Source organism: Symphalangus syndactylus, chromosome 13, assembly GCF_028878055.3.
Source record: "Symphalangus syndactylus isolate Jambi chromosome 13, NHGRI_mSymSyn1-v2.1_pri, whole genome shotgun sequence".
NCBI classification, from domain to species: Eukaryota; Metazoa; Chordata; class Mammalia; order Primates; family Hylobatidae; genus Symphalangus; species Symphalangus syndactylus.
In genome coordinates this window covers 38,133,315-38,350,219 of record NC_072435.2, presented here as the reverse complement: position 1 = coordinate 38,350,219, position 216,905 = coordinate 38,133,315, and the positions used below count along the sequence as shown (strand labels likewise).

The following is a 216,905-nucleotide window of genomic DNA, read 5'->3' as shown; positions in this document are numbered from 1 at the left end:
GATCACCTAAGGTTAGGAGTTCGAGACCAGCCTGACCAAAATGGAGAAACCTCGTCTCTACTAAAAGTACAAAATTAGCCAGGCGTGGTGGCGCATGCCTATAATCCCAGCTACTCGGGAGGCTGAGGCAGGAGAATCGCTTGAACCCGGGAGGCGGAAGTTGCCGTGAGCCGAGATTGTGCCATTGCACTCTAGCCTGGTCAACAAGAGCAACACGGTGAAACCCTGTCTCTACTAAAATACAAAAAATTAGCTGGGCGTGGCAGTGTGCACCTGTAGTCCCATCTACTCCGGAGGCTGAGGAAGGAGAATCGCTTGAACCCGGGAGGCGGAGGTTGCAGTGAGCCGAGATCGTGCCACTGCACTCCCGCCTGGGCGACAGAGCGAGACTCCGTCTCCAAAAAAAAAAAAACCTAATGAAATATGAACTCTCTTCTGCTTCAGCAGCTCCCTGACCTTCACAGTTGATGGTTGTCACCAGGTGCTCTGTGTCAGGAGATGTACATGTGCAGTTTAGCCATTGAAAATTCTCTTTTAAATCGGGCTCGGTGGCTGCGCCAGGCGGACTCCAGTCCACCGGTCCTGAAGTCGCCCCGGACCGGCCTGGGTCCCGTCACAGCAGGTTCCTGTCCAGCACCTTGCTCCACAGTCTCGGGACATCCCCCCAGCACTTACCATTTCCTGGCGTCTGAGGTGTCTATGGTTCTCCTTACGACTTTCGTGTTCATTGCAAGTCACAGCTGGAAAGAAGCTGCAGCAAAGCCACCTCTGGTGCTTTTCAGAGCAGCATAGACCTGACACTCACCATGTGGGCGGGTGAAAGGAACGTCTCATAGTTTTGTGGAGCTTTGCGTCCTCCTCCCCGAGCCGCGCCTGATTGGACAATTTGCACAGCCTCACACCCCCGCCCCTCCTGATTGGACAGTGCCACTGGCCCCGCCTTCTGGAAGGCGGAGTGAGAGAATTTAACGGCTGGCTGAGTGGAGCTTGAATGAAAGGTTCTAGGCCCGACATGCGGCTCGCACCTATATAATCCCAGGACTTGGGGAGGGCTGGAAAGGAGAACTGCTTGAGGCCAGGAGTTCAAGACCAGCTTGAGCAACGTAGTGAGACCTCATCTCTAAAAAAAAAAGAAAAAAAAATTAGCCCAGCCTGGTGGCCCTGCAACTATAGTCCCAGCTATTTAGGGGGCTGAGTAAAGAGGATTGCTTGAACCTTGGAGGTAGAGGCTGCAGTTAGCTATGATCACCGCACTGCACTCCAGCCTGGGTGACAGAGTAATACCCTGTCTCAAAACAAAAAAAAAAAGAAAAAGAAAAAGATAGATTCTAGCCACAGCCGGATTTCCTCCTTGTGCTGCAGCCTGGCCCCCACCCTGGGGATACTGGCATTTCAGAACATGCTTCAGGCTTTCCAGAGCTGACACTGGTGTCTTCCTGTACTCAGTGGGCCCTTCTTTCAGGGGAGGTGGGGGTGGTGGGAGGGAGTTTGGGGTGGGGAGGTCGTCTGCCTTGAGGTCTGGTCAGGCCAACACTGGAAGAGGAGAGAGGCCTGATGTCGTCAGAGATTATAAATTTGGGATGACGGATAGCCAAGGATTTTTCATATTTTATCTCCCAATCTACTCATTTTCACTCAAGAAAACAACACACCAATAACAGAATAAAACCAAGTGCATGGAAAAGCTGGAATTATATAGCAGCTATATATATGTGTGTGTATATATATAATATATGTATATAATATACGTATATATAATATATATACGTATATAATATACGTATATATATTATATATACGTATATACAATATATACGTGTGTTATATATACATATATACAATATATACGTATGTTATATATACGTATATACAATATATACGTATGTTATATATACGTATATACAATATAATACGTATACAATATAATACGTATATAATATATACGTATATAATATATACATATATTATATATACATATATAATACATATTCATATATTATACATACATATATTATATATGCATTTATTATATATACATATATTATATATACACATATTATATATACATATATTATATATACACATGTATTATATATACATATATTATATACACATATATTATATATACATATATTATACACACATATATTATATATACATATATTATACACACATATATAATATATATACATATATTATACACACATATATAATATATATACATATATTATATATACATATATAATCTATGTACAATATTATATATACATATATACTATATACATATATAATATATACATATATACTATATACATATATAATATATACATATAATATAAGATATACATATACATATATAATATATACATATATTATATACATATATTATATACATATATACATATATAATATATACATATATTATATACACATATATAATATATACATATATTATATACACATATATAATATATACATATATTATATACACATATATAATATATACATATATTATATACACATATATAATATATACATATATTATATATACATATATAATATATACATATATTATATATATAATATACACATTTAATATATATACATATATTATATGCACATCTAATATATATACATATATTATATACACATATAATATACATACATATATACACATATAATATACATACATATATTATATACACATATAATATACATACATATATTATATACACATATAATATACACATATATTATATACACATATAATATACACATATATTATATACACATATAATATACATACATATATTATATACACATATAATATATATACATATATTATATACACATATAATATATATACATATATTATATACACATATAATATATATACATATACTATATACACATAATATATACATATATTATATATACACATATAATATATATACATATATTATATACACATATATAGCTGCCATATAATATACGTATATATAATATACGTGTATCTATAATATACGTATATATAATATACGTGTATCTATAATATACGTATATATAATATACGTGTATCTATAATATGCGTATATATAATATACGTGTATCTATAATATGCGTATATATATAATATACGTGTATCTAATATGCGTATATATATAATATACGTGTATCTATAATATGCGTATATATATAATATATGTGTATCTATAATATGCGTATATATAATATACGTGTATCTATTATATGCGTATATATAATATACGTGTATCTATTATATACGTGTATCTATTATATACGTGTATATTATATTTACATATATAATAGATACACGTATATTATACATGTACATTATATATTATATATACATATAATATATATGCATATATATTATATATACATATATAATATATGTATATACATATAATATATGTATATAATATAATATACATATATAATATATGCATATACATATATTATATATGTATATTATATAATATGTATATTATATACATATTATATAATATACATATAATATACATGTAATATATAATATAATATACATATAATATAATATATGTATATACATATATAATATATGTATATACATGTACATATATACATATATAATATATAATGTACATATATAATATACGTATATAATGTATGTATATATTATATATATGTACATATATTTTATATATATATATATATTTTTTGAGACGGAGTCTCGCTCTGTCACCCGGTTGGAGTTCAGTGGCAGGATCTCAGTTCACTGCAACCTCCATCTCCCGGGTTCAAGCGATTCTCCTGCCTCGGCCTCCTGAATAGCTGGGATTATGGGCATGCACCACCACGCCAGGTTAATTTTTGTATTTTTAGTAGACACGGGGTTTCACCATATTGGTGAGGCTGGTCTCGAACTCCTGACCTCATGATCCACCCGCCTCGGCATCCCAAAGTGCTGGGATTACAGGCGTGAGCCACCGTGCCCAGCCGGCAGCAATATTTCATAAAGGAATCAAAAGAAACGTAAAGCAAACATTTGAAGTAGTTCAGATAAGCAGCCAGCTTCATGCACAGTTCACAAGGAAAACCCTCTGTCAGAAGGTAAATGATATTTCCAAGCTTGGAAGCCAAACTGTGACTGATGAAATGGAGCCCCCCAGGGCGGATCAGTCCCAGATGATGAAGCAGAGAAAATTAAGGATTTATTTGGGAGTTTGAAATGCCCTTCTGTCCCCTCCTCAGTTTAGAAATTATTCTCTCCTTTAAGACCTTCATTTTCACCAACAAGAAGCTCTCAACTTCAGTCAGCTTAAGCTAAATTTACCATTAAATTCATAAACCCCGCAGGGCGCGGTGGCTCACGCCTGTAATCCCAGCACTTTGGGAAGCCGAGGCGGACGGATCACGAGGTCAGGAGATCGAGACCATCCTGGCTAACACGGTGAAACTCCGTCTCTACTAAAAATACAAAAAAATTAGCTGGGTGTGGTGGCAGGCGCCTGTAGTCCCAACTACTTGGGAGGCTGAGCCAGGAGAATGGCATGAACCCGGGCGGGAGGCGGAGCTTGCAGTGAGCTGAGATTGCGCCACTGCCCTCCCGCCTGGAAGACAGAGCGAGACTCCGTCTCAAAAAATATAAAATAAAATAAAATAAAATAATAAATAAAATAAAATAAATAAAAATTCATAAACCCTTTCTCCAGGAGACATCCCAAATGGGTCTTGCTCTAATTCTGACCTTCACGGATTTCCTTTTTTCTTTTTCTTTTCCTTCTTTTTTTTTTTTTTTGAGACAGTCTCGCCCAGTCGCCCAGGCTGGAGTGCAGTGGCGCAATCTCCGCTCACCGCAAGCTCTGCCTCCCAGGTTCACGCCATTCTCCTATCTCAGCCTCCTGAGTAGCTGGGACTACAGGCGCCCGCCACCACGCCCGGCTAATTTTTTTTGTATTTTTTTAGTGGTGATGGGGTTTCACAGTGTTAGCCAGGATGGTCTCTATCTCCTGACCTCGTGATCCACCCGTCTCGGTCTCCCAAAGTGCTGGGATTACAGGCGTGAGCCACCGCGCCCGGCCGATTTTCTTTGTATTTACAAATTACAGTCTCATTCTAGTGACTCTATGCATAATTAGAGAATTTTTGTCTGAGGATAGTGAGTTATTTTAATTATCAGGACCAGAGAGATATTAAAATGAGGTGGCAATTGGCCGGATGCAGTGACTCACACCTGTAATCCCAGAACTTTGGGAGGCCAAGTCTAACAGATCACCTGAGGTCGGGAGTTCAAGACCAGCCTGGCCAACATGGAGAAACCCTGTCTCTTCTAAAAATACAAAATTAGCCAGATGTAGTGGTGCATGGCTATAATCCCAGCTACTCGGAAGGCTGCGGCAGGAGAATCGCTTGAACCAGGAGTAGGAGGTTGCGGTGAGCCGAGATTGTGCCATTGAACTCCAGCCTGGGCAACAAGAGTGAAACTCCGTCAAAAAAAAAAAAAAAAATTAGCCAGACATGGTGGCACACACCTGCAGTCCCAGCTACTTGGGAAGCTGAGGCAAGAGGATCACCTGAGCCCAGCAAGTCGAGGCAGCAGTGAGCGGTGATCACACCACTGCACTCCAGCCTGGGCAATAGAATGAGACCCTGTCTCAAAAAAAAAAAAAAAAATGTCTTCCAGGACTGTGATATCTTGGGTAAGTACCTCATCTACTTTAGTTACTTCTTTGAGGGAAAACACAGAATGTTATAACCTGACAATCATCTGCTGTAAATACTGGAGTTCTTAGCACAACCCTGAGAAACTCACACCCATAGAGGGTGTGTGGATATTAATGACGGCTGGCTCACCACCAGAGAGAGCTTCACTGACTTTTTCTGGAAAATGTCTCAAAGCAGTTAACTGCAAGAATTTTCTGTTTCTGTTTATTCCTTTTTTTTTTTTTTTTTTTTTTTGGAGACAGGGTCTTCTCTGTCTCATGTCTCAGAGGCTAGAGCTCAGTGGCGCCAGCTGGGCTCACTGCAGCCTCGACCTTCTGGGCTCAAGCCATCCTATCGCCTCAGCCTCCAGAATAGCTAGGACTACAGATGTAGGCCACTATCCCCGGCTAACTTAAATTTTGTGTAGAGACAATCTCCCTATATTGCCTAGGGTGGTCTGGAACTCCTGGCCTTAAGTGATCCTCCCTCCTTGCTGGCTCAAAGCGCTGGGATTACAGGCATGAGCCACTGCACCTGGCTCCCCTTGGAAGACTTTTATATAGGGAAATACAACTGAAGTAAAGATCTTTTTTTTTTTTTTGAGATGGAGTCTCGCTGTGTCACCCAGGCTGGAGTGCAGTGGCGCGATCTCGGCTCACTGCAAGCTCTGCCTCCCGGGTTCACGCCATTCTTCTGCCTCAGCCTCCCGAGTAGCTGGGACTATAGGCGCCCGCCACCACGCCTGACTAATTTTTTGTATTTTTAATAGAGACGGGGTTTCTCCGTGTTAGCCAGGATGGTCTTGATTTCCTGACCTCGTGATCCGCCCTCCTCGGCCTCCCGAAGTGCTGGGATTATAGGCGTGAGCCACCGTGCCCGGCCGTAAAGATTTTTAAATAATAAAAACAGGGGTCTCGGGTAGAGGGATGGGGGAGGGATAGCATTAGGAGATATACCTAATGTAAATGACGAGTTAATGGGTACAGCACACCAACATGGCGCATGTATACATATGTAACAAACCTGCACGTTGTGCGCAAGTACCCTAGAACTTAAAGTATAATAAATAAAAATTAAAAACAAAAAACAAAAAACAGGGGTCTTCTTGTGTTGACCAGGTTGGTCTTTAACTCTTTGCTTTAAGCTATCCTCCAGTCTTGGCCTCCCAAAGTGCTAGGATTACAGGCGTGAAACACCGCACCCTGCCTGTGTTCGGGTCACAATCTCTTCTAGATTGGATAAAGGGAAAGAAATAAAGGGGGAGAGGGCATGGTTTCATCAATGGAGATTCTCTGCAGATGCAAACTCACCCCCTCCAAAGACAGCTTTGCCAGGCCACTTTTTTTGCGGCCAAGCCACAGCCATTTCAAAATCTGTCAAATAAATATATTTTGGCGTAAAATATTTTAATTTCCTTCACCTCCACTGGACTCTGAGTCTGGAATTTCCTGTGCAGGACAAAGGAGCAGGGACAGCCCATTGAGTGAGGAAGACAACGGTGCCCCCTCTAGCAATTCGGAGCAAATTTGGCTGAAACGCAAATACCCAAAGAGCAAGACGCAGGGAGGGAGCTCGCTTAGATAATCTGTGGTTGGAACAGGTCATTTCGGTTCTGCCGGGCCCTGTTACCCAGGGCTTCCGCTGTCACTCAGGACCGATGGGACGGGGACTGAAGCCTCATCCAATCAGGGGCGCTGGGGCGGGGTCCTGCCAACTGTCCATCCGGGGAAGGGGAGGCCGCATTCCCGCTTTCCAGGCGTCTTGCACCAAAGGGAGGTCGGGATCTCGGTTTTCCGGCCCCCAGAGAGACCAGGTGCATCCGCCATAGCTTCTGTCGCTCCATCGCCCTCACTGTGACTGGACTGTTAGAGGGATCCGTGGAGAGGAGGCCAGGACACCTGGACGCCGGGAAATGGTGAGTGTGCGGGGCCGGGGGTCCCGAGACGGGGGAGGGGCTGGGAGGAACCGGCCCGAACCGGCTCTAGCAGGACCTGGGCCTCCCTGCAGCGACTTCGGGTCTGCAGAGCGGAGTCCCCCTGGCGCAGCTCGGCCCTCGGTCCCTTCGGCCGCAGGGTGGGGTTGGGCCGGCAGCCGGGACCCCAGGCCTCCTGTCCCGTCCCTGCGCTGCGACTGCGAGCCTTCTCTGGGGAGCTCCGCGCCCGTAGCCCCGCGTCTCCCCAGATTGTGCGGAGACCACGGGAGGGTCATGGAGGCAATCCTGCCTCGGGTGTGGGGTTCGTCTGGGAGGAGCGGTGGGCTGCGGGGTCCCCAGTCCCGCCTTTTTTCCTGAAAAACTACATTGAAGGCCAGGCGCAGTGGGTCACGCCTGGGAGGTTGAGGCGGGGGGATTGCTTCAGTCCAGAAATTCGAGACCTGCCTGGGCAACATACCGAGACCCTATTTCTATTAAAAATAAATTAAAAAAAAATGAGCCGGGCTTGGTGCCGCCCACCTGTAGTCCCAGCTACTGGGGGGCTGAGGTGGGAGGATCGCTTGAGGGAGGAGATTGGTACTGCAGTGAGCCGAGATCGCGCCACTGCACTCCGTCCTGGGCGACTGAGCGAGATCCTGTCTCAAACAAAACAAAACAACAACAACAGCAACAAACTAAACTGAGTCCTCTTAAAAATTTAAGAGTTTTGCTTCTCAGAATAGGAGTTTGAAAAAAATGAATGAGAAATGTTTCCCGAATGAGAAACACCCAGTCATGGCTTGCGGTTTGATAACGGAAAGAGCAAAACTGCAAAATAACTTGAACTGTGTTCTACGCCGAATATGAGAGAACGTGACCAAGGGAAACAACCGCATGTAGCCTCGAGTAAGTGGTCCCCAGGAGGTTCGATGGCAGTTTGGTCTTATTCATTTCAGCTAGGCAGGAATTGCAGGGAAAAACATGAATCAAGGCATGGAAGGCCGAAAGGGCAGGACACGTAGAAGCGGGGCTTAGAAGGCACAGGTGGTTGAGGGATTCTGTAGTCGGCAGTTGGCTGAGAGTGTGAAGTTGTGTCTAAAATTTGAAAGGGGTAGGAAGGAATGTTTAAGGGAGTCTGTTACCTGCTATGTGATTCCATCCCTACAAAAAAACAGAAATGTTTCACTAGATTTTATTAATTCTAAGGCATGACTTAACCCTTGCCTTGCAGGGCCTTAGGTCTTGTTTGCAATTTAGTATTTATTGGCACAAAGGGTCTCTTTGCAGGTTTTTTTTTTTTTTTTTTGAGAGGGAGCCTCACTCTCGCCCAGGCTGGAGTGCAGTGGTGCAATCTCGGCTCAGGGCAACCTCCGCCTCCTAGGTTCAAGCAATTCTCCTGCCTCAGCCTCCCAAGTAGCTGGGATTACAGGTGCACACCACCATACCCAGCTAATTTCTGTATTTTTAGTAGAGATGGGGTTTCACCATGTTGGCCAAGCTGGTCTCAAACTCCTGACCTCAAATAATCTGCCTGCCTCCGCCTCCCAAAGTGGTAGGATTACAGGACTGAGCCATGTGCCCGGCCTCTTTGCAGGTCTTATGTCTATTTTAATATGAATGTGGGTCAGTTGCTGCGTCTAAACTCCAGAAGGGAGTATGGAGTGTCTGATCTCCCTTACTGACATAACTGGGAACTTTCAGGTTTTTGGGGGGCCTCCCCTTGGTAAAGAGCCACTCAGTTGACTTGATTGGGGTGGGATGGGGAGCTTAGGTTTTTATTTTTAGTTTACAGGTTGAAGGATAGGCTTTTATATGGTGCATTAGAATAAAAATCAAAAAATACTTTATTGGTTACAGTGATGTAGTCGCCTTATTTGGATTTTTCTACCTTAAATAATTGAAATGATCAGATTCCTATTATAAGGAGATTATTCAAGTGAAAATCTGAGAATTGCCGTTCAAGAAAATACAGACTCTAGGGAAATGGGCTTAGAACTCCGGAGCTAAAAGTTAAACTCTTGACCTAGTGCAGTGTCCCACACCTGTAATCCCAGCTTTGTGAGGCTGAGGCAGGATGATCGCTTGAGACCAGGAGTTGGAGACCAGCCTTGATAATACAACAAGACCCATCTCTAGAAAAGAAAAATAGAAAAATTAGGCAGGCGTGGTTGCACCCACCTGTAGTTCCCGCTACAAGGGAGGCTGAGACAGGAGGATCACTGGACCCCAGGAGTTTGATGCTGCAGTGAGCCATTATCGAATTTGACATTCCAGCTTAAGACATTGTGATGGCCATGAAGTCTTCGTGTGAGAAAGGTAAGAGGAAAGTTAATCTATAATGAAGATCAAGAGAAAAGAGGCCCTTCCTGGCTCTGTTCAGGCATTTTCAATATTTTACAAAAGAATATAGTTAAGAAAGAAGGCCAGTCTATACTCAGGGACAGAAAGGTTCCAGCTGGCTATGCTACTACTGCCAGTCAGATGATTCAACCCCAGAATCACATTGCTTTAAACCTCAAGATAGGTTTTACATTTTCACCAGCATTTGGTGATGTCAGTGTTTGGATTTTAGCCACTCCACCCAACAACAATTCAGTGGTGCCTAATTGTTTTCATTTGCTCTTCTTTAATGGCATGCTATTTTTGGACTGGTTGGTTGTTTTCTTATTGAGTTTTGGGAGTCCTATCTTTTGGATACCAGTCCTTCATCAGATAGGTGTCTTGCAAATATTTTGCTCCAGTCTGCAGCCTGTATTTTCATTATGGTAAGTGTGTTTTCCAAACAGAAAGCTTTTTTATTGTTATTTTTATTTATTGCTATTTTTTGAGACAGGATCTCACTTTGTCGCCCAGGCTGGAGTGCAGTGGTACAATCTTGGCTCATTGCAGCCTCAACCTCCCAGGCTCCAGAAATCCTCCTGCCTCAGCCCCAAAAGTAGCTGGGACTACAGGGGTGCACCATCCTGCATGGGTAATTTCTTTTTTTCTTTTTTTCGTCGAGAGAGTATTTTGCCATGTTGCCCAGGCTGGTGTTCAACTCCTGAGCTCAAGTGATCTGCCTGCCTCAGCCTCCCAAAGTGGTGGATTACAGGTGTGAGCCGCTGCACCTGACACAAAACAGAAAGTTTTAATTTGAATGAAGCCCAATATATTAGTTTTCTCATTCACAGATCATGCTTTTGTGTTGTATGTGAAAACTTATTGCCAAATCCAAGGTTTTTTTTTTTTTTTTTTTTTTTTTTTTGAGACAGAGTCTCACTCTGTTGCCCAGGCTGGAGTACAGTGGCATGATCTCGGCTCACTGCAGCCTCTGCCACCTGGGTTCAAGCAATTCTCCTGCCTCAGCCTCCCAAGTAGCTGGGATTATGGGCACCCGCCACTGTGCCCAGCTAATTTTTGTATTTTTAGTAGAGATGGGGTTTCACCGTCTTGGCCAGACTGGTCTTGAACTCCTGACCTTGTGATCCACCTGTCTTGGCCTCCCAAAGTGCTGAGATTTTAGGCATGAGCCACTGTGCCTGGCCTAATCCAAGGTTGTTTTGATTTTCACACGTATTATGTCTAGAAGTTGCGGATTTTGCATTTTCCATTTGAGTAAATGATGCATTTTGGGTCAGTTTTATGGTAGTCGTACATTCTGTATCTCATTCATTTCATTGCATATAGTAGTCCAGGTGTTTCAGTACTGTTTGTTGAAAAGACTGTAGTATATCTATTGAGTTGCCTTGGCTCGTTTATGAAAGATTTGTTTATTTTGTTGAGTTTATTTATAAGTTCTCCATTGTGTTCTGTGATGTATTTATGCAGTCTTTCGAAATACCACACTGTCCTGATGACTGTAGGTTTATATGAAGTCTTTTTGTCAGGCGTTGTTTATTAAGTATTGTGTTGACCATTTTGAGTCTTGATATGTTTTGGATATTTGACCCCTCCAAACCTCATGTTGAAATCTGATCCCAGTGCTGGAGGTGAGGCCTAGTGGGAGGTATTTGGGCCATGAAGGTGGAACCCTCATGAATGGCTTGGTGCCCATCCCACAATGATGAGGGAGTTCTCGCTCTGTTAGTTTACAGGAGAGCTGACTGTTTAAAAAATGATGACTGGGCACGGTGGCTCACGCCTGTAATCCCAGCACTTTGGGAGGCCAAGACAGGCGGATCACCTGAGGTCAGCAGTTTGAGACCAGCCTGGCCAACATGGCGAAACTCTGTCTCTTCTAAAAATACAAAACTTAGCTGGGCACAGTGGTGGGTACCTGTAATCCCAGCTACTCAGGAGGCTGAGGCAAGAGAATCACTTGAACCCGGGAGGCAGAGGTTGCAGTGAGCTGAGATCGTGCCACCGCACTCCAGCCTGGGCGACAGAGCGAGACTCCATCTCAAAAAAAAAAAAAAAAAACCATGGCATCTCCTCCACCCTTTGTTTCCTCTTTTACATGTGATACCCTAACCCCTCTTGCCTTCCATGAGTAAAAGCTTCCTGAGGCCCTCACCTAAAGGCAGGCAAACATTAGTGCCATGCTTCTTGGACAGCCCGTAGAACCATGAGCCAAATAAATTTTTCTGTATGTATTATGCAGCCACACATATTTCTTTATAGAAATATAAAACTAAGGCCTGGCGCGGTGGCTAACGCCTGTAATCCCAGCACTTTGGGAGGCCAAGGCGGGCGGATCACGAGGTCAGGAGATCGAGACCATCCTGGCTAACACAGTGAAACCCCATCTCTACTAAAAATACAAAAAATTAGCCGGGCGTGGTGGCGGGCGCCTGTAGTCCCAGCTACTCAGGAGGCTGAGGCAGGAGAATGGCGTGAACCCAGGAGGTGGAGCTTGCAGTGAGCCGAGATCGCGCCACTGCACTCCAGCCTGGGCAACAGAGCGAGACTCTGTCTCAAAAAAAAAAAAAAAAAATTACCCAGGTATGGTGTCATGCTCCAGTGAGCCCAGGTACTCAGAAGGCTGTGGTGGGAGGATTGCTTGACCCCAGAGGTTGAGTCTGCAGTGAACTGTGATTGCACTACTGCACTCCAGCCTGGATGACAGAGTGAGACTCTGTCTCAGAAAAAAAAAAAAAAAAGAAAGAAATACAAGAGTATAGGGTATTGCCACTCAGAAGGCAGCTGATCTTAGCAGCTGAGCAGATTCAAGTCTGGTTACTGCATGGTTTATAGAATGCATGAGAATACTGCTTGCTATAGGCTTTAAAAAAAATAGAAGAAGAAGAAATAAATTGCAAAGAGTATTCACCAAATGGAAGAAAAACTTGAAAATTACACACCTGGTCCTCACATATATCCATATCAGTTGGAACCTCAGTCTCCTTTATGACACAAGGTAAGGGCTGAATTGGCAGACAGGACTCCCAGGCATTGTGTCCCATCACTGCAGGAGGCGAGCTCCACCGTGGAACACTGTCTGGGTAATGGTGTATCCACAGTCCCCCATCTCACCCAGTTTATGGAGTGACAACAAGGAGTGGTCATGAGGAGAGAAGTCTGACCCAGAGTTCTGGATATGTGAGTGGGAGATACTCTCAGGACACCCTCCTTTCTTCCCACAGGGAAAGAGCATATTATCCCCTATGCATTCCAGACTTGTGAAGCAGAGTTTCAAGTCTAAGTCCCTGTCCCTTGTAAAAAGAGATTGTACTGAAATCATGTTAAAAATGACAAATAAGGCTTTATTCAGGACAGTTGTGATGTGGGTCATGAGAACTGTAATATGGGAGAGAGATTGACCTCAACCTTGCATGCAGCAACAACAGTATTGAACCTATAGCTCAAGGGTAAAATGAGGGAGACGATGGAGCTTGGTGAGGTATCAAGGGTTACAGAAGAGAAAGCTGATGAGTTATCATGAGTAAGAGTAACAGAACTTCATTGGTATCAAGTTTGGAGGGGCCAGGGTGGGGATTCTCTGAACTCCCTTAGAAGGATCTTTGCTATAACTGGGCTTTATAGGACAAGGTCAAAGCCTTGTCAAAGAGGGAGTCCTTGAGACCCCCACAGCTACCTTTTCACTGGGACGACAACAAATCCTTAAATTTCTGATTCCCTTCCCACATTCCAAAGCACCCACGTCCCCTCTCTAATGGACATCTTCATCACCGTGTCCACCGTGATATAGTTGAAAGAGCTGTAGTATTTTGTTTTTCATTTTTCCACAGAGCCATAAATGACTGCATTGGAAACGTTTCTATTTTGTTTATGAATACTTTTCATGAGAGGAAAGCACTCAATAACCACCTGAAACTTTGTTGTGTAAAATATTTAGGCCGGGCCGGGCGCAGTGGCTCACACCTGTAATCCCAGCACTTTGGGAGGTCACAGCGAGCAAATCACCTGATGTCAGCAGTTCAAGACTAGCCTGACCAACATGGAGAAACTCTGTCTCTACTAAAAATACAAAATTAGCCGGGAGTGTTGGTACATGCCTGTAATCCCAGCTACTCGGGAGGCTTAGGCAGGAGAATTGCTTGAAGCTGGGAGGTGGAGATTGCAGTGAGCCGAGAGCGCACCATTGCACTCCAGCCTGGGCAACAAGAGCTAAATTCCGTCTGGAAAAAAAAAAAAAAAACTTCTGCCGAATGATTCCTGATGTTGAACCCTTTTTCATGTGCTTATTTGTCACTTGTATGTATCTTTGAGAAATGTCCCTGAAATACTTTGCCCACCTTTTAATCAATTAGGTTTTTCCTTGGTACAGTATTTTATTAATTTTAATAATTATAAAGTAAAAAACTTAAATTTTACCAGCTTATGCAATTTTAACTGTACAGTTGATTTAGTTAGACAACTCTACATAACTTATCTAAGTGAATCATACTGTATTTTTCTTTTTGTGACTACCTTGGCTGTTAGCATAGTATCCTAAATTTTCAAGCTTGTTGTAACAAGGGACGGGTTGTTATTTTAAAAGATTAAATAATATTCCATTGCATATATATATATATATATATATATATACCTATCACATTTTTGTTATGCATTCAGCAATCAATGAATGGACAGGTGAATTGATGCAGCTCTTGGCTATTGATTTTTTTTTTTTTTTTTTTTGAGACTGAGTCTTGCTCTGTCGCTAGGCTGGAGTGCAGTGGCGTGATCTCAGCTCACTGCAACCTCTGACTCCCTTGTTCAAGTGATTCTCCTGCCTCAGCCTCCCGAGTAGCTGGGATTACAGGCATACGCCACCGCCACCACACCAGCTAATTTTTGTATTTTTAGAAGAGACGGGGTTTCACTAAGTTGGCCAGGATGGTCTCGATCTCCTGACCTCGTGATCTACCCACCTTGGCCTCCCAAAGTTGGCTATTGTTAACAGTGGTTTTCAAATGTGTCTTCAAGATCTGGATTTCAAATTTTTTTTAATTGAAAATAAGTAGACACAAAAGTAGATTGCTGAAAGATATGTTAATTTTGGCCAGGCGCAGTGGCTCACGCCTGTAATCCCAACACTTTGGGAGGCCGAGACAGGTGGATCACAAGGTCAGGAGTTCAAAACCAGCCTGGCCAAGACAGTGAAACCCCGTCTCTACTAAAAAAAATACAAAAATTAACCAGGCGCGGTGGCGGACGCCTGTAATCCCAGCTACTTGGGAGGCTGAGGCAGAAAATTGCATGAACCTGGGAGGCTGAGGTTGTAGTGAGCCAAGATCGTGCCACTGCACTCCAGCCTGGGTGACAGAGTGAGACTTCATCTCAAAAAAAAATATATATATATGGTAGTTATATTATTTTTTTCAGGCACCATCATACTATTCCATAGGGGCTGAGCCATTTACCATCCTTTGGACAGAGCACGTGGGGTTCATTTTCTTTTTTTTTTTTTTTTTAGTCAGAGTCTGGCTCTGTCGCCCAGGCTGGAGTGCAGTGGTGCGATCTCGGCTCACTGCAAGCTCCGCCTCCCGGGTTCACGCCATTCTCCTGCCTCAGCCTCCCGAGTAGCTGGGACTACAGGTGCCCGCCACCACGCCCTGCTAATTTTTTTTTTGTATTTTTAGAGACAGGGTTTCACTATGTTGGCCAGGATGGTCTCAAACTCCTGACCTCGTGATCCGCCCACCTCGGCCTCCCAAAGTGCTAGGATTACAGGCTTGAGCCACCGCGCCCGGCCTGGTTCATTTTCTTTCTTGATGGTGTTCTGTCACACCATTTCACACAAAAGTTTTTACATTTGATAAATATTTGCCTTTTTGTTGAGACTGGACACCCTGGAGTTTTTGCCTCTCCAATCTTGTGGCCATTCAACCTTCAGCAATTCATCAATTATAATTCAGGCTTTTCTACCCAAGCACAGTTTCTAAGAAAGGTTTCTGCTCTTGATTTTTTTGTTCTAGTTAGTTATGACTCTAATCAGTCAGATTGGTAGGGCCTCAGCCAGGCGTGGTGGCTCGTGCCTGTAATCCCAGCATTTTGGGAGGCCAAGGCTGGTGGATCACTTGTGGTCAGGAGTTCGAGACGAGTCTGGCCAACATGGTGAAACCCCGTCTCTGCTAAAAATACAAAAATTAGCTGTGCATGGTGGCAGGCACCTATAATCCCAGCTAGTTGGGAGGCTGAAGCATGAGAATCATTTGAACCTGGGAGGCGGAGGTTGCAGTGAGCCAAGATCATGCCACTGCACTCCAGCCTGGGTGACAGAATGAGATTCTGTCTCAAAAAATAATAATAATTAAAAAAAGAATTTCTTTATGGAAGAGTGAGTGTTGACAGAGTAAAAAGTCCAATGACCAGATCATGGAATAAATGTTTGGAGTCCATAGCACCATGGAAACTTTGTAGGAATAGAGTATAGGAACCCAGTGCTGTCAGTCTCACCCATGTTTCTTTACATATGTGGAATGTTTCAGGATTCAGTGGCCTTTGAGGATGTAGATGTGAACTTCACCCAGGATGAGTGGGCTTTGCTGGATCCTTCCCAGAAAAATCTCTACAGAGATGTGATGCAGGAAACCTTCAGGAACCTGGCTTCTGTAGGTAAGGGTAACAATATTACTTTCCTCAGTGAATTAGAGAACAAGTGTTTCCAGCTTGTCAGTCGTGTTGAGAGATTTGGAGTGTGGACAGGGAATAGTGAGGACAGGGAACAGGAATATGAATAAATGAGGCAAGGCTGCAGTGTACCATGAACTTAGAATCTAGTACTTTTTTCATAATTTTGCTAATTCAGGACTATTTTTCTCGTTCTGTATTTTAGGAAAAAAATGGAAAGATCAGAAAATTGAAGATGAGTACAAAAATCCCAGGAGAAACCTAAGGTAATTCATGCTTAGAGAATTACAAGAGAAAGCAATGTCTCTCTAGACAATCATAGAATGGAAGAAAATGTTAAAAAGCAGGAAACAAGAAATAAGCCAAGTTCCACCATATTTATTCTTATAAAATTTTCTCTAGGGCTGGGTGTGGTGGCTCACACCTGTAATCCCAGCACTTTGGGAGGCAGAGGCGGGCAGATCATGAGGTCAGGAGATCGAAACCATCCTGGCTAACATGGTGAAACCCTGTCTCTACTAAAAATCCAAAAAAATTAGCCGGGCATGATGGCGGGCGCCTGTAGTCCCAGCTACTTGGGAGGCTGAGGCAGGAGAATGGCATGAACCCGGGAGGCAGAGCTTGCAGTGAGCCGAGATCATGCCACTGCACTCCATCCTGGGCGACTGAGTGAGACTCCGTCTCAAAAAAAAAAAAAATTCTCTAAAAACATATATTTAAGTGTGACATAGGCTGAACATTGTGGCTCAAGCCTATAATCCAGCCCTTTGGGAGGTTCAGGTCAGAGACTGCTTGAGCTGAAGAGTTTGAGGCAACACAGGGCCATGATAGCACCATTACACTCTAGCCTGGGTTAAAGGGCAAGACCCTGACTCAGAAGCAATGAAATTGACAAAGACGGTTAGTACTTGTAAAATAGTTTACCTCAAAATAGTGTTGGCCGGGCGCCCAGGTGCATGCCTGTAATCCTAACACTTTAAGAGGCTGAGGTGGGCAGATTGCTTGAGTCTAGGAATTTGAGACCAGCCAGGGAAATGTGACAAAACCCCATCTCTAGCAAATATACAAAAATTAGCCAGGCATGATGGTGTATGCTTGTAGCTCCAGGTAATCGGTAGGCTGAAGTGGCAGGATGGCTTCAGATCGGGAGATGGAGGTTGCAGTGAGCTGAGATCTCACCACCACACTCCAGCCTGGATGACAGAGTGAGACCCTATCTCAAAAAATTTTTAAAAAGTACTAAGAAGCCCTATATCAATATTATCTTTCTCGATAACAGGTATAGCCGGACCATCTTGTAGAGAATGTGGTCTGTTCATGTTCAGACAGGGCAGAAAGCCTACACATTGCTGTACAGTGTTAGAAATGCAAGTGCAATGACTTGTTAATGAATATCAAATCAGTGATAAAGGAACCCATTATGATATACTTCTCATTGTTCACAGAGGTCTTATGGGAGAGAGACTCTTAGAAGGTAAAAAAGATCACCATCATGGAGAAATTTTGACCCAGGTTCCAGATGACATACTGAAGAAGAAAACTCCTCGAGTAAAATCACGTGGAGAAGTTGGCGTGGGTCATGCATCCCTTAATAGGCACCACAGAGCTGACACTGGACACAAGCCATATGAGTATCAGGAATATGGACAGAAGCCATATAAATGTACATACTGTAAGAAAGCCTTCAGTGATCTCCCCTACTTTCGAACACATGAATGGGCTCACACTGGAGGGAAACCTTATGATTGTGAGGAATGTGGAAAAAGCTTTATTTCCCGCTCAAGCATTCGAAGACACAGGATAATGCACAGTGGAGATGGACCCTATAAATGTAACTTTTGTGGGAAAGCCTTGATGTGTCTCAGTTTGTATCTTATCCACAAACGAACTCACACTGGAGAGAAACCATATGAATGTAAACAGTGTGGTAAAGCCTTTAGTCATTCTGGTAGCCTTCGAATACATGAAAGAACTCACACTGGGGAGAAGCCTTATGAATGCAGTGAATGTGGGAAAGCATTCCATAGTTCCACATGTCTCCATGCACATAAAATAACTCACACTGGGGAGAAGCCGTATGAATGTAAACAGTGTGGGAAAGCCTTTGTTTCTTTCAATTCCGTTCGATATCATGAAAGGACTCACACTGGAGAGAAGCCCTATGAATGTAAGCAATGTGGGAAAGCCTTCAGATCTGCCTCACACCTCCGAACACATGGAAGGACTCACACTGGAGAGAAACCCTATGAATGTAAACAATGTGGGAAAGCCTTTGGATGTGCCTCGAGCCTTAAAATCCATGATAGGACTCACACTGGAGAAAAACCCTGTAGTTCCAACACTTTGAAAGGCCGAGGCGAGAAGATCGCTTAATTCACATAAGATTCCTAGAAGCCACTGAATCCAATCATGGTAAAAATGTGTTTCCCTCAAATCGTGGGAACCATTGCAAAATTATTCTGAAGCTTCTGCAGTCACTGTCATCTGACAGCATTCAGAAATAAATGCCAGTAGCCCAAGCGCAAAAATTTTTTGGGGTAGTTTAGCTGAGGCCTCACTCAGAGACCTAGGACACAGAGTTGGAAATAACTTTTAAGAGAGACACGCCTCCAGTAAGACCTTAAGACAGTTCTGTCATAAAAAAAATACAAGATTTGGCCAGGCGCAGTGGCTCATGCCTATAATCCCAGCACTTTGGGAGGCCGAGGCAGGCGGACCACGAGGTCAGTAGTTCGAGACCAGCCTGGCCAATATGGTGAAACCCCATCTCTACTAAAAAATACAAAAATTAGCCAGGTGTGGTGGTGCCTGTAGTCCCAGCTACTCAGGAGGCTGAGGCAGGAGAATCACTTGAATACAGGAGGTGGAGGTTACAGTGAGCTAAGATTGCGCCACTGCACTCCAGCCTGGGTGACAGAGTGAGACTCCATCTCAAAATAATAATAATAATAACAATAATAATAAGGTTAGCCCAGCAAAGTGGTAGGTGTATATACACAGAAAGGTCAGAAAAATCTGTTCCCTCCTATGGAAAGCCCAATACCTAAGTGGCAAGCCCTCATTTTAAGAAACTCACTGAAGGGATAATGGAAGTGCCATCGTCAGACTCACTGCTTCAGAAAGACCTTTATCAAAACAAAAGTCTAAAGTTCCTATTCAAAAATATCCTATAATAAATGGCTGGCTATCGGATACACTACATATTTTATGCCATTCCTTCTCATGAGTTTTCTCTTTTTTTTTTGAGACAGAGTCTGGCTCTGTCACCCAAGCTGGAGTGCAGTTGCACATTCTCAGCCCACCGCAACCTCTGCCTCCTGGGTTCAAGTGATTCTTCTGCCTCAGCCTCCCGAGTAGCTGGCTTTACAGGCGTGAGCCACCATGCCCAGCCTCTAATCTCTTTTTTCTTTGGAGACAGAGTCTCACTCTGTTGCCCAGGCTGGAGTATGTTGGTGTGAGCTTGGCTCAGTGCAATTTCCACCTCCTGGCTTCCCGGGTAGCTGGGATTACGGGCACCCACTACCACGCCAGGCTAATTTTTTATATTTTTAGTAGAGACAGGATTTCACCATGTTGGTCAGACTGGTCTTAAACTCCTGACCTCAAGTGATCCGCACCAGTGTCTCCCAAAGTGCTGGGATTACAGGTGTGGGCCACTGCACCCAGTCTTCTAATCTTTTTCCAGCCTTCTAATCTTTTTATTTTTGATACAGAGTCTTGCTCCAGGTTGGAGTGCAGTGGTGTGCTGTCGGCTCACTGCAGCCTCCAACTCCCGGGTTCAAGCGATTCTCCTGTCTCAGCCTCCTGAGTAGCTGGGACTACAGGCGTGTGCCCCCACACCTGGCTAATTTTTGTATTTTTAGTAGAGATAGGGTTTCACCATGTTGACCAGGCTGGTCTCGAACTTCTGACCTCAGGTGATCCACCTGCCTTGGCCTCCCAAAGTGCTGGGATTACAGGCGTTAGCCACTGCGCCCGGCCATTTTTGTATTTTTAGTAGAGATGGGTTTCTCCATGTTGGCCAAGCTGGTCTTGAACTCCTGACCTCAAGTGATCCACCTGCCTCGGCCTCCCAAAATGCTGGGATTACAGGTGTGAGCTACTGCGCCAGGCCTAATATCTTTTATTTATTTATTTATTTATTTTGAGACGGAGTCTTGTTCTGTGGCCAGGCTGGAGTGCAGTGGCACAATCTCGGCTCTGCAACCTCTGCCTCCCAGGTTCTAGAGATTCTCCTGCCTTAGCTTCCTGAATAGCTGAGACTACAGGCATGCGCCACCATGCCCAGCTAATTTTTGTATTTTTAGTAGAGATGGGGTTTCACCATGTTGGCCAGGATGGTCTCGATCTCTTGACCTCATGGTCTGCCACCTCAGGCTTCCAAAGTGCTGGGATTATAGGCATGAGCCACCACGCCTGGCCCTAATCTCTTTTCAAAGTACTTTTTTCTGTAATGAATGTCTTAAATCAAAACCTTTTTTCTAACCACAAACATTTTTTCTTTTTTATTTTATAATTTAATTTTTTTTAGAGACTTGGTCTTGCTGTGTGGACCTGACTGGAGTGCAGTGATATTCACAAGTGTGATCTTAGTGCACGAGAGCTTCATATTCCTGGGCTCACAATCCTTCTACCTCAGCCTGCCAAGTAGCTGTCACTACAGGTGCCAGCTGCTGTGCCTGGCTTCCACTTTTTTTTTTCTTTAATCAGTTCCTTTTAAAGACCAAAGAAAACCTGTCCTCTTGTGTGGCCTGAGTTGATCTATGAACATTATGCACTATGACCCAGAAAATCCCACGAAGTCGTGCATGTTAGAAGGATGAAACCCTCATGTTCACTGTAAACTGTGAAGGTGCTCAGGCCATCACAGGTATGCCTATATGAAAAGCCACCAAGTATCTGAAATATTTTCTTTTACAGAAATTATGTGTACCATTTCAGTCTTAGAAAGTGGAGTTGGTAGCTGTACCCAAGACAAACACTGGGGCTGGACTCACCATCAGTGGCCCAGAAAAGGTACTGAAATTTGCTTACAAGTGCAGAGTTATGCCGAACTTAAGGGTATAGATGTAGATTCCCTGGTTATTGAGCACATCCAGGGAACAAGGCACCCATAATGTACCACCTGACTTACAGAACTCATGGGCAGATGAACCCACACACAAACTCCCCTGCCATATCCAGATGATGCTTAGTGAAAAGAAACACATTGTTCCAAAAGCAGAAAAGGAGGCTGCACGGAACAAAAAGATACCCCAGAAGAAACATAAACTTAAGAGACAAATTAATTCAGCCAAAAGAAAATGCAAATAAAAGTTCAAAACAAAACAAAAAAAACCTCTAAAATTCATAAAACACAAAATGACATACTCTATTAAATATGCCTCTATGATATCTCTCAGATAAAAGTTGGCCATAATAGAGAAAATGAAGATAGGTGTTGGTGACTGGCAGATTCTGGGTCTATGATGAATCAGAGATGGATGGTTTTCACTTTGTTTTACATTTTTTTAATGCCTGATGTTGACTTGGTAGAAAGATAATAAAGAGATTCTTCTGTCTATGTGTTTCTTTTAGATTACTCATGTGGACTGAAGAAAAAAATTAAATTTGTTAAAGAAAGTGAGTTTGATTTAGGATTGTGACTGAGGACAATAGCCTGGAAGCAGTTCTGACGGATGGCTGCTATGCAGTATTTTGGTTCACAGTTTATAAGAGACATGTGGGCCCTGTGCTCTATCTTGTTTTTTCTTCAGAGCATATTTCTGGAGAGCTGGAGAGAGCCAGAGTCAGGAATGTTATAAAGTCAGGCTGGAAACCAGAAATGAGTAACATGACTATACATTTGTGTGTTTTTTTGTTTTGTTTTGAGACAGAGTCTCGGTCTATTGCCCAGGCTGGAGTGCAGTGGTGCAATCTCGGCTCACTGGAACCTCAGCCTCTTTGATACAAACGATTCTTCTGCCTCAGCCTCCCGAGTAGCTGGGATTACAGGTGTGCACTACCACACCCGGCCAATTTTTTGTGTTTTTAGTAGAGACGGGATTTCACCATGTTGGTCACGCTGGTCTCCAACTCCTGATCTCAGGTGATCCACCCACCTCGGCCTCCCAAAGTACTGGGATTACAGGCTTGAGCCACGGCGCCCGGCCACTACTGCCTCACTTTCATGCAGTTAATCTTAGACGCTTCCTCCTCGACTTTATACATACACACTGGAGGAGAGCTTTGCTCGTGTGTTATTCTCGCAGTGGGATTGAGGATGTTTGTCTCATGGAAACTGATGAATGAGGGGAGAAGCAGGTGAATAACCTGCAGGGGGCAGCAGAGACCGACAACAGGGACTGGACGCTGAGGCTAGTATGGATCGTTGCCAAGGAGGGAAGTGGAGCTCTCCTGGGTGCTTCCTGGGCAGCCGCCCTCCCCTGCAGGTGGCTTGCAGCTGCTCAGAGCAGATCCAGAAAGAGTGTGGGTTCTGACATGCTGCAGCGCCCTGGAAAGCAGGAGACCCACGTGCAGGTACACTTCAGGAATTCTGTCCTTTTTGCGGCTGTACATCTGGAATCTGGGGCCGTTTTCAGGAGCAGTGTTTTGGGTTTGACATGCATAGAGTCCCTGGGGTCAGATTGTAATTTGCATATCTGAAGAATATCTGTAAAGATCAAGTTCAGGGAAATAACTGTTTGGGACCTCTCCTGGAGAAGGGGCTTATGAAGTTGACAGTTTATTTAGGTCAGAAGCTTAAAATCACCAAGTGAGAGTTTTCTGCCGATGAAGATGAAGGTCTGGAAGGAGGGAGCGTTTCCACACTGTGAGGTGGGGTGAGATGTGTGAAAGCCTTGGCCATGTCTCATCCCTAATTCCGGGCCCCTGAAGGACAACTGCCTCCCCTTCTTGGTGCAGTCGTGCCTGGCCTGGTCTGGGCTCCCCTTCCTGCTCTGAGGTCAGCAGATCGCTCCATTGGACACTGAGTCTGGAATTCCCTGCACACACTTAGAATCCTGTGCAGGACGAAGAAGCACGGAGAGCCCATTGAATGAGGAAGAAGATAGTGCCCTGTCTAAAAATCAGGAGCAAATTTGGCCGAAAAGAAAATATCCAATGATCAGGGCTCAGGGAGAGAGTTGTCCTTTAGAGAGAAGCTGTGACTAGAACCGATCAGTCCTGCTCGGCCCGGCCCGTTACCCAGGGCTTCTGCCGTCACTCAGTTCTGAGGGGGCGGGGCCTTGTACCTTGTCCAATCAGAAGCGCCGAGGCGGTGCCCGGCCAACTGTCCATCCGGAAGGAGGAGGCCCATTTCAGCTTCTACTTTTGTTGCTATGCAGGTTGTTGTCGGGGTGCCAGATTTCCTACTCCGAGAGGCCCCGGGTCCCTCTGCCACAACTTCTGTCGCTCTGCCGCCTGCACCGTGACTAGCACTATTCACGAGAGCCCTAGAGAGGACACCGGGACACCCGGAAGCCGGGAAATGGTGAGTGTATGCGGCCGGAGTCCCCAGACGGGGGAGGGGCTGGGTGGACCCAGCCGGAAGCGGCTGTGGCGGGATCTGGGCCTCCTCGCGGCGCCTCCTGGATCTGGGACCCGAATCCCTCTGTCTCAGCACGTCCCTCCGTCCCCTCGGCCGCAAGGTGTGGCTGGGCCGCAGGGGGCGGCGTCCTGTCCTGTCCTGTTCCTGCCGGGCGACTGTGGGCCCGGGCTCCGGAGCCCTCTCTGGGCAGCTCGGCGCCCGCAGCCCCGCGTCTCCTCAGATTCTGCGGGGACCACGGGAGGGTCATGGGGGAATCCCGCGGTGTTTTCTTTCTGTTAAAAATTAAAGAGTTTGGGCCGGGCGCGGTGGCCCACGCTTGTAATCCCAGCACTTCAGGAGGCCGACGCGGGCGGATCACGAGGTCAGGAGATCGAGACCATCCTGGCTAACACGGTGAAACTCAGTCTCTACTAAAAATACCAAAAAAAGTAGCCGGGCGTGGTGGCACGCGCCTGTAGTCCCAGCTACTCAGGAGGCTGAAGCAGGAGAATCGAACCCAGGAGACGAAGGTTGCAGTGAGCCAAGATCACGCCACTGCACTCCAACCTAGGGGACAGAGCGAGACTCCATCTCAAAAAAAAAAAAGAAAGAGTTTGAGCAAACAGCGATTCATGAGTGAGAAACACCCAGTCATGATTTGTGGTTTGTTACCAGAAAGTTTTAAGAACAATTGCGTTTTGTTAACGGTGGAGGGGGTCCAGGTTCTTGGAGTCTTGAACAAAGAATTGGACAAAACGCACAAAGCAAGGAAGGAATGAAGGGATTTAACACTCCACAGTGTGCGAGCGGGGCTGAGCATAGGGGCTCAAAGACCCCGTTACAGAATATTTGGGAGTTTAAATACCCCCTGGAGGATTCCATTGGTTACTTGGGGTATACCCTATGTAAAAGGAGAGGATGAAGTAAAGTTATAAAATCATTTACTTGGCTTATGCCCTATGGAGTAGGTATTTCCTTTCGTAGCTGAAGTTTGAATAGGCCTTATCTTCCCTGCGTCCAGACCCTATTTTCCTGCCTCAATTTGAGTTTGATTTTGGTGTCCTTAGGTAGTTCCTTATAGCACTAAACACACTTCAGTCTAATTGCTGCTGCCTTAAATTTTTTCACACTGTCTATAGGGACTGGCTTCCTCCTGCATTTTCCTAATCTATGGGATGCAGGGTCTCAAATCCTCCACCCTGCTACCCCACCCTAACTCTTCAGCGATTTGCAGTAACATCTTAAATTTTCAATTACTTTTCCGCATCTCCAAACATTAACTCCCCTTCTCCAACTCACAGTATTATCAACTTTCTTTTTTTTTGGAGACGGAGTTTCGCTCTTGTTGCCCAGGCTGGAATGCAGTGGCATGATCTTGGCTCATTGCAACCTCCGCCTCCCGGATTCAAGCCATTCTCCTGCCTCAGCTTCCTGTATCAACTTTATTGTAGAGTATATTTCTTCATCCTTTCTTTCACACAGATGCAGTATTTTAGTGGTTTATCATCTTTTCACAAGGTCATGGATGACTCTTTTTAAAATATTTGTGTTCTGTTTCTGAACATTTCACCTAGAATACAGAATAACCACTTGATACTCCAGTGAAAAACCTCAGTTCCTCTCCTCTTGTCTTCATAAGGCACAGACAGCACCTCAGAATGTCTTTGGGTTGTTTCCTTTTTTTTTTTTTTTTTGAGAGAGAGTCTCGCTCTGTCACCCAGGCTGAATTGAAGTGGCGTGGTCTTGGCTCACTGCAACCTCCGCCTCCCAGGTTCAGGTGATTCTCCTGCCCTCAGCCTCCCGAGCAGCTGGGTTTACAGGTATGCGCCACCACACCCGGTGTATTTTTAGTAGAGATGGGGTTTCACCATGTTGGTCAGGCTGGTCTCGAACTCCTGAGCTCAAATGATCTGCCCGCCTTAGCCTCCCAAAGTGCTGGAATTACTGGCGTGAGCCACTGTGCCTGGCCTGTTTCATTTTTGAAAACTTTACAGGGTGATGTGTCTTCAGGAGTCCCAATCTATCTTTCCCTGGTCCTGGGTTTCAGAACCACCTGGGGCTGAGCCAAAATGCCGACAGCTCCCATCTCTCCTGGCCTACTGAATATCAGCCCCTGTATCCCAGAGGATAGCCTGAGGCAGGGTGTGGGGCCTCCCAAAGGAGCAACTGAATTTCCCAAATGGGAGGAAACTCCTGGTACACTCTTCATCTAGATAGCCAACCCCTTGGGATGCTCAGTTTTTCTCCCCCAGTCCAAGCTTCCATTATTTGGAGACACATAGCTGGTCAGCCAGTTGGATGTTGCTATTAAGGGAAAGGTGTAGGTTAAGTGAGCCACAGCGGAGTCATCTCAACAAATCCATGACATAACAGTGCATTACTCACAGTTCCAGAGAAATGAGGGCAGCACACCTTGCAGGGCAACACAGAGTGGGGGGAGCATCCAGGATGCACATTCAACCAGCAGGTGGGGAGAAAGACAGACAGGGACCTTTGGGCCAGAATTTTTCTTGGGGTCCAGGGCAATGCCCAAGGAGATTTCTCTTAGGGAGTTGTTTCTGGTAGATTTAGAGCAAGCAGGTGCTAGTTCTGTGAAGTCAGGCTGTGATTAAGAGGTGGTCTGTGCCATCCATGTGGGTATAAGGGTCAGTGGGGCAAGTCAAGTTGGTCTATCTAGCTTTTCCACAGTGAGGTGGTCACCAGGAGGCAGCCGTGTAAGTCACATATGTGGGTTGAGCAGATGCAGGAACTGGGAGGAGGTGGATAACTGGAAACTGTTGAGGTCAAGTGCAGCTTTCTTCTTTTTTTTTTTTTTTTCTGAGACAGAGTCTCTCTTTGTCGCCCAGGCTGGAGTGAAGTGGTGCTCTCTCAGCTCACTGCAACCGCCACTTCCCGAGTTCAAGCGATTCTCCTGCCTCAGCCTCCCGAGTAGCTGGGATTACAGGCATGCACACACCCGACTAATTTTTGTGTTTTTTAGTAGAGAGGGAGTTTCACCATGTTGGCCAGACTGGTCTTGAACTCCTCACCTGAAGTGATAGGCCTGCCTTGGCCTCCCAAAGTGCTGGGATTACAGGCGTGAGCCACTACACCTGGCTTGAGTGCGGGTTTCTTCTGTTGTAAGAAAGTGAAACCCATAATGAAAATGCATGGTAAGGTAACATAAGAACTCACGGTAACAGGCAACTCTAGAATTAATTCATATGGAGATGATTGATTGTTTTCCTGTAGATAACCATCTATCCCTGTTCCTTCTGGTAAGTGAGGACCACTTGTATAATTGGCTGGTGATACCTGCTTTGTCGTGGTTTCACTGTTTTCAGAATCTGCTGTTTTCCATTCGTTTCTATCTTTCCATCTGTTAATACCATTTTCTCTTGATTAGTATAGATTTTATTTATTTTATTATTACTTTTTTTTCGAGACGGAGTTTCACTCTTGTTGCCCAGGCTGGAGTGCAATGGCGCAATCTCAGCTTACCGCAATCTCCGCCTCCCGGGTTCAAGTGATTCTCCTGCCTCAACCTCCCAAGTAGCTGGGATTATAGGCATGCACCAACATGCCCAGCTAATTGTGTTTTTTTTTTTAATAGAGACAGGGTTTCTCCATGTTGGTCAGGCTGGTTTCGAACTCCCGACCTCAGGTGATCCACCCACCTCGGCCTCCCAAAGTGCTGGGATTACAGGCGTGAACCACTGCGCCTGGCCTATTTATTTTGTTATTATTTTTTTGAGATGGAGTCTTGCTTTGTTGCCCAGGCCAGAGTGCAGTGACACAATCTCGACCCACTGCAAACTCTACCTCCTGGGTTCAAGCCCTTCTACCTCAGCCTCCCGAGTAGCTGGGACTACAGGCGCCCACCACCACGCCTGGCTGATTTTTATATTTTTAGCAGGGAGGGGTTTCTCCATGTTGGCCAGGCTGGTCTCAAACTTCTGACCTCAAGTGATCTGCCTGTCTCAGCCTCCCAAAGTGCTGGGATTACAGGCGTGAGCCACCGCGCCTGGCCAAAGACCCTTTCTCTTAACAAAAAAAGGCTTGGTTTGTGGGAGGACATGAGTATAGACAGAAAGTAAGAGGTGTGATGACCAAGTCATGGGATAAATGTTTGGAGTCCGCAGTATCATGGGAACTTCTTAGGAATAAAGTATGGGCCTCCAGGGCTGTTAGTCTTACCTGTCCTCCTTTACATATGTGAGATGTTTCAGGATTCAGTGGCCTTTGAGGATGTGGCTGTGAGCTTCACCCAGGAGGAGTGGGCTTTGCTAGATCCTTCCCAGAAGAATCTCTACAGGGATGTGATGCAGGAAACCTTCAAGAACCTGACCTCTGTAGGTAAGAATGACAATATTACTTCCCAGTGAATTAGAGAACAAAAGTTTTTAGCTCATCAATGCTGTTCATTGATTTGGAACATGTACAGAAAACACTTTGATGAATAAATCAGGCATGGTTACCATGTACCATGAATACAGAATCTAATGATTTTTAAATAAATTCATACTAATTCTGGATCTGTGTTTTCTCTGGGTCTGTGTTTTAGGAAAAACATGGAAAGTTCAGAGCATTGAAGAGTACAAAAATCCCAGGAGAAATCTAAGGTAATTTTTTCTCACAAGACAAGGCAATGCCTCCAGAAAATCTTAAAATGTGAGAAAATAGGCCGGGCGCAGGGTGGCTCACGCCTGTAATCCCAGCACTTTGGGAGGTCAAGGTGGGTGGATCGCAAGGTCAGGAGTTCGAGACCAGCCTGGCCAATATGGTGAAACCCTGTCTCTACTAAAAATACAAAAAAATTAGCTGGGCGTGGTGGCACATGCCTGTAATCCCAGCTACTCAGGAGGCTGAGGCAGGAGAATTGCTTGAATCCAGGAGGCAGAGGTTGCAGTGAGCTGAGATCGCACCACTGCACTCCAGCCTGGGTGACAGAGCGAGACTCCGTCTCAAAAAAAAAAAAAAAGTGAGAAAATATTAAAAAGAAGCAAAAGAAATAAGCCCAGTGTCAAATTTATGTATTCATAGAAAGTTTTCCTAAAAACATATGTTTAAATGTAACATAGGCTAGGCTGGGCACTGTTGCTCATGCCCCAAATCCCAGTCCTTTGGGGCTTTCAGACCAAAGGATTGCTGGAGGCCAGGAGTTTGAGGCTGCAGTGAGCCATGATGGTACCACTACACTCCAATTTGGACAACAGGGTGAGTTGAGACCCCAACTCAAAAAAAAAAAGATGCACATGTTTAGTATTTCTAAAATAGTTTACTTGAAAATAGGATTACGAAGCCCCATAGAAATACTAATTTTTAAAAAATATATATACCCAGACCATCTTGTAGAGCATATAGCCCATTAATATTCAAACGATTCAGACAGAGCAGAAAGCTGACACTTTGCCGGGCAGTGTTAAAAATGCAAGTGCAATAGTTGTTAATGATATAAATAGTGTTTTTTTCTTCTTGAGACAAGAGTCTCGCTTTGTCACCCAGGCTGGAGTGCAGTGGTGTGGTTTTAGCTCACTGCAACTGCCACTACTTGGGTTCGAGGTATTCTTGTGCCTTAGTATTCCAAGTAGTTGGGATTACAAGTGCACGCTGTCACACCCAGCCAATTTTTGTATTTTTAGTACAGACAGGGTTTCGCCATGTTGGCCAGGCTGATCTCAAACTCCTGGCCTCAAGCTATCTGCCTGCCTCAGCCTCCCATAGTGCTGGGATTACAGGCGTGACTCACCGCACCCAGCCAATATAGATCACTTTTTTTTTTTTTTTTTTGAGACAGAGTTTCGCCCTTATCACCCAGGCTAGAGCGCAATGGCGTGATCTCAGCTCACTGCAACCTCTGCCTCTGGGGTTCAAGCGATTCTCCCACCTCAGGCACCCGAGTAGCTGGGATTACAGGCACCCGCCACCATGCCCAGCTAATTTTTGCATTTTTAGTAGAGACGGGGTTTCACCATGTTGGCCAGGATGGTCTTGAACTCCTGACCTCAGGTGATTCGCCCGCCTCGGTCTCCCAGAGTGCTGGGATTACAGGCATGAGCCACTGTGCCTGGCCCTATAAGTCACTTTTAATCAAACCGTTAATAATGTGCTTCTCATTTTTCACTGAAGTCTTATGAGAGAGAAACTCTGTGAAAGTAAAGAAAGTCATCACTGTGGAGAAAGCTTCAACCAGATTGCAGATGACATGCTGAACAAGAAAACTCTTCCTGGAGTAACACCATGTGAAAGCAGTGTGTGTGGAGAAGTTGGCATGGGTCATTCATCTCTTAATAGGCATATCAGAGCTGACGCTGGACACAAGTCATCTGAGTATCAGGAATATGGAGAGAATCCATATAGAAATAAGGAATGTAAGAAAGCCTTTAGTTACCTTGACTCCTTTCAATCACATGATAAAGCTTGCAGTAAAGAGAAACCCTATGATGGTAAAGAATGTGCAGAAACCTTCATTTCCCATTCATGCATTCAAAGACAGAGGGTAATGCACAGTGGAGATGGACCTTATAAATGTAAGTTTTGTGGGAAAGCCTTCTGTTTTCTCAATTTATGTCTTATCCATGAACGAATTCACACTGGTGTGAAACCATATGAGTGTAAACAATGTGGTAAGGCCTTTACTCGTTCCACTACCCTTCCAGTACATGAAAGAACTCACACAGGAGTGAAAGCCAATGAATGTAAGGAATGTGGGAATGCATTCAGTTTTCCTAGTGAAATTCGTAGATATAAAAGGTCTCACACTGGAGAAAAACCCTATGAGTGTAAGCAATGTGGGAAAGTCTTCATTTCTTTCAGTTCCATTCAGTATCATAAGATGACTCACACTGGAGAGAAACCCTATGAATGTAAGCAGTGTGGGAAAGCCTTTAGATGTGGCTCACACCTTCAAAAGCATGGAAGGACTCACACTGGAGAGAAACCCTATGAATGTAGGCAATGTGGTAAAGCCTTCAGATGTACCTCAGACCTTCAAAGGCATGAAAAGACACACACTGGCGATAAACCCTATGGATGTAAGCAGTGTGGTAAAGGCTTCAGATGTGCTTCACAACTTCAAATTCATGAAAGGACGCACAGTGGAGAGAAACCCCATGAATGTAAGGAATGTGGAAAAGTATTCAAGTATTTTTCTTCCTTGCGTATACATGAAAGGACGCACACTGGAGAGAAGCCCCATGAATGTAGGCAATGTGGAAAAGCATTCAGGTATTTCTCTTCCTTGCATATACATGAAAGGACACACACTGGAGATAAGCCATATGAGTGTAAGGTATGTGGCAAAGCCTTCACTTGTTCCAGTTCCATTCGATATCATGAAAGGACTCACACTGGAGAGAAACCCTATGAATGTAAGCACTGTGGTAAGGCATTTATTTCCAATTACATTCGATATCATGAAAGGACTCACACTGGAGAGAAACCCTATCAATGCAAGCAATGTGGCAAAGCCTTTATTCGTGCCAGTTCATGTCGAGAACATGAAAGAACTCATACCATTAATATATGAGAAATCCTATTAGTGGAAGAAATGGGAGAAGCTTTCTGTTGTCCCACTTCCTTTGACACATGAGAAAAGAGAGTGGTGAAAGAACCTCTGGATAACTGCCTTTTGAATTGAGAAGAGAGACCTGTGATAGGACAATAAAATCTAGAAGGACTTGGATGGTTCTGTAATACAATTCACCTATAGCCAATCTTGCATAAGATTTCAAAGGCACAGAAAAGGAAGACATCAGTCACATATTAGAGGCAACACACAGGGAGAGAGGTGTGTGGCTACCCGCTTCCAGCCCATTTTCCTGATTCTTTGGCTTGTTAATCGAGAGTATCCCCCAAATCACTTGTCTCTGTTCCTCAGAGTTGTAGGTCTCCAGAGATGTCCCCAGGTGCTCCACATTAAAGATACATGCCCACTTTGCTATTTCTTCAGAAATGTTAAAATGTTTACCAAAGAACTAATAAATGTTGTTATGGCTGGAAATACTCTCTGATGCCCAACTCTTCTATAGATTGAGTTGGTTTAAGAGATCTACTTTGTATTGCAAGCATTGTTGTTTCTACAGATAGTGACCCTGTTCTTGATTAAACCAGCTAAATGGGAGCTTGTTCCTCTGCTGCACTGTGCAGTGATTGGTCTCACCAAGGGCTTTTATGTGAGAAGAGCCACCTTGCTCTTATCAGGAAATTTCAAGCATTTGCTGTTATTCACAACTGAATGTAATGTCTCACTTCGTTTTTAACTTTGTGTGAGTATACCTGACTAAAAACACTAATGTGGTTTCTTGGCAACAAAGACTTTTGTTCATGTATTTTAGAAATAAGCTTATTAACTGTAACAACTGCACACTAACAATTATTATTTTTTAATTAAGAAGCTATATTACAACATCCCATTAGCATCATGTATTAGATCAAGTTGATAATGTTACCATGTTATCCCGTGGACACTGTGAGTCAGTGTTGCCATGTGGATGTCAGGCATATTTTTCCTCATGTAGATTTTACTTTTCATGCTTATATTCTTGGTTTTTATCTGGATCATGAATTTTCATTTATTCTAAATAGCAAAGGTCATCTTATGTTCTTATGAGTGACTTCTGACCAAAGACCACTAGTGGCATAACTGCTGTCAAAGAGGGTGTAATATACTGTAGTAATGAGTATGACCAAAAGCCATAGATGACTGTGAGATGTGTGAGAATTACACGGTAGTCACATTCGTGAGAAGAGAAAAATTGGGGGTATGTTTTTTATTTAAAGTACTTTCTTCTGTCACATTTCAAGACATGGTTAAAGAATGAGTTTTTTTTTTTATTTTTTATTTTTTGAGATGGAGTCTTGCTCTGTCGCCCAGGCTGGAGTGCAGTGGCTCGATCTCGGCTCATTGCAAGCTCTGCCTCCCGGGTTCACGCCATTCTCCTGCCTCAGCCTCCCGAGTAGCTGGGACTACATGTGCCTGCCACCGCACCTGGCTAATTTTTTGTATTTTTTAGTAGAGACGGGGTTTCACCGTGGTCTCGATCTCCTGACCTCGTGATCCGCCCACCTCAGCCTCCCAAAGTGCTTGGATTACACGCATGAGCCACCGTGCCCTGCCAAGAATGAGTTATTTTTGTATTGCTCCATCATGGTCACTGAAGAGCATCATCTCACATTGCAGGTGTATGACATGTGCCTGTTCAGGGGCAAAAGACTCCGCCTTCTGGTGAGAGGAGGCCAGCCATCAGACTTCTGGAACGGTTTTTACCATACTATTCTCTAAACCCTGATACATTCCCTATAATTTATGGACATTGTTAACCATAACATACCTCAGTTAAAATATATAAATTCACTTCTTATCAAGGTATATACTATGATTTTATTCATTTATTTTTTGTAGAGATGGAGTCTCCCTGTTTCCCAGGCTGGTCATTGACTCCTGGATCATGTGATTCTCCCGCCTCCATCTCCCCAAGTGCTGGGATTACAGACATGAGCCACCACAATCGGCTACTACTTTTTTAAAAAATCACCTTGCGTTCTATGGGGCCAATATGTTTTTGAAAACTGAATTTCCTGCCCAGTAAGGAACAAAGTCAGCATCACTATTCCAATCAAGTCTCCTTCTCTGGTAACATGCTGTTGATGCAAAGTTGTCAGGAACCCCCTTATGCTAATATTATGAAGCTAATGACATCATGGAAAAGTCATGCATGGAACAATCCAATCATTTCCTTTAAGGTGTCATGGGTGCTTCTCTTCACAAAAGCTTATTTCAGTCTCCCTAGAGTAAAAATCCCAGGTCCCAGCAGACATAGAAGCAATCACTGACTGACCAAACCTTAACTATGTGTGATGACACAGAGAAAATACCTTGATTTGTGAGACATGAATTTTTGTTTTTTTTTTTTGGAGACAGAGTCTCACTCTGTCACCCAAGCTGGAGGACAGTGGCGCAATCTTGGCTCACCGCAACCTCTGTCTCCTGAGGTCAACTGATTCTCCTGCCTCAGCCTCCCAAGTAGCTGGAATTACAGGCACCCGCCACCGTGCCTGGCTATTTTTTTGTATTTTCAGTAGAGACGGGGTTTCACCATGTTGGCCAGGCTGGTCTCAAACTCCTGACCTCATGTGATCCACCTGCCTCGGCCTCCCAAAGTGCCGGGACTACAGGCATGAGCCACCATGCCTGGCCAAAAATTCTTATTTTGACTATTCATGTCTTATTTTTGCACTTTTTCACAAACCAAGCTCAAAAAGCAAAGGAAAAATCCTTTAAGATCAATGTACTCAGGTTGAAAATGTGGTTTTTGCTCAGGAAAAACTTGTAATTTATATAATTACAATCTTCAGTTTATTTGCAGCATCACCAAATTTTCTTAAAATTACATATTTCAAGTGTGAACTCAGAATATATATTTTTCTCATTATTTACATTTTGCTTCCTACCTATAGGCCTTTTTTTCTTGAGACAGTGTCGCTCTGTTGCCTAGGCTGAATTGCAGTGGCACGATCTCAGCTCACTGCAACCTCTGCTTCCCAGGTTCAAGCAAGTCTCGTCACAACCTCCCAAGTAGCTGGCACTACAGGCGAGCACCACCATGCCCAGTTAATTTTTGTGTTTTTTGTAGAATTGGGGTTTCACCATGTTGGCCAGACTGGTCTCAAACTCCTGGCCTCAAGTGGTCCATCTGCCTTGGCCTCCCAAAGTGCTGGGATTAAAAGCATGAGCCAACATGCCTGGCTCCTCCAGGCCTTTTAAATCTTTTACTCATGATATTGGTCAGCCCACGGTCAAAATAATGCATAAAAGGTATATACAAAAATTCAACGCCACAATGAAAGTTAAATTCATTTGTTGAGAACCACTCAAGCAACTCAGGTGTACACAGATAGACCTGTGGCAACTGGTGAACAATTAAATGACACAGAAGTGACTGGGTGCAGTGGCTCATGCCTGTAATCCCAGCACTTTGGGAGGGCGAGGTGGGCGGATGATGAAGTCAGGAGATTGAGACCATCCTGGCCAACATGGTGAAACCCCATCTCTACTAAAATACAAAAAATTACCCGGGCGTGGTGGCACATGCCTGTAGTCCCAGCTACTCAGGAGGCTGAGGCAGAAGAATCCCCTGAACCCGGGAGGCAGAGATTGCAGTGAGCTGAGATCGTGCCACTGCACTCCAGCCTGGCAAAAGAGCAAGACTCTGTCTCAAAATAAATAAATGGCACAGAAGTTGCAATAATGACGTCTGCTGTGCAGTACTCTCTTGGCAGAGATAAACAAGAACTCCAATAAGGCCCTCATATGAGATGCAGAACTGCCTCAAACATGATGTGACCATAGAACTTTGCCAAGGACAGTCTTTTTTTTTACATCTCTGCACCTGGCTTACCCAAAGATTGGACTGTGCGCATTTCTCAAGCCATTGTTTACTGAACATTCTTTGTAATGTATGGGGCAATGACGATTGCCTAGGTGTAATTTCCTAATCATTGGAGTAGGTCTGGTTTCTGAGGGCCCAGCAGAGGAACTCAGTTCACAAAAATGGCTTCCTATAGTTTCTGCTTGATACTTCCTATTCTGCCATCTTCCCAGAATCCTCTCCCCTGACTTCATATACTAATACGTCATTTCAGATCTCATTACAAATGTCACCACCTCAAGACACTGTCTTCTTTTTTCCCCTCTTACCCCAACTTGAAACTCAAGGTCACACTCTCACCCATTACTCTTATTTCATTTAGTGTGTAGAATTTTTTCAACACACTTGTCAGAATCTGGAACATAAGGTTCACAGGGTTGATTGCTCTCTGTTTAACAAGGTAAAAAAGTCATGTAGGCAGGGCACGGTGGCTCATGCCTGTTATCCCAGCACTTTGGGAGGCCAAGGTGGACAGATCACGAGGTCAGGAGTTCGAGACCATCCTGGCTAACACGGTGAAACCCCGTCTCTACTAAAAATACAAAAAAAATTAGCCTGGCATAGTGGCAGGCGTCTGTAGTCCCAGCTACTCGGGAGGCTGAGGCAGGAGAATGGCATGAACCCGGGAGGCAGAGCTTGCATTGAGCCGAGATTGCGCCACGGCACTCCAGCCTGGGTGACAGAGCAAGATGCCATCTCAAAAAAAAAAGTCATGTAAATGAATCCAAATTTAAGTGTCACCTTTCTTTTCTTTTCTTTTCTTTTTTTTTTTTGAAACTTTCTTTTCACTAATTGTTACACACTTTTTTTTTTTTTTGAGACAGAGTCTCACTCTGTGGCCGGGCTGGAGTGCAGTGGTGCGATCTCCGCTCACTACAACCTTCACCTGCCGGGTTCAAGTGATTCTCCTGCCTCAACCTCCCGAGTAGCTGGGATTACAGGCACACACCACTACACCTGGTTAATTTTTGTATTTGTATTTGTATTACAGATGTGAGCCACCATGCCTGGCCTACATTATATATATATATATATATATATATATATATATATATATATATATTTTTTTTTTTTTTTTTTTTTTTTGGAGACGGAGTCTTGCTCTGTCACCCAGGCTGGAGTGCAGTGGCGCGATCTTGGCTGACTGTAACCTCCACCTCCCAGGTTCAAGAGATTCTACTGCCTCAGCCTCCCGAGTAGTTGGGACTACAGGCACCTGCCACCACGCCTGGCTAATTCTTTGTATTTTTAGTAGAGACGGGGTTTCACCATGTTAGCCAGGATGGTCTCGATCTCCTGACCTCGTGATCTGCCCATCTCGGCCTCCCAAAGTGCTGGGATTACAGGCATGAGCCACCGCGCCCGGCCTACATCCTGTATTAAAATGTATTTCAGGGGCCAGGCACGGCGGCTCATGCCTGTAATCCCAGCACTTTGGGAGGCCAAGGGGGGCAGATCACTTGAGGTCAGGAGTTCTAGACCAGCCTGACCAACATGGTGAAACCCTGTCTCTCCTAAAAGTACAAAAATTAGCTGGCTGGGGTGGCGGCCGCCTGTAATCCCAGCTACTCGGGAGACTGAGGCAGGAGAATCGCTTGAACCTGGGAGGCAGAGGTTGCAGTGAGCTGAGACTGCGACAGTGCACTCCAGCCTGGGCAATAGAGCAAGACCTTGAGTAGAGTAGAGTAGAGTAGAGTAGAGTAGAGTAGAGTAGAGTAGAGTAGAGTAGAGAGCAGAACAGGGCAGAGCAGAGCACAGTCCTTTGAGCCATTTTCCAGAAAGGCAACGTCAGTGATGCTCCCTCTTGTGGTGAGGGTGGCATCAACATCCACACACTGTGGTAACTGGATTTCTCTAAATTGCACAGGGATCTAAGAGTGGAAAAACTCAAAATGTTTTTCCTGTGCATTTACAAGATGCAATATCCCGGTGACCAAATATATGAAGGATTTTCTTACACAGCAAAGAAGCCATCCATTCTCCACTGAACACCACCTGAGTGTCCTCTAATTCACATGTCCCCAACTCTCGGGCTACAGATGGGTACCTGTCCATGGCCTGTTGGGAGCTAGGCCACACAGCAGGAGGTAAGCAGAAGTGAGTGAATGTTACTGCCTAAGCTCTGCCTCCTGTCAGAGCAGCAGTGGTATTAGATTTTCTTGGGGCAACAACCCTATTGTGAACTGCACATGTGAGAGATCTAGGTTGTGTGCTCCTTATAAGAACCTCCCTGATGATCTGAGGTGAAACAGTTTCATCCAAAAACCATCTCCCCACCCTCCTCTGAGAAAAACTTTTCTTCCACGAAACTGGTCCCTGGTGCTAAAAAGGTTGGGGACTGCTGCTCTAATGCATTTCCCACATTACCTACAGTCATAAAAAGTACAAAACTGTCTCAGAAGTTACCTGACCAGGCTGGGTGCAGTGGCTCACACCTGTAATCCCAGCACTTTGGGAGGCTGAGGTAGGCGATCACCAGAGGTCAGGAGTTTAAGAACAGCCTGGCCAACATGGCAAAACACTGTCTCTACTAAAAATATAAAAATTAGCCAGGCACACACCCGTAGTCTCAGCTACTGAGGAAGCCGAGGCAGGAGAATCGCTTGAACCCGGGAGGCAGGGGTAAGCAGTGAGCCAGGATTGCACCACTGCACTCCAGCCTGGGTAACAGAACGACACTCTGTCTCAAAAAAAAAAAAAAAAAAAGAAGAAAAAAATTATCTAACCATATATTCTGGTTTCCCAAGAATAGTCCTTGATCATGACTTTTGTCCCAGCATAAGTTTTTGTTTTTGTGGTTTTTTTAGAGGGGGTTTCACTCTTGTCGCCCAGGCTGGAGTGCAATGGCGTGATCTCGGCTCACTGCAACCTCCACCTCCCAGGTTCAATTGATTCTCCTGTCTCAGCTTCCCAAGTAGCTGGAATTACAGGTGCCTGTCACTACACCTGACTAATTGTTCTGTATTTTTAGTAGAGACGGGGTTTCATTCACCATGTTAGCCAGGCTGGTCTCCAACTCCTGACCTCAGGTGATCCGCTCGACTGCGCCTCCAAAGTGCTGGGACTTCTGGTGTTAGCCACCGTGCCCAGTCTGGTTTTGTGTGTGTGTGTGTGTATGTTTTTTTTTTTTTTTTTTTTTTGAGACAGAGTGTTACTCTGTCACCCAGGCTGGAGTGCAGTGGTACAATCTCAGCTTACTGCAACCTCTGCCCCCAAGGTTCAAGCGATTCTCATGTCTCAACCTCCCGAGTAGCTGGGACTACAGGCATGTGCCACCATGCCTGGCTAATTTTTGGTATTTTTAGGAGAGATGGGGTTTCACCATATTGGCCAGGCTGGTATCAAACTCCTGACCTTAAGTGATCTGCCCACCTTGGCCTCCCAAAGTGCTAGGATCACAGGCATAAGCCACTGCCCCTGGCCCCTACATGCTAATATATAGCTATCTGTGACCTCTCTCCATTGAACATGCTCACCATCTGGCCATCTGTACAGTCAGATCTGCATGCATGGGCCCAAAGCCCCTTTTATGAACTTCTTTCTTGTAGCCCTTGCTGTGTATTGAATTTAGTCACCCACCAAATTCATACTTTGAATCTCTATACCCCAACATGATGTCATTTGAAGATGAGCACTTCAGGAAATAATTTGGGTTACATAAGGTCACAAGGTTGGACTCTCATGGTGGCATTAGTGACTTCCAATGAATGCTGGGCACAGAGGCTCACACCTGTAATCCCAACGCTTTGGAAAGCCAAGGCGGGTGGGAAGAGAGCGGGAGAAAACCCTCACTCTTTCTTCCATATGAGGGTATAGCAAGAAGGTATCTATATCCCAGTCAGGAACTTGGTCTTTACCAGGAATCATATTGCATGGCAGCTAGATTTTAGATATCTCATGCTGGAGAAATGTTTAAAAAAATAAAAAATAATGTCTGCTGTTTGAGAAACTCAGCCCATGGCACTTCATTAGCACAACCTGAGCTAAGTCACCCCAGTGGCCTCATTTTCCTGTTAACCATGTACCATTGTAGGACTGCAGCATATGAATCTACCTGAAATGGCCTCGTATCTTCCACTTTTGCTTAACACACTGCATCTTTACATGTTATTGAGACTTCTGTTTTGGACATAGATCAGGAAGGAAGAGTATAACACTCAAAAGTGTAGTTAAGTGAGACAAATTATTTAAAATAGAGAACCAATAGCATTACAGGGAGCCTGTGATATACCTACAAGAGGAGCAGTCCACCAACAGCAGGGAGCAAAGCACATCACTAAGCCTGAAGCAGAGACAAGATGGAGCTGTTATCAGACCCCAGGAGCACCCTGGGCTTTAGCAGAGGGTGATTCAGCAGGAGCAGAGGAAAGGATGACTGCCAACTTCTCAGGACAGCAGGGTTGCAGCCAATGGACTAGAGGTCCTGATTTTCTCTCTTATTACCTGCTTTCCTGCCAGCACCTCCCATGAGCTGGGCCCACCGAAAGCCAGAGGCTATGGGAACCTGACTGCTGTGGTACTTGGAAGTCAGCTTCCGGGGCCACAGAGCAGGGTAGGTAAAGAATGTGAACCTCCACCAGGCGCGGTGGCCCACGCCTGTAATCCCAGCACTTTGGGAGGCCGAAGTGGGCGGATCACAAGGTCAGGAGATCGAGACCATCCTGGCTAACATGGTATAACCTCATCTCTACTAAAAATACAAAAAGTTAGCTAGGCGTGGTGGTGGGCACCTGTAGTCCCAGCTACTCGGGAGGCTGAGGCAGGAGAATGGCGTGAACCTGGGAGGCGGAGCTTGCAGTGAGCCGAGATTGCACCACTGCACTCCAGCCTGGGTGACAGAGCAAGACTGACTCAAAAAAAAAAAAAAAAAAGAATGTGGACCTCCAGGACCCAAATGAATAATGAGGGCAAATCATTCAAAGTGGGGTTTGGTCTGAGAAATTAGCTAATTTTGTAACACATAAGATAATATCTTGGCCGGGCGAGGTGGCTCACGCTTGTAATCCCAGCACTTTGGGAGGCCGAGGCGGGCGGATCACGAGGTCAGGAGATCGAGACCACGGTGAAACCCCGTCTCTACTAAAAATACAAAAAAAATTAGCCGGGCGTGGTGGCGGGCGCCTGTAGTCCCAGCTACTCGGAGAGGCTGAGGCAGGAGAATGGCGTGAACCCGGGAGGCTGAGCTTGCAGTGAGCCGAGATTGCGCCGCTGCATTCCAGCCTGGGCGACAGAGCGAGACTCCGTCTCAAGAAAAAAAAAAAAAAAAGATAATATCTGACGGGGTTAGTGATTATGCCTCTCTGAATTATGGCCAGATGTACTCTTGCACCCAAACTTAGATGTGATTTTTCACATAGTGAATCCTCATCATCTGTACATGAGCTGAACATACTCACTGCATAGGAGCAGTGAGACGGAACTGCTCCCAGGTTATGGATATTGGTCTATAGTCCTCAGTCAGAATTCTAAATCAAACTCACTTTTATTGTTTAACAAACTTTAAACTTTTTTTCATTAGTTCGAATCAGTAATGTAAAAGAAACAATTAGAATTTTTTTTTTTGATAAGGAGTCACGCTGTTGTTGCTTAGGCTGGAGTGCAATGGCGTGATCTCAGCTCACCACAACCTCCGCCTCCTGAGTTCAAGTGATTCTCCTGCCTCAGCCTCCCGAGTAGCTGGGATTACAGGCACCTGCCACCACGCCCACCTAATTTTTTGTATTTTTAGTAGAGACGGGGTTTCACAATGTTGGCCAGGCTGGTCTCAAACTCCTGACCTCAGGTGATCCACCTGCCTTGGCCTCCCAAAGTGCTGGGATTACAGGTGTGAGCCACCGCGCCCGGCCGACGGAATCTCTTTATTACTATCTCACTACCAAGTCAACACCAGGCAATAAGAAATGTAAAACAAAGTGAAAAGTGTCATGTAACACATGGACCCAGAACCTGCCAGTCAGCAATATCTAACTGCATTTTGTCTGTCACAGCCAACTTTATCAAAGAGGTATCATACAAAGATTTTTTTTTTTTTTTTTACAGAGTCTTGCTCTGTTGCCCTAGCTGGAGTGCAGTGGCACAATCTTGGCTCACTGCATCCTCTGCCTCCTGGGTTCAAGCAATTCTCATGCCTCAGCCTCCTGAGTAGCTGGGATTACATGTGCCTGCCACTATGCGTGGCTAATTTTCGTATTTTTAGTAGAGACCGGACGGGGTTTCATCATGTTGGCCAGGCTGGCCTTGAACTCCTGACCTCAAGTGTTCTACCTGGCCGGGCGCGGTGGCTCAAGCCTGTAATCCTAGCACTTTGGGAGGCCGAGATGGGCGGATCACGAGGTCAGGAGTTCGAGACCATCCTGGCCAACATAGTGAAACCCTGTCTCTACTAAAAATACAAAAAAATTAGCCGGGCGTGGTGGCGGGCGCCTGTAGTCCCAGCTACTCGGAGAGGCTGAGGCAGGAGAATGGCGTGAACCCGGGAGGCGGAGCTTGCAGTGAGCCGAGATGGTGCCACTGCGCTCCAGCCTGGGGGACAGAGCCAGACTCTGATTCAAAAAAAAAAAAAAGTGTTCTACCTGCCTCTGCCTCCCAAGGTGCTAGGATTACAGGCATGTAATCAGCCACCACACCCAGCCCATAGAGAGATATTTGATACAGTATTTGATTTTGATTTTTGTAAGGTTTCGGGTTTTTTTTTTTTTTTTTTTTTTTTTGAGTCAGAGTCTTGCACTGTCGCCTAGGCTGGAGTGCAGTGGCGCGATCTCAGTTCACACAAGCTCCGCCTCCTGGGTTCAAGCGATTCTCCTGCCTCAGCCTCCCAAGTAGCTGGAATTACAGGCGGGTGCCGCCATGCCTGGCTAATTTTTTGTATTTTTAGTAGAGAAGGGGTTTCACTATGTTGGCTAGGCTGGTCTCGAACTCCTGACTTCGTGATCCGCCGGTCTCAACCTCCCAAAGTGCTGGGATTACAGGCCTGAGCCACCGCACCCGCCCTGGGGTTGGTTTTTTAACTTGTGTTTGCATTTCCTTTTGGCTGAATTTATTTCTGGGCCTTCTGGGATTTCTTTTTTTTTTTTTTTCTGTGCAGCCTCCTCTTTTAGTGTAGGTACAATGTGTTTCTTTTCATTAAGGATCATCTAGATGTGGCAGAGGAAGTTCATGTATGGGTCCTTTGCCCATGGGATCTGTTAAGTCAGGTGGCACATCATGGGCGCTTTGTTCCCTGGGATATGTTCAATGATCAGAAAATCTACATCCACACTCTTTAAGTTCAGCATGACCCTGCATTTTTTTTTTTTTTGAGACAAGAGTCAAGAGTCTTGCTCTGTCGCCCAGGCTGGAGTGCAATGGCACAATCTCGGCTCACTGCAAGCTCCACCTCCCGGGTTCACGCCATTCTCCTGCCTCAGCCTCCTGAGTAGCTGGGACTACAGGCGCCCGCCACCACTCCCTGCTAATTTTTTGTGTATTTTTAGTAGAGATGGGGTTTCACCATGTTAGCCAGGATGGTCTCGATCTCCTGACCTCGTGATCCACCTGCCTCGGCCTCCCAAAATGCTGGGATTACAGGCGTGAGCCACCGTGCCCGGCTTTTTTTTTTTTTTTTTTTGAGTCTCTGTGAACCTCTGCCTCCCGGGTTCACACAATTCTCCTGCCTCAGCCTCCTGAGTAGCTGGGACTACAGACGCACACCACCATACCCGGCTAATTTTTTGTGTATTTTTAGTAGAGACAGGGTTTCACTATGTTGGCCAGACTGGTCTTGAACGCCTGACCTCATGATCCGCCCGCCTCGGCCTCCCAAAATGCTGGGATTACAGGCATGAGCCACCGTGCCCGGTCTAATTTTGTATTTTTAATAGAGATGGAGTTTCACCATGTTGGTCAGCCTGGTCTCGAATTCCTGACCTCAGGTGATCTGCCTGCCTTGGCCTCCCAAAGTGCTGGGATTACAGGCATGAGCCACCGCGCCCGGCCCCAGATATCAGGCTTTTGACAGGAGGGAACAGCTTGTTCTGAACTTTATAAACAAATATACATACCTGCCACCTTGCCCAGCTAACCTATATATTTATGAAGACAAAACTGTCATAAGCTCTTAGTGGAGGTGTTGTATCTAACCAGAGTATTTCCAACTCTATGTCTTAGGTCTCTCAGTGAGGGCTCTGCTAAGCTGAATCCAAAGCTTTCTGCTCTTGTATTTATTTCTGAATGCTGTCAGGTGACAGTGAATTACAAAGTTAATTCTTTGTAATTAGATTTAGTGGCTTCAGGGTTGGACCCTTGCAGTAAGGCATCTTATGTGAGTTTTTTCATTGTGACCATCTTACAGGAATCATTTAGGATTCTCCTTGAAGCTTATTGGTAGAAATATTTTAGTTTTTTGTAGGGGAACAGGGTCTCAGTCTGTTGTACAAGCTGGAGTACAGTCTGCTCTCTACAGCCTGGACTTCCCAGGCTCAGGTGATCCTCCCACCTTAGCTTCCTGAGTAACTGGGACTACAGGTACATACCACCATGCCTTGCCATGGGTTCCTCAGCTACCACCACTACTACCACCATGATTTAGAAGTCTTTTAAACTTATAATAGAGATGGAGTCTTGCCAAGTTGCCCAGGTTGATCTCAAACTCCCAGGCTTAAGTGATCCTCCTGCCTCCGCTTCCTAAAGTGCTAGGATTATAGGGTTTCTCTCCATTGTGGGTCCTTCCATGCTTTAGAAGGTTTGAAGCACATCTAAAGGCATTCCCACATTGCTTACATTCATAGGGTTTCTCTCCATTGTGAATCCTTTCATGATAGCAGCTGGAACTGGAAGAAATGAAGGCTTTATCACATTGCTTACACACATAGGGTTTTTCTCCAGTGAGTCTTCTCATGATATAGAATGGAATTGGAAGAAATAAAGGCCCTCCCACATTGCTTACACTCATAGGGTTTTTCTCCAGTGTGAGTCCTGTCATGACAGTGAAAGGACCTGGAAGAACTGAAAACTTTCCCACATTGCTTGCATTCATATGGCTTCTCTTTCCTGTGTACCCCTTCATGTATTTGAAATGAAGATAAATTACTAAGCGCTTTTCCACATTGCTCACTCTCTCCAGTGTGAGTCTTTTCATGCTTTGGAAGGTCTGAGGCACATCCAGAGGTTTTCCCACATTGCTTATATTCATAGTGTTTTTCTCCAGTGTGAGTCCTTGCATGCATTTGAAGGTGTGAAGTAGATTGGAAGGCTTTTCCACTTTTTTTTTTTTTTTTGAGATGGAGTCCCATTCTGTTGCCCAGGCTGGAGTACAGTGGCGCGATCTCAGCTTGCTGCAACCTCCGCCTCCTGGGTCCAAGCGATTCTCCTGCCTCAGCCTGCCGAGCAGCTAGAACTACAGGTGCCAGCCACCACGCCTGGCTAATATATATATATATTATTATATATATACATATAGATTTTTAGTAGAGATAGGGTTTCACCATATTGGCCAGGCTGGTCTCAAACTCCTGACCTTGTGATCCTCTCGTCTCGGCCTCCCAAAGTGTTGGGATTACAGGCATGGGCCACTGCGCCCGGCCCTTTCCCACATTTCTTACATTCATAAGGTTTCTCTCCAGTGTGAGTCCTTTCATGATATTGAACGGAACTATGAAAAAGGAAGGCTTTATCACATTGCTTACACTCACAGGCTTTCTCTCCACTGTGAATTCTTTCATGACATTCAAAGGAAGTGAAATAAATGAAGGCTTTCCTACATTTGTTACATTCACAAGGCTTCTCACCAGTGTGACCCCTTTCATGTCTAGTAAAGGATCTCGTACTATAGAATGCTTTCCCACATTTGTTACATTCATACAACTTCTCCCCTGTGTGAGTTCTTTTGTGTACTTGAAGGGAAATGGGATGGGGGAAGGCTTTTCCACATTGTTTACATTCATATGGCCTCTCCCCAGTGTGAGTTCTTTTATGTGCTTTAAAGGAGCTGGCACTATTGAATGCTTTCCCACATTCCTTACATTCACAGGGCTTCTCCCCAGTGTGAGATCTGTCATGTATTCAAAGGGTACTGGAATAACCACATTGTCTGCATTCATATGGTTTCTCTCCAGTGTGATTCGTTCATGAATAAGACGTAAACTGAAGACACATCAAGGCTTTCCCCAAAGCTTACATTTACAAGGTCTACCTCCACTGTGCGTTACCCTGTGTCTTTGAATGCTTAAACCAGAAATAAAGGTTTTCCCACATTATTTACAATAATAGGGTTTCCTCCCAATGTGAGACCTTTCATGTGTTCAGAAGTAGGGAAGACAGCTGAAGGCTTTCTTACAGTGTTTACAATTATGTGGATTCTGTCCAAATTCCCAATACTCTGGCTTGTGTCCAGTGTCAGCTCTCATATTCCCATTAAGGGATGAATGACCTATGCCAACTTCTCCACACACACTGCTTTGAGGTTATTTTACTCTGGGAAGAGTTTTCTTCTTCAACATGTCATCTGGAATCTAGGTGAAAACTTCTCCATGTTACCTTCTTTACTTTCAAAGAGTCTGTCTCTCAAAAAACTTCTATGAACAATGAGAAACACATTTTAGTGGGTTTATCAGTGATTTTATGTTTATTAACAAGTACTCCACTTGCAATTTTAACACTGTCCAGCAAAGCGTATGCTTTCTGCCCAGTCAAGATCACATGCTCTACAAGATGGCCCAGCCATACCTATTATCAAAAAAAGATAATATTCTAAGGCAGGTGGATCACCTTAGGCCAGAAGTTTAAGAAGAGCCTGGCCAGCATGGCGAAACCCTGTCTCTACTAAAAATACAACCGTTAGCCAGGTGTGGTGGTGCCCACCTGTAATCCCAGCTACTCGGGAGGCTGAGGCATGAGAGTTGCTTGAACCCAGGAGGTGGAGGTTGCAGTGAGCCAAGATGGCACAACTGCACTCCAGCCTGGGCGACAGAGCTCCCTCTCTGCATCCTGGTCATTAGATACTTGTATTTTAGCCAAACTTGCTCCTGATTTTTAGATAGAGCACTATCTTCTTCCTCACTCAATAGGCTGTCCCTTCTCCTTCATCCTGCAGGGAGTTACAAGTGTGTGCAGGGAGTTCCAGAGTCAGTGGTGAAGTAAATTAAAATACTGCATACTAGGCCGGGCATGATGGCTCACGCCTGTAATCCCAGCACTTTGGGAGGCCGAGGCGGGCAGATCACGAGGTCAGGAGATCGAAACCATCCTGGCTAACATGGTGAAAACCCGTCTCTACTAAAAATACAAAAATTAGCTGGGCATGGTGGTGGGCGCCTGTAGTCCCAGCTACTTGGGAGGCTGAGGCAGGAGAATGGCGTGAACCCGGGAGGTGGAGCTTGCAGTGAGCCGAGATCACGCCACTGCACTCCAGCCTGGGCGACAGAGCGAGACTCCATCTCAAAAAAAAAAAAAAAAAAATACTGCATACCAAAAAAATATTTCTTTGAAAATTCTGAATGGCTGTTGCTTGGCAGCAAACAGAAGTAGCCTTGCAAAGCTGTCTTTTGTGGGGATGAAATCTGTTAACTGTAGAGAATCTCCATTAATAAAGCTATTCCTTCTCTCTCCTTCTTTTCCTATCCCTGATCTCTGATACACTGAGAGAATGACACCTTTGAAACCCAAACAGAGGCTGGGCACAGTGGCTCACACCTGTAATCCTGGCACTTTGGGAAGCCCAGTGTCAGGCCTCTGAGCCAAAGCTCAGCCATTATAACCCCTGTGACCTGCACATATACATCCAGGTGGCCTCAGGAGCCAAGAAGTCTGGAGCAGCCAAAAAACCACAAAGAAGTAAAACAGCCAGTTCCTGCTTTAACTCATTAACCAACATTACAACATTTTACCATTGTGACTTGTCCCTGCTCTACCTTAGCTGATCAATCAACTTTGTGACATTTTTCTTCTGGACAATGAGTCTTATGATCTCCCCACCACATACCTTGTGACCCCCCTCCTCCGCTAACAATAGATAACCACCTTTTACTGTAATTTTCCATTACCTACCCAACTCCTATAAAGCATCCCCTTCCCCATCTCCCTTTGCTGACTGTCTTTTTGGACTCAGCCCACCTGCACCCAAGTGAATTAAAAGCTTTATTGTTCACACAAAGCCTGTTTGGTGGTCTCTTCACACGGACGCGCTTGACACACAGGAGGGAGAAAAATTTAAAGCAAGGAATTTGAGACTGGCCTAGTCAACACAGTAAGACTTCCATTTCTGTTACTTAAAAATCTAAATAAGAAGGCCAGGCGTGGTGGCTCACACCTGTAATCTCAGCACTTTGGGAGGCTGAGGCGGGCAGATAGGGAGGTCGGGAGATTGAGACCATCCTGGCTAACACAGTGAAACCCCATCTCTACTAAAAATACAAAAAAAAAAAAAAAAAAAAAAAAAAAAAAAAAATTAGCTGGGCATGATGGTGGGCACCTGTAGTCCCAGCTACTCAGGAGGCTAAGGCAGGAAAATAGCGTGAACCCTGGAGGTGGAGCTTGCAGTGAGCCGAGATGGCACCACTGCACTCCAGCCTGGGCGACAGAGCGAGACTCCGTCTTAAAAAAAAAAAAAAAAATCTAAATAAGAAAAAAGTAGGCCAGGCACAGTGGCTCACACTTGTAATTCCAGCACTTTGGGAGGCCAAGGCAGGCAGATCACCTCAGGTCAGGAGTTCGAGACCAGCATGACCAACATGGAAGAAACCCCATCTCTACTAAAAATACAAAAATTAGCCAGGCATAGTGGCACATGCCTGTAATCCCAGCTACTCGGGAGGCTGAGGCAGGAGAATTGTTTCAACCCGGGAGGTGGAGGTTGCAGTGAGCCGAGATCGTACCACTGCACTCTAGCCTGGGCGACAGAGCGAGACCCCACCTCAAAAAAAAAAAAAAAAAAAAAAAAGGGAAGCCACAGGAACTCCCATTCACTGTTGATGTGAATGGAATATTCTACAGTCACTCTGTAAGACAGTCTGGTGAGCTCTGAAGATAAGCATGGTCTTACCACATGATTCATCAGTAACCCTCCTTCATATTGACCCCAATGAATTGAAAGCTCATGTCCCCAGAAAAGTCCTCACAAAGACGTTTTCAGCAGCCTTATCCATATTTGCCAAAAGCTAAAGTCAGACAAGATGAGCAAAATTTTTTTTCCCCAAGACATGGGGTATCTCACTGTATCTACCAGGCTGATCTCCAACTTCTGGCCTCAAGCAATCCTCCTACCTCAGCCTCCCATGTAGCAATTCAGGCATAAGGCACCAAGCCCAGCTCAAGATGAGCTTTTCAATAAATTATTCAGTGATAAAAAGAAATTAGTGGCCAGATACAGTGACTCACACCTGAAATCCTCGCATTTTGGGAGGCCAAGGCGGGTGGATCACTTGAGGTCAGGAGTTTGAAACCAGCCTGGCCAACATAGTGAAACCTCATCTTTACTAAAAATACAAAAAATTAGCCGGGCGTGGTGGTGGACGCCTTTAATCCCAGCTACTTGAGAGGCTGAGACAGGAGAATCACTTGAACCCAGGAGGCGGAGGTTGCAGTGAGCTGAGATTGCACCATCGCACTCCAGCCTGGGCAAAAAGAGTGAGACTCCGTCTCAAAGAAAAAAAAAAAAAAGAAATTAGTGGCCGGGTGCGGTGGCTCACACCTGTAATCCCAGCACTTTGGGAAGCTGAGGTGGGTGGATCACCTGAGATCAGGAGTTCAAGACCAGCCTGACCAACATGGCAAAACCCTGTCTCTACTAAAAATACAAAATTAGCCAGGTGTGGTGGCGTGCGCCTGTAATCCCAGATACTCAGGCTGAGGCAAGAGAATCGCCTGAACCTGGGTGGCAGAGGTTGCAGGGAGCAGAGATCGCGCCATTGCAGTACAGCCTGGGCAACAAGAGTGAAACTCCGTCTCAAAAAAAAAAAAAAAAAAGGCCGGGCACGGTGGCTTACGCCTGTAATCCCAGCACTTTGGGAGGCCGAGGCGGGCGGATCATGAGTTCAGGAGATCGAGACCATGGTGAAACCCCGTCTCTACTAAAAATACAAAAAATTAGCTGGGCGCAGTGGCGGGCGCCTGTAGTCCCAGCTACTCGGGAGGCTGAGGCAGGAGAATGGCGTGAACCCAGAAGGCGGAGCTTGCAGTGAGCCAAGATCCCACCACTGCACTCCAGCCTGGGCGACAGAACAAGACTCTTGTCTAAAAAAAAAAAAAAAAAAAAAAAAAAAAAAGAAAGAAATTAGTGGCCAGGTGCGGTAGCTCACCCCTGTAATCCTAACACTTTGGGAGGCCAAGGCGGGCGGATCATGACCATCCTGGCTAACACGATGAAACCCCCGTCTCTACTAAAAATACAAAAAAAAAAAAAAAAAAATAGCCGGGAGTGGTGGTGGGTGCCTGTAGTCCCAGCTACTCGGGAGGCTGAGGCAGGAGAATGGCACGAACCCGGGAGGTGGAGCTTGCAGTGAGCCGAGATCGTGCCACTGCACTCCAGCCTGGGTGACAGAGTGAGACTCCATCTCAAAAAAAAAAAGAAAAAAAAAAAGAAATTAGTGGCCAGGCACGGTGCATCATGCCTGTAATCTAACTATCTTGGAGAGACAAGACAAGAGGATTGCTTGAGACTAGGAATTCCAGAAAACCCTGAACAAAATAGTGATAACCCCCATCCATAAAATACTTTTTAAAAAATAAAAAAATAAGGCCGGGTGCAGTGGCTCACGCCTGTAATCCCAGCACTTTGGGAGGCTGAGGTGGGCGGATCATGAGGTCAGGAGATCAAGACCATCCTGGCTAACACGGTGAATGAAACCCCATCTCTACTAAAAATACAAAAAATAAAAAAAAATACACACACACACACACACAGACACATATACACACACATACAGGTTGTGAAACTATGAAGAAACATAAGGAAATTATAATTTATAATACTGGCTCCATCAGTATTTTGGTTCATTGTGAACTGTTTTATGTATTGGTGCATATGCAATATTTTCAGTTTCTACAATGCAAACTCTAAAGAAATAAATCTCAGTGCATGTTGAATTACCAGCAACAACTCGTTGAATGTAATTTTTTTTTTTTTTTTTTTTTTTTTTGAGGCAGACTCTCGCTGTCGCCCAGGCTGGAGTGCAGTGGCGCAATCTCGGCTCACTGCAGGCTCCGCCCCCCAGGGTTCACGCCATTCTCCTGCCTCAGCCTCCCGAGTAGCTGGGACTACAGGCGCCCGCCATCTCGCCCGGCTAATTTTTTTTTTTGTATTTTTAGTAGAGACGGGGTTTCACTGTGTTAGCCAGGATGGTCTCGATCTCCTGACCTCGTGATCCACCCGCCTCGGCCTCCCAAAGTGCTGGGATTACAGGCGTGAGCCACCGCGCCCGGCCAATTTTTTTTTTTTTTTTTGAGGCGTAGTCCTCCTCTGTCTCCCAGGCTGGAGTGCAGTGGCGTGATCTCGGCTCACTGCAACTTCCGCCTCCTGGGTTCAAGTGATTCTCCTGCCTCAGCCTCCCGAGTAGCTGAGATTACAGGCGCACGCAGCCACGCCTGGCTAATTTTTTGTATCTTAGTAGAGACGTGGTTTCACTGTGTTGCCCAGGCTGGTCCCGAACTCCTGAGCTCAGGCAATCCGCCTGCCTTGGCCTCCCAAAGTGCTAGGATTACAGGCGTGAGCCACCGCACCTGGCTAATTTTTATGTTAATATTTTTAGTAAAGACAACGTTTTGCCATGTTGCCCAGAGTGGTCTCGAACTCCTGCCCCCAAGTGAATTGCCTGCCTTGGCCTACCAAAGTGCTGGAATTATAGGCATGAGCCACTGCAACCACAATTAACTTTCTTGAAGTCCCTAAAATTCTCAGGAAGGATATAAAATAATTATTATGCAAAAAGTATACACTGAAAGACATCAAAGTAAAGGGTAATAAATGGAAAGATGTCATATATCCTTAAACAAAGACAGAATATCACCATAAGGTAACTTGTTTGAAATACATCAGTGGGCTGGGTGTAGTTGCTCACCCCTGTAATCCCAGCACTTTGAGAGGTCGAGGTGGGCAGATCACCTGAGATCAGGAGTTAAAAGACCAGCCTGGCTAACATGGCAAAATCCTGTCTCTACTAAAAAATACCAAAATTAGCTGGGCGTGGTGGTGGATGCCAGCTACTCGGGAGGCTGAGGCAAGAGAATCACTTGAACCCAGGAGGCAGAGGTTGCAATGAGTCGAGACTGCACCACTGCACTCCAGCCTGAGCAACAGAGCAAGACTCCGTCTCACACACACAAAATAAATAAATAGAGTTTTTTCACTGGTGTGTAACATGATTATTCTCTACTTTCCTCTTCCGTGAAATCTTCAGAAACAACACAAATATTTTTAAATTGTCATCCATGGACCCTGTCAAAAAATGGTAACCATTAAATACTGCATTGATGTGAGAGAAAAGATGAAGAAATATACTCTACAATAAAGAACAAATCGTTGATAATACTGTGAATTGGAGAAAAAGAGTTAACGTTTGGAGATTTGGGAAAGAAATTAAAAATTTCCTAACATTACTGCAAGAGTTAGGCTGGGGTCACAGGGTTGAGGATTTGAGACCCTGCATCCCATAGATGCGGAAAATGCAGGGAGAAACCAGTCTCCATGGGCAGTGTGAAGAAATTAAAAGCAGCAATTGGACCAAAGTGTTTGTAGTGCACTAAAGTTCTACCTAAGGAAGCGAAACACAACTAAAATGCAATTCTTCTAAATTTTTCTGATAACAAACCACAAACCACGACTGGGTAATTCTCATTCATAAATCACCATATGCTCAAACTGTTCAATTTGTAACAGTGCCTCAGTTTAATTTTTTGTTTACCTATATATTATAAAGGACATTACAAAGGATATAGCTGAACAGCCAGATGAGGATGATAGAGCAAGAGGTGGAGTGGGGGGGATACAAAGCCTCCCTGCTCTCTCTGGGTGTCCCACCATCCCAGCCTCGCCATATGTTCAGCAACCCAGAAGCTCCCCATTTTTTTTTTTTTTTTTTTTTTTTGAGACGGAGTCTGGCTGTCACCCAGGCTGGAGTGCAGTGGCGTGATCTCGGCTCACTGCAAGCTCCGCCTCCCGGGTTCACGCCATTCTCCTGCTTCAGCCTCCCGAGTAGCTGGGAGTATAGGCGCTCGCCACCACACCCGGCTAATTTTTTGTATTTTTAGTAGAGTCGGGGTTTCACCATGTTAGCCAGGATGGTCTTGATCTCCTGACCTCGTGATCCGCCCGCCTCGGCTTCCCAAAGTGCTGGGATTACAGGCGTGAGCCACCGCGCCCAGCCGAGTTTAACAGGAAAAAAACGTACTGGGGGCCCCAGGGACCGCAGCTCCTCCCACACGAACCCTACACCCAAGGCAGGGCTCTCCTTATGTCATGTGTGGCCCCCGCACAATCTGGGAAGACACGAGGTTGCGGGCGTGGAGCTGCCCAGAGGGCTCCGGGACCGCAGTCACCTGGCAGGGACGGGACAGGATGCCCAGGGTCCCGGCTGCTGGCCCAACCCCACCTTGCGGCCGAGGAGACTGAGGGCCGAGATGTGCCAGAACTCGGGTCCCAAACCCTGAAGTCGCCTACAGGGGGCCTGGGGTCCCGTCACAGCCGGTTCTGGCCGTTTCCAACCAGCCCCTCCCGGGTTTCGGGTAGCTGGCCCCAAGCACTCACCATTTCCAGGCGTCCTGGCTTACCTCTCTAGGGCTCCCGTGACTAGTGCAGGTCACAGTGCAGGCGACAGAGCGACAGCAGTTGTGGCGTAGGGACCTGGTCCCTTTCACAGCGGGAAAGACTGGATCTCAACCTCAGTGGGCACGGTCACCAAGGTGAGAGTGGGAATGCGTCTCCACCTTCACAGGATGGACAATTGGCAGGGCCCCGCCCCAGCACTCCTGATTGGACAGAGGTCCAGGCCCCCATCCCCTCATCCCGGAGTGACAGTAGAAGCCCTGGGTACCTGGACCTGCGGAGCGGGAGTGAGGGTTTCTAGCCACCGTCTAAGAGCCAGCTCCCTCCCTACAACTTGGTCATTGGATATTTCCATTTTAGTGAAATTTGCTCCAGATTTTTAGACAGGGCACTATCTTTTTCCTCACTCAAAGGGCTGTTCCTGCTCCTTTCTTCTCCATTGGGGTTACAAGTGTGTACTAGGAATTACAGACTCAGTGTCCAGCAGAGCAATCTCGTCACCTCAGAGTCGAACCTCAGAGGGGAACCAAGACCAGGCCAGGCATGATTGGACCAGGAGGGAGAGGCAAGTGTCCTTCAGGGGGCGGCAACTGAGGATGAGACATGGCCAAGGCTTTCTCTTATACCCCCCATCCCCTCCTCACAGTGTGGAAACGCTCCCTCCTTCCAGACCTTCACATCCAGCAGCAGGAAACTCTTACCAGGTGACAGTCTAAGCTTCTGAGCTAAATAGTCAACTTCATAAACAGTTTCTGCAGGTGAGGTCCCAAACAATTCTGTCTCTGAACCTGACCTTCACAGATTTTCTTCATATATACAGATTACCATCTGACCCCAGGGACTCTATGCATGTCAGAACCAAAACACTGTTCCCGAATATGACCCCAGGCTCCAGAGGTCCAACCACAGAAGGGACAGCATCCTGCCAAGGGCATCTGCACATAGTCTCCTGCTTTCCAGGGCTCTGCGGCTTATCAGAATCCACACTCCTTCTGGAGCTGTTCTGAGCAGCTGGAGGCCACATGCAGAATAGGTTGGGCCACCCAGGAAGCACCCATGGGAGCTCCATTTCCCTCCCTCTGCAGCCTCCATACTGGCCTCAGCCTCTGTTACCCCCTGCAAATTCGCAGTGGTACCCGAAGAGAGGGACCGTGGATGGGTGGGGGGAGAGGCCACTCGAATCGTTGGCAGGCCAGGCCTTTCTTTTTTTTATTTTTGAGACGGAGTTTTGCTGTCGTTGCCCAGGCTGGAGTGCAACGGCGCAATCTCAGCTCACTGCAACCTCTGCCTCCCAGGTTCAAGCAATTCTCCTGCCTCAGCCTCCCAAGTAGCTGGGATTACAGGCATGCACCACCACTCCTGGCTAATTTTGTATTTTTAGTAGAGATGGGGTTTCTCCATGTTGAGGCTGGTCTCGAACTCGACCTCAGGTGAACTGCCTGCCTTGGCCTCTCAAAGTGCTGGGATTACAGGCGTGAGCCACCACGCCTGGCCTCAGGCTAGGCCTTTCAACAACTACCTGGGAGGCCAAGTGCCATAGCTCAAGCCTGTAATCCCAGCACTGAAGGATGCCAAGGTGGGAGGATTGTTAGCAACCCAGAGTTTGAGACCAGAATGAACAACAAGGCAAAACCCCGTCTCCACAAAAAATACAAACATTATCTGGGTGTGGTGTCACATGCCTGTGGTCCCAGCCACTTGGGAGACTGAGATAGGAAGATCATCTGAGCCCAGGGAGGTCGAGGCTGCAGTGAGCCATGATCCCCCCACTGCACACCAGCCTGCGTGACAGAGTAAGACTGTCTACAAAAGCTATTAAAAGACAAATTTTTAAATAATTTTAAAAGTTAGCTAGCCGAGGTGGCCTGTGCCTGTACTTCCAACTACTGAAGAGGCTGAGGCAGAGCCAGGCACAATGCCTCACACCTATAATCCCAGCACTTTGGGAGGCTGTGACAGGAAGACTGCTTGAGCACAGGAGTTCAAGACCAGCCTGGGCCACATGGCAAAACCTCATCTCTACCAATAATACAAAAATTAGCCAAGTGTGGTAGCAAGCACCTGTGGTCCCAGCTACTTCAGAAGGCTGAGGCTGGAGGAGCCCAAGAGTTCAAGGCTACAGTGAGCTATGATTGCACCACTGCACTCCAATGTGGGTGACAGAGGGAGACTTTCTTTAAAAATGAATACCCATGAGGAGAGTGAAAGCTACAAACAATTCACCAGTGGCAACAGTTCTCCTTCCTATATGTGTATAATACTTGAGTTTACTTATTGGAGTAGTTCTCAAAGAGTTACATTCCACCTTTTGGAGTTAATACAATTTTTGTATATACCTTTTTTGTATTACTTTGACCAGGGTCTGACATATGCCTTGAGTAAAAGGTTTAAGAAGCCTATAGAGGCCGGCACAGTGGTTCACACCTGTAATCCCAGCACTTTGGGAAGCCAAGGTGGGCAGATCACGAGGTCAGGAGATCGAGACCCTCCTGGCCAACATGGCGAAACCTTGTCTCTACTAAAAATACAAAAATTAGCTGGGTGTGGTAGTGCATGCCTGTAATCCCAGCTACTCAGGAGGCTGAGGCAGGAGAATTGCTTGAACCAAGCAGTCGGAGGTTACAGTGAGCTGAGATTGTGCCACCGCACTCCAGCCTGGCGACAGAGACTCCGTCTCAAAAGGGGGGGGAGGGGGAGAAAAAAGAGGCCTATAGAAAGGGAGACATGTAAATAAAGAGAAAGAATGTAACTTAGGTTCCCATTCCCAATTACTACACCTCTTACATAAGATTTGGTGCTTTGCAAATAAAGTGAGTGCTGATTTATGGGAACAGACATAAATAGCAAGTGTTCTTAATCACATATAATCAACCATAAATAAGAATAAACTGGCCGGGTGCGGTGGCTCACACCTGTAATCCCAGCACTTTGGGAGGCCGAGGCGGGTGGATCACAAGGTCAGGAGATCAAGACCATCCTGGCTAACATGGTGAAACCCCGTCTCTACTAAAAATACAAAAAAATTAGCTGGGTGTGGTGGCAGGTGCCTGTAGTCCCAGCTACTCTGGAGGCTGAGGCAGGAGAATGGCGTGAACCTGGGAGGCAGAGCTTGCAGTGAGCTGAGATTGCGCCACTGCACTACAGCCTGGGTGACACAGCCAGACTCCGCATCAAAAAAAAAAAAAAAGAATAAACTGAGGCATTACAAAAAACACTCAAAATTCCCGGATTAAGAGCAAGGTGCTTTTTCTCACATGAAAGTCCTGGGTGACACCACTCACTACACAATGCAGGAGAGAAACAAGCTCCCATCTAGTTGGTTTTCAGGGCAGCATAGTAAATGTCAGGCTGAATCATGAACAGGGTCACTGCCACTAGAACAATAAAGTATAGACCTTAACTCACTCTATAGATTAGGGAGTTCAGCATCAGAGTATTTCCAACCATGACAATTTGAATTAGTTCTCTGGTAATCATTTACTAATATCTGAAATAAAAAAGCCAACTGGAAATTTACCTTTAATGTGAATCGCCTGGCAACATCTCTGGAGAATTACAACTCTGAGAAAAAGAAAATCAAGTGATTTGGAGACTACTATTCATTTGCAAGCAAGAGAATCAGAAAAAATGGGCTGAAGCAGGTGGCCACACACTGCTCTCCCTGTGTGGTGCCTCTAGTATGTGACTGATACCTTCCTTGTCTGTGCCTATGAAATCTCATTAAGATTGGCTATAGGTGGCAGGGCACAGTGGCTCACGCCTGTAATCCCAGCACTTTGGGAGGCCGAGGTGGGTGGACCACTTGAGGTCAGGAGTTTGAGACCAGCCTGGCCAACATGGTGAAACTCCGTCTCTAAAATTAGCCGAGCGTGATGGTGGTTGCCTGTAATCCCAGCTACTTGGGAGGCTGAGGCAGAATTGCTTAAACCCAGGAGGCAGAGGTTGCAGTGAGCTAAGATTGTGCCACTGCACTCCAGTCTGGGCGACAGAGCAACACTCCGTCTAAAAGATAAAAAAATTTTAAAAAAAGATTGGCTATAGATGAACTGTATCAGATCTAAATACATCTAGATTTAATTGTCCATTCACAAGTAGCTCTTCTCAACTCAGAAATCAATTATCTCAGAGGTCCTTTCCCTACTCTTTTTCTGTGTTTCAAAGGAATTGGGATAACTGAATGCATATTAACAGAATGTGTCTCTTCATGTCTCTGACAGGAACTGGAACAAATGAAAGCTTTGCCACATTGCTTGCATTCACATGGTTTCTCTCCAGTGTGTGTCCTTCCATGATTTTGAAGGCTCTTGGCAGATGTGAAGGCTTTCCCACAATTCTTACGTTCATATGGCTTCTCTCCAGTGTGCATCCTTCCATGTATAAGCAAGGAAGAGAAATTATTAAATGCTTTTATACACTCCTAACATTTAGCGTTTCTCTGTAGTGTGTCTTTTTATGCATTCAAAGCTCCATGGAAGATATGAAAAATCCTTTCCCACATTGTTTATTCATAGGGCTTTTCGCCAGTGTGTGTCCTTTCATGTCCACGAAGGGAACGAGAAAAACTGAATACCTTCCCACATTCCTTGCATTCATAAGGCTTCTCCCTAGTGTAGTTTCTTTTTATGATTTAGAAAGGAACCGGAACTATAGAATGATTTCCCACATTCCTTACATTCATAAGGCTTTTTTCCAATATGAGTTAGTTCATGTATTCGAAGGCCACTCCAATAACCATAGACTTTACCACACTGTTTACATTCATAGGGTTTCTCCCCAGGGTGAGTCCTTCCATGTATTCAGAGGCTTGAGGCACATCTGAAAGCTTTCCTACATTGCTTACACTCATAGGGTTTCTCTCCAGTGTGAGTCATTTCATGATATCGAATGGAACTGGGCAAATTAAAGCCTTTGCCACATTGCTTACACTCATAGCGTTTCGCTCCAGTGTGACTCAACTGACGATATCAAAAAGAAGTGGGAGAAATATAGGCTTTCCCACATTGCTTACACTCATGGGGCTTCTTTCCAGTGTGACTCCTTTGATGATGTTGAAAGGCATTGAAATAAATGAAGGCTTTCCCACATTGCTTGCATTTATAGCATCTCTCTAGTGTGAGATTTTTCATGTGTTTGAAATGAACTGGGAGAACGAAAGACTTTCCCACATATCTTACATTTATGGGATCTCTCTCCAGTATTCATGTGTCTGGAAAAGCTTCTAAGATGAGAAAATCCTTTCCCACATTGTTTATGTTCATAGCATTTTTCACCTATATGTGTCCTTTCATGTCTCTGAAGGGAACTGGAAAAACCAAATGCCTTCCCACATTCCTTACATTCATAAGGCTTCCCTTTTCTGTGACTCCCTTCATGTTTTTGAAAGGATGTAGGATTATCAAATGCTTTCCCACATTCCTTGCATTCATATGTCTTCACTCTAGTGTGGACCCTTTTATGATTTAGAAAGAAATTGGAACTATAGAATGATTTCCCATGGTCCTTAAATTCATAAGGCTTTTTTCCAATATGAGTTAGTTCATGTATTCGAAGGCCACTCCAGTAACGATAGACTTTATCATACTGTTTACATTCATAGGGTTTCTCCCCAGTGTGAGTCCTTCCATGTGTTCGTAGGTGTGAGGCAGATCTGAAAGCTCTCCCACATTGCTTACATTCATAGGGTTTCTCACCAGTGTGAGTCATTTCATGATATCGAATGGAACTGGGCAAATTGAAGCCTTTGCCACATTGCTTACACTTATAGTGTTTTGCTCCAGTGTGACTCAATTCATGATATTGAAAAGCAGTGGAAGAAATATAGGTTTTCCCACGTTGCTTACACTCATAGGGGTTCTCTCCAGTGTGGCTCCTTTGATGACGTTGAAAGGCATTGAAATAAATGAAGGGTTTTCCACATTGCTTGCATTTATAGCGTTTTTCTCTTGTGTGAGATATTTCACGTGTTTGAAATGAACTAGGAGAATGAAAGACTTTTCCATGTAACTTATGTTTATGAAGTATCTCTCCAGCGTGTATCTTCGTGTGTCTAAGACAGCTTCTACGAAAAAATCCTTTCCCACGTTGTTTACATTCATAGAGTTTTTCAGTGTGTGTCCTTTTATGTCTCCGAAGGGAACTGGAAAAATTGAATACCTTCCCACATTCCTTACATTCATAAGGCTTCCCTTTTCTGTGACTCCCTTCATGTTTTTGAAAGGATATGGGATTACCAAATGCTTTCCCACATTCCTTGCATTTATAAGGCTTCTCCCTAGTGTGGATCCTTTTATGATTTAGAAAGGAACCAGAACTATAGTACGATTTCCCACATTCCTTACATTCATAAGGGTTTTTTCCAATATGAGTTCGTTCAGGTACCCGAAGGCCGCTCCAATAACGATAGACTTTACCACACTGTTTACATTCATACAGTTTCTCCCCAGTGTGAGTCCTTCCATGTATTTGGAGGCTTGAGGCACATCTGAAAGCTTTCCCACATTGCTTACATTCATAGGGTTTCTCTCCAGTGTGAGTCATTTCATGATATTGAATGGAATTGGGCAAATTGAAGCCTTTGCCATGCTGCTTACACTCATAGCGTTTCACTCCAGTGTGAGTCAACTGATGATATCGAAAAGAAGTGTAAGAAATATAGGCTTTCCCACATTGTTTACATGCATAGGGTTTCTCTTTAGTGTGAGTCCTCTGATGGTATCGAAAGGCACAGAAACTAATAAAGGCCTTCCCACATTTCTTACACCCATAAAACTTCCTGCCAGCGTGAGGCATTTTATGTCTATGATAGAAACCAGAAAAACGGTATGTCTTCCCAGAATGCTTACAGGCATACTTCCTTCCTCTGTGCATTCCTTCATGTATTTGAAAGGAAGATAAGTTATTAAATGCTTTTTCACATTTCTTACATTTGTAAGGTTTCTCTACGCTGTGAGTCCTAGCATGCATTTGAAGTTCTGAGGCGCATCCAAAGGGTTTTCCAGATTGTTTACATTCATAGGGGTTCCCTCCAGAGTGAGCTCTTTTATGTCTATGAAAAGAAATGGAAAAACTAGGCCGGGCGCGGTGGCTCACGCTTGTAATCCCAGCACTTTGGGAGGCCAAGGCGGGCGGATCACGAGGTCAGGAGATCGAGACCACGGTGAAACCCCGTCTCTACTAAAAATACAAAAAAATTAGCCAGGCGTGGTGGCGGGCGCCTGTAGTCCCAACTACTCGGAGAGGCTGAGGCAGGAGAATGGCGTGAACCCAGGAGGCGGAGCTTGCAGTGAGCCGAGATCGCGCCACTGCACTCCAGCCTGGGTGACAGAGCGAGACTCCGTCTCAAAAAAAAAAAAAGAAAAGAAATGGAAAAACTAAAGGCCTTCCCAGAATCCTTACATTCATAGGGTTTTTCTCCAGTCTGTGCAACTACATGTCTGCGAAAGTAGGGGAGACAGCTGAAGGCTTTCTTACAGTATGTACATTTATATGGCTTCTGTCCATATTCCTGATACTCATATGGCTTGTGTCCAGTGTCAGCTCTGGTGTGCTTATTAAGGGATAAATGACCCATTCTGACCTCACACACATTCCTTTCACATGATTCTACTCCAGTTTTCTTCTTCAGCATGTCAACCAGAACCTGGGTCAAAATTTCTCCTTGCTGATGACCTTCATTTTCTTTTTTTTTTTTTTTTTTTTTTTTTTTTTTTTTTTTTTTTTTGAGACGGGGTCTTGCTCTGTGCCCCAGGCTGGTGTGCAGTGGCGCGATCTCGGCTCACTGCAAGCTCCGCCTCCCAGGTTCACGCCATTCTCCTGCCTCAGCCTCCCGAGTAGCTGGGACTACAGGTGCCCGCCAACACACCCGGCTAATTTTTTGTATTTTTAGTAGAGACGGGGTTTCACCGTGTTAGCCAGGATGGTCTCGATCTCCTGACCTCGTGATCCGCCCGCCTCGGCCTCCCAAAGTGCTGGGATTACAGGCTTGAGCCACTGCGCCCGGCCGACGATGACCTTCATTTTCAAAGAGTCTCTCTTCCATAAGACCTCTGTGAAAAATGAAAAGCACATTTAATGGGTTTATCAGTGATTTTATATTCATTCACAAGTCTTACACTTGCATTTTTAACATTATCCAGCAAAGTGTAGGCTTTCTACTCTGTCTGAATTGTTTGAACATGAATGGACCACATGGTCTACAAGATGGCCCAGCCATATCTATTATCAAAAAATATTGATATGGGGCTTAATACTATTTCCATGTAAACTACTGTACACATACAAAAACTCTTTGTCTTTTAATTTTGTTTCTGAGTAAGAATCTTGCCCTGTTGCCCAGGCTACAGTCTAATGATGATGTCATCATGGCTCAGTGCAGCCTCAGATTCCTGGGCTCATGTAATCCTCTGGCCTGAACCTCCCAAAGGGCTGATTATAGGCATAAGCCATGGTGTCCAGCCTATGTCACAAATAAATGCATGTTTTTAGAGAAAATATTCTATGAATAAATACAATGGAACTCAGTTTTTTTGTTTGTTTCCTTCTTTTTAACATTTCCTCCCATTCTAAAATTTTCTAGAGACACCGCTTTGTCTTGTGAGTGCAGATTACCTTAGGTTGCTCCTGGGATTTTTGTACTCATTTTCAATGTTCTGGTCTTTCCATATGTTCCCTAAAATACAGGCACAGATACACAGGCCTGAATTAGTATAAAATTTGAAATAATTATTTGATTCTATGTTCATGATACACTACAACCATGCCTCATTTATTCATCAAAGTATTGCCTGTCCATATTCCAAATTACTCAACAGCACTGATGAATGAGAAACACCTCTCTAATTCACTGAGGGAGTAATGTTGCCACCCTTACCTATAGAGGCCAGGTTCCTCAAGGTTTCTTGCATCACTTCTCGGTAGAGATTCTTTTCGGAAGGATCCAGCAAAGCCCACTTTTCTGGGGTGAAGTTCACAGCCACATCCTCAAAGGCCACGGAGTCCTAAAACATCCCATATGTGTAGAGAAGGATGGGTGAGACTGATAGCACCGGGCATCTATACCCTATTCCTAAGTTCTCATGATGCTGTGGACTCCAAAGATTTCATGACTTGGTCATGAGACCTCTTACTCTCTGCCTATACTCACACTTTCTTCCATAAAGCAATTCTGATGCGACAGTTTAACCATGGGGTAAAGCAACAGCAGAATAGGAAAATGTATGAGTTTCTGGTGAATCCACATAGAAAGATGTGCTGTCGGCCGGGCGCGGTGGCTCAAGCCTGTAATCCCAGCACTTTGGGAGGCCGAGGCGGGCGGATCACGAGGTCAGGAGATCAAGACCATCCTGGCTAACACAGTGAAACCCCGTCTCTACTAAAAAAATACAAAAAATTAGCCAGGCATGTTGGCAGGCACCTGTAGTCCCAGCTACTCGGTAGGCTGAGGCAGGAGAATGGCGTGAACCCGGGAGGCGGAGCTTGCAGTGAGCCGAGATCACGCCACTGCACTCCAGCCTGGGTGACAGAGCGAGACTCCGTCTCAAAAAAAAAAAAAAAAGATGTGCTGTCTCGGCTGCCCCAATGTCTGTTTGTAGTGTGGATCTGTAGTAGCTGCTGTAACAAAGTCCTGTGAATTCGCATGCAGAAAAAAGTTAACATGAGGAGTCTTGAGGCTGGGTATCCTTGAAAATGGCTGTTCCCAAGTTTAAACTTTGATGATATCTAGAAAGTAGATTTCATTCTAAATACCAGCGACAGAAACAAACAAAAAACTGGATTTTGCGAGGGGCCCATCAATCTAACTAATAAGACAGTTATAAATAACTAAAAAAAAAACAAAAACAAAAACAAAAAACCCAAACTCATGAGAAGAAACGATTCTGGGAATCTCTGCTTGGGTAGTAAAGCCTAAATTGTAACTGAATTGCTCAAAGCTGAATGTCAACAAGATTGAGAGGTAAAAACCCCAGGGTGCCAAATCGTGACAAAAAGGCAAATATTTATGAAACATAAAAACGTTTGTGTGAACAGGCGTGGTGGTTCATGCCTGTAATCCCAGCACTATCACTGGCTGAGGTGAGAAAATCACTTGAAGCCAGGAGTTTGAGACCAGCCTGGGCAACATGGTGAAACCCCTCTACTAAAAATAAGAAAATTAGCTGGGTGTGGTGGAACGTACCTGTAACACCAGCTACTTGGGAGGCTGAGGCACGAGAATCACTTGAACCCAGGAGGTGGAGGTTGCAGTGAGCTGAGATCGTGCCACTGTACTCTAGCATGGAGACAGAGCGAGACTCTGTCTGAAAACAAAAACAAAACAAACTTTTGTTTATGAGAGGACACCACTCACAGAGGGAAAAGGCAACCCATGTGCTCTGTCCCAAGGATTATAAATGGCTCAGCCCTTCTGGAAAATAGTATGATCGTGCCTTTAAAAATAACAAAATTATGGCCAGGAACAGTGGCTCATGTCTGTAATCCCAGCACTTTGGGAGGCCAAGGAGGGCAGATCACCTGAGGTCTGGGGTTTGGGACCAGCCTGGCAAAAATGGCAAAACCCTGTCTCTACTAAAAGTACAAAAATTAGCTGGGCGTGGTGGCACACATCTGTAATCCCAGCTACTTGGGAGGCTGAGGCAGGAGAATTGCTAGAATCTGGGAGGCGGAGGTTGCAGTGAGCCAAGATTGCGCCACTGCACTCCATCCAGCCTGGGCGACAGAGTGAGACTCAGTCTCAGAAAAACAAACAAACAAACAAAATTACCATATCTTCCAATGGCTGACTTGTAGGTCTGTTTATACTGAATTTAAAAAAAAAAAAATAGAAAACCAGATCATGGAGACATATTTGAAAACCACTGTTAACAATAGCCAAGAGCTGGATCCATCCACATGTCCACTGATGGTTGTATGCATAACAAAAATGTGGTAGGCATCTACATACAATGAAATATTATTTAATCTTAGAAAATAACACCCTGTCCCATGCTTCATACATGAAAATTCACGATGCTATAGAAATTACACAATGGTAGTCACAAAAAAAAACAGATTATAATTCATCTTAGATAAGTTACACAGAGTTGTCTAAGTAAACTGTACCCTTAAAATTGCTTAAGCTAATAAAATGTAATTTTATTTTATAGTAATTAAAAATAATAAATTCACTTTGGCAGGCCGAGGCAGGTGGATCACGAGGTCAGGAGATGGAGACCAGCCTGGTTAACACAGTGAAACCCTGTCTCTACTAAAAATACAAAAAATTAGCTGGGCGTGGTGGCACACACCCGTAGTTCCAGCTACTCGGGAGGCTGAGGCAGGATAATTGCTTGAACCTGGGAGGTGGAGGTTGCAGTGAGCTGCGATCGGGCCACTGCACTCTAGCCTGGCAACAGAGTGAGACTCCGTTTCAAAAAAATAATAAATAAATTACTGTCCCAAATATAAAACTACTTGGTCAAAACATGGACAATGGGCCAGGTGCAGTGGCTCACAGCTCTTTGGGAGGCTGAGGCGGGCAGATCACTTGAGGTCAGTAGTTTGAGACCAGCCTGGCAACATGGTGAAACCTTGTCTACACTAAAAATACAAAAATTAGCTGGGGGTGGTGGTAGACACCCATAATCCCAGCCTCTTGGGAGGCAGAGGTTGCAGTGAGCCAAGATCATGCCATTGTGCTCCAGCCGAGGCAAGAGAGCAAGACTCTGTCTCAAAAAAAAAGAGATAAGCAATGTATTCCAATAACATTTCTCCAAGATAAATCCAAATAACCACAACGCACATAAAAAGGTGCTTAACATCAGGAATTATTAGGTGTACTTTTTTTTTTTTTTTTTTTTTTGAGTCAGTCTTGCTCTGTCACCCAGGCTGGAGTGCAATGGCACAATCTTGGCTCACTGCAACCTCCGCCTCCTGGGTTCAAGCAATTCTCCTGCCTCAGCCTCCCGAGTAGCTGGGATTATAGGTGCCCACCACCATGCCCGGCTAATTTTTGTGGGGTTTTTTGTTTTGTTTTATTGAAATGGAGTTTCGCTCTTGTTGCCCAGGCTGGAGTGCAATGGCACGATCTCAGCTCACTGCAAGCGCCGCCTCCCAAGTTCACACCCATTCTCCTGCCTCAGCCTCACAAGTGGCTGGGACTACAGGCACCTGCCACCATGCCCAGCTAATTTTTTTTGTATTTTTAGTAGTAATGGGGTTTCACCATGTTAGTCAGGATGGTCTCGATCTCCTGACCTCATGATCCACCTGCCTCGGCCTCCCAAAGTGCTGGAATTACAGGCGTGAGCCAATGGACCCGGCCAACATAGTAAAATTTTAAATAGAGTCATATATGGCTCTGTGGGAAAATAAAAAACAATTAAAATACTGCAGCTCTTTCAAATATGTCAGGGTGGATCCATAATTGAAGATGTCCTTTAGAGAGGGAAAGTGGGTATTCTGGAATATAGTGAGGGAACCAAATATTTAGGGATTGTCATTCCTAAAAAGAGCCAGCTGCGGGAGTCTTACAGACTTATTCCTTCCTTGACCAAACGTGAGTCAGGCTGCTTAGGCCCTCTTCTTGACCCGTTTTGTCCTTCTGCAGAGCCCAGTTACATCAAAAATCCTTCTAAGGGAGTTCAGGGAGAATCCCCCCAAAACTTGATATTCAATCAAGTTCCATTTCCTCAACCCATGATAATTCATCAAATTTCTCTTCCTTGTTTTGAGACAGAGTCTCACTCTGTCACCCGGGGAGGGGTGTAGTGGCATCAGCTCAGCTCACTGCAACTTCCACTTTCCAGGCTCAAATGATCCTACCTCAGCCTCATGAGTAGCTGGGACCAAAGGCGTGCACCACTACCCCCAGGTAATTTTTCGTATTTTTGGTAGACATGGGGTTTACCGTGTTCTTGAGGCCAGTCTTGAACTCCTGAGCTCCAGCCTCAGCCTCCCAAAGTGCTGGGATTACAGGTACAAGCCACTGCACTCGGCCCCTTTTCTTTTTTTAAAGTGTACAGCACACAGTATTCCCAGTATTACTCTCATACAAGTAATAACCAGACCCAATCCTGGTAGGAACTGAGATCAAAAAAGATCAGGTGCATTCAGGCTGGCATGGTCATATGCTTTTCAAAGTCTTGCTAGTGTGATGTCCTTTGAAACACAAAAAGTTTAAAATTTCAATGCAGTCTCAATTACGTACTTTTTCTTTGTTCCTAGTGCTTGTATTGTCACAACATAGAATCTCTCCTAAATCCATGATCATGAATATTTTTGAATGGCACACTGTAGCACCAAGAGGGTAAGATTATCCTTTGTTCCCGTGGGAGGATGAGAAAGGGGTATTTGAATAATTCTGCAGGCTGACATAGAAATGAAACCCACTATACACTGGAGACTAAAACTATATAAATTTGTATACTATAATGTCATATTACATTAAGTTGTTTACTATAATGCCATTCATATATAACAGCTATATACCACATTACAAGTTATAATATTTACCAGTTATCTATAATTATATACTATATATACTTTATGTGTGCACGTATAGAAATGTGTATATATATGCATATTATAATGCTAGACTATAATACTATACATGAATATCTCTTTAAATGTTAACACACAAAGCCGCAGCAATATAATTGCAAAGAGAATCCACCCATATATGACAACATCTGTACCCCATGACAAAGTGGGATTTAATTCACAGAAGCAACATTGCTTACATTTCAAAAATCAACTTATGCAATACACAATAGTTACAGAATCAACATCAAAAACCACAATCTAAACACAAGCAAAAAAAAAGTGACAAACCTCAACACTCCTTCAAAATAGAAATAATCAAGAATACAAGGGAACTTCTACAACCTACTATAAAATATGTATAAAGGCTGGGCACAGTGTCTCACGCCTGTAATCCCAGCACTTTGGGAGGCCGAGGCAAGTGGATCACCTGAGGTCAAGAGTTCGAGACCAGCCTGACCAACATGGTGAAACTCCATCTCTAGTAAAAATACATAATTAGCTGGGCGTGGTGCCGCAAGCCTGTAATCCCAGCTACTTGGGAGGCTGAGGCAGGAGAACTGCTTGAACCCAGGAGGCAGAGGTTGCAGTGAGCAAAGATGGCGCCACTGCAGTCCAGCATGGGCAACAAGAGTGAAACTTCATCTCAAATAAATAAATTAATTAAATATGTATAAAAATGCATAGTTAGCATCATATTAGGATGATCCACTGACAGTTAACAACTCAATATAACTAAGCAAACCTATAAACTAATTATTTTCTCCATAAACATTTGTTCCCGAAACAGAGACTTGCAAGACTGGTCACATGAGGGTTTAGCTGTCTCTTACTTTTAATGAGTACAATTGACCTATCTGTGAAGAGGCAGAAATACTTAAATATGATGAGAAGACTCTACAGAACTTAATTAGTCCATATATCCAATAATTAACCTAACTTAACAGGTATTAACATTGTATCCAATGAACTAAAAATTTTAGTTGATGTGACCTCAGAGCAAAATATAACCTCAAAATGATTTTGACTAAGACATACTAGTCAAAGTAAACTAATCCTTCTTAACAATAAGTTTATAATTAACCTTCTCCTACTTATTCCCACCATTCTCACTATAGCAATCTTAACATTTGTTGAATGAATAGTTTAGGTTACATACAACTCTGTAAGGGACCTAACATCATAGGCTCATATGGATTATTCCAACCTTCTGCCAAAGCAATAAAGCTGCTCATTAAAGAACCACTACAGGCTGGGCATGGTGGCTCACGCCTGTAATCCCGGCACTTTGGGAGGCTGAGACGGGCAGATCATCTGAAGTAAGGAGTTTGAGACCACCCTGAACAACATGGAGAAACCCTGTCTCTACTAAAAATACAAAATTAGCCAGGCATGGTGGCACATGCCTGTAATCCCAGCTACTGGGAAGACTGAGCAGGAGAATCGCTTTGTAAAAAGTAAAGTAGAGGTTCCTCTTCAAAGACTTTCCTCCCCATCTAATTAAATTATAACTTCTCTTAAAAACAAAATTTATTCAAAAACCTATACTAACATTCTTAAATATATACTAGCCATAATAAAAAAAATCAATATACTTTATGTTGGGAGCAGGCCCCCCAAAATCTGGCCATAAACTGGCCCCAAAACTGGCCATAAACAAAATCTCTGCAGCACTGTAACATGTTCATAATGGCCCTAACGCCCATGCTGGAAGGTTGTGGGTTTACTGGAATGAAGGCAAGGAACATCTGGCCCGCCTAGGGCGGAAAACCACTTAAAGGCATTCTTAAGCCACAAACAATAGCATGAGCAATCTGTGCCTTAAGGACACGTTCCTGCTGCAGTTAACTAGCCCAACCTATTCCTTTAATTGGGCCCATCCCTTTGTTTCCCATAAGGGATACTTTTAATTTAATATCTATAGAAACAATGCTAATGACTGGTTTGCTGTTAATAAATACGTGGGTAAATCTCTGATTGGGGATCTCAGCTCTGAAGGCTGTGAGACCCCGATTTCCCACTTCACACCTCTATATTTTGGTGTGTGTGGTGACTTTAATTCCTCTAGCACCGCTGGGTTAGGGACTCCCCGACCGAGCTGGTCTTGGCAAATTTATATTCTTAACTCTCACAATTTAGCCTAAATAGTTGCCCTGGCATGCTTATATACTGGCAAGCAAACATAAGTCATAGCCTGTTCCTCTTCCTTAAACGTGTTTTTCCTTTCTCAACATTCCACAAATTACTTCTTCCTTCCTTTATTCTCCTCTGCCTTTGCCTCTTTTAAAAAGTTTTAAGTTACGGCCAGGCACAGTGGCTCATGCCTGTCATCCCAGCACTTTGGGAGGCCGAGGCGGGCAAATCACGAGGTCAGGAGATTGAGACCATCCTGGCTAACATGGTGAAACCCTGTCTCTACTAAAAATACAAAAATTAGCTAGGCGTGGTGGCAGGCGCCTGTAGTCCCAGCTACTCGGGAGGCTGTGGCAGGAGAATGGCATGAACCTGGGAGGTGGAGCTTGCAGTGAGCTGAGATTGTGCCACTGCACTCCAGCCTGGGTGACAGAGCGAGACTCCACCTCAAAAAAAAAAAAAAAGTTCTAAGTTACTAGCCAATTAGAATACAAAATATGAGGTCCCATTTCACCAATGTAAACCGAACACAGCAGTAAAGTGGACAAGTCAGGTTATAAATAACCCTACCTCCTTTGTTCAGTACACTCTTGTAACAAAACTGCTAACAAACGTACCCTTTCTGCAGAAAGTATTAAAATGGCCTTGCTAAAAAAATTAATGTTCAAATGCTATTTCTTTACAGCACCGGGAAACAAGCATCTCAAACAGCTTGAACCTGGGAGGCAGAGGTTGTGGTGAGCCCAGATTGCGCCATTGCACTCCAGCCTGGGCAACAAGAGTGAAACTCCATCTCAAAAAAAAAAAAAAAAAAGAAAAAGAAGAAGAACCACTACAACCACTAACGCCATCCATCCATCCTCCTTTATACCATCACATCTACCTCGCCCTGACCCTAGCATATGAATCCCTCTCCCTAACCCTCATTTCTTAATATAAATACAGGAGTGTTATTTATTCTAGCCACATCAAGTTTAGCCATCTACTACATTTTATGATCAGGATGAACATCCAATTCAAAATATGCACTAATTGGCACACTCCAAGCAGCAGCCCAGACAATCCCATAAGAAGTTGCCTTATGCTGGGCACGGTGGCTCATGCCTGTAATCTCAGCACTTTGGGGGGCCTGGGGGGGGGCGGGGATGACCTGAGGTCAGGAGTTAGAGACCAGTCTAACCAATATGGTGAAACCCCGTCTCTACTAAAAATATAAAAAATTAGCTGGGCGTGGTGGCACATGCCTGTAATCCCAACTACTCAGGAGGTTGAGGCACGAGAATCGCTTGAACCTGGGAGGCGGAGGTTGCAGTGAGCCGAGATTGCGCCATTGCACTCCAGTCCAGGAGACACTGCGAGACTCTGTGTCAAAAAAAAAAAAAAAAAAAAGTTGCCTTAGCCATTACTCTCCTATCAGTTTTCTTTTCTTTTCTTTTTTAGACAGAGTCTCACTCTGTTGCCCAGGCTGGAGTACAGTGGCGCTATCTCTGCTCACTGCGAGCTCCACCTCCCAAGTTCATGCCATTCTCCTGCCTCAGCCTCCCGAGTAGCTGGGACTACAGGCGCCCACCACCATGCCTGGCTAATTTTTTGTATTTTTAGTAGAGATGGGGTTTCACCATGTTAGCCAGGATGGTCTCAATCTCCTGACCTCATGATCTGCCCGCCTCAGCCTCCCAAAGTGCTGAGATTACAGGTGTGAGCCACCGCGCCCAGTCTAGTTTTCTTGATAAGTGGGTCATTTGCTGTATCAACTCTTATCACACAAGAATTTGGATAATTTTATCATCACAACCCCTGGCCATAGTAGGATTCATTTCAATGCTAGTAGAAACTAATGAGCCCCATTCCACTTAAAAGAAGGCAAATCAGAACTAGTCTTGGCCTTCAACGTCTACTATCCCTATTTTTCATTTCAGAATACAGTAATATTAACATAATAAATGCCCTAACTACTATTATTTTACTAGGAGCATTACATGATATATTCACATGAAATATACACAATTTTGTTACTAAAACACTTCTATTAACAATTTTAGGCCAGGCGCAGTGGCTCATGCGTGTAATCCCAGCACTTTGGGAGGCCAAAGCGAGTGGATCACTTGATGCCAGGAGTTTGAGACCAACCTGGGCGACATGGTGAAGCCCCGTCTCTACTAAAAATACAAAACTTAGCTGGGCGTCATGGCATGTGCCTGTAATTCCAGCTGCTGGAGAGGCCGAGGCATGAGAATTGCTTGAACCTGGGAGGTGGAGGTTGCACTGAGTCGAGATCATACCACTGCACTCCAGCCTGGGCAACACAGAAAGACTATCTCAAAAAAAAAAAAAAACAAAAAAAAAAACAAAAAAAAACCGGGCCAGGCACAGTGGCTCACGCCTGTAATCCCAGCACTTTGGGAGGCCAAAGCGGGCAGATCACGAGGTCAGGAGATTGAGACTATCCTGGCTAACACGACAAAACCCCATCTCTACTAAAAATACAAAAAATTAGCCGGGTGTGGTGGCGGGCACCTGCAGTCCCAGCTACATGGGAGGCTGAGGCAGGAGAATGGCATGAACCCGGGAGGCAGAACATGCAGTGAGCCAAGATCACACCACTGCACTCCAGCCTGGGTGACAGAGCGAGACTCCGACTCAAAAAAAAAAAAAAAAAAAAAGAAAAAAGCAATTTTATTCTTATGAATTCAGGTTTCAGGTATCATACCCATGATTTTGGTATGATCAACTTATGCGTCTTCTTTTTTTTCTTACTTTTAAACTGGTTTTACATACAAATAATGAACAGATGTTTTCCCCTAAATTCTACTTTCCAAAAACAAAAGCTTTTTTTAAAAAAAACCACATAATAGATTTTAAAAGGCAATGAGATCCCTCTGCTTCTAGATCATTGCTAGTCTAGAAAAATAAAGTTGTTCTACCAGGAATCACAAGTTCTGAGTATTCTCCAAAGTGAAAATTCTAGACAGCAGTGCCATTCCAGGCAAAGATTATTCAGTTCTCATCCCCAATATCCACAACTACCTATCAGAACAATTAAACAGGTCAAAACAGTCCAGCATAATGAGGCTTCATCAAACAATGCCATTATGCTCTTCTAAGATGCAAATAAACCAAAACAGGAAATACTAAAATCAAAATAATATTCGACACTGTCATACAAATTGTTAGTTCCTTGTTGTATTCCCCTTCTATAACCTTTTTTTTTTTTTTTTTGAGACGGAGTCTCGCTCTGTCACCCAGGCTGGAGTGCAGTGGCGCGATCTCGGCTCACTGCAAGCTCCGCCTCCCGGGTTCACGCAATTCTCCTGCCTCAGCCTCTCCAAGTAGCTGGGACTACAGGCGTCCGCCACCACCCCCGGCTAATTTTTTGTATTTTTGGTAGAGACGGGGTTTCACCGTGGTCTTGATCTCCTGACCTCGTGATCCACCCGCCTCAGCCTTCCAAAGTGCTGGGATTACAAGTGTGAGCCACCGCGCCCGGCCTCCCCTTCTATAACTATAAGTGAATATTTTACTCCAAGTAATATTTTATACATCACTAGCTATGAATTTTTGCCATCAGTTATTATACAAATGCTGCCATGTGCCATTATCCAAATGGCATAACCATTTAAATCCACAATTCACTTCTATAGTTATAAGCAGAATTTTCATGATTTTTATATAACTACATCTATCAGTGAAAATTTAACACTGAGATGCAATCTAATATCCGTAATATCTGATGTCTTGTAGATAGTAATGTAGGAAAAACATTTTAATCACTTTTCATTTAAGTGACCTTATGTAAAAAATAAACTAAGAATTTAGCAGTTCTAATTCTCCAAGGGGCTTTTTCAAATGTACATAAAGAAATGGTTACAGAGATTTTTAAGAAGCATCTTCCATGTCCACATCCTGTTGTAAATGCTGTACCATTTTCTCTTCCAACTGCTTCTATTTGCCTGCAAAAGGGGCTAGGATAAGATGGATGTTTTGCTTGACTTCTTTCATATCCTGAACTTTCTGTAGCTCTTTATTTTTCTTCAATCCGTTCATTACAAATTTAGCTTGCCATTTCTGTTTGATCTCTTCAACTCTCTTCATTGCATCAATAGCTTTATTCCATACCTCTTGCTGGTATTTGATAGTTCATTTCTATGTTTTTCAAATTCAAATGAATTGTCCACTGTAAGCTCTTTACTAGATGCTTTCTGGAATGCTTTCATCCACCTAACCTTGTGAGGATTGCACTTCTTTTTAAAGTTTTTATGACATTTAGATTTACAAAATCTGAACACCCTGCAATTGTTGCAGAAGAAGATCATGCCATGCCCAGGGTAGATGGGCCCCAAACAGAAATAACACTTCTCGATACGCATGTTGAACCCGCATGGGTCCCCACTGACCAAATGCCCAACTTAAGCATCTTCCGTGAAAAAACTGTTTACCCCAGACATGAGTCCTGTGCGTATATCTCAATGCCCATCCTAATATCTAGTATCCCACCACAAACATAAAAAATATGTATGATAGAATGGTTACTTTAATAGAATAAATTATAGAGGTTTAAACCCTCTTATTACTAGAACTGTAGGAACTGAACCCACTCCTGAGAATTCCAGATTCTCCGTGGTACCTAGGACACCATATCCTACAGTAGGGTAAGCTAAATAAGCTACCCAGCCCATACCTTGAAAATGTCGGTTTATATCCTTCCTATTCGAATTCATCCCCTACATCTCCTCACTATTCTCTTTATACTATTTTCACAGAGACCCTGATTACAATAATGGACTTACATTGGCTCCTAATCTGAATGAGGTTAGAAATATGCTAGCCATTATCCCCATTCTAACTGAAAAAGTGCCTGCTCCACAGAAGCCACCGCCAAAGTATTTCCTTACATAAGCAACTGCATCTCTAATCCTAGTAGATCCTAGTAGCTATCATCAACAATATGATATAGTCCAGACAATGAACAATCACAAAAGCCCTAAACCAAACAGCATCCCGTATAATTATCATAGCACTGGTGATAAAATTAGGACTATCCCCCTTTCACTTCTGAAGTAATGCAAGGGATCTCACTAATATCAAGTGTAATTCTCCTTACATGACAAAAACTAGCACCAATCTCCATTTTATTTCAAGTCTACCCATCGACAGACTTAAACATGCTATTGGAGATTGCAACACTATGGGAGATTGGTTAAGTGGGCCTTAACCAAACACAACTCTGAAATATCTTGGCCTATTCAGCAATTGCTCACAACAAATTGAATAATCACAATCTTAACATCTAATCCTTCTTTCACAAGCCTAAACTTATCAATTTATGTAAATCTAGCAATTACAATATTTATACTATCTAACCTAATATACACAAAACATTATTATCTACATATGTAATAAATACCACTCCTAACTTCCATGATTCTCCTCACTCCCTAACGGGTTTACCCCCACTTACAAGATTTGTGTGCCCAAATAGGTATAGGGTAAATCCTAAAGTGCTGAGATCACAGGAATGAGTCACCATGCCTGGCCAAATGTAATTTTTATTTTTTATTTTATTTTTTTGAGATGGAGTTTCACTCTTGTCACCCAGGCTGGAGTGCAATGGAGCGATCTCAGCTCACTGCAACCTCCGCCTCCCGGGTTCAAGCGATTCTCCTGCCTCAGCCTCCTGAGTAGGTGGGATTAGAGCCTGCCACCATGCCCAGCTAATTTTTTTGTATTTTTATAGAGACGGGGTTTCACTCTGTTGGCCAGGCTGGTCTCGAACTTCTGACTTCTTTATCCGCCAACCACACTGGTCAACATAGTGAGACCCCATATCTTTAAAATTTTGTAAAATAAAGAAATAATAAATCTGTTATCAAGCCACATAGACACAAAGATACTTTAAATGCGTATTTTTACATGAAACAAACAGGCCAAAATGGCTACTTACAACATGATTCCAAGTACATGACATTCGGGACAAGGCAAAACTCTAGAGGCAATAAAATCATCGGCTGTGCCAGGGATTAAGGGGTTAGTGGAAGAGAGGGAGGGGAGTGTGATGACTACACGAAGCGCAAGGGATTTTTAGGGCAGTGAAACTCTTCTGTGTAAGACTGGTAGGTATAGACTGGGCGCAGTGGTTCGCGCCTATAATCCCAGCACTTTGGGAGGTCAAGGCGGGTGGCTCACCTGAGGTCAGGAGTTCGAGACCAGCCTGACCAACATGGTGAAACCCCATCTCTACTAAATACAAAATTATCCGGGCATGGTGGCAGGCACCTGCAATCCCAGCTACTTGGGAGGCTAAGGGAGGAGAATTACTTGAACCCGGGAGACAGAGATTGCAGTGAGCCAAGATCACACCATTGCACTCCAGCCTGGGCAACAGAGTGAGACTCCATCTCAAAAAATAAATAAATAAATAAATAAGACTGGTGGGCCAGGTGTGGTGGTTCACGCCTGTAATCCCAGCACTCTGGGAGGCCAAGGCAGGTGGATCATCTGAGGTCAGGAGTTCAAGACAAGCCTGGCCAACATGGTGAAACCCCATCTCTACTAAAAATACAAAAATCAGCCGGCCATGGTAGCACGCACCTGTAACCACAGCTACTCAGGAGGCTGAGACAGCAGAATTAGTTGAACCCAGGAGGCAGAGGCGGCAGTGGGCCAAGATCAAGCCACTGCACTCCAGCCTGGGCAACAAGAGCGAAATCCTGTCTCAAAACAAAACCAAAAACAAAACTGGTGGGTATATGACACTTGTACTTGTCAAAACCCCACTGCCATCCTGCTCACTGATGTGCTCAGTGACAGTTTCTCATCAACACTGTATTGTGTCATTCCCCACCGCACTGTGTACCCCACATACATTTTGATTTGCTTCACCCTGTTGGGGTGGGTTTTCATTGTCCTGTGGAATCACATTTCTTATTCACTAGTCTGACAGAATCCAGAGGACAGGAATCATTTCTCTTTTCCTTCAATAGCACCATCCAACTGGCTGACCAGCCACATGTTTCAAAGTAATGGAAATTAAGTTGGAGGAGAAAAGCTGAGCATGGCAAGGAGTTGGCTAACTAGATGAAGAGTGTACCAGTCATCTCCTTTCATCCCGGAAAATTCAGTGGCTCCCTTTGGAGGCCCCACCACCATACCACATGCTAACTTGTGAGAAGAGTGACCCCTGGGGTGATACTTCCTAAACCCTCCTAGAGACATGGCAAGTGTAGGCGTGTTGGGGTAGCCCCAGGCAGTTCTAAAACCCAATACCAGGGAAAGATAGGAGGCGGCTCCTGAAGACACATCACCCCACAAAGTTTCCAAAGGGGAACTGAGGCAAGAGAACACGGTGTCTGGAGGCAGGGAACTTAAGGCCAATTTGTGCCGACTTCCTAAAGCTGAATCAAGGAAAAACACCGAAGTCTGGGGTCAGGGAATCTAAGGCCAATTCGTGCTGACTTCCCAAAGCTGGATCAAAAGGAAAACACCTAGGTCTCAGGGCAGGGAACCTAAGGCCAATTAACACCAACTTCCAACAGCTAAACCAAAAGGAAAAACCCCATCTCACCCAGGGGATCAAAGACTACTCTCTCTACAACCCTTCCCCTTCCACCTTCTCAGATGGAAAGGAAAAGTGTATCTGCATAGGGCACCAATTAACCTCAGCCTTCAATTAGCCACGGACCAAATCTTTCATCCAGGACCAAATCCTACATCAAGAGAAGGGGTAGCCGAAAGGGACCTCAAAAGTAGTACTTAAAACCTAGAAAACTTGGTACCTGGGCCCTTGAGCCACTTGCTGGGCCCATTCCCATCTTGGAGTGCTTTCTCCCTTTAATAAATCTCTGCTTTCCTTTCCTTGCTTCCTTCCTGTGTTTCGTTAGTTACTTTGCTAGTGCGTTTTGTTCAATTATTTGTTCAAAATGCCAAGGACCTGGACAGCTCACACTCACAACCTTCTTTCAGGTAACAAAACCTCAAGTGCAAGATATTCTGAGCAGGTGTTTGTGCCCTAAGGAAAGATAATAGGAGGAAAGGAACAAGGGTTTTTTTCCACTGGAGTGTCACGAGGTTATTTTCTACTTTCCTCTTATGTGAAATGTTCAGAAATAGAACAGAAATATTTTTAAAAGTCACCCATGCACTCCAGCCTGGGCAACAAGAGCAAAATCCTGTCTCAAAACAAAAACAAAAACAAACAAAACCAAAAACAAAACTGGTGGGTATATGACACTTGTAGTTGTCAAAACCCCACTGCCATCCTGCTCACTGATGTGCTCAATGATGGTTTCTTGTCAACATTGTATCGTGTCATTCCCCACTGCACTGTGTATCCCACATACATTTTGATCTGCTTCACCCTGTTGGGGTGGGTTTTCATTGTCCTATGGAATCATATTTCTCTGTTAAAAAAAATTAATAAACCATTAAAATACTTCATCTATTTGAAGGAAAGGATGAATATATTGTACAATAAAGAACAAATAGGCCGGACATGCTGGCTTACGCCTGTAATCCCAGCACTTTGGGAGGCCAAGGCGGGTGGATCACTTGGGGTCAGGAGTTTGAGACCAGCCTGGCCAACCTGATGAAACCCTGTCTCTACTAAAAATACAAAAATTAACCGGGCATAGTGGTGAACGCCCGTAATCCCAGCTACTCTGGGAGGCTGAAGCAAGAGAATCGCTTGAACCCGGAAGGCGGAGGTTGCGGCGACCGAGATCACACCATTGCACTCCAGCCTGGGTGACAGAGTGAGACTCCATCTTTAAAAAAAAAAAAAAAAAGTACAAATAGTTGATAATACTGTGAATTGGAGAAGGGGAGTTAATGTTTGGAAATGTGGGAAGGGAACTGAAAATGTAAGATGCTACCACAAGCCTTTAAAGAGTTAGGCTGGGGTCATAGCAGGGAGGATGTGAGACCCTACATCCCACAGATTTGGAAAATAGAGGGAGAAACCAGTCCATGTGGACAGCGTGAACAAATTTAAACAAGTAAACAGACTGAAGTGTGTGTAGTGCACTAAGGTCCTACCTAAGGGCACTGAAATCCAACTCAACTGCAATATTTACAAATGTTTCTGGTAACAAACCACAAACCATGACTGCGTGATTCTCATTCATGAATTCCCATTTGCACAAACTCTTGAATTTTTATCAGTGCCTCTTTTTTTTTTTTTTTTTTTAATACGGAGTTTTACTCCTGTTGCCCAGGCTGGAGTGCAATGGCGGGATCTCGGCTCACCGCAACCTCCGCCTCCCGGGTTCAAGCGATTCTCCTGCCTCAGTCTCCCGAGTAGCTGGGATTACAGGCATGCGCCACCACGCCCGGCTAATTTTGTATTTTTAGTAGAGACGGGGTTTCTCCATGTTAGCCAGGTTGGTCTCGAACTCCTGACCTCAGGTGATCCACCTGCCTTGGCCTCCCCAAAGTGCTGGGATTACAGGCGTGAGCCACCGCGCCCGGCCATTTTAACTTTTAAGAGGAGAAAAGACGACTGGGGACCCCACAGACCACTGCTTTTCTGACGCAAGAACCCTACACTCGAGACGGGATTCCCCCCATGATCCTCCTCATGGCCCAGCACAATCTGAGGAGACCCGCGGCTGAGGACGCGGAGCTGCCCAAAGAGGGCTCCGGGGCCGGGGCCAGGGCCGCAGTCGCTGCGAAGGGACGGGACAGGATGCCCCGGGTCCCGGCTGCCGGCCCAGCCCCACAGACCCCGGAGGCGCCGCGGGGAGGCCCGGGTCCTGCCACAGCCGGTTCCAGCCGGTTCTAAAAAGCCCTTCGCCCCCGTCTCAGGACGCCTGGCCCCACACACTCACCATGTCTGAGCTTCCAACTGTCTTCCCCAAGGCTCCCGTGACTAGAGAGGAACACAGCGCAAGTGACAGAGCGACAGGAGCTCTGGCGGAGAAACCTGGAGCCTCTCAGAGCCGAGCGTTCCAAGAGCCGGAAAGAGGGTTCCAACGGTCGTTAGCACAGCAACAAGAGACCGTGGGCGTGCAGCCGTCTCCTTCCCCAAAAAAAGTTGGCAGGGCCCCGCCCCGGCGCTCCTGATTGGACCATGAGCCCCGCCTCGCCTTCTGAGCCCTGAGTGACAGCAGAAGCCCGGGATAATGGGGCCCTGCAGAGCCAGACTGGTTCTATTCACTTCCTCTTTAAGGCCCACCTCCCTCCCTGTGCCCTGATCCTTGGATATCTGCGTTTCCGCCAAACTTTCCTGAACTTCGTATATATATGATTGATTGGCTGATTGATTAACTAATTTAGACGGAGTTTCGCTCTTGTCGCCCAGGCTGAAGGTGCAATGGCGCGATCTCAGCCTACTGCAACCTCTGTCTCCCAGGTTCAAGCGATTTTCCTGCCTCAGCCTCCTGAGTAGCTGGGATTATAGGCACCTGCCACCAGGCCCAGCTAATTTTTGTTATTTTTAGTAGAGACAGGGTTTCGCCATGTTAGTCAGGCTGGTCTTGAACTCCTGACCTCAGGTGATCCGCCGGCCTCGGCCTCCCAAATTGCTGGGATTACGTGATCCACCGCGCCTGGCCTCTTTCCTGAACTTTAGAAAGGGCACTGACCTTTCCTTCACTCAATGGGCTTTCTCTGCTCCTTCCTCCTGCATCAGGTCACAAGTGTATGCAGGGAATTTCAGACTCAGTGTCTGATGGGGCGATCTGTTTGCCTCAGAGCAGGAGGGGAACCGAGACCAGGCCAGGCACGACTAGACCACGAAAGAGAGACAGATGTCCTCCAGGGGGACAGGAATAGGGGATGAGGCATGGACAAAACTTCCTCACACATCTACCATCTCTCCTCACAGTATGAGAACACTCCCTCCTTCCAGAACTTCATTTTCAACAGCAGGAGACTATCCCTTGGGGTCAGTTTAAGCTTCTGACCTAAATAAACTGTCAACTTCATAAACCCTTTCACCAGGTGATGTTCCAAACAATTCTCGCACACTGACTTTCACAGATTTTCTTCATCTATACAAATTACAGCCTGACCCCAGTGACCCTATGCATGCCAAAACCAAAAACACTGCCCTCCAAATGGCCCCAGGCTCCTGAGGTCCAACCTCAGAAGTGACAGAACACCTCCCCCTCTGCATGCCCCCTGTCCCCCACCCCAAATGCATCTGCACTTGGGTCTCCTGTGTTCCAGGGTTCTGCAGCTTCTCAGAATCCACTCCTGGAGCTGCTCAGAAACACCCAAGGGAACTCATTTTCCCTCCCTTTGCAGGCTCCAGGCTGGTCTTGGGCTCTGCTGCCCCCTGCAGGTTATTCACCTACTTCTCTCCTCCATCGATCACTTCCATGAGACCATCTACAATCCCACTGTGTGAATAAGACACTAGCAGAATCCCTGCTTTCCTCCTGTATGTACATATAAAGTGGGAGAGAAAAAACTAAGATAATTTAACTGCATTAAAAGACTTCCAAATCGTGGTGGCGGCGGTGGCTGAGGCACTAGCAGTCAGGGACACTAGATATACCAGTGGTGGAGTGGGGCTGGGCTGGGAATGGGTTGGGGAAGGGGCTGCAGGGACAGATAGCTGCCTGGGCCCAGCAGCAGTGCAGCTGTACAGCCTAAGGCACCTGGCAAGCAGAGCTGGGGGCTTCCGGGAAATGACTGTGGGAAGCAAAAGGAGGCAGGCTTGATGGAGCCTGGAGCTGTGGGAGCTGATGCAGACTTATGATAGCTGCTACTATCATAAGTAAGCCCGATTGAGATGTGAGAACTTGGATTCCTTGGCAATTTATGAAGAGGAAGACTGATGACAAAGAAGTCATTGATGAAGAGGAGGATGAGGATCACTGACATGCTTGTCCCACTATGCAAACAAAAGGGGAAGCGCAACAACTTCTGCAACATGGGGTGAAAGGATGCAGGGGACTCTCATTGTCAGGTAATATACTGCTGCAGAACTCTTAGAGGTTGCAAAACCTTTCAATAAATACCTGGAAGGCCAGTTGCCATGGCGCACATCTGTAATCCCAGAAGTTTGGGAGGCCAAGGGGAGTGGATCACTTGAAGCTGGGAGTTGGAGACAGCCTGACCAGAGCAAGGGGAGAGGATCACTTGAAGCTGGAGTTGGAGACCAGCCTGACCAGCACAAGACCAGCCTGGGCAAAAGAGCGAGACCCTGTCTCTATAAAAAACAAACAAACAAACAAACAAAAAGAAGGTCAGGTGTGGTGGCTCATGCCTGTAATCACAGCACTTTGGGAGGCCGAGGCAGGCAGATCACTTGAGGTCGGGAGTTCCAGACCAGTCTGACAAACATGGAGAAACCCCGTCTCTACTAAAAATACAAAATTAGCCGGGCATGATGGCACATGCCTGTAATGCCAGCTACTCGGGAGGCTGAGGGAGGAGAATCACTTGAATCTGGGAGGCGGAGATTGCTGTGAGCTGAGGTCGTGCCATTGCACTCCAGCCTGGGCAACAAGAGTGAAACTCCATCTCAAAAAAAAAAAAAGAAAAAAGAGAGAGAAATTAGCCTGGCAAGATGGCCTGCGCCTGTAGTCCCAAGCTACTCAAGAGGCTGCAGTGCGAGGATCACTTGAACCCAGTAGTCCGAGGCTGCAGAGAGCTAGGATCAGGCCACTGTACTCCAGCCTGGGCCACAAAATGAAACCAAGCCGGGCGTGGCTCACACCTGTAATCCCAGCACTTTGGAAGGCCGAGGTGGATGGATCATGAGGTCAGGAGATTGAGACCATCCTGGCTAACACGGTGAAACCCCGTCTCTACTAAAACTACAAAAAATTAGCCAGGTGTGGTGGTAGGCACCTGTAGTCCCAGCTACTCGGGAGGCTGAGGCAGTAGAATCTCTTGAATCTGGGAGGTGGAGGTTACAGTGAGCCGAGACTGCACCACTGCACTCCAGCCTGGGCGACAGAGCAAGATTCCATCTCAAAAAAAAAAAAAAAAAAAAAAAAAAAAAAAAAGGCCGGGCACGGTGGCTCACACCTGTAATCCCAGCACTTTGGGAGGCCAAGGCAGATCACCTGAAGTCAGGAGTTCAAGATCAGCCTGGCCAAGATGGTGAAACCCCGTCTCTACTAAAAATACAAAAAGTTAGCTGGATGTGGTGGTGGGCACCTGTAATCCCAGCTACTTGGGAGGCTGAGGCAGGAGCTTGAACCCGGGAGGCGGAGGTTACAGTGAGCTGAGATTGCACCATTGCACTCCAGGCTGGACAACAGTGAAACTCTGTCTCAAAAAAAAAAAAAAAAAAAAAAAGAAATGAAACCATCCTACCTGGGGATTGCCCGACCACTTGGATCATCCAATTGTGGGACACAGAGTGTGATGGTATTCCCTTATGGACTAGATCATTCTAGCCATAAGAGATGCTTGGCCTACTGAAGATTTACCAGAAGAGATGACTTCCTGGCAGTCAACGGAAGAAGCGCTGATGAAGCAATCCTTTTAAATTTTGTCAAATTAATCAATGATGGAGGGAGAGAGAAAATTGAAAAAACAAAGCTTGCTGCACATTCAGCATTAACGACTAGGTCAGCTTGCTCTCTGACCCCCCCCCTCCAAATTTTTTTTAAAATTTTTTTGAAATAGAGATGGGGTCTCACTATGTTACCCAGAATAGTCTCAAACTCCTGGAATCAAGCAATTCGCTCGCCTCAGCCTCCCAAAGTGCTGGGATTACAGGCGTGAGCCACTGTGCCTGGCCCCCTTCATAGTTGTTTGATGCCTAGTGTCCTAGAATCCTGTAAACCCTAGATGATAATTCCCCTTAACTGTGCTATAAATAAAAACTTGAACATTAAAAAATGTTAATTTTTCCCTTTGAGATATTATTTCAGGTCCTGCATAACTGAAACTACTGACTTCAGCTGCTCTGAAGGACCCCTGTAGTAGCTGACTCACCAAAGAAGGTAGTTTTCACATCCTGATGATTTCATCCCCTGTACTTCAATCAACAACCTCAATTTTTCAGCCTCTTGCATGCCACAATCCCCTTAAAAATCCCAGCCTAGGCCGGGCGCGGTGGCTCACGCTCGTAATCCCAGCACTTTGGGAGGCCAAGGCGGGCGGATCACGAGGTCAGGAGATCGAGACCACGGTGAAACCCCGTCTCTACTAAAAATACAAAAAAAAAAAATTAGCCGGGCGTGGTGGCGGGCGCCTGTAGTCCCAGCTACTCGGAGAGGCTGAGGCAGGAGAATGGCGTGAACCCAGGAGGCGGAGCTTGCAGTGAGCCGAGATTGTGCCACTGCACTCCAGCCTGGGCGACAGAGCGAGACTCCGTCTCAAAAAAAAAAAAAAAAAAAAAAAAAATTAGCCAGGCGTGGTGGCGGGCTCCTGTAGTCCCAGCTACTCGGAGAGGCTGAGGCAGGAGAATGGCGTGAACCCGGGAGGCGGAGCTTGCAGTGAGCCAAGATCGCGCCACTGCACTCCAGCCTGGGCGACAGAGCAAGACTCCGTCTCAAAAAAAAAAAAAAAAAAAAAAAATCCCAGCCTAGGATGGGTCCAAGTGCAGTGGTGTTTACAACTAATTGATCACAACCAGTTACAGATGTCTTTGTTTCTTCTCCACGCCCACTGCTTCAATTGACTAGCCCCAAAAACAAAAAATCCAGCCCAGAACTTTTTGAGGAGTTGGATTTGAGGGTCCCTCCCATCTGCTTGCTGGGTCACCCCATGATTATTAAACTCTTTCTGTGCTGCAAATCTTGCTGTCGCAGTGTATTGGTCTGTTACTGCAAAGTGTGTATATGAACCTGGTGATTCTGTAGCCCTGGGGATTCTTGGAGGTTGAGGAAGGCCATCTAGGATTGGCTTTCCATGGGAACAGTAAAGCAGTTTGTACTGCCCAGATAAAAAATTGCTACAGGGTGCACCGGAGGAATGGCATGGCCCTTTGCTATCTTTCTCGAGTCCTATAGTGGGACAATGTGTATATGATGTGGGAGAAGCACTGCAGATTTGGAGAAATTTAGAAACCCAGGAACAGGGTAAACTCGGTAATCCAACAAGGGCTAACAAAGGGAAAAAAGAAAAATCAACAGAAAGAAAAGGGGAGATAGGGAAAGGGACCAATAGGAGTCACCCAGGAGCAAATGTGGCATAATTTGTTGGGGGCAGAAACACCCTGAAGAGAAACGGACAAACAACCTAAGACTTTATTAGTACCCTTATGGTAGAAACTACAGCCTAAACTGCAGTTTCATCCCTTCCCTTCTGCCCCTATGGAAGAAGAGGAAGATGACTCAATCTTTAATTTGATTGTACCACTGTACCAGGGGTGGATTCCACCATGGCTCAGAGATTAGGATTGGGGCAAGGTCAACCCCATGTTCAAGCAATAGGGGGAAACCAGAGGTCCCATATCAAGTTCATTTCCCGTTGCCCCCCAAATAAAGAAAAGACTATTACCTTAGTAATAGTCTGTAATCCTATTACAGGGTGAAATATGCTTTCATCTCTGGAAATCCAGAAACAAATCCTGGTCAGTGGCCTGCCATTGATGATTATAGAGGACAAACAACCCAGATAAAAAGGACTTTAATACATCTAGGTATTGGGGAAGTTCCCCAACCCATATATGGCATTTATTATCCCTATTTTAGAAAACATTTTTGGCATGGATATTCTGTTAGGAAAGACTTTGCAAACTTGAGTGGGAGAATTCAGCTTGAACGTGCTGTAGTAAAGGCTGTTCTCAGGAGAGAGGCAAAATGGGAACCTGAACAGCTTTCTGCTCCTAGGCGGGTTGTCAAGTTTAAACAGTACAAATTATTAGACCGGGCTCGGTGGCTCACGCCTGTAATCCCAGCACTTTGGGATGCTGAGGTGGGTGGATTGCCTGAAGTCAGGAGTTCAAGACCAGCTTGGCCAACATGACGAAACCCTATCTCTACTAAAAATACAAAAATTAGCTGGGCATGGTGGTGCACGTCTGTAGTCCCAGGTACTCGGGAGGCTGATAGCTTGAACCCAGGAGGCGGAGAGCTTGAACCCAGGAGGCGGAGATTGCAGTGAGCCGAGATCGCACCACTGCACTCCAGTCTGGGCGACAGAGCAAGATTCCGTCTCAAAAATAAATAAATAAATAAATAGTACAAATTATTTTGGGCAGGGGGGCTGTGGAGGACATGATGAAATAAGTGCAACTAGGCTGGGTGCGGTGGCTCACACCTGTAATCCCAGCACTTTGGGAGGCCAAGGCGGGTGAATCACGAGTTCAGGAGATTGAGACTATCCTGGCTAACATGGTGAAACCCCGTCTCTACTAAAAATACAAAAAAAAAAAAAAAAATTAGCCAAGCGTGGTGGCAGGCGCCTGTAGTCCCAGCTACTAGGGAGGGTGAGGCAGGAGAATGGCGTGAACTCGGGAGGCGGAGCTTGCAGTGAGCTGAGATCACACCACTGCACTCCAGCCGGGGCGACAGAGTGAGACTCCATCTCAAAAAAAAAAAAGAAGTAAGCACAACTATTGAGGAACTGGTAAGTGGACACATTATCCACCCAGCTCAAGCTCATTTTAACAGTCTCTCTGGCCTGAACACAAACCAAACAGTACCTGGTGGATGATTGTAGATTACCAGGAATTGACCAAGGTAACTCCATCCATACTTCCTGTAGTTCCTACTACTCAGGTAGCTGATCACATAGTGTCCGTGCTGGGGATGCATCACAGTGTGTTAGATTTAGCTAATTTTTTTTTCAGCATTCCTCTCTCTAAATAATCACAAGACCAATTTGCTTTTACCCTGCCAGGCCGCTACTCGAATAAAAGGGTTCATGTTCAGCTCTCCACTTACTGGTCACCCAAAATAAAGAGAAGACTGTCGGCCGGGCGTGGTGGCTCACGCTTGTAATCCCAGCACTTTGGGAGGCCGAGGCAGGTAGATCACGAGGTCAGGAGATCGAGACCACAGTGAAACCCCGTCTCTACTAAAAAAACACAAAAAATTAGCCGGGCGTAGTGGCGGGCGCCTGTAGTCCCAGCTACTCGGAGAGGCTGAGGCAGGAGAATGGCGTGAACCCGGGAGGTGGAGCTTGCAGTGAGCTGAGATCGTGCCACTGCACTCCTGCCTGGGTGACAGAGCGAGACTCCGTCTCAAAAAAAAAAAAAAAAAAAAAAAAGAGAAGACCATCACATTAGTAGATGCTATGGTGGAATGTGTTTTAATCCATGGAAATCCAGAAAGATTCCCTGGTGAATGGGCTGCCATTCAAGGGTTGCTCCAGGGTTATCTCCAAAGTCCTAGGATTTGTCACAAAATGTTGGCTAGAGGCTTGTCTTTGTTTCCATTCCTGTCATCTTTCATGGTTTAATTTTATATATATATATATTTATTATTTTATCTATCTAATTTATTTTGACAGGGTGGGTCTTGCTGTGTCACTCAGGCTAGAGTGCAGTGATGCAGTCATACCTCACTACAGCCTTCAACACCTGGGCTGAAGAGATTCTCATGCATTAGCCTCTTGAGTCGCTGGGACTACAGGCATGAGCCATCCGACCTGGCTCTGGTTTCATTATATTGATGACATCATGTTAACCTCTGAAGACTGTAATGTGTTACAGGAAAGTCTTATACCATTGCGTGCTCATCTACAGGAATGGGGATGGGCAATCAACCCTCAGGAAATCCAGGGACCACAGCCCACAGTGAAATTTTTAGGAGTGATATAGTCAGATAAGACACATTGATATCAAGCATAGTAATTGACAAAGTCCAACACTTTCCTAAAAATATCATTCAATTTACAAAACCTCATTTAGCTCATGTGTAGATACTCATATGTATTTATTCTTTAAGCATAGATACCCATAACAAAGAGTGATGGCTATGCAAAATTATACTGGGATAAAGGAATAATAAACTGTCCTTAGGAAACCAAGTAATGTAGTCACATGATGTTTGATGCATTTACATATATAAGGGCTTTTATAACAAGCTTGTGCTTGCCTAACAATAGAATATCACACAGAAGCCATAATTCCATCTTATTTACCAGTTACTTGTTCACAAATGGTCATAGTTCTCTTTCCATATAAACCTGAGTTGCGTGTTAAAGTGGTTGTCAAAAATTAAATGTAACCTTTTTTTTTTTTTAACTTTAGAGGGAGTCTCACTCTGTCTCCCAGGCTGGAGTGCACTGGCATGATCTTGGCTCATTGCAACCTCCACCTCCCAGGTTCAAGAGATTCTCCTTCAGCTTCCTGAGTAGCTGGGATAACAGGCACCCACCATCACGCTCGGCTAATTTTGTATTTTTAGTAGAGACGGGGTTTCACCATATTGGCCAGGCTGGTCTCGAGCTCCTGACTTTGTGATCCGCCTGCCTTGGCCTTTTACATCATTTGCCTATTGTGTATGTCCTACCATAGTCAAAGTAATACAAGAAAGGTATATACAAAGGCCAGGTGCGGTGGCTTATGCCAGTAATCCCAACACTTTGTGAAGCCCAGATAGGTGGATCACTTGAGGTCAGGAGTTCGAGACCAGTCTGACCAACATGGTGAAACCTCATTTCTACAAAAAATACAAAAATGAGCCAGGCATGGTGGCAGGTTCCTGTAATCCCAGCTACTTGGGAGGCTGAGGCAGGAGAATCGCTTGAACCCAGGAGGTGGAGGTTGCAGTGAGCAGAGACCGCACCAGTGTAGACTCCATCTTAAAAAAAAAAAAAAAGTTACCTGGGCATGGTGGTGTATGCTTGTAGTCCCACATACGTTGGAGGCTGAGGCGAGAGAATCACTTGAGCCCAAGAGTTAAGGATGCAGTGAGATGGCCGGGCGCGGTGGCTCACGCCTGTAATCCCAGCACTTTGGGAGGCTGAGGCGGGTGGATCACGAGGTCAGGAAATCGAGACCATCCTGGTTAACATGGTGAAACCCCGTCTCTACTAAAAATACAAAAAAATAGCCCGGCGTGGTGGCGGGCGCCTGTAGTCCCAGCTACTCGGGAGGCTGAGGCAGGAGAATGGCGTGAACCAGGGAGGCAGAGTTTGCAGTGAGCCGAGATTGTGCCACTGCACTCCAGCCTGGGTGACAGAGTGAGACTCCATCTCAAAAAAAAAAAAAAAATTTCAGGATATAAGTATAAAAAGTAAAATTTTCATGAGAAAAAGCACGTCTGGCATTCTATTCACATGGTAATATTGAATCACAATGTCCAACCAATAACTTTGCAACATTATGAACTTGGTCTAATACATATTTTAATATAGCTAGTGAATTAATTAAGAAAGAATTATGTTTGTCAGTATACAGTTGTGGACAAGTTGAACTATTTCTGTGATACATGTACAGAAATCTTGGTTGCCAAAAAAATTATTGTTTTTAATCAAATATAATCAAACATAATTGAAAATAAATGGAGACATTACATTCAGAAGTGAAACACAGGAAACACTCAAAACTTCCTGGGAGGAGGAAGGTGCTTATTCTCACCTTCCTGAAAGTCCTGGGTGAGACCAGTCACTGCAGCAGAGGAAGAAGCTCCTATCTAGTTGGACTGGACAAAAGCATAGTAGCTGTGAGGCTACAACAAGATAAAGGTCAGTAACAAGCAGGAACAAAGGTGCTTGCCAAACAAATCACATCTCATACCAACTCAATCTACAAAGTAGAGGAGTTGAACATCAGAGAACATTCTCACCCATGACAGTCTACAATTAGCTCTCTGGTAAAGACATTATACCTAAAGAAACAGCAGGCCAGGCACAGTGGATCACGCCTATAATCCCAGCATTTTGAAAGGCCAAGACAGACGGATCACTTGAGGTCAGGAGTTTAAGACCAGCTTGCTCAACATGGTGAAACCCCATCTCTACTAAAAATACAAAAATTTAGCCACGCGTGGTGGTGTGTACCTGTAATCCCGACTACTCAGTTGGCTGAGACACCAGAATCACTTGAAACCAGGAGGCCTAGGCAATGAGCCAAGATAATGCCACTCTATTCCAGCCTGGGTGACAGAGCGAGACCCTGTCTCAAAAAAAAGAAAAAGAAAAACCATATTTCAGATGGAGCTTTTTCATTGTTCTATTCTTTCAGTCTTTTAAGAAATATCTTAGTCTTTATTTCTCTTCAATTTGCCCTTAACCACAGATGGATCTTTAATATGGAGCTTCTGAAGACACCTTTACCCAAAGGCCCACACCTCTGAGCAAAGAAAAGTCAAGTGATTTTGAGGACATTCTTGATTGGCAAGCCAAAGATTCAGAAAAAAATGGGCTGGGAGCCAGGAGTCAGCCTGTATGGATGTGGCACCTGTTTGGTGCCTCTAAAATGTGACTGATGACTTCCTCTTGTCTGCCTTTGAAATGGCATGTAAGATAGAACACTGGTGAATTGTATCATGACATTCCCCAACTCCATCTCTAGATTTTATTGTCCTGTCACAGGCCTCTTTTTTTTTTTTTTTTGAGACGGAGTCTTGCTCTGTCACCCAGGCTGGTGTGCAGTGGCGAGATCTCGGCTCACTGCAAGCTCTGCCTCCTGGGTTCACGCCATTCTCCTGCCTCAGCCTCCCGAGTAACTGGGACTACAGGTGCCCACCACCATGCCCAGCTAATTTTTTTGTATTTTTTAGTAGAGACGGGGTTTCACCATGTTAGCCAGGATGGTCTCCGTCTCCTGACCTCGTGATCCGCCCGCCTCAGCCTCCCAAAGTGCTGGGATTACAGGCTTGAGCCACCGTGCCTGGCCAGGCCTCTCTTCTTAACTCAACAGTCAGTTATCTCAGAGGGTTCTCTCTAGTGTCTCTTCCTGTGTTTGAAAGGAAGTGGGACAATCGAATGCTTCCTCAAATTTTTTTTCTTTTTGAGATGGAGTTTCACTCTTGTTGCCCAGGCTGGAGTGCAATGCTGTGATCTTGGCTCACTGCAACCTCCGCCTCCCAGGTTCAAGCAATTCTCCTGCCTCAGCCTCCCGAGTAGCTGGGATTACAGGCATGTGCCACCACACCCATCTAATTTTTTGTATTTTTAGTAGAGACGGGGTTTTGCCATATTAGCCAGGCTGGTCTTGAACTCCTGACCTCAGGTGATCTGCCCACCTTGGCCTCCCAAAGTGCTGGGATTACAGGTGTGAGCTACCGTGCCAGCCCCCCACTTTTTTTTTCAGACAGAGTCTCACTCTGCTAGGGTGCAGTGGCGCAATCTCAGCTCACTGCAACATCCAGCTCCTGGGTTCAAGTGATTCTCCTGCCTCAGCCTCCTGAGTAGCTGGGACTACAGGCACGTGCCATCACACCTGGCTAATTTTTGTATTTTTGGTAGAGACGGGGTTTCACTATGTTGGCCAGGCAGGTATTGAACTCCTGACCTCAAGTGATCCACCTGCCTTGGCCTCTCAAAGTGCTGGAATTACAGGTAAGCTACTGTGCACAGCAATCAATTTCTTATATTAATAGGACTTCTCTCATATATTAATAGTATGAATTGCTTCATTTCAGGAATGAAGGCTTTTCACATTCCCTTCATTTACAGGGTTTCTCTTCGAGTTCTTTCATGGCTACAAAAGGATCTGATACAATGGAATGCTTTTCTATATTGCTTGCATTCAGAGGGTCTCTCTTTATTGTGCATCCTTTCATGTCTTCGAAAATGAATGGGGAGAAGGGTGGGCGCAATGGCTCACGCCTGTATGCACAGCACTTTGGGAGGCTGAGGCAGGTGGATTACCTGAGGTCAGGAGTTCGAGATGGACCTGGCCAACATAGTGAAACCCCGTCTCTACTAAAAATACAAAAATTAGCTGGGCATGGTGGCGGGCACCTGTAATCCCAGCTACTTGGGAAGTTGGGGCAGGAGAATCACTTGAACCCAGGAGGTGGAGGTTGCAGTGAACAGAGATCGAACCACTGCTCTGCAGCCTGAGCGATAGAGCAAGACTCCATCTCAAAAAAAAAAAAAAAAAGAAAGAAATGAACGGGGAGAGAGGCCCATCTGTAGTGTGCAATACCATGTGGGTTCCAATGCCACTCAGATCAGAAAATGCCTTCCCACGTGGCTTACATTCATAGGGTTTTCCTCTAGTGTAAGTCCTTTTGTGAATTATACCCTCTGACGACAGGTATGCCACTGTGGGTTTTTGGCACAAAGTCACTCTAAAGAACATGAGATAACTTTTGGTATTATGAATGAACAAAAAATTAGGACCAAGATAAATGTTCTAAGTATATAAGCATGAAAATTAAATTTACATGAGGAAAAAGATGCCTGGGATTTTGTCCACTTGGTAATATTGACTCACAATGTCCAAAAATAATATGGTAACATAAACTTGATCTAATGCATGATGGCACTGAGATATTTTATTACGGCTTCTCAATTAATTAAATAGAGAATAACAGCTGGGTGCAGTGGCTCATGCCTGTAATCCCAGCACTTTGGGAGGTTAAGGCAGGTGGATCACTTCAAGTCAGGAGTTCAAGACCAGTGTGGCTAATAGGGTGAGACCTCATCTCTACCAAAAATATAAAAATTAGCCAAGCGTGGTGGTGCACACCTGTAATCCCAGGCATCTTTTTCCTCAGGAGGCTGAGGCAGGAGAATTGCTTGAACCCGGAGGTGAAGCTTGCAGTGAGGTGAGATCATGCCACTGCACTCCAGCCTGGGCAACAGAGCAAGACTCATCTCAAACAACAACAACAAAAAACAGAGAATAACGGCCGGGCGAGGTGGCTCATACCTGTAATCCCAGCACTTTGGGGGGGCCGAGGCGGGTGGATCATGAGGTCAGGAGATTGAGACCATCCTGGCTAACATGGTGAAACCCTGTCTCTACTAAAAAATACAAAAAATTAGCTGGGTATGGTGGCAGGTGCCTGTAGTCCCAGCTACTCGGGAGGCTGAGGCAGAAGAATGGCGTGAACCCAGGAGGTGGAGCTTGCAGTGAGCTGAGATCGCGCCACTGCCCTCCAGCCTGGGTGATAGAGCAAGACTCCATCTCAAAAAGAAAAAAAAATACAGAATAACTTGTTAGTATGCAGTTGCTATAAATATTTAATTGTTTACATTCATCGTCTGTATTTGAAGGTTCTTAGCAGATCTGAAGGCTTTCCCATATTGCTTATATTCATAGGGTTGCTCTCCAGTGTGAGTCCTTTCATGTACTCGAAGTTGTGAGATGAATCTATAGGCCTTCCCACATTGCTTACATTCATAGGGTTTCTTGCCAGTGTGAATCTTTCTATGCATCTGAAGTTGAGTGGCAGATCTGAAGGCTTTACCACACTGCTTACATTCGTAGGGTTTCTCTCCAGTGCGAGTCCTTTCATGATATCGAAGGCTACTGGAAGAAATGAAGGCTTTCCCACACTGCTTACATTCATAGGGTTTCTCTCCAGTGTGGGTCTTTTTATGATACTGAAATGCAGTAGAAGACATGAAGGCTTTACCACACTGCTTACATTCATACTGTTTCTTTCCAGTGTGAGTCCTTTCATGGTACCGAATGGAACTGAAAGAAATAAAGGCTTTTCCACATTGCTTACACTCATAGGGTTTCTCTCCAGTGTGAGTCCTTTCATGTTTACGAATGGCAGTGGAAGAAATGAAGGCTTTACCACACTGCTTACACTCATAGGGTTTCTCTCCAGTGTGAATCCTTTTATGACACTGAAAGGAACCAGAAGAAGTGAAGGCTTTGCCACATTGCTTGCATTCATAGGGTTTCACTCCAGTGTGAGCCCTTTTATGTCTATGAAAGGAACCAGGCAAACTGAATGCTTTCCCACAATCCTTACATTCATATGGCTTCTCTCCAGTGTGCATCCTTTTGTGTATATGCAAAGAAGAAAAATAATTGAATGCTTTTCCACATTCCTTACATTCATAGGGTTTCTCTCCAGTGTGTGTTCTTGCATGTACTCGAAGGATCTTGGCAGATGTGAATGCTTTGTCACACTCTTTACATTCATAGGCATTCTGTTCTCTGTGCATCGTTGCATGTATTTGAAAGGAAGAGAAATTTTTGAATGCTTTTCCGCATTCCTTATAGGGTTTCTCTGCAGTGTGGGTCTTTTCATGAATTTGAAGGTTTCTGACAGATCCAAAGGTTTTTTCACATTGTTTAGATTCATACAGTTGCTTTCCAGTGTGAGTCCTTTCATGCATTTGAAGGTGTGAGGCAGATCTGAAGGCTTTCCCACATTGCTTACACTCATAGGGTTTCTCTCCAGTGTGAGTCCTTTCATGGTATCGAAAGGAAGTGGAAGAAATGAAGGCTTTACCACACTGCTTACATTCATAGGGTTTATCTCCAGTGTGAGTCCTTTCATGATAGTGAAAGGAACTGGAACGATTAAAGGCTTTACCACAGTGCTTGCATTCATAAGGTTTCTCTCCGGTGTGAGTTCTTTCATGTCTTTGAAACGAACTGGGAGAATCAAAGGCTTTTCCACATGTCTTACATTTATAAGGTCTCATTCTAGTGTGCATTTTCATGTGTCTTTGAAAGTTAAGATAAGATAATGCTTTCCCACATTGTTTACATTCATAGGGCTTTTTCCCAGAGTGGGTCGCTTCATGTCTACAAAGATAACTGGGACACTTGAATGCTTTCCCACATTTGGTACATTCATAAGGCTTCTCCTCACTGTGAGTTCTTTCATGTATTTGAAAGGAATGGAACCATCTGAAGGCTTTTCCACATTGTTTGCATTCATATGGCTTCTCTCCAGCGTGAGTTCTTTTATGTTCATAAAAGGAATTGGGACTACCGAATGCTTTCCCACATTCCTTACATTCATAAGGCTTCTCTCCAGTGTGAGTTCTTTCATGTATTTGAAGGGAAGTTGAATAACTAAAGGCTTTACCACACTGTTTACATTCATATGGTTTCTCTCCAGTGTGAACTCGTTCATGTATAAGATATACGCTGAGACAAGGGCAGGCTTTCTCACAAAACTTACATTTATAAGGTCCATCTCCATTGTGCATTATCATGTGTCTTTGAATGCTTGAATGGGATATGAAGGTTTTTCCACATTCTTTACAATCATAGAGTTTTTCTCCAGTGTGAGCCTTTTCTTGCATTTGAAAGGAGGGGTGACATCTGAAGGCTTTCTTACGTTGTTGACACTTATATTCCTGATACTCAGATGGCTTGTGTGCAGTGTCAGCTCTAATGTGCCCATTAAGGGAAGAATGACCCACGAAGACTTCTCCACACACACTACTTTCACATGATTTTATTCCAGGAGAAGTTTTTTTGTTCAGTGTGTCATCTGGAATCTGGCTAAAAGTTTCTCCACAATGATTTTCTTCTGTATTTTCATCGACACTCTCTCCCAGAAGACTTCTGTGAAAAATGAGAAGCACATTATTGAAGGTTTGTTTATAAGTGATTTGATGTTTATTAACAAGGATTGCACTTGCATTTTCAACATTATCCAGGAAAGTATAGGCTTTCTACCCTGTTTAAATTGTTGGAAGGTGAACTGGACCATATGGCTACAAGATGGCCTATCTATACATATTATTTTTAAAAATCATATGTTTAAAAAAGAAAAACACCATATGAGAATTCTTCATAATATTTCCATGTAGACTATTTTACAAATACTAAACTTCTATATCATTTTCTTGAGTCAGGGTCACCATATAGCCCAGGCTGGAATGCAGTGGCATCATCATGGTTCACAGCATCCTTGAACTCCTGGACTCAGGTGATCTTCCTGCCTCAGCCTTCGATGTGGCTAGGACTACAGGTATATGCCACAATGTATAGCTAGTTCTTTGTTTGAGATGAAGTCTCGCTATTCTGCTCAGGCTCTTCTCAAACTCCAGGCCTCTAGCAATCCTCCCACTTCCAACTCCCAAACAGTTGAAATTACAGGTGTGAGCCACTGTACCCAGCCTACGTCACATTTAAATGTAGGTTTTTAGAGTGAATATTTTAAGAATAAATAAATTTAATGCTAGGTATATTTTCTTTATTTGCTTCTTCTTAACATATTCTCGCATTCTGAGATTTTCTAGAGAGACATTGCTTTGTCTTGTAAGTTTAAATCACCTTAGATTATTCCTGGGATTTTTGTACTGATCTTCAATGTTCTAATCTTTCCATTTTTCTCCTAAAATACAGAATCAGAAAAATAATCCTGAATTAAAATAAAATTATGAAAAAATGATTAGATTCTATGTTCATGGGACATTAGAGCCATACCTCATTTATTCATCAAAGTATTGCCTGTCCATATTCCAAATCAAGCAAGAGGATTAATGAGCTAGAAACACTTGTCTCGCCGGGCGCGGTGGCTCACGCTTGTAATCCCAGCACTTTGGGAGGCCGAGGCGGGCGGATCACGAGGTCAGGAGATCGAGACCACGGTGAAACCCCGTCTCTACTAAAAATACAAAAAATTAGCCGGGCGTGGTGGCGGGCGCCTGTAGTCCCAGCTACTCGGAGAGGCTGAGGCAGGAGAATGGCGTGAACCCGGGAGGCGGAGCTTGCAGTGAGCCGAGATTGCGCCACTGCACTCCAGCCTGGGTGACAGAGCGAGACTCCGTCTCAAAAAAAAAAAAAAAAAAAAAAGAAACACTTGTCTTGTCTCATTCACTGGGGGATGTAATACTGTCATTCTTACCTACAGACGCCAGATTCCTCAAGGTTTCCTGCATCACTTCTCTGTAGAGATTCTTCTGGGAAGGATCCAGCAAAGACTACCCCTCCTGGGTAAAGTTCACAGCCACATCCTCGAAAGCCACCGAGTCCTGAAACATCCCACATGTATAGACGAGGATAGGTGAGACTGACAGCACTGGGGGTCTATACCTTCTTCCTAAGAAGTTCCCATGATGCTATGGACTCCAAACATTTATTCTATTTCTTGGTCATCTGACCCATTACTCTCTGTCTACACTTACTTTCTTCTATAAAGCAATTCTGATGCTGGAACAGAACTAAGCAATAAACGAACAGCAGAATAGAAAAATGTGTCTTTTCATGGAATCCAGGGAGAAAGGTACACTGCCTGGGCTGCTCTTAATGTCTGTTTGTAGCACCTGTCATAACACAGTCCTCTAAATTCACATGCAGAAAAATGTTAACATTAGCAGTCCTGAGGCTATATATCCTTGAAAATGCCTGTTCACAAAGTTTAACCACTGAAGATACCTGGAAGGGGGATTTTATTCTGATTGAAGCAGCAGACAACAAAAGCAAAAAAACTGGATTTTGCAAAGGGTTCAACCAACCCAACTGATAAGAGAGGCAGAACTATCTAAATAAAAAACTCATGAATAGAAATTCTGTGGGCCGGGCGTGGTGGCTTATGCCTGTAATCCCAGCACTTTGGGAGGCCGAGGCGGGCGGATCACGAGGTCAAGAGATAGAGACCATCCTGGCTAACATGGTGAAACCCCGTCTCTACTAATAATACAAAAAATTAGCCAGGCGAGGTGGCGGGCGCCTGTAGTCCCAGCTACGCAGGAGGCTGAGGCAGGAGAATAGCATGAACCCTGGGGGGCGGAGCCTGCAGTGAGCCGAGATCACGCCACTGCACTCTAGCCTGGGCAACAGCGAGACTCCGTCTCAAAAAAAAAAAAAAAAAAGAAATTTTGTGAAAAACAGTACTGTGGGCCAGGAGTAGTGGCTCATGCCTGTAATCCCAGCACTTTGGAAGCCTGAGGCAGGAGGATCACTTGAGGTCAGGAGTTTGAGACCAACCTCAACATGGAGAAACCCCATCTCTACTAAAAATACAAAATTAGCCGGGCGTGGTGGTGCATGCCTGTAATCCCAGGTACTCGGGAGGCTGAGGCAGGAGAATTGCTTTAACCTGGCAGGCAGAGGTTGCGGTGAGCTGAGATCGCGCAAGTGCACTCCAGCCTAGGTAACAAAAGCGAAACTGCGTCTCAAAAAAAAAAAAAAAACAGTACTGTGGTAGGAATACTTAAATTGTAATTGATGAAATGCTGAAGGCTGAATGGAGACAAGGTTCAGGGATAAAAACTCCAGTGCACCCACTCTTAATAAAAAGGTAAATATTTATCAAAATTTAAAAGTTCTGTCTATGAGGGGACACCATAAACAGATGGAAAAGGCACCCCATGACACTGGAGCAAATATTGGCAAGTCATATATCTGGAAAAGTCTCAATATTCAGAAAATATAATGAATTCTTAAATTCAACTAAAAAGAAAAGAAAAATCAAGGCCAGGCGCGGTGGCTCATGCCTGTAATCCTAGCACTTTGGGAGGCTGAGGTGGGTGGATCACCTGAGGTCAGGAGTTCAAGACCAGCCTGGCCAACATGGTGAAACCCCACCTCTACTAAAAATACAAAAAATTAGCCAGGCATGGTGGCGGGCGCCTGTAATCCTAGCTACTCGGGAGGCTGGGGCTGGAGAATTGCTTGAAGCCGGGAGGCGGAGGATGCAGTGAGCATAGATCGCGCCATTGCCCTCCAGCCTGGGTGACAACAGCGAGACTTTATCTCAAAAAAAAAAAAAGAAAAAAGAAAAATCAAACACCTCAAATATAAAGTTTGGAAAAAACGTTGAGAAATTGGAACCCATGTGCTCTGACCAAAGGATTGCAAAATGGCTCAATCTCTATGGAAAACAGTATGGTGCTGCCTGAAAAACTAGTAAAAAAAAATTTTCTTCCAGCAACCCATTTCTGGGTCTATTTATATTCAATTCATATAAATTGAAAGTTGGATCTTTGAAGAGATATTTGAAAACCACTGTTCACAATAGCCAAGAGATGGATCAATCCAAATGTCCACTGATGGCTAAATGGATAAAGAAAATGTGGTATGCATATACTTACAATGGGATAGTATTTAGTCTTACAAAATAACATTCTGTCCCATGCTACAACAAGCATGAAAATTCAGGATTCGGCTGGACGCAGTGGCTCACGCCTGTAATCCCAGCACTTTGGGAGGCCAAGGCAGGGTGGATCATGAGGTCAGGAGTTCAAGACCAGCCTGGCCAAGATGGTGAAACCCCGTCTCTACTAAAAATACAAAAATTAGCCGGGCATGGTGGCGGGTGCCTGGAATCCCAGCTACTTGGGAGGCTGAGGCAGAGAACAGGTTGAACCCAGGAGGCAGAGGTTGCAGTGAGCCGAGATAACGCCACTGCATTCCAGCCTGGGCGAGAGAGTGAGACTCCATCTCAAACAAACAAACAAACAAACAAACAAAAAAAATTCAGGATTCTATACTGATTGCAAAAGGCCAGTCAGAAAAATACAGTATTATTGATCTTAGACGAGTCATATAGATTTGCCAAACTAACTCAACAGTACATGTAAAATTCCTAAAGCCAATAAATGTTAATATTTTTTACAATAATAAATTATTGTACCAAGTAAAAAAAAAACCTAATTGATTGAAAGATAGGGAAAGTATCTGAATGACATTCCTGCAAGATATATGAAAAGGGCCAAGAAGCTCATGAAAAGGTCAGTGGACTAGGAGTCATCAGGCACAAGGATTTATATAATGTAGTTTTTAGTGGTTATTGAGTGCTTTCCTCTCATGAATAGTATTCATAAAGTCATACATTTTTAACCCATTTCCCATTTAGAAAAAAAAAGTGCAGCTTGCTGCCAGCATTCATTTAATTTTACATAAGCATACTCTTTAAAGCTGAAGCAAATCTGATTGATTTTCAGTGTGAAAATAAAATTTCTAAACAAAACTTGTTTCTAATCCTAATGTAACAAAAACATATATGATGTTACATTAGGATTAGAGACAAGAGTATTCTCGGGGCACATGGAAAATGGGTTGAATACACCCACTACTTATTGCTTTGTGGAAAAAAATGGTAAACAATTAAAATACTGCGACAGTTTCACATGTATCATGGGGGACACATGATTGATAATGATGTCCAGTGGAGAGGGGAAATGAGGGAGTGTTTTGGAATGTGGGGAGGAAACCAGAAATGTAAGGATTTATCATCAGCCCTAGCAAGAACTAGGCTGGGAGGATCTCAAGGACTCCTTCCTTGACCATACTTCAGTGAGGCTCCTCAGAGCCCGCTTCCTGACTAGCTTTTGTGTTTGTCCTGCAGAGCCCAGTTGTAGCTAAATCCTAATAAGGGAATTCAGAGAGAATCCCCCCAACTTGATACCTAATCAAGCTGTTTCCCTCACCTATGATAATGTATTAATATTCTCTTCCCCAACTCTTGACACCTCACCAAGTTCCATCCTCTGCGGTACCTTGCTCTTTAGATATAATTGTCTTGTTGATGCATTCAGGTTGAGTTCAATTTCTTTCCCATATTAAATTGTCCTATAATATATAGGCAAAAAATAAGGCTTTATTCAACACATATTGCAATTGTGCTGAATAAAACCTTCCTTGAAATTTTTACCAAGTTTTCAGTGTAATCTCTCTTTACAAGGAATAAAGACTTAGACTGGAGACCCTAATTCATATGTCTGCAACGCATTAGTGATAAGAAGTTCTCTTCCGGTGGGGAGGAAGATGGATTTCTTGAGAGTACCTCCTACTCAAACATCCGAAACACCAGGTCAGATTTCTCTCCTGATGACCACTTCTTGTTGTCACCCTATAAACTGGATGAGATTGGAGACTCTGGGTGCACCATTGCCAGAGAGGACTACAGGGTAGTCCTCTGCAGTAATGGGCCAGGATGCCTCAGAGTGCTGGCTACCAATTCATCCCCCATCCTATGTGAAGAAGAAGATGGACCAGATATTCAATATAGAAGTTTTTCTTCCATTTGGTGAATTATCTTATGAAATCCTTTCTTTTTTTGTTTTTAAGCATACAACAGCCAGTATTCCTAGGCATTTTCTATACATTTACTAACCAGGCCCAACCCTGCTTAGCTACAGAGAACAGATGTGTTCAGTGTGGCATGACCACACATGCTTCAATTTCTCTTTTTTTTTTTGAGACAGAGTCTCACTGTTGTCCAGGCTACAGTGCAGTTGGCGCAAACTCGGCTCACCACAACCTCCGCCTCCTGGGTTCAAGCAATTCTCCTACCTCAGCCTCCTGAGTAGCTGGGATTACAGGCATGCGCCACCATGACTGGCTAATTTTTGTATTTTTAGTAGAGACAGGGTTTCACCATGTTGGTCAGGCTAGTATCAAATTCCTGACCTCAGGTGATCTACCCACCTCGGCCTCCCAAAGTGCTAGGATTATAGGCATGAGCCACCGCACCTGGCCTAAAATACAAATTATTAATGAATGAAATTGTATCCTGACCTCCTGACCTCCCACTCTCACCTTCTTCCTAACCTTGTTTTCTCCTCTCCGTAAAAAAAAATTCCTTTTTGGGCTAACTTTGAGATGCTTACAGATCTTATACTTTGTCCGTTTTCCTTATTTCAATTCTCCTTTGGAATAAAGTCATTCCTGGCTGGGCACGATGGCTCACCCCTGTTAATTCCAGCACTTTGGGAGGCCAAGGTGGGTGGATCACCTGAGGTCAAGAGTTTGAGACCAGCCTGACCAACATGGTGAAACCCTGTCTCTACTAAAAATACAAAAATTAGCCGGGCGTGGTGCTGGGCGCCTGTAATCCCAGCTACTCAGGAGGCTGAGACAGGAGAATCCCTTGAACCCAGGAGGCAGAGGTTGCAGTGAGCCGAGATCATGCCACTGCATTCCAACCTGGGTGACAAAGCAAGACTTGGTCTCAAAAAAAAAGAATAAAAGAATAAAAAGAAAAGTCATTCCTTACCTAAATCCACATCTGTTTCATTAAAAATGTTTAGAAACAACCTTAGGACAACTAGCCTCAGAAGGGCATCGCTGACCCGCTGCATCTGCCTGTGGATCCTCAGTTTTCCAGGGCTCTGAGATTCTCTCAGCATAAAGGGCTCCTTCCATGGTCAGTGTGAGCAGCTGGGACACTGCAGGGGAGGCTCGCCAGCAAGAAACAAGTGAGCCTTCAATGACCTCTCTTTGCAGGCTTCTGATTGACCTTAGCTTGCAGTCACTGGGCTCAGGCCTGATTCAATGAGAAAATACCCAGTGTTTCAAGAATCTAGCAAAATCCCTCAAACTCAAGTTCAGGTTTACACATGGAAAGGAAATTATAAGGCATTTGCGTTTCGTACCACAAAATGGAAAGCAAAAGTATCTAATCCTTTCAGACAATACACACATTTGTGGAAGTCAATAATTCCAACCTGAAGCCATTAGAACTTTAAATTATTTTATTTTTTATTTTTCTGAGATGGAGTTTCGCTCTTGTTGCCCAGGCTGGAGTGCAGTGGCGCGTTCTTGGCTCACTACAACCTCCGCCTTCTGGTTTCAAGCAATTCTCCTGCCTCAGCCTCCTGAGTAGCTGGGATTACAGGCGCCCACCACCACGCCTGGCTAATTTTTGTATTTTTTTTTTAATAGAGACGGGGTTTCACCATGTTGGTCAGGCTGGTCTCGAACTCCTGACCTGATCCGCCAGTCTCGGCCTCCCAAGGTGCTGGGTTTACAGGCGTGAGCCACTGCGCCCAGCCTTTAACCATGTTTTTTGAATCCTTATTTTTATTTTTTGAGACAGTTTCTTGCTCTGTCGCCCAGGCTGAAGTGCAGTGGCATGATCATGCCTCACTGCAGCCTCCACCTCTCAGCTCAAGCAATCCTCCCACTTCAGCCTCCCTAGTGGCTGGGTACTACAGACATACCATCATGCCTGGCTATTTTTTTTTTTTTTTTTTTTGAGACGGAGTCTCGCTCTGTCGCCTAGGCTGGAGTGTAGTGGCGCGATCTCGGCTCACTGCAAGCTCCGCCTCCCGGGTTCACGCCATTCTCCTGCCTCAGCCTCTCCGAGTAGCTGGGACTACAGGCGCCCGCCACCACGCCCGGCTAATTTTTTTTGTATTTTTAGTAGAGACGGGGTTTCACCGTGGTCTCGATCTCCTGACCTCGTGATCCGCCTGCCTCGGCCTCCCAAAGTGCTGAGATTACAAGCGTGAGCCACCGCGCCCGGCCATGCCTGGCTATTTTTTAAGCAGTTTGTTAAGATGGGGTTCCACCATGTTACCCAGACTGGTCTCAAACTCCTGAGCTCAAACGATCCCGTAATCCCTTGCCCACCCACCTTGGCCTCCCAAAGTGCTAGGATGTAGGTGTGAAGCACTATGCCTGGCTATTTTTAAAATTAATTTTTAATTTTCTTTCTTTTTTTTTTTTTTTTTGAGACGGAGTCTCACTCTGTGGCCTAGGCTGGAGTGCAGTGGCGCCATCTTGGCTCACTGCAAGCTCCACCTCCCGGGTTCACGTCTCCTGCCTCAGCCTCCCTGATAGCTGGGACTACAGGTGCCCACCACCACGCCCGGCTAATTTTTTGTATTTTTTGTAGAGACGGAGTTCCACTGTGTGTGCCAGGATGGTCTCGATCTCCTTACCTCGTGATCCACCTGCCTCGGCCTCCCAAAGTGCTGGGATTACAGGCATGAGCCACCATGCCCGGCCTTTTTTTGTTGTTGTTGAGACAGAGTTTTGCTCTTGTTGCCCAAGCTGGAGTGCAATGGCATGGTCTCAACTCACTGCAACCTCCACCTCCCAGGTGCAAGCGATTCCCCTGCCTCAGCCTCCTGAGTAACTGGGATTATAAATGCACCACCACCACGTCTGGCTAATTTTTGTATTTTTAGTAGAGACGGGGTTTCACCATGTTAGCCAGGCTGGTCTCGAACTTCTGACCTCAGGTGATCGCCCGACCTGGCCTCCCAAAGCACTGGGATTACAGGCGTGAGCCATTGCGCCTAGCCTAATTTTCTTATTTTTGAGACAGGGTCTCACTCTGTCACCCTGACTGGAGTGCAGTGGTGTGATCACAGTTCGGTGCAGCCTTGACTGACTGGCCTCCAGGGAAATCTCATTATTATTATTATTTTACTTGAGAGGGAGTCTCACTATGTAGCCCAGGCTGGAATGCAGTGGCACGATCTCGGCTCACTGCAACCTCCACCTCCCGGGTTCAAGCGATTCTCCTGCCTCAGCCTCTGCAGTAGCTGGGACTACAGGAGCGCACCACCACATCCAGCTAATTTTCGTATGGAAATCTCATTATTTTTAAGTTGACAATATTATTTTATTACTATTTCCATGATAATGAAATCACTTTTGCAAAAACTATAACACTGAAAAAGTTATGGCAGTCGAAGAGATCTAGCCAACTGCTCCTCTTGCCTTTATCTTTCAAGCTGCCTTAATTATTCCTAGGCTTAGGCTGAGCTAACTTTAGAAGACATTTGGCCAGGCGTGGTGGCTCACACCTGTAATCTCAGCACTTTGGGAGGCCGAGATGGGCGAATCACGAGGTCAGGAGATCGAGACCACCCTGGCTAACACGGTGAAACCCCGTCTCTACTAAAAATACAAAAAATTAGCCGGGCGTGGTGGTGGGCGCCTGTAGTTCCAGCTACTCGGGAGGCTGAGGCAGGAGAATGGCGTGAACTCAGGAGGCGGAGCTTGCAGTGAGCTGAGATCGCACCACTGCGATCTGTCTGCCTGGGCGACAGAGGGAGACTCCGTTAAAAAAAAAAAAAAAAAAAAAGAAAAGAAAAAAAAGAAGACATTTATGTTATAGTTTAAATGATAATAGCTCTTCCTTAAACACTGCCTTCCAAAGTTAATGAAAAACCATGAGTCAGGGCGGGGGGAATACAGTGGGGAGCGATGAGGAGCCTGAATTTTGCTATGGTATAGACTGGTCCCAAGATACTTCTGCAGATAAGTGTCTTCGGGTTTTTTGCTTGTCTGACACCCATGGCTCCACTCAGGCCCACCAACCCTGCTCCTCTAGAAGCAGCTCAGCACTCAGGAGGATCATTTCCCACCACCTCTTCCCCAAATCTGCCTTTGAAAAACCCCTGGCCGAGTTCGGTGGCTCACGCCTGTAAACCCAGCACTTTGGGAGGCCGAGGTGAGCAGATTGCTTGAGCCCAGGAGTACAAGACCAGCCTGGGCAACATGGCAAAACCCCATCTCAACTAAAAATACAAAAATTAGCCGCCTTCGCCTGTAGTCCCAGCTATACGGGAGGGTGAGGCAGCACGATCACCTGAGCTACTGCTCAGGTGAGTCCAGGCTGCAGTGAGCCATGATCGTGCCATGCACTCCAACCTGGGCGACAGAGTGAGACCTTGTTTAAAAAACAATTTTTAGCCAGGCACGGTGTCTCACGCCTGTAATCCCAGCCCTTTGGGAGGCCGATGTGGGCAGATCACCTGAGGTCAGGAGTTCAGGACCACCTTGGCTAACACGGTGAAACCCCGTCTCTACTGAAAATACAAAAATCAGCAGGGCGTGGTGGTGCGCGCCTGTAACCCCAGCTACTAGGGAAGCTGAGGCAGGAGAATTGCTTAAATCCGGGAGGCAGAGGTTGCAGTGAGCCCAGATCGCGCCATTGCACTCCAGCCTGGGCAAAAAAGAGCGAGACTCTGTCTTAAAAAAAAAAAAATTATAGACCGGGTGCGGTGGCTCACGCCTGTAATCCCAGCACTTTGGGAGGCCGAGGCGGGCGGATCACGTGGTCAGGAGATCGAGACCATCCTGGCTAACACGGTGAAACCCCGTCTTTAATAAAAATACAAAAAATTAGCCAGGCGTGGTGGCGGGCGTCTGTAGTCCCAGCTACTCGGGAGGCTGAGGCAGGAGAATGGCATGAACCCGGGAGGCAGAGCTTGCAGTGAGCTGAGATTGCGCCACTGCACTCCAGCCTGGGCGACCAAAAAAAAAAAAAAAATTGTAAGAAAAAAATACTAAAGAAAAATCCCTAACTATAAGCCTTCGGGGAGACTGATTTGAGTGCTAACTCCGTCTCCGTCTTCAGCGTTGCGTGGTCCATCTCCCGTCAAACACTTTCTTTACTTCAATGCCCTGGTCTTTCTTTTTGCAGCACAGGCAGGAAGAACCCCTCAGGCGGTTACAACAACAGAGAATCTAGTACACACTGATCATGATGTGAACAAAAACATGACAGCAGTTGCCAAGCTCTACGCCACAGATAACAGGGAAAACATTTATCCACTGTCACAAGTTCTCCACGCTAGGCCAGGCGCAGTAGCTCACGCCTCTATTCCCAGCACGGGGCCTGTTTAAGTTTTAACAGGAGAAAGGCGGCACTGGGGGCCTCACAGCGCAGCTTCTCCCGCACGAGCCCCACACCCGAGGCGGGATTGCCCCCATGACCCTCCCGTGGCCCCCACGCAATATGGAGAGACTCCGGGCTGCGGGCGCGGAGCTGTCCAGAGAGGGCTCCCGGGCTGGGGCCGCAGTCGCCGCGCAGCGACGAGACAGGGCGGCCAGGGGTCCCGGCTGCCGACCCAGCCGCACCGGGCGGCCGAGTGGACCGAAGGCCCAGCTGCGCCATGGGGCTCGGGCCCCAGACCTCGGAGTCGCCGCGGGGAGGTCCGGGTCCCGGCACAGCCCGTTCCAGCCAGTTCCAACCAGCCTCCGCCTACCCGCCCCACGTCTCGGGACTCCCAGCGGGGGCTCACATTCACCATTTCCTGGCTTTCAGGTGACTACCACGTCCAAAGCAGTCACAACGCAGACGACAGGGCGACAGAAGTATGGCGGTGGCAACCGGTCCCTTTCAGAGCAGGAAAAACGGGGTGCTAACCTCATCCTGCGGGAGGAGCCAAAGACTGAAGCGAACGGCAATGCGACCCGTGGAAAAATAGTTGGCAGGGCCCCACCCCAGCGACTCTGATTGGGTGGAGCGCCAGGCCCCGCCCCCTGCATCCTGAGTGACAGCAGAAGTCCTGGGTAACAGGGCGAAGCCGAGCAGGACTGACCGCTTCAAGCCACAGTCCAAGGTCAAGTTCCCTCTCTGCGCCCTGCTCTTTGAAAATTTGCATTTCGGCCAAACTTGCTCTTCTTAATTACTAGAAGTGGCTCTGTCAATGGTCTGTCCCTGCTTCTTCGTCCTGTACAGTGTCATAAGTGTGTGCAGGGAGTTCCAGACTCCAAGTTTAATAGAGGTGAAAGCAATTAAAATATTTTATTCCAAAATATATTTATTTGGCAATTTCGAATGGCTGCAGCTTTGCCCTTGCACAACTGTCTTCTGCGGGGGGAAATTTGCGTCTATGGAGTATTTCCATTAGTGAAGCCATGGCCCCTCTCCCCTTTTCCCTTTCCCTGATCCGGGAGAAATTGAGAGTCTGACACATTTAAAAGTCTGGAAAGCCGGGCGCGGTGGCTCACACCTGTAATCCCAGCACTTTGGGAGGCCAAGGCGGGTGTATCACCTGTGGTTGGGAGTTCGAGACCACCCTGGCCAACATGGTGAAACCACATCTCTACTAAAATACAAAATATTAGCCGGTCATGGTGGCGGACGCCTGTAATCCTAGCTATTTGGGAGCCTGAGGCAGGAGAATCACTTGAACCTGGGAGGCGGAGGTTGCAGTGAGCCGAGATCATGCCACTGGACTCCAGCCTGGGCAACAAGAATGAAACTCCGTCACAAAACAAAAATAAAAACAAAAAAGTCTGGAAAGAGGCCAGGCAAGGTGGCTCGGGCCTGTAATACCAGCACTTTAGGAGGCCAGGGCAGGAGAATCACTTTGGCTCAAAAGTTGAGGGCTGCAGTGAGCTGTGATTGCACCAGTACACTCCAGCCTGGGCAACAGAGTGAGACCAAAAAACAAAAAAAGCAAGAAATTCTGTTTTTGTTCTTTGTTTTTCGAGATGGTGTCTTGCTCTGTTGCCCAGGCTGGAGTGCAGTGACGTGATCTCAGCTCACTGCAAGCTCCGCCTCCCGGGTTCACACCATTCTCCTGTCTCAGCCTCCCGAGTAGCTGGGACCACAGGCGCCCGCCACCATGCCTGGCTAATTTTTTGTACTTTTAGTAGAGATTGGGTTTCACCATGTTAGCCAGGATGGTCTTGATTTCCTGACCTCGTGATCCACCCGCCTCGGCCTCCCAAAGTGCTGGGATTACAGGCGTGAGCAACCTTGCCTGGCCAGAAATTCTTAAAAGAAGAATTTTGCATCTATTCTCTCTGTGGGAGCCTTCATCTATGCTGTGGGTGAGTAGCTACTATCTGGGCCAGTGGCGCAAGGGTAAAAGAATTTACCAAGACTGGCCGGGTGAGGTGGCTCACGCCTGTAATCCCAGCACTTTGGGAGACCGAGGCGGGCGGATCACGAGGTCAGGAAATCAAGACCATCCTGGCTAACACGGTGAAACCCCATGTCTACTAAAAATACAAAAATTAGCCAAGCTTGTTGGCGGGCGCCTGTAATCCCAACTACCCAGGAGGCTGAGGCAGGAGAATCGCTGGAACCTGGGAGGCAAAGCCTGCAGTGAGCCGAGATTGTGCCACTGCACTCCAGCCTGGGCAACAGAGCAAGACTCCATCTCAAAAAAAAAAAAGAGAGGCAGATTTATTAAGGAAAATATGAAAGTACCTTGCAAGAAGGCAACAGGCAGAACCAGCAGAAGGGAGCCGGCTGCAAAGAAACAAAGGTTTGCTAGAGATTTTATAGAATGCAACTTGGGAACTTGCATTGTTCTGTCAGCTGAAATGTTTGATAAATCGAGGTTTTTGATGGTAAGCAAGTGATTTGTGAGTTATGTACATTATTTGTTTAGGAGGGCTATTTGTTCTGGGCCATAAAGAAAGTGAGACCTATGGCCAGGCACGGTGGCTCCCGCCTGTAATCCCAGCACTTTGGGAGGCCAAGGCGGGCAGATCACCAAAAGTCAGGAGTTCAAGACCAGCTGGCCAACATGGTGAAACCCAGTCTCTACTAAAAAATACAGAAATTAGCCGGGCCTGGTGGCAGGTGCCTGTAATCCCAGCTACTCTGGAGGCTGAGGCAGGAGAATTACTTGAACCTGGGAGGCGGAGGTTGCAGTGAGCGAGATGCTGAGATTGAGTGACTGCACTCCAGCCTGGGTGACAAAGTGAGATTCCATCTCAAAAAAAAAAAATGTTTTTCTGGACTTTGAAAAACAAAAGAATTAGCAATATTTTAAACAAAAAGCTATAAAAAGATTATTTTAGTCTTCCCTTAGTTGTCCATGTAATAAACATCTGTTCTGCTCAATATTTATGAACACATTAGTACTCTACAGGAGTCTTACAGTTTTAAAATTCTTTTTTTTTTTTTTTTCTGAAACGGAGTTGCTCTGTCGCCCAGGCTGGAGTGCAGTGGCGCAATCTCGGCTCACTGCAAGCTCCGCCTCCCGGGTTCACGCCATTCTCCTGCCTCAGCCTCTCTGAGTAGCTGGGACTACAGGCAACCACCACCACGCCCGGCTAATTTTTTGTATTTTTAGTAGAGACGGGGTTTCACCGTGGTCTCGATCTCCTGACCTTGTGATTCCCCCGCCTCGGCCTCCCAAAGTGCTGGGATTACAAGCATGAGCCACCGCACCCGGCCTCAGTTTTAAAATTATTTTTATTTTTTTGTTTCTCGTCCACTCAGGATTTTTTTTTTTTATTTCTTATTTTTATTTTTATTTATTTTATTTTTTTATTTTTTTAAGTTTTTAAACTTTTTATTTGCATATTAAAAAAATTGTGCATTCCAATAATTAAAATCATTTGAACAAAAAAAAATGGCACTCTGATTAAACTGCATTACAGCCTGCAGGACACCTTGGGCCAGCTTGGTTTTACTCTAGATTTCACTGTCGTCCCACCCCACTTCTTCCACCCCACTTCTTCCTTCACCAACATGCAAGTTCTTTCCTTCCCTGCCAGCCAGACAGATGGGAGAGGCAGGCGCGGCCTTCGTTGTCAGTAGTTCTTTGATGTGAAAGGGGCAGCACAGTCATTTAAACTTGATCCAACCTCTTTGCATCTTGCAAAGTTAAACAGCTAAAAGAAGTAAAATAAGAAGGCAATGCTTGTGGAATGTACAGTGCATATTGGCCGCGCTCGCCTCATTACGATTCGCCTGCTTGCTTCTCCTGTTCAATCGTTTCTTTGGAAGGCAGTGGATTTTTCTCTTGCGTCTCTGTCTTCTTCAGTTTCGACTTATCGAATTTCTCGATCTCAGCCATATCGGGTTTGTCAGACATGGTTGCGGAGAAAAAGCGGAGCGAGACGCGCGAGTACGAGCGAAGACTGGTCTGTGCAGTGGCCACCACCGAGTTGTCTATTTTTATTTTTTTGAGGCAGAGTCTCGCTCTGTCGCCCAGGCTGGAGTCCAGTGGCGCGATCTTGGCTCACTGCAAGCTCCGCCTCCTGGGTTCACGCCATTCTCCTACCTCAGCCTCCTGAGTAGCTGGGACCACAGGCGCCCGCCACCACGCCCGACTGATTTTTTTGTATTTTTAGTAGAGACGGGGTTTCACCGTGTTAGCAGTGAAGATGGTCTAGATCTCCTCTGCCTCCTGGGTTCAAGCAATTCTCCTGCCACAGCCTCCTGAGTAGCTGGGATTACAGGTATGTACCACCACACCCAGCTAATTTTTTGTATTTTTAGTAGAGATGGGGTTTCACCATGTTGGCCAGGCTGGTCTTGAACCCCTGAGCTCATGATCCACCCACCTCCTCCTCCCAAAGTGCTGGGATTACAGCACTTTGAGCCACTGCACCTGGCCAAGAACATCCATTATTAAGGTCTGGTCATTTCTGTGACATACAATAATTTAACATAAAAATTATAAATATTACTGATACTTTATTAATGTTAAACCCAATTCATTTTTTTTTTAATTGGAGACGGAGTATCCCTCTATTGCCCAGGCTGGATTGTGGTGGTGCAATCTCAGCTCAGCTGCAACCTCCACCTCACTGCCTCAGCCTCCCGAGTAGCTAGGACTACAGGCACATGCAGCCACGCCTGGCTAATTTTTTTGTATTTTTAGTAGAGACGGGGTTTCACCGTGTTGCCCAGGCTGGTTTTGAATTCCTGACCTCAGGTGATCTGGCGGCCTCGGCCTCCCCAAAGTGCTAGGATTACAGGCATGAGCCACCGCTCCTGGCCTGAGACTTTACTTCTCTAATAAACTTGCTTTCACTTTACTCTAAGGACTCACCCTGAGTTCTTTCATGAGAACCAAGAACTTTCTCTCGGAGTCTGAATTAGGACCCCTTTCTGGTAATGTAGCAGGACAAACTGCAGACAAAACCCCTCAGACACCGAGTTAAAGAAGGAAGCGGTTTATTGGGCCGGAAGCATCGGCAAGACTCCTGTCTCAAGAGCCGAGCTCCCCGAGTGAGCAATTCCTGTCCCTTTTAAGGGCTCACAACTCTAAGGGGGTCCGCTTGAGAGGGTCGTGATCGATTCAGCAAGCAGGGGGTACGTGACTGGGGGCTACATGCCCTCCCAAAGTGTTGGGATTAGAGACAAGAGTCAGGGTGCCTGGACACATTTTCTTCATATATACAAATTACACTATGACCCTAGTGACCCTACGCATATCAAAACCAAAGCACTGTCCAGAAAATGGCCCCAGGCTCCAGACAGGCAAACCCAGAAAGGATAGAACCCCCAGGGGATCTGCACTAAAGTTTCCAGCTTTCCAGGCCTCTGCACCTTCTCAGAATCCACACCTGTTCTGCAGCTGCCTCTGCTCAGCTGGATGCCACCTGCAGGGGAGGGAGAGCTGCCTGGGAAGCCCTCAGGGGAGCTCCATTTTCTTCCCTTTGCAGGCTCCAGGCTGGACTCAGCGTGGTCACTGGCCTCAGGCTCTGCTGCCCCCTGCAGGTTATTCACCTGCATTTCACCTCCATGATCAGACAAAAAGATCTTCAATCTGATCTTTTAAAAACAAGAAACCGGCTGAGCGTGGTGGCTGACGCCTGTAATCCCAGCACTTTGGGAGGCCGAGACGGGCGGATCACGAGGTCAGGAGACCGAGACCATCCTGGCTAACATGGTGAAAGTCCGTCTCTACTAAAAATACAAAAAAAAAATTAGCCGGGCACAGTGGCGGGCACCTGTAGTCCCAGCTACTCAGGAGGCTGAGGCAGGAGAATGGCATGAACCCGGGAGGTGGAGCTTGCAGTTAGCCAAGATCGCGCCACTGCACTCCAGCCTGGGCAACAGAGCAAGACTCCGTCTCAAAAAACAAACAAACAAAGAAACAAAAACAAGAAACCAACAGAGTCCCTGCTTTCCTCCTGTGTGTGTATGTAAAGCAAAGAAGGAAAATTCTAAGAAAATGTAAATGCATTAAAAGACTTCTAGGCTGGGCATGGTGGCTTGCATCCATAATTCTATCGATTTGGGAGGCTGAGGCCAGAGGATCACTTGAACCCAGGAGTTCAAGAAATGCCTGGACAGAATAGTGAGCCCACATCTGTATTAATTAAAAAAAATTTCCAGATCATGGTGGTGGAGGCAATGGCCACTGAGGAACCCATGGTCTGGACACAATGGCACTGGCTGGACGCAATGTGGGGGCAGAAAGAAAGCAAAGACGGGGAGTAGGGTGGGTGAGACCCTGAGGGGAGGGATAGCACACATTTTTCAGAGAAAAAGAGGATGCCAGCACTGTTTTGCCTGACTCTTTGGGCAGCCTGTAATAAAGCTGTGGGCGAGGCCGGGTGTAGTGGCTCACGCCTGTAATGCCAGCACTTTGGGAGGCCAAGGCAGGCAGATCACCTAAGGTCGGGAGTTCAAGACCAGCCTGACCAACATGGAGAAACCCCGTTTCTACTAAAAATACAAAAATTAGCCAGGCATGATGGCGTGTGCCTGTAATCCCAGATACTTGGGAGGCTGCGGCAGGAGAATTGCTTGAACTCAGAAGGCAGAGGTTGCGGTGAGCCGAGATTGGGCCATTGCACTCCAGCCTGGGCAACAAGAGCAAAACTCCGTCTCAGAAAAAAAAAGCTGTGGAGGAATCATGTCTGGGAGACTCACCCATGATGTTTGTGTCACATGAAGGGAGAAGACTCCAAGGGGGAGTTTCTACTCTTACTTCAACCATTGTATTTAATTCTTTTTCTAGAGAGGACACGCTCATGCCATGATTTGTATTTCTTTAGCAATACCATTAAAAACCTAGGCCGGGCGCGGTGGCTCACGCCTGGAATCCCAGCACTTTGGGCTGCCCAGGTGGGCAGATCACTTGAGGCCAGGAGTTGAAGGCCAGCATGGTGAAACCCTGTCTCTACTAAAAATACAAAAATTAGCCAGGTGTGGTGGCGCATGCCTGTAATCTCAGTTACTCAAGAGGCTGAGTGAGGCACAAGAATTGCTTGAACCAGAGAGGTGGAGGTTGCAGTGAGCCAAGATCGCGCCACTGCACTCCAGCCTGGGCGACAGAGCAAGACTCCATCTCAAAAAAAAAAAGCAAGCAACCCTTCTTTCCCAGTCCGTCTGCATCTCGTTATTGGGCACAGAGAATAAGCAGCCCAATCCTCGGTTTGGTCTGGGAACAAGGGTGCAAGGAGTGCAAGTAGGGTTCAGGCCAAGACCAAAATGAGAGGAGGAAACGTGACCTGCAGAGGGTTTGGGGTTGTGAAAATGAGTCATTCAAAATCTGAGCAAGAAAGAACTGAGCCCATTTCTTTGAAGTGTGTGTTTTCCAGAATGGCCATTCCCTGCTTTTCACTTTTATAAACTCACAACTGAATTCTGATCCTTTGCACAATGTGAGGCTGACAGGGTACACACCCACACACCCACCTCCCACTGACTAAGCTTCCCTAGCCCCCTTCGTTCTCCTCCTGGGCTGCGCACCCCTCCCAACGCCCTCCCCTCCCCTCCCGTCCCTTCCTCTCCCCTCTCCTTCCCTCCCTTCCCCTTCCCTTCCTTTTTTCCTTCCTTTCTTTTCTTTCTGATGGAGTCTCGTTCTGTCGCCCAGGATGAAGTACAGTGGTGCCATTTTGGCTCACTGCAACCTCCGCCTCCCAGGTTCAAGCAATTCGCCTGGCTAATTTTTTGGTTTGTTTTTTTTTTGTATATATATATATATTTGGACGGAATTTCACTCTTGCTGCCTAGGCTGGAGTGCAGTGGCACGATCTCGGCTCACCACAACCTCTGCCTCCTGGGTTCAAGCAATTCTCCTTCCTCAGCCCCCCAAGTAGCTGGGACTACAGGCGCATACCACCATGCCTGGCTAATTTTTTGCATTTTTAGTAGAGACAAGGTTTCACTATGTTGGCCAGGCTGCTGGTCTCGAACTCCCGACCTCGTGATCTGCCTGCCTTGGCCTCCCAAAGTGCTGGGATTACAGGCGTCAGCCACCGCGCCCGGCCATAATTTTTTTGTATTTTTAATAGAGACGGGGTTTCACCATGTTGCCCTGGCTGGTCTCTGGCTCCTGACCTCAAGTGATCTGCCCACCTTGGCCTCCCAAAGTGCTGGGATTACAGGCGTGAGCCACCGCACCCAGCCTGTTTTTCCTTATGTCATACATAACACACAGGAGGAGGCCGGGCGCGGTGGCTCACGCCTGTAATCCCAGCACTTTGGGAGGCCGAGGCGGGCGGATCAAGATGTCAGGAGATCGAGACCATCCTGGCTAACACGGTGAAACCCTGTCTCTACTAAAAATACAAAAAAATTAGCCGGGCGTGGTGGCGGGCGCCTGTAGTCCCAGCTACTCGGGAGACTGAGGCAGGAGAATGGCTTGAACCCGGAAGGAGGAGCTTGCAGTGAGCCGAGATCATGCCACTGCACTCCAGCCTGGGCGACAGAGCGAGACTCGTCTCAAACAAACAAACAAACAAACAAAACAAAACGAAAAAACACCGCAGGAGGAAAGCAGAAACTCTGCTGGTGTCTTATTCACATACTGGGATTGAGGGTGTTTGTCTCTGGGGACTGATCAATGGGGTGAAAAGCGGCTGAATAACCTGCAGGGGGCAGCAGAGCCCGAGGCCAATGACTCTCCGCCGAGGCCAGTCTGGAGTTTGCAAAACCAGGGAAAGGGAGCTCCCCTGGGGGCTTCCCCGGGAGCCCGCCCTCCCTCGAAGGTGGCCTCCAGCTCCAGAAGGAGTGTGGATTCTGGGAAGTTGCAGAGCCCTGGAAAGCAGGAGACCCACGTGCAGATGCGCTCGGGGGTTCTGTCCTATCTGGGGTTGTACCTCTGAAGCCTGGAGCTATTTTCTGGGCAGTGTTTTGGTTTTGGCACGCACAGGGTCACTGGGGACAGATTGTAATTGATACATATGAAGCAAATCGGTGAAGGTCAGCCTCAGAGAACAAGTCGTTTGGGTTGTGTTATGAACAAAGGGTTTATAAAGTTGACTTTATTTAAGTCAGAATGTCAGGGGTGTTTGAAGCAGAGTGAATCCATCTTGAATAGGGGCTGGGTAAAATAAGGGTGAGACCTACTGGGCTGCATTCCCAGGTGATTAGGCATTCTTAGTCACAGGATGAGCTAGGAGGTCGGCAGGACTGGTATCACAAGATACAGGTCATAAAGACCCCACTGATAAAACAGAATGCGGTAAAGAAACCAGCCAAAGCCCACCAAAACCAAGATGGTGACGAAAGTGACCTCTGCCACCCTGGGCAACACAGTGATACCCCATCTCTACAAAAAATACAAAAATTAGCTGGTTGTGGTGGCCTGTGCCTGTAGTCTCAGCTACTCAGGGGGCTGAGCTGGGAGGATTGCTTGAGCCTGGGAGGCAGGGGCTGCAGGAAGGCAGAGAGGCTGCAGCGAGTTATGATTGTGCTGCTGCATTCCAGCCCGGGCGAGGGAGTGAGACTCTGTCTCAAAAAAAAAAAAAAAAGAGGCCGGGCGCGGTGGCTCACGCTTGTAATCCCAGCACTTTGGGAGGCCGAGGCGGGCGGATCACGAGGTCAGGAGATCGAGACCACGGTGAAACCCCGTCTCTACTAAAAATACAAAAAATTAGCCGGGCGTGGTGGCGGGCGCCTGTAGTCCCAGCTACTTGGAGAGGCTGAGTCAGGAGAATGGCGTGAACCCAGGAGGTGGAGCTTGCAGTGAGCAGAGATCACGCCACTGCACTCCAGCCTGGGTGACAGAGCGAGACTCCGTCTCAAAAAAAAAAAAAAAAAAAAAAAAAAAGAAAAGAAAGTGACCTCATGTGGTCCTCACTGCTTATTATACGCTAATTATAATGCATTAACATGCTAACAGGCACTCCCACAAGCGCCATGACAGTTTACAAATATCATGGCAATATCCAGACGTTACCCTATGTGGTATAACAAGAGGTAGGAAACCTCAGTTCTGGGAATTGCCTGCCCCTTTCCCAGAACACTCATGAATAATCCACCCCTTGTTTAGCACATAATCAGGAAATAACTGTAAGTCTACTTTGTCAAGCAGACCATGCTGCTGCTCTGCCTATGGAGTAGCCATTCTTTTGTTTCTTTACTTCTCTAATAAACTTGCTTTTACTTTATGGACTCACCCTGAATTTGTTCTTACATGAGGTCCAAGAACTCTCTTTCGGGGTCTGGATTGGTACCCCTTTCTGGTAATAAGATTAAACTGACTCCAGGTGAGAGTTTCCCACTAATGAAAATGAAGGTGTGGAGAGGAGGGAGATTTTCCACACTGTGAGGAGGAGATGGGTTTTTGTGAGGAAACCTTGGCCATACCTCATCCCGATTCCGGCCCCACTGCAGGATATCTGTCTCTCCCTCCTGGAGCAGTTATGCTTGGCCTGGTTCCCCTCCTGCCCTGAGACAAGGGGATGGCTTTGTGGGGGTGATAGACTCTTGGTGTCCTAAAGGTTTGCTGAAAACTAATTGATCTGAGGCAGATTAATTAATAGAAAAGAAGGCATGCAAATGTATTTAACATGTATACATGGGAACCTTCAGAATGAAGACCCACCCAGCTATAAAACAGAGAAGATTATATATCGACCTGAGGTCAGTAAATTAGGTTTAGTTGCAAGACAGCTTAGTAGAGTGAGAAAGGAAGAGGCTTGGCTAGAGGTGGACTGTTATGTAGAAGATGTTTCCCCCAGAGAATAGACTTTTTTCCTTTTTTTTTTTTTTTTTTTTTTTTTTTTTTTTTTTTTTTTTTTTTTTTTGAGACGGAGTCTCGCTCTGTCGCCCAGGCTGGAGTGCAGTGGCGCAATCTCGGCTCACTGCAAGCTCCGCCTCCCGGGTTCACGCCATTCTCCTGCCTCAGCCTCTCCGAGTAGCTGGGACTACAGGCGCCCGCCACCACGCCCGGCTAATTTTTTGTACTTTTAGTAGAGACGGGGTTTCACCGTGGTCTCGATCTCCTGACCTCATGATCCGCCCGCCTCGGCCTCCCAAAGTGCTGGGATTACAAGCGTGAGCCACCGCGCCCGGCCGACTTTTTTCCTTTTTATGAGACAAGGTCTCACTCTGTCACCTAGGCTCGAGTATAATGGTGCAATCTCTGCTCAGTGCAACCTCCGTCTTCTGGGTTCAAGCAATTCTCCTGCCTCAGCCCCCCAGGTAGCTGGGATCACAGATGTGTGCCACCAAACGCAGCTCATTTTTGTATTTTTAGTAGAGATGGGATTTCGTCATGTTGGTCAGGCTGGTCTCGAACTCCTGACCTCAAGTGATCCACTCACCTCGGCCTCCCAAAGTGCTGGGATTACAGGCATGAGCCACCATGCCTGGCCCTAATCTATTTACTTATCTTTTTAGTAGAGACCTGGTTTCACTGTGCCCCAGCCACCTTTTTTTTTTTTTTTGAGACGGAGTCTTGCTCTGTTGCCCAGGCTGGAGTGCAGTGGTGCGATCTCGGCTCACTGCAAGCTCCACCTCCCGGGTTCACCCCATTCTCCTGCCTCAGCCTCCCTAGTAGCTGGGACTACAGGCACCCGCCACCACACCCGGCTAATTTTTTGTATTTCTTTTTTCTTTTTTTTTGAGACGGAGTCTTGCTCTGTCGCCCAGGCTGGAGTGCAGTGGCGCGATCTCGGCTCACTGCAAGCTCCGCCTCCCGGGTTCACGCCATTCTCCTGCCTCAGCCTCCCAAGTAGCTGGGACTACAGGTGCCCGCCACCACGCCCAGCTGATTTTTTGTATTTTTAGTAGAAACAGGGTTTCACCGTGTTAGCCAGGATGGTCTCGATCTCCTGACCTCGTGATCCGCCAGCCTCAGTCTCCCAAAGTGCTGGGATTACAGGCGTGAGCCACTGCGCCCGGCCCGTGCCTGGCCACTTTAAAAAATTTTAAATAATAAAGGCAGGGATCGGCCGGGCGAGGTGGCTCAGGCCTGTAATACCAGCACTTTAGGAGGCCGAGGCGGGCGTATCACCTGAGGTCGTGAGTTCGAGACCAGCCTGACCAACATGGAGGAACCCCGTCTCTACTAAAAATACAAAATTAGCCGGGCGTGGTGGCGCATGTCTGTAATCCCAGCTACTTGGGAGGCTGGGGCAGGAGAATGGCATGAACCCGGGAGGCGGAGGTTGCAGTGAGCCAAGATCTTGCCACTGCGCTCCAGCCTGGACGACAGAGTGAGACTCTGTCTAAAAAAAAAAAACACACCGGGATCTCGCTGTGTTGTTGATGCTGGCCTCAAACTCCTTGTTTCAAGGGATCCTTCCGCCTCAGTTTGCCAATGTGGTGGGATTATAGGCACGAGCCACCATGTGCTACCTCTTACATTTGGATCTCTCACATTTGGAGATTCTCTACAAATGTAAATTTCCCTTTCAAAAGACAGTTTTGCAAAGCCACCTTTTGTTTGCTGGCCAAGCAGCAGCCATTTCAAAATTGTCAAAGAAATATATTTTGGCAGGGCAATATCTTGGGGCAAAATATTTTAATGTCTTTCACCTTTTGTGGACACTGAATCTGGAATTCCCTGCACACTTGTGTCCCGTGCAGGATGAAGGAGCAGGGACAGCCCACGGAGTGAGGAAGACAAAAGTGCCCCTTCTAGCAGTTCGGAGCAAGTTTGGCCGAAGGTAAATATTCAAAGTAAAGGTGGGAGTGAGGGAGGGAGCTGACCTTGGAAAGTATGGCCAGAACCAGTCACTTTGGCTCTGCAGCGCCGGATTACCCAGGGCTTCTGCTGTCACTCAGGGAAGGGGGGCAGAGTCTAGACCCCTATCCAATCAGGGGCGCTAGGGCAGGGCCCTGCCACTGTCCTCCAGGGAAGGGGAGGTTACATTCCCGCTCTCTTCACTCCTAGGGCTGCTCGTGCTAGTTAAGTTCTGGGTCTTTCCTGCTCCGAGAGGGACCAGTTACTTCCGCCGTAGCTGCTGTTGCTCTGTCGACTGCACTGTGACCTGCACTGTTCGCGGGACCTTTAGAGAGGACGCCGGAATACCTGGAAGCCAGGAAATGGTGAGCATGCGGTGCTGGGGAGTCCCAAGGCGAAAGGAGGGGCTGGGTGGAACCGAGAGGAACCCGCTGTGGCGGGGCCCGGGCCCCCCTGCGGCGACTCGGGTCCAGACACAGTCCCCCTGGCGCAGCTCGGCCCTCGGTCCCCACGGCCGCTGGGTGGGGCTGGGCCGGCAGCCGGGACCCCGGGCGTCCTGTCCGGTCCCTGCGCGGCGACTGCGGCCCCGGCCCCGGCTCCCTCTCTGAGCAGCTCCGCGCACTTAACCCCGCGTCTCCCCAGATTGTGCGGGGACCACGGAAGGGTCATGGGGGGATCCCGCCTCGGGTGTGGGGTTCGTGTGGGAGGAGCTGTGGGCTGTGGGGTCCCCAGTTCCTTTTTTTCTCCAGTTAAAAATTAAACTGAGGCACTGTTAAAAAATGAGAGTTTATTTTAGCAAACAGCGATTAATGAATGAGAAACTCCCAGTCCTGGCTTGTGGTTTGGTAACGGAAAAACCCAAACCGTGTAGAATAAGTTTATTCTGAGCCGAATAGGAGAGACCTCGGCTGAGGGAAACACAACCCCACGAAGCCTGGAGTAAGCAATCCCGAGGCAGCTCCTGACAGTTTGGTTTTATTCATTTCAGGGAGACAGGAATTACAGGAAAATGATTAATCAGTCCCGGGAAGGTGTAAGTTCCTTTGGCCGAAAGGCAGGACACATGGAAGCGGGGTTAGAAGGCACAGGTGGGGGAGGAATTCTGTAGGTGGCAGTTGGTTGAGAGTGTGTAAAGCTTTGTCTAAAATTTGGAGGCTGTAGGAAGGAGGGCTGTTATCTGTCACGTTATTCCATGCTAGTCCTCGCTCCCTTCCCCAAAATACCTGTTTTTATCTTACCAGATTTTTATATTTTTGAGACGGAGTCTCGCTCTGTCTCCCCAAGCTGAAGTGCAGTGGCGCCATCTCGGCTCACTGCAACCTCCGCCTCCCGGGTTCAAGCGATTCTCTTGCCTCAGCCTACCGAGTAGCTGGGATTACAGGCGCCAGCCACCACGCCCGGCTAATTTTTGTATTTTTAGTAGAGACGGGTTTCACCATATTGGCGAGGCTGGTCTCGAACTCCTCCTTTGTGATCCGCCCACCTCGGCCTCCCAAGGTACTGGGATTACAGGCGTGAGCCACTGCGCCCGGCCAATTTTTGTATTTTTAGTAGAGACGGGATTTCATGATATTGGCCAGGCTGGTCTCGAACTCCTGACCGCGTGATCCACCCTCCTCGGCCTCCCAAAATGCTGGGATTACAGTGGAATACCCCATTGCACTCCAGCCATGATGAAAGAATGAGACTCTGTCTCAAAAAAAAAAAGTGAAGCTCCTTCTTATATAGGCAAAAAACAAAGAAATTTAATTATTGCAACAATTAGTACAACTAAATTAATTGTACAAATTAATTGTACAATTAACTTAATACAACTAATTAGTACAACTAAATTAATTATACAATTTAGTTAGTTACAGGGTTTTTTTTTTTTTTTTTTTTGAGGCGGAGTTTTGCTTTTGTTGCCGAGGCTGCAGTGCAATGGCGCAATCTCCGCTCACTGCAACCTCTGCCTCCCGGGTTCAAGCGATTCTCCTGTATCAGATTACAGGCGTGAGCCACCGCGCCCGGCCCAGGACTTTAAAATTTTCTTTGCAAGAGGTTTTAATTTCTTTTCTTTCTTTTTCTTTTTCTTTTTTTTTTTTTTGAGACGGAGTCTCGCTGTGTTGCCCAGGCTGGAGTGCAGTGGCGTGATCTCTGCTCACTGCAAGCTCCGCCTCCCGGGTTCACGCCATTCTCCTGCCTCAGCCTCCCAAGTAGCTGGGATTACAGGCGCCCGCCACCGCGCCCGGCTAATTTTTTTGTATTTTTTAGTAGAGGCGGGGTTTCACCATGTTAACCAGGATGGTCTCAATCTCCTGACCTCGTGATCCGCCCACCGTGGCCTCCCAAAGTGCTGGGATTACAGGCGTGAGCCACCGCGCCCGGCCGGTTTTCGTTTCTTTTCTTATTTAAAAAAGTGAATTTAACATTTCCAGCTTCAGAAGATGTGATGGCCATGAAGTCTTTGTGTGAGAAAAGAGGGAAGTTAGTCTATAACGAAATCAGTCCTTAAGAGAGAAGGGGTCTTTCATGACTTGCTTCAGTCATTTAAAATATTTTACAAAACAATATAGGTAAGAAAGAAAGCTAATCTGTAATCAGGGAATGGAAGGTTCCCTGGCTGGCTCTGTTACCACTGCCTGTCAGGTGTCTCAACCCCAGAATCTCATTCCTTTAAACCTCAAGATAATTTAGAGTTCCAGCAGCTTAAATTTTTGAATCACCTATTTTCACAGTCTGTACAGGTGAAACTTTTGGTTATGTAGTCAGAGATTAATTGACCTTGTGCCTGGTTAAGCCTAAATTTCATTTCCCTATAAATTAGTCATTAGTGATGTTGTTTCACATAAATTTCAGATTAGAAATTTATGTGAATTGGATTTGAATTTGACTTCAGTATGCTTGTGGAGGGTCTTAGTGTTCTATAGCCAGTTCAGTTTAATTGCTTCTTATTTATTTATTTATTTATTTATTTATTTATTTATTTATTTTTGAGACAGAGTCTCTTTCTGTCGCCCAGGCTGGAGTGCAGTGGCATAATCTTGGCTCACTGCAAACTCCGCCTCCCGGGTTCAAGCGATTCTCCTGCTTCAGCCTCCCGAGTAGCTGGGACTACAGGCGCATGCCACCACACCTGGCTAATTTTTGTATTTTTAGTAGAGACAGGATTTCACCATGTTGGCCAGGCTGGTCTCAAACTCCTGATCTCAGGGGATCTGCCTGCTTTGGCCTCCCGCAGTGCTGGGATTACGGGCATGAGCCACCACACCTGGCCAAAACTGGATGTTTTAAAATTGGATGCCATGTCAGTAAGAATATACTCGAGAACACCACCCAGGAAAATGAATTGTCCTTGGGCAGTTCCGGTGTGTTTCTTTGATGTCACCTAACTATGGCACACAAAGATGGTCAAAATTTTGATTCTTTTGGTTTTTTTTTTTTTTTTTTTGAGACGGAGTTTTGCTCTTGTTGCCCAAGCTGGAGTGCAATGGCGTGATTTCAGCTCACTGCAACCTCCACCTCCCAGGTTCAAGCGATTCTCCTGCCTCAGCCTCCCGAGTAGCTGTGATTACAGGCATGCACCACCATGCCTGGCTAAGTTTTGTATTTTTAGTAGAGACGGGGTTTCACTAGATTGGCCAAGTTGGTCTTGAACTCCTGACCTCATGCTCTACCCCCCTTGGCTTCCCAAAGTGTTGGGATTACAGGTGTGAGCCACTGTGCCCGGCCTGTTATTCCTTTTTTTTTTCTTTCATTCTTTTTTTTTTTGAGAGGGAGTCTCGCTCTGTTGCTCAGGCTGGAGTGCAGTGACACCATCTCTGTTCACTACAACTTCTATCTCCCAGGTCCAAGCGATTCTCTTCCTCAGCCTCCCAAGTAGCCGGGATTACAGACACCTGCCACCACACCTGGCTAATTTTTGTATTTTTAGTAGAGATGGGGTTTCACCACTTTGGCTGGGCTGGTCTTGAACTCCTGACCTCAGGTGATCCACCTCCCAAAGTGCTGGAATTACAGACATGAGCCACGGCACCCAGCCTTCTTTTTGTTATTCTTTGTAGCTGTATTATCTTTTTTTTTCTTTCTTTCTTTCTTTTTTTTTTTTTGAGACGGAGCTCCCTCTCGCCCGGGCTGGAGTGCAGTGGCGTGATCTCGGCTCACTGTAACGTCTGCCACCTGGGTTCAAGTGATTCTCCTGCCTCAGCTTCCCAAGGAGCTGGGACTACAGGTGCCTGCCACCACGCCCAGCTAATTTTTATATTTTTAGTAGAGATGAGGTTTCACTATATTGGCCAGGCTGATCTCAAACTCCTGACTTTGTGATCTGCCCACCTCAGTTTCCCAAAGTGCTGAGGCACCACGCCCAGCCTTTCTTTCTTTTTTTTTTTTGAGACAGAGTCTTGCTCTGTTGCCCAGGCTGGAGTGCAATGCACGATCTTGGCTCATTGTAATCTCCACCTCCCAGGTTCAAGTGATTCTCCTGCCTCGGCCTCCCGAGTAGCTGGGATTACAAGCCACCATGCCCAGCTGATTTTTGTATTTTTAGTACAGACGTGGTTTCACCAGGTTGGCCAGGCTGGTCTCAAACTCCTGACCTCAGGTGATCCATCCGTGTCTGCCTCCTAAAGTACTGGGATTACAGGCGTGAGCCACTGTGCCAGGCCTGCCATATTTTCTTTCTTTTTTTTTTTTTTTTTTTTGATACGGAGTCTCACTTAGTCACCCAGGTTGGAGTGCAGTGGCTTCATCTCGGCTCACTGCAAGCTCCACCTCCTGGGTTCATGCCATTCTCCTGCCTCAGCCTCCAGAATAGCTGGGACTACAGGCACCCGCCCCCAAGACTGGCTAGTTTTATGTATTTTTAGTAGAGACGGGGTTTCACCGTGTTAGCCAGGATTGTCTCCATCTCCTGACCTAGTGATCTGCCTGCCTCGGCCTCCCAAAGTGCTGGGATTACAGGCGTGAGCCACCATGCCCGGCCCAGGCCTGCCATATTTTCTTTTATCACAAAGTAGAATTTTGGCTGTTTGGAGTTTCCAGTAACTTAGTATTGCAATTAATGTACCTTTCATGTTATACCAGAAGAATTTGTTTCTGACTTTTTGCCTCATTCTGTTGCAAACATGCCACTGTGTTGAGTCATGGGTCACCCAGTTTACTTATGCATTTCACTGCTTAATGGGATTTGGGTTTACAGTTTAGTTTTTGACCTTGGTGACAATGTCATGGTTGGTTTTTTTTGCCCTATGAAAATGCAACATAAATTTCTCACATATTGGGGGAAAAGTCACTGAGTTGTAGATTATGGATAAATTCCAATTTAAAGGATAATGCCAGTAGAGTGTATGTATGGATCAACCACCTAGCCTTTCATGTGTGTGTCTTTATTTTTGTGGTTTACCAACACTTGGGATTATCTATTAGTAGAGACGGGGTTTCACCATATTGATCAGGCTGGTCTTGAACTGCTGACCTGAGATGATCTGCCCGCCTTGGCCTCCCAAAGTGCTAGAATTATAGGCATGAGCCACTGTGCCCAGCCCAGTTTAGGTTTTTCTGTCCACATACAGTTTCCCAGAAAGGTTTCTTTTCATGAGTTTTTGTTTTAGTTAGTTATGACTCTTATCAATTAGAATTTTTTTCTTTTCTTTTTTTTTTTTAAACCGACGGAGTCTGGCTCTGTCACCCAGACTGGAGTGCGGTGGCACGTTTTTGGGTCACTGCAACCTCTGCCTCCCGTGTCCAAGTGATTCTCCTGCTTCAGCCTCCCAAGTAGCTGGAATTACAGGAGCCCATCACTATGCCTGGCTAATTTTACGATTTTTAGTAGAGACAGGGTTTTGCCATGTTGGCCAGGTTGGTCTCAAACTCCTGACCTCAGGTGATCTGCCTGCCTTCACCTCCCAAAGTGCTGAGATTTATAGGTGTGAGCCACCGCACCTGTCCAGACTCTCATATCAGATTAATAAAGCCCCTTGCAAAACCCAGTTTTTTTGTTTTTGGCTTCTGCTACTGGAATCAGAACAAAACCCACTTTCTAGTCATCACAAAGGTTAAACTTTGTGAACAGGCATTTTCAAGAATATGCAGCCTTAGGGCTGCTAACGTTAAATTTATTTTGCTCAGAAATTCAAAGGAGTTATGACAGGTGCTGCAGATCCACACGTCAGACATTAAGGGCAGTCCAGGCAGCATGCTTTTCTCCCTGGACCCACCAGAAACACACATTTTTCCTATTCTGCTGTTGCTTTACCCCATCCAGAGTTCAATTCTAGCATCAAAATTGTTTTATGGAAGAAAGTGAGTGTAGACAGAGAGTAACGGGTCTGATGACCAAGTCATGGAATAAATGTTTGGAGTCCACACACCACAGCATCCTGAGAACTTCCTGGGAACAGGTTATAGGAACCCAGTGCTGTCAGCCTCACTCATCCTCCTGTCCACATGTGGGATATTTCAGGATTCAGTGGCCTTTGAGGATGTGGCTGTGAACTTCACCCAGGAGGAGTGGGCTTTGCTGGATCCTTCCCAGAAAAATCTCTACAGGGAAGTGATGCAGGAAACCGTGAGGAACCTGGCCTCCGTAGGTAAGAATGACAGTATTACTTCCCTCAGTGAATTAAAGAACAGGTGTTTCTAGCTCATCGGTGCTGTTGAGTGATTTGGAATATGGTCAGGGAATACTTTGAATAAATGAGGCACAGGTGCAATGAGCCATGGACATAGAATCAAGTAACTTTTTTTTATAATTTTATACTAATTCAGTACTATTTTTCTGGGTCTGCATTTTAGGAAAAAAATGGAACAACCAGTACATTGAAGATGAGCACCAAAATCCTAGGAAAAACCTAAGGTAACTGGCACTTACAAGAGAAAATAATGTCTCTGTAGACAATCTTAGAATGGAAGAAAATGTTAAAAAGAAGCAAGCATAAGAAATAAACCTAGCTCCAATGCATTTATTCTTAGGAAAGCTTCCCTAGAAACATACAAAGTGTGACATGGCTTATGTGTATAATCCAGCCTTTTAGGAGGTCAGGATGGAAGATCACTTGAACCTGGGAGTTTGAGGTTGCACTGAGTCATGATAGCATCACTGGAGGGCAGCCTGGGCCACAGGGTGAGACCCTGACTCAAAAACAAACAGACAAAAAGACAAAGACGGTATTTATAAAATAGTTTACTTTAAAATAGCATGTAAAAGCTGGACATTGTGGCTCACACCTGTAATCCCAGCACTTTGGAAGGCTGAGGTGGGAGGATCATGAGGTCAAGAGATCGAGACCATCCTGGCCAACATAGTGAAAGCCTGTCTCTACTAAAAATACAAGAAATTAGCTGGGCGTGGTGGTACGTGCCTGTAGTCTCTTGGCAGGCTGAGGCAGGAGGATCGCTTGAACCTGGGAGGTGGAGGTTGCAGTGAGCCGAGATGGTGCCACTGTACTCTAGCCTGGTGACAGAGTGAGACTCGGTCTCATAAATAAATAAATAAAGCATTTAAAATCCCTGTATCAATATTATCTTTTTTGATAAGAGATATGGCTGGGCCACCTTTTTTTTTGTTTTTTTTGAGACAGAGTCTTGCTCTGTCGCCCAGACTGGAGTGCAGTGGTGTGATCTTGGCTCACTGCAAGCTCTGCCTCCCGGGTTCACGCCATTCTCCTGCCTCAACCTCCCGAGTAGCTGGGACTACAGGCGCCCGCCACCACGCCTGGCTAATTTTTTGTATTTTTTAGTAGAGACAGGGTTTCATTGTGTTAGCCAGGAAGGTCTCTATCTCCTGACCTCGTGATCCACCTGCCTCGGCCTCCCAAAGTGCTGGGATTACAGGCATGAGCTACCGCGCCCAGCCTGGCTGGGCCATCTTGTACAGCATGTGTTCCATTCATGTTCAGACAGGACAGAAAACCTACACTTTGCTAGGCACTGTTAAAAATGGAAGTGTAATATCTGCAAATCAATTCAAATTAGTGATAAACCCATTATAATGTGCTTCCATTGTTCACAGAAGACTTATAGGAGAGAGACTCTCTGAAAGTAAAGAAAGTTATCAGCATGGAGAAGTTTTGACGCAGGTTCCAGATGACACACTGAAGAAGAAAACTCCTGGAGTAAAATCATATGAAAGCAGTGTGTGTGGAGACATCGGCATGGGTCTTTCATCCCTTAATAGGCACCTCAGAGCCTTTAGTTATTCCAGTAGGCTTGCAATACATGGAAGAACTCACACTGGGGAAAAGCCTTATGAATGTAAGGAATGTGGGAAAGCATTCAGGTTTCCCAGTTCTGTTCGTAGACATGAAAGAATCCACTCTGCAAAAAAACCCTATGAATGTAAGCAGTGTGGGAAAGCATTATCTTATCTTGTAAGCTTTCAAACACACATGAGAATGCACACTGGAGAGAGACCTCATAAATGTAACGTATGTGGGAAAGCCTTTTTTTCTCCCAGTTCGTTAAAAAGACATGAGAAAAGTCACACTGGAGAGAAACGCTATAAATGCAAGCAATGTGGTAAAGCCTTCAATTGTCCCAGTTCCTTCCAATATCATGAAAGGACTCACAGTGGAGAGAAACCCTATGAGTGTACACAATGTAGGAAAGCCTTCAGATCTGTCAAGTACCTGCGAGTACATGAAAGAAAACACACTGGAGAGAAACCCTATGAGTGTAAGCTTTGTGGTAAGGGCTTTATTTCTTCCACTTCCTTTCGCTATCATGAAAAGACTCACACTGGAGAGAAACCTTATGAATGTAAGAAATGTGAGAAAGCCTTCAGTTTTGTCAAGGATCTTCGAATACATGAAAGGACACACACTGGAGAGAAACCCTTTGAATGTAAACAATGTGGGAAAACCTTCACTTCTTCCAATTCCTTTCACTATCATGAAAGGACTCACACTGGAGAGAAACCCTATGAGTGTAAGCACTGTGGGAAAGCCTTCAGATCTGTCTCAATCCTTCAAAAGCACGTACGAACTCACACAGGAGAGAAACCCTATGGATGTAAGCGATGTGGTAAAGTCTTTAGAGTTGCCTCACAACTTAAAATGCATGAAAGGACTCACACAGGAGAGAAACCCTATGAGTGTAAGCAATGTGGAAAAGCCTTTATTTCTTCTAATTCCATTCGCTATCATAAAAGGACTCACACTGGAGAGAAACCTTATAAATGTAAACAATGTGGAAAAGCTTTCATTTCTTCCAACTCTTTTCTCTATCATGAAAGGATTCACACTGGAGAGAAACCCTATGAGTGTAAGCAATGTGGTAAAGCCTTTAGATCTGCCTCAATCCTTCAAAAGCATGTAAGGACTCATACTGGCTAGAAACTCTGGATGTAAGCAATATGGTAAGGTCCTTAGATGGGACTCAGAACTTCAAATGCATGGAAGGACTCACTGCAGAGACACCTGTAATCTCAGCATTTTGGGAAGCCAAGGCAGGAGGATTGCCTAAGCTGAAGAGGTCGAGACCAGCTTGGGCAACATGGTGAGACGTTATCTCTATTACATAATAAAATAAAATAGGCCAGGCACAGTGGCTCATGCCTGTAATCCCAGCACTTTGGGAGGTGGAGGCGGGCAGATCACTTGAGGTCAGGAGTTCAAGACCAGCCTGACCAACATGGAGAAACCCCATCTCTACTAAAAATACAAAATTAGCCAGGTGTGGTGGCAGATGCCTGTAATCCCAGCGGCTTGGGAGGCTGAGGCAGGAGAATCGCTTGAACCCGGGAGGCAGAGGTTGCAGTGAGCCGAGATTGTGCCATTGCACTCCAGCTTGGGCAACAACAGTGAAACTCCGTCTCAAAAAATAAATAAATAAATAAATAAATAAGATGAAATATACATATTTATATTCTGTATATAAATATGCATATATATTTTAACATATAACTATTTAAAATGCATAAGTAAAATATATAGGATATTTACATACATACATACATGTATATATGTATTTGTGTGTGTGTGTGTGTGTGTGTTTTGGGAGACAGGGTGTCCCTCTGTCACCCAGGTTGAACTGCAGTGGTACAATCATAGTTCCTGTAGCCTTGAACTCTTGGGCTCAAATGATCCTCTTGCCTTAGCCTTCTGAGTAGCTATGACTACAGACAGGTACCACCATTCTTAGCTCATTTTTCATTCCTTTCATAGAGACAGGTTCTCCTTCCCTTGCTCAGGCTGGTTGTGAACACCTAGCCGTGAGCAATCCTCCCACCTTAGTTTCCAAAAGTGCTAGGATTACAGCTGTAAGCCACTCTACCTGGCTGATAAACATATCCTGAAAAGTTAAGGCTGGGCACGGTGGCTCACGCTTGTAATCCCAGCACTTTGGGAGGCCGAGGTGGGTGGATCACGAGGTCAGGAGATCGAGACCACGGTGAAACCCCGTCTCTACTAAAAAAAAAATACAAAAAATTAGCCGGGCATGGTGGCGGGCGCCTGTAGTCCCAGCTACTTGGAGAGGCTGAGGCAGGAGAATGGCGTGCACCCAGGAGGCGGAGCTTGCAGTGAGCCGAGATTGCGCCACTGCACTCCAGCGTGGGCGACACAGCGAGACTCCATCTCAAAAAAAAAAAAAGAAAAGTTAACTTTATGCTGTCCGTGAAGGTATATATCCTGAGGATAAAACAGTTTTGATTTTAAAGAAGGAAACTACCTTCCTATATGAAAGTGAGAAAGATGTGGGAGAAAGCCTGTCTATTTCCAGCCTTGCGACCAGAGCCCCAGGGGTTGAAGACAGAACTGTGATCTAGTTGCCTTGCCCTGGAAAGCCAGGCATTTACACTGGGGTTTGAAGTGATGTGGAAAAAGCCTTTTATTGCAGAGTCCCAATCAAGGAGGACCACACAGGTATAAAGTCTTTTGTATTTTTAGTAGAGACGGGGTTTCACCATGTTAGCCAGGATGGTCTTGATCTCCTGGACCTTGTGATCTGCCCACCTCGGCCTCCCAAAGTGCTGGGATTATAGGCGTGAGCCACTGGGCCCAGCCAAAGTCTTAAATCCTGACCTCCCCGACTGGATTGCAGGCAGGTATTTTTAGAAGCAGGGATAAGTTTTAGGAATGTAGATGCTACAGGCAAAATAACAAATGAATACATGGAGATTACTCATTGGTTTATGCTTGAAAGGGTGGGATATTTCAAAGCTGGGGCTTACAGGTCATAGGTAGATTTAAAGATTTTCTGATCTGCAATTGGTTAGGGAAGAAAAGCTTTGTTTAAAATTTGGGGGTCAGCAGAAAAATGTTACCTGGATAGAGGAAGTGACTTTTCACAAGTCCTTCAGGAAGAAACCTAAAACAAAGGAGGGTAATTAGAGTGCAGTCTTCACTTCTGCTTTATCTAGAGTCTAAGTACCAGGGAATTCCTTCAGTGGGGGTCCAAGACTTTGACAACTTAGGGACAAATTCGAAGGTGCTATCCTTAGTTTTTCTGCCTAGTTTGTTTTGTTTGGGACAGTCTCCAACTGTCACTTAGGCTGAAGTGCAGTGGCTTCATCACTGCTCACTGCAGCCTATGTCTTCCCAGGCCCATGGGATCCTCCCATCTCGGCCTCCCAAATAGCTGGGAATACAAGTGTGAGCCACCACACCCAACTAATTTCTTTTTCTTTTTCTTTTTCTTTTTTTTTTTGAGACGGAGTCTCGCTCTGTCGCCCAGGCTGGGGTGCAGTGGCGCGATCTCGACTCACTGCAAGCTCCACTTCCCGGGTTCACCCCATTCTCCTGCCTCAGCCTCCCAAGTAGCTGGGACTATAGGCGCCCACCACCACGCCCGGCTAATTTTTTTTTTTTTTTTTCTCGAGACAGAGTCTTGCTCTGTCGCCCAGGCTGGAGTGCAGTGGCGCAATCTCGGCTCACCACAAGCTCCGCCTCCCGGGTTCACGCCATTCTCCTGCCTCAGCCTCTCCGAGTAGCTGGGACTACAGGCGCCTGCCACCACGCCCGGCTAATTTTTTTGTATTTTTAGTAGAGACGGGGTTTCACCGTGGTCTCGATCTCCCAACCTCGTGATCCGCCCGCCTCGGCCTCCCAAAGTGCTGGGATTACAAGCGTGAGCCACCGCGCCCGGCCAATTTATTGTATTTTTTAGTAGAGAAGGGGTTTCACTGTTAGCCAGGATGGTCTCGATCTCCTGACCTTGTGATCCGCCTGCCTCAGCCTCCCAAAGTGCTGGGATTACAGGCGTGAGCCACCGCGCCTGGCCCACACCCATCTAATTTCTTTTCTTTTCTTATTTATTTATTTTTTTTTTGAGACGGAGCCTCACTCTGTCGCCCAGGCTGGAGTGCAGTGGTGCGATCTCGGCTGGGATTGCAGGCATGTGCCACAATGCCCGGTTAATTTTGTATTTTTCGTAGAGATGGGGTTTCACCATATTGGCCAGGCTGGTCTCAAACTCCTCACCTTGTGATCTGCCCACCTCGGCCTCCCAAATTGCTGGGATTACAGGCATGAGCCACCTCGCCCGGCCACACCCATCTAATCTCTTAATTTTTTGTAGAGACTTGGTCTCCTTATGTTGTCCACGGTACTCTAGAGCTCCTGGGTTCAAACAGTCCTTCTGTCTTGGCCTCCCAATGTGCTGAAATTACAGGCATGAGCCACCATGACTGGCTATCTAGTTTTCATGGGAAAACAAATATTTCTGAAATTTTAACTCTTTTGGCTATTGTGTTAGGCTGTTATTTTCTTGTTTAATAAATTGCATATTTATTCCTGGGACTAGTTTGGTATGTGGAATTTCTTTCTTTTTTTTTTTTTGAGACAGAGTCTCGCTCTTGTCGCCCAGGTTGGAGTGCAGTGGCGTGATCTCAGCTCACTGCAACGTCCACCTCCTGGGTTCAAGCAATTCTGCCTCAGCTTTCTGAGTAGCTGGGACTACAGGCGTGTGCTACCATGCTTGGCTAAATTCTATACTTTTATTTTTATTTTTTTGAGATGGAGTCTTGCTCTGTCGCCAGGCTGGAGTGCAGTGGAGTGATCTCAGCTCACTGCAACCTCTGCCTCCCTGGTTCAAGGGATTCTCTTGCCTCAGCTTCCTAAGTAGTTGGGACTACAGGTGTGCGCCACCGCGCCTAGCTAATTTTTGTATTTTTAGTAGAGACGGGGTTTTACCATGTTGGCCAGGGTGGTCTTGATCTGTTGACCTTGTGATCTGCCTGCCTTGGCCTCCCAAAGTGCTGGGATTACAGGCATGAGCCTGTTTTTTTTTTTTGAGAGGAGTCTCGCTCTGTCGCCCAGGCTGGAGTGCAGTGGCGCCATCTCCGCTCAAGGCAAGCTCCGCCTCCCGGGTTCACGCCATTCTCCTGACTCAGCCTCCCTAGTAGCTGGGACTATGTGGGGAAAAGAAAGAGAGATCAGATTGTTACTCTGTCTGTGTAGAAAGAAGTAGACATAGGAGACTCCATTTTGTTCTGTACTAAGAGAAATTCTTCTGCCTTGAGATGCTGTTAATCTATAACCTTACCCCCCACCCAGTGCTCTCTGAAACATGTGCTGTGTTAACTCAGGGTTAAATGGATTAAGGGCTGTGCAAGATGTGCTTTGTTAAACAGATGCTTGAAGGCAGCATGCTCGTTAAGAGTCATCACCGCTCCCTAATCTCAAGTACCCAGGGACACAAACACTGCGGAAGGCCGCAGGGACCTCTGCCTAGGAAAGCCAGGTGTTGTCCAAGGTTTCTCCCCATGTGATAGTCTGAAATATGGCCTCGTGGGAAGGGAAAGACCTGACCATCCCCCGGCCCGACACCCGTAAATGGTCTGTGCTGAGGAGGATTAGTATAAGAGGAAGGAATGCCTCTTTGCAGTTGAGACAAGAGGAAGGCATCTGTCTCCTGCCCGTCCCTGGGCAATGGAAGGTATAAAACCCGATTGTATGTTCCATCTACTGAGATAGGGGAAAACCGCCTTAGAGCTGGAGGTGGGATATGCGGGCAGCAATACTGCTCTGTAAGGCATTGAATGTTTATGTGTATGCATATCTAAAGCACAGCACTTAATTCTTTACTTTGTTTACGATGCAGAGACCTTCGTTCATGTGTTTATCTGCTGACCTTCTCTCCACTATTATCCTATGACCCTGCCACATTCCCCTCTCCGAGAAACACCCAAGAATGATCAATAAATACTAAGGGAACTCAGAGGCCGGCGGGATCCTCCATATGCTGAACGCTGGTCCCCTGGGCACTCGTATTTCTTTCTCTATACTTTGTCTCTGTGTCTTTTTCTTTTCTAAGTCTCTCATTCCACCTAACGAGAAACACCCACAGGTGTGGAGGGGCAACCCACCCCTTCATCTGGTGCCCAATGTGGGGGCTTTTCTCTGGGGTGAAGGTACGCTCGAGTGTGGTCATTGAGGACAAGTCGACGAGAGATCCCGAGTACGTCTACGGTCAGCCTTACGGTAAGCTTGTGTGCTCGGAAGAAGCTAGGGTGACAATGGGGCAAACTAAAAGTAAAACTAAAAGTAAATATGCCTCTTATCTCAGCTTTATTAAAATTCTTTTAAAAAGAGGGTGAGTTAGAGTATCTACAAAAAATCTAATCAAGCTATTTCAAACAATAGAACAATTTTGCCCATGGTTTCCAGAACAAGGAACTTTAGATCTAAAAGATTGGAAAAGAATTGGCAAGGAACTAAAACAAGCGGGTAGGAAGGGTAATATCATTCCACTTACAGTGTGGAATGATTGGGCCATTATTAAAGCAGCTTTAGAACCATTTCAAACAGAAGATAGCGTTTCAGTTTCTGATACCCCTGGAAGCTGTGTAATAGATTGTAAAGAAAAGACAGGAAGAAAATCCCAGAAAGAAACGGAAAGTTTACATTGCGAATATGTAGCAGAGCCGGTAATGGCTCAGTCAACACAAGATTTTGACTATAATCAATTACAGGAGGTGATATATCCTGAAACGTTAAAATTAGAAGGAAAAGGTCCAGAATTAGTGGGGCCATCAGAGTCTAAACCACGAAGTCCTCTTCCAGCAGGTCAGATGCCCGTAACGTTACAACTTCAAATGCAGGTTAGAGAAAATAAGACCCAACCTCCAGTAGCTTATCAATACTGGCCGCCGGCGGAACTTCAGTATCGGCCACCCCCAGAAAGTCAGTATGGACATCCAGGAGTGCTCCCAGCACCACAGGGCAGGGCGCCATACCCTCAGCCACCCACTAGGAGACTTAATCCTATGGCACCACCTAGTAGACAGGGTAGTGAATTACATGAAATTATTGATAAGTCAAGAAAGGAAGGAGATACTGAGGCGTGGCAATTCCCAGTAATGTTAGAACCGATACCACCTGGAGAAGGAGCCCAAGAGGGAGAGCCTCTCACAGTTGAGGCCAGATACAAGTCTTTTTCAATAAAAATGCTAAAAGATAAGAAAGAGGGAGTAAAACAGTATGGACCCAACTCCCCTTATATGAGGACATTATTAGATTCCATTGCTCATGGACGTAGACTCATTCCTTATGATTGGGAGATTCTGGCAAAATCGTCTCTCTCACCTTCTCAATTTTTACAATTTAAGACTTGGTGGATTGATGGGGCACAAGAACAGGTCCAAAGAAATAGGGCTGCCAATCCTCCAGCTAACAAAGATGCAGATCAACTATTAGGAACAGGTCAAAATTGGAGCACTATTAGTCAACAAGCATTAATGCAAAATGAGGCCATTGAGCAAGTTAGAGCTATCTGCCTTAGAGCCTGGGAAAAAATCCAAGACCCAGGAACCGCCTGCCCCTCATTTAATACAGTAAGACAATGCTCGAAAGAGCCCTACCCTGATTTTGTGGCAAGGCTCCAAGATGTTGCTCAAAAGTCAATTGCCAATGAAAATGCCATAAAGTCATAGTGGAGTTGATGGCATACAAAAACGCCAATCCTGAGTGTCAATCAGCCATTAAGCCATTAAAAGGAAAGGTTCCCACAGGATCAGATGTAATCTCAGAGTATGTAAAAGCCTGTGATGGAAATGGAAGAGCTATGCATAAAGCCATGCATATGGTTCAAGCAATAGCGGGAGTTGTTTTAGGAGGACAAGTTAGAATATTTGTGGTCAAATTGGTCATCTAAAAAAGAATTGCCCAGTCTCAAATAAACAGAATATAACTATTCAAGCTACTACAACAACAGTTAAAGAGCCACCTGACTTATGTCCAAGATGTAAAAAAGGAAAACACTGGGCTAGTCAATGTCGTTCTAAATTTGATAGAAATGGGCAACCATTGTCGGGAAATGGGCAAAGGGGCCAGCCTCAGGCCCCGCAACAAACTGGGGTATTCCCAGTTCAGCCCTTTATTCCTTAGGGTTTTCAGGGACAATAACCCCCACTGTCCCAAGTGCCTCAGGAAATGAGCCAGTTACCACAATACAACAATTGTCCCCCGCCACAAACGGCAGTGCAGCAGTAGATTTATGTATTATACAAGCAGTCTCCCTGCTTCCAGGGGAGCCCCCACAAAAAATCCCCACAGGGGTATATGGCCCACTGCCTGAGGGGACTGTAGGACTAATCTTAGGAAGATCAAGTCTAAATCTAAAGGGAGTGCAAATTCATACTGGTGTGGTTGATTCAGACTATAAAGGCGAAATTCAATTGGTTATTAGTTCTTCAATTCCTTAGAGTGCCAGTCCAGGAGACAGGATTGCTCAATTATTACTCCTGCCTTATACTAAGGTTGGAAATAGTGAGATAAAAAGAACAGGAGGGTTTGGAAGCACTGATCCAACAGGAAAGGCTGCATATTGGGCAAGTCAGGTCTCAGAGAACAGACCTGTGTGTAAGGCCATTATTCAAGGAAAACAGTTTGAAGGGTTAGTAGACACTGGAGCAGATGTCTCTATCATTGCTTTAAATCAGTGGCCAAAAAATTGGCCTAAACAAAAGGCTGTTACAGGACTTGGCATAGGCACAGCCTCAGAAGTGTATCAAAGTACTGAGATTTTACATTGTTTAGGGCCAGATAATCAAAAAAGTACTGTTCAGCCAATGATTACTTCAATTCCTCTTAATCTGTGGGGTCGAGATTTATTACAACAGCGGGGTGCAGAAATCACTATGCCCGCTCCATTATATAGCGCCACGAGTCAAAAAATCATGACCAAGATGGGATATATACCAGGAAAGGGACTAGGAAAAAATGAAGATGGCATTAAAGTTCCAATTGAGACTAAAATAAATCAAGAAAGAGAAGGAATAGGGTACCCTTTTTTTTTTTTTTTTTTGAGACAGAGTCTCGCTCTGTCGCCCAGCCTGGAGTTCAGTGGCGCAATCTTGGCTCACTGCAAGCTCCGCCTCCCGGGTTCACGCCATTCTCCTGCCTCAGCCTCTCTGAGTAGCTGGGACTACAGGCGCCCGCCACCATGCCCGGCTAATTTTTTTTTTTTTTTTGAGACGGAGTCTCGCTCTTTCACCCAGGCTGGAGTGCAGTGGCGCGATCTCGGCTCACTGCAGGCTCCGCCCCCCGGGGTTCACGCCATTCTCCTGCCTCAGCCTCCCTTGTAGCTGGGACTACAGGCGCCTGCCACCTCGCCCGGCTAATTTTTTGTATTTTTTAGTAGAGACGGGGTTTCACTGTGTTAGCCAGGATGGTCTCGATCTCCTGACCTTGTGATCCGCCCGCCTCGGCCTCCCAAAGTGCTGGGATTACAGGCGTGAGCCACTGCGCCCGGCTAATTTTTTTTTATATATTTTTAGTAGAGACGGGGTTTCACCATGGTCTCGATCTCCTGACCTCATGATTCGCCCGCCTCGGCCTCCCAGAGTGCTGGGATTACAAGCGTGAGCCACGGCGCTCGGCCGAGAAGGAATAGGGTATCCTTTTTAGGGGCGGCCACTGTAGAGCCTCCTAAACCCATACCATTAACTTGGAAAACACAAAAACCGGTATGGGTAAATCAGTGGCTGCTACCAAAACAAAAACTGAAGGTTTTACATTTATTAGCAAATGAACAGTTAGAAAAGGGACATATTGAGCCTTCATTCTCGCCTTGGAATTCTCTTGTGTTTGTAATTCAGAAAAAAATCCGGCAAATGGCGTATGTTAACTGACTTAAGGGCCATAAATGCCGTAATTCAACCCAGAGGCCATGGGGCCTCTCCAACCTGGGTTGCCCTCTCTGGCCATGATCCCAAAAGACTGGCCTTTAATTATAATTTATCTAAAGGATTGCTTTTTTACCATCCCTCTGGTGGAGCAGGATTGTGGAAAATTTGCCTTTACTATACCAGCCATAAATAATAAAGAACCAGCCACCAGATTTCAGTGGAAAGTATTACCTCAGGGAATGCTTAATAGTCCAACTATTTGTCAGACTTTTGTAGGTCCAGCTCTTCAACCAGTTAGAGACAAGTTTTCAGACTGTTATATTATTCATTATATTGATGATATTTTATGTGCTGCAGAAACGAGAGATAAATTAATTGACTGTTACACATTTCTGCAAGCAGAGGTTGCCAGCGCAGGACTGGCAATAGCATCTGATAAGATCCAAACCTCTACTCCTTTTCATTATTTAGGGATGCAGATAGAAAATAGAAAAATTAAGCCACAAAAAATAGAGATAAGAAAAGACACATTAAAAACACTAAATGATTTTCAAAAATTGCTGGGAGATATTAATTGGATTCGGCCAGCCCTAGGCATTCCTACTTAAGCCATGTCAAATTTGTTCTGTATTTTAAGAGGAGACTCAGACTTAAATAGTAAGAGAATGTTAACCCCAGAGGCAACAAAAGAAATTAAATTAGTGGAAGAAAAAATTCAGTCAGCGCAAATAAATAGAATAGATCCCTTAGCCCCACTCCAACTTTTGATTTTTGCTACTGCACATTCTCCAACAGGCATCATTGTTCAAAATACTGATCTTGTGGAGTGGTCATTCCTTCCTCACAGTACAGTTAAGACTTTTACATTGTACTTGGATCAAATAGCTACATTAATTGGTCAGACAAGATTACGAATAATAAAATTATGTGGAAATGACCCAGACAAAATAGTTGTCCCTTTAACCAAGGAACAAATTAGACGAGCCTTTATCAATTCTGGTGCATGGTAGATTGGTCTTGCTAATTTTGTGGGAATTTTTTTTTTATTTTACTTTTATTTTGTTTTTTTGAGATGGAGTCTCGCTCTGTCACCCAGGCTGGAGTGCAGTGGCGCGATCTCGGCTCACTGCAAGTTCCGCCTCCCAGGTTCACGCCATTCTCCTGACTCAGCCTCCCTAGTAGCTGGTACTACAGGCGCCCGCCACCACGCCCGGCTAATTTTTTGTATTTTTAGTAGAGACGGGGTTTCACCGTGGTCTGGATCTCCTGACCTCGTGATCCACCCGCCTCGGCCTCCCAAAGTGCTGGGATTACAAGCGTGAGCCACTGTGCCCGGCCTAATTTTGTGGGAATTATTGATAATCATTACCCGAAAACAAAAATCTTCCAGTTTTTAAAATTGACTACTTGGATTCTACCTAAAATTACCAGACGTGAACCTTTAGAAAATGCTCTAACAGTATTTACTGATGGTTACAGCAATGGAAAAGTGGCTTACACGGGGCTAAAAGAATGAGTAATCAAAACTCAATATCAGTCGGCTCAAAGAGCAGAGTTGGTTGCAGTCATTACAGTGTTACAAGATTTTGATCAACCTTTCTTTTTTTTTTTTTTTTGAGACGGAGTCTCACTCTGTCACCCAGGCTGGAGTGCAGTGGCGCAATCTCGGCTCACTGCAAGCTCCGCCTCCCGGGTTCACGCCATTCTCCTGCCTCAGCCTCTCCGAGTAGCTGGGACTACAGGCGCCCGCCACCACGCCCGGCTAATTTTTTGTATTTTTAGTAGAGACGGGGTTTCACCGTGGTCTCGATCTCCTGACCTCGTGATCCGCCCGCCTCGGCCTTCCAAAGTGCTGGGATTACAAGCGTGAGCCACCGCGCCCGGCCCAACCTTTCAATATTGTATCAGATTCTGCATATGTAGTACAGGCTACAAGGGATGTTGAGACAGCTTTAATCAAATATAGCATGGATGATCAGTTAAACCAGCTATTCAATTTATTACAACAAACTGTAAGAAAAAGAAATTTCCCATTTTATATTACTCATATTCGAGCACACACTAATTTACCAGGGCCTTTGACTAAAGCAAATGAACAAGCTGACTTACTGGTATCATCTGCATTCATAAAAGCAGAAGAACTTCATGCTTTGACTCATGTAAATGCAGCAGGATTAAAAAACAAATTTGATGTCACATAGATACAGGCTAAAGATACTGTACAACATTGCACCCAGTGTCAAGTCTTACACCTGCCCACTCAAGAGGCAGGAGTTAATCCCAGAGGTCTGTGTCCTAATGCATTATGGCAAATGGATATCACGCATGTACCTTCATTTGGAAGATTATCATATGTTCATGTAACAGTTGATACTTACTCACATTTCATATGGGCAACTTGCCAGACAGGAGAAAATACTTCCCACGTTAAAAAACATTTATTATCTTTTTTTGCTGTAATGGGGGTTCCAGAAAAAATCAAAACTGACAATGGACCAGGATATTGTAGTAAAGATTTCCAAAAATTCTTAAATCAGTGGAAAATTTCACATACAACAGGAATTCCCTATAATTCCCAAGGACAGGCCATAGTTGAAAGAACTAATAGAACACTCAAAACTCAATTAGTTAAACAAAAAGAAGGGGGAAACATTAAGGAGTGTACCACTCCTCAGATGCAACTTAATCTAGCACTCTATACTTTTTTTTTCATTTTTTTTGTGTTTCTTTTTCTTTTTTTTATTATTATTATACTTTAAGTTTTAGGGTACATGTGCACAATATGCAGGTTTGTTACATATGTATCCATGTGCCATGTTGGTGTGCTGCACCCATTAACTCGTCATTTAGCATTAGGTATATCTCCTAATGCTATCCCTCCCCCCTGCCCCTACCCCACAACAGAGCACTCTATACTTTAAATTTTTTGTTTGTTTGTTTTTGTTTTTTTTTGTTTTTATTTTTGTTGTTGTTTTTTTTGAGATGGAGTCTTGCTCTGTCCCCCAGGCTGGAGTGCAGTGGCACGATCTCGGCTCACTGCAAGCTCTGCCTCCTGGGTTCACGCCATTCTCCTGCCTCAGCCTCCTGAGTAGCTGGGACTACAGGCGCCCGCCAACACGCCCACCTAATTTATTATATTTTCAGTAGAGACGGGGTTTCACCACGTTAGGATGGTCTCGATCTCCTGACCTCGTGATCCGCCCGCCTCGGCCTCCCAAAGTGCTGGGATTACAGGCGTGAGCCATGGCACCCAGGCTTATACTTTAAATTTTTTAAACATTTATAGAAATCAGACCACTACTTCTGCAGAACAGCATCTTACTGGTAAAAAGAACAGCCCGCATGAAGGAAAACTGATTTGGTGGAAAGATGATAAAAATAAGACATGGGAAATAGGGAAGGTGATAACGTGGGGGAGAGGTTTTGCTTGTGTTTCACCAGGAGAAAATCAGCTTCCTGTTTGGATACCCACTAGACATTTGAAGTTCTACAATGAACCCATCAGAGATGCAAAGAAAAGCACCTCCATGGAGACAGAGACTCCGCAATCGAGCACCGTCGACTCACAAGATGAACCAAATGGTGATGTCAGAAGAACAGACTAAGTTGCCATCCACCAATAAGGCAGAGCCGCCAACTTGGGCACAACTAAAGAAGCTGAGGCAGTTAGCTACAAAATGTCTAGAGAACACAAAGGTGACACAAACTCCAGAGAGTATGCTGCTTGCAGCCTTGATTGTATCAACGGTGGTAAGTCTCCCTATGCCTGCAGAGCAGCTGCAGCTAATTATACCTACTGGGCCTATGTGCCTTTCCTGCCCTTAATTCGGGCAGTCACATGGATGGATAATCCTATAGAAGTATATGTTAATGATAGTGTATGGGTACGTGGCCCCACAGATGATCGCTGCCCTGCCAAACCTGAGGAAGAAGGGATGATGATAAATATTTCCACTGGGTATCATTATCCTCCTATTTGCCTAGGGAGAGCACCAAGATGTTTAATGCCTGCAGTCCAAAATTGGTTGGTAGAAGAAGTACCTACTCTCAGTCCCATCAGTAGATTCACTTATCACATGGTAAGCGGGATGTCACTCAGGCCACGGGTAAATTATTTACAAGACTTTTCTTATCAAAGGTCATTAAAATTTAGACCTAAAGGGAAACCTTGCCCCAAGGAAATTCCCAAAGGATCAAAAAATACAGAAGTTTTAGTTTGGGAAGAATGCGTGGCCAATAGTGCGGTGATATTACAAAACAATGAAGTCGGAACTATTATAGATTGGGCACCCCGAGGTCAATTCTACCACAATTGCTCAGGACAAACTCAGTCGTGTCCAAGTGCACAAGTGAGTCTAGCTGTTGATAGCAACTTAACAGAAAGTCTAGACAAACATAAGCATAAAAAATTACACAGTCTTTCTACCGTTGGGAATGGGGAGAAAAAGGAATCTCTACTCCAAGACTTATTATTTTTATAATAAGTCCTGTTTCTGGTCCTGAACATCCAGAATTGTGGAGGCTTACTGTGGCCTCATACCGCATTAGAATTTGGTCTGGAAATCAAACTTTAGAAACGAGATCGTAAGCCATTTTATACTATTGACCTAAATTCCAGTCTAACGGTTCCTTTACAAAGTTGCGTAAAGCCCCCTTATATGCTAGTTGTAGGAAATATAGTTATTAAACCAGACTCTCAAACTATAACCTATGAAAACTGTAGATTGTTTACTTACATTGATTCGACTTTTAATTGGCAGCACCGTATTCTACTGATGAGAGCAAGTGAAGGCGTGTGGATCCCTGTGTCCATGGACCGACCGTGGGAGGCCTTGCCATCCGTCCATATTTTGACTGAAGTATTAAAAGGCACTTTAAATAGATCCAAAAGATTCATTTTTACTTTAATTACAGTGATTATGGGATTAATTGCAGTCACAGCTACGGCTGCTGTGGCGGGAGTTGTGCTGCACTCTTCTGTTCAGTCAGTAAACTTTGTTAATGATTGGCAAAAAAATTCTACAAGATTGTGGAATTCACAATCTCATATTGATCACAAATTGGCAAATCAAATTAATGATCTTAGACAAACTGTCATTTGGATGGGAGACAGGCTCATGAGCTTAGAACATCATTTCCAGTTACAATGTGACTGGAATATGTCAGATTTTTGTATTACACCCCAAGCTTATAATGAGTCTGAGCATCACTGGGACATCGTTAGACACCATCTACAGAGAAGAGAAGATAATCTCACTTTAGACATTTCCAAATTAAAAGAACAAATTTTCAAAACATCGAAAGCCCATTTAAATTTGGTACCAGGAATTGAGGCAATCGCAGGAGTTGCTGATGGCCTCACTAATCTTAACCCCGTCACTTGGGTTAAGACCATCGGAAGTACTACGATTATAAATTTCATATTAATCCTTGTGTGCCTGTTTTGTCTGTTGTTAGTCTGCAGGTGTACCCAACAGCTCCGAGGAGACAGCGACCATCGAGAACGGGCCATGATGACGATGGCGGTTTTGTCAAAAAGAAAAGGGGGAAATGTGGGGAAAAGAAAGAGAGCCAGATTGTTACCGTGTCTGTGTAGAAAGAAGTAGACATAGGAGACTCCATTTTGTTCTGTACTAAGAGAAATTCTTCAGCCTTGAGATGTTGTTAATCTATAACTTTACCCCTTACCCCGTGCTCTCTGAAACATGTGCTGTGTCAACTCAGGGTTAAATGGATTAAGGGCTGTGCAAGATGTGCTTTGTTAAACAGATGCTTGAAGGCAGCATGCTCATTAAGAGTCATCACCACTCCCTAATCTCAAGTACCCAGGGACACAAACACTGCGGAAGGCCGCAGGGACCTCTGCCTAGGAAAGCCAGGTGTTGTCCAAGGTTTCTCCCCATGTGATAGTCTGAAATATGGCCTCGTGGGAAGGGAAAGACCTGACCGTCCCCCAGCCCAACACCCGTAAAGGGTCTGTGCTGAGGAGGATTAGTATAAGAGGAAGGAATGCCTCTTTGCATTTGAGACAAGAGGAAGGCATCTGTCTCCTGCCCGTCCCTGGGCAATGGAATGTCTCGGTATAAAACCCGATTGTATGTTCCATCTACTGAGATAGGGGAAAACTGCCTTATGACCCTGCCACATCCCCCTCTGCGAGAAACACCCAAGAATGATCAATAAATACTAAGGGAACTCAGAGGCCGGCGGGATCCTCCATATGCTGAACGTGGTTCCCTGGGCACTCGTATTTCTTTCTCTATACTTTGTCTCTCTGTCTTTTTCTTTTCCAAGTCTCTCATTCCACCTAACGAGAAACACCCACAGGTGTGGAGGGGCAACCCACCCCTTCAGCACTACAGGCGCCCGACACCATGCCCGGCTAGTTTTTTGTATTTTTAATAGAGATGGGGTTTCACCATGTTAGCCAGGATGGTCTCGATCTCCTGACCTCGTGATCCGCCCGCCTCGGCCTCCCAAAGTGCTGGGATTACAGGCGTGAGCCACCGCGCCCGGCTAGTTTTTTTTTTTTTTTTTTTTTGTGACGGAGTCTCGTTCTGTCACCCAGACTGGAGTGCAGTGGCACAATCTCATCTCACTGCAACCTCCGTCTCTCGGGTTGAAGCAATTCTCCTGCCTCAGCCTCCCGAGTAGCTGAGATTACAGGCCCTCCGCCACCACGCCTGGCTAATTTTTTTGTACTTTTAGTAGATACAGGGTTTCACTATGTTAGCCAGGCTGGTCTCGAACTCCTGACTATCCTAACCTGCCAGCCTTGGCCTCCCAAAGTGCTGGGATTACAGGCGTGAGCCACCACGCCCAGCCAGTTTTTTTTTTTTTTTTTTTTTAAGATGGAGTTTTGCTCTGTTGCCCAGGCTGCAGTGAAATGGTGTGATCTTGGCTTACTGCAACCTTCGTCTCCTGGGTTCAAGCGATTCTCCTGCGTCAGCCTCCTGAGTAGCTAGGATTACAGGCGCCCACCACCACGCCCAGATAATTTTTGTATATTTAGTAGAGACAAGGTTTCACCATGTTGTCCAGGTTGGTCTCGAACTCCTGACCTAGGTGATCCACCTGCCTCGGCCTCCCAAAGTGCTGGGATTACAGGAGTGAGCCACCGTGCCCGGCCATATTTAGGTACTATTAATTTTGTAAAATATCCAGGTGTGGTGGCATGTGTCTATGGTCACTGCTTGTCAGGAAGCTGAGTCAGGAGGATTAGTTTAATGCTGCACTGTTCCCCAGCCTGGACTAGGTAGGAAGATCTTGTTTCTAACAATAAAGAAAAATAAATAAATTTTTAAAATAATCAAAAAGTAGAAATGAAGGCCAGGCGTGGTTGCTCACACCTGTAATCAATCCCAGCACTGTGTGAGAGGTCCAGATCGCTGGAGCCCAGGAGTTTAAGACCAGCCTGGGCAACATAGTGAGAATTTGTGTCTACAAACCAACACTAAAATTAGCCAGGCATGGTGGCATGGGCTGTGGTCCTGGCTACTTAGGAGGCTGAGGTGAGAGGATTGCTTGAACCCGGGAGGTAGAGGTTGCAGCGAGCTGAGATCACGCTAGTGCACTCCAGCCTGGATGACAGAGTGAGGCTCTGTCTCCAAAAAAATAAAAAATTAAACAAATAGAAGTGAAAATTAAGCTACTGAAAAGAAAACTTGCTATACAACATAAGTCTCCTTTGCCTCTGCGTGACCTCATTGGTCTAGCTATGTTCCCATTTATACTCAGTTTTCCATAAAGGAAATAACAATTGCTTAGCTACCTTTGGAGGAGGAAAAAGTGTCAGTGGAAGTACTAATGTACCTGGCAGAACATTACCGGAGGGAAGAAGCAGAGTAGAAAGTTTATTTTTTTATTTTTTATTTTTTTATTTGAGACGAAGTCTCGCTCTTGTCCCCCAGGCTGGAGTGCAGTGGTGCGATCTCGGCTCACTGCAGCTTCCGCCTCCTGGGTTCAAGCAATTCTCCTGCCTCAGCCTCCTGAGTAGCAGGGATTGCAGGTGCATACCACCACGCCCGGCTAATTTTTTGTATTTTAAGTAGAGACGGGGTTTCACCATGTTGGCCAGGCTGGTCTTGAACTCCTGACCTCAGGTAATCCGCCTGCCTCGGCCTCTCAAAGTGCGGGGATTACAGGTGTGAGCCACTGTGCCCAGCCTTTTTTTTTTTTTTTTTTTTTTTTTTTTTAAGATAGAGTCTCACGCTGTCACCCAGGCTGGAGTGCAGTGGCGCGATCTCAGCTCACTGCAGCCTCCAACTTCCAGGTTCAAGCGATTCTCATGCCTCAGCCTCCTGAGTAGCTGGGATTACAGGTGGGCACCACTACGCCCACCTAATTTTTTTTTTTTTTTGAGATGGAGTTTCGCTCTTGTTGCCCAGGCTGGAGTGCAATGGCACAATCTCGGCTCACCGCAACCTCCACCTCCCGGGTTCAAGCGATTCTCCTGTCTCGGCCTCCCGAGTACCTGGGATTACAGGCATGCGCCAGCATGCCTGGCTAATTTTGTAATTTTAATAGAGATGGAGTTTCTCCATGTTGGTCAGGCTGGTCTTGATCTCCCGACCTCAGATGACCCGCCCACCTCAACCTCCCAAAGTGCTGGGATTACAGGTGTGAGCCACCGTGCCCAGCCCACACCCAGCTAATTGGTATGATTTTTTTTTTCTTTTCTTTTTTTTTTTTTTTTTTGAGACGGAGTCTCGCTCTGTCGCCCAGGCTGGAGTGCAGTGGCACGATCTCGGCTCACTGCAAGCTCCGCCTCCTGGGTTCACGCCATTCTCCTGCCTCAGCCTCTCCGAGTAGCTGGGACTACAGGCGCCCGCCACCACACCAGGCTAATTTTTTGTATTTTTAGTAGAGACGGGGTTTCACCGTGGTCTCGATCTCCTGACCTCGTGATCCGCCCGCCTCAGCCTCCCAAAGTGCTGGGATTACAAGCGTGAGCCACCGCGCCCGGCCAATTGGTATGATTTTAGTAGAGATGGGGTTTCGCTGTGTTGGCCAGGCTGGTCTTTAACTCCTGACCTCACGTGATCTGCCTGCCTTGACCTCCTAAAGTGTTGGGATTACAAGCGTGAGCCACTGCACCTGGCCGTCAGAGTGGAACGTTCTTTAGATCACATATTATTGCTGTACTCAGTTTCCATGGCTGAGGAAATAGTGTTGTCAATTAAAATAGAGAATGGCACTTCCTCTTGAGGGAACAATTAGTAAACTTTCAACCAATAGTTCTTTTCCAGTCATTTAGTGTCTGTATGTGAATTCCAACATTGCTGCCTGCAGCTAAAATTATGATTCCATATCTGAAGTCACCTTTGCAAAAAGTATAAGTCTACCTTGTCTCAGAGTGACCCCATCAACTTAGCCATGTTTTTATTTTTGTACAGTCTTCCATAAGGGAAGTAATGGCTTAGCCACATTTGGAGGAGGAAAAAGTGGCAGTGGAAGTAGTAAGGTGCCTGGCAGGACTTCACTAGAGAGAAGAAGCAGAGTGGGAACTTCTTTAGATCACATATCATTGCTATACTCAGTCTCCGTGGCTCAGGAAATAGTGCTTTCAGTTAAATCAGTAAGGAGTGCCGCTTCTACCTGATGGAGCAGTTAGTAAATCCTCAACCAGTTATCCTGTTCCAGTGATTTAGTTGCTGTATATGAATTCCAACATAAATGTTGCCAGGAGCTTAAAGTATGACTCTACATCTGAAAACCCCTTTGCAAGAATTATAACAGTGAGAAAATTATGACAGCGAAAGAGATCAGATCTAAGCAAACTCCATCTTTTCTTTAGACTCCAAGCTACCCTTGTTCATTCTTGGGTATAGGTCTTACTAACATTGGAAGGAGTTTAGTTTAGCTTTAAAGCAAAAGTCATAACTGCCGCTTCCCTAAAGAAATTGTCTCCTTGCTTGGGAAACAGATTGCCTTTGTAAAACTAAGAAATTAGCCACAAGATTAGAAATTATGGTTCAAGAAATATGCGGCCAGAGGACAAAAGATTCCCAACCTTCCCACTTGCTCCTGTGGATAATATTATTGTTGTAAGACCTAAGATTGGTGTTTGAGGTATTTTTGAGACCCTTCATTCTGATAAATTTGCTGGCATCACACAGACCAATAAACTGGCTCACCTGCTCCAGTGGCCCCTAGCCAAGAACTGACTCAGTGCAAGATGACATGAGACTCCCTATGATATCATCCTTTTCGCGACCAATGAGCATTCCCCATTTTCCAGCCTCCTGCTCACCAAATTATCTTTAAAACCCTACCCTCGGCCGGGTGCGGCGGCTCATGCCTGTAATCCCAGCACTTTGGGAGGCCGAGGCGGGCGGATCATGAGGTCAGGAGTTTGAGACCAGCCTGACCAACATGGTAAAACCCCGTCTCTACTAAAAATACAAAAATTAGCCGGGCGTGGTGGCGCATGCCTGTAATCCCAGCTACTCAGGAGGCTGAGGCTCGAGAATCGCTTGAACCCGGAAGACGGAGGTTGCAGTGAGCCGAGATTGCACCACTGCACTCCAGCATGGGCGACAGCGAGACTCTGTCTCAAAAAAAACAAACAAAAAAAACCTAGCCTCCCATTTTTTAGGGAGGCAGAATTGAATAAAAATAAAACTCTGGTCTTTCATTTAGCCGGCTCTATGTATATTAAACTACATTGCAATTCCCTGTCTTTTTTTTTTTTTTTTTTTTTTCCGGAGACAGGGTCTCACTCTGACACCCAGGCTGGTAAAAATCACAGCTCACTGTGGCCTCGACCTCTCTGGGCTCAGGCGATCCTCTCATCTCAGCCTTCCAAGTAGCTGGGACTACAAACATGTACCAGCACGCCCGACTAATTTTTGTATTTTTTGTAGAGGCGGGGTTTTGCTATGTTACCCAGGCTGGTCTCAAGTTCCTAGGCTCGGCCGGGCGCGGTGGCTCACGCTTGTAATCCCAGCACTTTGGGAGGCCGAGGCGGGGGAATCACGAGGTCAGGAGATCGAGACCACGGTGAAACCCCGTCTCTACTAAAAATACAAAAAAATTAGCCGGGCGTGGTGGCGGGCGCCTGTAGTCCCAGCTACTGGGAGAGGCTGAGGCAGGAGAATGGCGTGAACCTGGGAGGCGGAGCTTGCAGTGAGCCGAGATCGCGCTACTGCACTCCAGCCTGGGTGACAGAGCGAGAATCCGTCTCAAAAAAAAAAAAAAAAAAAGTTCCTAGGCTCAAGCAATCTGCCCGCCTTGGCTTCCCAAAGTGGTAGGGTTACAGGCATGAGCTACCCCCCACCCCTCCGCCGGACGAGCTAAAGTTTCTATTCAACAGTACTCTGTGGCAGGGGTCCCCAACCCCCGGTCTATGGCCTGTAAGGAACCAGTCCGCACAGCAGGAGGTGAGCGGCTGGCGGGCGAGCCAGCGGGCATTATCGCCAGAGATATGCTTCCTGTCAGATCAGCAGAGGCATTAGTGTGTCATAGGAGCCCGAACCCTATTGTGAGCCTTGCATGCGAGGGATCCAGGTTGGGTTCGCCTTATGAGGATAAAATGCCTGATCTGAGGTGGAAGTTTCATTCAGAAACTATCTGCCCCTGTAGAAGAACTGTCTTCCAGGAAACCGGTTCTGGTGCTAAAAAGGTCACAGACCTCTGGCTTAAAGAATCTATCGCTGGATCCCGTCAAACCGGTTCTCAGAGCCCCGTTACCAAGAGCTTCTACTGTCACTCACAGCTTAGGGGGCGGGGCCCGGCGCTTCGTCCAATCAGGGGAACGGGGCGGGGCCTGCCAAAGCGTCCATCGGGGAGGGCGAAGGCCCTGCTCTGCTCAGTCCCTGGCTCCGGGCGGCGAGCTGAAGTTGTGAGCCTGGCTTTCCCCTCCGAGAGGGTTCAGGTGCCTCTGCCATAGCTTCTGCCGCCTGTGCGGTGACCCGCACTGGTCGTGGGAGTCACCTGAAAGGCAAGAAATGGTGAGCGTGCGGGCCAAGGGTCCCGAGACGGGGGAGGAGCTGGTTGGAACCGGCCGGAACCGGCCGGAACCGGCTGTTGTGGGACCCGGGCCTCCCCGCGGCGACTCTGGGGTCTGGGACCCGATTCCCCGTGGGACAGCTCGGCCCTTGGTCCCCTTGGCCCCACGGTGGGGCTGGGCCGGCAGCTGGGACCCGGGCGTCTCGTCCCGTCTCTGCGCGGTGACCGTCACCCAGTTCCCAGAGCCCTCTCTGGGCAGCTCCGCGCCCGCTGCCCCTCGTCTCCCCAGATTGTGCGGGGACTACGCGAGGGTCATGGGGGATCCCGCCTCAGGTATGGGAGGTTGTGTAGGAGGAGGGTGGGCTGTGGGGTCCCCAGTAGCTCCTTTCTCCTCCTAAAAATTAAACTGAGACACGTTAACAATTAGAGTTTTGCTTCTCAGAATAGGATTTTTTAAAAATATGTTAATTAAAGAGTTCCTTTGAGATTCCTGAATGATAAACACCCAGTCCTGGCTTGTAATTTGTTAACGGAAAATGCCAAACTGTGTAAAATAACTTAAAGAAGTTTATTCAGAGCCCAATAGGAGAGGCCTCGGCTGTGGAAAACACAACCCCAGGGAGCCTGGAGTAAGTGGTCCCGAGGCGGCTCAAGACAGTTTGGTTTTATTCATTTCAGGGAGACAGGAATTGCAGGAAAATCATGCATCAATGCCTGGAAGGTGTAAGTTCCTTTGGCAGAAAGGGCAGGACCTGTGGAAGGGGGATTAGAAGGTGCAAGTGGTTGAGGGATTGTGTAGGTGGCCGTTGGTGGAGAGTGTGAAGCTTTGTCTAAAATTTCGAGGTGGTAGGATGGAATGCTTAAGTGAAGAGGGTCTGGTATCTGTCATGTGATTTCATCCCACCCAAAACAAAAGACCTGTTTCTTTAGATGTTATGAATTCTAAGATTTTACTTACCTCTTGCCTCGCATGGCCTTAGGTCTTGTTTGTAATTTGGTTTCTTATTGTCACAGAGAGTCTGTGTTTTCAGTGGGCTGATGTCTGCTTTACCATGAAGGTGGGTCAGTGGCTATGTGTAAACTCCTAAGGGAAGCAGGTATAATGAGGCCTGTCCAGGTATAGTGAAGCCTGTCTGATGGTTAATCTGTAGTCAGGTGTGGGAGGGTTCCAGCTGGCTCTTTCCAGTGTCTGTCAGGTGACTCAATTCCAGAATCACATTACTTTAAACTTCAAGATAATTTAGAGTTCCAAAAGCTTAAATTTTTGAATTACTTATTTTCACAGACCATACAGCGGAAAATTTTTGGTTGTATAATCAGAGGTTACTCAACCAATTGTACCTGGTTAAGCCCATATTTCATTTCCCAATAAATTAGTAACTTGTTATTGTTTTCTCAGGCCACATACTGTCTGTCAACGTAAGTTAGTACTTTATATGAATAGCATTTGAATTTGATTTCCATGTTCTTGGCCAAGATCTTAGAGTACTATAGGCAGTTAAGTTTAATTACTTCTTATTCAAAATTTTCAACACTCCCCAGTTGACTGGTACTTCTCTGCATTTTCCAAATATATGGGAAGTGAGATCTCAAACCCTCCACCCTGTGACCCTGGCCTACCTCTGGAGAGCTTGCAGTACAATGCTAAAATTTCAGTTCCTTTCTAAAATTTCCAGACACCAACTCTCCTTCTTCAATTTGTGATATCAACTATTTGTTTTTGTTTGTTTGTTTTTTTGGAGACAGAGTCTTGTTTTGTCGCCCAGGTTGGAGTGCAGTGGCACGATCTCTGCTCACTGCAAGCTCCGCCTCCCGGGTTCACGCCATTCTCCTGACTCAGCCTCCTGAGTAGCTGGGACTACAGGAGCCTGTCATCACGCCTGGCTAATTTTTTGTATTTTTAGTAGAGGCAGGGTTTCACCGTGTTAGCCAGGATGGTCTTGATCTCCTGACCTCGTGATCCACCCTCCTTGGCCTCCCAAAGTGCTGGGATTACAGGTGTGAGCCACCGCGCCCGGCCCGTTTTTTGTTTTTGTTTTTGTTTTGTTTCGTGTTTTTGAGATGGAGTCTTGCTCTGTTGCCCAGGCTGGAGTATAGTGGCACGATCTCCACTCACTGCAAGCTCCACCTCCCGGGTTCATGCCATTCTCCTGCCTCAGCCTCATAAATGAAAATGCACTGGCCAGGTGCAGTGGCTCATGCCTATAATCCCAACACTTTGGGAGGTTGAGGTGGGTAGATCACTTGAGGCCAGGAGTTTGAGACCAGCCTGGCCAATATGGTGAAACCTTGGCTCTACTAGAAATACAAAAGAAATTAGCCAGGTGTGGTGGCACACACCTGTAGTCCCAGCTACTCCAGAGGCTGAGGCCCAAGAATTGCTTGGACCTGGGAGGTGGATTCTGCAATGAGCAGAGATCGCACCACTGCACTCCAGCCTGGGCAAGTGAGTGAGACTCTGTCTCAAGAGAGGAAAAAAAAAAAAAAAAGGAAATGCACTTGGGGCACACAGGGGCACGGTGCAGTGTTGCTGGAAAATAGTCATTCAGCACTTCAGTGAGCAGGATGGGCATAGAGAAATGTCCCATGTGATAGGATGGCCTGTGCTGGCACTTGAGTCAAACATCACTGTTCCAGTCAGCACTGCCTCTCTGTGGGTTTGTCTTTTTGTAAATAATTGTTCACTTATTGCAACTTCAGGTTTTTTATTAATTGTAAATTGCATTTTTCACTGGAGCTTGCAAAATAAGAAAATTTTACACACAGGCCAGAAAGAGGTAGATTTCAGAAAAATGGCTGGATGTGGTGGCTCACACCTGTAATCCCAGCACTTTGAGAGGCCAAGGCAGGTGGATCACCTGAGGTCAGGAGTTCAAGACCAACCTGGCCAACATGATGAAACCCTGTCTCTACTAAAAATACAAAAGTTAGCTGGGTGTAGTGGTGCACGCCTGTAATCCCAGCTACTCGGGAGACTGAGACACGAGAATCCCTTGAACCTGGGAGGTAGAGGCTGCAGTGAGCTGACATCACGCCATTGTACTCCAGCCTGCGCTACAGAGCGAGTCTCCATCTCAAAAAAAAAAAAAAAAAAAGAAATCGCTATTTAGTCTTCTATTCCATTTCTTAATATGTTTTTTTCTTCTCTACGGGCAGTGTAGTACATTTCTCAGGTGTATCCTTTTGTTGTGGGTGATTTCCAGTGGAGTTATAGGGACTAGTTTTAGGAATGCTACTGGAGAAAAATAGGGAAAGTTTACTATTTTTTTTTTTTTTTTGAGACGGAGTCTCGCTCTGTCACCCAGGCTGGAGTGCAGTGGCGCAATCTCGGCTCACTACAAGCTCCGCCTCCCGGGTTCACGCCATTCTCCTGCCTCAGCCTCTCCGAGTAGCTGGGACTACAGGCACCCGCCACCACGCCCGGCTAATTTTTTGTATTTTTTAGTAGAGACGGGGTTTCACCGTGGTCTCGATCTCCTGATCTCGTGATCCGCCCGCCTCGGCCTCCCAAAGTGCTGGGATTACAAGCGTGAGCCACCGCACCCGGCCTAAGTTTACTATTATAACTGGAGAAAAATGAAATAATTTCCACAAGAAAGTATGGTAGATAGATTGGTGAATTACAAAGAGTACCCAAAATATCAGTTCTGGCCAGGTGTGGTGGCTCATGCCTGTAATCTCAACACTTTGGGAGGCCGAGGTGTGCAGATCACCAGGTCGGGAGATCGAGACCATCCTGGCCAACATGGTGAAACCCTGTCTCTACTAAAAATACAAAAAATTAGCTGGGCATGGTGGCACACATCTGTAGTCCCAGCTACTTGGGAGGCTGAGGCAGGAGAATTGGTTGAACCCGGGAGGCAGAGGTTGCAGTGAGCCGAGATCGCGCCACTGCACTCCAGTCTGGGCAATAGTGAAACTCCGTCTCAAAAAAAATAAAAAATAAATCAGTTCTTCTTCTTTGCAGGATGGAGGACTTTTTTTTTTTTTCCAGAAAGGGTCTTGCTGTCACCCAGGCTGGAGTGTACTGGTGTAATCACAGCTCACTGCAGCCTTGACCTCCTGGGCTCAAGCGATCATCCTACTTGATCGTCCCGAGTAGCTGGGACCACAGGTGCATGCCACTCTGCCCAGCTAATTATTTTTTGTAGGGGTGAGGTCTTCCAGTATTGCCCAAATTTCGTGTCTTATTTCCACAAAGAGTCTGTTTTGTTTTTTGATATTCCTTTATTTATTAGACAGAGTCTCACTGTGTTGCCTAGGCTGGAGTGCAGTGGCACAATCTTGGCTCACTGCAACCTCTGCCTCCTGGGTCCAAGCGGTTCTTGTGCCTCAGCCTCCCGAGTAGCTGGTGCCTGTCACCATGCCCAGCTAATTTTTGTATTTTTTTTAGTTGAGAAGGGATTTTGCCATGCTGGCTAGGCTGATCTTGAATTCCTGACCTCAAGTGATCCGACCCCCTTGGCATCCCAAAGTGCTGGGATTACAGGTGTGAGCCACTGTGCCTGGCTTGATATATATTTTAACATGAATGTTGGTCAGTTGCTGTGTCTTTTTTTTTTTGAGATGGAGTCTCACTCTGTCAACAAGCTGGAGTGCAGTGGTGCGATCTCGGCTCACTGCAACCTCTGCCTCCTGGGTTCAAGTGAATCTCCTGCCTCAGCCTCCCAAGTAGCTTAGGACTACAGACATGCACTATCACACCCAGCTAATTTTTGTATTTTTAGTAGAGACTGGGTTTCACCATGTTGGCCAGAATGGCCTCAAATCTCTTGACCTTGTGATCCGCCCACCTCAGCCTCCCAAAGTGCTGGGATTACAGGCGTGAGCCAACCACACCACTGCAACCTCTACCTCCCAGGTTCAAGTGATCCTCCTGCTTCAGCTTCCCAAATAGCTAGGACTACAGGTGTGTTCCACCACACCCAGCTAATTTTTGTATTTTTCATAGAGACGGGGTTTCACCATGTTGCTCAGGCTTGTCTCAAACTCCTGAGCTCAAGTAATCCTCCTGCCTCCACCTCCAAAAGTGCTGGGATTACAGGCATAAGCCAGTATGCCCAGATCTTTTAGTTATTTCAAAATGTACAATATATTATTTTTTACTATAGTCAGTCTGTTGTGCTTGCAAATTCTTAGTCCTTTTTTTTTTTTTGAGACGGGGTCTCGCTCTTTCGCCCAGCCTGGAGTGCAGTGGCGCAATCTCAGCTCACTGCAAGCTCCGCCTCCCGGGTTCACGCCATTCTCCTGCCTCAGCCCCCCGAGTAGCTGGGACTACAGGCGCCCGCCACTGCGCCCGGCTAATTTTTTGTATTTTTAGTAGAGATGGGGTTTCACCGTGTTAACCAGGTTGGTCTCAATCTCCTGACCTCGTGATCCGCCCACCTCGGCCTCCCAAAGTGCTGGGATTACAGGCGTGAGCCACCGCGCCCGACCAATTCTTAGTCTTACTCATTCTTTCTGTGTTTTTGTACCTATGGACCCTCTCCATTGGTCTATATTTCCATCTCTCTGTTAATATCATTTTCTCTTTATTAGTATAGATCTCAAAGCTGTGATGTATTCTGGGGCTAGTGCCTGTCTATCTTAGTCATCTTGGGCTTTTATATCAAATTCCCATAGACCCTGGTGACTTAAAGAATAAACATTTCTAGGCTGGGCGTGGTGGCTCACACCTGTAATCCCAGCACTTTGGGAGGCTTAGGCAGGCGGATCACGAGGTCAAGAGATTGAGACCATGCTAGCCAACATGGTGAAACCCCGGCTCTACTAAAAATACAAAAAATGAGCTGGGCATGGTGGTGCGCACCTGTAGTCCAAGCTACTCAGGAGGCTGAGGTAGGAGGATCACTTCAACCTGGGAGGCAGAGGTTGCAGTAAGCCGAGATCATGCCACTGCACTCCATCCTGGGAGTGAGACTCCGTCTCAAAAAAAAAGAAAAAAAAAAAAGAATAAATATTTATTTCTGACAGTTCTGGAAGTCTGGAAGTTGTGAAGTCCATGTTCAAGGTGCTGACAGATCTGGTGCCTGGTAAGAGCCTGCTTCCTGGTTTGCAGATGGCTTTTTTTTTTTTTTTTTTTTTTTTGAGACAGGTTTTGCTCTGTGGCCCAGGCTGGAGTGCAGTGGGCTGATCTCAGCTCACTGCAACCTCAGCCTCCCGGGTTCAAGCAATTCTCCTCCCTCAGCCTCCCAAGTAGTTGGGATTACAGGTGCCTGCTACCATGTCTGGCTAATTTTTTGTATTTTTTAGTAGAGACAGGGTTTCACCATCTTGGCCAGGCTGGTCTCGAACTCCTGATCTCGTGATCCACCCACCTCAGGCTCCCAAAGTGCTGGGATTACATGCGTGAGCCACTGCGCCTGGCCAGCTATTTTTTTATTTTTTCACATGATAGAGAGAGAGGAAACAAGCTATCCTTTGTCTCATAAGAGTATTAATCCCATTCATGAGAGATCTACTCTCATGCTCTAATCTTCTAATGATTTGTCAGAGATACCATCTTAATTCCATCGTATTACAGGTTAGGGTGTCACTGTATGATTTGGAGTGGGAAAATGCAAACATTTATGTCACAACATCCCTTAGTCATATTTTATACAACATCCTGGCTATTCTTTTTTTTTTTTGAGACAGAGTCTTGCTCTGTCACCGAGGCTAGAGTACAGTGGTGCAATCTCGGCTCACTGCAACCTCTGCCTTCTGGGTTCAAGTAGTTCTCCCTGCCTCAGCCTCCCAAGTAGCTGGGACTACAGGCACATGCCACCATGCCAGGCTAATTTTTGTATTTTTAGTAGAGAGGAGTTTCACCATGTTGGCCAGGCTGGTCTTGAACTCCTGACCTCAGGTGATCTGCCCACTTCTGCCTCCGAAAGTGCTGGGATTACAGGTGTGAGCTACCGCGCCCAGATTATCCTGGCTATTCTTAGTCATTGTCTTCTATTTCAGTGTTTAGAAATAGTTTTTCTTAATTTCAATGAAAAAACAAACCTGCTTGTGCATTTCATGGAATATAATAAAATACTAGATGTATTTCAGAGAGATTACATCACAGTGATAATCAGTGTGTGTTTAAGGACATATGACATCTTTACATTTATTACATTTTCCATTGATATCTTTCCATGGGTACTTTTTGCATATCCTTTCTGAGACTTTTTGGGACTTCAAGAAAATTAATTGCTTTTGGAGGCTGAGGTGGGAGAATGGCTTGAGCCCGGGAGTTTGAGACCAGCCTGGGCAACATAAAGAGACCCCATCTTGACAAAAATTAAGAAACTCACCATGTGTGGTGGCAGGAACCTGTATTATTATCTACTCAGGAAGGGAGGAATAGCTTGAGCCTGGGAAGTCAAGACTACGGTGAGCTGTCATCATGCCCCTGCACTGTAGCATGGGTGACAGAGCAAGAACCTGTCTCTAAACAAAACAAAAATAGTAAAAACATTTTTTTTTTTTGAGACAGAGTCTCACACTGTTGCCCAGGCTGGAGTGCAGTGGCTCGATCTTGGCTCACTGCAAGCTCTGCCTCCCAGATTCACGCCATTCTCCTGCCTCAGCCTCCCAAGTAGCTGGGATTACAGGCGCCCGCCACCACACCCAGCTAATTTTTTTGTATTTTTAGTAGAGACGGGGTTTCACCGTGTCAGCCAGGGTGGCCTCGATCTCCTGACCTCGTGATCCGCCCACCTCGGCCTCCCAAAGTACTGGGATTACAGGCGTGAGCCACCGCGCCTGGCCAATAAAAACATTTTTAAAAAGAAAATTAATTGTAATACAAATTTGTTTTAATAGGCTATGTTGTCTTTTTAAAAATTATATTCAACGGGTCATTGCTGGTATTTCCATATGCACTGATAGTTATTTCTGCACAGAGTTTCCACTCTAGAAACTAAAATATTACATATGGTCAAAACACATAAAACAATTTCATAGTGAACCAAAATATTGATGGAGCCAGTATTGTGAATGATAATTATTGTTTTCTTATTTTCTTCATAGTTTCACAACCTGGGTATGCATCCCTATCAGTATATTTTATTTTTACATTTTTTTTATGCAGTTGATATCAGATATGTGATTTTTTTTTTTTTTTTTTGAGACGGAGTCTCGCTCTGTCGCCCAGGCTGGAGTGCAGTGGCGCAATCTCGGCTCACTGCAAGCTCCGCCTCCCGGGTTTCCGCCATTCTCCTGCCTCAGCCTCTCCGAGTAGCTGGGACTACAGGCGCCCGCCACCACGCCCGGCTAATTTTTTTTTTTTTGTATTTTTAGTAGAGACGGGGTTTCACTGTGGTCTCGATCTCCTGACCTCGTGATCTGCCCGCCTCGGCCTCCCAAAGTGCTGGGATTACAAGCGTGAGCCACCGCGCCCGGCCGATATTTTTATATCTTATTTTATTTTTACTTAGTAACAAACCTTCCGTGGAATGGTAGTTCACTTTCTTGATTAATGGATTTTGTTTTTTACAGCAGTAGTCATTTGACCATAACATTGAGTCACATAATCTACATGGGTCCCACTTTTTTTTTCTTAGGTCACAGTTCTTCCTATGGTACTTCACTCCCAGATACTGGGGAGGCTGTGGCAGGAGGATCACTTGAGCCCAGGTGGTTGAAGCCACAGTGGAATATGATCATGCCACTTTACTCCAGACTGACAGAGTGAGACCCTGTCTCAAAAAAACAAAATTGAAAAAAACAAAAAAAGATGAGAGTATATGATCATGCCACTCTGAATGCAACCAATCTTAGTAGCTAAGCAGGTTCAGGCCAGGTTAGTACATGGTTTGCAGAATTCCTGGGAATACTGGTTGCTATAGGCTTAAAAAAAAGAAATTGCAAGAGAATTCACCAAATGGAAGAAAGACATGCAAATTCTATACCTGGTCCTGACATATATCAGCTGAAGCCTAAGTGCCGAGACCAGCTTGATCATGGAGACCCTAACCCAGTGGCACTAGAGGAATTAAAGACACACACAGAGAAATACAGAGTGTGGAGTGGCAAATCGGGGGGCTGACAGCCTTCAGAGCTGAGAGCCACGAACAGAGATTTACCCACATATTTATTGACAGCAAGCCAGTGATAAGCATTGTTTCTGTAGATTATAGATTAACTAAAAGTATTCCTTATGGGAAACAAAGGGATGGGCTCTGGCTAGTTATCTGCAGCAGGAACATGTCCTTAAGGCCCAGATCACTCATGCTATTGTTTGTGGTTTAGGAACACCTTTAAGTGGTTTTCTGCCCTGGGTGGGCCAGGTGTTCCTTGCCCTCATTCTGCTAAACCAAAAACCTTCAGCGTGGGCATCATAGCCATCATGAACATGTCACAGTGCTGCAGAGTTTTTGTTTATAGCCAGATTTGGAAGCCTGTCCCCAACATGTTCCCCCCTTTTTGTTTTTGCAAGACAGTAAAAGCAAAGGCGGCTTTATCATGGTGAACTACATCTCGCAGGAGTCGGGATCCGCATCTGCAGACTATACAAAGACAACACAGATTAAAAGCACAATCATCATTGAAATCACAGAGCTTCCAAGTGTTTTTATCTATTTTAATGGGTTAATAGCTGCTAATCCATCTGCAGCTCCTTCAAACACTCCAGATCCTGGCATTAAGGTCAGGTGTGCCTGGGATGCTTTAAATATTTGTTCTTTTAATTTTGCAATATGCAAGTTTCTAGAGTGTCCTTCTAGATGCTTTTTTATCCTTTCCCAAATTTTGATCTTATTAAGAGCCATTAATAATAGTTTCCACAAATCCTTATGTTTAGCTTCTACAGCGGGCCATATCATTTGAGGTTGAGGTGCCACTATACCACCATGTTTCCAGATAATAGGAACTCTTGCTGTACTTCTTATCATTTCTACCATCTGACCATTTTGTTCAGACCAGCTGAACATAGTGTGGCTGTGGCACACAGATTGAGAGTTGCAATTGAAGCTAAACATCCCCTTAGGGGACCAATCAATAATATTTCCATAGGAATCATTGTACAGCACCTCTGCCTGTTCTGCAATGCAATCTTCCCAAACAAGTACGTTCATTTTTTCTGACCAGGTCCAATCCTATTTACAAATAGGTTTTTGAGGGCAGTATGCCTCAATTATAGGAGCAGATTATTATGGTAAATACTGAGACCAGAAGGCATGTGTAACTGTGTCATAGAGTGATTACATCCAGGCATTATTGCCAGCCAAGATTGATAAATATGCCCAATAAGTGTAATTGTTCTCTGTGTCAGCCCTTGTTGAAGGAATACTCATGGCAATGGTGATCACTGCTATCACAGCTATCATTAAATTACTCATTGTGACTGCTTGTTCTGCTTTCCTCAGGTTTTCTTCTGCCATCTGTGACAGCTTCTTGATCTGTCCCCAGATAGGTGGCTGTGTTTGACAGGTGTTGCTCGTGACAGTTGGAGTCCTCCTCAGCGTCAGTCTTGACATGGCTGCAACCAGGGAGTCTTTGGGATCCTCCCAAAACCTCTTCCTGGGTATCTGGCTCATAGTAAGGCTTTAGATATCTCGATGGCACCCAGATTGGCTGTTGATTTGGTCCTGGAGAAACACAAGCATAACCTCTACCCCAAGTTATTATTTTACCTATTTCCCAACTTTTTTTTTTTTTTTTTTTTTTTTTTTTTTGAGACGGAGTCTCGCTCTGTCACCCAGGTTGGAGTGCAGTGGCGCAATCTCGGCTCACTGCAATCTCCGCCTCCCGGGTTCACGCCATTCTCCTGCCTCAGCCTCTCCGAGTAGCTGGGACTACAGGCGCCCGCCACCACGCCCGGCTAATTTTTTGTATTTTTAGTAGAGACGGGGTTTCACCGTGGTCTCGATCTCCTGACCTCGTGATCCGCCCGCCTCGGCCTCCCAAAGTGCTGGGATTACAAGCATGAGCCACCGCGCCCGGCCTTGTTATTGGATCTCTTCACCAAACCAGTTGTTCTGCTTCTGTCTTTGCAGCTGGTTTCTGTAGATGCTGTTCAGCTGCTGATAGCATCTGGCCTTTAGGCAGGCTCAAAAAATTTAAATAATTCTAGATTCAGTTGCATATGGGGTGTCCCGTAGTCCCTGTTTCTCCCGTTTTTGCTTTTGCAACTGCTGTTTCAGGGACAGATTCATTCTTTCCACTACGGTTCATCCTTGAGAATTATATGGGATGTCAGTAATGTGTTTAATATTCGAGATGGAGAAAAATGTAGCTAGAGCTTGGCTAGCATAGCCTGGGGGATTATCTGTTTTAATAGAAGCTGGAATGCCTATCACCACAAAACACTGCAAAAGGTGACATTTAACACAGGCAGAAGACTCTCCTGATTGGCATGTGGCCCAGACAAAGTTAGAAAAGGTGTCCACACATACATGTACCTAAGCTAGTCTCCCAAACGAGGGAACATGTGTGACATCCATTTGCCAAAGAGAATTAGGTTCCAATCCTTGAGGATTAACTCCTGTAAAAGATGAGGAATGCACCATTTGGCAAGTTGGGCATCACTGAATAATAGCTTTAGCTTCTTTCCAGGTAATGCTGTATCTGCATTTGAGACCAGAGGCATTAACATGGGTTAAATTGTGAAAGTGTCTGGCATTAGATATTGTAGTAGCAACTAGACCATCAGCCATTTGATTCCCTTCAGTTAAAGGTCCTGGAAGAGGTGTATGAGCCCTAGTGTGAGTGATGTAAAAAGGGTGCATTCTACTCCTAACTGCTGTTTGCAATTGGTTAAATAAAGTCATCAGTTGTTCATCTGTATGAAATCGTAACTGAGCATTTTCAATTAATAGTGTGGAATGAACCACATATGAAGAATCAGAAATCACATTAATAGGCATATCAAAAGCAGTCAATACCTCAATTACAGCTAAAAGCTCTGCTTTTTGAGCTGAAGTACAGGGCTTCTGAAAATCTTTACCTTTCGAGCTGGAATAAGAAGCTTTGCCATTACTAGAGCCATCTGTGAAGACATTGTCAGCACCTTCAGTTGGTTTAAATTTAGTTATTTTAGGGAGAATCCAATTAGTTAATTTCAAAAATTGAAATAGTTTTTTTTTTTTTTTTTTTTTTTTTTGAGACGGAGTCTCGCTCTGTCACCCAGGCTGGAGTGCAGTGGCGCAATCTCGGCTCACTGCAAGCTCCGCCTCCCAGGTTCACGCCATTCTCCTGCCTCAGCCTCTCCGAGTAGCTGGGACTACAGGCGCCCACCACCACGCCGGGCTAATTTTTTTTTTGTATTTTTTAGTAGAGACGGGGTTTCACCATGGTCTCGCTCTCCTGACCTCGTGATCTGCCTGCCTCGGCCTCCCAAAGTGCTGGGATTACAAGCGTGAGCCACCGCGCCCGGCGAAATAGTTTTCTTTTAGCAAAATGATTATCAAGAATACCCACAAAGTCAGCTAATGGATTTGCCAAGTAAGACTGTTTATAAAAGCTTGCTGTATTTGTGTCTTTGTGAGAGGGACAATAATTTTTCCAGGATCATATTCATGTAATTTAACAATCCAAGTTCTCCCATTTCCCATCATAGTAGCGATTTGATCCAGATAAGGAGTTAGAGTCTGTGAGTTAGTATGTGGCAGAAAAAGCCATTCTACTAAGTCCTGCTCTTGGACAATAACACCAGTAGGTGAATGCTGAGTTGAAAAAATTAGCAAATCTAGAGTCTTCCCTGGATCTATTCTATTTATTTGAGCTTTATGGACTTGCTTTTCAATCAGCTGTACCTCTGCCTCAGCTTCTTTTGTTAATTGCCGAGGGCTAGTGAGACTAGGATCTCCTCTAAGGATAGAAAATAGATTACTCATAGCATAGGTAGGAATGCCTAGAGCAGGTTGTATCCAGTTGATATCCCCTAGTAATTTTTGAAAGTCATTTAATGTTTTCTTTTTTTTTTTTTTTTTTTTGAGACGGAGTCTCGCTCTTTCACCCAGGCTGGAGTGCAGTGGCGCGATCTCAGCTCACTGCAAGCTCCGCCCCCCAGGGTTCACGCCATTCTCCTGCCTCAGCCTCCTGCGTAGCTGGGACTACAGGTGCCTGCCACCTCGCCCAGCTAGTTTTTTGTATTTTTAGTAGAGATGGGGTTTCACCGTGTTAGCCAGGATGGTCTCGATCTCCTGACCTTGTGATCCGCCCTCCTCGGCCTCCCAAAGTGCTGGGATTACAGGCGTGAGCCACCACGCCCAGCCGGTCATTTAATGTTTTCAATGGATAGGTCTGGCAAATTGTTGGACTGTTTAACATGCCTTGTGGCAACACTTTCCAATGAAACGCTTAGCACGCTGCAGGTTGTTTACTGCAGGAATTGTAAATGCAAACTGTTCACAGTCTTGCTCAGCTAAGAGGATAGTAAAGAAACAGTCTTTTAAATCTATGACTATTAAAGGCCAATTTTTTGGAATCTGCAGAAGGCAGTCCTGGCTGTAATGTCCCCATAGGTTATATAACTGAATTAATGGCTCTTAAGTCAGTTAACATTCTCCATTTACCCGATTTTTTCTTAATTATGAAAACTGGAGAATTCCAAGGGGGAAATGTTGGAGCTATGTGTCCGTTTTCTAATTGTTCAGTAACTAAGTCCTCTAAAGCCTCCAGTTTCTCTTTACTTCGTGGCCATTGTTCTATCCAAATTGGCTTATCTGTTAACAATTTTAAAGGTATAGGTTCTGGAGGCTTAACAATGGCCACCATCAAAAATGATATCTTAAGCCTTGGTGGGAACTTTGTCTTTCTGCTTGGAGCAGTTCCTTCAAACCCTGCAAATTTTTTCCTAGTCCCATACCAGGGACACCCCATTTCATGCATATGTTGACTTTGAGGGCTATATAATTGCTCTGGAATTAGAACTTGTGCTCCCCATTGTTGTAGTAAATCTCTCCCGCATAAATTTATAGGTACAGAAGTTGCAATTGGTTGAATAGTCCCAGGTTGTCCATCGGGCCCTTCATAATGCAAAATATAACTACTTTGATATACTTCAGGGGCTTTACCAACTCCAACTGTGTTAAATTGGGTGGGTTGAATTGGCCATGTGGACAGCCAGTGGTGTGGAGAAATGATTGAAATGTCCACTCTTGTATCTATCAAACCTTTAAATTTATTTCCCTGAATAGTTATTTCACAGGTAGGACATTTATCAGTAATTTGATTCACCCAGTAAGCTGCTTTGCCTTGTAGATGTGTGCTTCCAAATCCTCCTGTTCGTTTAATTTCACTTTTCCCCATTTCCACATATGGCACAATCAGGAGTTGTGCTTTCCTGGCTCTGCTTTCCAGGGAACGGAAGTAGCTATAACAATTTGAATTTCCCATTGTAATCTGAATCAGTGACTCCTGCATGTACTTGCACTCCTTTTAAATTTAAACGAGATCTATCTAGAAGTAATCCGATTGTCCCCACTGGTAAGTGTCGACAGACCCCTGTTGGAACTTTTTGCAGGGGTTCCCCAGGCAGAAGACTCACAGCTTTTGTGCAGCATAAATCTACTGCGGCACTACTGGCTGTGGTAGGGGATAGATATTGTACAGGGGTGAGGGAATGGCCTCAGCTGGAAATGCCTTGGTTCGGAATGGGGCCCGGGACAGGCCCCTTATGGCATTTCCCAAATTTAAAAGGAAAAGGCTCAAATGTAGCTATGATATTTTCCTGTTGATCTGGGGGGTATATCCTAACGGAACTGCCAAGCCTCTATATCAGCCTCTTGTCTAGCTTGCTGAATTCCTTTCTGAATAGAACTGTTGCTTGAGGTACTGCTCCAACAGTCATTGGGGAAATTACTTTTCACCCAGTGTCCTTCAGAAAAGAAAGATGTGGTGGGTCAGGCCACTCTTTTTCTTCAAAATAAGGAGGGGGTGCAGAAGGGTAGGGATGGACTGTTCCTCCTTTGCCGCTTTAGCTTTAGCTTGCAAACAAACCTGCTCTGTCATCTCTTCTGTTACTTCGTTATACTCTCCTTCCTCCTCATCATCAGTGTGAAAAGGTTCCAAGATGGAATGAACCAGAGCCCACACTTGTCCCATTGTTACCCTGATGCTTCCGAGCTCCCCTTCTTACTCACCACGGGCATTGCTTTAGAGTACTCAGGTGTCTTCCAGCTTAGTTCCATGTTCTCCAACCATTACTCCAGTGACCCTTTGACCCAGGTTCAAGCCCCACATACGGACACCACTTGCCAAGACCAGCTTGGTCGTGGAGACCCTAACCCAGCAGCACTAGAGGAATTAAAGACACACACAGAGAAATATAGAGTGCGGAGTGGCAAATCAGGGGGCTGACAGCCTTCAGAGCTGAGAGCCACGAACAGAAATTTACCCACATATTTATTGACAGCAAGCCAGTGATAAGCATTGTTTCTGTAGATTATAGATTATCTAAAAGTATTCCTTTCAGTAAACAAAGGGATGGGCCAAAACAAAGGGATGGGCTCTGGCTAGTTATCTGCAGCAGGAACATGTCCTTAAGGCGCAGATCACTTATGCTATTGTTTGTGGTTTAGGAACACCTTTAAGCTGTTTTCTTCCCTGGGTGGGCCAGGTGTTCCCTGCCCTCATTCTGGTAAACCAACAACCTTCAGTGTAGGCGTCATGGCCATCACAAACATGTCACAGTGCTGCAGAGATTTTGTTTATGGCCAGTTTTGGGGCCAGTTTATGGCCAGATTTGGGGGACTGTTCCCAACACCTGAGTCTCTATCACAGTGTGATGGTTGAATTGGCAGCCAGTACCGCCAGGCATCCTGCATCATCACTGCAGGAGGTAAGCTCTACCCTAGTACCCTGTCTGGGAAATAGCGTACCCACAGTCCCCTATCTTACTAAGTTTATGGGGTAACAGCAGGGAGTGGTCTTCAGGAGAGAAATCTGTCCTGGGGTTTTGGTTTTGTGAGTGAGAGGTATTCTCAGCTGTCTCCCCACAGGGAGAGAGCCTGTTATCCCCTATGCATTCTAGACTTCTGAAGCAGAGTCTCCAGCCTAAGTCCCTATCCCTTGTAAAGAGAGATTGTATTGAAAATGTGTTTAAAATATCAAGGAAGGCTTTATTCTGCACAATTGTAGTATGTGTCATGAGAACTATAATATGGAGTGAGACTACAGTTCTGTATATTATATTACAGTTCTCACGACACGTAATAGGCTGTCTCCCTAAGTTTAATCTCCCTCCTATATTACAGGGCAAGGTGAGGGAAAGGATGGAACTTGGTGAGGTGTCAGCAGTTAGGGAAGAGAAAGTTGATGAATTATCATGAGTGAGGGAAATTGAACTTGATTGGAAATACTAAGTTTTGGTGGGGGGATTCTCTGTGAACTGTCTTAAAAGGCTTTTTGCTGTAACTGGGCTCTGCAGAAGAAGGCCAAAGCCTAGACAAGAAGAGGGCTGTGAGCTCAAGTTTGGTCAAAGAAGGAGTCCTGGCTGGGTGCGGTGGCTCACAGCTGTAATCCTAACACTTTGGGAGGCCAAGGTGGGTGAATCACGAGGTCAGGAGTTCAAGACCAGCTTGGCCAACATGGTGAAACCCCCATCTCTACTAAAAATACAAAAAAATTAGCTGGGTATAGTGGTGGGCGTCTGTAATCCCGCTACTTGGGAAGCTGAGGCAGGAGAATTGCTTGAACCCAGGAGGCAGAGGTTGCAGTGAGCCAAGATTGCACTACTGCTCTCCAGCCTGGGTGGCAGAGTGAGACTACTCCGTCTCAAAAAGAAAAATAAAAAAAGTAAAGCAGGAGTCCTTAAGACCCCTGTAGCTTAATGCTGTTTTTTTTGTTGTTGTTTTTTTTTGGAGACAGAGTCTCGCTCTGTCGCCCAGGCTGGAGTGCAGTGGCGCAATCTCGGCTCACAGCAACCTCCGCCTCCCTGGTTCAAGCGATTCTCCTGCCTCAGCCTCCCCAGTAGCTGGTATTATAGGTGCCCATCACTACACCCAGCTAATTTTTGTGTTTTTAGTAGAGACAGGGTTTCACCATGTTAGTCTGGTCTCAAACTCCTGACCTCAGGTGATCCGGCCACCTCTGCTTCCCAAAGTGCTGGGATTACAGGCATGAGCGACCGTGCTCGGCCAGCTCTTCTTAGGAATGACAATCCCTAAATTTCTGCTTTCCTCACTACATTACAAAACACTCACTCCTCTCTCGAAAGGACGTCTTCAATTATGTGTTTCTCATGATACACTTGAAACAGCTGCAGTACTTAAATTACTATTTTTTACTTTAATAAATGGCTATATTTAAAATTTTATTATTTTATGAATACTTTTCTTGAGAGAAAGTGCTCAATAACCACCTGAAACTACACTGTATGAAATACTTATGCCTGTTGACTCCTGATGTTGAGCACCACTTCATATACTTATTGGTGATTTCTATGTATTGGAGAAATGCCATTCAAATACTTCTTTTTTTTTTTTTTTTTTTTGAGACAGAGTCTCGCTCTGTTGCCTGGGCTGGAGTGCAGTGGCGCAATCTCGGCTCACTGCAAGCTCCGCCTCCCGGGTTCACGCCATTCTCCTGCCTCAGCCTCCGAGTAGCTGGGACTACAGGCGCCCGCCACCGCGCCCGGCTAATTTTTTGTATTTTTTTTTTTAGTAGAGACGGGGTTTCACCGTGGTCTCGATCTCCTGACCTCGTGATCCGCCCGCCGCGGCCTCCCAAAGTGCTGGGATTACAAGCGTGAGCCACCGCGCCCAGCCCAAATACTTCTTTTTTTTTATTTTTTTGAGACAGAGTCTTGCTGTCTTGCCCTGGCTGGAGTGCAGTGGCACAATCTTGGCTCACTGCAGCCTCTGCTGCCCAGGTTCAAGCGATTCTCCTGCCTCAGCCTCTTGAGTAACTGGGATTACAGGAATGTGCCATCATGCCCAGCTAATTTTTATGTTTTTAGTAGAGATAGGATTTCACCATTTTGGCCAGGCTGGTCTTGAACCCCTGATCTCAAGTCATCCACCCACCTCGGACTCCCAAAGTGCTAAGATTACAGGTGTGAGCCACCATACCTGGCCTATGCCCATCTTTTAATCAATATCAATTAGTTTTTTTTTTACTTGGTACTGTGATTTATTATTTTTAATTATTGTAAAATAATAAACTTCAATTTTACCAGCTTAAGCAGTTTTAAGTGTATAGTTGCACAACACTACATAACTCATCTAAGGTGAATTATACTATAATTTTCTTTTTGTGATTAGCTTTTTGCAATTACCATAGCATCCTGAAGTTTTGTGATTGTTCATGAGACAAGATGTTTAAGATTAATATGTCATGTATATATATGCCTAGCATATTTTCATTATGCATGCAGCCATCAATGGACATGTGGATTGATCCAGCTCTTTGATTTTGTGAAGAGTGGCTTTCAAATATGTCTTCAGGTTTCAGTTTTCAATTTTTTACTGTTCCCATAGAAGCTGAGCCATTTATTATCCTTTAAACAGAGCACAAGGAGTCCCTTTTCCCTCTGTTGATGGTGTCATCTCATGCACAAAAGTGGTTTTTGTGAGATGGAGTCTTGCTGTTGCCCAAGCTGGAGTGCAGTATCACGATCTCAGCTCACTGCAACCTCCAACTCCTAGGTTCAACTGATTCTCCTGCCCCAGCCTCCCAAGTAGCGGAATTACAGGTGCGCACCACCACGCCTGGCTAATTTTTGTATTTTTAGTAGAGGCGGTGTTTCACCATGTTGGCCAGGCCGGTCACCAACTCCTAGGCTCAGGTGATCCTCCTGCCTCAGCCTTCCAAAGTGGTGGGGTTACAGGTGTGAGCCACCATGCCTGGCCACAAAAGTTTTTAAAAGTTTGATAAATATTTGCCTTTTTGTTGAGACTAGGTGCCTGGAATTTTTTTTTTTTTTTTTTTAAGATGGAGACTTGCTCTGTCACCCAGGCTGGAGTGTGGTGGTGTGATCTTGGCTTACTGCAGCCTCTGCCTCTAGGATTCCCACAATTCTCCTGCCTCAGCCTCCCGGGTAGCTGGGATTATAGGCATGCGCCACCACGCCTGGCTAATTTTATTTTTTTGAGACCGAGTCTCACTCTGTTGCCCAGGCTGGAGTGCAGTGGCATGAGCTCATGAGTGTAGAGCTCATGAGTTTTTGTTTTAGTTATTTATGACTCATCATTTAGACTGATAGGACCCCTTGTAAAACCCAGTTTTTTGGTTTTTGTTTCTGCTGCAGTACTCAGAACAAAATTCACTTTCTAGATAACGTCAAAGGTTAAACTTTGTCGGTAGGCATTTTTTTCAAGGATATGCAGCCTCAGGACTGCTAATGTTAACTTTTTCTGCACAGGACTTTGGGAGACTTTGTTATGGCAGGTGCTGTACTCCCACTTTACAAACAAACATTAGGGGCAGCCCAGGCAGCACACCTTTCTGGATTTACCAAAAATACACATTTTCCTATTCTACTGTTGCTTTACCACATGGTTCAATTGTAGCCTCAGAATTACTTTATGGAAGAAACTGAGTGTAGACAGAGAGTATGAGATCTGATGGTCATGGAATAATTGTTTTGAGTCCACAGCATCATGGAAACTTCTTGGGAATAGAGTATAGGCTCCCAGTGCTGTTAGTCTTATCCATCCTCCTCTATACATGTGAGATGTTTCAGGATTCAGTGGCCTTTGAGGATGTGGCTGTGACCTTCACCCAAGAGGAGTGGGCTTTGCTGGATCCTTCCCAGAAAAATCTCTATAGAGATGTGATGCAAGAAACCTTCAAGAACCTGGCCTCTATAGGTAAGGGTGACAATATTACTTCCTTCAGTAAATGAGACAACAAGTATTTTTTTTTTTTTTCTGAGAACAAGTATTTTTAGCTCATGTATGCTGTTGAGTGATTTACAATGTGGACAGGGAATATTTGATAAATAAAGGAAGCATGCTTGCAGTGTACCATGAACATAGAATCAAGTAATTTTTTAAATAATTTTATACTAATTCAAGATTATTTTCCTTGTTCTGTGTTGTAGGGAAAAAATGGAAAGCCCAGAACATATATGTAGAGTACAAAAATCTAAGGAGAAACCTAAGGTAACTTGCACTCACAAGACAAAGATGTGTCTCTCTAGAAAATCTTAGAATGGGAGAAAATGTTAAAAAAAAAAAAAAAGGAAAAGAAATAAGCACAGTTTCAATCTATTTATTCTTAGAAAATTTCCTCTAAACACATATTGAAGTGTGATGTAGGCTTGACACAATGGCTCAGGCCAATATTTCAGCCCTTTGGGAGGTTCAGGCTGGAGGATCACTTGAGCCAAGGAGTTTAAGGCCATACTAAGCCATGATGGCATCACTGCACTCCAGCCTGGGCAAAAGTGTGAGACCCTGACCCAAAAACAAATTTAAAAAGACAGATATTTGGCCAGGCGCGGTGGCCCAAGCCTGTAATCCCAGCACTTTGGGAGGCCCAGGCGGGCGGATCACAAGGTCAGGAGATCGAGACCATCCTGGCTAACATGGTGAAACCCCGTCTCTACTAAAAATACAAAAAATTAGCCGGGCGTGATGGCGAGTGCCTGTAGTCCCAGCTACGTGGGAGGCTGAGGCAGGAGAATGGCGTGAACCCAGGAGGCAGAGCTTGCAGTGAGCCGAGATCGTGCCACTGCACTCCAGCCTGGGCAACAGAGCAAGACTCCATCTCAAAAAAAAAAAAAAAAAAATACAGATATTTAGTATTTGTAAAATAGTTTACTTTAAAATAGTATTCAGAGAGGCCAGGCGCGGTGGCTCACGCCTATAATCCCAGCACTTTGGAAGGCCGAGGAGGGCAGATCACTTGAGGTCAGGAGTTCAAGAGCAGCCTGGCCAACATAGTGAAACCCCATCTCTACTAAAAATATAAAAATTAGCCAGGCATCGTGGTGGACACCTGTTATCCCAGCTACCCTGGAGGCTGAGGCAGGAGAATCGCTTGAACCCAGGAGGGAGAGGTTGCAGTGAGCCTAGTTTGCCCCACTGCATTCCAGCCTAGGTGACAGAATGAGTCTCTATCTCAAAAAAACAAAACAAAAAACAGTATTCAGAAGCCTTCTATCATCATTTCTGATAATAGATATGGCTGGGCCATCTTGTAGAGCTTGTGGTCCATTCATATTCAAACAATTCAGACAGGGCAGAAAGCCTGCAGTTTGCTGGATGATGTTAAAAATGGAAGTGCAGGCCAGGCATGGTGGCTCACGCCTGTAATCCCAGCATTTTGGGAAGCCGAGGCAGGTGGATCACCAGAGGTCAAGAGTTCAAGACCAGTCTGGCCAACATGGTGAAACCCTGTCTCTACTAAAAATACAAAAATTAGTGTAATCTCAGCACTTTGGGAGGCTGAGGTGGGTGGATCACTTGAGCTCAGGAGTTCAAGACCATGTTGGGCAACATGGTGAAACCCCATCTCTACTAAAATACAAAAAATTAGCTGGGTGTGGTGGTGTGCGCCTATAGTCCCAGCTACTTAGGAGGCTGAGGCAGGAAAATTGTTTGAACTCAGGAGGCAGAAGTTGCAGTGAGCCAAGATCGCACCACTACACTCCAGCCTGGGCAAGCGATTGAGACTCCATCTCAAAAAAATGCAAGTGCAATACTTGTGAATGAATATAAAATCACTGATAAGCAAACCCATTATAATGTACTTCTCATTGTTCACAGAATTGTGGGAGAGAGACTCTTTGAAAGTAAAGAAGGTCATCAGCATGGAGAAATTTTGACCCAGGTTCCAGATGACATGCTGAAGAAGAAAACAACTACTGGAGTAAAATCATGCGAAAGCAGTGTGTATGGAGAAGCAGGCAGTGCTCATTCATCTCTTAATAGGCACATCAGAGATGACGATGGACACAAAGCATATGAGTATCAAGAATATGGACAGAAACCACATAAATGTAAATACTGTAAAAAACCTTTCAACTGTCTCTCCTCTGTTCAGACACATGAAAGGGCTCATAGTGGAAGGAAACTCTATGTTTGTGAGGAATGCAGAAAAACATTTATTTCCCATTCAAGCCTTCAAAGACACAGGATAATGCACAGTGGAGATGGACCTTATAAGTGTAAATTTTGTGGGAAAGCCTTGATGTTTCTCAGTTTGTATCTTATCCACAAACGAACTCACACTGGAGAGAAACCATATGAATGTAAACAGTGTGGTAAAGCCTTTAGTCATTCTAGTAGCCTCCGAGTACATGAAAGAACTCACACTGGGGAGAAGCCTTATAAATGTAATGAGTGTGGGAAAGCATTCTGTAGTTCCACACGCCTTCATGCTCATAAAAGAACTCACACTGGGGAGAAGCCATATGAATGTAAACAGTGTGGGAAAGCCCTCAGCTCTTCCCATTCTTTTCAAATACATGAAAGAACTCACACGGGGGAGAAGCCATATGAATGTAAGGAATGTGGAAAAGCATTCAAGTGTCCCAGTTCTGCTCGTAGACATCAAAGAACCCACTCTAGGAAAAAACCCTATGAATGTAAACATTGTGGGAAAGTATTATCTTATCTTACCAGCTTTCAAAACCACCTGGGAATGCACACTGGAGAGACATCTCATAAATGTAAGATATGTGGGAAAGCCTTTTATTCTCCCAGGTCACTTCAAACACATGAAAAAACTCACACTGGAGAGAAACCCTATAAATGCAACCAATGTGGTAAAGCCTTTAATTCTTCCAGTTCCTTCCGATATCATGAAAGGACTCACACTGGAGAGAAACCTTATGAGTGTAAGCAATGTGGGAAGGCCTTCAGATCTGCCTCAATCCTTCAAGCGCATGGTAGGACTCACACGGGAGAGAAACCCTATGCATGTAAGGAATGTGGAAAACCATTTAGTACTTTCTCTTTCTTTCAAATACATGAAAGGATGCACAGAGAAGAGAAGCCATATGAATGTAAGGGTTGTGGGAAAGCATTCAGTTTGCCCAGTTTATTTCATAGACATGAAAGGACTCACACTGGAGGGAAAACCTAATGAATGCAAGCAGTGTGGCAGATCCTTCAGTTGTTTGAGTTCCTTTCGATATCATGGAAGGACTCACACTGGAGAGAAACCCTATGAATGTAAGCAATGTGGGAAGTCTTTTGGATGTGCCTCGCGACTTCAAATGCATGGAAGGACTCACACTGGAGAGAAACCCTATAAATGTAAGCAATGTGGTAAAGTCTTTAGATGTTCTTCACAACTTCAAGTGCATGGAAGGACTCACTGCATAGGCACCCCATAACCCCAGGCTTTAGGAGGCTGAGGTGGGAGGACTGCTTAAGCCCAGGAGTTCAAGACCAGCCTGGGCAACATGGTGAGACTCTATTATAAAAATTAAATAAATAAAAAGACTTCCAGTTGGTGGTAATGACAGTTGAGAAATCTGTGGCTGGGATACAATGGCATCTGCTGGGCAGGGCAGGGAAGTCACAGAGGGAGAATGGGTGGGCAGGGGGCTACTGGAACAAAATGGTCATCTGGGTCCCACAGCAGCAATGAATTTAAAGGCCAGGGAGAGGTGGGAAAAGGTGAGGGCTCCCCGGATGCAATGCCAGAGACATGGTGATGTCCTTAGGTCCAGGACTGCTGGGGGCGGTGGCACCTGAGGGAGGTAGGTGTGGAGGGGCATCCTTGTGTGGACTGGGGAGGGAGCATGAAGGACACAGGGTAAAGTTCAAGTCATGGCTGAGGCCAGTTCAAGCTGAGGGTAAAGGTGCCTGGGGGAGGGCATGAGAGTCAAGCCAGGTTTGGGGGACAGGGCAGAGAGTTTCTAAGTTGTATGGGTCTGCTGAGGGATCCAGCATGACTGGGTCCAGTCAGGGAGTTAGGGGGATTCAGAGTGAAGGGTTGGATCCTGGACATTTGCGTAAGCCAGGAGGGACAAGGAAGGTGGTGGCAGGGAGCATACAGTCCATGGGTATTGGGTGTGTGTCCTGTCAACCTCACGTCATGCAAAAATGTAGGACTGAGTTGTGAAGAGTTTATTCAAGTGAAAAGCTGGGAATGGCCATTCAGGAAAACACACACTCCAGAGAAATGGGCACAGGGCTCCAAAGACAAGAGTTCTTTTTAGATTTTCAATGAATCATTTTCACCAGTCCTAACAGTCTTCAGGTCACCTTTCCTTCTGTTCTAACTGCTCTCCTTGTATCCTTGGGAGGGTTTGTGATGCTGTCCTGTTTGGAAAAGCCATGCTGCTCTCTTTACAGTTTACAGTAGTTTGGTTTGGATCATTTCTGTGCTGTGCTCAGATGCTCCTTCCTTCATATAAGGTTGAGGAAAAGGAGACACATCTGACCCATCCTTGTGTGTTTGTGAAACAGGCAGCAGCAAATATATTCAGTTTTAGGAATTAGGCTCACACTGGAGGGAGAGGTCAGAGCCCTTGGGGGAATATTTATGAACAAATAACAGATGATTAAATTCTCCAAACAACTTTTCTACTTGAGAATAAGGTGTTTCTAGTTAAATTATGCAATTCATTCAGCAATCTAATGTTTCATGTAATATTGATGATCCTACTAATTATCCTGATGTTCTCTACTTAATGCTTAATGAAAAATATGGCACTTCAAAATAGCTTCTGCAGCAAGGGAAGATACATTTTAAGACCCTTTTCCGGGGTGGGCACGGTGGCTCACGCCTGTAATCCCAACACTTTGGGAGGCCGAGACGGGCGGATCACCAGGTCATGAGATCAAGACCATGCTGGCTAACACAGTGAAACCCTGTCTCTACTAAAAAAATACAAAAAAATTAGCCAGGCATGGTGGCAGGCACCTGTAGTCCCAGCTATTCGGGAGGCTGAGGCAGGAGAATGGCATGAACCTGGGATGCGGAGCTTGCAGTGAACCAAGATCACGCAACTGCGCTCCAGCCTGGGCGACAGAGCGAGACTCCTTCTCAAAACAAACAAGAAACCCTTTTCTCCAAAGCATACTGGAATTCACAATTATAAAGAAATTCACTATTATAAAGAAATGTGGGTCAGGTGCAGTTGGCTCATGCCTGTAATCTTAGCACACTGAGAGGCCAACCTGGGTGGATTGCCTGAGCTCAGGAGGCAGCCTGGGCAACATGGTGAAACGCCGTCTCTATTAAAAATACAAAAAAAATTAGCTGGGCATAGTGGTGGACACCTGTAGCTTCAGCTACTCAGGAGGATGAGGCACGAGAATTCCTTGAACCCAGGAAGTGGAGGTTGCAGTTAGCTGTGATTGCATCATTTCACTCCACCTGGGTGACTAAGCAAGACTCCGTCTCAAAAAAAAAAAAAAAAGAATGTAGAACAGAACTGGGGTCCATTCATGTTGCCCGGGAAAACTAGATATTTACAGAGGTTTGATGGGCTAGAAAGAAAGGCTTTTATTGCAGAGCTCCAGGCAAGAAGGACCAGGAAGATAAATGTTCAAATCCTGGCCTCCCCGAAGGCAAGGTGGATCATGCCTGTAATCAAAGTGCTTGGGGAGGCTGAGGCAGGTGGATCACCTGAGGTTAGAAGTTTGAGACCAGCCTGGCCAACATGGTGAAACCTCGTTTCTACTAAAAATACCAAATTAGCCAGGTGTGGTGGCGTGCACATGTAATCCCAGCTACTCAGGCGGCCGAGGCAGGAGAATCACTTGAATCCAGGAGGTGGAGGTTGCAGTGAGCCAAGATCGCACGATTGCATTCCAGCCTGGGCAAAAAGAGTGAAACTCTGTCTCAAAAAAAATAAAAAATAAAAAAATGTTATGCTTTATTTGTTTGTTGTGTGTTTGAGAAAAGATCTCACTCTGTTGCCCAGGCTGGAGTACAGTGGTGCCATCATGGCTCACTGTAGCCTCCAACTCCTGGGCTCAAGCGATCCTCTCACCTCAACCTCCCCAGTAGCTGGGACTACAGGTATTCACCACTCCTGGCTAATTTTAATTTTTTTTTTTTTGTAGAGATGAGGACTCCCTATGTTGCCTAAACTGGTTTGGAACTCCTGAGCTAATACGATCTTTGTGGCTAGGCCTCACAAAGTGCTGGGATTACACTGGGACCTGATAGCATTCAGAAATATGCCAACAGTCCAAGAGCAAAATTTTTGGGGGGGGGGGCAGAGGGGGAAGGGCTATTTTCAATTTCATTTCAGAGTTAAACTATAAGCTAAATTCCCTCCCAAGGTTAGTTTGGCCTATGCCCAGGAATGAACAAGGACAGCTTGGAAGGTAGAAGCAAGATGGAGCTGGCCGGGTGCGATGGCTCATGCCTGTAATCCCAGCACTTTGGGAGGCTGAGGCGGGTGAATCACAAGGTCAGGAGTTCGAGACCAGTCTGGCCAACATGGTGAAACCCCGCCTTTACTAAAAATACAAAAAATTAGCTGGGCGTAGTGGCAGGTGCCTGTAATCTCAGCTACTCGGGAGGCTGAGGCAGGAGAATCTCTTGAACTTGGGAGGTGGAGGTTGCAGTGAGCTGAGATCATACCACTGCACTCCAGCCCTGGCGACAGAGTAAGACTCCATCTCAAAAAAAAAAAAAAAGTAAGATGGAGTCAGGTCGGATCTCTTTTCGCTGTACTAACTGTCTCATTTATAATTTTTGTAAAGGTAGTTTCAATCTCTCCCTTTGGGTTTCATAACACCTCATTCTTTTTTTTTTTTTTTTTTTTGAGACGGAGTCTCGCTCTTTCACCCAGGCTGGAGTGCAGTGGCGCGATCTCGGCTCACTGCAGGCTCCGCCCCCTGGGGTTCACGCCATTCTCCTGCCTCAGCCTCCCTTGTAGCTGGGACTACAGGCGCCTGCCACCTCACCCAGCTAATTTTTTGTATTTTTAGTAGAGATGGGGTTTCACCGTGTTAGCCAGGATGGTCTCGATCTCCTGACCTCGTGATCCGCCCGCCTCGGCCTCCCAAAGTGCTGGGATTACAGGCGTGAGCCACTGCATAACACCTTATTCTTAAGGTGTGGGCTATAAGGATGGAAAAAGGATGAAGACCACTTTAACTTCTTCCTGCTGACAGGGGATGTAGCGGGGGTAGGTGCTTACCCCAAAGTGTGAGGAGTGGAACCACTTTGCAGGCATCTGAGCATGCTCACATAGGCTGGGTTGGGGTTCGAAGGCTTGCATGACAAAGGCATTAGTATTCTCATCTATAGTTTTAGTACAGCATTAATATTTATGCAAACAGCATACTATAGTTTTAGCACAGAACAGTGAACTATAAGGTAAATAATGAGTCCCAGGATAAAGAGTGAAAGTCTTAGCTTCAGAAGCCTTTGTAGAATTGATCTTAAGCTCTGAGGGATACAGGTAAAAAGCTCTGAGAACCGGCCAGGCATGGTGGCTCACGCCTGTAATCCCAGCACTTTGGGAGACCAAGGTGGGTGGATCACCTGAGGTCAGGAGTTCGAGACCAGCCTAGCCAACATAATAAAACCCCGTCTCTACTAAAAATACAAAAAAACTAGCTGGGTGTGGTGGCGGGTGCCTGTAATTGGAGCTACTCAGGAAGCTGAGGCAGGAGAATCGCTTGAACCCAGGAGGTGGAGGTTGCAGTGAGCCGAGACCGCACCATTGTACTCCAGTCCAGCCTGGGCAACAAGAGCAAAACTCAATCTTAAAAAAAAAAAAAAAAAAAAAAAGCAGCTCTGAGAACCAATCAGACATGGGGTCATTAGAAGCGAGAGATTTGGGTCAGAGGTTGTTAGATTGGGATAGACAGAAAAGGGCAAATTTAAATATCTTCTCCCGTATCTTTTTAGTCAATTTCCTAGTTCTGAGACTAAACTCTTTTTAAAAATTGGCTTTGCTGAAACTTTGCTCGCTAAGGAATCTCAGATTGTACTTTTTAAAGCCTTGAAGCCCAGCCACAGACTTATCTATGCCTGCAAATATCTGTATGAGTTGAGTGAATTTTCCTCCTGTCAAGGTCCCAAGATAACTTGAGGCTCCTGGGCCTGTCAGAAAGTGACATTCTTTTTTTTTTTTTTTTGAGACAGAGTTTCACTCTTGTTGCCCAGGCTGCAGTGCAGTGGCATGATCTCGGCTCACTGGAACCTCCACCTCCCAGGGTCAAGTGATTCTCCTGCCTCAGCCTCCCAAGTAGCTGGGATTACAGGTGCGCGCTACCATGCCTGGCTACTTTTATATTTTTAGTAGAGACGGGGTTTCACCATGTTGGTCAGGCTGGTCTCGAACTCCTGACCTCAGGTGATCCACCCGCCTCAGTCTCCCAAAGTGCTGGGATTACAAGTGTGAGCCACCATGCCTCGTCTTTTTTTTTTTTTTTTAAGGTAATTCAGTTTTAATTTATTTTCATCAGTTTTTCTTCATAATCCAGATATTTTAAAATGCAAAGAAAATTAACTTTCAATGATATGTTCAGGGACTGGCACTAAAAATTTTCAGACTGCAAATGAGTTATACAAATGAAAATATCAAATGGAGATCCAGTTATCACAATGAAAGCACTCAACATATTAAAAGTTCACAAGTATTTGTATTGAGCACATTAAAAAAGTCAGCCTGCTAACTGTTGTGATTTTAAAGAACTAATGCAGAAGTTTGAAGAAAATAGATTAGTTAACTTATAAAGAGATTAAAGAGCCTGAAACAGGTATTTAAAAGAAATTTGTGCCTTTATTAGAATGTTGTCATGCTTTATATGCCAATTTTGATAAATTATTGTTGTTTTGTTTTTTATAAGAAATGATACTACAGAACTGCAAAACTGGTCCAACACTCTTGTCTTTACTCTTCTTTTAAAGCAAGAAACAGTGGCGCGATCTCGGCTCACTGCAACCTCCGCCTCCCAGGTTCAAGCGATTCTCTTGCCTCAGCCTCCAGAGTAGCTAGGATTACAGGCATGTGCCATGATGCCTGGCTAATTTTTGTATTTTTAGCAGAGACAGGGTTTCACCATGTTGGCCAAGCTGGCCTCGAACTCCTGACCTCCAGGACGCCTCCCAGGTTCAAGTGATCCACCTGCCTCTGCCTCCCAAAGTGCTGGGATTACAGGCATGAGCCACCATGCCTGACCCTATGTGCAATTTTTTTTTTTTTTTTAATACAAGGTCTCACTCTGTTGCCCAGGCTGGAGTGCAGTGGCATGCTCAGCTCGCTGCAACCTCTGCCTCCCAGGTTCAAGCAATTCTTGTGCCTCAGTCTCCCAAGTAGCTGGGATTACATGTGAGTACCACCATGCACGGCTAATTTTTACATTTTTAGTAGAGATGGGGTTTCCCCATACTGGCCAGGTTGGTCTCAAACTCCTGACCTCGTGATCTGCCCACCTTGGCCTCCCAAAGTGCTGGGATTACATGTATGAGCCACTGTGCCTGGCCTGGAAATTCTTAATACTATTTTCTCATAGAGTACTTTACAAATACTAAACCTCTATCATTTTTCTTGAATGGGGGTCATCCTGTTGCCCAGGCTGGAGTGTAGTGGCATCATTGTGGTTTATAGCAGCCTCAAACTCCTGGGCTGAAGTGATTCTGACTCAGCCTCCTGAGCAGCTAGAACTACAGGTACATGCCACAATGTCTCGCTAGTTCTTTGTTGTTATGAGGTCTTGCTGTTTTGCCCAGGCTGTTCTCAAACTCTAGGCCTCTAGCAATCCTTCCACCTCCACCTCCAAATAGTTGGATTACAGGTGTGACCCACTGTGCCCAGTTTATGTCACACTGAAATATAGGATTTTAGATAAAATGTTTTAAAAATAAATAAATGTGGCAGCCAGGCGCAATGGCTCACACCTGTAATCCTGGCACTTTGGGAGGGCAAGGCAGGCGGATCAACGAGGTCAGGAGATCAAGATTGCGCTACCGCACTCCAGCCTGGGCGACAGAGCAAGACTCTGTCTCAAAAAAAAAAAAAAAAGAAAAAGAAAAAGTGGCCAGGCGTGGCGGCTAATGCCTGTAATCCCAGCACTTTGGGAGGCCGAGGTAGGCAGATCACTTCAGGCCAGGAGTTTAAGACCAGCCTGGCCAAGGTGATGAAACCCTGTCTCTACTAAAAATACAAAAATTAGCCAGGAGTGGTAGTGCACTCCTGCAATCCCAGCCGCTCAGGAGGCTGAGGCACAAGAATTGCTTCAATCTGGGAAGCAGAGACTGCAGTGAGCCGAGATCGTGCCACTGCACTCCAGCCTGGGCAACAGTGAAACTCTGTCTCAGAAAGAAAAAATAATAATTATTATTATTATAAATAAACAAATTTGATGCTGGGCTTATTTCCTTCATTTGCTTTTCTTTTTTTTTTTTTGAGACAGTCTCGCTCTGTCGCCCAGGCTGGAGTGCGATGGCGAGATCTCGGCTCACTGCAACCTTTGCCTCCTGGGTTCAAGCGATTCTCCTGTATCAGCCTCCTGAGTAGCTGAGACTACAGGCGCATGCCACCATGCCCGGCTAATTTTTAGTAGATATGGGGTTTCACTGTGTTAGTCAGGATGGTCTCAATCTCCTGACCTTGTGATCCACCCGCCTCAGCCTCCCAAAATGCGCTGTGAGCCACCGTGCCCAGCCTTTTTTTTTAAACATAGTCTCACATTCTAAGATTTTCTAGAAAGACATTGCTTTGTTTTGTAAGTATAAATTACCTTAGATTTCTGTAGTGATCTTCAATATTCTGGTCTTTCCATTTATTTCCTAAAATACAGAACCAGGAAAATAGTCTTAATCAGCATAAAGCTATAATAAAAATAATATTCTGTGTTCATGGTACACTGCATCCATGCCTCATTTATTCACTGACATATTCCCTGTCCATATTCCAAATCATGGAATAGCATTAATGAGCTAAAAACACGTTCTCGGCCAGGTGCGGTGGCTCACGCCTGTAATCCCAGCACTTTGGGAGGCCGAGGCGGGCAGATCATGAGGTCAGGAGATCGAGACCATCCTGGCAAACACAGTGAAACCCTGTCTCTACTAAAAATACAAAAATTAGCCGGGCGTGGTGGCAGGCACCTGTAGTCCCAGCTACTCGGGAGGCTAAGGCCGGAGAATGGCGTGAACCCAGGAGGCAGAGCTTGCAGTGAGCCGAGATGGTGCCACTGCACTCCAGCCTGGGCAACAGAGCGAGACTCCGTCTCAACAAAACAAAACAAAAAAACATGTTCTCTAATTCGCTGAAGGAAGTAAGTAATATTGTCACCCTCACCTATAGAGGACAGGTTCCCGAATGTTTCCTGCATCACATCTCTGTAGAGATTCTTCTGGGAAGGATCTCCAGCAAAGCCCACTCCTCCTGGGTGAAGCTCACATCTACATCCTCAAAGACCACTGAGTCCTAAAACATCTCACACGTGTAAAGAAGGATGGGTGAGACTGACAGCACTGGGGGCCTAGACTCTATTCCTAAGAAGTTCCCATGAGGCTGTGGACTCCAGACATTTATTCCATGACTTGGTTATCACTTGGTGCGCAACCACTTTCTTCCATAAAGCAATTCTGATGCTAAAACTGAACTAAGCAATACCAACAGCAGAACAGGAAATGTCTCTTCAGTGAATCCAGAAAGAAAAGCACGCTGCCTGGGCTGTCCCTAATGTCTGTCTGTAGTGTGTGTCTACAGCGCCTGTCATAACAAAGTCCTCTGAATTCATATGCAGAAAAATGTTAACATTAGCAGTCCTGAGAGTGTTTCCTTGAAAATGCCTGTTCACAAAGTTTAACCATTGAGGATACCTGAAAGGGAGATTTTGTTCTGATTCAATTAGCACGAAGAAAAAACAAAAAAACCACAACAACTCGATTTTTGCAAGGGACTCTACCAACCTAATTGATGAGTCATAACTAACTAAATCAAAAACTGAAGAAGAGAAACCTTTGTGAGAAACAGTATTCTGGTAGAAAAACAAATTGTAATTGATGAACTGCTGAAGGCTGAATGGGGACAAGGTTCAGAGGTAAAACCTCCAGGGAGCTCAGTCTTAACAAAAAGCAAATGTTTATCAAAATTTAAAACTTTTGCCCATGAGAGGACACTACAAACAGAGGGAAAAGGCACCCTACCGAAATGGGGAAGTTTCCCTTGTTCCCCTAGCAGGTGTGCGATGGGGGTGTGGCTTGCTTCTACAGTGCCCCGTTGCTCAAACCTCTAGGGGAGCATACAGATGGGCAGGCTGTGGGGCTCTGACCCCACAGCAGTGGAGCCCCACAGCAGTGTCAAGGGGTGAATGTTTACAGCTCCTGAAGCCCCAGCGGGCGTGTGTTACAGGTGGTCTTTTAGTTTGCCTATAGGCAGCTTGTATTAATGAGCTCAATGAGACCCTCTACCTTGTCGCAAGGACAGAGGGCTTTCTGTATCCCAGGTTCTTGCCTTAGTGTACCGGAAGAATCAGATCACACGTGGGCTTGGAGAATGAGTGAAAAGTTTTATTGAGGAGAAGTGATAGGGGAGCCAGAAGCGAGATGGTCTTCCTGGGAGCTGGGCTGCTAATGGCCCCGGCTCAGCCAAACTCTGCCTTGTCCCGCCAGCTCCGCCAGTTGATGGACTGCCTCATCCACCAGTTGATGGCCTGCTGGTGTGCCAGTGCCTGTCGGTGTGCTCTTCTGCTGGCGTGCTCCTCTTGACAACCAGCTGCTTGTGTGTCTGCCCACTAGGGTCTGGGGTTTTTATAGGCCCAGGATGCGGCATGGTGGGCCAGGGTGGTCTTGGGAAATGCAACATTTGGGCAGGAAATGACTGTCCTCACCTAGGTCTGTGGGGGTGGAGCCCTAGCCAGGGATCACACCCTCCTCTACCCAGCACTTCCCTTACCCACTTCTGTATTATTTAAAGGGACCACGCTCTTCCCTTCCCGACACGTCCGTATCACCATGACACTGGAGCAAATATAAGCAAGTCATGCATCTGGCAAGGTTTTAATATTCAGAAAATATAATCAACTCCTACACTCAACTACAAAGAAAAAAATTCAAACACCCCAAATATAAAGTTTTGGAAAGAATGTTGAAAAACTAGAACCCATGTGCTCTGTCCAAAGGATTGTAAAATGGTTCAACCTCTATGGAAAACAGTATGGTGGTACCCAAAAGCTAATTTAAAAAATGTTATCTTCCAGCAACCCATTTCCAGGTCTTTTTTTTTTTTTTTTTTTTTTTTTTTTTTTTTTTTGAGACGGAGTCTCACTCTGTCGCCCAAGCTGGAGCGCAGTGGCGCAATCTCGGCTCACTGCAAGCTCCGCCTCCCGAGTTCACGCCATTCTCCTGCCTCAGCCTCCCAAGTAGCTGGGACTACAGGCGCCCGCCACTACGCCCGGCTAATTTGTTGTATTTTTTTTTGAGACGGAGTCTTGCTGTGTCACCCAGGCTGGAGTGCAGTGGCGCGATCTCGGCTCACTGCAAGCTCCGCCTCCCGGGTTCAGGCCATTCTCCTGCCTCAGCCTCCCGAGGAGCTGGGACTACAGGCGCCCGCCAACACGCCCGGCTAATTTTTTGTATTTTTAGTAGAGACAGGGTTTCACCGTGTTAGCCAGGATGGTCTCGATCTCCTGACCTCGTGATCCGCCCGCCTCGGCCTCCCAAAGTGCTGGGATTACAGGCTTGAGCCACCGCGCCTGGCCTGTTGTATTTTTAGTAGAGACGGGATTTCACCGTAGTCTCGATCTCCTGACCTCATGATCCGCCCACCTCGGCCTCCCAAAGTGCTGGGATTACAGGCGTGAGCCACCGTGCCCGGCCTTTTTTTTTTTTTTTTTTTTTGAGACAGGAGTCTCGCTCTGTTGCCCAGGCTGGAGTGCAATGGCACGATCTTGGCTCACTGCAAGCTCCGCCTCCCGGGTTCAAGCGATTCTCCTGCCTCAGCCTCCCGAGTAGCTGGGACTACAGGCGCCCGCCACCACCCCCGGCTAATTTTTTGTATTTTTAGTAGAGACAGGGTTTCACCATGTTAGCCAGGATGGTCTCAATCTCCTGACCTCATGATCCGCCCGCCTCGGCCTCCCAAAGTGCTGGGATTACAGGCGTGAACCACCGCGCCCGGTCTTCCAGGTCTATTTTAATTCAATTCAAATAAATTGAAAATTGGATCTTGAAGAGATATTTGAAAACCATGGTTCACAATAGCCAAGAGGTGGATCAATCCATCAATGTCCATTGATGGCTGAATGGATAACCAAAATGTGGTAAGCATATACACACAATGGAATATTATTTAGCCTTAGAAAATAACATCCTGTTCCATGGTATAAGCAATGTATACTAATTGCAAAAAGCCAGTCACAAAAATAAAAATACAGTATTATTCATCTTAGAGAAGTAGATCTGTCAAACTATCTTAACTGTACATGTAAAATTCCTTCAGCTGGTACATTTAAGATTTCTTACAATACTTAACTATAATGAATTATCGTACCAAGTAAAAAACTAATTCCTTAAAAGATGGGAAAGTATCTGAATGACATTTCTGCAAGATATATACAAATGGCTAGTAAGCACCCGAAAGATGGTTGACATCAGGAGTCATTAGGCACAAGGATTTACACAATGTAGTTGAGTGGTTATTGAGTGTTTTCCACTCATGAAAAATATTTATAAACAACATTTAAAAATTTACATAGAGGTCAGGTGCGGTGGCTCACACCTGTAAATTCCAGCACTTTGGGAGGCTGAGGCGGGTGGATCACTTGAAGTCATGAGTTCAAGACCAGCCTGGCCAGCATGGTGAAACCCTGTCTCTACTAAAAATACAAAAAATTAGCACAGTGTGGTGGCATACATAGGTAATCCAGCTACTCAGGAGGCTGAGGCAGGACAACAGCTTGAACCCAGGAGGTGGAGGTTGCAGTGAGCCCAGATTGTGCCACTGCACTCCAGCCTCGGCAACAGAGAGAGACTCTGTCTCAAACTTACACAGAGCCACTTATTGCTCTGTCAAAAAATAAACAATATTGCAGCAGTTTCAAATGTATCATTGGGGACACATAGTTGATAATGTCCACTAGAGAGGGGAAATGGGTGTTCTGGAATGTGGGGAGGAAACCAGAAATTTAAGGATTTATCATTAGCCCTAGCAAGAAGTAGGCTGGGAGAATCTCAAGGACTCCTTCCTTGACCAAAGTTGAGTCAGGCTCCTCAGAACCCTCTTCTTGACCAGGCTTTGAGCTTAGAATGCCCTCAAAACTTGGTATCTAATCAAGTTCCATTTCCCCCATCTATGATAATTAATCAGTCTCCCAACTCTTGACACCTAACCAAATTCCATCCTCTCCCTCACCCTGCCCTTTAGCTATAATTCTCTTGTTGATGCATTCAAGATTGAGTTCAATCTTTTTCCCATACTACAGTTCTCCTGACACATACTGCAATTGTGTTGAATGAAGCCTTCCTTGACATTTTTAACAAGTTTTCAGTGTAATCTCCTTTTGCATGGAATAAGGACTTAGACTTGAGACCCTGCTTCCTATGTCTGGAATGGTTGGTGATAAAAAGCTGCCTTTCTTTGGGGAGGAAGGAGGGTGTCCTGAGAGTGTCTATACTCACAAATCCAAACACAAGGTCAGATTTCTCTCCTGATGACCACTTTGTTGTCACCCCATAAACTGGGAGAGACTGGGGACTGTGGGCACAACACTGCCAGAGAGAACTGCAGGGTACAGTTTATTTCCTGCAGTAATGGGCCACGATGCCTCAGAGTGCTGACTACCAATACAGCCTCTACCCTGTGTCATGAAGGGGAATGACCAGATTTTCAATATGGAAGGTTTTCTCTCATTTGGGGAATTCTCTTGTCAAATTCCCCACCTTCTTCTTCTTCTTTTTTTTTTCTTTTTTTTAAAGCATATAGCACCCAGTATTCCCAGAAATTCTCCATCCATTTACTAACCAGCTCCAATCCCGCTTAGCTATGGCGAACAGATGCGTTTAGGGTGGCATGGCCACATATGCTTCAATTTCTTGACAGTGTTTTTTGAAGCACAAAAGTTTTTTGTTTCTGTTTTTAGACGGAGTCTTGCTCCGTTGCCGAGGCTGGAGTGCAGTGGCGTGATCTCGGCTCACTACAACCTCCACCTCCTGGGTTCAAGCGATTCTCCTGCCTCAGTCTCCTGAGTAGCTGGGATTACAGGCATGTGACACCATGCTCAGCTAATTTTTCTATTTGTAGTAGAGATGGTGTTTCACCATGTTGGCCAGGCTGGTCTTGAACTCCTGACCTCATGATCCACCCACCTAGGCATCCCAAAGTGCTGGGATTACAGGTGTGAGCCACCATTCCTGGCCAGATGCACAAAAGTTTTAAATTCTGATGTGGTCTAAATGACATACTTGTTCTTTGATCCTAGGGCTCCTGGTGTCATGTCGTAGAATCTTTTTCCTAAGTTCAAGATTATTAAGATTTTTGGCGCCAGGCGTAGTGGCTCACACTTGTAATCCCAGCACTTTGGGAGGCCGAGGTGGGAGGATCACTTGAGGTCAGGTGTTGGAGACCAGCCATGGTGAACATGGTGAACATAACCCCAAATCTACTAAAAATACAAAAATTAGCTGGGCGTGGTGCTGGGCACCTGTAATCCCAGCTACTCAGGAGGCTGAAGCACGATAATCACTTGAACCTGGGAGGCAGAGGTTGCAGTGAGCAGCGATCAGGCCCCTGGGCAACAGAGCAAGACTCTGTCTCAAAAAAAAAAAAAGGCTGGGTGCTGTGGCTCATGTCTGTAATCCCAGCACTTTGGGAGGCCAAGGCAAGCGGATCACGAGGTCAGGAGATCGAGAACATCCTGGCTAACACAGTGAAAACCCATCTCTACTAAAAATACAACAAAATTAGCCAGGCGTGGTGGTGGGTGCCTGTAGTCCCAGCTACTCGGAGAGGCTGAGGCAGGAGAATGGTGTGAACCCGGGAGGCAGAGCTTGCAGTGAGCCAAGATTGCACCACTGCACTCCAGCCTGGGTGACAGAGGGAGACTCCATCTCCAAAAAAAAAAAAAAAAAAAAGATTATGAAGACTTTTTTGGGGTGGCACTTTCTGTAACATCAAGAGAGGGAGTTTCTCCTCTCTTCCCATGAAAGGATAAGACTGGAATATTTGAATAATTCTGCAGGCTGACATGGTAATGAAATCCACTAAACTATGGAGGATAAAACTAAATTCATATTATAATAATTTCATGCTATATACTATAACACTATTTTTAAGTGGCAGTTATATATAATGTGCAAGTTATGTAACTAAATCATATATACATACACTGCAAGTGTACATGTATATACACGTATATATACACACATCACACCATACGCTATACAAGATGTCAGGCTGTACTATAATACTGTACATGAATATCTCCCTTAAATTCTGAAATAGCCTCAGCAACATATTTACAAAAAAATTCAGCAATATGTGACAGTATCTAAACCTCATGATCAAGTGGAATTTTAATCCAGGAAAGCAATATTACTTTTATCTCTGAAAATCAATTCATTCAATACACAAAATAGAATCAACATCAAAAACCAATGTCCTAGTAGATACAGAAAAAGCATGTGACAAACCTCAACATCTCATGATTAAAAACAATAAACTAGAAATACAAAAGAATATTCTGGCCAGGTGTGGTAGCTCACACCTGTAATCCCAGCACTTTGGGAGGCCAAGACAGGCAGATCACCTGAGGTCGGGAGTTCAAGACCAGCCTAACCAACATGAGAAACCCCGTCTCTACTAAAAATACAAAATTAGCCCGGCATGGTGGTGCATGCCTGTAATCCCAGCCACTCGGGAGGCTGAGGCAGGAGAATCGCTTGAACCTGGGAGGTGGAAGTTGCGGTGAGCCAAGATTGCACCATTGCACTCCAGCCTGGGCAACAAGAGAAAAACTCCATCTCAAAAAATCATAATAATATTATATGACAAGAGGTGCACTAAGAACAAAGAAAAACCTACTACAAGACAAGTATGAAAATGCAAAACTACCCTCACTCTTGATAATAAAAGACTGCTTTTCCCCAAATCCCACAAGACAGGGTGTATACTCTCATCCTTTCTGTTACACTCAGAAGAAAGGTAATACTAGGCCAACCAGGCCAGAAAACACAAACCTTCCAGATTTATAGGACATGTACATATAGCACCCCTGACAAACACACAGACTTTGTCACTGCATATACATGTGTACAAACCAAGGTGGAAACATAGGAAGGCAAAAGGGCTGCATTAGTTGGTTTTATGATTCTATGAAAGCATACCTAAGGCTGGATAATTCATATTGAAAAGAAGCTTATGTGGCTCATGGTTACACAGGTTGTACAAGGAGCATGACACCGGAATTTTCTATCTGGTGAGGGCTCAGGAAGCTCTTACTCATGATGGAAGGCAAGACGAGCCAGGATGTCACATGTCCTTAAGAATATTAGGTTGGTGCAAAAATAACTGCAGTTTTGGACGGTGAATTTTACATCATTATAATTCAAACACATCTCTATTAATCAAAATAAGAACCATTACAATCAACACATTTTTGCCAATGAGAAATAAGTTTGTTTATTCCTGTAGCCTAAAAATCTGTGCTTCGGGATTTGACAAACTCTTGGAAAGCATTTTCTGCATCCTGCTGGTTGTGGAAGTGTTTTCCCTGCAAAAAGTTGTCAAGATGCTTGAAGAAGTGGTAGTTGATTGGCAGAAGGTCAGGTGAATCTGAATGTCAATTGAATCAGTTGTGAATCTGTGGATGAGGCCAAGCATTTTAGCCCAACTGTTGAACAACTTTTGAAGCATTGGTTGTGCGACATGTGGTTGGGCACTGTAGTGGAGAAGAATTGGGCCCTTTCTGTGGACCGATGCTAGCTGCAGACATTACAGTTTTCAGTGCATTTCATCGGTTTGCTGAGCATACTTCTCAGATGTAATGGTTTCACTCGGATACAGAAAGCTGTAGTGAATCATACCAGCAGCAGACCGCCAAACAGTGACCATGACCTTTTTCTGGTCCAAGTTGGCTTTGGGAAGTGCTTTGGAGCTTCTTCTTGGTTCAACCACTGAGCTGGTCATTGCCGGCTGTTGAACAAAACCCATCACGCATCACAATCCGATGGAGAAATGGTTTGTTGTCGCACAGAATAAGAGAATATGACACTTCAAAATGATTTCTTTTTATTTTCACTCAGCTCATGAGGCACCCCCTTATCGAGCTTTTTCACCTTTCCAATTTACTTCAAATGCCGAACGACTGTAGGATGATGAATGTTGAGTTCTTCGGCAACTTCTCATGTAGTTGTAAGAGGATCAGCTGCAATGATTGCCCTCAGTTGGTCATTGTAACTTCTGATGGCTGGCCACTATGCTCCTCATCTTCAAGGCTCTCGTTGCCTTTTTTTTTTTTTTTTTTTTGAGACGGAGTCTTTCTCTGTCCCCCAGGCTGGAGTGCAGTGGCGCGATCTCGGCTCACCACAACCTCCACCTCCTGGGTTCACGCCATTCTCCTGCCTCAGCCTCCCGAGTAGCTGGGACCACAGGCGCCCGCCAACACGCCCGGCTAATTTTTTGTATTTTTTAGTAGAGACGGGGTTTCGCTGTGTTAGCCAGGATGGTCTCGATCTCCTGACCTCGTGATCCACCCGCCTCGGCCTCCCAAAGTGCTGGGATTACAGGCTTGAGCCACCGCGCCCGGCTTTTTTTTTTTTTTTTTGAGAGAGTCTCACTCTCTGTGGCCCAGGCTGAAGTGCAGTGGCATGATCTTGGCTCACTGTAATCTCTGCCTCCTTAGGTTCAAGTGATCCTCTTGCCTTAACCTCCCAAGTAGCTGGGATTACAGGCACGTGCCACCATACTGGCTAATTTTTGTATTTTTAGTAGAGACGAGGTTTCATCATGTTGGCCAGCTGGTCTCAAACTCCTGACCTCAAGTGATGCTCCCATCTCAGCCTCCCAAAGTACTGGGATTATAGGCCTGAGCCATTGTGCCTATCCTTCTTTGCAAAACTTCTTGAACCGCCCCTGTACTGTACCTTTGTTAGCAGTTCCTGGGCCAAACGCATTGTTCACATTGCGAGTTGTGTCTGCTGCTTTACGACCCATTTTGAACTCGAATAAGAAAATCGCTCGAATTTGCTTTTTGTCTAACATCATTTCTATAGTCTAAAATAAACAGCAAGTAATAAGTCATTAGCCAAAAAACGTAAAGTGAAAAATGAACATTAAAATGATGTATAACATAACCACATTTATTTAAGAATGTATTCTGGCTAGGCACGGTGGCTCACACCTGTAATACCAGCACTTTGGGAGGCCGAGGCAGGTGCATTATGAGGTCAGGAGATCGAGACCATCTTGGTTAACACGGTGAAACCCCGTCTCTACCAAAAATACAAAAAAATTAGCCAGGCGTGGTGGCGGGCGCCTGTAGTCCCAGCTACTCAGGTGGCTGAGGCAGGAGAATGGCGTGAACCTGGGAGGTGGAGCTTGCAGTGAGCTGAGATCGCAGCACTGCACTCCAGCCTGGGCGACAGAGCAAGACTCCATCTCAAAAAAAAAAAAAAAAAGAATGTATTCCAATATCAAACAGCAAATTTCAACAATGCAAAAACCACAATTACTTTTGCACCAACTTTTTCTGTTTGTTTTGTTTTCTCCCACACGTTTTGAGTTTTCTTCCTCAGAATGCGTGGGAAAGGCAAAAAAAAAAAAAAAAAAGTTTTCTTTCTTTACATTTCTGAGACAATGCAGAGGACAGGAATCATTTCTCTTTCCTCCCAGGAGCAAAATCCAATTGGCTGACCAGCCATTATCTCCAAATAATGGAAACTGAGGTTGAGGGAGAAAAGCTGATCACCCCAAGGGGATTGGTTATCTAGATGAAGAGTATACCAGGAGTCTCCTCCCACCACAAGGCATTCAGCTGCTCCCTTGGGAGGCCCCACTCCTCTACCTCAGGCTGTCCTCTGGGAGGCATGACTCAGGGGCTGATATGCACTAGGCCCTCCAAGAGACATGACAGTGGTGGGCATCTTGGCTCAGCCTAGGCAGTTCTGAAACCCAGGACCAGGAAAAATTGGAGGGGGAACGGAAGACAGATCATTCTGTAAAGTTTCCAAAAAGGAACCTCAACCCAAAGACATCCTGATGTCTGTGCCTAGGAAAAAATAAAAGGAGAGGCACAAAGGTTTTGTTCACTGAGATGTGTGGTGATTTTTCTCTGCCTTCTTCTCATGTGAAATTTTCAGAAATAGCAAACAAATACTTTAGAAAGAATCATCTATTGCTCTGTGATAAAATAATAAACAATTAAAATACACTGCATCTGTTTTAAACAGGATGAATAAGTACAATGTTGTTCTATAAAGAAGAAATAGTTGATAATACTGTGAACTGGAGACTGGAGTTGATGTTGGAAATGTGGGAGAGAAACTGAACATTTAGGATTTTTACTGAAAGCCCTTAAAGAGTTAGCCTCGGGTACGAATAGGAGACACTGCATCCAATCTATTTGGAAAATGCAGGGGGAAACCAGTCCCCAAGGGGAGGGTTAAAAAATTTAAATAGGCCAGGCATGGTGCCTCACGACTGTAATCCCAGCAGTTTGGGAGGCTGAGGTGGGTAGATCACTTGAGGTCAGGAGTTCTTGACCAGCCTGGCCAACATGGTGAAACCCAGTCTCTACTAAAAATACAAAAACTAGCGGGGCGTGGTGGTGTGCACCTGTAATCCCAGCTACTAGAGAGGCTGAGGCCAAAGAATCACTTGAACTCGGGAGGCGGAGGTTGCAGTGAGCCGAAATCACACCACTGCACTCCAGCCTGGGCAACAGAGCTAGACTCAGTCAAAAAAAAAAAAAAAAATTAAATGAGGCAATGCACTGTGGCTCACGCCTGTAATCCCAGCACTTCGGGTGAGACGCAGAGGCAGATAGATCACTTGAGCTCAGGATTTTGAGACTAGACTGGGCAACCTGGCATCTACAAAAAATACAACAATTAAGTCAGGTGTGATGGTGCATGCCTGCAGTCCTGGCTACTCAGGAGGCTGAGGTGGGAGGACTGCTTGCACCCAGAGCCCAAGAGGCAGATGTTGCAGTGAGCAAGACCCTGTCTCAAAAAAAAAAAAAAAAAATTAAATGAGAAACAATAAGACTGAACTGTGTGTAGTACCCTAGGACCTACCTAAGGACCCTGAAATACAACTCAAATACAATTCTGATAAAGTAATAATTTATAGGGAAATGAAATTTAGGCTTAGTCAACCAAAATCCCCCAATTAACCTGATTATATAACTGGAAAATTTTCTACCCGTACGGTCTGTGAAACTAAAGCCAAAAATTTGAGCTGTTCCATCTCTAAATTATCTTGAGCCTTAAAGCAATGTGATTAAGATGGCATTGAGTCACATGACAGGCAGCAGGAACTTTCCTTTCCCAGACTGTGGATTTGCCTTTTTGTCTTCACTCTTCCCTATATTTTTTCATAAAATTATGTAAATGTTGAATGTAAATGTTGAAGGGAGCCAAGGAAGACCCCTTCCCTCTTCACTCTTGATCTCCATTGTAGATGAACTTTCATCTTACCCTTTCTCACACAAAGACTTCATGGCTATCACACTGTCTTAAGCTGGAATGTTAAACTCACTCTTTTTTTTTTTTTTTTTTTTTGAGACCAATTCTTGCTCTGTCACCCAGGCTGGAGTGCAATGACACGATCTTGGCTCACTGTAACCTCCACCTCCTGGGTTCAAGCAATTCTCCTACCTCAGCCTCCCTGAGGCAGAAATTTAAAAAATAAATGTGCATTCATTCACTCCAAGAAAAGTAACAGGCAAGGCAAAGGTTAAAAAGAAAATAACAAGTTTTCCTCTGCCTAGCAAGCTCACTCAAAGACAGTTATAATGCTGTTTGAGAAGTCAAAGCCAAAAGAATAGGTTCCAGACATCCCCCCTCCAGAACAAAGGTGAAAGAAAAAGAAAAAGGAAAAATGTCTGTATTTAGTCAGTTCTTGTTTTTCTTTAAATGCAGCTACAAGGCCACCAGCTATGCAAGGCCACAAGTTATGCTATGCTATTGATTACGTGACCTATCACTGTATGATTTAACTACTTTTGTTTTGCTTCTGTAAGTTTGCTTATAAAAACCTCGCTCAGTCTTTGTTCAGTGCTCAGCTTTTTAGATGTGAATCCACTGGGCCAGTGCATACCTTAAATAAAATTCTCCTGTTCCTTGTATCAGTCTCTCTAGTCCTTTATTTCCCACAACATCCCAAGTAACTGGGATTACAGGTGCACGTCGCCACAGCCAGCTACTTTTGTATTTTAGTAGAGATGGGGCTTCATCGTGTTGCCCAGGCTGGTCTCAAACTCCTGAGTTAAGGCAAACTCCTGAGCTAAGGCCCACCATGGCCTCCCAAAGTGCTAGGATTACAGGCATGAGCCACCGCACGTAGCCAAACTCATTCTTTTAAATTGGGAAGGAAATGAAAATCAGCTGTCAAGAAAATGAAGGCCTAGGAGAAAAAAGCAAACTGTAACAAGTTAAATTGTTGTACCCCATACATCAGCCTTCTGTGGAAAATGTAATCCTGTTCAATTTCTTTGCCTTTTGCCTATATAGGGAAGAATTTAACATCTGACTTCAGAGCACTGAGACATTTCTCCGGAGTATGTGTTTTCCCAAATAGGCCATTCTCAGTTTACTACTTGAATAAATGCTTCAAAACTGGAATCTGATCTTTTCAATTACTTCAAGTTGACAAGTACAAAGAAGGTGACTGCATCACTGTAACCAATCTAGTATTTAATCTGGTTTGGCTCCTCATGCAACATACTGTAAACCAAAAATATTTGAGATGCTTCTGGATCAACTGAGAAGTTTATTTTCCCAAGGTTGAGAACAGGCCCAGAGGAAATCAACACGGAATCACAGAAACAGTCTGTGACTTTCTCCAAGGACAATTTTGAGGACTTCAATATATAAAGGGGAAAAGTGTGCTGGATAGGTAAGAGGGAGGGTTAGTATGTAATCCACATATTGCAACAGAAAAGAAGCAGGCAAGAGAATAGTCAGTTAGGTATTTGTGTCTCATCCAGTAAATCAACACTTTACATGAGATACACAGTTTCCTGTGGAGATATATAACTTTTTTTTTTTTTTTATTTGTTTGTTTGTTTTTTATTATACTTTAGGGTTTTAGGGTACATGTGCACAATGTGCAGGTTTGTTACATATGTATCCATGTGCCATGTTGATTTCCTGCACCCATTAACTCGTCATTTAGCATTAGATGTATCTCCTAATGCTGTCCCTCCCCCCTCCCCCCCCTTTTTTTTTTTTTAAGATGCAGTCTCGCTCTGTCACCCAGGCTGGAGTGCAGTGACTCGATCTTGGCTCACTGCAACCTCCGCCTCCCAGGTTCAAGTGATTCTCCTGCCTCAGCTTCCTTATTAACTAGGATTACAGGCACAGGCCACCATGCCTGGCTAAGTTTTGTATTTTTAGTAGAGACAGGGTTTCTCCATTTTGGTCAGGCTGGTCTCGAACTCCTGATCTAGTGATCTGCCTGCTTCAGCCTCCCAAAGTTCTGAGATGACAGGCGTGAGCCACTGCGCCCGGCCCGAGATATATAACTTTTTATCTGTAGCTCTTCACTTAGCAACAAAAAGAAAGGCAACTTCTTGCTTGACTCACCTTTTAGCTTAATATTTTCCTTTTGGTATAAAAATTGGGGTCCTGAGGTTTTATTTTCCTTTCACATTATAAAAGCCTGTCCTCCAACCTATAAGCCATTAACAAAATTAAGCAGCACCCCCACCAACAACTAAGTGAACTGACCTGCTCTTGGCCAAGATCACCAATAAAAACTCAAAATGGAGTTCCCCACTGTGACGGGAAGACCAGAGTAGCCTCCTTATACTGTCTCCCTTTTAGAATATAGACACAGCAACTGATCTATATTCATGTTCATTAGACATCGTCAGACTCAAAAAACAGATTCTGTGGCAGTAAGACACGAAATTACAAACACCATCTAAAGGGACTTAAGGAAAAGGGTAATTCATGTCTCAGAGTTCATAAAATCTGGTGACACAGGCCTGTTTTTTGGGCAGGGATGGAATCACGTGACAAATAACAGCCCCCTCTTCCTACAGCATTCCTTCCTACCGCCTCTAAAAATTTAAATATATATATATATATATATATTTCCATAGGTTTACGGGGAACAGGTGGTATATGGTTCTTTGGTGGTGATTTGTGAAATTTTGGTGCACCCATCACTGGAGCAGTATACACTGAACCCAATTTGTAGTCCTGTGGTTTTTGGTTTTTTGTTTGTTTGTTTTTGAGACGGAGTCTTGCTCTCTCGCCCAGGCTGGAATGCAGTGGCAGGATCTCGGCTCACTGCAACCTATGCCTCCCGGGTTCATGCAATTCTGTCTTAGCCTCCTGAGTAACTGGGACTACAGGCATGTGCCACCACGCCCAGCTAATATTTGTATTTTTAGTAGAGACGGGGCTTCACAATATTGGCCAGGCTGGTCTCGAACTCCTGACCTCAGGTGATCTGCCCGCCTCAGCCTCCCAAAGTGCTGGCATTACAGGCGTGAGCCACCACGCCCGGCCCAATTTGTAGTCTTTTATCCCTCACACCCACCTTCCCACCCTTTCACATCCTCCCTAGTCCCCAAAGTCCATTGTATCATTCTTATGCTTTTGCATCCACATAGCTTAGCTCCCACTTACGAGTGAGAACATAAGTGATGCTTGGTTTTCCATTCTAACGAGTTACCTCACTTAGAATAGTCTCCAATTCCATCCAGGTTGCTGCAAATGCCATTAGTTCGTTCCTTTTTATCCACCTCTAAATTTTAGACCAAAGCTTCACACTCTCAACCAACTGCCACCCACAGAATCCCTCAACCACCTGTGCCTTCTAACCCCATTACCACAAGTCCCACCTTTTGGCCAAAGGAACTCACACCTTCCAAGCACTAAGTCATGATTTTCCCTGCAATTCCTGTCTCCCTGAAATGAATAAAACCAAACTGTCACGAGCTGCCTCGGCACCACTTACTCGAGGCTTCCTGGGGTTGTTTTCCTCGGCCAAGGTCTTTCATAACACTGCAACCTTCGTCTCCCGGGTTCAAGCGATCCTCCTGCCTCAGCCTCCCCAGTAGCTGGGATTACTGGTGCCCACTACCATGCACAGCTAATTTTTGTATTTTTAGACACAGGGTTGTGGGCTGCAAGCCACCCAGGTGCCAAGGCAAGAGACCGAGAGCACAAGCTGTTGCAGTATAATAAATATATAGAATAAGAGTAGTTATACTAGAAATAGATTATAGATGATTGTATATGAATATCATTAATCATTAGTTTGTAGCATTACTCTTTATTCCAATATTATAATAATCTTTGTTCTACAATTATAACCTAGGAAAAACCAGGCCATACAGATATAGGAGCTGAAGGGACACGGGGAGAAGTGACCAGAAGGTAAGTGTGAGCCCTCTGTTATGCCTGGACAGGGCCACTAGAGGGCTCCCTGGTCTAGAGGTAACGCCAGCGCCTGGGGAGGCACCTGTTACTTAGCAGACTGGGAAAGGGGAGTTAGAGAAGACTCTTCTCCACCACCTCCTGTGGAAGGCCTGACAACAGCCAGGCCCACCCGCAGCCATCCGGAGGCCTGACCGTCTTCCTGTGATGCTGTGCTTCAGCGGTCACGCTCCTGGTCCGCTTTCATGTTCCACCCTGTACACCTGGCTCCGCCTTCTAGATAGCAGTAGCAGAACTGGTCAAAGTACTAAAGTCTTCGAACTGCACAGAAGAAATAATGACATAAGCTGTCCCCTTTCTCTGCCTCGGCTACCAAACAGGGAAGGGCCCCCTGTCCGGTGGACACGTGACTCGCGTGACCTTACCTATCATTGGAGATGACTCACACTCCTTACCCTGCCCCCTTGTCTTGTATCCAATAAATAACAGCGCAGCCAGGCGTTTGGGGCCACTACCGGTCCCCGGGGCCTAGCTGTCTTTTCTTCTCTTTGTCTTGTGTCTTTATTTCTACAATCTCTTGTCTCTGCACACGAGGAGAAAAACCCACAGGCCCAGTAGGGCTGGACCCTACACAGGGTTTCACCATGTTGGCCAGGCTAGTCTCAAACTCCTGACTTCAGGTGATCCACCCACCTCGGCCTGCCAAAGTGCTAGGATTACAGGGGTGAGCCACCACGCCAGGTCAAAATAAAACTTCTTTAAGTTATTTTACAGTTTGGCTTTTTTCCGTTAACAAACAAGTCATGACCCGGTGTTTCTCCTTCATGATTGGCTGTTTGCCCAAAATACTCTACTTGTTAACAGTGTCTCAGTTTAATTTAACAGAAGAAACGTGTGACTGGGAACCCCACACACGAGGCGGGATTCCCCCTATGACTTCCGCACAATTTGGGGAGACGCGGGGCTGCGGGCGCAGAGCTGCCCAGAGAGAGCTCCGGGGCAGGGGCCCCAGTCGCCGCGCAGGGACGGCAGGACGCCCGGGGTCCCGACTGCCGCCCAGACCCACCCTGAGGCCAAGGGGACCTAGGGCTGAGCTGCGCCAGGGGAACTAGGGCCTCAGACCCCCGAGTCTCAACAGGGAGGCCCGCGTTCCGCCACAGCCGATTCCGCGGTTCTGACCAGACCGTCCCCTAACCCCCAAACCCCACCTCGGGGCTTCCGGCTCCACATACTCACCATTTTTCAGCTTCCAGATATTCCGGCGTCTCCTGCAGGACTCCCGTGAGCAGTCCAGGACACGGCGCAGGCAACAGAGAGAAAAAAGCTACAGAGGAGGGACCTGGTCCCTCTTAGAGCAGGAAAGAAGGAATCCCGATCTGGGGTTGCCGCTAGAAGCCAGGGAATAAGAAGACTGGCAAGGCGGCGCCCTCCTTCCGGCGGATAAACAGTTGGCAGGGCCCCGCCCCAGCACCCCGATTGGATAGGGCATCCTACCCCGCCCCCTCAGCCCTGAGTGACAGCAGAAGCCCTGGGTAACAGGGCCCTGCAGAGCCGATCGCTGCTGTTCCAGCCGCAGGTTCTCTTTTTTTTTTTTTTTTTTTTTTTTGAGACGGAGTCTCGCTCTGTCGCCCAGGCTGGAGTTCAGTGGCGCGATCTCGGCTCACTGCAAGCTCCGCCTCCCAGGTTCACGCCATTCTCCTGCCTCAGCCTCCCGAGTAGCTGGGACTACAGGCGCCTGCCACCACGCCCGGCTAATTTTTTGTATTTTTAGTAGAGACAGGGTTTCACCGTGTTAGCCAGGATGGTCTTGATCTCCTGACCTCGTGATCCGCCTGCCTCGGCCTCCCAAAGTGCTGGGATTAAAGGCGTGAGCCACCGCGCCCGGCCACCCCAAAATATATTTCTGTGACTTTTTTTTTTTTTTTGACACTGGGTCTCACTTTGTCACCCAGGCTGGAGTGCAGTGGCGCTATCCTGGCTCACGGCAATCTCCATCTCCTGGGTTCAAGCGATTTTACTGTCTCAGCCTCCCTAGTAGCTGGGACTACAGGCGTGCTCCACCACCCCTGCTAATTTTTGTATTTTTAGTAGAGACGGGGTTTCAGCCAGGCTGGTCTCAAACTCCTGAGCTCAAGCGATCCGCCCCGGCCTCCCATAGTGCTAGGAATATAGGCGTGAGCCACCGCGCCTGGTCACTCCTTTGACATATTTTGAAATCATGGCTGCTTGGTCAACAGAGTGGTCTTGCAAAGGTGCCTTTGGGAGGAAAATGTGCATCTGCAGAGAATCTCTCTTAACTAAGCCATGGCCCCCTCCCTGCTTATTTCCCTTCACCGGAACTGGTAGAGATTCGGGGTCTGACATCTTTAAAACCTGAACACGGGTAGGAAGCTGTGACTCACGCCTCCAATCCCAGCAATTTCAGAGGCCGAGGCTGGAGGATCCCTTAAAGCTTGTCCAACCTATGTGGCCTGCAGGCCAAGGACGGCTTTGAATACAGCCCAACACAAATTAGTAAAGTTTCTTAAAATACTAAAAACTTTTTTTGCGATTTTCTGCTGTGCACTGTGGCTCACGCCTGTAATCCCAGCACTTTGGGAGGCCGAGGCGGGCAGATCACGAGGTCAGGAGTTCAAGACCAGCCTGGCCAATACGGTGAAACCCTGTCTCTACTAAAAATACAAAAATTAGCCAGGTGTGGTGGCAGGCGTCTGTAGTCCCAGGTACTCAGGAGGCCGAGGCAGGAGAATCGCTTGAACACGGAGGCAGAGGTTGCAGTGAGCCAAGATTACGCCACTACACTCCAGCATGGGTGACAGAGTGAGACTGGCTAAAAAAAAAAAGATTTTTTTTTGTGATCTTTTCTTTTCTTTCTTTCTTTTTTTTTTTTTTTTTAGTTCATCAGCTATCATTAGGGTTAGTGTGTTTTATGTGTGGCCCAAGACAATTCTTCTTCCAATGTGGCCCAGGGAAGGCGAAGGATTAAAGCAAGGAGTTGAAGGCCTGGTCAACACAGGGAGACTCCCATCTTTATTATTTAAGTATCCAAATAAAAAGAAAAATGTTAAAAAGTTGGAAAAGAAGCATTTCTCTTCTCTCTGCGAGAGCCTTCATTTATCTAACAGTCCACCTTTGCTAGCCAAGCCCCTTTCTTTCCCTCTCTCAGAAGATGTCTTGCCACTAAATCCGATATGCCAACATAACCTGGGATTTTGGGGCCATGCTGAGTCTGCATTCTTTGCTGTCCTCAGGATGGTATATAAGCTTTTCCGTGTTATTGTTGAGGAGTCTTCATTCTGAAGGCTCCTGTGTGTACACACTAAATAAATTTGTATGCCTTTTCAGAGTTAATCCAACTGCCTCATGTCAGTGAGTTTTCAGCAAACCTTTAGGACAGACACCAAGGGCCTATTGCCCCCACAAAGCCACCCCCTTTGCCTCAGAGCAGGAGGGGAACCCAGACCAGGCCAAGAATGACTGCACCAGGAGGGAGAAGCAGATGTCCTCCACGGAGCCAGAAATGGAGATAAGGCAAGGCCAAGGCTTCCTTATCTTCGCTCCCCCACCCCCACCCCATGCCCCCTCACAGTGTAGAAATGCTCTCTCCTTCCAGATACTCATTTTCCTCAGCAGGAAACTCTCACCTGGTGACAATTTAAGCTTCTGACCTAAATAAACTGTCAACTTCATAAACCCTTTGTTATAAGACAAACCCAACAAGTCTTACTGAGGCTGACCTTCGCAGATTTTCTTCATATATAACAATTACAGTCTTACCCCAGCGACCCTATGCATGTCAAAACCAAAACACTTCCCAGAAAATGGCCCCAGGCTCCAGAGGGACAACCTCAGAAAGGATGAAACCCCCTAAGTGCACCTGCACGAGGGTCTCCTGCTTTCCAGGGCCCTGCAGCTTCTCAGAATCCACACTCTGCAGCTGTTTTGGGCAGCTGGGGGCCACCTGCAGGGGAAGGCGGGGAGGCCCAGAAGCCCCCAAGGAGCTCCCTTTCCCTTCCTTTGCAGGCTCCACGCTGGCCTCAGGCTCTGCTGTCCCACTGCAGGTTATTCAGCTGCTTCTCACTCCATTGATCAGTTTCATGAGACAAACACCCTCAATCCCACTGTGTGAATAAGAAACCAATAGAGTCCCTGCTTTCCTCATGATTGTGTGTATAAAATGGGGAAGACAAGTTCTAAGATATTTAAATGCATTAAAAGACTTCTAAATCGCGACATCGGTGGTGGCAGCTGAGGGCCCAGCAGCAGCTGCTGCTATAAAGCACAAGATAGGCAGTGGGACTGGGGCTCCTGGGATATGGTGCCCGAGGTGTAGAGAGGCAGCAGCGCCCACAGAGCTCGGGCATGGAGGATCTGATGCCCTCCAAAATGGCAGTACCCAAAGTAGAAAGTTCACGTTTTTGGCTGGGTATGGTGGCTCACGTCTGTAATCCCAGCACTTTGGGAGGCCTAGGTGGGTGGATAACCTGAGGTCAGGAGTTCCAGACCAGCCTGGCCAACCTGGTGAAACCCCGTCTCTACTAAAAGTACAAAAATTAGCCGGGCGTGGTGGCGGGCGCCTGTAATCCAGCTACTCAGGAGGCTGAGGCAGGAGAATCACTTGAACCTGGGAGGTGGAGGTTGCAGTGAGCCAAGATCAGGTCACTGCACTCCAACCTGGGTGACAAGAGCAAGACCCTTTCTCAAAAAAAAAAAAAAAAAGAAAGAAAAAACTTGCACTAATTCTCCAAGCCCACGTGTGATACCATTCTTCCAGTATACCAAGGCAAGAACCTTAGGATAGAAAGCCCTCTGTCCTTGTGATAAGGCAGGGGTCTAATTGAGCATGGTTCATGGTAGCTTGGAATTCCTGGACTCAAGCCATCCTCCTGCCTCAGCCTCAGCGGGAACTACAGGCAAGTGCCACCATGTGCAGCTAACATTTTTTGTTAATGAGGTGATGTATCATTATGTTGCCTAGGCTGGTCTCACTCCTAGCCTCAAGCAATCATCTGGCTTTGGCCTCCCAAAGGGCCAGGAGTAGAGGTGTGAGCCACCGTGCCTGGCCTATGTCACATTTAAATACTATGTTTTTAGAGAAAATTTTCTAAGGGTAAATAAATTTGATGCTGGTCTTATTTCTTTTATTTGCACATTTTAAACATTTTCAGTCAGGCACAATGGCTCATGCCTGTAATCGCAGCACTTTGTGAGGCTGAGCCAGGCAGATCACCTGAGGACAGGAGTTCGAGACCAGCCTGACCAACATGGAGTAACCCCATCTCTACTAAAAATTCAAAATTAGCCGGACGTGGTGGTGGGCGCCTGTAATCCCAGCTACTTGGGAGGCTGAGGCAGGAGAATCACTTGAACCTAGGAGGCAGAGGTTGCGATGAGCCAAGATGTGAGCCATTGCACTCCAGTCTGGGCAACAAGAGTGAAACTCTGTCTTCAAAAAAACCAAAACATTTTCAGGCAGTATAAGATTTTCTAGAGAGAGGCCGGGCGCGGTGGCTCAAGCCCGTAATCCCAGCACTTTGGGAGGCCGAGGCGGGCGGATCACGAGGTCAGGAGATCGAGACCATCCTGGCTAACACGGTGAAACCCTGTCTCTACTAAAAATACAAAAAAAAATTAGCCGGGCGTGTTGGCGGGCGCCTGTAGTCCCAGCTCCTCGGGAGGCTGAGGCAGGAGAATGGCCTGAACCCGGGAGGCGGAGCTTGCAGTGAGCCGAGATCGCGCCACTGCACTCCAGCCTGGGTGACACAGCAAGACTCCGTCTCAAAAAAAAAAAAAAAAAAAAAAAAAAAAAAAAAAGATTTTCTAGAGAGAGAATGCTTTATCTTGTGAGCAAAAATTACCTTAGATTCTTCCTGAGATTTTTGTACTAATCTTCAATGATCCGGTCTTTCCATTTTTTTCTTAAAATACAGATCCATAAAAAATAGTCCTGATAGCTGGCCGGGCACGGTGGCTCACGCGTGTAATCCCAGCACTTTGGGAGGCCGAGGCGGGCGGATCACGAGGTCAGGAGATCGAGACCACGGCGAAACCCCGTCTCTACTAAAAATACAAAAAAATTAGCCGGGCGTGGTGGCAGGCGCCTGTAGTCCCAGCTACTCGGAGAGGCTGAGGCAGGAGAATGGCGTGAACCCGGGAGGCGGAGCTTGCAGTGAGCCGAGATCGCGCCACTGCACTCCAGCCTGGGCGACAGAGCGAGACTCCGTCTCAAAAAAAAAAAAAAAAAAGTCCTGATTACCAGGAGCGGTGGCTCACGCCTGTAATCCCAGCACTTTGGGAGGCCGAGGCGGGTGGATCACAAGGTCAGGAGTTCGAGGCCATCCTGGCTAACACAATGAAACCCCATCTCTACTAAAAATACAAAAAACATTAGCCGGGCGTAGGTGGTGCACGCCTGTAGTCCCAGCTACTCCGGAGGCTGAGGCAGGAGAATGGCGTAAAACCCGGGAGGCGGAGCTTGCAGTGAGCCGAGATCACGCCACTGCACTCCAGCCTGGGAGACAGAGCGAGACTTCGTCTCAAAAAAAAAAAAATAGTCCTGATTATAAAATTATGGGTTTTTTTTTTTTTTTGGAGATGAGGGTCTCACTCTATTACCCAGGCTGGAGTGCAATGGCATGATCACAGCTCACTACAGCCTCAAACTCCTGGGTGATTCTCCTACCTCAACCTCTCAAGTAGCTGGGATTACAGGTGCATGCCACCATCCTGGCTAAAAAGTTTGTAGAGATAGGGTTTCACCATGTTGCCCAGGCTGGTCTCAGACTCCTGGGTTCAAGTCATCCACCCACCTTGGCCTCTCAAAGTGCTGGAACTACAGGCATGAGCCACCATGCCCAGCTATGATAAAATTAGTTTAAAATTATTAGATTCTATGTTCATGGCTCACTGCAGCCATGCCTGATTTATCAGTTTTCCCTGTCCATATTCCAAATCACTGAACAGCACTGAAGAGCTAGAAACACTTGCTCTTTAATAAACTGAGGGAAGTAATATTGTCACATGATAGTTTGAATGTATGTTCCCACCTAATGTCATGATGAACTGTAATCCCCGACATTGGAGGTGAGTCCTGATGGGACTTGTTTGGGTCAGGAGGACCTATGGCTTGTTTCTCTCATGGCTTTTGTTGTCTTTGTGATAATCAGTGAGTTCTAGTGAGCTACACCTTCCTACACCACTCTCTCTGTCTCACTCCTGCTTTCGCCATGTGACTGCCTGCTCCCCGTTCACCTTCCGCTATGATTGAAAGCTTCCTGAGGCCTTCACCAGAAGCTGAGCAAATGCTGGTGCCATGCTTCCTTTACAGGCAGATGCCAGGCAGACGTCACTGTGAATCACTGTGCCCAGCAATGAATAACTCTGTACAAGGGGGCAAACTCTGTCTGGACATGGTGGCTCATGCCTGGAATCCTAGCACTTTGGGAGACTGAGCTGTGAGGACTGCTTGAGACAAAGAATTAGAGAACAGCCTGGGCAACATAGCATAATCCTGACTCTATTACTTAAAATTCTAAATAAAAGTCTGAAAAGCAGCATTTCCCACCTATTCTCTCTGAGGGAGCCTTCATCTACATAACAAGGTCTCCTTTGCTAGCGAAGCTTCTTCCTTTCCTTTAGCATAATCTGTCTTGCCATTAAAAATGACTTCCCCACCAAACCTGGAATTTTTTTGGCCATGCCAAGTCTGCACTTTTCCTGGCCTCAGAATGGTATGTAAGCTTTTTTGTCTTATTGTTGGGTGGGTCTTCATTCTGAAGCCTCCCATATATACAAGTTAAATAAATTTGTATGAATTTTCTCCTATTAATCCACCTAAGTTCCTTGATCTGAAAAATTTTTTCCTGTTTTCTCACCTTGTTTTATTAAAAAAAGTTCAAAACAAGCATATCTAAAAATGAGCATTTTCATATCCCAGAAATCAAGGTATTTTCCATATATAACCAGAAAATGCTATTTAGTAATTGCCTAACATCAACACAGAGTGATATTAAAACCTTATTGTGTAAAGTGGAATTCTGGAAGCTTAGCTTTGAATACATTTCATTTTGTCTGTGAAACACTGAAGAGTGTGTGTGGTGTTATGATATGTATTGGTTTTCATCCAGGGTAATAATGTTGGGTGTGTTAGGCCTCTGGGGAAGGCCCCTGACCTTCTGCTGCCCTCCTTCCACTCTAATGTTTCCCCACCTTTTTGATTGTGGGTCATAAAACCCTCCCATGAGAGAGTCCCACTGACTTCATGAAGACTTTTAGCCTTGGAAATACTCATGATATTCCCTATCTGTAGCTGTGTGTCTGAAGTTAGCTCAGAATAAACCACAAATGTGTAGATTGCTACAATAACTTACTTCTAAATACTGAAACTCAAAAATTGCAGATTTCTTTGTCTAAGCAGATGCAGAAAAGTATAAGTTATAAAGCATCCAGACTCAAGCAGGCACCAACATCACTGCCTTCTAAAATTAGTGGCCTTCCTGGCATATGAACACCCTTTGGGCCTGTGCTCCAGTGTCTCTTTGGGGTGCTCCTTGGGCTCTTTGTGAAGCATCAAGACACCCGCATAGTCTAGGCCGATGTCAGGCTCCCCAGTGTGTCCTGTTCCTCACCCTCACCCTGTACTTCTATTGTCACTGTCACTGGCCATTCCAACACTGTGCTTGCATCCTGTGGAAAGTCACATTTGGGGTCAAGTGGATGTTGTTGTTTCTACTGTTTGGTTAAAAGCGTCAGGGTGTATTTGGCCTTCAAGGGAGGATAAGGCAGGGGTTGGATTCAGGGGCACCCAACTCTTGTTTTTTTTCATTTTGAGACAGAGTATCGCTCTGTAGACTAGGTTGGAGAGTGCAATGGTGTGATCTCAGTTCAGCATAACAACTGCCTCCCAGGCTCAAGCGATTCTCCTGCCTCAGCCTCCTGAGTATCTGGGATTACATGGATACACCATGATGCCCAGCTAATTTTTCTATTTTTCGTAGAGATAAGGTTTCACCATGTTGGCCAGGCTGGTCTTGAACTCCTGACCTCAAGTGATCCACCCTCCTCAGCCTCCCAAAGTGCTAAGATTACAGGTGTGAGCCACTGTGCCTGGCCAGGTGCACCCACCTGTCACTGCCCTGTCTTCCCTGCTGTGAGTCACTCTGTGTGATCTGACAATGATTCCACCCTTCACTGATGTGGATACATTATCTTAGACTGGGTATGTCATCTCCACACACAGACAGGGTTTGGTCAGTGATTGATGCTGCATCCTGTGATGCCTGGACTTTGACCTTAGGGAGTTTTAAATAAGCGTTTCTGAAGAGCAGCTTCATTGGAACCTTAATGAAAATGAATTTTTCCATGCCATTGCATAACATATAAAAGTGACTTTTCCATGTTGCCATTAACTTTACACGGCTGAAATAAGCAGGCTGTTGAAAAGTTAGTATCAACAGCACATTATCAGAGAAAGAAAAGGCTGTATTTAGACAATTACACAAATTTATTAGCTTTCTGTGACTCACTAAACCAACCTGAAAAAAAATAGCTTTATAAGGCATAAATGAATGTCTATGTTTTAACTAAGGCACGTTCTGGTAAACAGCGCCCATAAATTTTAGGAAATATTTTAGTCTTTAGAGAATAAGTAAGGCAAAAACAGGTCCAGGAGTCTAGAGCTGACATCTCCTCACCACAAGGCCAAGTCTTTTTTTTTTTTTTTTTTTTTGAGAGGGAGTTTTGCTCCTGTTGGCCAGGCTGGAGTGCAATGGCGCGATCTCGGCTCACTGCAACCTCTGCCCCCCTGATTCAAGTGATTCTCCTGTGCCAGCCTCCCAACTAGCTAGGATTACAGGAGCACGCCACCACACCTGGCCAATTTTTGTATTTTTAGTAGAGACGGGTTTCATCATATTGGTCAGGCCGGTCTCGAACTCCTGACCTCAGGTGATTCACCTGCTTTGGCCTGCCTCGGTTTCTATCCAGTGTGAGTCCTACCATGCTTTCGAAGGTGTGAGGTAGATCTGAAGGCTTTTCCACATTGCTTACACTCATAGGGTTTCTCTCCAGTGTGAGTCCTTTTATGATATCAAAAAGAAGTGAAAGAAACAAAGGCTTTCCCACATTGCTTACACTCATAGGGTTTCTCTCCAGTGTAAGATTTTTCAGGCATTTGAAATGACTTGGCAGAATAAAAGCATTTCCCACATATCTTACATTTATAAGGTCTTTCTATAGAGTGCATTCTTATGTGTGTTTGTGTCCTTTCATGAATTCGAAGGTTCTTGGCAGATCTGAAGGCTTTCCCACATTCTTTACACTCATAGGGCTTCTCTCCAGTGTGAGTCCTACCATGCACTCGAAGGTGTGGGGCAGATCTGAAGGCTTTCCCACATTGCTTACACTCATAGGGTTTCTCTTCAGGGTGAGTCCCAGGATGCATTCGAAGGATTGAGGCAGATCTGAAGGCTTTCCCACATTGCTTACACTCATAGGGTTTATCTCCAGTGTGAGTCCTTTCATGGTACTGAAAGGAACTGGAACTACTGAAGGCTTTACCACATTGCTTGCATTCATAGGGTTTCTCTCCAGTGTGAGTTTTTTCATGTCTTTGAAATGCCTTGGGAGAATAAAAGCCTTTCCCACATGTCTTACATTTATAAGGTCTTTCTCCAGAGTGTATTCTTATGTGTGTTTGTGTCCTTTCATGAATTCGAAGGTGTGAGGCAGATCTGAAGGCTTTCCCACATTCCTTACACTCATAGGGTTTCTCTCCAGTGTGAGTCCTACCATGCCTTCGAAGGTGTGGGGCACATCTGAAGGCTTTCCCACATTGCTTACACTCATAGAGTTTCTCTCCAGTGTGAGTCCTTTCATGATATTGAAAGGAACTGGAACGATTGAAGGCTTTACCACATTGCTTGCATTTATAGGGTTTCTCTCCACTGTGAGTTTTTTCATGTCTTCAAAATGACTTGGCGGAATAAAAGCCTTTCCCACATATCTTACATTTATAAGGTCTTTCTCCAGAGTGCATTCTTAGGTGTGTTTGAAAACTTATAAGATAAGATAATGCTTTCCCACACTGCTTACATTCATAAGGTTTTTTCGCAGAGTGGGTCCTTTCATGTCTACGAAGGGAACTGGGATACGTGAATGCTTTTCTACATTCCTTACATTGATAAGGCTTCTCTCCCCTGTGACTCCTTTTATGTCTAAGATAGGATCTGTGACTATGGAATGCTTTATTACATTTGCTACATTCATAGGGCTTCTCCCCACTGTGAGTTCTTTCATGTATTTGAAAGGAATGACACCAATTGAAGGATTTGCCACATTGTTTACATTCATATGGCTTTGTCCCAGTGTGGGTTCTTTTATGTGCTTGAAAGGAACTGGAACTATGGAATGCTTTCCCACATTGCTGAAACTCATAAGGCTTTTCTCCAGTGTGAGTTCTTTCATGTATTCCAAGGGTAGCAGAATAACTAAAGGATTTACCACATTGTTTACATTCATACGGTTTCTCTCCAGTGTGAGTTCTTTCATGGATAAGATACAATCTGAGACAATGGAAGGCTTTCCCACAAAACTTATATTTATAAGGTCCATCCTCACTGTGCATTACCATGTGTCTTCGAATGCCTGAATGGGAAATAAAGGTTTTTCCACATTCTTTACAAGCATAGGGGTTCTCTCCGGTGTGATTCCTTTCTTGTGTTCTAAAGGAGGGGCGATATGTGAAGGCTCTCTTAGGTTGTTGACACTTATATGGCTTTGGTGCATAGTCCTGATATTCACATGCCTTGTGTCCAGTGTCACCTCTGATGTTCATATTAAAAGATGAGTCACCTATGCCAACTTCTGCACACACAAAGCTGTCACATGATTTTACTTCAGGAGAAGCTTTCTTCTTCTGGAAGTTCAGCCTGTCATCTAGAACCTGGGTAAAAGTTTCTCCACAATGTCTGTCTTCTTTAATTTCATTGACATTCCCTTCTATGATACTCCTGTCAAAAGTGAGAAGCACATTATGAAGGGTTTATGAGTAATTTTATATTAATCAACAAGTATTGCACTTGCATTTTTAACATGGTCCATCAAAGTGTAGGCTTTCTGCCCTGGCTGAATTGTTTGAAGGTAAATGGACGACATGTTCTACAAGGTGACATAGTCATACCTATTGTTTAAAAAAATATTCATAAGGGGCTTAATACTATTCCCATGTAAACTATTTTACAAATACTAAATACTCTATGTGATTTTTCTTTTGAGTCAGGGTCTCGTCCTGTGACCATCCTGGAGGGCAGTGATATCATCATTGCTTACTGCAGCCTTTAACTCCTGGGGGCTCAAGTGATCCTTCTGCCTCAGCCTCCTGAGTAGCTGGGACTACAGACCACAATGATCAGCTAATTTTTTGCTGTTGTTGATTTGTGGTCTCATTATGTTGCCCAGGCTGTTTTTGAACTGCTGGCCTCAAGCTATCCTCCTATCTCCACTTCTCAAAGGATTGGGATTACAGGAGTGAGCCCTCAGACTTAGTCACATGTAAATATATGATTTTGAGAAAATATTCTAAGGAGAAATGAATTTGATGCTGGACTTAGTTCTTTGTTTTCCTTCTCTTCAACATATTATCATATACTAAAATCATCTAGAGAGACACTGCTTTCTCTCTAGGTAAGTGCCAGTTACCTGAAGTTTCTCCTGGGGTTTTGGTACTCATATTCAATGTTCTGGTCTTTCCACTTTTTCCCTAAAATACAGACACAGAAAAATAGTCCTGAAGCAGTATAAAACTGTGAAAAAATTATTAGATTCTATGTCTCTGATTTACTGCAGCCATGCCGCATTTATTCATCAAAGTATTTCCTGTCTATGTTCCAAACGACTCAACAGCACTCATGAGCTAGAAACACTGGTTCACTAATGGACTGAGGGGAGGAATATTGTCATCCTTACCTATAGAGGTCAGGTTCCTGAAAGTTTCCAGCATCACTTCCCTGTAGTTTCCTCTGGGAAATATCCAGCAAAGCCCATTCCTCCTGGGTGAAGTTCACAGCCACATCCTCAAAGGCCACTGGGTCCTGAAACATCTCACATGTGTAGAGGAGGATGGGTGAGAGTGACAGCACTGGGGGCCTAGACTCTACTCCCAAGAAGTTGCCGTGGACTCCAAACACTTATTCCCTGCTTTGGTCATCACATCCCTTTCTCTCTTTCTATACTTTCTTCCATAAAGCATTTTTGTTGTTGTTGTTTTGAGATGGATTTTCAAAACAATAACTTGTTGCCCAGGGTGGAGTGTAATGATGTGATCTTGGCTCACAACCGGAGTTCAAGAGATTCTCCTGCCTCAGCCTCCCAAGTAGCTGGGATTACAGGCATGCACCACCACACCTGGCTAATTTTGTATTTTTAGTAGAGACAGGGTTTCTCCATGTTGGTCAGGCTGGCCTTGATCTCCCGATCTCAGGTGATCCGCCCGCCTCGGCCTCCCAAAGTGCTGAAATTACAGGCATGAGCCACTGTGCCCGGCCAGCAATTTTTTTTTTTTTTTTGAGACAGAGTCTCGTTCTGCTGCCCAGGCTGGAGTGTAGTGGCATGATATTGGCTCACTACAACCTCTTCCTCCTGAGTTCATGCAATTCTTATGACTCAATCTCCTGAGTAGCTGAGACCACAAGCATGTGCCACCATGCTTGGCTAGTTCATAAAGCAATTGTGATGCTAGAACTGAACAAGGGATAAAGCAACAGTAGGTTGGGAAAATGTGTGCATTCACTGAATCTAGGGAGAAAAGGGAGCTGCCTGGGCTGTCCCTAATGTCTCTTTGAACTGTGGGTCTGTAGCACCTGTCATAATAGAGTCCTATGAATTAATATGCAGAAAAATGTTAACATTAGCAGTCCTGAGGCTGTGTATCCTTGAAAATGCCTGTTCCCAAAGTGTAATCTTTGATGACATTGTTAGAGAAGGCAGATAGCTACCCAAGAGCAGGAGGGGGAGCCCCTGGGAAATCCCACACCCCCAGGGACCACCCAAAACAGGCACGCTAGACATAAGCAGAGAGGAGGGGAGACACCTAGGTAGCAACATCCATTATGATGCCCAGGAATCATTCACTTTGCAGTTATCCTGTCAGAATGTAGCTAGGTAGATGTTGATAACAAGGGCAGATGGGACATTCCTAAGAAAAACTTGGCACTGTAAGTACACAAGAGGGCAAACAAGAAACTCCTAAGAGATGTCCAGGTGTAATAAGCATAGATTTAACCACTATACGACCTTCCTGGGGTGGCAGTAATGAGCAGTGCAGCCACCCACATATCCACTGATGACTGAATGGATAAACAAAATGTGGTAAGCATACACATACAATGGGATATTATTTAGTCTTAGAAAATAACATCTTAAAGGCCACACCTGTAATCCTAGCACTTTGGTGGCTGAGGCGGGCGGATCACGAGTTCAGGAGATCGAGACCATGGTGAAACCTCGTCTCTACTAAAAATACAAAAAATTAGCTGGGCGTGGTGGTGGGCGCCTGTAGTCTCAGCTACTTGGGAGGCTGAGGTAGGAGAATGGCGTAAACCCAGGAAGCAGAGCTTGCAGTGAGCCGAGATTGTGCCACTGCACTCCAGCCTGGGCGACAGAGCAAGACTCCGCCTCAAAAAAAGAAAATAACATCTTGGTTGGGGCAGTGGCTCACGCCTGTAATCTCAGCACTTTGGGAAGTGCAGGCGGGTGGATCATGAGGTCAGGAATTCGAGACCAGCCTGGCCAAGATGGTGAAACCCCATCTCTTCTAAAAAATACAACAATTAGCCGGGTGTGGTGGCGGGGTCCTGTAATCCCAGCTACTCAGGAGGATGAGGCAGGAGAATCACTTGAACCCGGGAGGCAGAGATTGCAGTAAGCTGAGATTGTGCCACTGCACTAGTGCCACTAGCCTGGGCGACAGAGCAAGACTCCGTCTCAAAAAATAATAATAATAAAATATAAAAAAAAATCAATAACATCTTGGCCAGGCGCAGTGGCTCACACCTGTAATCTCAGAACTTTGGGGGATGGGACTGGGGCGGAAATCACCTGAGGTTGGGAGTTCGAGACCAGGCTGACCAACATGGAGAAACCCCATCTTTACTAAAAATACACAATTTGCCAGGCGTGGTGGCACATGCCTTTAATCTCAGCTACTCGGGAGACTGATGCAGGAGAATTGCTTGAACCCCGGAGGCGGAGGTTGCAGTGAGCCAAGATTCCACCATTGCACTCCAGCCTGGGCAACAAGAGTAAAACTCCGTCTCAACGAAAAAAAAAAAAAGAAAAGAACATCTTGGCCCATACTATGACATGCAAGAAACATCAGGATAATTGCAAAAGGCAGAATACAATAGAATTCATCTTAGAGAACTTATGCAGATTTCTCCAACCATCTCAACTGTACATGTAAAATTCCCTAAGCTGATAGGTTTTAAGTTTTGTTTCACAGTAAGTAATGAAAATCAATCACGGTAGCAGCCAGGTTTTGTGGCTCATGCCTGTAATCCCAACATTTTGGGAGGCCGAGGCAAGTGTATCACTTGAGGTCAGCAGTTTGAGATCAGCCTGGCCAACATGGTGTAACTCCATCTCTACTAAAAATACAAAAATTAGCTAGGTGTGGTGGCGTGTGCCTGTAGTCCTAGTTACTTGGGAGGCTGAGGTGGGAGAATCGTTTGAACCTGGGAGGCGGAGGTTGCAGTGAGCCGAGATCGTGCCATTGCACTCCAGCCTGGGTGACAGAGTGAGACTCCATCTCAAAACAAAACACAAAAAACCAGAGGAATGTCCTAATAGAGGGAGAAAAGGCATGTGACAAGCCTTAACCTATTTATGCCTAGTGTTCTATTTTTGGAACGCTAAGCATGTGGGAATTATTTATATCCTACTGCTCAAGGTCATCGCCAAAGTCTGATTTTTCACATGTCTGCAATTCAAAAAGTTGAAACCTCCAGCATAAATGGGTTAATATTTCCTCATGATTAAAAACACTCAATAAACTAAATATACCAGAGAAGATTCCATAAGATAAGAGAGGTACTAGGAACATAGAAAAATCGACTATAAAGACATGTATTAAAAACGTAAAACCAGAGGCCAAGGTGGACAGATCATTTGAGCCTAGCAGTTTGAGACCAGCCTGGGCAACATAGGGAGACCCCGTCTCTATAATAAAACAAAACATTAGTCAGGCATGGTGGCACAAAACAAATGGTACTAAAACACCTGGATTAGTAAATGCAAAGAAATGAACTAGACACAGAACTTCACCTTTTATAAAACTACCTTTTAATGAATCATTTACTTAAATGGAAAATGCAAAACTCACAACTTCTAGAACGTAACACTTGTGAAAACCAAGACGACCTTGGATTTAGCAATAAGGTTTCACATACAACACAAAAAGCATGATCTGTGAATGAGAAAATCAACAAATTGGACTTCATTCAAAATAAAACTGTTTTGGAAAAAACAGAATAAAAAGACAGACAGCAGACTGGGACAAATATTTGCAGGACACCTATCTGATCAAGGACTGGTACCCAAATGGTATGAAGAACTCAAAATTCTATAAGAAAAAAATCAACCAATCAAAAAAGAAGCAAAAGGCTGGCTGTAGTGGCCCATGCCTGTAATCTCAGCACTTAGGGAGGCTGAGGCGAGTGGATCACCAAGGGCAGGAGTGTCCCTGCACTCCAGCCTGGGTGACAGTGCCAGATTCCATCTCAAAAAAACAAAAATAGGCAAAATATTTCCAACTATACCTCCCCCTAAAGAATGTAATCATGTCAAACAAACATATGACGGGAAGCTCAACATTATATGTTATTAAAGAGTAAATGAAAACAGGCCAGGGGCAGTGGCTCACACCTATAATCGAGCATTTTGGGAGGCCAAGGCGGGTGGATCACCTGAGGTCAGGAGTTTGAGACCACCCTGGCCGACATGGTAAAATCTCGTCTCTACTAATAATACAAAAATTTGCTGGGAGTGGAGGCCCACGCCTGTAATCCCAGCTACTTGGGAGCCTGAGTCAAGAGAATTGCTTGAACCCGGGAGGCAGAGGCTGTAGTGAGCTGAGATCATGCCATTGCACTCCAGCCCGAGCAACAAGAACTAGACACAAAACTCCGTCTCCAAAAGAAAAAGAAAACAATGAGGCACCAGCAAACACCTGGTGGAGTGGCCTAAATCCCAAACACTGACACTTCCAAATGCTGGAGCCAGTGAACTCTCCTTCACTAGGGATGTGAATGGAAAATTCTACAGCCAATTTGGAAGACAGTCTGCGGAGGTCTGAAGAAAATAGCACGGTCTTACTGATTCAGTAGTCTCAATCCTACATATTGACTCAAATGAACTGAAAACTGATGTCCACACAAAAGTCCTCCCAGAAACATTTTTACCAGCCTTACTCATAACCGCCAAAAATTAGAATCAAACAAGGTGAGTCTTTAAAAACAAACAAACAAACAAACAAACATTAACGAGGTTTCTCACTGTATCTACCAGTCTGGTCTCCAACTCCTGGCCTCAAGCAATCTTCTCACTTCGGTCTCCCATGTGCTGCGAATTCAGGGATGAGGCATCACACCAGGCTCAGGATGAGCCTTTCAATAGGTGAATAAAGAAACAAACTATGGTAACATCCGTACAATAGAATGTTACTCAGTGATGAAAGAAAATGAGTGGCCGGACATCGTGGCTCACAAGTGGAATTCAGGCACTTTGGGAAGCTGAGGCGGGAGGATCACCTGAGCTGATGAGTTTGAGACCCTGTCTCTCACAAAAAAAAAATTTTTTTAGATAAATAAAAATAAAAAATAAATGAGTTGTCAAGCAACAAAGTTATCGAGAGACCTTCAATGCATGTTTTTACATGAAAGAAGCAAGTCTGAAATGGCCACTTACAGCATCATTCCAAATATGTGACATTCTGGAAAACGCAAAACACTAGAGGCAGGAACATCACCATTTGCTCCCAGGGATACATAGGGATGGCAAAAGAGGGAGGGGAGACATGTAATTAGGAGGAGCACAGGGGATTTTGAGGCCTGTGAAACACGTCTGTGTAAGACTGTGATGGTGGATACATGACACATGTAGTTGTCTTAAACCACAGAACACAAAGAGTGAAGTTTAATGTAAAAGATGGACTTTAGGTAATAATAATGTTGGTTTCTTCAATTTTCATCGTGTTCACATGTAATATATTCTTGCATCAATTGTAGGATACACTACACACAGTCAATATGGTTTGTTTGGTTTAAAACAATTTTTTTTTTTTTGAAACAGGGTCTTGCTATGTTGCCTAGGCTGGCCTCCGACAATGGAGTTCAAGCTATCCTCCTGCTTCAGCCTCCCTAAGTGGTAGGATTACAGGTATGAGGCACAGCACCTGGCCAGCCAAGATGTTTAAAACAGGGGGAACTATGAGCTTGGAAGAAAAATGTGGGAACTCTGTGGATTATCTGCTCAATGTTTTGGGCAAATAACCACTGTTCTAAATAATAAAATCAACAAAATAAGAAAGTGAATGAACTATCATTCCATGTAAGGTTCATAACTGAGTTAAAATCTGATATAAAATATCACATATTGGTTATCATTTGCATAAAAAATGTGCAAAAATAGAATATACTGAGGGGATGCATACCCAGGTTGTGAGAGTATAAAAAGTAAGGCAATTATCTTATTCCCAATACTGGCTCCGTCAATATTTTGATTCATTGTGCAATTCTTTTATGTATTTTGTGCATATGTAATATTTTTACTAAGTTTCTAGAATGCACACTTTATACAGAAATAAATCTCAGTGAATTTCAATTATCAGCAACAACCTGTTGAATGTAATTTTTAAAAGACAGCATACTCTATTGAAACTAAATTTTTTTCTTTTTTCTTTTCTTCCCTTTTTTTTTTTTTTTGAAACAGGGTCTCAGGCTCACTATGTTGCCCAGGCTGGAGTGTAGTGGTGCAATCATAGCTCACTGAAGCCTCGAACTCTTAGGCTCAACAGATCCTTCTACCTCAGCCTCCTGAGTAGCTGGGACTACAGGCACACATCACAATGACCAGGTATGTTTTTGTATAGAAAAGGTTTGCCACGTTACCCAGGCTGGACTAATTTCTTTCTTTCTTTCTTTTTTTTTTTGAGACAAAGTTTTGCTCTTGTTGCCTGGGCTGGAGCACAATGACACCATCTTGGTTCACTGCAACCTCTGTCTCCCGGGTTCAAGCGATTCTCCTGCCTCAGCCTCCCGAGTATCTGGGATTACAGGCCTGTGCCACCACGCCTGGCTAATTTTGTATTTTTAGTAGACATGGGGTTTCTCCATGATTGTCAGGCTGGTCTCAAACTCCCGAACTGAGGCTATCCATCCACACTGGCCTCCTAAAGTGTTGGGATTAGAGGCGTGAGCCACCACACCCGGCCACAAATTTCTATTAAAACTAATTTTCTTGAAGTCCAAAAAAGTCTCAGGAAGGATATAAAATGATTATTATGCAAAAAGTCTACACTGAAAAACATCAATATAAAATGAAATAAATGGAAAAATGTCATATGTCCTTAAAAGGAGATTAAATAGCACTATGATGTAACCTCTCTGAAATATGACTACAACTGAAATAGAAGACAATGACTAAGAACAGCCAAGATGCTCTATAGAATATTGTTGGAGGGTGTTACGGCATGAATGTTTGCATCACTCTAAAAAAATCACACATTAATAACCTACCCCCAATATAGTATTAGAAGTTGACATCTCTGGGAATTAATTACGATTAGATGAGAGCATAAAGGTAGATGCTTTCTGAATGAGATTAGTGTTTTTATAAGAAGACACAGGACAGCCAGCTTCCTCTCTTTTCTGTCATGTGAAGAAACACAAGAAGACGACCATCTGCAAACCAGGAAGTGGGCCATTACCAGACACTGGATCTGCCAACTCCCTGAACATGGACTTCACAACCTCAAGAACTGCCAGAAACAAATGTTTATTCTTTAAGCTACCCAGTCTATGGTAACTTGATACAGCAGCCCAAGATGACTAAGATAGCGAGGCACTATCCCTACTACACACTGCAGCTTTGAACTCCACACTAAGAGAAAATGGTATTAACAGAGAGATGGAAAGATAGACCAATGGAAAACAGCAAATTGTGAGACCAGGGTATCTAGTTTTTAAGTTTTATTTTTTGAAATGAGGTTTTGCTCTTCTTGCTCAGGCTGGAGGGCAAAGGTGAGATCTCGGCTCACTGCAACCTCCACCTCCCAGGTTCAAGCGATTCTCCTGCCTCAGCCTCCCAAGTAGCTGGGATTACAGCCATGTGCTGCCACGCTCAGCTAATGCTGTATTTTCAGTAGAGATGGAGTTTCACTATATTGGTCAGGCTGGTCTCAAACTCCTGACCTTAGGTGATCTGCCAGCCTCAGCCTCCCAAAGTGTGTGAGCCACTGCACCTGGTCTGGACATCTATTTAAGGTAATATGAAACTATGACAAACCAGGTATTGCCAGCCAATGATACAAGTGGTGAACACTTAACAGAAAAAGCAGGGACAAATGGTTATCTACAGGAGAATAATCAATCTACTACCTATCATCTCCATATACAATAATTTAATTAATTCTAAGTTACCTGTTATAGTGAGTTCTTATATTTATGTCACCTTAGCATGCATTTTCTTTATGGATTTAACGTTGTCATAACAGAAGAAAACTTTACTCAAACTCTGAACAGAGTTTCTAGTTCTCCACCTCCTCCATGTGGTTAACTCACATATAGGACTTACACGGCTGCATTCTGGTGACCACCTCCCTGTGGGACAGCTAAATACAACCTTGTTGGAGTGGCCTTTCCTTGTCTTTTGGGATATTTCTCTCTTCACAGTTGAGACAATCCAGAGGACAGGAATCATCTCTTGTTTTTCCTCAGTAGCAACATCCGATTGGCTGACTGTCTATGTGTCTCCAATTAATAGAAAGTGGAGTTGGGAGAGAGAAGCTGAGCACCCCAAGAATTGGTTATGTAGATGAAGAGTATACCAGGCATCTCCTCCACCATTACTCATTCAGCTGCTCCCTCGGGAGGCCCTACTCCCCTAGGCACTGATACCCACTAGACCCTCCAGGAGACATGGCAGTTGTGGGGATCTTGAGTCAGCCCCAGGCAGTTCTAAAACCCAAAACCAGGAAAGATAGGAGGGTGTACTGAAGACACATCACCCTGTACAGTTTCCAGAAAGGAACCTCATCCCAAAGACATCCTGATAAGGTGTCTGTGTCTAGGAAAGATAAAAGGAGGAGAGGCAGAAAGGTTTTTTCGGGAAAATGTCTAGTGGTTATTCTCTGCTTTCCTCTCATGTGAAATGTTCAGAAACAGATTTTACTGCAAGCCCTTAAAGAGTTAGGCTGTGGTATGAGGGTGGAGGATTTGAGATCCTGCATCCCATATATTTGGAAAATGTTGAGGGGAAGCCAGTTGCCTTGGAGATTGTGAAAAAATTTAAATAAGAAGCAATGAGGCCGAACTGTGTGTAGTGTCCTAAGGTCCTACCTAAGGACCCTGAAATCATATTTAAATACAACTCGTGAAAATTACCATGTAGTGGCCCTGGCATGCATTTATTTATGCTTAATGAAATTTATGCTTAATCAGGCACAATCTACCAATTAACCGCTGATTACATAACTAGAAATTTTCTACCTGTATAGGCTGTGTGAACAAGTAAGTCAGGCCTGGTGCAACGGCTCCCACCTGTAATCCCACCACTTTGGGAGGCCAAGGTGGATGGACCACTTGAGGACAGAAGTTCGAGACCAGCCTGGCAAACGTGGTAAAACCCTGTCTTTACTAAAAATAGAAAAATTAGGCCGGGCGCGGTGGCTCATGCCTGTAATTCCAGCACTTTGGAAGGCCGAGGCGGGCGGATCACGAGGTCAGGAGATCAAGACCATCCTGGCTACCACGGTGAAACTCCGTCTCTACTAAAAATACAAAAAATTTGCCGGGTGTGGTGGGGGCGCCTGTAGTCTCAGCTACTGGAGAGGCTGAGGCAGGAGAATGGCGTGAACCTGGGAGGCGGAGCTTGCAGTGAGCCTAGACAGCGCCACTACAATCCGGCCTGGGCGAAAGAGCGAGACTCTGTCTCAAAAAAAAAAAAAATAGAAAAATTAGCCGAGTGTGGTGGCACGCACCTGTAATCCCAGCTACTTGAAAGACTGAGGCCAGAGAATTACTTGAACCCAGAAGACAGAGGCTGCAGTGAGCTGAGATCGTGCCACTGTACTCCAGCCTGGCCGACAGAGTGAGACCCTGTCTCAAAACAAACAAACAAACAAAAACAACAAAGTAATTCAAAAATTTAAGCTGATGGATCTCTAAATCATCTTGAAGCAATGTGACCATAGGGTTGAGTCACATGACACACAGCTTTCACCTGGCTAGCTGGAACCCTCCTTTCCCTGATTACAGATTCGCCTTCTTTCTTACCTATAGTGTTTTGTAAAATGTTGTAAATGACTGAAGGGAAACAGGAAAGACCCTTTCCCTTGTCACTATTTTTTTTTAATTTAATATGATTTTTCACAATTGAGATGGGGTCTCACTATGTTGCCCAGGCTGGTCTTGAACTCCTGGGATCAAGCCATCCACCTGCCTCGGCCTCCCAATGTGCTGGGGTTACAGGTGTGAGCCATCCCGCCAGGCCCCTCTCTACTACTGATCTCTATAGTAGACTAATTTCCCTCTTAACTTTCTCACACAAAGACTTCATGGCTACCATGTTGTCTTCAGCTGGAATATTAAATTCACTTTTTTAAATTGAAAATGAAATATAAA

The 216,905-nt window shown here is 45.4% G+C and overlaps 9 protein-coding genes, 2 long non-coding RNA genes and 1 pseudogene across 21 annotated transcripts in view; 7 read left to right on the top strand and 5 right to left on the bottom strand.

Annotated features, from left to right (window-relative positions):
- Positions 1-7,407: 7,407 nt before the first annotated feature.
- ZNF625 (zinc finger protein 625) lies at positions 7,408-24,001 on the top strand. 4 transcript variants are annotated; one of them, XM_055239407.2, is made up of 4 exons: positions 7,408-7,621; positions 16,471-16,597; positions 16,818-16,878; positions 18,058-19,132. In XM_055239407.2, the coding sequence occupies exons 1-4, from the start codon at positions 7,619-7,621 to the stop codon at positions 18,983-18,985; spliced, it is 1,119 nt and encodes a 372-aa protein (XP_055095382.1). In that variant the 5' UTR covers positions 7,408-7,618; the 3' UTR covers positions 18,986-19,132. The 4 variants fall into 4 exon arrangements, with proteins under 4 accessions (XP_055095382.1, XP_055095381.1, XP_063472192.1 ...); XM_055239406.2 differs by lacking the exon at positions 7,408-7,621 and adding an exon at positions 23,938-24,001 and having other exon boundaries at positions 16,441-16,597; positions 18,058-19,024; XM_063616122.1 differs by lacking the exon at positions 7,408-7,621 and adding an exon at positions 22,190-22,248 and having other exon boundaries at positions 16,441-16,597; positions 18,058-19,024.
- Positions 23,879-32,100, top strand: LOC129460892 (zinc finger protein 20). Of its 2 annotated transcripts, none has more exons than XM_055239401.2 (4): positions 23,879-24,083; positions 28,328-28,454; positions 28,663-28,720; positions 30,228-32,100. In XM_055239401.2, exons 1-4 carry the CDS (start codon positions 24,081-24,083, stop codon positions 31,624-31,626), a joined length of 1,587 nt encoding a protein of 528 aa, XP_055095376.1. In that variant the 5' UTR covers positions 23,879-24,080; the 3' UTR covers positions 31,627-32,100. The 2 variants fall into 2 exon arrangements, with proteins under 2 accessions (XP_055095376.1, XP_055095375.1); XM_055239400.2 differs by having other exon boundaries at positions 23,949-24,083; positions 28,319-28,454.
- Positions 32,101-60,720: 28,620 nt separating this feature from the next.
- Positions 60,721-105,361, bottom strand: LOC129460190 (zinc finger protein 709-like). Its single transcript, XM_063616107.1, has 8 exons — positions 105,354-105,361; positions 95,486-95,612; positions 91,911-94,197; positions 87,583-88,875; positions 63,433-63,553; positions 62,128-62,254; positions 61,269-61,303; positions 60,721-60,926 (listed from the first exon to the last, which is right to left on the bottom strand). The coding sequence occupies exons 3-4, from the start codon at positions 93,930-93,932 to the stop codon at positions 88,846-88,848; spliced, it is 2,052 nt and encodes a 683-aa protein (XP_063472177.1). The 5' UTR covers positions 93,933-94,197; positions 95,486-95,612; positions 105,354-105,361; the 3' UTR covers positions 60,721-60,926; positions 61,269-61,303; positions 62,128-62,254; positions 63,433-63,553; positions 87,583-88,845.
- LOC129460899 (probable ribosome biogenesis protein RLP24) lies at positions 72,783-73,283 on the bottom strand (annotated as a pseudogene).
- On the top strand, positions 104,840-117,613 carry LOC134732294 (uncharacterized). Its single transcript, XM_063616129.1, has 2 exons — positions 104,840-105,668; positions 117,578-117,613. Exon 1 carries the CDS (start codon positions 105,035-105,037, stop codon positions 105,560-105,562), a length of 528 nt encoding a protein of 175 aa, XP_063472199.1. The 5' UTR covers positions 104,840-105,034; the 3' UTR covers positions 105,563-105,668; positions 117,578-117,613.
- ZNF878 (zinc finger protein 878) lies at positions 114,902-127,493 on the top strand. Its single transcript, XM_055237839.2, has 6 exons — positions 114,902-114,949; positions 117,578-117,657; positions 117,847-118,039; positions 124,117-124,243; positions 124,449-124,509; positions 125,665-127,493. The coding sequence occupies exons 1-6, from the start codon at positions 114,902-114,904 to the stop codon at positions 126,983-126,985; spliced, it is 1,830 nt and encodes a 609-aa protein (XP_055093814.1). The 3' UTR covers positions 126,986-127,493.
- LOC129460896 (endogenous retrovirus group K member 21 Gag polyprotein) lies at positions 127,119-133,719 on the top strand. The gene is made up of 2 exons (XM_055239409.1): positions 127,119-127,155; positions 132,004-133,719. Exon 2 carries the CDS (start codon positions 132,523-132,525, stop codon positions 133,522-133,524), a length of 1,002 nt encoding a protein of 333 aa, XP_055095384.1. The 5' UTR covers positions 127,119-127,155; positions 132,004-132,522; the 3' UTR covers positions 133,525-133,719.
- Positions 133,720-138,934: 5,215 nt separating this feature from the next.
- On the top strand, positions 138,935-141,334 carry LOC129460903 (endogenous retrovirus group K member 16 Rec protein-like). Its single transcript, XM_055239411.2, has 2 exons — positions 138,935-139,470; positions 141,178-141,334. The coding sequence occupies exons 1-2, from the start codon at positions 139,213-139,215 to the stop codon at positions 141,232-141,234; spliced, it is 315 nt and encodes a 104-aa protein (XP_055095386.1). The 5' UTR covers positions 138,935-139,212; the 3' UTR covers positions 141,235-141,334.
- Positions 141,335-147,446: 6,112 nt separating this feature from the next.
- On the top strand, positions 147,447-170,995 carry LOC129460891 (zinc finger protein 433). 5 transcript variants are annotated; one of them, XM_055239399.2, is made up of 5 exons: positions 147,450-147,671; positions 167,180-167,393; positions 167,627-167,687; positions 169,296-170,057; positions 170,647-170,995. In XM_055239399.2, exons 1-5 carry the CDS (start codon positions 147,669-147,671, stop codon positions 170,867-170,869), a joined length of 1,263 nt encoding a protein of 420 aa, XP_055095374.1. In that variant the 5' UTR covers positions 147,450-147,668; the 3' UTR covers positions 170,870-170,995. The 5 variants fall into 5 exon arrangements, with proteins under 5 accessions (XP_055095373.1, XP_055095369.1, XP_055095368.1 ...); XM_055239394.2 differs by having other exon boundaries at positions 147,449-147,671; positions 167,258-167,393; positions 169,296-170,831; XM_055239393.2 differs by having other exon boundaries at positions 147,449-147,671; positions 169,296-170,831.
- LOC134732298 (uncharacterized) lies at positions 162,912-167,185 on the bottom strand. The gene is made up of 2 exons (XR_010115296.1): positions 165,358-167,185; positions 162,912-165,055 (listed from the first exon to the last, which is right to left on the bottom strand). It is a non-coding gene; the product is annotated as an uncharacterized lncRNA (long non-coding RNA).
- Positions 170,996-171,024: 29 nt separating the features above from the next.
- Positions 171,025-195,610, bottom strand: LOC129460905 (uncharacterized). 3 transcript variants are annotated; one of them, XR_008650326.2, is made up of 3 exons: positions 195,250-195,610; positions 178,197-178,245; positions 171,025-173,326 (listed from the first exon to the last, which is right to left on the bottom strand). It is a non-coding gene; the product is annotated as an uncharacterized lncRNA (long non-coding RNA). The 3 variants fall into 3 exon arrangements; XR_010115290.1 differs by having other exon boundaries at positions 171,025-173,305; XR_010115291.1 differs by lacking the exons at positions 171,025-173,326; positions 178,197-178,245 and adding an exon at positions 180,450-187,675.
- An 8,314-nt stretch (positions 195,611-203,924) lies between these two features.
- LOC129460879 (zinc finger protein 69-like) overlaps positions 203,925-216,905 on the bottom strand; it is a 16,389-nt gene continuing 3,408 nt past the window's right edge. The window contains 5 exon segments of the mRNA XM_055239369.2: positions 203,925-205,308; positions 205,477-206,021; positions 206,710-206,770; positions 206,977-207,020; positions 207,022-207,101. Of these exon segments, the coding sequence (XP_055095344.1) occupies positions 203,990-205,308; positions 205,477-206,021; positions 206,710-206,770; positions 206,977-207,020; positions 207,022-207,101 (2,049 nt within the window). The 3' untranslated portion in view covers positions 203,925-203,989.

Excerpts from the sequence above, each read along its gene's own strand:
- ZNF625 (XM_055239406.2), top strand. The coding sequence starts at position 16,441 with ATGTTTCTTTACATATGTGGAATGTTTCAGGATTCAGTGGCCTTTGAG. Across the intron at positions 16,598-16,817 it reads CAGGAACCTGGCTTCTGTAG|GAAAAAAATGGAAAGATCAG; the intron begins GTAAGGGTAACA and ends TCTGTATTTTAG. Across the intron at positions 16,879-18,057 it reads AATCCCAGGAGAAACCTAAG|AGGTCTTATGGGAGAGAGAC; the intron begins GTAATTCATGCT and ends CATTGTTCACAG.
- LOC129460892 (XM_055239400.2), top strand. Across the intron at positions 28,455-28,662 it reads CAAGAACCTGACCTCTGTAG|GAAAAACATGGAAAGTTCAG; the intron begins GTAAGAATGACA and ends TCTGTGTTTTAG. Across the intron at positions 28,721-30,227 it reads AATCCCAGGAGAAATCTAAG|TCTTATGAGAGAGAAACTCT; the intron begins GTAATTTTTTCT and ends TTTTCACTGAAG.
- LOC129460190 (XM_063616107.1), bottom strand. The coding sequence starts at position 93,932 with ATGCAAGAAAAGGCTCACACTGGAGAAAAACTCTATGATTGTAAAGAA. Across the intron at positions 88,876-91,910 it reads TTCAAATACAGACGATGAAT|GGTCTCGCTCTGTCACCCAG; the intron begins GTAAACAATTAA and ends TTTTTGAGACAG.
- LOC134732294 (XM_063616129.1), top strand. The coding sequence starts at position 105,035 with ATGACCCTCCCGTGGCCCCCACGCAATATGGAGAGACTCCGGGCTGCG.
- ZNF878 (XM_055237839.2), top strand. The coding sequence starts at position 114,902 with ATGACAGTTTACAAATATCATGGCAATATCCAGACGTTACCCTATGTG. Across the intron at positions 117,658-117,846 it reads CGGAGCAAGTTTGGCCGAAG|GGAAGGGGAGGTTACATTCC; the intron begins GTAAATATTCAA and ends ACTGTCCTCCAG. Across the intron at positions 124,510-125,664 it reads AATCCTAGGAAAAACCTAAG|AAGACTTATAGGAGAGAGAC; the intron begins GTAACTGGCACT and ends CATTGTTCACAG.
- LOC129460896 (XM_055239409.1), top strand. The coding sequence starts at position 132,523 with ATGGCTCAGTCAACACAAGATTTTGACTATAATCAATTACAGGAGGTG.
- LOC129460903 (XM_055239411.2), top strand. The coding sequence starts at position 139,213 with ATGAACCCATCAGAGATGCAAAGAAAAGCACCTCCATGGAGACAGAGA. Across the intron at positions 139,471-141,177 it reads CCTTGATTGTATCAACGGTG|TCTGCAGGTGTACCCAACAG; the intron begins GTAAGTCTCCCT and ends GTCTGTTGTTAG.
- LOC129460891 (XM_055239393.2), top strand. Across the intron at positions 167,394-167,626 it reads CAAGAACCTGGCCTCTATAG|GGAAAAAATGGAAAGCCCAG; the intron begins GTAAGGGTGACA and ends TCTGTGTTGTAG. Across the intron at positions 167,688-169,295 it reads AATCTAAGGAGAAACCTAAG|AATTGTGGGAGAGAGACTCT; the intron begins GTAACTTGCACT and ends CATTGTTCACAG.